The 288,358-nt window shown below is 41.4% G+C and overlaps 13 protein-coding genes across 17 annotated transcripts; 7 read left to right on the top strand and 6 right to left on the bottom strand.

Moving 5' to 3' along the window:
* Positions 1–8,931: 8,931 nt before the first annotated feature.
* trpm2 (transient receptor potential cation channel, subfamily M, member 2) lies at positions 8,932–24,024 on the top strand (the record flags this gene model as incomplete). The annotated part of the gene is made up of 31 exons (XM_083996956.1): positions 8,932–9,101; positions 9,301–9,469; positions 10,192–10,372; positions 11,040–11,206; positions 11,331–11,511; positions 11,640–11,701; positions 11,774–11,974; positions 12,240–12,342; positions 13,037–13,158; positions 14,053–14,424; positions 15,419–15,556; positions 15,643–15,772; positions 15,876–16,021; positions 16,140–16,252; positions 17,349–17,447; positions 17,671–17,896; positions 18,021–18,139; positions 18,253–18,385; positions 18,635–18,806; positions 18,936–19,116; positions 19,245–19,426; positions 19,819–19,951; positions 20,538–20,625; positions 20,861–21,178; positions 21,279–21,337; positions 21,604–21,633; positions 21,736–21,822; positions 21,911–21,989; positions 23,148–23,249; positions 23,621–23,737; positions 23,908–24,024. 31 exons carry the CDS (start codon positions 8,932–8,934, stop codon positions 24,022–24,024), a joined length of 4,497 nt encoding a protein of 1,498 aa, XP_083853082.1.
* A 4,419-nt stretch (positions 24,025–28,443) lies between these two features.
* On the top strand, positions 28,444–61,595 carry map3k13 (mitogen-activated protein kinase kinase kinase 13). 3 transcript variants are annotated; one of them, XM_083997286.1, is made up of 15 exons: positions 28,444–28,530; positions 40,331–40,409; positions 51,100–51,809; positions 52,659–52,842; positions 52,936–53,127; positions 53,951–54,109; positions 54,274–54,432; positions 54,561–54,669; positions 54,836–54,945; positions 55,232–55,348; positions 55,818–55,961; positions 56,151–56,913; positions 57,008–57,078; positions 57,309–57,600; positions 58,108–61,595. In XM_083997286.1, exons 3-15 carry the CDS (start codon positions 51,167–51,169, stop codon positions 58,207–58,209), a joined length of 3,045 nt encoding a protein of 1,014 aa, XP_083853412.1. In that variant the 5' UTR covers positions 28,444–28,530; positions 40,331–40,409; positions 51,100–51,166; the 3' UTR covers positions 58,210–61,595. The 3 variants fall into 3 exon arrangements, with proteins under 3 accessions (XP_083853412.1, XP_083853414.1, XP_083853413.1); XM_083997288.1 differs by having other exon boundaries at positions 56,223–56,913; XM_083997287.1 differs by lacking the exons at positions 28,444–28,530; positions 40,331–40,409 and adding an exon at positions 45,519–45,715.
* Positions 61,596–62,612: 1,017 nt separating this feature from the next.
* pfkla (phosphofructokinase, liver a) lies at positions 62,613–72,192 on the top strand. The gene is made up of 22 exons (XM_083997289.1): positions 62,613–62,890; positions 63,793–63,866; positions 64,073–64,150; positions 64,871–65,060; positions 65,171–65,336; positions 65,935–65,979; positions 66,158–66,266; positions 66,349–66,444; positions 66,837–66,929; positions 67,619–67,744; positions 67,852–67,916; positions 68,053–68,116; positions 68,228–68,374; positions 68,452–68,522; positions 69,124–69,211; positions 69,294–69,446; positions 69,958–70,122; positions 70,215–70,276; positions 70,877–70,988; positions 71,123–71,222; positions 71,322–71,427; positions 71,512–72,192. The coding sequence occupies exons 1-22, from the start codon at positions 62,806–62,808 to the stop codon at positions 71,657–71,659; spliced, it is 2,343 nt and encodes a 780-aa protein (XP_083853415.1). The 5' UTR covers positions 62,613–62,805; the 3' UTR covers positions 71,660–72,192.
* Positions 72,193–83,877: 11,685 nt separating this feature from the next.
* On the top strand, positions 83,878–85,530 carry tmem169b (transmembrane protein 169b; the record flags this gene model as incomplete). The annotated part of the gene is made up of 2 exons (XM_083996759.1): positions 83,878–84,145; positions 84,908–85,530. 2 exons carry the CDS (start codon positions 83,878–83,880, stop codon positions 85,528–85,530), a joined length of 891 nt encoding a protein of 296 aa, XP_083852885.1.
* A 1,745-nt stretch (positions 85,531–87,275) lies between these two features.
* LOC311005045 (X-ray repair cross-complementing protein 5-like) lies at positions 87,276–97,193 on the top strand. Its single transcript, XM_083997331.1, has 21 exons — positions 87,276–87,536; positions 87,846–87,959; positions 88,060–88,243; positions 89,027–89,075; positions 89,185–89,307; positions 89,642–89,836; positions 89,986–90,100; positions 90,977–91,115; positions 91,197–91,309; positions 91,404–91,466; positions 91,563–91,700; positions 91,796–91,886; positions 92,718–92,848; positions 93,039–93,235; positions 95,116–95,206; positions 95,342–95,411; positions 95,569–95,678; positions 95,948–96,044; positions 96,229–96,296; positions 96,408–96,482; positions 96,659–97,193. Exons 1-21 carry the CDS (start codon positions 87,522–87,524, stop codon positions 96,671–96,673), a joined length of 2,193 nt encoding a protein of 730 aa, XP_083853457.1. The 5' UTR covers positions 87,276–87,521; the 3' UTR covers positions 96,674–97,193.
* A 94-nt stretch (positions 97,194–97,287) lies between these two features.
* On the bottom strand, positions 97,288–106,277 carry LOC311005044 (collagen alpha-2(VI) chain-like; the record flags this gene model as incomplete). Its single annotated transcript, XM_083997330.1, has 27 exons — positions 97,288–97,891; positions 97,975–98,013; positions 98,093–98,548; positions 98,951–99,103; positions 99,233–99,278; positions 99,365–99,400; positions 99,505–99,567; positions 100,301–100,399; positions 100,477–100,527; positions 100,614–100,676; positions 100,823–100,885; positions 101,175–101,237; positions 101,652–101,714; positions 101,812–101,847; positions 101,928–101,981; positions 102,060–102,122; positions 103,625–103,687; positions 103,895–103,948; positions 104,039–104,083; positions 104,202–104,228; positions 104,372–104,398; positions 104,496–104,540; positions 104,648–104,701; positions 104,785–104,850; positions 104,966–104,986; positions 105,069–105,679; positions 106,112–106,277. 27 exons carry the CDS (start codon positions 106,275–106,277, stop codon positions 97,290–97,292), a joined length of 3,129 nt encoding a protein of 1,042 aa, XP_083853456.1. The 3' UTR covers positions 97,288–97,289.
* A 9,562-nt stretch (positions 106,278–115,839) lies between these two features.
* Positions 115,840–126,600, bottom strand: LOC311004200 (E3 ubiquitin-protein ligase MARCHF4-like; the record flags this gene model as incomplete). Its single annotated transcript, XM_083996149.1, has 4 exons — positions 115,840–116,258; positions 117,917–118,109; positions 119,378–119,533; positions 126,157–126,600. 4 exons carry the CDS (start codon positions 126,598–126,600, stop codon positions 115,840–115,842), a joined length of 1,212 nt encoding a protein of 403 aa, XP_083852275.1.
* A 4,292-nt stretch (positions 126,601–130,892) lies between these two features.
* Positions 130,893–140,577, top strand: smarcal1 (SWI/SNF related, matrix associated, actin dependent regulator of chromatin, subfamily a-like 1; the record flags this gene model as incomplete). Its single annotated transcript, XM_083996957.1, has 17 exons — positions 130,893–131,249; positions 131,424–131,778; positions 132,076–132,126; positions 132,233–132,493; positions 132,594–132,644; positions 132,739–132,922; positions 133,167–133,317; positions 135,021–135,182; positions 135,301–135,366; positions 136,377–136,517; positions 137,298–137,516; positions 138,051–138,121; positions 138,334–138,436; positions 138,763–138,945; positions 139,622–139,722; positions 139,941–140,037; positions 140,213–140,577. The coding sequence occupies 17 exons, from the start codon at positions 130,893–130,895 to the stop codon at positions 140,405–140,407; spliced, it is 2,748 nt and encodes a 915-aa protein (XP_083853083.1). The 3' UTR covers positions 140,408–140,577.
* A 1,488-nt stretch (positions 140,578–142,065) lies between these two features.
* On the bottom strand, positions 142,066–149,033 carry nme9 (NME/NM23 family member 9; the record flags this gene model as incomplete). Its single annotated transcript, XM_083996959.1, has 15 exons — positions 148,994–149,033; positions 148,665–148,768; positions 148,386–148,457; positions 147,514–147,630; positions 146,744–146,822; positions 146,497–146,579; positions 146,303–146,395; positions 145,355–145,509; positions 144,836–145,032; positions 144,451–144,595; positions 144,260–144,367; positions 143,847–143,998; positions 143,588–143,732; positions 142,256–142,518; positions 142,066–142,082 (listed from the first exon to the last, which is right to left on the bottom strand). Exons 1-15 carry the CDS (start codon positions 149,016–149,018, stop codon positions 142,066–142,068), a joined length of 1,755 nt encoding a protein of 584 aa, XP_083853085.1. The 5' UTR covers positions 149,019–149,033.
* Positions 149,034–201,458: 52,425 nt separating this feature from the next.
* LOC311005133 (UPF0524 protein C3orf70 homolog B-like) lies at positions 201,459–215,193 on the bottom strand. The gene is made up of 2 exons (XM_083997467.1): positions 214,710–215,193; positions 201,459–203,878 (listed from the first exon to the last, which is right to left on the bottom strand). Exons 1-2 carry the CDS (start codon positions 214,891–214,893, stop codon positions 203,175–203,177), a joined length of 888 nt encoding a protein of 295 aa, XP_083853593.1. The 5' UTR covers positions 214,894–215,193; the 3' UTR covers positions 201,459–203,174.
* An 811-nt stretch (positions 215,194–216,004) lies between these two features.
* On the bottom strand, positions 216,005–227,411 carry ehhadh (enoyl-CoA, hydratase/3-hydroxyacyl CoA dehydrogenase). Its single transcript, XM_083997510.1, has 7 exons — positions 227,235–227,411; positions 224,971–225,074; positions 223,182–223,351; positions 222,632–222,743; positions 222,019–222,123; positions 218,755–219,096; positions 216,005–218,419 (listed from the first exon to the last, which is right to left on the bottom strand). The coding sequence occupies exons 1-7, from the start codon at positions 227,306–227,308 to the stop codon at positions 217,164–217,166; spliced, it is 2,163 nt and encodes a 720-aa protein (XP_083853636.1). The 5' UTR covers positions 227,309–227,411; the 3' UTR covers positions 216,005–217,163.
* A 637-nt stretch (positions 227,412–228,048) lies between these two features.
* On the top strand, positions 228,049–233,668 carry tmem41aa (transmembrane protein 41aa). Its single transcript, XM_083996645.1, has 5 exons — positions 228,049–228,283; positions 229,195–229,345; positions 230,083–230,244; positions 231,097–231,235; positions 232,512–233,668. The coding sequence occupies exons 1-5, from the start codon at positions 228,126–228,128 to the stop codon at positions 232,730–232,732; spliced, it is 831 nt and encodes a 276-aa protein (XP_083852771.1). The 5' UTR covers positions 228,049–228,125; the 3' UTR covers positions 232,733–233,668.
* A 3,757-nt stretch (positions 233,669–237,425) lies between these two features.
* igf2bp2a (insulin-like growth factor 2 mRNA binding protein 2a) lies at positions 237,426–284,525 on the bottom strand. Of its 3 annotated transcripts, none has more exons than XM_083996248.1 (16): positions 284,065–284,525; positions 282,735–282,795; positions 258,457–258,505; positions 254,533–254,584; positions 250,933–250,996; positions 250,044–250,334; positions 249,661–249,795; positions 246,973–247,095; positions 244,753–244,888; positions 242,844–242,975; positions 242,213–242,281; positions 241,347–241,469; positions 240,761–240,835; positions 240,426–240,557; positions 239,784–239,897; positions 237,426–238,917 (listed from the first exon to the last, which is right to left on the bottom strand). In XM_083996248.1, the coding sequence occupies exons 1-16, from the start codon at positions 284,237–284,239 to the stop codon at positions 238,819–238,821; spliced, it is 1,830 nt and encodes a 609-aa protein (XP_083852374.1). In that variant the 5' UTR covers positions 284,240–284,525; the 3' UTR covers positions 237,426–238,818. The 3 variants fall into 3 exon arrangements, with proteins under 3 accessions (XP_083852374.1, XP_083852373.1, XP_083852372.1); XM_083996247.1 differs by having other exon boundaries at positions 242,844–242,981; XM_083996246.1 differs by having other exon boundaries at positions 242,844–242,981; positions 244,735–244,888.
* Positions 284,526–288,358: the final 3,833 nt, after the last annotated feature.

The raw sequence follows: 288,358 nt of genomic DNA on the forward strand, positions 1-288,358 counted from the left end.
TACCCACTGTAAGTGTGAAATAATAGGGTGACTCTGTGCCTCTAATGAAAGCTTAGTGGTGATATAATGCATAGGGGGGAGTGGATTAAGGGCTTTCTAGACCAAACCACAGGGGTGCTCTCTCAGGAGGCAGTGCCCAGTGCACCAAGTGTCTTAGGCTGAATGCATAATGATAGAAAAGCAAATTTGGGACCCCCAGTCCACCCTGATCCACTGGTCTCTGTAATTTTTTCAAGTTTAATCTGGGTCGCTTATTGTTCCATAGGAATTTGTTGCAAAGTCTATCAAACTGCTTAAAATATTTTGGGGGGATCTTCACTGGTAGTGCCTGTAATAGGTAATTAAATTTGGGGGTGCAGTTCATTTTTATTACATTGACCTTGCCCCACAGGGAAAGAAATAGTGGAGACCACCATTCTATATCAATCTTAAATTTGTACAGAAGGGGCTCAAAATTAACCTGGACCAAATCATTCAACGACGGGGGGAAAAGGATGCCTAAATATTTAATACCTGATTGGGGCCAAGTGAAATCACCAGGTTGGAATTAAGTCTTCGGGCAATAGGGAGTCAGAGGTAGAGCCTCTGAATTGGCCCAGTTCACTTTATAGCTATCCACATAATTTAGAAAACAATTTAATGGTTTTGAGCAGAGCAGGGAGAGAGCGTTCTGGCTCTGTTATCAGGACTAAGGCATCATCCGCGTAAAGCATCAGTTTATGTCTAATACTGCCTACTTGGATACCTGGGAAGTCAGGGTCTTTGCGAATAGCCGCTGCTAGAGGCTCCAACGCCAGTGCAAAAAGTAAGGGGCTCAAAGGGCAGCCCTGCCTAGTGCCTCCCTGAAGCTCAAAGGACTGTGATATTATGCTATTTGTTGTCACTGAGGCCCTAGGGCTGGTGTATAAAAGTTTGACCCAGCTAATAAATATCCTGCCAAAACCAAAAGCTTCCAGGGTGGAGAACAAATATTGCCACTCCACCCTGTCAAATGCCTTTTCAGCACCTAAAGACAGGGCGGCAGCGGGGGAGGGCGAATTTTGAGAGGTCCATATGATGTCAATCAAACGTCTAATATTATCAGCTGAGCTCCGAGTACGAATAAAGCCAACTTGGTCGGGGTGAATCAGGTTGGTTATCACCTTATCTAACCTTACAGCTAGAATTTTAGCAAGAATTTTACTGTCACAGCCAATCAAACTGATTGGTGTATAGCTTCTACAGTCTAGCGGATCCTTATCCTTCTTTAGAATGAGAGAAATTAGTGCCTCAGACAGAGTGGGGGGTAGGCTGCCCTTATCCAGTGCCTCGCTATACATTTGCAGAAGTAGAGGGGAAAGTTCCTCAGCATACACCTTAAAAAATTCAGCTGTGAAGCCATCTGGGCCTGGCGCCTTGCTAGATGGAAGGCCTCTAATAACATCCACAGTCTCCTCCCTAGTGATTGGCGCGTCAAGCAAATCTACCTGGTTCACTGATAAGGTGGGGAGAGTGAGGGAATTCAGAAAAGCATGCATCTCTTGCTGGCTGACTTGCGTTTCTGACGAGTAAAGTGTTGCATAAAACTCTCTGAATATCTTATTTATCTCTGTGGGATCACGCGTAACAGCGCCACCTTCTGTCCTAATCGCTGCTATTGTGCTCTGGGCCTCTCTCTGTTTAATGTATCTAGCCAGCAACCTACCTGCTTTGTCGCCCTCTTCAAAGTATTTTTGCCTAGCTCTGAAAAGGGAGAACTCTGCCTTCTGGGTCAGAATGGAATTAAGTTCATATTTTAGTCTGGTCAGATTAGTGAGATTAGAGGGGGTCATATTTTGCTTAAATACAGCTTCAGCGGTATGAATCTTCTTCTCCAAGTCAAGTTGTTTTGTTATGTTAGATTTCTTTTTGAAAGAGGCATGTTGTATTATATGACTTCTAATAAAAGCCTTGAGCGCTTCCCATGCCACACCAGCAGATGGTGCTGACGCCAAATTAGTTTCTACAAAAAGATTAATTTGAGCCCTTAAAGATTCTTTAAAATTAAGGTCAAGCAGAAGGCTGGAATTGGGCGTCCATCTGGGAGATTTGGGGGTACTGCAAAAAGGGGTTACACAAAGAAACACAGGAGCATGATCCGAGAGGAAAATGCTACCGATAAAACTAGATACTATGGAGGAGATGCCAAAGCCAGAAACAAAAAAATAATCGATCCTGGAAAATGTATTGTGACGTGGGGAGTAGAAAGTATAATCTCTTGTGGTTGGGTTTAATAACTGCCAGACATCAACTAGACCAGAAGCTTTGCACATTTTGTGCATAATGGGGGCTGATTTGCATTGATGCTGTGATAGGGTGCTACGATCCAATATGTTATCCATAACCTGATTAAAGTCACCCCCCATCAAAATCGGGTAGTCTCCCATATCGTTGAGTTTACATTCTAGTTGCCCAAAGAAAGCAGGATCATCAATATTAGGAGCGTAAACATTAGCTAAAATTACTTTATGGCCCTGTATCTCAGCGAGAAGTAACAGAACCCGTCCAGCAGCATCAGTACTTTCCTTAATACATTTGAATTGCATTTGTTTGTGGACTAGAATTGCTACTCCCCTACTATGACTGTGTTTATGTACGTTTGATGTTTTAATTTGTATTTGTTGTTTGTCGCAAAAGATACTGCTCTGTGTTTTCTGTCCTCTAACAATGATATTGGAGGAAGACAACCGTAAGAATGATTCTTCAGGGACCTTGAGTTCCTGAAAAGATGCATCTGATTGTGGACAATGAAAAATGGACTGAACGTGAACTGATGAAGTCTACAATGAGAACCGGACGCTGCAAAGGAGCTGCAGTGTCTTAATAATGTGATTTTATGTTTTTAAGTCTTCATGTATGTACATTTGTTATTGTCTATGATATGTTTTTGTTAGTATGTGGATATATGGTTAAGGGGTAGGTCAAGGGTCATTTACCATCTGTTTCAGGGCTCTTCTCTGTCTGGAGAAGGGGGAGTCAGAAAAGGCATATAAGTTTTGAGTTTTGGTCCAAGAGCAGAGAGATCTCACATTGGCACCAGATATGCTCCAGGATTCGGCATTTTTGAACACTGTTCTTCCCAGAGGAAAACTTTTTTGCTCAGGATAGTCTTTTCTTGAACTCCCGACATTCATTAGCACATATTCTTGTCAACTTTTGAGGAAAAAAGTAACTTCTCTTTAAAGAAAAGTCACAATTTTTGAGAAAAAAGTCATACAATTGAGAAAAAGTCATAGAAATGAGGAAGACAGTCATAGTAAAAACAAGTTGTAATTTGAAAAAAGTTACAAAAGATCATTGAATCTGCAACCCACTGAAAATGGTCCTGACCCACCAGTTGAGAACCACTGGTGTAAAAAGATGTCAATCAACGGTAAAAGAAATTCACTACTGGTGAACAAGGGGACGGTTGTAAACGTTATGTCTGAAAAGCCAGTCACTTTACTGACCTCTGACTGCATTTATTTATGAAGGCCTTTTTAAGCTTGGCCTCCTCCTACTGTTTTCCAGTTTTCCATCGCCGTGCACCGCCTCATACTGTAGGATGAACACAAAACAGAGAAAAGGGGCTTACATGAGTTAGATATTTTCCTAGCATATTTTAATACACTATTATGTCAATTCAGCTGTAAAATGTACTTGACTATACACCAATGGTTCCATCAGGTGTATTAATCAAAATGCTAAAGAAATATCTTACTCCTTAAAGCATATCAGCTTCACGGCCGTTTCGGCTAATGCTGCGTTCAAGGCAGGCTTTTGAAACCGTAAGTTACAGCTTCAAGTCACAACTACGACTTGGTAGCGTTCCAGGTAACCCGTAGCTCGTGTTTTTACCATCCTGTTGTCTGTGAAAGTTCCCTATAACGGCCACTCGTAACTTCCGACCCGTGAACTCGTACCAGATCGAACTGGTATGACTTCACAGGAAGGAAAAACACAAAGTACGAGTTTCTTTGAACGCACCATGAGTTAGCAGCCCCCGCCCTTGTCAGGCATCAATTGGTCCTCGTGCTACGTCACCACATTCACGCGCATCCCTTGGCTGCACACACAGCCCTTCATGCCGTTCTCTCTCCTCATTGGATAACACTTGTATCCCACAAGGAAAATTTTCTCCTCGGGTTACAGCAGAGCAGAGTGACGGAGAGACTCGTGTTTAGGCTGAAATACTTCATGTAAGTGATTGCTGACGGAAAATAGGACTATTTAGGACTTATATTAACAAAAACATTCCACTGATATCTGCTTTAAAGCAGAGGTAAGTGATATATTTGTGTTAATATAAGTCTTAAATAGTTATATCTTCCGACAGCAATCACTTACATAGAGTGTTTGGACTGAAACACGGGTCTCTCAGTCCCTCGCTCTGCTCCAGTGGCGTCCCTAGGCTAAAACATTCGGGGCTAAAGCCCCGGATGTTTTTTAATTACCCCGAATATTAATTTTCAAAAATCACATCCTCAAACTACGGTTATCTTATGTTGATGCTTCGATAAAACAGTGTTTTTGGACAGGTTTGAGTAACAATTAATATTTTTAAAAAGCCACTACTTTGGCTTTGGCACACAAGTGGTTAACACCTCCAGGTCGCACTTGACGTCATTCACCCAAAACAGCGGCGCATTTAACTTGACAACAAATACCTGACAGCAGGCAGGTTTGACAACAGCAAGCTGCAGCTGTCTTTTGGTAGCTAGTAGCAGCTAAAGTGTATCAAGATGCCACAAAAAAGATTTCCATGTTTTCTCCCAAAGGTGGTCAGCAATCAAAAAGGTAATGGGAATATGTAAAAATGTATAATTTCGAAAAGAGTGTTGCAGCTGGAACTACAAGAGGGTAGTAGCTAACGTTAGCTAGCTAGCAGCTAGTTGATATTGCTCTGGTTGATATTACATGAGAAAAAAAGCAATCTGTAATTATTGGCATCTGTAAATGCAATTGTAGGGTGTGAGAATTGTGTACCTAGAAATAACTAAGTTTGGGCTTCTTCTAGAGGGGAAAGTTGCTGAAGTTAATGTGCTATAACATCGAACCATCTTGTTTATTTTCTTTTTCATGCATGATAGCAGCTAGTTAGCAGACAGGGATCCCGCACAGCCTGCCTCTTTTACTGTAGCTGCTAATGTGTTAAATGGAAACACAATGTGTTGTTACGTAGATGTCAGTACATAGAACTAAATTCAAAATGGGTCATTCATTTGATGATCTGTGGATTGCATCGTTTTCACCTTTTTCACCAATGATGGAGAATGTCTCTATGCCTAAAAATTTCGGCGCGCGCTCTGCGCGCGCATATATTGCATGTGTCACTCTTCCGGGCTAAGCCCCGGATGTGTCAAAATCCTAGAGACGCCCCTGCTCTGCTCTGAGCCGAAGAGAAAACATTTATCGTATCCTACAGTTTTTATCCAATGAGGAGAGAGAACGGCATGCAGGGCTGTGTGTGCAGCCAAGGGACGCCGTGAATGTGGCGACGTAGGGACGAGGACTGTTATGGTGCGTTCAAGGAAACTCGTATTTTTCCGACCGTGAAGTCGTACCAGTTCGATCTGGTACGAGTTCACCGGTCGGAAGTTACGAGTGGCCGTTATAGTGACTTTCACCGGTAAAACAGGTCGGAAAAACACGAGTGGGTTGCCTGAAACGCTAAAGTCGTAAATTGTGACTTGAAGCTGTAATTTACGATTTCAAAAGCCTGCCTGGAACGCAGCATTAGCGAAAACGACCGGACCACTCACTTCTGCTTTAATGACTATACAGGCCTTTTGTGTTAATGTAGATTTTGTACACAATCAAACAACTCCAAAACGCTCTTATCAGGGTTCGTATGGTGGTGTTGTATGCACTTGCACAAGCTCTGAATCTGCGTAGAGCTGGCGGGTTCACTTCAGAACGGCCACCGAATCGCGCACGAGTCGCGGCCCTCCTGCTCACACCAGACGCTCTGCGTGCCGGTCGACAAGCGCTTCTGCCCCTCAGCTGTGTAGTGTCTAGTGTGTGTGTGTGTGTGTGTACATGTGTTCCTCTCGCGCGCTCTGTTTAGATTAATAAACACAAATGGGCTACAAACGTACACACTTTGGCCTCACGTATTTGTCAATCTCGGTAGTAGGCTATATTTTGAAAATTGACCGGATTGTCTCCATGGATGTATTGATTGTCTCGTGTTTCTTTGTGTGTCCTGCCAGAATTGACGCGATCGCTCAGCTCGCGCACAAAATAGACCAGACGCCGAATAACCGCCCTGAGCTGCTCAGCCACACACTACGTTAACCCATGAATTCAGGCCTGCTGGCCCCCCACCCCCGGCCGGTCTGCCGCTACAATACAGAATCGCAGAATGTGTTGCTGCCCTACGCGGTGCCGCGTCGAGTCTCCTCGATCCTCTCCCCGACACACAGCCGCTTCCAGCCGCAGCTGCAGCCCGAGCGGGGTCGCTCTGCAAACTACGGCGCCGCGGAGCTACAGGCCCCGGTCTTCCTGCTCCTCTCTCCCAGACACAGCACCCTGTCCTGGGTCGCCGGCGCGACCAGTCTCCCTGTAGCATGAGGCTGTGCTCGGCGCTGCTAATGGCGGCCTACCGGTATGTGAGCTTACTGAGCTAACACAGAGCCAGTCTACGTCTGGCTAACATATCTTTCCTGCCAGAACGGGACGGTGTTGGTTATGTTGGTTATGGTGGCGAATGAAAGTGCCCCCATCTCATTTAGCTAGCAAGTAAACTTCAGTCTGTCTGTCTCAGCTAAAAACAGACAAATTTGAAAGAAAACTCCAGTCCTTTGTCCTCCTTCAGTTTTCAAATTAGCGGGCAGAAGAATACAGTAGTAACCGTTTATTTCCCACAATCCTTTGCACTTTAACTGTCTTTGGTAATTTGATAAAATTACCTATTGATCTCTTCCTTTGATCAGAGTGAGACACAGATGAGCTATATTATCCTAGCTGAGGCCACTATGAGAAAACTGAGACATATGTGAAGAATGATGAGATCTTGGGAGTCATAGCTGAGTTTTCTTTGAGCTCTTTCTTTGGTCTCATGGTCTCATGTTCAGGAGACTTACATTAGACTTATTTGACATCATAGAGATCTCTTGTTTTAATCAAGCAAGATTAGGCTATGTGCTTGTTTCTCCTGAGTTGAAGTTGAGAAGCAGGAGAAAAAGACTTTGGTCTCACTCTCACCTTAGTATCAAAAATAGCTAATTTGTGTAGAAATAAAAGATACAACAATGAGATCTCTTTTTGGATTTTGGGGATGGGATTATTCTTATAAACTACTGATAACAAATAGTTGTGAAATATTTATTATAACAGTTAGGCTATAGCCTATACCATTGAATAACATAACAGATTTCCTTATCAGACTATCCACCACCAAGTTGTGATCTGATCAGAAGCTATTTCAACTCTCACATACAGAAAAACAAAGACATTCTGACAGTTTCAGTGTGAATGTCTAATTAAAATCAGCTCTTGAAGAATCAGCCAGTGCAACCAGATCCCTGTAGCTGAATACTCTGGAGGTGTCACCTGGCAACAGGTGTTATAACGCCAGGAAAACGACATGAAACACTGCACTCACCTGAAAGTGTGTGTCGTTCGAGCCCGACACAGCCCAGACACAACTTCTCAAGACAACTGTTGTTGCTGTTGAGTGAAAGGAGGATCTGAAGACAGTAAAAGGGTAAAGTTATCTACAACAATGCATAATCTAAATGGTCTTTAAGAAGTGTTTACAGTAGGAGTGAGTTTCCACTTACAATCTGTAAACACTGGCAATGTAATGACAAGATGTAAAATGTTTTGCAAAGTTTCCTTAAGGTTGTCAGTGAACATCTTAATTTGTATAAAATTAGTTTGTTAGTAGTGTTAAGGTGGACTATGATTATGATGGAGGGTGGAGCCATTTAACAGTGCAACATAACAAGACGTTTATAGCCTCTCTGTCTAGCTCAGTGATCATAAAGGATTTGTTGCCAGCGCACAACATGAAGTCTGAATCAGAAGGTCAGTGTGGACTTTTAGTTGTAGGTCTTTCATTGAAAATCCAACGGCTAATGTTGAAGACGTTTGTTCTACTCTGGATGCCGGTGGAGGAAGAAGACATATTGTACAACAGGTCATGTGTCTACAAGATAAAGGCATATGTCAGAATACTTCAGTTCCTGGCTCAGGAGGTTTTATGGGTACACACTCTGCCCTGTCACAAGACATAAACGCAGAGTGCTTGTTCGGGGCAGAGGCTTGCAACTCACATTAGACTTTTTATTTTTCTTACCTTCTCAGAAATGCTACCCAAATCTAAGATCAAGGTTCACTCGCAGGAAATAATCACGCAGCGGCAGCAGAACAATCTCACACTAAAACAAGTGGTTTCAAGTGTTACAAAGGTGAGTCTTTTCACACTTAAATTTACTACTTGTGCTGAAACAGTGGTTATAATTAACAAGTACAAGTGTATGAATCAAGAAGCTACTCGCCTTTTTCATTTGTAAAATACTAAACTGCTGAGTCAGAAGTGAAGTGGAGGAGTAGCTATAGTAGCATAAAATCCTCAATTGAAGTAGGCTACTTAAATCAGCACTTGTTTTTTATGATCATTCATAAACTGCAAACTACTGTGCCTATCACAATTTCATGCTGCTGTGGCTTGTAATCAATCCACTTCCTGCAACAATCTTATCGATCCGATGATGAATTGGTGCCTACTGTCTGCCCCATTAGCAGGGGGTTTGGTTTGGTCAGGTTTCCACGCTGCTGTAGCTCTGCTCTGACATCACTGATGCAGTGCTGAGTTGAAGCCAGCACCGACTGCAGACAGAGTCTCCCTCTCCCTCTCCTGCCGGGCTGTCTGCTCTCAGCCTGTGCCAGAGATCTGTGCAGCGTTAACACTCCCATGTTGCTGCCGGGATGGAGGAAGCTGAGGCGGAGCCCCAGCTGATTCACAATCTGGCCATCAGCGCAGCGAGACCCTCTGAGCATCTCTCTGTCTCCCCGTCTTTCCAGCGCTGTGCGTTCGGCTCCTGGGTCAGGGACAACATCGACAAGAGGGAATGTTGCTTCTTTGAGAAAAACAGCAGGTAAGCTGAGCTGCTCTGTGCTGTGTTGGTATGATGATGAAAGTCTGCGGAGCGACCTTGTAAATGCTGCTGCTGCAAAGTAACAGTGATGTAAACTGTCCTAAACTGCAGTGAGTAGCCTATGTTTACATTAAAATTAAATGTATCAGTTGTTGCAGCATGAGTATAAGTAGGCTATTATTCTCTATTTCCCCTTTAGAAATGATGTATGTAAGTGTGGTTACTCAAAAACTGATCATGTGGATGATGCCATCAAGCCAGAGGGATTCATTGGGGAGACGTGGGACAAACATAGACATGTTCGTGAAGTGCCTACTGATGCTTTTGGAGACATCAACTTTGGTGGTTTGGGACAAAAGACAGGCAAGGTTAGACAATCCTTTCCTTTTAAGTGCTTGTAAATATCTGCCTGTGTGTCTTCATCTCACCCTAGGGCGCCGAAAAGGGGGGGTAAAGGAGACGGATTCTAGGGGTCCGTGATTGAGCCCAGAGAGGTCCCTAATGATGATGAAATGTAAAAATAATGACACCAAGTTATTAAAGCAGAAGTAAGCGATCCGGTCATTTTACAGCAGAGCAGAGTGACTGACAGACCCGTATTTCAGACCAAACACTCTATAAAAGTGATTGCCGTCGCAAGATATAACTATTTAAGACTTATATTAACACTTTAACTAACTGCTTTTCTGCTTTAACTAACATATAATCACAAATGTTTTATTTTCAATGTCCTGGTAACAATAACTTTATTGTTTTGGAAACATCAACGTCTGCAATAATAATACATTTTACTACAGTCTCAAAACAATACAAAGGTGAATCTGTTATGGTTAAATGAAAAATGAATTCCATTGTATTCAGAGTGCTCAGTTCTTCCCCTACTGTACATGTCAACTGTCATGTTGTTCCTCTTTCACAAATATGGTAATGATAGTCAAAAACACCATTAAAATGCATAATTGTATATAAAATAGCATCAAAAAATTTAATTTTGCCGCTGTGTTGGGGGCCCTGTAAAGATTCTTTCATGGGGCCCAAAATCCCTACCTGCGCCCCTGATCTCACCTATACTATATGTGTCCATCTTCAGTATGTGCGAGTGTCCACAGACACCAGGCCTGAAGTCCTGTATCGTCTACTGACCGAACAGTGGAAACTTTCCAGTCCCAACCTGCTGATCTCAGTGACCGGAGGAGCCAAGAACTTCTATCTGAAGGCTCGTCTGAAGAGCATGTTCCACAGAGGTCTTATCAAAGTGGCCCAGACGACAGGTCAGAGAGAGCGTGAGCGCGTGTGAGCTGAGGAGTTGTACCAATGATTAGCCAAGGATGTTTTTATGAGCATGTGTGTGTGGGTGTCCTCCCTGTGTGCTCCACCTATATTCTTCCACCTATATGTTGACTCTTTAACTGTTTATTGATCTCTCAAATCAGAAAGAAACTGTAGATGGTGGTAACATTTTTAGATTTTCCAAAGAAACTAATTAGATATTAACTCACAAAGAAACATTTTGCTTGTTTGCTTGTTTGCTTGTTTGCACACATCCAAATCATTTCCTTCTGTAATGCTGTGCAGTAAAATAGATGTATTGTGTACTAATAACAGCATAAAGATAAGCATGCTGCTTTAGGGTGTTTTTTATGGTCCGAGGCGTCCACTGACTAAACAACATTTGAATTTTCTCATGCATACAACAAAGTCAAGTTGCAAGGAAGGCTTTTAACAAATCCTCAGTTAAATAAAGCTAAGCTAAACAGCTGCTCAAGAATTAGTAGAGAGAAACGAGAGCACTATTGATCCTCTACTCTCAGCAAGAAAGCAGATATGTGTATTTACCAAAATGTCAAACTATACCTTTGGTGTCTATGGGTTTTGGAATGAGATGCCTCCTATTTTTGGTCGTACATAGTATTTGTGCACTTGTTGTGTTGCACACAGGTGCGTGGATCATCACCGGTGGCACCCACACAGGTGTCATGAAGCATGTAGGGCAGGCTGTGAGGGACTACGCCCTCAGCAGCAGCTCCATGCAGGGTCAGATTATAGCTATCGGAGTGGCAACATGGGGAGCAATTCACAACAAGGAGGCTCTGGTGAATACAGAGGTGAGGTACACATATTTACACATATGGTTTGTTTATTACTTGTGGTAAGATTCATCATCATGGACAGAGTAATATCTAATTTTGACTTCCTTTCCCTCCTGTTCCACTGCTTCCCGCTCCGCAGGGTTGTTTTCCAGCGCATTATCCAATGGACGTCAAGGGCCAGGGCCGGCTGTCCTGCCTCGATAACAACCACACCCACTTCCTCCTGGTGGACGACGGCACGCACGGACGATATGGCGCCGAGATTGAACTTCGTAGCAGTCTGGAAAAGTGCATCTCCAGAAAGCTTCTTGGAAACAAAGGTTAAAAATAGCTGCTGCAGTTGTGTGCAAATGCAGCAAGACGTCACAGATAACATCTCAAATCTGTCTCAATTTATCTGCTCTGCTTTGAGTATTGATTTTTTTTTTTTTCTTCGTCAAACCTCCAGACAGCGGCGTGACCATCCCTGTGGTGTGTGTGGTTCTGGACGGAGGTCCTGGCACTCTGAATGTGAGTCATCAGTTTTGAGCCTCTTCCTTCTGTCTTTGTCTGTCTTGTCTGACTCTTGTGTGTCTCTCCCAGACTATATACAATGCCATGCTGAATGGGACACCATGTGTGGTCTTGGAGGGCTCTGGGAGAATAGCAGATGTGATCGCCCAGGTCGCAGGACTACCAGTGACCCGGGTCACTATCACCCTGATCCACCTGCTAATGAAGAAGTTCTTTGGCGCTGAATATGAAACCTTTCCTGACCTCCAAATCATAAAATGGACCAAGATGGTACGTGAACAGGTTCAATCAAATACTGTATTCCTGAGAACTCCTGAACATGTATCAATTCACAAACTTAAAGGTTTCCTGTCAAAGTTGTTGAAGAGAGGTGACAGAGCCTGCTTTGTTGTTAGAAACTTGCTCATTTAAACTCGACCATATTCAGACATTTCTTTCTTAAAAGTGCCATAAATAAATTATTACTGCACCCAGGTGGTTCTGGACAGAGTTTGATGTGACACTTTGTCCACACCCTGTTTGTTCTCTGTTACAGATTCAGGACATCATCAGGATGTCTCACTTGCTGACAGTATTCAGAGTAAGTGAGGACAGTCATGGGGATGTGGATGTGGCCATTCTTCAAGCGTTACTCAAAGGTAGGCGAAGGTGCACAGAACAGAATTAGGCATGAACACAGAAGCACTTAGTGGCAAACCAGCCCCCAGCGAGTATAACGTTGCTTCTGAGAAAAAGTAAATGACCGGATTGTGGTGTCAAATGTGCTGAGATCAAAAACCAGCGCGGATAATCTTGCAGTCATTTTCAGCTTCACGGACGCTTCTCTTTTACATGGAGACATCGATAGCCACACTTGATACATTTAGTAATATGCAGTGCTTCTTATTAAAACACGCTCCACCTCCTGATGGTCTTGGAAAAAAGCTCACTGAACACAGACCAAGATGAATGCACATTGTTATAGAAGAGACAGAGCCAAAGTGCACTAAAACACTCAGATACTCAGCTTTAACATCGTTATGAGTCAGCGTTTCAGTGAAACTGCTGTGTCCAGTGTTTCCATCACTGAGCTCCATTTGAATAACTGAAATGCATTTCCTGGCTGTGATCCCGTTGTAGGATGGATCTGCTGTCTTTACTCACTGTGTGAACATGCTGTTGTGTAGCTGTTCAGTAGCCAAAAGGTCAGCCGCCAGTTGCATCATTATGAACTAAAAATGACTGAAGAGATGACCTCTTATGTGGAGGAACTATCTTGTACCAGAGATTAAATGTAAATAAACATTTGTCATTCTACAGCTAAAATGGTGTAAATAATAATTTCCCATTCAGCCTCGAGGAACAATGAGTCTCTGGGCATCGAGAGCTGGAAGAGGCAGCTGGAGCTGGCTATTGCCTGGAACCGAGTGGATATAGCTGAGACTGAGATTTTCACTGAAGAGAGCCAGTGGAAGGTGGGTCTGTCCTTAATACATCATAATAACAACACCAGGTTTAATCTGTCCTGGACGGGACCAACCTCTCACCTTGACCCTGTGTTACAATCCTGCTCATCATTATTTAGATCAGATTAACAGGTATACAGTAATGGAGTAAAGCAGCAGCAGATCTGATGAGTGCTCTGTTTGATTTTAAACATGTGGCAGCGTGAAAAAGTGAGGACTGAGTCAAAAGAGAAATGTCACCTCATTAGATCATTTACTTTTACTTTACGCAATTCAATTTTACAATCAAAACAATGATAGATTATATGTGTTTGTGTAAATGTGTTGATTGTAATCCTCCAGCACGCGTTAGAAGCAATTGGTCCCACAGGCCAGTGGTTTTTATGGGATTAATAGCATGCATATTATGAATTATTTTAAAGCACTTATTAATGCATTATTCATAATTCTGCATTTTAGGTAGATAGATACATAGTAGTTGCCTCATCTTCTTACTTAAATCCAACAATAAATCCATTTAAGCACACAGCTGTCATGCCTGAGTACTTAGTCTATGGTCAGGAAGAATGAGTGTTTAATGTATAATAAAGCATTGGGATGCTACTAATATACATACTATTAAACAACTGGTTGAATGGTCAAGTGTTAACAAAAGATTAAGCAGCAACATCAAACCACTGCAGGCTTTTACAATGCAATACCTCATATCATAAAGGTTTTATGATGTAAGGGGCAAAGAGCAATTGCATCATCACATTGTGTAAAGGTGAAATGTTGTATTATTTATGTCAAGTTTATGAATCTGACATAAGTGAGTCAGCAGACACACATAACCTTTTTTTAATCAGATTCCCTCAAAACATTAATATTTCTGCTTACTTCTGCCGTGTCATCATGCTCCAGTCCAGCGACCTCCACTGGGCCATGTTCTCAGCCCTGGTGGGCAACCGGCCTCAGTTTGTGAGTCTGCTGCTGGAGAACGGCGTGAATCTGAGGGACTTCCTGCACGACGAGGAAACTCTGTGCGAGCTCTACAAACAGCTTCCCAGGGGCTTCTTTCTGCACAAGCTGGCCAAGAGGGTGCACAGCTCTCGCAGCAGGAGGCAGACGTTCGGCATCAGGCCTCGGGCTCACTCGGGGCAAGGTGAAATGATCTCCCTGACTCATGTATGCGACGAGGTGCGTCACCTCCTGGGCAGCTTTACCCGGCCCCTCTACCCTCCCTCCACCATCACATGCCACTTCAACATGTCTATAGAAGATTCATCTTTAGCCGTAAGTATCTTTATCTCAGGCAAATAACATCTATTTCAACTTTTAAGTGACTCTCTTTTATAAAAAGTTATTCCAATAATTTTATATATTATATTTGTAATACACAACAGAAGTTGGTTTATTGTATTGGATGTGATTGCACTATTGTCTTAGTCATGAGTTTTATTGTTTTATAGTTGCTGCAATTTTTATCATTTATCTTGTGGAAAGCACTCATTTTAAAAGTGCTGAAAATGTTTAATATTATTATTTTATTTATTTATTATATTATCATAAAGTTATGACAATATTATCATTATCATTAGTAGTCGTAGCACTAGTATCTGTAGGGAACATGGGGACATGAATACACAAACTAAATAACCTTTCATACTGTGCATCCTGTAACCAATCAGATATCTGACTGATGCTCATATTTTCACACCATTTTGACCAAATCAAATCAAATCAAATAAACTTTATTTGTCTTGCAAGGGAAATTTGTCTTGGGCCAATAGCGCAGGAAGAAACAGCTGCCTTGTTCATACATACATACATACATACACAACAGAATATACAACATTATCAATGACATGCGTACCCAAAAAGAAAAGTGCGGTGAGTGCAATAAATAGTTTAAAATACATTAAATTAGAATACAGAGTTCAAATAAAACATACTAAAAACAAAAAAAAAACAAGGAACGTCGGTTTAAGGCATAGTGGTCACGTGCAGCATGACGCAATAAGAGCAGTAGGACAGCAGTGACAAGGCCAACAGAGCAAAGGTAGACCTGGGTGCATAAGGCTCTACCCGTGGGACAACACATCAATAGATAAATACTTCCACAACAATTTCATTCTTCACATTGTCGAATGGAACATCTGGCTAAAAAGGGGGAAAAAGATGTATGAAAAATGCAGATAGGTTGGGTCATGCATGGGAATGACTTGGATTGGTGCCAGTATTTCTGACCATTCAATTAATCCAACACATTCTTCCTCTTCTCTTTCAGCAGTCTAAAAATGAGGCGGGCTCCCATGCTCAACTCAGGGGCCACAGCGATGAGGCACAGAGAGACCCAGGCCGGGACCTTTTCCTTTGGGCTGTCGTCCAGAATAACAGGGAGCTGGCTGAAATCGCCTGGGAGCAGGTGATGAAAACACTTTTTCAAACAAAATTTGAAAAAATATGTTTTTTCTCACTGAATCTGTGTCTGTGTAATCTGTGTCCGTACAGTGTAGAGACTGTATGTCTGCTGCTCTGGCCGCCAGTAAGATCCTAAAGAAAATGGCGGCAGAGGGAAAGGATGCAGACGAGGCACAGGACATGCGAGAGCTGGCCGATCACTATGAGAACCACGCCATTGGTAGAAAACCACAACCATAATGAGTGGCTTTATTTATGTGAATTACAAGTCATTTCACCAGGATGTCATTTATCTTCACCGTGTGTTTGTATGTGTGTGTTAGGGGTGTTCAGCAAGTGCCACAACAGTGATGAAGAGCGGGCTCAGAAACTGCTGGTTCGCGTGTCACCGTCTTGGGGAAGGACGACGTGCCTGAGGCTGGCACTGGAGGCCGACGATAAAAACTTTGTTGCTCAGTCAGGTGTCCAGGTTGGGAAATCTTCTGAGTTCTCTAGATTGCTAAAAGTGATATTTATTTATTTTTACCACCGATCAGTGAATTTAACTTGGTTAAATTTAACTTAACACTCACGTGATTCTTCTCCAGACTCTTCTGACTCAGATCTGGTGTGGTGAGCTTTCAGTGGAGAACCCTGTGTGGAGGGTGATGATCTGCATGGTCTTCTTCCCTCTTATCTACACTGGATTTCTACTTTTCAGGTCAGTCTGTTCTACTAAAATAAATTAAAACTACTTTCTTCTTTTTTTTGCATAAAATGTCTCTGTGTAAAGTAATCTCATTTAGAAACAGTAGATCTCTCTGTTTGGACAGATGGAGGCAAACAAGTACTTTCTAAGGACAGTTGAACCACATAAAAGTAAAATACGTAGTTGCCTAATGGCACGATAAACTGGTGAATTCCTGCAGTCTTTATAATTTACCAAACACAGACAAACTTTGTGGAACAGAAGTCTGAAATCAACACTCACTTTGGCACATTCTTAAAGTGTATTTGCATTTGGACACTACTTGTCTCTAAAGCTAAACACATAAAAATGTGGTGTTAGTAACACATAATTAGCTCCAGTTGGTTTGTAAAAGGAAGAAACACAACGTCTGTGTACAGTCACATTGTTCTGCATGGAACCACCACAACATGTTCCACTTATCTGTGCTAATCAGACTAACCCAGTGGTTCCCAACCTTTTTTGGCTCGTGACCCCATTTTGACATCAAACATTTCTGGAGACACCACCGTCAATCAAGAATGCCAGCTCAGATATTCACAATAGAATACAATAAATCTTTATTGTCCACCATGGTGGAAAATTGCCTTTGCCATTGCCATTTTATTTGAACTCGATTTGTATTTGAGAAAGTGAAAGTATAGAATACAGTTGATTGTGTGTAGTGTTTTTAATCATACTTTTAAAAAGAATAATAATTTGTTTAAAAAAATCTATTCATCAGTAATTTTTCAAATCAATTACTTGACATTTCAGGTGACCCCATTTGAATTCCAGGCGACCCCACATGGGGTCCCGACCCCAAGGTTGAAAAACACTGGACTAACCCAGGATGCATTTATAAAAACTGATTCGAATGTTATGTCAATCTAAGGTCAAAAATGAATTTAGTGTTTAGTTTTTTCAGTTAATTGGTTAATATACTGTATTGTGTCATTGTTTGTGTCACTTCTGTACTGATGGTCAGCGGTGTGTGTGTGTGTATGTGTGGGTGTGTGTGTGTGTGTGTGTGTGTGTGTGTGTGTGTGTATGTGTGTGTGTGTGTGTGTGTGTGTACCGTTCTCCTCAGACGTGATGAAATCATCCATAGAGAAATGGAGAGGAATGAGGAGATCAAGACAGTCGAGTCTGTGACAGGAAGTACACTTCGAACAAAGTCAACCAGCCTGTGAGTAAACGCACGAGACACTGATGGAAAAACAGATTCCTTGTTCTGTGTGATCACTACTACGTGCGTTTATGTATTTGGGCACCTTCACAATTTATGTTTCTGTTATCCTCAAAGTCGTGGTTTCAATCCAGAGGTCACCAGCAGGTCACGCAGGGGAGAGCAAGAAATGTCACCTGAGGAAAAAAAAAACATAACCCCGCTGTGACCTTTCTGTCCACAGTGACCCCACCAGGCTGCGACGCCTGAAGCCTCTGAGCAACTGGTCCAGACTCCTGTGCCTGCACAGCTCCCCACAGGTCAAGTTCTACTGGAACATTGTGTCGTACTTCGCCTTCCTCTTCCTGTTCGCCGTGGTGCTGATGGTCGACTTCCAGCCGGCGCCCTCGGCAGGCGAGACGCTGCTCTACATCTGGCTGATCTCTCTGGTGTGTGAGGAGGTCAGACAGGTGAGAGACAGCAGCAGACACACACACACACACACACACACACACACACACACACACACACACACACACACACACTAGAGGATCAATCAGCAGGTGCTCATGGTAATTTGTCTTCTCTTCTCAGCTGTTTTATGATCCTGATGGCTTTGGCTTTCGTAAGAAGGCCAGGATGTACATCAACGACCTGTGGAATATTTTAGATGTTCTGTCCATCGTCCTGTTTATTATCGGCCTGGCGTTTAGGTAAGTTTCCATCCTCACTGACAAACACTTACTGTACTGTAAGGCCAGGCCATGGAAGTGCTCTGTATCACCTGGGTCATCTGTGAATCATCAGTTAAATTTCTTTATTCCAGGCTGACATCCCAGTTGTTCTATGCGGGTAAAATCCTCCTCTGCATCGATTTTGTGGTCTTCTGCCTCCGGCTCATGGCCATCTTCACTATCAGTCGAACTCTGGGACCCAAAATCATCATAGTCAGGAGGATGGTGAGAATGTTACATTCAAATACAATTATACTTTGAGTCAAATCATTCATGTTTTTGAAAATAGTCGATTATTATTATGTGAGCAGACATTTTACCTTGAGTGTCTTGTGTTTTTGGCAGCAACAAACCTGCAACAAACAATAAAGTCCCGACTGCTCATACTAAACACGTGACTGGTCACAGTTATCAGATGTGTTTTCCTTTCTTCAGAGTTTCTAACTTGTGACTGATTGTCTGTTTCTTCTCAAGATGATGGATATGTTCTTCTTCATGTTCCTGCTGAGTATCTGGGTTGTGGCGTACGGCGTGGCCAAGCAAGGCATTCTCATCCACAACGACAACCGGCTGGACTGGATCGTCCGCGGGGCCATTTACGAGCCATACCTCATCATATTTGGGGATTTCCCCACTAATATTGACAGTAAGTGGAGATGGAGAACAACATTTGTAGTTGTAGTTCATAGATTAAATGGTCTATCCCTCTCCTTTTTGACATTTAGGATACATGTATTTATTGATGATATTAAAACAATCTTTTCTCCCTCTGCAGAAGCTGCATTTGACATAGACTCCTGCACCATGAATGGCACCGACCCCCTGAAGCCCAAGTGTCCCGTGCTGAATGAAAACCAGACACCAGCCTTCCCCGAGTGGCTCACCATCATTATGCTCTGTGTTTACTTGCTCTTCGCCAACATACTGCTGCTCAACTTGCTCATAGCAATCTTCAAGTGAGCCCCTCCTCAGCATCACTCTGTTTTTTTATTTCATCTTTTTTTTTGTTTTTAGCCAGAGCTGATGACGATAACATCTGGTTTTCGCCTTTTTATCCTCTGTGTGCCTTTGCTCTCTTCCACAGCTTTACGTTCCAGGAAGTGCAGGACAACACGGACAGAATATGGAAGTTTCAAAGATATGAGCTCATTAAAGAGTACCACAGCCGCCCCGCTGCTCCTCCGCCTTTCATCATCTTCAGCCATCTCTACCTCTTCATCAGGAACGTGGTGCTGTGCCGGCCTGTCGCTGTTTGCACCGACTTCAGTAAGAATAGTCACTCATTTCTGTTTTTTTCCCCAAGGTTGATTTAATGTTAATGTGGTCTCTCTTGTTTTAGCTGTGTCACTCTGTCAAGCACTTTTCTTTTCATTTCTGACAACCATGGTGTGTTAATGAGCAAAATTATAGGAAACATCAAATTTGAGAGGTTTTATGTAAATGTTTTTACAGTAGGTTTTATATTCTCACTCCATATACAATTGTCACCATGACAACAGAGCAACTCCATCTGTGGAAACAACAAATTGCACCTTGTGTTTTTAGTTTTTGCTCGTTATGCCTCTCTAGCTTTGCAGAGTTTGTGATTTGTGTAATAAATGTGTATTATATTAGGTGAGATAGTGACACTGAGCATTTGACACCGTTTTTTGTTTCAGAAAATAAACTTGAGCAGTCGGAGGAAGAGGAGCTGTTGTCCTGGGAGGCCCTGATGAAAGACAAATACCTGCTGTCCACACAGCAGGAGCAGAGTCAGAGCACGGAGCGACGCATCCTGGACACAGCTCAAAAGTAAAATCCCATAGGAATGTAGCCAGATATAGGAGCACAACAATCTCTATATAGGGAAGTGCTACATATTTGAGATCCCTCATCACACCTTTTATATACAGTGATTTTTACCTACTCCATGTGCTTTATTTAACCTGTCAAAGTCTGGCAGGGATAATATTACCCAGTGTTTTGTAACAAAAAAAAAAGAAAGAAAGATGAAATATCAACATAATGATGTCTAATTAATCATCTTGCGACAGCACAGATCTTGCAACCTTCTTTTAGCTTTGCAGACAACTCTCTCCCTGTTGCCACAAACTAATCTAAACTAAACTAAGCTTTAAAAAAATGAAGCAAATATAAACCAACTAAAGCTAGTTCAACTAGCTATAAATAAGCTCAAGTAAGATAAGGAGCAGCTGCTGAGTATATCTTAGGATTTAATGGACAGAACTGAGAGTCATATCAACATTCTTATCTGAACTATTCCTTTAATGCAGAGATATGGTTTATTTTTAAGGTTTAATAAGGTCCACACTATACTGTGTTTAAATATAGTGAGTATATATAACTCTTAACATTCTGTGTTTGTTTGTTTCCTGAGGGTCACCACTATAACTGAACGGCTGGAGAGGGAAGAGGAGGGGAGCTTTGATAACATGGTTGCGAGACTGGCTCGACTAGAGGAGCAGGTGGTAACCTGTTTCTTCTTGGTATCACTGATGTTGCACCTGTGTCTGTAATATTTCACATTATGCCGTTAGAGTAAGGCAAGATGTAGAAAAGTGATGGCACACTTCCTGATGCACCCATGTGTGTTTGTTAAATTTTACTTCCAGTTAGTTATCCCCTGTGAGAAATCAGTCATCTTCAGTGTTGTTTAAGCAGTCGGCAACAGTATTTGACCTACTTTTATTTTGCTTCCAGGTCGTCCAGTCAACCAGAGCCCTGCAGTGGATTATGGAGAATCTAAAATCTCAGGGTGTTGAAGCACAATCAGCACGTCAGGAGCCCAGTTCCTCATTCACTGTTATTGTCTTTATTTTACAACTATATTGCATGTTAAATCTCCTTTTTGTTTGCATCCACTTCCCTGCAGCATCAGCTTCAACAGATGAGACGACTGACCCTCTGAGAAATCTGCCAGAGAATGAGGTCGGCTTCCACGTGAACGCTCGTCAGTTTTACTATCCCAACAGCAAGCTCACACGCTTCCCTGTGCCTGAGGAGAAAGTGCCGTGGGAGGTATTTCACATATATTTCCACCAAAAAAAAAATTAAAAATCACTGGCTGCCTGACAAGATGATTTGTGGTTGTTTGAACTCATGTTCCCTTTCCATTCAGGTGAGCTTCAGCTCATACATGCCAGTTTTTTATGAAGACACTGGAGACCATGTGGATGGGTATGTTGGGACTGTGAGAGGACTATAGAAAATGTTTTGTTCCTGTATGGCTTGGTTTGGGGATATATTTGCAGCTGATAAAAAAATGAGTACTTTTATCAAGAAAACAAACTATTTTAGTATAGAAATAATGATTCATAAAGCCAGTCACATATCAGGTAATAGCATGTAATGAATGGTCCTCAGTGACTGATGAACCTTCCTCTGGTTGTATTTTGAAAAATTCTCCTTATCCCTTAAATTTCTTATCTTCTTTCTCGCCACAGACCAGAATCAGACGACATTGATAAATACAGGTATGACGCGAGATAAGATGCACAAAGCATCAAATGGCACTTCACAGGCAACCGTACAAGTACGTCTTGATATATGATATTATGTATCTTCTCTGTCATCAGAAACCCAGGAGGACGGACTGGCGTTAGGGGACGAGGTGCACTCAGCAAACTGGGTCCAAACCTGAATATAGACCTCGTTGTTACGCGGTAGGTCATCTCATGTCTTTAGAAAGAAGATGTTTGTCATTATCACTGTGTTTCAATGATCTTAGGTTGTGATGTTGTTGTTTTTCAGCTGGCAAGACAATGTGAGGTCTGTTTTGGAGTACTTGGCCGTTTGGGACGAGAGTCAAGGAGCCCTGGCTTTACCTGGGGTGAGTCCAGCTGCATCTATGGTCATTAGTCTCAATTGAAGGTTCTGGCTTTTCTTTCAAACAGCATCTGTTTTCATCACAAAATCTGAAACTAACAGTACTTCATTGTGTCTTAAACAAATCCCGCCCAAGGATTAAAGGGATAGTGCACCCAAAACTCAAATTTCACTCATTATCTACTCACCCTCATGTCAACTAAGAGCTGTGAGAATTTTTGTGAGTCCTCCATTCCTTCTCTGAGTTACGGGGGGGGGTCAGTGCAGCAGTATTTGTCCATATAATGGTTGTGAATGGATACTAACTTTCTTGGTCCAAAAAGACACACCAAAAAACATCCAAATACCTTCATACTGCTCGTCTGCAATGTCCCTCTTGTATTGAAGCCCCGACATGAGAAATTGTTAAATAAGTCTATATTCTAAGCTTGTTTGTGGCGGAAGCTCCCAGTGTCTCAGTTCACTGCTCTTCCTGTGTCCGTGCAAATCTCGCGTGATTTGCACTGACCGGCGGAACAATTTCTCATGTCGGGGCTTCAATACAAGAGGGACATAACAGACGAGCATTATGGAGGTATTTGGATGTTTTTTGGTGTGTCTTTTTGGACGAAGAAAGTTGGTATCCATTGACAACCATTATATGGACAAATACTGCTGCGCGGACCCCCCCCCCCCCCCCCCCCCGTAACTCAGAGAAGGCACGGAGGACTCTGAAAATTCTCATAGCTCCTAATCGACATGAGGGTGAGTACTGTAGATAAAGAGTGAAATTTGAATTTTGGGTGAACTGTCCCTTTAAGAATTTGTACAGAAGGCAGCCGGGGGTTGGTGTTTCCAAACCTTTTTATGTTATCACTGGCCCTTCATTACAGTATATGCAGGCTGGTGTATTGGGTATAATGATGTTACCACAAAAATTAAGTATGGGCAGAGATGGAACAGGCTTCGTTTTGCACAACACAACCTTTCTGACACCCCCCATTGTGATTATAACACTGTTTGGACATTTTATTTAATTTTTTGTTGCTTTGTTTTGTTTTTTTTATGTGTGTTTGGCTTAGTGTATTTTGTTGAGCTGTGACACTGATAGTTGTGATCTTGTAATAGTTTGATACATATGTTTAAAAAGTTCGATAAAAAGGCTCCTACATGAATCCCTCAGGGAGCCGTCCAATCTGCTGATCAACTGCCAGTGACGCTAAAGAGAACCATGGGGAAGACGCTGTATGAAAAGATGAATACAAAACTATCAGAGGGAACAAAGGTGGGTCTTTTCAACACGTTGCTTAAATCAAAGAAAGAATTGTTCAGAAACAAGAAGAAAACTAAAAAGCTAAAACTAATACAGTCTACTACAGCAGCCCTGGAGCAAACCCTCCCTTCATGTAGGTGGTCATGTTCAGTTTTTGCTGAAACCATTATAGAGAGGTGTTGACTGAACTGCAGTCTGTACACAAAGGCATTCAACCGTGAAGATTTTTACATTTAGTTGAGGCTGTTATCAGTTTATCATCAATTATCACTATTACACCTGTAATCCACTCTTGTTTGTTTGATAACAGTTGAAGAATTTAATGACTGAGATGAATAATAATAATATGCTGATACTGATGTCAACTTGTCACTGTGTTTCAGGTGTTTGAGGGTTATGTGGACGACTGCAGGAACACAGATAACGCCTGGGTCCAAACCTCTGTGCTAAACATTCACCTGAACAGAACGAGCCCGGTGATGGTTGATATCAATAACATGGTGAGAAGAACATTACTGTTTTAGATCATGTAAAAGAGTCCATTAGTTTACAATTATACAAACAATTTGATTGAATGTGGGTTTCTCTGTAGTTATACTTATGGACAAACTTGAGGTCATGATTTTCCCTGCAGTAAATATATAAATAATCACCTATGACTTTTCTTTAGATGGTGAGCAGCCACGGCTCTCTCATGTGGCAGGAGGTCAGCAGCAAAGCGAGTCTTAGCTCAAACCAAAGAGACTTTCTGCGGCAGGTTGCGGAGCTGCACAACAGGAAGTTCTGATTTACATTCCACTGTAGCTGCAAATGTGTCTCCTCATCTGCAGGTTTATTTCTTGCCTGTTGTGTGGCCTTTTAAAAAAATTAAATACTGATTAATGCTGTTGCACGTAAAGCAAAATGAAGCCAAGATGCTGTGAAGCCATAATGTACAGTTTACTGCTGTGGATAATTTCTTAACATTTTGCACAAACAACATTGGCCAGTGAAATGTATGTCTAGTTTAAACACTGTGTATTATAATATAATTTAAACAAACATGTACAATGATGATGAATACTTCAAATTGTATTACAGTACAATTGAATAGTTTCACTTGCATTTCTACTTTATGCAACCTACACATCTACTTCTGCATTTCAATGGTAATATTTTACTTTTCACTTCACTGTGTGTATCTGACAGTACAGTATATCATACAATATAAATACCAATATACCAATATACACAGTGAAATGTGCCATTATGTGTTCACTACGTGTATTAATAACAAAATGTACAAATGCAAACCACTACCAAAATATTGCATATGGAGATGGAAATACCCAACTAAGTAAAAGGCTATTTAAAAGCAGATCTATGATTGATAATAACTCACTAATATCACTTAAATTTAGGTCTAGAAAGGACCGTACTGATCTGTGAGTAGGCTACTATAGTTGTTTTTTTTTTGTTTTTTGTTTTTCATATATTTTGCTGCTAATACTTGAGTAAAGCTGTGAATGCAGGACTTTCACTTAAAATGCAATTTATATATTTTTTAATGTATGCTTGTATTTATATAAAAATACAAAAAAGTAAAAGTTACAGCACTTTATCAACCACTGAAATGCTTTACCTGCTCCATGTTAAGGCACTGGTGCGTGTTTGTGTCATACTCACTAACTGAACACAATCAAGAACTGTGCCTTTTAATGATTAAAATATTATTTACTACAAATTGAGTCATCGTTTGTGTCTTCTCCGCTTGTTCTGCATAGAAATTCAAAACAACTCAAGACACTTACTGTATGGGACATATCTCAGTGTAGTGAATAAAACACATTCATTTAGGCCTATGTGCTGTGTATTGTCACAGAGGTTTTCTCCACCTGTCGTGCGTGCGGCCACTGAACGCCTTTAGTTTCGGCGCAGCCACAGACAGTGCTCATTGGTTCAGCCAGAGGTGGCCACATAGGACAGTATCGGTTTCACACCCTGTTTTTGCTGCTTCAGATAAATCGATTATGCACGCGCCACACTGCAGAAACATGCGGTGAGTTTTGTGTGTAGACCGTGAACTGACTGCAAAAAGTTTCTAGGTTCACATTAAGGCAAACGTTTTTTTGTTGTTGTTGTTTTAAATCTTTTTTTTTTTTAATCGAACTTTTATTGTTTCCCTGTGAGTTTTTTGTTGTTGTTGTTGTTTGTTTCAGTGTTTCCCTGTGAGTACACTTTTAACAGGCATAGCTCTGACGTCACCGTCTTTATTGTTATTATTTGTCCTGTAAATCCCCTGCGGCTCAGCGCCATTGAAAAGATACCGAAGCTATTTTTAACCACAGCGTCAAAGAGGAGATAAACGAAGAGCTCCCACTCCGATCTATTTCACTGACACCGCAATAGAGCAGTCAAACAAAGAACTGAATTTTTTGTTGGCTGTTAGTTAATTTTATCACAACCCCTATTCATACTTCATTTTATTTTTCCACTTCTGTTAGCACCCTCCCCATTTATTTTGTACAGTGGATGGCTGTACTATAATAATCCACTTCAGTAGGCTATCTGTGCTTTTGTTTACTATAATGTAGTATTTTCTCTGTTTGAGCACAAATGCAGAATGAACTGTAGCTCATATACAGTGACTAGAAAGTAAACATTAGTTAAATTCGAAATATAGGTAACACTTTATAATAATAATTATTAGAGTAGTTAATGAGGAACTAATGACTAGTTAGTGAGGAATTGAGGTACACAAAATTACAGTAGTTACTGAGGAACTACTGATTAATTAACTATTAGTTAATGGTCAGTTCTTCAGGAACCCCTGATCAAATTTCAGAGGAGTAGTTAATGAGGAACTAATGAGGAACTATTAATGATCAGTTCTTCATTAACTCATGATCAAATTTCATAGAAAGTTAATCACAACTTGATGATTAGTGAACTAGTTACTTCATCAGTACAGAATCATTACTCAATAACGTCCAGTAGTTAACCTTTATGACCTAAAGTGACACATAATGAGTGGTTTTTCATTTCTTCATCTTCATCTTTACATTAGTAGTTCCTTAAAAAAAATCACAGACAGCAGGATTCTTGAGAAGATTTTATTCATTAATTTCAGACCACATACACATCAATATGACCATCCATGTTGCCTTCGAAATAAATATGATAGTTTGTCACATGTTTGGTAGGCTTATGTTAGGTAAGAATTGCTTTAAGGTACACAAAAAGGGTAACTAATGATTAAGTAATGATTCAGTACTCATTATACTCATTTTGATGTCTCCTTAAGGTACACAAAAAAGGGTAACTAATGATTAAGTAGCCTAATAGTTATTCCTCAGTAGTTACTGAAGAACTCGCCATTAACTAATAGTGAGTAGTGATAACTGTGAACCACGGTGATCCTACTTTATACACAGCCCCATATTCATTTAGCCTACCAAACATGTGACAAACTATCATATTTATTTCGAAGGCAACATGGATGGTCATATTGATGTGTATGTGGTCTGAAATTAATGCTGTCTGTGATTTTTTTAAGGAACTACTAATGTAAAGATGAAGATGAAGAAATTAAAAACCACTCATTATGTGTCACTTTAGGTCATAAAGGTTAACTACTGGACGTTATTGAGTAATGATTCTGTACTGATGAAGTAACTAGTTCACTAATCATCAAGTTGTGATTAACTTTCTATGAAATTTGATCATGAGTTAATGAAGAGCTGATCATTAATAGTTCCTCATTAGTTCCTCATTAACTACTCCTCTGAAATTTGATCAGGAGTTCCTGAAGAACTGACCATTAACTAATAGTTAGTTAATCATTAGTTCCTCAGTAACTACTGTAATTTTGTGCACCTCAATTCCTCACTAACTACTCATTAGTTTCTCATTAGTTCTTCATTAGTTCCTCATTAACTACTCTAATTTGGTGTACCTTATTGTAAAGTGTTACTGAAATATAAATTGCAAAGTTGATCCTAAACTGTCAATGTTTGTGCTATTTTTTTTTTTTTGAAGACCTACCTCGTGCCAGTGGGATTTCAGTTTCTCTTTGTTGTAGACTTGACTGTGCGAACAGTGGCCTGCATGATGCTGCTCTTCCCTGTAGGAAAATACATGTTCTTAATACTAGAAAGCGTCTATATCGATATAGATGATCATGGCACTTCATTACTTGGTACTGGATTGAAAAGTAATTATGTGAGTCCCACCCATGTACACTGCAGCACTCCTCTTCTCCTCAATAAGCATTGACACGTTTCCTTCAGGGCCAACATCTACAACACAAAGTCTGCCAGCTGAAAGAGACACAGCAGAGTTAATGTTGAACAGCTAATTCTGTAAGTAGAGCAAACAGCAAAGCAAAGGAACAACTAGCTGCCTGCTCTCCAACTCGGATCCACACAGCAGGAAAGGACTCAGTCTGACTGGGCCAAATTTAACAAAGGTTAACACTTCCGATGCTGCAGTTGTGTGTTTCACACCAATGTTATTTCCTGTGTTGTACACATGTTTCTGGTTAGACAAGTAAGGTTATGGGTGCTTGAAGGATGCTATGAATAGAATAGAATAGAATAGAATATAGGCCTACTTTATTAATCCCTGTGGGAAATTCTTTCGTCACAGCGCTCCAGTGTACAAAGGTGAAGAATATTATAGCAGAATAATACAATACAACAACTTAAAATAGGATAAAGAGATACGTATAAGCATACATACTATAAACTTACTATCATATGAATAACTACACACAGTTTCATCATAACACCACCACACTATTATCATAATGTACTGTATTACTTTTGTAGTATCATATTAACACATTTTTGATGTGAGATTTATTATTTTTATTTATTTATAATGTTACTTGATTTAATTTTCCATTTAGATTATTTTTGCATATCTAATATTGGCTAATCTAATATGATTAATGTTCAACATCTACTTTCCTTACATGTGAACGGGGTTTTATAGCAGTTTTGTAATATTGTAATAGTTGTAGACCGAGATAAATCTCCAATCATCTTCTAACTCCGTAGTAAACGAGCAGCATTTCAGCTCGACATGGAGGACTCATCTTCTCCACAGACGATCTCTGAGGACGCTGGTGTGTTTACAGGTGAACGAGGGGCCAGAGTGTCCGGAAGTGACGTGTGACGCTCACAAGACCGAGGAGCCACCACAGTGGACAGAAACACAAATAGATGTGGAGACAGAGACAGCCGGGGGAGACAGAGGAGGGAGCAGCAGCAGCCAGCCGGACACCTCTGGAGCAGCCGACACGGACTGAACGGTAACATTTATTTCCCACTTGTACCCGACATTTAACGACAGATTTAAAGCTGCTCGGCTCGCACAGTTTGACGAGAAGAAGCGACGTGGGGGTTTTCTTCTTCTTAGCGGCGACGGCGGAGGGATGCGAAGCTGAATGTGCTGAGTGAGGCAGCTGTCAATGAGCCGCTGTCTGTGGGCTTTAGCACGACGGTCATACTATGTCACACCACCGACTGTTTACAGTGTTAGTGAGCGGGCTGCTGCTAAAATAAAATCTAACTTCCACCACCTGGTACCAAGGACCGAGCTCGATGCCGGTGCCGGTGCCGCGAGCCCCGCCGGTCACCAGGTGTACAGTGGGCCTCGCGCACAGCACACACACACACACACACACACACACACACACACACACATAAGTATTAAAAGGTTATGTGTGTGTTATTATGTAACCAAGTGGACAGTCTTGTTGAACAGTGGACTGTCAGGAGTCAGAGAAAAGACTTTTGTCTTGTCTGTTCAAGCAGGAGCAGGAGAAAATTATAGTGCTACAGCAGCAGGGAGGCGAAATTACAGTGGGTGGTGAGGAATTGTTTGTTTTTGTGTTAGATACTGAGAATCCTACTTCTTTTCAGTTATTTTTGACGACGTGGCTTAGAAAAAGTAAAAAAAAGAAAAATAGGCTTATATGTGGCTCATAGGCTGGCACAGGCCGGCTCTGATCTAATATTCTTTATTGGTTGAGTAGGTTTATATGAGGATGTTTTATGGTGTTCAAGTTCTCTTTGCCAGATTAATGCAGTGCAATACAACAGTCAGGCAAAAATCCTGCACTAATGAAGGTGATAATCTTCAGTTTGTTTGCAGAGATGTGTTGATTCAACATTATGGTTGTTTTTCAGGCTGTGGTTTGAGTTACTGTTGGATTAGATGCCACTAGATTCACAGGAGGAGGTGTCTGTCTCTGATGTTTTCTCCACCCCATTTATCTCAGTTAGTGTAGGCTACCCTGCATACTAAACACTCCTCAGTGTATCAACAGATTTACACCCTAAAGTCTGGAGAAAGTCACAGTCTTGCAAATCACAAGACTGTCTCAAGTGTGGCTTTATGAAATCTGTGATTAGTCAGTGGACTGATCTGGATTGAATAAATGTTTTAGTCATTAGTCAGAATTTAGATCTCACCCAGGGCTGTGGGATATTTTTTTTTTGGTGATTTCCAAAGAAAGAAACTGAAGGATTTATTATGGTAGTTGCAAATGTAATGAATTCTAAGTCCTATAGTAGTAGTAACGGCTTTGTATACATTATAATATAATGTTATTATTTTCTCATAAACAAAAGCTAAATGATAAGTCATCGGTGTTGAAGTTAATTTTGAATTGTACGTTTCTTCAGTTGAGTCTAAAGTGGGCAGGTTCATAACTAGTGTCTTGACTATTAACAGCCCTGATCTGCTGCATGGACCCAGCTCAACCATATTACATGCTGGTTTTTCTCTGTTCCCATGGTTAAGATAAAAACTAATACTGAGTGGTGAGAGAGAATCATCATTCTGGTACCAAAAGTGATTCTCCATCCTCCAGAATCCCAGTAAAGCTGAACCCACACCTTTTAAAAAAACAGTTTCAACAGAAACTGAACAATAAAACTGTCCTTAAAGCAGGACTCATCGCTGAATTACACCGTATTTATTTTTTCTAGCTAGCCTCATCATAAATAAACTTTTGTTGCATGAGTTTCTGTTCAGGTTCAGAGGTGAGCGGTCTCTCTGCGTCCTCTGTCAGATGTGTGTGTGGGACCGCTAACATTTCATCCGTGAGCAGTGCAGCAGTGGCCATCTGACACAAATCAGAGACGATCATTCATCCGTCTTTCACGAAGCCTTGATGTCACAACAGCTTTCCGGCCGCGCTGCTTTTCATCCCTGTCTCACATACTCATCTGACAGTCAGCCACTGTTGGAGAGTGTTAACACGAGTGTGATTGGTGGATGCTGTGTGCTGTCAGGGCTGCAGCATCGTGTTCCACCCTCATTGTGCTGAGTGGGACATTTCCAGATAAGTGTCCACAACATGTGTCACAAATGGCTCTGCCCTCTCTTGTAAACCCCTCTGCATGTCGGTAGTGGTGCACTTACAGGTCACACTCGGCACCAATCAGCCAAATGCAGTCCCCCCCCCCACTAACACCGTGTTGAAGGCTGCTGCACCTCTCAGGTGTTCGCTGTGTCCTTAACTACGGCACAAAGACACCCAACACCGGGTCTACGGCAAACGTGAACAGCTACACATGTGGGCCGCTTTAACTTCTATGCGGCTCCTCAACAAAATATTTACACAGGGAGAACCTTGGCATTGAAACCCAAGCGCTGATGCCAACAGAGTATGAGCAGGCTGTTTTTCTTGACAACAAGATGCATTCGTTAAACTGCGACTCTTCATTTAAGCAGAGACTTCAACATCTGTTTCATTTCCAGAAACATGACAAACAGAGTTGAAGCACTGGGATTTCCTCCGCTGCTGCATTCCTTCAGCAGCTAATATAATATGATGGTCGCTTAAACAATAAGGCCGGTGGAGCAGAAACAATTATTTGATTGGTTAATTAACAGAAAATTAATTAGAGACAATTTTAATTGGGAATTACTCAAGCAAAAATAGTTTTATTTAAATTATCTTTGGGTTATTGACTGTTCGCTGGATGAAACTGGAACAATACCCTCTGTTATAATGTTATCATATATGGAGCTGTACTGATGTTTAGAGACTATTAAACACACAGCAGTGATCACACTGTTACACTGGGTGACACAATCCTTCATTACTACATTATATTATATTATATTATATATTTATGTTAGTGCTGGAAAAACTCACTAAACTACAAGATGTGTATTCTTCCACAGAATAAAATAGTCTCCAACAAATGTACTTTTTTCCCTCCTACTTCATAATGTTTGCTGTTTTAGAAAAGCTTCTTCAGAGCTTCTTGTAATAATAATAATAATAATAATAATAAAAATCCTCTTGTTGACACTGAAATCTCATTCTTTAGCCTGGAAACAGTAGTAGACAAACTCAGTGACTATCCTGGAGCTTTTTACTCACATCTACTTTATAAAGCAGATGTCATTTTCTCAACTCATGATATGCAAATATCAGTTTTTGAGCACTTGAAGGGAGTTTTTGACCATGTTGGTTTAAAAAAGAATAAAGCATTTTTGAGCCAAAGATTTAAGAAATGAGTTAGTGTGAGGCTGAGCGCAACAGCATTTAGGATTTATGGACCGTAAGAAAACAATAGAGTAACAGAGCTCTTATCCTTCGAGTAGTTCAACCCTCAAATCCCACCTTCTTAAAAAAAAGTGGGTCACTCTGGTGATACTGGTGCACAGCGAGTTGCAACATGTTTCTCCAGGTGTCAAGAGTCCCCTGCTCATCTGAGCGTCAGCAGCACAGATGCAGGGCGTGATGATGGTCCTGATGCTTACGTTGAGCAGGAAGCTGTATTTATGTAATTGACATGTGTATCAGCAGCAGCAGCAGCAGCAGCAGTGCAGCCTCACAACTGGTCCGATCTCTCTAATCCCGGCCCTGGAGACTTGGCTTGTCTGTTTCAGGTCACATTTGTAGCGGTGGCTTTAGTCAGTGTCGTGTCCCGTCAGGCTTATTGAATAAGCTTGTTGTTGTGTTTCATAAAAAAATAACAGAAGATTTCATATGCTCTTCATATGTTTGTCATCAGCTGTAATAATAAAAACCAAAGAACAGTGTGGTGTGACATGTTTAAAGAAGGGATCTCCCTCATGGACACCAATCCATTTATTTATATATTTTTTAGGATGGGACCGATCATGTACGTCATTTTCATTCTCATGCACGGATTAATTGAACTTCTTCAGATATGGTACAAAGTGTTCAAACTGGCCTTGTCCTAGGACTCATTGATGAAGTATTTTGATTTGATTTTTGGGGTCAAAGATCAAGGGCTTGATGACCTCATTAAACTGTTCTAGTCGCATTGAAAATGAATTAACTTCTGGCGTTTTTGAAGCTTTGGACGCTTTTGGTGTCAACACACAGTTAGTGACACCTTGAATTAACTTGGCACAAATACAGTAGGCTGCTCCACTTGCAGTGAAGAACTGATTAGACTTTGGTGACCAAAGGTCAAAGGTCATGTTGACCTACAAGCAAAGCATGATCTTGACTCTGTGAACAAGACATCCCCGAAACTTCAGATTTGTTAAAGATGTTCACTCAAACAAACTGATCAGACGTTTGTCTCAGTGACTCAGGACTTCACGCAGCAACTGTCACTAACCATGGTGAACAGGGATGTAACCTGAAACTAGTCTGACTGGCACGAGGAAGTCATTGTAGTTTCACTCCTTTATTTAATTTGAAGACAGTGTTTAGTTTCAGCACTAGATGCATATTTAACATCTCATGGATGGTCCTTCACTTCATTTACTGGTGCTGTGTAACAAAGGTATAAAATGGCCTTAAAGATAATTAATGAACCACTCAATCAATCAGATATGTATTTGCCACAATGATCAACACATAACATCTAATAGAGACCGTGTAGGTTCATGAGCTGATGTTGTTCACAGTGTATCCACTGAAGGACGGTTAAGTGGAAAAAGCCAAACAACAAACACTGGGGCTAAATGAGGGACGTGAACATCAAAGCGTTGCCCCCGTCCCTCTCCCTCTCTGTCTGTGTCCTCTCTCTCTATCTAGCTCTCCTCCCCTCTTCCTCTCCTCCCCTTTCCTCCCCTGGGGACTTCTCCTCCTTTCCTTCCCTCTGACATTTCTGTAATGACGCTGTCTGAGCTCCACAGGCCCTGCCTCCATCTCATCCTTAGCTTACTGTGCTCAGCATGCAGGGCCAGCTTGTCACACTGAGAGCCCGCCTGGCACGCCTCACATCTACATCAGACCGCTAAATGCCAATAATGACAACTCAGCTTGATTAGGAAAGTAAGCGTCCTCCATCTTCCGGGCTCCTGTGTTCTTTTGGCTCTCCTGCAGATAGGGTTTGTCGTCTGCTGAAGGGTTTTTACTGGACACTCGCAGACGCTCCGATGGTCAGCCTGTTTGAGGATTGGGATTCTGTCGAGAAGTGGGTTAAGCCCCACATCTCTTCATATTTGGGCAGGGGTATTACAGTTGTGGCTGTGAGGGGGTTAGATTAAGCCGTCATTGTTGAACCACAAGTGTGCCTGGGCTTTGCTGCTGATATTATGCTTCACTTCCGGAGGCTTTGCTTCCTCAAGCGACAGTGGGTGAACTGGCGGAGCCGTCTGCATCTGCTGGTTATTTAAAATCCACAGTCATATTTAAACAAATGATACATTTATCTGCACTATTTATGTTTTAAATGCAGCCAGGCATCAGGAAAAAACCTTTTATGAGGAGGAGATCCATTTACATGAGAAAGTTTTTGTGGCTGCTACTTATTTTGACAACCATGTTGTGGCCCTGTGCTTTAGTTTATGTGCGTGTGTGTATGCATGGACTGTATGCTACTGCACATGTCTTTTAATGTACTTCTCTCGTGTGATGTGTCTGCCAGCCGAGCTTCTATAATTACCACAGCCTGCAGCGCCTCATGGGGAGCATATTAACACACACGAGTGGAGGAGCAAGAACCAGAGCACATGCAGGTCATACAGACAGAGTTTGTGTGGTTACGGTTGCTTGAGTGTGTTTGCATTATCTTTATCTCTCACCCCGATTCGATTTTATAGAATATTATAATATAACATTGATGCACCATTGATCATAGATCAGTGATCTGATGATGTATTTTTATTTTATTTCCTCTATTTATTCACAGTAAATTTAACAATTCTTGTTGCGTTAGGAATAATTACCATAAATCAGTCAGAAGGTATGAGTGTGCAGCATGCAGCACATGACTAAAAGATATGTTAATAGCAGTAGTATGCTTATATAAGATGGTTATAGATGGCAGTATTTTGATTTTAACCCATGATGATGGCAGATGTGGATTTTTTAATTTATAAATAAGACAGTGTAGAGATTATAATGACGCTTAATGGAAATAATCATCATTTCTCATTTATCAGTCCCTCCAGAAAAACGTGATAATGCAATCACATAATTCAACGCTTAATCGGACAAGTGTGCATATTATGCGAGGGTCGCATTTTCTCAAAGACGCCGCCGCACTTTCAACGCATAAATTGCTAATTTCCGTACAAAATGTGTGAAATATGCGGGGCTTGCATGATTTTATAATTCCTGCATTTCTGTTGCAAAAAAGTCACATATATGTTCGCTGAAAATTGAAAAGTGATGCTTGTTTATGCCACACAGGAGCAGCCATTTTCCTCCTGTTGCCTTGGGAACGTTGTGAAGTGATGAATTTCGCGACGTGAAATGTTATCGCATCACGTGAGACAAAACTATGTGTGAGAGAGAGAGAGAGAATAAAAAATTGCCCAATGATTAAAAATAATTATGCTTATGCTTTATGACAAATGTCGGAATGGGACGAAGAGATGTTAGTGACAGCTGTGTGTGTGTGTGTGTGTGTGTGTGTGTGTGTGTGTGTGTGTGTGTGTGTGTGTGTGTGTGTGTGTGTGTGTGTGTGTGTGTGTGTGTGTGTGTGTGTGTGTGTGTGTGTGTGTGTGTGTGTGTGTGTGTGTGTGTGTGTGTGTGTGTGATATAAGACATGAGACAGCCCAAAAGATACTAAAATCAGGACAGGGTGTTAGGGGAATCACTTTGTTTTTCTTTTTCATCAAATCACATTATTTTTCCAGCTTCCGCAGTTTTGCAAATTCCAGCAATTTTTATTACATAAAATTGCATCAATACCTGGCATATTCCGTTGCAATTTTTAGGAAAACCCGCTGCATAATCAACGTCAAACAACGTGTGTTCTAACAGGACTGAATTATTTCGCAGTTGTGTGTTTCATACTTTACGTTCATGTGCTCTGCCCTGCAGTCTCCTCTTGTCTTTGTAAAGCTGTGTCCTCACATATTCGTCTGACCTCTGACCCCAGCGAGCAGCAGGCGGCATCAGCAGCACATACCCCCAGCTGCACAGCTGTAATCTCCGGCAGACCACCGCTGCCTGCCACCCACTACAGCCCCTGCACTCCCTTTGTCACATCCTTCTTCTAAGGATGTGTATGGGAACATGACATCCCAGCGTGTGTTCATTTCCTCCCACTTCTGTAATTTTCTTTTTAGTGAAATAATTAGAAGCAAAAAGGCTGGAGAGCCTTCATAACGCTTTATGTTATCTAAGACTGGCTGCTGTGTTCTGCATTATAGCTTTGCACGCAATCCCATAAATCACGCTGGGGATTATCAGGTGCATACAGTCAGGAGGGAGGACAGCACCGCCTGGCTTTCTGTCTGCTGCTCATCATCTGTTTGCTCCTGCAATTGACTCTGAACCCATGATAAAGAGGGAATCAGGATGGATGGCTTGTTGTCGTGGTGTGGGCAGAATCCTCCAGGAGTGTTGAACAGTCATTGTTATGTAATTTCCTCTCAGCGCGGATTGGTCAGGCTGTGGGTTGTTGGTGGGCTCAGCATGGTAATCTCACAAGCATTATCTGTCTCTCAGAATCAGTGGTTGTTGTGTGCAGGACTCGCTCATCCATGCCTGCCTTTGTAAAAACCAACCAATCGTCCGGGGGCCGGTCTGCTTTCTGTCGTCCATCTTGGCTAAAGAGGTTTGTCCTTGTGCATGAAGTCAACACAGTCAGGACGCGTCTGCTCTTATTAGTCTAGGTGTTTCCCCGCCTCCGTTGACCCCCTCCCTCCAATTTACTTCATTTTATCTCAGTACAGGCCGACTGACACCCAGCTGTTGTTTACAGGATTGTAGTTGGATTGTAGCAGTGTTAAGACGGTGCTGACAACTCACCTTCACAACATCCAATCACAAGTATTTTCTGTGGAATATAAATTAAATGTATACACAAAATTGTCAGAAAAAATAGCAAGTAAAGGAGACATGTTGTAGGTAGCTATCAAGAATAAACAAATGAATGAAGAGTCTTTTTATTTTTAAATTGATCACAGTCTTTTTATTCCCATTACATAAAAAACCTTAACACCTGTGTTGAGGAAACTAGTAAAAAAACAAAACAAGTGATCTTGTTTCACCCATTTCTTTATAATTACACCGATCAGGCATAACATTATGACCACTGACAGGTCAAGTGAATAACACTTCATCACGGCACCTGTTAGTGGGCGGGATATACTACGTATTAGGTAGCAAGTGAACATTTTGTCCTCAAAGTTGTTGTGTTAGAAGCAGGAAAAATAGGCATAATAGTGTAAGGACTTGAGTTTGACAAGGGCCAACTTGTGATGGTTAGACGACTGAGTCAGAGCATCTGAAGTTTGGTTTGCAAAAAGAACTTCCATGTTGGTTTCCAAGCCAGGAGTTCGAGGCTGACCAATTGTCTTACGGCTTTCAGTGTAGGCCCCACCTACAAGGTTCAACTTTTGATGATGATGATTCGCAAAACTTTTTAATGGCAAACGGAACAAAAATTATTCCGAACAAAACTTTTAGATTAGCATTTTAATCTATCATTTATTTTACTTGCAATAAAACATTTTGGATTACTTTTTTACTCTCAAAATCCTTTTTTTTTGTTTGGTTGTGAACCTATTTTGTTTGATTGAATAATAAAGAAACAAATGTAACTCCATAGGCGGGCAGTGCCAGTGTTTGGTAGATTTTCCATTCTTGAAGGAAAGTACAGTAAGCTAAACCTTTACATAAAACAGAGTTGTTCAGATAGGAACACTGAAGTACTGTATCTGGTGAGGGTACACAGATCCTATATAATATCATTTTATTCTTCACCACTTGTTCGTCTACACAGGAAGTCACATCAGAGGCAACTACAGTTTTAGAGAAGCAAAGAAGAATTGATTTGAAGTCAGCAGAGTAACATTAGCTGTTTGCACACTTTCCAGGATGGTTGGACACCCAGTGGAGTAATACAGCTGTTAATTCTTCTCAGTGCAGTGGTATCAGATCAGTGCTTGGTATCAGCTGATATTGATCAAGTATTGGGAAGTGAAAATGGCTTTGGAGCATCTAAGTCATATAAGTTTTGAAATGTACTTTATTTTTTATATTTCACTCGTATTTATTCAAGTGACTGTTCATTGCTTCCTTCACAATCCTCCATGGTCATTTTGTAGGATGTTGTAGGTAGCCACATATCTGATCGTGTGGGCCGGCGTATCTGTGCGCGGCTGCTGCATGCGATGGCAGATTGGAAAGGTAAACCACTGTAAGCTTATGTGTGCGATGGTGCTTTTTCTCTTATTAATGCGGGGGACACAGGAGCTGTCAGTGCTGCTGTTCCGCTGCTGGTGAAATAGTAATGAGTGTGTATAACGGAGCTGAGCCAGTGTGGTTTACGGCTGTGGTGCACTCGGAGGTGAGGCCAGGGCACGTGGAGCACTGACTGGCTGTACATCTGGTCTGTGCTGGAGATGGAGACGGAGCAGGAGGCTTTGACCAGAGCTGGAGCAAACCTAATTGAGGTACTGAAGTCAGACTCTTATTATATCTTTGGGTTGGGAAACATTTAAAGAAGCAGTCTGGAATTCATTTGACCACATACGTCATCTGAACCCTCTGAAAAACTAAGATAGTGAGGTAGTGAAAGAGTAAATTATAGCTGATCAACTTCCATCCCAGGGGCTTAAAGGGATGTTGTCAATTTGTCATCATTTTTCAAGCAAAAAAAACAAACACTCAGGTTTTTGCTTCTTTAATTGGACTGTTTTGTGACTAAAGTATTAACATTTTAAGCAAGAAAGTAATTGTCAGATCAATTGAGTATGTGAATAAATGTCTATCTACAGCCTTTGCATGGACATTGGTTTGGGACTATCACAGTTTTTTCCCTGTGTTGGATGACTGTTTGGCTTTGTTACAGTTGAAGAACTGTTGTTTTTATTTTTTACTGTGAGTTTTTTACTGATTGGTCATCACATTCAACATCTTTTAACATTTTACGTCTCTGTAGCGTCGACACTGGGAATTCTCATGGTTTGGAGGAAACTAAGACACAGCACAGCATCGCCTCAAGCAGTCAGGCAGGTGGCCTGTCTGTGTAGATAAAACGTATAAGACAGATGGATGTTGCAGTACAGGTGTGTGTTTTTTGGTGGAGACTTGAGTGTTTGTGGCCTGTTTTCTTACGACCATAGAATAACTCTTTGGTGATTTTGCCATAATGAGCTCTGTTTTTTTGTTGTTGTACATGACACAAAGAAAAAAGAAAGAAGAAAAAAATTGTCTTTTTCCCCCTTATATTTATATTAATTGGAGACACTTAAAACATACAGCACTGGATGCTCTTTTCTACCTGAGGAAGCTCTGATCAAAGCACCAGCTGGGGTGCTCGCCCCCCTCCATAGTTATTTGAAACCTTTAATTGAAATTAAATGCATTAAATTGGATGTTGGAGAACATACATACAGGAAATCACATCCTAGTTTAAATGTAAAGGTTATGTTAGATTGGGCTCACAACATCTGAAGTGTTTTTTCGCTCTGCTGGAGAGATGTTATTTAGCTGAAAGATGACTATTGAAACATCCTCATAATATGTGTCACAGCTACTGAGTTTGCTGTCGTAGAGTTTCTCTGTTTTATTGAAGAGTTTTTGTTGTAGTTTCTGGTTTTTGTTTTTGTAAAACAATGTGGCCTTGCGTGTGTTCACATGAGCGCACAGACTTGTGACCTTTGGAATCTGGGCCATAGAGCAGAGCTTCAGGTTCTTGCTAAGCAAACGTGTCAGGAATTTGAATTCCCTGCTCCTTTGGATATCTGCTGTCTCTCTGCCTTTTTGTCAATATTTAACTGGAGCTCTATTTTTGGGAATCCCCCGTCTGTGTTCTTTTGTTTGTGTGTGTGTGTGTATGCAGCAGTGCGCTTGTTTACAGCAGTGTATCTGCAACAACATGGCAGGACTAACAGCTTTAGTTTTCACCCACTCTTGTTCTCTTCGTGGGCCAGAAGAGTGTTTCATATTGTGTTAATTTGGAACTTTGCATCACAAAAGTGTAGTTTTAACAGATGCAGCACACTCACCCTTCCCCACTGTCAGTCCCATTACAACCAGCATCCGCGGCCATCTGCACCGTGACTCATTTGACTGTCATTTCACGCCATTTATAGGCAGTGTCTGGACACCTCCGCCTCAGCCTCGCCCCGGGATACCAGATCTGCTCTTCTTGCCTGAGGATGGAGACTGCACAAAGCTTCTCCAATACTCCAACCCCCTCACTCTCCGTGCATCATTACATTCCTTCTTTCTCCCCCTGCCCCCCACCGATCATCTACCCCCAGAGGTTTGGGCCTGAGACGAGAGGAAGGGGTGGAGCATCTGGTCCCCAAGCATTTCCACTCACCCGCAGGCCCTCCCTCTCAATCAGTCTCTGTTGATTGCCCCTCTGGCCGTAGTCAGTCTCAATCTCTGCCATTACCCATCACACACACACACACACACACACACACACACAGGCTACAGACAGACACACGGACGGACACACTGCTCTGACCTCCCTCCGTCTGTGTTGCCTCCCATTTCCTCTCAGGTCCTTTGATTGCATTATGACCCTTCTGTCAGTTACTTGATATCCCCCCTGAAAAGGTTGCACAGGACAATATCTTTAAAGCTCCAACTGTTTATTTGGTTAAGATGCATCATCTTCATTTGTCTTCAATTTGTACCATGTACTCACCCATGAACTCTTGTCCCTGCTCTGTTGTTTGTGTGTATGCAGGTGAAAAGCGAGACGAAGCCGAACCTGAGCCCTCATCACACTCGGCAGACCTCTGAGATGCTCAGAAACCACCTCACAGGTCAGTACATGCACACAAATGCAGCAAAAACCAAACATTAAACAGTTTTTGCTGTTCCTAAATAGCCAATGTCAACATTATTAGCTGCTGTCTGACCAGCGCAGCAGCAATGTTGAGACTTTCCTTCACTCACCAAGAGCCAAGTCCAGCAATGGAAACTCACAAACGCTATTGTTAACTCTTATTCTGCTTCTATCACTTTTTGTCACTTTTTTTTCATCCTCTCTGATGTTGGATTTAGGCTAGACTGGACGCTAAAATCGCTCAGTATCATTTCTTGAGGTATGAAGTGGTATTACAAGACAGGACAGGCTGGGGCTGGCTGGCTAGCATGCTCACTTCCGTGTTATTTTTTCATTAAAGTTTTGGTTATTTTCTGATGTTTTAAACTAAAATATAAAACTCATTTAAATGACCTTTTGGGGAAAGAAAAGAACAGTTTCTTTGATAGTCTGGCTCTGACCTTTCAAGTCTGCTCTGACTGTCACAGCTCCTCACCCTGAAGCTTGAGCTCTCTTATTCCTCCTGAGTCTGGAAATCGGAAAATTGGCCAAATCCAGCTGGTTGAAGTTGACATATAAAAATAAAAAACACTTATGCTTAAATAAAGGTCTCATGTTCTGCAGAACAGAGGTGACTGAAGTCTGTTAATCTTCAGAACAAAACTTATTAATTTACCAAAAAAAAAACCACCGTTTTGCAAAAAAGTTACCCACTACATTGAAGTAATTTGATGACCAGACTCAGGCATGCAGAGTGTGTGTAGAGGGGCTATGCTCTGTGTTTGTGTATGAGGAGCTGGATATGACCTGAGTTAACTCAATATTAAATCATTTACAGTAGAGAGAGAAAAGAATCTCAGACTGTGTTGAGTTACATTGTTTTATTAAAGTCACCTCTTTTGACTTTTAAATCTGAATGAATTCAAAACAAGCTATGGTGTTAAGCTACACAGTTAACATGCATCATAAAACACTGACTTGTTTTCGAGAACAAAGTGGAAACATCAAATTAATCCAAATTTTAAGAAGATTTCACTAAGTATAAAGTTATTCATTCTGGGACCACTCTCTGATAAGACACCATTAGTGAAGGATTAATATGGAGCATACAGTATCGTAATTTGATTTATTTAATTGATTATTTACTTATTCCTATCAGAACCATTTTTTGGTTGTCCAAATATAATGTCAGAGAGGGATGATGAAGAAAACAATTATATATTTCTATATTCCTAAATAATTTATTTTCATGAATGAAGCAATAAGTTACAACTCAGAAAGAGTCCTCTCAGTGCCTTGTTGTGTAATTCTGTAATTCTTGAGCATCACATAATGCATTTTAGTTGTGTTGCCTCTAAACTAAACTATACAATAAGATCTATGTTGTTATGTGTTGTTGCAATGTCTTAAAGAAAGCAGAGGCTGATGGTATATGAAAGTCAACGTGCACCTCTGTGACAAACAAGGAGCCCGTGCAGCGATTCAGCAGGATGCAGTGTGCGGTTATATGTGGGATACGACTGGCGTGGAGAGAACCGATCACTGATTTGGAACAAAGGGATTTTCTCTTCTGCAGAAACAGTCTGTCCTACTTACAGAGAGACGCCACCGCAGCCTAACCTGCTGTTCCCAGCTGGTTTTGCTTTGAAATACTGCTCCCCTCCTCCTCCTCCTCCCTCCTCACCCTCATCCCCCCCCGCTCTCGCTCCGGCTCTTCATCTCTATTCGCTCCGCCTCTCCGAGTCTGTGCAGAAAGCTCCACCTCCTCCATCCAACCCCCGCCGCTCCGTCTCCCTCCCCTCCTCTGCTCTTTGAGCCGTGTCCTCTCTGCGTCAGACAGCTCCATTCATGAAAAGTGTGACGTGAGCAGGTTTTCAGCGACCCAGTGACGCTGCCGCCCACCCACTCACATCACAGGTGCTGCGGGAGTTAGAGGAATGTCTGTCAGCCTCCGTCTCCTCTTTCTCTAGTGCTGTATTTTTTTTTTTCTCGGATCCTCAACATCAGTTCAGTCTTTCTCCCCCAGCTTTTTTTTCTCTCCATCTCTGCCTCAGAGCTGAGAGAGGACCATGAATCCGAGCTCTGTCTGCTGTGAGTAATCTGCTGATGCTGTGTCTTTGCCTTAGATTTGAGTGGAGGCAGTGTGATGTGGAGGTGCTTCTTCTCTTGTTTGCGTTTGTGTGTTTCTTTTTATTGTACATGTGTGTGTACATCTGAGAGGAGACGTTCTAGCGTCTGTATGTGCGTGCTCCTCGCATGTGGATCAGGTGTCAGCGTTTTCTCAGTAGCGCTGCTGCAGGAGTGTGTTGAGCAGTCGTGCGTCGGTGCGTGCAGGAGCTATTTTGGGCTCAGTGGTGATGCTGCTGATGCTGCTGCTGCTTTTTGATGCAGCACTTCTCTGTGCCCCCTGAAGGACAGGTTGAGATGGAGGAGGAGGTATCATCCAGCCATCCAGCCCTGCTTTCACTTCTTTATTTAAGGAAAAAAAACATGAAACAAACACCTCACACACGTCACAACACTGGTGGTCAGACATGACAGACTTTCTAGGACAGTTATGCATTGTGCGCAGCCACGGGCCGTTCTCTCTAGTGCACATACACAAGTCACATTCACGTTCTTCCTATTTTTGTCCGACTTAACTCTCCCTCTCATTCTCCTTGCCTCTCCATCTTCGACTCCTCTCTCCCACTTTGCGTCCTCATCCATCTCTTTATTTACTCGGCTTGGCAGCAGGGAAGCTCTGTGTGTGCCCACCTCTGTCCTCTGCTACTAAGCATGTTTATGTAACTGCACAGGATGAGTAGCTGGCAGCCGGGCTTTAGAGGAGAGGAGAGGAGAGGAGGGGGAGGAGGAGAGAGCTCCATCCATCCATCCAGCCATCCTTTTTCCACAGTGTTTAGAATAATGGCTGCATATTCATGTCTAAGAAGGAGTTTGGGTTTCCTCCAGAGCATCAGACTTCAGCTGCCTCAGCTCCAGAGTTAATTCAGATGTACATGAGGTGCATGTTGCGGTTACTCTAAGAGCGAGGAGAGGTAGCATGAACCCAGGAGCTAATAGAAGAAGCACTAATGTGTATTGATTTCCCAGCTTTCTGCTGTGGAAGACTCATGTAGCACGACACCCACTTCCTCTCACTTGCTCATGCACATTTTCTTTTGCTCTGTAGATTTCATATCGCAGCCATTAAAACGGTGTCAGTCACAGCCAGTCTCCCGCAATATGCGCGTTTGTCTGTTGTGTCACTTCTTGTGTGTCTGGCTCTCTCCTCGGCCCTTGTTATTGGCAGACCAAGCAGGCCGTCCCTATTAAAAGAGCACAAGGGGGATTGTTGTGGCAGCAGCTGCTCTGGTGTGCAGCAGTGTTGAGTGTGTGTGTGTTGTCTCTGTGTGTGTGTGTGTGTGTGTGTACTGCTGTCTCCTGGCCGTGCAGGGCAGACAGGCCCAGTTCACATGGAGCCGGCTCCTCTTGTGTCCTTTGTTGTCGCTCTGGGAGTCTTTCCCATTGGAGCGTGGTTGGTACAGTATCGTGCCGCAAGCAGCCACAGCAGCAGCAGCAGCAGAATATCAGCTTCTCTCTCTCTTTTTTTGTCTGTTTCTCATTCATTTCTCTCTGCTACAAATTTCCCTCCATATCTCCCTTATTCACAGCCCTCTGTGTCTCCTCTCTGTCTCCTTAATCTGCCTTTCTTCCTCTACTTTTCTCAGAGCCATCGTCTCCCTCCACTGTCTCCTTGGCCCTACCGTCCCTTTCTGTCTGTTTGCATTCATCATCTATCCGGATGGATCTGGTTGGTATTCATAAACGGAGCTCTGTAAAGCTTTATCGTTAAGCATCGCTGGGGAACAAAGAGTCTGCTTGACTGAAAAGGCCGATATTAAAGCTTTTTCGAGCTTTTCAGAGCAGAGTACGTCTGATAGTTGCAGATTTTATGAGGCTGTGTGTCCTGGTTGCAGTGCTGGCTGCTGCCTCACTGACAGAGAAGCTGGGAGACCGAAGCTGGAGGGAGAGTGTGTGACGTGTCGATGGCGCACACTCTCTTTCTTTTTTTTTTCCCCAGTTATTTATTTTCTCCAATTCTGGCTGGTACCGGCTGAGGCTATTTGAGGCACAAGTTATGTGTGTGGTCGGGGTGCTAATGATTGTCAGCCATGTTAACCCAGTATCTGAATTTCAAATGTGTATGAAATTTGTTTTTTTAAACTCAGTAACAAATTAGGGAACCTCACAACCAGACGTTTGGACCTCAGAAGAAAACAATATCAAGGCTTGGCTGTTTTTTTTTTCTTCTTCTTTTTACATACTCTTTCATCCTCTCATTAGTCATTAGTCTCTCTGGTGGTTTCATTCATCTTCCTGACCCTCCTCCCCTTGTGCAATCCAACCGTCACAACAAACCTTTCATATTCCACATGATCCCACCTGGCACTTTCCCTTCAGGTTCAGCAGCAGCTTTGACCTTGTACCTATTTGCCCAGCCACGCCGGTCAAACCCCCAAGCAGGCAGGCAGGCAGGCAGGTAGGAGGGCAGGGATTATTGTTCAGTGGCCAGCTTTCCCCCCTCCGGCCACCACCAGGTATTTAAGTCAGCCCAGAGCCCAGAGTGTCAGAATATGAAGAACGAAGGATTATAACAAAATGTCAGCCGTGTGGCCACAGAGGCCTAAACGAAGTGCTAGAATTTGTTTATTTCCCCCTCCACCGCTGTGGCTTCAGCAGCAGATTATTACTTTCACCCACCTACAGCAGGCTGTCCAATCCCCTCTGGCAGGACTCACGGCCACGGTTGCAAGGGGAAAGCTGATTTAGACATCAGCCCACATCGCGACAATCAAGCAGCTCTGTTGGCAGAGTCATATTCCCGAAGTCTCTGTATTTCATGTTCACATTGCTAAATACGTCATAATTTTGTCTGCTTCAGTGACGGGAAAAACAAGTATGAGCAGTGGGTTTCCAGATTGCTATTTCATAACAGTGTTTACTCACACAGTGAACACCAGCCATGAAAGTCCATAGTCTGCGTTGACTGGGGGAAACAAGTGCAGATATCAGAGTGCAACTGTTCAGCTGTGACCCAGAATAACAGACAGTCACATGTGTAGTTCAGACCAGAGAGACTCCAGAGAGCTGCTGATCATGAGAGGCTCTTGTGTGCATCTCGGCTATTTTCTACTGTAAACTTCCTTTTATTGCTTCTTTGAAGTCCTCGGTGGAGAGACAAGTGGCGCTCTCATCGTTCACTTTCTGCTCTGTTTGTTTTTGAGGAAAGAGGTCAGGAGGGATGGAAACAGTCTGGAACAGGTATTTATCCTCACAACCCAGCAGCATTGAGCTCCGCAAGATGAAGCGACAGAGTAAGACTTAAGGAAGTGAATCTTGACAGTAATTGTGAAAAGGTCTGACTAGCACCCGCTGTGCTGCAGTCGTGTGTCTCTGCACGCCTTAGCTGTCTGTTGATGTGAAAGTCAGAAGTACTGGACAGGTGTTGAGCATCTGGCAGCTCATGAGGCTGGAATTTGTAATTTGTACCCATCAAGAGCCATAACGGACTAACTTTTTTTTTTACTCGGGGCAAAGTGGCTCCAAACTTTATTTAATTTTAGGAGCCCAAAGAGATAATTTAGGGGCTCAAATCGACTTGCAAAGCAAATATTCACATTTCCTTTTCATTCATGATCCTCATACACCCTGGCCTTCCACCTGTAATGACAGATTCCAGATTCTTTGTGTGTAAAAAAACAAAACAAAACAAAAAAAACAGCAAATTTACTGGTTGCACATGTGCAAGTAGATGAAAACAAACAAAATGACAAAATGCCCCCATTTAAGGGCAGTCTGGAGCCCTGCATAACATGTCCTTTGTTGTCAAAAATGACCTACTGTGATAAATGCAAAGTGATATGTCGGCTGGCTTACCCACCACTCATTAAAAAAAAACAGTGAATCCCACTTTGTTGCTGTTATTTAAAACTCCATGTCCCTATGTGACAGGCTGGGTGGGTCCAACAGTGACCTCCAGGCTTTTGGCTCCTTCAAAAACCACAGTGTTGCATGAGAGCGAGTGTGACTGGTAGCAGAAGGTCAGGATGGATGCTGTGTTGACATGGTAACGTGTGAATGATGAGGTGGGACCGGGGCTAAATTGGTTCTTTGTTGGTGGCGCAGCTGTCACCTAAAGGGAGGTTTCCCCCTGTGGGGCCCAGCAGGGTTTCCCTTAATGAGGAGCAGAGTGATGGAGACACAGATGCCGCCGGTGGAGCTGCTGAGTATGAACTCAACGTGCGCGTCTGTATAGATTAAAGGTCTGTCTGCTACAGTAACATGTTGTGGAGGGTCCAGCTGCCCGTGTGGAGGCAGAGTAACACAATCTGAACCGGTGTTTGCTGAGTGGCATGAAAATACTGCCGCCCCCAAAGAATTGCTGGGAGTATTGGGATTATTGGATCCGGCCAGACACGCCCTTGGCATGTGTGTGTGTGTGTGTGTGGATGTGTGTGTGTGCGTATCCGAACACGTGTGTCCTCTAAACCTGATCCCCCTGCACCACCAGCTGCCATGTACACACACACACATGCACAGACACCCCACACCCACACACATACATGCAGAGTGGTACAGTAACATTTCCACTCTGCCAATCCAGCCCAGAACCTGGAAAGTGTGTTCATTTACCAGAAATGTACTTTTGATTACGCGTCGCACTATTGGCCATTGACATGAGATCGCCTTCAGAGAGGCGAGAAATGAAAGGAAGTGTGTAGCGGATATATGGAGGGGGAGGGCTGAATAGGGTCTGTGTTTGTACAAGCTTGTCTTTAGAGCCCTGTAGAGGGATTAAAGGATCAGCCCCTGATAATTTCTCTCTCTCCCCCTTCAGCTCGCTCCCTCTCTCCCTCCCTCTGTCTTCATTTTATCTATTCTGCTAAATATCTGCATTGTGGCCTGAAACAAACATGTGGCGCTGTGTTTTTTCTTTTACACGAGATGTGTCGGTCGGCCTGCCATTTTGCCCAGTCATGGTCACTTTCGGAAAGTCCTGTAAATAAATGACTGTGTAAATGAAACCTCGGGTCCTTTGTGATTAGGTTGCAGACATTATTCATGGGATTCTATGCTCATAGAGATCTTCCATTAGAGATTAACAGGAGAGGGCGAGAGGTCTGTTTCCTATTCTTGGTGTCAGATGTAGACGCATAGACTCAGACCAGATTCAACCTGAAGGACGAAAGGCACCGAGCAGAGAGACAGAGAGGACAGACGGGAGAAAATGATCAAAGGTAGAAAAGACATCAGATTTTCTGTCCCGCTGTCCCTCTGTGGTTGTTGTTCCGGTGGAAGTTAATTACTGCTGTTTCAGTTTGTTAGTTTGTAGAAGTTTACAGTGCGCGCAGGCAGGCCGGCGTCTTAATGTGCGTGTTTCCATCCAGCCGACCACATCCACCCACCGCGGCCCACGTCAGAAGCCCAGCCCTGAGAATTGTCCGTGGGGTGGAATTACAGTGTGGGGCCTCTGCTCGCGCGGCTCGATTGTCTCCGCTGTGGAAGGGACGGATTTATTGGATACCTGAGAGAGCATTCTCTCCTTCCCCTGCACTCTCAGCAGCCTGCTTAGAGACAGGCCTGCATTATAGATGAGCTCCTGGCAGCCGCTACACTCTCACAGCGCTCAGGTTACCCCCCAGTAGATGCACACAGATACAGTACACACACATTCGCACAAACATGGAAGCAGCATATATATGTGTTGGCTCCAGTTAGAAACCTTTAATCTATCTCTTTTATCTGTTCATCACTGTTTTTTATCAAGCCATCACAAAAAGCAAAAATAACAAATGCTTAATTAAAAACACATATTGCCCTCTGATGTTCGGGTGAAGAGTCACAGCTAAGCAGCAAAGCGATCTCCCCTTAGAGGGACCAGGGCTTTAGTTGATTGTACTTTGACCTGTGCCAAGTGGAGGAGCTGTGCGTCCATGCCAGTGCTCCCCACGGCGGGCAGCGTAAAACAAGTGTGTTTCGATTGGACTCAGCGCCGTCCTCGCCCTGTTGGGAAACTTCCACGTAACACAGAGCCAACTCACCGCTCTGCCTCTCTGTCTCCTCCCTCCTGGACTTTGATCTCCTGTTCCCGACTGTACACACTGTACAGCCTCTCACTATCTGCCTCCCTCTGGTCTGTGACCTCTACTCTTTATTTTCTACTGCCCCCTTCAAACTTGATTGGATTTCTGAGGCCACGTCCTCATCCTCATGGGGTTCAACAGGGATAAAAAAAAAACTCTTAGTGTCATTTGCGCAGTGATTATTTCACTACTTTGTGCTGCTTTTTGCCAAGATTGGTAAAGGAGCAGACTGTGGATAAATGACCATCTGTTTGTCTGAAAACACAGTGTGTGGTACGCTGCAGCCTCTGATCATTCACCTCAGGATTGTTTCATTCTTCTACAAACAAAAACTTATGCTGCCAGAGAGACTTGATGTAAGACGTTATAATCATGTGAAATACTACACACCGGTGTCTGTAAACTGTTATTAGAGTGATTGATAGGACAGGGGTTGCACATTTCAGCAGTTTTCTAAAGTATATCTTTGATATATGAAGAATAGTGTTTTTGGTTGGTGTTGAAGTGCAGGGTTTTGCATCACAGAGTGCAAATGGTTGTCAAGATAAGATTACACAGGGACTGCCCCAGAGCCAGATTTACATCATTCAATCTAAAACAGGTCCTCCATCTCCCAGTCCCAGTCTCGTAGAGGGACTTTGTGTCAAAATCTAGTTTAAAGTGTTTGTTCATGTGCTTTTAAGTGTTTTATTAAGTAGCTTCATTTTTTTCTGTATCAAGTAATTAACACAGAAAGCCTCAGGTAAGATAGTGTTATTCCCTCAACAACTATATTTAGTATCAATACATCTGACAAGTATTTTCCATAATAATATGATTGTGCAGTGAATTAAAAAAAAAAGACTCTCTGGTCCAAGTAAACATATTCAAATTGGTTATTTTGTTCTTGTGTTTAAAAACCTACAAATATTCCTATTTGAGAAACTGAGAATTAGGAATCATATGGAAATAGAGTAGCAGAACAAATGGAGATCAACATGTTTCTTTGATATGACAAACACAGTCTGTGTAGTTTATTTTGGCTCGTTCCCACATGCGCCATCCTGCTGCTGTAAATACTCACCACCACAGCACCAAATGTGTATTAATCCATGACTGAAAATAGTCCCCAACATGCACCATTTACTCCTGTTTGACATCTGTCACTAATGAGTTGTCAGTTTTGGCCTTTTAATTCAATTTGCACAGGAGATACAGGACAGCACCAACTCTACACCTTTAAATGTTCATTTTTTTTGTGTAATGTTATTCGGTGGTGGACTTCTACATGTTTCATTGCTGTTCGTACACTGTGAAGTGAAGGCGATTGTTGCTACAGAGAGATAACTGGCCACCACATTAGTGACAGTGTTGTGCTAAAGGATGGAAATTCATGCTCGACCTTTGGACCTGTATGCATGATGCATGACAATGCATATGCATGATCTCAGCTCAAGGTCCATTTACTGGATTCACTTGTGCTGAGCTATCAACCACACCCCATGGTCTTCATCAGTATCTGTTGTTTTATCACATTATCACCAAACGTCTACACTTGGGTCATGTGATGACACCCGATCCTGTCCCACTCACTGATGAAGACACTCAGATGTGATTGACAGCTCAGGTAGGGCCATAGAGTCCTCTGTCACACTGGTTTAGATAGATATTTAGATACATACTTTATTTGCTCTGAGTTCATTTTCATGTTTTAACAATTTTACATAACAAATTTATTGGAGATTTTGCTGTACCATCTTGTTTTTTTTATTTTTTTATTAGCTTGATTATCCAGACAAAGACACCAGGTCCATGAACAGGTTCTCAGTTGATTTTCCAGAAAATGTACTGTATCCCAACATATACTAACATAACAAACAAAATAAAAACATAATATCATTATCATAGTGTTACACAAGAGGTTTTTATCTATATCATGTTTTCCCTTGTCCTCTATGTTTAGACCCGTCCCTTTTGGAAACGTATCCCGTCCTTGACCTTGTTGCAGCGGCGTCTTGTGTAACACCGACAGACAGATTAAGATGCTATAGATTCTCTCCTGGTGCCTGGGCGACTGAGGAAAACGAGTGTGTTTCCTGTGCAGCTGTTTATGGGGTTTACAGAAGCCTGCTGGTTAAGCGGCGAGGATGGGCCGTGTGTGCCAGATGTTTTGCTCTCACTAGATCTAATACACAACAAGGCCTTTAATCCCCGCTATACTGTCACTGCTTCACAGAGATCATAGTATCATAGTGTGATCTGTCCAGCCCAACCGTTTCCCAGAACTTGGCCAGAAATGCATTAGATGTGTCTCTACTCTGCAGTGTCTGTGCCTGCTCCACTCTGTGTTGTTTGTATCCCATAGTTGAAATAATAATCATTACTGTAAGTCTGATAAATGTGGAGAATTGAGAGGATTGTGTTTGCCCGTTTGGAAGTAACGGGGTCCCGTGATGACAGTTGTAATCGTGTTCATGTACAATCATCAAAGTGGGTTCAATTTAGCTTTTTGCTCCAAATTCTATGTATTTTACAATGTGATTAACCTGTTTCCTTTTCTCCGTGTTTATCTCTCCCCTGCAGGTGATTTCCAGCATTCAGACAAACCTCTGTGTTAGGACGCGCCTCACTCTTCATCACTGGGCGGCCCATGCACATGCACGACACCATGGGTAGCTCCCCCGAGGTGCTGTCATGGACTTCCTGCCCCAGTCTGTTGGTGGGCAAGCTGAAAGAGGAGCTTAAACTCACCGTGGTCGGGGACGCCATGAAGAAATCAAACTCGCCGAACTCTCAGCCCCAGCCTCCTCAGGCCCCCCCCTCTAATTTACCTCCTCAGATCATCACAGACCTGGCACCGCCGACACATTTGCCCGTTCCGCTCCAGATGCTGCAGACACCTGGCCAGGACGAGGACACGGTGCTGGGGGGTATAAGCCCTCCGAACATCGCTCTGAGCGTGGACTCCACACGGAGCGAGGGCGGGCACTTCGACAACAGCGTGCTGCAGCTGCAGGAGCACGACCACGAGGAAGCCGGGTCGCCGGCGTCTTGTGAGCACGGAGGTTGTGGCAGCGGGATGGAGGAGCAGACGGGGGAAGGGGAGTGTCCCATGGACCATAGCGGAGAGGGGAGACACACCCACCCTCATCACCCTGATGACATCAAGCTGCACTTCCAGAGAGCTGGGCCTGGGTCAGGGGGCTTCCTAGAAGGGCTGTTTGGCTGCTTACGTCCCGTCTGGAACATCATAGGGAAAACATACTCGACTGAATACAAGCTACAGCAGCAAGGTTAGCTCTCGGGCGTTGTCTTTTGGCATCAGTTAAAGAAACTAAATGCAGTTTGTTTAATTCAAATGCCCTCGTCCTTTTTACAACTCTTGAGAAACAAACTTCAGATTCCCTCCTGCTTCTCCTCATATAGTAAACGGCAATTCAGTAGCCGTCCCTAGCTTCACTAAAACACTGTTGTGGTGAAACTGTAACGCTGTCAGTCTCAACTGAGGTCATAGTGAAGGTAAAGGACTGCATGAACAGGCTGGACACACAGGATACAAGACATCACTGTCAGACAAACCTGGGCTGGGCCTCAGCTAACATCCAAATAGAGTGGCATGAGAGATGTGAGCAGCAGCTCCTCTCCACAACCACATAACGAGGAGGGAACATGACTCACGATCTAAGACGTTTATAGCGTTCTGCACAGGGCTTTAGGTTTATTTTTGCTCAGTATGACGGAGTAGTACAATAACTACTGCTTACTATGTTTGTGCTTTTGTGGTTGTGCCACATACTGTACTGAGATAAACCACAGTCCTGAGAAAGGTGATATGAGACACGACATGTATTAGAAAGTTTGGATAAAATATGGTTTGTAACAGTTTAATTGATTGAGTTAGAATTTCACTTGAAGGGATAGTTTGATAGTTTTTTTTTTCACTGTTTTCTGTCTCAATGATAAATTAAACAGCTGCTGAATCAGCTTATTCACAGAAATGTAGAACTGTTCCTTTAAAGAGCAAATGAGATTGCAGATTATGGACAGACAGACACAATGCTCAAATTCAAGATCGGACAATAACATGCACCTCATACTGTCATACTGTCATTGTCATACTGACAAAATTCCACTGTTTCCAGACATGTGGGAGGTCCCGTTCGAGGAGATATCGGAGCTACAGTGGCTCGGCAGCGGAGCGCAGGGCGCCGTCTTCTTGGGCAAATTCCGCTCTGAGGAGGTGGCCATCAAGAAGGTGCGCGAGCAGAAGGAGACCGATATCAAACACCTGCGAAAACTCAAGCATCCCAACATCATCAGCTTCAAGTGAGTCTGCAGCCACTACAACCGTGTTTGTTTCCCCTTTATAGCTCTGATCGAGTCCTAGTTCACGTCTTTCCTGTGTGTTGTGCTACTTAGGGGCGTGTGCACTCAGGCGCCGTGCTACTGCATCATCATGGAGTACTGCGCCCAGGGCCAGCTGTACGAGGTGCTGAGGGCGGGGAGGAAAGTGACCCCCAGGCTGCTGGTGGACTGGGCCTCAGGCATCGCTAGTGGCATGAACTACCTACACCTGCACAAGATCATCCACAGAGATCTTAAGTCTCCCAAGTGAGTTCCTTGTTTTGCTGGCATAGTCAATCCTCCATCACAACAACTTTACTTCACCCTGAAGCACCACTGAAGCAGGACCTTGGCTTGCATTTGTGTTGAGTTACAATAAATGGAGATGAAATATAGATGAAAATGTTTCTGTATGTGAAGCAGAAAAGTTGTTGTTTGTTCCCGGTCTACAGGGAAGTACACTATATTTCTTGTTTTTGTACCGTTATGCAGCAGCCCGTCTGCGCTGCGGTCGTGTGTTCTCAAAACTGATTTGTAATGCCCAGGAAAACCTCTCAGCTGCCTTGTTAAATATTTCTTAGCCCAAAGCAACAACAGCAATTCAGCCTTTCAGCTCCAAATAGTCTGACATTAGCTCAAATGCCATTCTCAGAATTAATAAAAAGCAAGTCGGCTCAACGTGAGAGTAAGACATCCTGCCTCGTCCTGCTCCTCCAGTCTCATCCTCTGCGCACTGTTAGCCCTGTTCGTCTAATCAATATCAGCATGCTGCAGCAGAGCCAAACACTGTATTAGTCAGCAGAACGATCGCAGGCTGAATGTGCTGAAAAGGTCACTCTCATTTGGCTAAATGAGATGATTCAGATGCAGAAATGTGCTTCTCTAACTGTGAGGTCTTTCAGGATGGAGGATTTTAAATGTCATGAATAAAAACTCACACCTCTTTAAAAACCAGTGAAATGTCACAAGAGAAACTCCAGTCCGAATGGTTTAACCCAGGGCATCTGATTTGGATTCATGTTAGCTTCTCTATTAAACCTAGGTAAACAAACAGTTTAAAAGATGTGTTTATGTTGTGTTTGTGTTATAGTGTTTTGGTCACCCACAACGACACTGTGAAAATCTCCGACTTTGGGACATCCAAAGAGCTCAGTGACAAAAGTACAAAGATGTCATTTGCGGGTACGGTGGCCTGGATGGCTCCAGAAGTGATAAGAAATGAGCCTGTTTCTGAGAAGGTGGACATCTGGTAAGTACTGAAATACCAAATACCTACAATGATTCATTATTTTTTCAGAAATATACTAAAAGAGACATGTGAGCTTTGTCACTGAAGAAATTCTAATACCTGTAAGAGTCATCTGTAAATGTAGCTGTACTGAGGCCTGTCCGTCCTTACTTGGTATGGTGCAGGTCATTTGGAGTTGTATTGTGGGAACTGCTGACTGGAGAGATTCCCTACAAAGATGTAGACTCCTCAGCCATTATATGGGGAGTTGGCAGCAACAGTCTTCACCTTCCTGTGCCCTCCACCTGCCCAGATGGCTTCAAAATCCTTATGAAACAAACATGGTGAGTATGGATTATGTATAAATACTTCAGAACTGCGTTTACACTTAAATAATATACTATAGAAATCCAATTAAAGAAAATACTCAGTCTCATTTAATCATCTCCTGTCCAATTCTTTTTTATTTCAGGCAAGGCAAGCCCAGGAACAGGCCTTCTTTTCGTCAGATTCTCCTGCACCTTGACATTGCCTCCGCCGACGTCCTTGGAGCTCCTCAGGAGACGTATTTCAAGTCTCAGGTCTGCACCACAAACAGATTAAATCAACCTTCACTTTGTGTTGTTAACAGGGAGAGCACTTTAAAAAAAAGCCAGAGATCCATTTGCTCAAGATAACATGATTGTGTCAGCATTGAGCACTGATAGTGCAGCAGCAGCATTTTGACTCGTTCTATTCATGTTACAGTCAGAGTGGAGGGAGGAGGTGAAGAAACATTTTGAGAAGATCAAAAGTGAAGGCACCTGCATCCACAGGCTGGATGAGGAGCTGATCCGACGCAGGAGGGACGAACTCAGGTGTGTATGAAATGATCATAATCAGGGATGAAGAAGACGAACAAAAAACATAACAGCTATTAGTAATATTGATTCTTTCCACCTGTTGGTAACAAGTAAATCAATTATCTAGTTCCTCAATTTGAGACCAACATGCAGACTACAGACAAGCCTGAATACTTGATTTAATAGTAATTTAACGACCTTTAAGGGGATTTGTTTTCCGTAGTGTGACCGGTGCAGCTTTGCAGTTGAAGCAGAAGTTGTTGGAAATAAATATTTCTCTGTCTTCCCTGTGCTCCCTCAGGCATGCACTGGACATTCGGGAGCACTATGAGAGGAAACTGGAGAGGGCCAATAATCTCTACATGGAGCTCAGTGCCATCATGCTGCAGCTGGAGGTCCGGGAGAAGGAACTAATGAAGTATGTAAATAAACCTGATACTGCTGCACCACTGTCCTGCCCTTTTCCACATTATCGGACTTCACTGGTTGTTAGTATACGACCACTTCCTCCTTCCCAAAGGCATTTCCTGTAACTAATGTTTTGAAATCATTACAATGGCCTGACAGGAGTATTTTATTTTCCAGGAGTCACATCAAAATCATTTTCTTTTTCGCATTTCAGCCTCAGGATCTTATGCCTTTTATTTTTGCTCCCATATAAATTAAAGTAACAAGGAGTTTCTTGATTGCCTTGTCTTGTTTCCAACTGCATTAGCAGCTAATTTCTTTCCTCTATATAGAGATAACCTGCTTTGGTTTTTACAGACATATACTGTATGTACAGTTGATTTGTACACCTACCTATCTACCTGTTCGGAGTAATGAAAATAATGAATACTGATTCTGTTCAGTCAAATAACTTCAAGTTAACTCTCTCATCCCCGCAGGAGAGAACAGGCTGTGGAGAAGAAATATCCTGGGACCTACAAGCGGCACCTGGTCCGACCCATCGTCAGGTCCAACGCTGTAGAGAAACTCATCAAGAAGAAAGGAAGCATTTCCCACAAACCTGGGATGCCTACTGCAAAAAGGTATGGACCTCCACTAGTTAACTGAATCCCTAATTGTAAAAGAAAAGATAATAAATCTCTGTTTCAGCTGCTGCACTCACATTAACATTCGCAGTTTCAAACGTTTATCCATAAATGGCACTTCTACGTAAAGACAGATGAGTTTTTATACATACGTTATGTTAATGCTGCTGAATGTGTCGCTTACAGGCCGGACTTGCTTCGTTCTGACGGCATTCCCGGTGTTGACCCTCTCTCCTCCCCCTCACCACTCTCTGCCAGCCCGAAGGTCTCCACTCCTCCGGGTAAAGCCCGCTACCGCAGCAAGCCTCGCCACCGCCGCGCCAACAGCAAAGGAAGCCACAGCGAGTTCCCCGGCGTGCTGAAGCCTGTTGTCGGGGCTCTGGAAGAAACCCAGTCTCTCCAGGAGCAGCCCCTCCACCACCATCACCACCACCACCACCACCACCTACCGAACCAGGGGCCCTTGCTCCCCTTGAAGGGCCGCGAAGAGGCCGTTGTCAACTGTGCCAACAACCTGCGCTACTTTGGCCCCGCCGCCGCCCTCCGCAGCCCTCAGACGGACCACCTGCAGCGCCTCGTTTCAGGCTCCAGCCCCGACCTCATCTCCACCGCCGTGGGCGCAGACACGCGGCAGCGGACTTCCTCCACCAGCTCCAATCCTGTCCCGGGTGCCGCGGCTGGTTCTTTGTGCCCATGTTGTCAGGCTCACCCCTTCCCCGGCTGCCTACACTGTCAGGAGACCCTGCCTCAGTCCAACCACCCGGAGCTGCCTCACTACTCGCTGCTCAACACCCAAGAGGGGACTCAGTCTGCTTCAGGGGCGCCCGGCAAAGATCCGGCCACGGATGCGGAGGCCAAACCGAAGGGAGAGCCACAGGAACAGGAGGCGGCTCAACACACTCACACTCTGCCCACTGCACTGCCCCACAGTATTAGACCACTCAGGAAGGTAAGCACAGATCGAAGCCTCACATCAGCGAAACTGAGGTGTGTTTATGTCGAGGAGAGTGTGAAAAACAATGGTTGATTGCTTTCTCTTACAGGGCGAGGTTGAGTCATCTGAAGAGGAAGAGGGAGAGGTGGATAGTGAAGTGGAGTTTCCAAGGAGACAGAGGTAAAGTACAGTTGGTAATTTAGTTTGCAAACTTCACCTTCACTGTGTTGTAACACTGTTACATCATGTGGTCCATCAATGGAAAATGGAAAATTACTTACCATCTACAGCATAATTACAAAATTGAACACTGTAGTTTGTAATATTAACAAATTGAGTGTGAGGTTATGAACCAGACTCAAAGGCAACTGCTGAATGAATCAAAAATGTCCTCTCCTGCTCCCTCCCAGACCTCATCGCTGTATGAGCAGCTTCCAGTCCTACTCCACGTTCAGCTCAGAGAACCTGTCGGTGTCTGACGGAGAGGAGGGCAACACCAGCGACCACTCTCACAGCGGACCCCTGGAGAGGCTGAGCGCCAGTCAGGAGGAGCACCTGGACGAGCTGCTGTCACACACACCGGACATCCCCATCGACATCTCCACCCAGTCAGACGGCCTCTCTGACAAGGAGTGCGCCGTCCGCAGGGTCAAGACCCAGATCTCCTTGGGAAAACTGTGCTCCGATGAACACAGCTACGAGGTCAGTGACGTGGATGTGAGGGAGGGTCATCTAAGAATTAAATAGTATTCCAATTTTCATGCTGGTACCACCACAGCACCTTTATATACATGTGCCGTCAAAGCGGTGGAATTTATGCAAATGTATGCAGATTTGCTCATATTAACAAAGAATTTCAAAAAACTTGTAATACATTTTTTATTTGTCTTAATGTAAAGTAATCAACTCAGTAATTTTCATGGCGATATTTAAAGGTTAGAAATTTTACCCTATTCACGTGAGAAAAATAATTAATAGGCGTATGAATGGGCTATATTTGGGTCTTTTTTAAAACTTTCCCCTAATGGGATTCTCCGGGGCTTTTTTTCCCTCACTCAGGACATGTTGAGGATACAAAATCACTTGAGTTTGCTTCTGTTGCAATTTGTTCAACGTTGACCCCTTTTTTGGCTTAAAATTACTGGACTAAAAGGAAATGGTTAAAAGCCGATGTGTGGTGACGGGTTTTTTTTCTGTCTTTCTTCGCAGAATCCACTACAGTTCGGAGACTCGGACTGCGATTCGTCAGAAGCAGAGTGCTCCGATGCCACCATTAGGAACAACAAAGTCGGGGCTCCATCCTCCTGGTGAAACCAGCCCCAGGGCTTCGTTCTGTTTTTGCCTGGAGGCCACCGTGTCCCACTCTGCCCTGCAGAAAACACAGCAATAAGAGGACAACATTGTAAAGATAGTTCCCTATAGCAAAGCCCCCATGCAATCTCTCCCAGACCCTAACACCCTTAATGAGCCCCACTCCCCCTCATCTCTCTAGCACAGCATCCAGGCAAACCCATGGCAGGGATTCCCCTTTTGAATGATGAATTTAATGTACAGTAGATAGTGTAACATTCATAATTTATTTTTGTCTGAGTTTTGAAGGAAAATTCAGGACCTGTATGTTCTCTGATCCAAAAAGAGAAAAAAAAAACTGACATTTTGAAACTGAGCATGGGCTAACTGTGTGCTGGGGAGAGACTGAGACTGGATGATGATGATGATGATGATGATGATGATGATGATGATGATGATGATGATGATGATGATGATGATGATGATTGGAAGGATTGCTTGTTGAAGCGCCGATCTATCCGAGGCTGACAGCTGAGTGAAGTTCCATCATTGCGATTGTTGGTGTCTCAGGTGACCGACACAGACAGGGAGTGTCACTACGAGCCTTTTGATGAGGCTGCAGCAGCTCTCAACACCTTCCTGTAATAGTCCCAAAACCCCAAACCACCAAGCACTCTCTCTCTCTCTTAACTACAGTTCGATCAACTTGCTTTTATCATGAGTTTACAGCGCAGAGCCCCAGTAACCCACACCTCTTCCACTTCAATCCCACCCCCAGCAGGGAAGAGGGAGCTCATGGGAACAGTGTGAACACCAGCATGAAACAACCTGCCTCGCAACCGGACTTTCTTCCCATTCCTTAAATCCACCACAACTGTCTGAGCATGTCAGTGCAGCTCGAATAAAAAAAAAGAATAAAAAAAAAAAAAAAGGCAAAAGCTGCCAGAAGACTGCATGAAGTGGACGAGCTCGAGCTAGCAGAGCAACAGAGATGAAGACTCACCTGACAGCTGATGAAAAAAAAAAAAAAAAGTAGAGACTCTTCTTCTTTGACCTTGCTCAACCTTCTCTCAAAGACACACGCCGACGTCCTCGTCATCATCAATCAGATGTCATAACCAGAGTTATGGAGGGAGCTGTCAACAAGAGTGTGTGTATGTAAATGTGTGTGTGTACGAGTGTGAACACAAAGCCCTTTCCTCTCCATTAGACATCACAGTTTCAAGTCTCATCTCAGGATTGTTCGAGGACTGTGAGAAACTGGACTGGACCAATTGTTGCGTGTAGGAATGTTCTTTGAGTGGCACATATTATGGACCATGCAGGAATAATAATAATTAAAAAAAAAGGTCTTATGGATAGCTTTGATGTTCAACCCTTTATTGCTGGACATTAATATTATATAGATATGTAGAGTGTTTTAGTTGCATTCCAGGTGCAGTATCCCATTTCTGGAAATCACTCGGTGCAGCGTCTCCCATGAACAAATTTTCTAGCAGGGTAATTTCATACTGTCTGTTGTGTGACGTCCAAAATTTGTTTTCTGTGCTGTGGTGGATGAAAACAGCAATAACACATAGTGGCACTCAGGTGATAAAGAAGTTGCTTGCTCAGGATGCGGGGCGTCTAGCTGGCTAGACACAACACAGTGACTGGTGGCTAGAGGAAAGCAGCAAGTGTCAAACACCTTGTTATAGATGCTATATTTTTTAAATTGTCCCCTTTTTGTGAAATCGCCTTTTCCAGGGGGAGGGGGAAGGGGAGGGGTTTGGTGCTCAGGTTTTATGTTGGTGATTGAGATGAAGAGTGGTGCATCACGCCACTAGATGGCGACTCTTGTATTGACTTGCTTTGCCTTGTGTTATGTAACTGTCCTGGCTTGATTCCCTGTTTTTCCCCCCTACACAGGATCATTTATCCCAAGTTTCCCATTACTATAAAAATCCCAAAATGCCAGCAATATTACTTTTTTTTGTCTGGTTGACTCTGAAAAGGGATACTGCATCTGTGGGAGCTTTATTTATACCCCCGTTTGAGTGTTTGTCATTCGCCCTAATAATTTTTGCGGTTGAAAAGTAGCCAGCTAGGGTTGAATTTAATGAAATTGATGTCAAGATGTCAGCTCAAGTGTATGCAGACGGCTGAGGTTCTACATAAGGAATATAAGCCAGAGACAAGGCCACAGAGCAACTAAGATGCTCTTGGTTTTCAACAACCTCATCTCAGTGTTAGTTACCTGTATATAAACATCTGTAAATGTAACGTGACTTGTTTTTGTCCTCTTTCTTTAACGTATCACACAGCTCTGACGGGGCCTCGGGCCTCTGTCGCTGACAACCAGCCGACTGGTTGAAAACGAGCAGGAACTTCTTTTAATCCCTATCACATCAGTATTGAACACTGCAGGAGGGCGCGGGTCACACAAATAGAGTAGCACAAGGTGAATCTTAACCTGTACTGATGGATAAATTAGCTTTTTTTTTGCTCGAGGGCTTTGAAAAGGCTTACACCTGGTACTGAACTGAACAGCTGCTGCCTTTCCTTGAGTCTCCTTCACTCTGTTTACGTTTGTGTGAAATAACCTAATGTATTGTAATGACTGGGTAATCGGATCAAGCTGTCAATAACATCGTCTTTCTCGCATATATCCTGTGAAGTATGATTGTTGTAAAGGTTTAATTTAATTTTGATTGTGTTTTTTTTTTCTTTGTAGCTGGCCTACATGATTATTGAATTAATTTATTCTGAATGACTCGTAAGGTGCAGTGTTTTTTTAAATTTTATTTCAGGCAGCTTTAGAAATGTTTTGACCTATGATTTCTCCTGAAAAGTATTATTTAAAGGAAGCACAATGAATTGGTATGGGAAGGGGACAGTATTTGTATGCGAGAAAAAAAGAATCGTCATATCATCTGCTCTGCAGTGGACCATTCATCATTTAGATCATCATCGTTGTAGATGGAGTATTAATTTTGCAGACTTTACATCAGTAATTTGCAACATTAAGTGTTCCTAAATCTTTTTATTTTATTTTTTTTAACATGGGCTTTAAGGAATCACTTCTGTTTCCAACCAAAAGCCAGTCAAGTGACTGTCACAGCGGGGTAATTGAGACTTTAAGCCTGGAGGCATGTGTGATGCAGATTTCTGCCGTGATCCCTTCCTCTTGTTTTTAATCAAAATACCAGTTACTTACATCTGAATTTCAGTTAAATTGTCTCTAACTGTGGACATCATGTCGCCTCATCCCATGTATCAAACATCTGTTTCTTTGTTACTCTCGTTTCCAACTCCCTTTCCTGTTAAATGGCATTACGATCAACCAATCCTGTCAGTTTCCTGTATTATCCAGTGTACAGTGCAATGGGTATCTGGGAGAATAAAATCAGAGCAAACAACTGCATGGAATAAATGCTGATGTACTGTACCCAAAACGCTGGTCTCTGTCTTCTGTGGCCAAGACTATTGCTGGTCTTAGTCGAATTTGCACATCATTTTTAATTACTTCACTGGTCTATTTATAAATATTGAGACAAATGATTTACAAAACAAATGACAAAACATTTAACGGTTAATTTAATTTAATTCAATTCAATAAATGTGTGTGTTTTGACATCCTCAGTTCTTGCTATATGGCTTAAATGCAGTGGTGAAATAGTAGTCGGAGTAGACTACTCATTTTATACATAGAAGGTCACGGTGGAAATAAGAAAACTATTACAGATAAAATCAAGCTATTTGAATTGTAAAGTATGGAGGCAGTAGCAATAAAATATCCAATATACAACAATATTAAGTGCCCATTATAAATACTGGCTGATTTTAGAATAATTAATAACCATATTTCACTGAGATTTAAAATTGTGACATAAAAGGAAGAAATGTACATTAAAACAATCTAAATGATGTTAATTCTAACAGCAATAGTAAATCAAAACAACTGTAAAAAAAAAAAAAAAAAAACAGGAACAGATAAAAAAAAAATGATATAATAGTTTAATAATAATGATTACATAATAACCATTATCAATTTGAAGACTACAAATAAATTGGGTTAGGGTTCAGAATCACTGATCCATTAACATGTGTGTAGCAGTAACTGAAGATGTCAGTATTTGATTGTCAATACTGTCCTGTTGAAACAGACATCTCAAAACTGAACTGTACATGAATTTATACATAAATTCTACTGCCATGTAAAAAACTAAACCTTTAAGAACTGGGCGGGGTCTTCTCCAAATGCTACCTGTTGAAATCTGGGAAGTTCGTGTAATACGTGATGAGTTTGAACTTCCTGTTACACACCTTAGTCCTCAGCCAGTGGGCGGGGTCTATGAGACGAGACGGGCTGATAGAGGGGCGAGTGTGTCGCCGGACTGTGCGGGGTTATAAAACAAACGCATTGTGTGCTTGGAGAGGGAAGCTCCCCTTTGGACAGGGCGGAGTCAAACGGTGCAGAAGTGTCAGGCAGTGCGATAAGTGTAAAAAGGGGATAACCTGCTGCCAACGAGGAAGCGACATCCAGAGCAACCCCGGACCCACCCAACTCAACTCTCTGTCTCACTTTCTAACGGATATTTAGTTTAGTTTTTTGTTTTTTCAGCCGAAGAAGACAAAATGTCCTCGATGGACTTGGAGAAGCTGAAGATGACGGGAGCTGGTCGGGCCATAGCTGTGTTGACCAGCGGTGGAGATGCACAAGGTGACCCTGAACGCGTCAAATTGGCTATTCAATACAGTTTGTAGTGTTAAAGTAATAGGCTACATGCAGATATGAAGTGCAGTTGCTGCCAAATGTGTTTACACAGTGAACCTGCCTGGGTGTCATATTTACACAGAGTTGAATGGATACTAACTAACGTTGTGGTCAAACAACAGCTGTACAGTGTAGCTCTGTAGCCTTTATGGCTGCTCTGGGGTCAAAGGTCGTGACTGGGCCGCAAACACACAGTACCTACAGTATACTGTACAACATGTAACTTACAAAGGTCGGAATAATTACATTCTCCCAATTAATGTACTTTGTGAAATTTGGGGTATAACATGAGCATGCCTACTTTTTTGCTCCTTCTAATAACTAAAGTCACTATGCTTACTATTGAGGTTAATAATGTGAATTATGGTCAACATTTTTAAAATGATATATCACTTTGCAACAATAAAGTGCTGCCAACATCAGTACACCAGTAATTGTAATCCAGTTATATCCATCATTCTGAAATAAGCAGTCTGCACTGTGAGTACTTTAGGTGCTTAATATACTGTATGCTGAAGCCAATGCTTTTTGGGGGGTCAGATTTTAAATGCACGACTTTCTAATGAAACAGTGTTTTAGATAGAGTAGGATACATGTTCTCTTTGCACTGCTCACTCACACAGTGTGGCCTGAATCTCAGAAATAGTTTTAGCAGTACCTGTCTTAGCCGCTGAGCAGATGGCACCTTTTGCCTAATAACTGATAATGAAGTCATATCCACCACAGTGTTTGATTTCCTCATACTGAGCCATGATGCAACCACTTCAACCACAGTGTGTGCAATGATTTAAGAGGCACAGTTGAATCTTTAATTTGAATATTTTTTTTTGCCATTGTCCTTGACCCAGGGATGAACGCTGCTGTCCGAGCTGTCACCCGAATGGGCATTTATGTCGGGGCCAAGGTCTATCTGATTCATGAGGTAAACAGGCTGCTTCATCCTGTTGGTGACACTATTACACACACACACACACACACACACACACACACACACACACACACACACACACACACACACACACACACACACACACACACACACACACACACACACACACACACACACACACACACTGACTTATATTCTTGCTTGACTGGGATCAGCCTTACATGCCTTTTACTTTTCAGGGATACCAGGGCCTGGTGGACGGAGGAGACAACATCACACTGGCACACTGGCACAGTGTAACCAACATCATCCAACTAGTAGGTTACATGTGTTATCTGTTGACAACAATGGTAAATTTAACTATTATATAGGACAGTTTTGAACACACTGGTAATGATGACACAGAAGCAACCAAGGCTATGAACACTGTAGCAAAACGATCTTTGTGTACATGTCAAGACCTCGTCTAATTGTGTGGCATTATGTTGTAGTTCTGTTTATATCTTGAATATTGCTCTTTATTTCTCTTTTTATGGTTTTAATAGGTATTTTAATATTTCATCCACTTCATCTCATCTCTTCTCTCCCTGCCTGTCTAATATGGTAATAACCTGGTAAGGGGATTTGCTGCATGTACTTTAAGCCTTCATCAGCTGAAGATGCAGCAATTTACAGTATGTGAGTGATAGTTGGTGAGAATCCCATTGTCCTCTTTGCATTGCCTAATGAGTATGAGTTGCCTTGGTTTGGTGTGGCTAGTGTGTTGAAGGGCACATGCACGTGCATCTTTGACAAGCATCATCTTAATGCGACTGTGGTCGTGTTCAAACACGGCATCCAGGGGCAGAGCATGAAGAAATTAGTCACTCGTGTAGCATGAACTTTGTCAATGACAGATTAAGATTACAATGATCTGTTTGGCTTCAGTGAACTGCTGTGTGACTTGTTGTGACTTGTTTACGTCACACTGTTCCTTCTACGTCTCAGACTATAGGACAGTTTAGTTGTTTGATTTACGTTGACGTCTCTATCTACAGGGTGGGACAGTGATCGGCAGCGCCCGATGCAAGACCTTCACATCTCGTGAGGGTAGACTTTCCGCCGCCTTCAACCTGGTGAAAAAAGGTATCACCAACCTGTGTGTATGTGGTGGAGACGGCAGCCTCACCGGGGCAAACATCTTCCGCAGTGAGTGGAGCGGCTTGCTGGGGGAGCTCGTAGAGAAAGGTGAAGTGCTCTCAATGAAGGAAACGTGAGATAAATAAAGTTAAATTCTTTGATGAAATTGTTTGTAATTTGTTCTGTATTAACTCTTTGATGTCGGTGTGCTGCTTCAGGACGTATCACTGACACTCTGGCCAAGCAACATGACCACCTGAATATCGTGGGGCTCGTCGGCTCCATAGACAACGACTTCTGTGGCACCGACATGACCATCGGCGCCGACTCTGCTCTGCACCGCATCATGGAGATAGTTGATGCCATCATGACCACCGCACAGAGGTGAGCCACTGTGCGATGATGAACAGTGACCAGCTGCTTCATCAAGTGGCAAGTGATTATCCATCACTTCCAGAAGATGAACATCTAACAAGGACACAGTGGCACTTTAATGTAGAAAATATAAATAGATTAATTGATTAATCAATCAACAGAAAACGATGCTAAACCCTGTTTGGTACCAGCTGCTTAAATGTACTGTAGGATTCTCTGTAGGATCATATACGATATGACAGTAAATAGTATATTGAGTAGCAAATAGTGCTCAGAGGAATGATTATGGAAGATTTTACAAAAGAAGGATTCATTGTTCAGTTTCAGATTCAAAAATAATCTACAGATAAAATGTGCGCTGCAGCTCTGTGTCAGGCAACATAACGTTATAATTGATAGTCAATGGAATGCAATAATCCAAGCCAAGTTTTGTGAAAACCAGACTGCCCCATTCAGGCCTGTTGTGAGTGAGCTGTGTAAACTCGCCCAGACTTGCTCCCCTGCGTGGCGGTATGCTGCTGCTATCTGAAAATCCTCTGTTTGTGTGCATAGTTGCTGCAAAAGTTTATTTGCTTGTTGTGGTTTAATAATTGTGTACCCCTTTCAGCCACCAGCGCACTTTTGTTTTGGAAGTCATGGGTCGACACTGTGGGTGAGTAAACACTCCCTTTTTTGTTATCATTTATACAGTTATTTGATATATCAAAATGAAATTGCTGATCCAAACAACCAATGATTTATAAATGAAAATAATGGAAATTGTCAGGGGTGCCCAAACTTTTGTATGCCACTATATGTGAATGAAAACTTACATTGTGCTATTACTCCAGGTATCTGGCCTTGGTGTCAGCTCTGGCCTCTGGAGCAGACTGGCTCTTTATTCCAGAGGATCCTCCTTTTGAGGGCTGGGAGGACCGGATGTGTGCTCGTCTGGAGGCAGTAAGTGACCGGACACTGTAAGTTAGATCTACAAGCAGATTCACTGGCTAATGCTTTGATTTGTTTATTTATTTACCTTCAGAGCCGCATAAAGGGGTCAAGGCTCAACATTATAATCGTTGCAGAAGGAGCCATCGACAGAAATGGCAAGGCCATCTCTTCAACTTACATAAAAGATGTAAGTTTAAAGATTTAAGGAAGATTTGATACTATATAATAAAAGCTACTCTCTTACCAGGAAGCAGTTTTATGTTGAATAACTAATAATTCAGTCTTATCTTAAATGGGTAAATGTTAAACTAAAATAAATTATTACTGTGTTCAAATGTATGTGGTAAATGAAGGATACACCACTGACACCACTCCGCTGTATTGTGGTATTTGTGCCATATTAGCAAGGCACATACCAAGGGCCGGCTGTTTGATGGATGACAACTCTGAAATTTTGATTTTCAAATTGCTTTAGAAGAGTTTCCTCTTTTGTGAAGGACTTTTCTCCCACTTCCTCTTTGTACCATGAATGATAAATCAACAGAAGGCTGAAATGTTTCCATGTCTTTTTTTTTTAAGCTGGTGGTGAAGCGGCTGGGTTATGACACCAGAGTGACTGTACTCGGCCATGTTCAGCGAGGAGGAACTCCCTCAGCGTTTGACAGAATACTGGTGAGTTGAACATCAATGATAACTGTGATTATTTCATTAGGCTACTGTATGACACCTGAACATCATCTTCTTTACATTTAATTGCTTTTACACACACACCAGATCAAAATTGGCAGAATTCAGATCATGGGTACTACTGTTTATCTGGTTAACAGTTTAACCACTGGTCTAAATCAAAAATGTGTCATTGCACCAATACTTCTGCTTGAGACTGAATTCAGACTCTGACTGATGAAACAGCCACACTACAAAAAATGCACAACAGTCAGTGTTTTATGCAATTTCTCCTTTTGCTTTTTGTAAGCAGCCAGTGCATTGGTGCTGTAATACAGTGAGACTTTGTGATTATAAAACATTACAAACTCAGTTAATGTTTATCTGGGATAAATCTGTCGTAGTTTTAGAAACACAACATCAACCCCAGTCAAATCAAATCAAATAGCCTTTATTGACATTGCAACAGACAAGTGCAACGAAATTTGTGATGCCACATCCATTCCAGGGCTAAAACAGACTAAAACAAGCTAAAAAGGACAACCTCAATGACACACACTTATGGCAACATAAACATGGTCAATCTACACATATATTTAAATATATTATCCATGTTAACATTACAATTACGTTGGGGGTGCTAAACTGCAACATTTAATGCTTGTGTATTCCAATGCACACTGTGCTGTTTTCAGAGCAGTAAGTTGGGTGTGGAGGCAGTGGTTGCCCTGTTGGAGGCCTCTCCTGACACTCCAGCCTGTGTCATCGGCCTGTCTGGTAACCACGCTGTTCGTCTTCCTCTAATGGAGTGTGTGGAGCTGGTGAGTCTCTCTCCTCTCTTCTATTATTCATTTTTGCTGGACATGAAACACTAACAGTTGAAGTTTTGTTGTTTTTCACGTCTTTTTTTGTTTACCACTGTTTGCAGACTAAGTTGGTGCAGAAGGCCATGAATGAGAAGAAGTTTGATGAGGCAGTCAAACTGCGTGGAGGGTGAGGTTTATTACGCAAAAAATGCCTCAGTGTATTTCAACCAACTCCATTCAGATTTGTTTTATGATGCAAGCAATAGATTTTTTTTCGTGCAAATAAAAGCAAGACAAAACTAAAACTGGTGCTCTTCCTCTAGGAGTTTTGAAAACAACTGGAACATCTACAAACTTCTTGCCTTCCAGAAGCAGGCCCAGGCTGAGGTAAGCCTCTTACCAACGCTCACTACTCTGAGGGGTATTAGCTTTAACACATGAGAAAATAATCACACACCTTCAACTCAAATCAGTAACATCTGACTCATGTTCCTGCAGAGCAATTTCTCCTTGGCTATTCTCAACGTGGGAGCTCCAGCTCCAGGAATGAACTCAGCAGTGAGGTCAGCTGTGAGAACAGCGCTCGCTCATGGGCACAAGGTTTACGCTGTTAATGATGGATTCCAAGGACTTGCCAATGAAGCGGTAAGTCCGTCTGTCTTGTACTGTCTTTATTGCCCTGAAGAGGAAACTGCTCCGTACTGACAGATGTCTGTGGGCAGGTATTTGAGATGGAGTGGCACACTGTGGCTGGGTGGACAGGCCAAGGGGGCTCACTGCTGGGGACAAAACGGTGAGAGACTGGGCCTTTGATTTCTGTTACTCCTGTGGTTTAGTACAATACCTGAAAGAAATCATGCTTTGATGTACTATCATGTAACCAATAAGACTATTTTCACTTCAGTAAGGATTCTTTATTATTCTAGATCAGCATGTTTTTCATGTTAACTATTTTAATTCACTCACAATATATGCTGGTATTTTAATAAACCTATTTTCCTATTTTCTATAATATAAATATATATTCTGTAACGAGAGATTGTTTCTACATTGTCCAGACCTGACAGAGCCTGAGATATCCTGACTCCCACACTTCCCTATAAAGCAGCTCAATATCATATTTTCTCAGACCTAACCTATCACATCTTTCAAAATCAACCATCCCTGATTTTATTGTACATTTTGTAGTAGTAGCCTAAACATATTCTCGGAGCAAAAAAGTGACCTGGGTGAGTTTCTCAGCCTTGACAGAGCACCCTCCAGAACTATAGGAGAGATTATACACCAGTTTTCAGTGTGATACTCACTGTGACTAGTAAACTGCATTGGACATGTGAAAAAAGTGGAATACCGCTTTAAGTGATTATCATTGTTTGTTTCATATCCTTCCTCAGGACTCTTCCAAGCAAACACATGGAGAAGATTGTGCAAACCATTGCCAAGTTAAACATCTCAGCTATGCTTGTAATTGGCGGGTTTGAGGTAGAGCAGTAGTCATGTATTCATTTTCAGTGTCAGAGTGAGATCAGAGCAGTTTTAATGTACCTCTCTGTGATTTCCAAAGGCGTACCACGGTGTGCTGCAGCTGTTTGAAGCCAGGAATCAATACGACGAGCTCTGCATCCCCATGTGTGTAATCCCTGCCACCATCAGCAACAACGTCCCTGGAACCGACTTCAGCCTGGGAGCAGACACTGCTGTCAATGCTGCCATGGAGGTAACACTGGGCAGATGGCACATTAGCTGTGTGACTTTGATGTTTCAGGATTAAGATGAATGGGGACTGTACCGCACCAGAAAATATCACATCAAAAAGCTGCTGTGTTACTTAGCTACGACTTTGAACTCCTTGTACTTCGTAAACAGAGAAGATGGCGAGCATTATGGGATTTTGTTTTTAACTTTCAACTTTCAATCCAATCCATTTTATATGGCATATTTTCGAAACATAAAAGTTTGAGAGGAAGGATTACTGAGACAGGCAGTTCTCTGGTTAACCCCTGTAAATCTATATTAAGCACCATGGCAGGTAAAAGCTCTTAAATAAGACACCAGCACCTCAGGGAGCAGCTTTTCCTTTCTGGTCTGTCTTTTGCTTTTTCTACAAGCTGCATACTAGGCTCCAAAACTGATGTACAGTATAGATGAGGGATGATTAAGAGTAAATTCAAATTAACCCATTGATTTCCACACCTTTGCTTGGACCGTACCCTCCGTTTCCTCATTAGGGCTGCGATAAGATCAAGCAGTCTGCCTCTGGCACCAAGAGAAGAGTATTCGTGGTGGAGACGATGGGTGGATTCTGCGGCTACTTGGCAACCTCCACTGGCATAGCAGTGGGTGCTGACGCAGCTTATATCTTTGAGGACCCCTTCAACATCCATGACCTAAAGGTAAAGACTGAGAGAAAAGCCTCTGTTGTCCTTCTATTGATAATGATTAAATTGTTATGTCTCTTTAATTGTCTGATCTGGTCTTTTGACAGACCAATGTGGAGCATTTAGCTGAGAAGATGAAGAAGGACATCCAGCGGGGTCTAGTACTGAGGTACACCTACTCTTACCACCTATACAGATTCTCCTGCAACACCAGGAGAGCCATAACGAACAATCTTTTAACTTTGGACAGACTTCTAATTTCCTCCAATTTAGCAAAACAGTGTGTTTTTGACTATTTTTACATGACTCAATGAATTCTGAGGAAAACATTTGTCTTCTGCAAGAATTTAGGACTCAGAAGTTTGCTGAGGAAGTTTTTCAATTGTCTCATTGCTCTCTCCATGACAATGTTAGCTAACCACAAATTCATTTAAAACCATATTTTCCTGTTTTTTGCTGTTAAGTTCTAGCGGTCTGCACTGATCGTTACCATCATTGTTCCTCCATCTTTTGATCTATGTTTCATCTTTGTTTTTGCCATCTTTTAAGTTACATGCCGACAACACAACAGTAGTATGCTAAAATCATAACAGTGACCATGCTAACATGTTGATTTTAGTGTTGTTGTTTTTTTAGTTTAGTTGGTAATATGTATAGCATGTTGTGGTAGAACTGAGTCAGAAATAATTAAACAAAAAATACCACAATGTTTATGGTGAATGAAACATTGTTGAAAATTTCCTTTGCTGATCCTATCCTCTGTCAACAGGAATGAAAAATGCCATGAGAACTACACTACAGATTTCATCTACAAGCTGTACTCATCAGAGGGGAAGGGCATATTTGACTGCAGAGTCAATGTGTTGGGACACCTTCAGCAGGTGTGGAGCCTCCATATGAGATTCATCAGCTGAGCAGCTTACAAATGATTTCAATTAGTCTGGCAATACATTCATATTTTGTTAAGTGACATAGTTTTGTACAATGTTAATTCTGTGTGTGTGTTGTGTTTCAGGGAGGAGCACCATCTCCCTTTGACAGAAATTTTGGCACAAAGTTGGGTGTGAGAGCTATCCAGTGGATTTCAGAGAAACTGAAGGAAAACTTCAGACAAGGTGGAGTTACTGTATATAGTCATAGCTTGTATGAAATAGTTGCTGAGAAACTGAGAGTCAAACCACAGCATTGTGACAATCCCACCATTTTCCCACCAGGCCGCGTGTTTGCCAACTCGCCAGATACAGCATGTGTGCTTGGCCTTTGCAGGAAGGTCATCTCATTCAACCCTGTCACTGACCTGAAGGATGCGACTGATTTTGAGTAAGCCAGTTGTGTTTTGTGAAACGTATGTACATTGTTAATTAGCCTTGATATTGTGTAAATTACTATTCTGCTGATTTTCAGGCACCGGATGCCCAAGGTCCAGTGGTGGTTTAATCTGCGGCCGATGCTCAGGATGTTGGCCAAGTATCAAACCAGCTTCTGTGAATATGTCCCGGGAGAGATCGAACACGTGACTCGACGCTCCATCAGCATTGATTCTGGGTTTTAGAAATCTCTGAAGCAACACAAAACTTGATGCACTTTTTAAACCCCTTATCTTTCCATCCTTTGAAAATCATTCTTAAAGTTTGTAGAAACAATCAGCTACTGTTTATGTTTACAGGACTGAACACCTATAAAAACCAGCATCGTTTTCAATCTGTTGTTAATGTCATAGCAGCTACAGTATTGTAAATAATGTAAAATACTTCAAGTATTCACTTATTGAGGTTTCAAAATTCAGAACATTTGGTATTCCTTGTTCAGAGTCTTTGAATTGTCAATCAGTGACTGGTGTGCCACAAAGCTTGTTTTGTTCATTTACTACTAAATATAAAAAGCAAATTATATGTGTTGTGGTTTGCTATTAAAATACCACAAAAGAAAACCAAACGGACAGAATTTCTAAATGACTCATGGGACCAATAAAGTATTTAATTAAATTTTATAAATGTATTTAGGACTGAAACACTGGTTGTCATTCTTTAATACCAACTGAACAGCAGATCACAAAATATTATGAAGCATTTCATTAGAATGAAATATGGTCTTGTGAATTATTTTGATACTTGTTGCTTTATCAACAATAAAGTATATCCAACTACGATCCTATTAGAAGTATATTCATTGTAATGAGGACTTTTTGAAAAGGTTAAATAGATTAATAAATAACAACCACAGAATTTTAACTTAACTGGTTGAATTAAAAATTTTATAATGTTTTTAAATCATGAACTCCACCCCTGAGTACTTTTCATTGCCCACGAAATGAGAAATTAGAGAAATTACTATAAGCCAGGAACTGGTCTTTGAACTAGATGTCTTTCCTCTCAGAAGTTGAATGAAAATGGAAATTCATTCCCGGTCTTATCTTTGTCAGTTGCCTGAAGGCTCTTGGAGGAGAAGGCAAACTTAAAGTCCTCACTTCCCTCTGATTGATCAAACAGAAACTCAGGACCTGCAAAAAACATTTACACAGCTTTAGTTCAAAGCAGGTAACATGCGTCCCAAAAAATAGATCTGTCACTTACAGTCTGAAGACTTGGTTTCTGTGGTTTTCTGAAAAGACATGAACAGAGTTTGGTGTTTTTGTTCTAGGAGCACTGTATGAAACAGACTGGTTTCTCTTAAAAAGAAAAAGTACCTTCTGGCTGAAAAAAGGGCTGGTGAAAGCAAAAGCTGTGTCCTGCAAAGAAACCTGGAGGTAATTCAAAAGAACTAAGAAACATTGATCTCTGTCAAATAGCTCATTCCTTTTTGCTCGCCACTCACCTCATCCTGTGACGTGCCCTCATCAAATCCAAATCCAGAGAAGCCTGGGGTGCTAGGATTGGAGTTCAGTGCAAACAGGAAAGCTGGGGATTTGGTATCAGAGGTCTGTTGATGTGGGGAGCGGCTGGGACTGAAGCTGAATTGAACACATCAAACATAACTGTCAGTAGATGTCTTGACAGTGATTTCAGGTGTTGCACTACCGAGACAAACCCATACTTAAATTGGAATGTTGGAGTTGAAGGGACAACTTTCATTTTTGCTGGGGACGACTGATGAGACGATGATTCTTGAGATGACTGAGAGAGTCCCTCATTGCACTCTTCACCTGGTGGCTGGTCTTCATTTATGCCTACTTCTGCCTCCAACTTGTCCTCCACTGCCTGCTCTACCTCTGACACAGAATATTGCTGTTCCTATGAAAAATGTGTAAAAGCATTGGAGTGAAAATCTAAAAATGGCATTGCACCAAAGTTAAATAATGCAATGCCAGCATTTCATACTACAGTATCTGCTATTCGAGTTACATAATTTAATGAAAAGTAACGTGAAAAATGTATCAATTTTTAAACAACCTATGATAAGTCACTTGGGATTCAATGGCCTGCCATACTTAGGAAGAAATAGATGTCTATGAAGATTGTTAAAATAGGCACCTGTGGATTATTGGGAAGCAGTTTGAAGTTTATATCGGAAAGATTTCCACCTGTGTTTTTCAGATATGCCACATTAATGTTATTAATGAACAAAAAAACAATTGATTTAAACAGTAGTGATTTGTGAGTCAATTGCCATTGTGACTGTAAAGCATTGGGACATAGGAGAGTTTGGCTTAGTTGTGAATATGGATCAAACTTGCAAAAGTAATGTGATCTTAGAGGTGGACTTTTAATACAAGTACTTTTTCCACTATTTTGGGATGGGTACCTTTGGGATAGAGTACCGTAAAGATAGTCCAGGCAAGATACCAGCAGTAAGAGGGACATTGATTCTGGAGATATGAAAAAGTGGCCATCTTAAAGTTGGTCTCAGTATAGTAGACAAACATTACCATGGCTTGGTCCTGTGGCTCTGTTTCCTTTCTCTGCTCATGCACTTGCATCCCATCTGGCCAGCTTTGGTCTGAAGAAAGTAATACTATGTTCATGAGATTTTATATACAGTAGGTACCGGTAACATAAACACCAAAACATAACATTGTGTGTGAAGGTATTGCCATTCATTGATATCCAACTGTTCAAATAACCACAACTCACTGCTTGATTCCTCTGGGACAGGACTGCAAGCGATGGCATCATCGGCCTCGTGTTCCTCATTAACATCTCCAGCATTTGCCTCCTCTGATATTTGACCATTCTGCAGTTATGACCATGACACACATGTTATGACCATTCTGCAGTATCTGTTCAGTTTGGCTATTAGCATTAACTGAATATATAAAATATTTTCTAGAATTTGGACACCCACATCTGTGTCTTTGAGATGTAGAGAGGAAATGTCGACATCTCCGATGGCATCTGAATCAGGATCGAGTTGTTTCTTTGATTCATTTATGAGCTGCTGTCCAGCAACACTAGAAAGGAAAACACAGTGAATCAGAGAAAAAGTAAGTTTTGCTGGAGGTTATGTCTCATTATTCTTTGTTATCAATTATTCACAGAAATATACCTATCTAGCAGTTTCTCAGTAGAGGAACAGACTGCTGGACCTGTTTGGACAGAAAAGAAATAGGTTGCATAAAGAGCCGTGAATATTTCAGAGCAACTTGTTATGTTTGAAATGTTTATTACCAGTGAGATAGTCCAGCTCCTTCTGTTTCATTATAATTTGATCATCACAGGCCTTGATCCTGCACTCAATCTCCACTACATCATCCCACAGCCCGAGGAGCTTTTGAGCCAGAGGATTTTGGCAATAATATTCCTTGTGAGATTGGAATATCGCTTTATAACTCGCAATCCTGTCGTCATAGACTTCCCTTGTTGGGTTACAAATAAAAAACAATTGAGCTGTGTGTATTAGAGCATAAATATCGCATTAATCATAGTTATACACTATAGGTAACCCAACCTACTTATCACGGTTGTAGCTGTCTATTCTGCTCTCCAGTTCAGTTTTCAGTGTCTGCTCATACTGAAGGAGCAGGCTGTTAGTTGCCTTCATGCTAAAGGTACATGGATGACAAGGAGAAACATTTGAACATGCACAATATACAGAACTATCTGTGTTTGTGTGTAATTAGCTCATGTGTTACCTTGGTAAATTTAACACTTTGCCTAGTCACCATACCTTTTCACATTTGCTTTACTATGCATCACAGTGCTCTGCTTCACCCTGATTTCATCCTCAAGTTTCTTGATATTTCCGTGGAGTGTTTCAATATAAGACCTCCTCTCAGCAATGTCAGCTCTGCAAACTGTTGACAAACAAATGCAGCAATTATAGTAAAGACATATCTCCATGTAGCTAATTTACATGTGTGGCTATGGGCTAGTATGTTGGTTGTTGTTTACACAGAAGACTATTTTATTTTCACATACCTTTAATTTCTTGGTTGATTTCATTCTTCTTATTCGAAAGCTCCCTGCTTTGAAGAGCTGTAAATTACAAAAAAAAAATGAATACATATATTGCTACTGTATGAAGTTGCTTGGATTAATACTGTACTGTAAGTACTCAGCACTCAGTAGCTTCTTCTTTTCTTCTTTTTTTTTTAGTACTCAGTAGCTTCAGTAACTGTTAGCTATATTAGATTGTTAATGGCGTAGCATATAAACCACAAGCTAACTAGGCTAACCATAGCCAACTGTAAACCATTAAAACAAGACATTTCAACAAATATACAACCAATAATGTGCAACAAGCTGGAAAGAAAACTAACCAATCTGAAAGAGGAGGCTGTCGATGCTACTCAGGGAATATTCGTCGTTCATTTTGACGCCAACTTTCGCCACATTAGCTTCTTCCTCTTTCAACCGTCAACGTCTCCGACGTGAGTATCTTAGCAACAGTTTCTCACCTGAGAGCTCTGCGCCTGTAACAGAAATTAATGAGTTTCATTCATTGTGTCGCAGTATTTATGTTTTAACGTATGACAATAGATATGATCTTTTCAATGCCATTTGAGTTTGCTTGTCAAATTGTTAGCAGCCTTTCCTATGTACTATTTAACTACTGTGGGCTATAATTTTATATTACAGTGTGTGCTACTGCAGTGAAGTTAGTTTGAAGTTGGATATTTGACAGACATTCGCTCACTCAGTCGCTTCTCAATATATTAAAAATCCATATAAAATATTAGATGTGTTCAAATGCAATAAAAACAGGTGTGTCTCATAGAGGAGGCTTAGCTTTACCATCCTGTGTCGATTTTGAGCCAACAGGTCACATGACCTAGGAGTTATTGAGCTATAATGCTCATATTTACAGTATAAAATACATTAAAAATTCATATAAAATATTAAATGTGTTTAAATACAATAAAAACAGGTGTGTCTCATAGAGGAGGCTTAGCCCTACCATCCTGTGTTGATTCTGAGTCAACAGGTCACATGACCTAGGAGTTATTGAGCTATAATGCTCATATTTACAGTATAAAATATATAAAATATTCATATAAAATATTAAATGTGTTTAAATACAATAAAAACAGGTGTGTCTCATAGAGGAGGCTTAGCTCTACCATCCTGTGTTGATTTTGAGCCAACAGGTCACATGACCTGGGAGTTATTGAGCTATTAATGCTCATATTTACTGTATAAAATATATAAAATATTCATAAAAAATAGTAAATGTGTTTAAATGCAATAAAAACAGGTGTGTGTCATAGAGGAGGCTTAGCTCTACCACCCTGTGCTGATTTTGAGCCAACAGGTCACATGACCTGAGAGTTATTGAGCTCTAATGCTCATATTTACAGTATAAAATACATTAAAAATTCATATAAAATATTAAATGTGTTTAAATACAATAAAAACAGGTGTGTCTCATAGAGGAGGCTTAACCCTACCATCCTGTGTTGATTTTGAGCCAACAGGTCACATGACCTGAGAGTTATTGAGCTCTAATGCTCATATTTACAGTATAAAATACATTAAAAATTCATATAAAATATTAAATTCGTTTAAATGCAATAAAAAACAGGTGTGTCTCATAGAGGAGGCTTAGCTCTACCATCCTGTGTTGATTCTGAGTCAACAGGTCACATGACCTGGGAGTTATTGAGCTATAATGCTCATATTTACAGTATAAAATAAATCAAAAATCCATATAAAATATTACATTCGTTTAAATGCAATAAAAACAGGTGTGTCTCATAGAGGAGGCTTAGCCCTACCATCCTATGTTGATTTTGAGCCAACAGGTCCCATGACCTGGGAGTTATTGAGCTCTAATGCTCATATTTAGCCTACTGTATAAAATATATTAAAAATTCATATAAAATAGTAAATGTGTTTAAATACAATAAAAACAGGTGTGTCTCATAGAGGAGGCTTAACCCTACCATCCTGTGTTGATTTTGAGCCAACAGGTCACATGACCTGAGAGTTATTGAGCTCTAATGCTCATATTTACAGTATAAAATAAATCAAAAATCCATATAAAATATTACATTCGTTTAAATGCAAAAAAAACAGGTGTGTCTCATAGAGGAGGCTTAGCCCTACCATCCTATGTTGATTTTGAGCCAACAGGTCCCATGACCTAGGAGTTATTGAGCTATAATGCTCATATTTACAGTATAAAATAAATCAAAAATCCATATAAAATATTACATTCGTTTAAATGCAATAAAAACAGGTGTGTCTCATAGAGGAGGCTTAGCCCTACCATCCTATGTTGATTTTGAGCCAACAGGTCCCATGACCTAGGAGTTATTGAGCTATTTGCTCATATTTACAGTATAAAATAAATCAAAAATCCATATAAAATATTACATTTGTTTGAATGCAATAAAAACAGGTGTGTCTCATAGAGGAGGCTTAGCCCTACCATCCTATGTTGATTTTGAGCCAACAGGTCCCATGACCTAGGAGTTATTGAGCTATTTGCTCATATTTACAGTATAAAATAAATCAAAAATCCATATAAAATATTACATTCGTTTAAATGCATAAAAAACAGGTATGTGTCATAGAGGAGGCTTAGCTCTGCACCCTGTGTTGATTTTGAGCCAACAGGTCACATGACCTGGGAGTTATTGAGCTCTAATGCTCATATTTAGCCTACTGTATAAAATATATTAAAAATTCATATAAAATAGTAAATGTGTTTAAATACAATAAAAACAGGTGTGTCTCATAGAGGAGGCTTAACCCTACCATCCTGTGTTGATTTTGAGCCAACAGGTCACATGACCTGAGAGTTATTGAGCTTTAATGCTCATATTTACAGTATAAAATACATTAAAAATTCATATAAAATATTAAATGTGTTTAAATACAATAAAAACAGGTGTGTCTCATAGAGGAGGCTTAGCCCTACCATCCTGTGTTGATTTTGAGCCAACAGGTCACATGACCTGGGAGTTATTGAGCTAATAATGCTCATATTTACTGTATAAAATATATAAAATATTCATATAAAATAGTAAATGTGTTTAAGTGCAATAAAAAAGGTGTGTGTCATAGAGGAGGCTCACATCTGCCATTCTGTGTTGATTTTGAGCCAACAGGTCACATTAATTTTTTATATATTTTATACAGTAGGCTAAATATGAGCATTAGAGCTCAATAACTCCCAGGTCATGTGACCTGTTGGCTCAAAATCAACACAGAACAGAAGATCTAAGTCTCCTCTATGACACACACCCGTTTTTATTGCATTTAAACACATTTACTATTTTATATGAATTTTTAATATATTTTATACAGTAGGCTAAATATGAGCATTAGAGCTCAATAACTCCCAGGTCATGTGACCTGTTGGCTCAAAATCAACACAGGGTGCAGAGCTAAGTCTCCTCTATGACACACACCTGTTTTTATTGCATTTAAACGAATGTAATATTTTATATGGATTTTTTATTTATTTTATACTGTAAATATGAGCATTAGAGCTCAATAACTCCCAGGTCATGGGACCTGTTGGCTCAAAATCAACACAGGATGGTAGAGCTAAGCCTCCTCTATGAGACACACCTGTTTTTATTGCATTTAAACACATTTACTATTTTATATGGATTTTTGATTCATTTTATACTGTAAATATGAGCATTAGAGCTCAATAACTCTCAGGTCATGTGACCTGTTGGCTCAAAATCAGCACAGGGTGGTAGAGCTAAGCCTCCTCTATGACACACACCTGTTTTTATTGCATTTAAACACATTTACTATTTTTTATGGATTTTTGATTTATTTTATACTGTAAATATGAGCATTAGAGCTCAATAACTCTCAGGTCATGTGACCTGTTGGCTCAAAATCAGCACAGGGTGGTAGAGCTAAGCCTCCTCTATGACACACACCTGTTTTTATTGCATTTAAACACATTTACTATTTTTTATGAATATTTTATATATTTTATACAGTAAATATGAGCATTAATAGCTCAATAACTCCCAGGTCATGTGACCTGTTGGCTCAAAATCAACACAGGACTGTAGAGCTAAGCCTCCTCTATGACACGCACCTGTTTTTATTGTATTTAAACACATTTAATATTTTATATGAATTTTTAATGTATTTTATACTGTAAATATGAGCATTATAGCTCAATAACTCCTAGGTCATGTGACCTGTTGACTCAAAATCAACACAGGATGGTAGGGCTAAGCCTCCTCTATGAGACACACCTGTTTTTATTGTATTTAAACACATTTAATATTTTATATGAATATTTTATATATTTTATACAGTAAATATGAGCATTATAGCTCAATAACTCCTAGGTCATGTGACCTGTTGACTCAGAATCAACACAGGATGGTAGGGCTAAGCCTCCTCTATGAGACACACCTGTTTTTATTGTATTTAAACACATTTAATATTTTATATGAATTTTTAATGTATTTTATACTGTAAATATGAGCATTAGAGCTCAATAACTCTCAGGTCATGTGACCTGTTGGCTCAAAATCAGCACAGGGTGGTAGAGCTAAGCCTCCTCTATGACACACACCTGTTTTTATTGCATTTAAACACATTTACTATTTTTTATGGATTTTTGATTTATTTTATACTGTAAATATGAGCATTAGAGCTCAATAACTCTCAGGTCATGTGACCTGTTGGCTCAAAATCAGCACAGGGTGGTAGAGCTAAGCCTCCTCTATGACACACACCTGTTTTTATTGCATTTAAACACATTTACTATTTTTTATGGATTTTTGATTTATTTTATACTGTAAATATGAGCATTAGAGCTCAATAACTCTCAGGTCATGTGACCTGTTGGCTCAAAATCAGCACAGGGTGGTAGAGCTAAGCCTCCTCTATGACACACACCTGTTTTTATTGCATTTAAACACATTTACTATTTTTTATGAATATTTTATATATTTTATACAGTAAATATGAGCATTAATAGCTCAATAACTCCCAGGTCATGTGACCTGTTGGCTCAAAATCAACACAGGACTGTAGAGCTAAGCCTCCTCTATGACACGCACCTGTTTTTATTGTATTTAAACACATTTAATATTTTATATGAATTTTTAATGTATTTTATACTGTAAATATGAGCATTATAGCTCAATAACTCCTAGGTCATGTGACCTGTTGACTCAAAATCAACACAGGATGGTAGGGCTAAGCCTCCTCTATGAGACACACCTGTTTTTATTGTATTTAAACACATTTAATATTTTATATGAATATTTTATATATTTTATACAGTAAATATGAGCATTATAGCTCAATAACTCCTAGGTCATGTGACCTGTTGACTCAGAATCAACACAGGATGGTAGGGCTAAGCCTCCTCTATGAGACACACCTGTTTTTATTGTATTTAAACACATTTAATATTTTATATGAATTTTTAATGTATTTTATACTGTAAATATGAGCATTAGAGCTCAATAACTCTCAGGTCATGTGACCTGTTGGCTCAAAATCAGCACAGGGTGGTAGAGCTAAGCCTCCTCTATGACACACACCTGTTTTTATTGCATTTAAACACATTTACTATTTTTTATGGATTTTTGATTTATTTTATACTGTAAATATGAGCATTAGAGCTCAATAACTCTCAGGTCATGTGACCTGTTGGCTCAAAATCAGCACAGGGTGGTAGAGCTAAGCCTCCTCTATGACACACACCTGTTTTTATTGCATTTAAACACATTTACTATTTTTTATGAATATTTTATATATTTTATACAGTAAATATGAGCATTAATAGCTCAATAACTCCCAGGTCATGTGACCTGTTGGCTCAAAATCAACACAGGACTGTAGAGCTAAGCCTCCTCTATGACACGCACCTGTTTTTATTGTATTTAAACACATTTAATATTTTATATGAATTTTTAATGTATTTTATACTGTAAATATGAGCATTATAGCTCAATAACTCCTAGGTCATGTGACCTGTTGACTCAAAATCAACACAGGATGGTAGGGCTAAGCCTCCTCTATGAGACACACCTGTTTTTATTGTATTTAAACACATTTAATATTTTATATGAATATTTTATATATTTTATACAGTAAATATGAGCATTATAGCTCAATAACTCCTAGGTCATGTGACCTGTTGACTCAGAATCAACACAGGATGGTAGGGCTAAGCCTCCTCTATGAGACACACCTGTTTTTATTGTATTTAAACACATTTAATATTTTATATGAATTTTTAATGTATTTTATACTGTAAATATGAGCATTAGAGCTCAATAACTCTCAGGTCATGTGACCTGTTGGCTCAAAATCAGCACAGGGTGGTAGAGCTAAGCCTCCTCTATGACACACACCTGTTTTTATTGCATTTAAACACATTTACTATTTTTTATGAATATTTTATATATTTTATACAGTAAATATGAGCATTAATAGCTCAATAACTCCCAGGTCATGTGACCTGTTGGCTCAAAATCAACACAGGATGGTAGAGCTAAGCCTCCTCTATGACACACACCTGTTTTTATTGTATTTAAACACATTTAATATTTTATATGAATTTTTAATGTATTTTATACTGTAAATATGAGCATTATAGCTCAATAACTCCTAGGTCATGTGACCTGTTGACTCAGAATCAACACAGGATGGTAGGGCTAAGCCTCCTCTATGAGACACACCTGTTTTTATTGTATTTAAACACATTTAATATTTTATATGAATTTTTAATGTATTTTATACTGTAAATATGAGCATTATAGCTCAATAACTCCTAGGTCATGTGACCTGTTGGCTCAAAATCGACACAGGATGGTAGAGCTAAGCCTCCTCTATGAGACACACCTGTTTTTATTGCATTTGAACACATCTAATATTTTATATGGATTTTTAATATATTGAGAAGCGAGTGAGTGAGCGAATGTCTGTCAAATATCCAACTTCAAACTAACTTCACTGCAGTGTAAGAGCTTATGAAATTGTGTAGGCCTATATGTTTTGGTTTATCTATATTCTTTTGTTCTTCAAAAAAGAAAAGAAACCATAGTATTTCACAGAAAAAAAACCACACTTTATCTGAGCAATTTTTTATTTTATTTTATTGGCCTACAGACATTCATGGCATGTTTCCTTTAACAACTCAATAAAGAAACAGGTGGCTATGAGAACCCAGAACATAGGCTACACATAGCCTACTGTACACATGTGTAGGCTATAACATTTATAAAATGAGCTAAATATAGGGCTTCTTTTGTGATATTTATCAATAGTAAATAGTTTGATGTCATTCTTATTCATAAGACTAAAGGGATTTTATGAAATGCAGAAATTCGTTATTAAAACATTTGATCTCAGCTTGTTGTGTTTCCTCACTGCTGAGCAGGAAGAACTCCATTCTCTGGGATTAGTGTGGTGCCATTACAGGACATGGTGGGTTTCCGCTCTCCCCCCCTCCCTCATATTTCCATGTTCACATGACGGCAGCGGTGGGACCGGACCACGGTTGGCGCGGATTGGTCCTGAGCTCGGTGTGACAGAGGTTAGTGAGGCGGGTTTAGTGCTATTCTGGAAATCGTTTTGCGTAGCGCATCTGTATCGGCGAAAACAGCGCTGCGATGCCCGATCTGCTGCAATGTGTCATAGAAATCCAGTGATTTTATCCTCGCATGGTGTTGTGTATCTACCCGCTGCAGTCTGTTGAAGGTAAGATGGCATTTTATTAGCGGCTCTAGTTACAGTAGGATACATGCTGTTCGCCGGCTGCGTCTGCAGACAAAGAGCGGACATGGGTGGGATTTAAATGGGAGGAGATCAGCTGTGTGAGGAGGAGAAGAATGGGCTGCTTTGTTGATTTCACCCCCCTCCTCTTCTCTGATCTTATAATAAAATGCATTAATTAATTATTTTTTGGGGGAAAAGCGCCACAACCCTATTATGAATGGAAGTGATGGTCTTATTTCTGTAAAAGAGGAGGATGAGATGATGTGCACAGACTGAGGTCGAGGCATTTCCACCAAGAGTATCGGTGCGCTGTCATGCAAGAGAGAGACCCCCCCCCTTCCCCCCTCTGCCTTGTTTGCATGTGAGATTTGGTATTTTCATGTAGGCCTAGCCTACTTAAATTCAACTAGATCAATAATTCTGTGACATGTAGGTAGATGTTGTTAGCCATCATCACAGAGTAGGTGACTATGCAGAATCTAGGCCAGGATACAGGATTATTGTGACTGCTTTTAATGTCTCTCTCTCTCTCTCTCTCTCTCTCTCTCTCTCTCTCTCTCTCTCTCTCTCTCTCTCTCTCTCTCTCTCCCTCTCTTTCTGTTTGTGCTTTTATCACTGTGCATTCAGCTGGAAATCCTCACTAGACGTCCCCTCGGAGTCAAAGAGTTTACAGAATATGGCACAGGTGGAGGAGTCTCAAACGGAAGGAGAGGGCAGCCCCCAGATGATCTCCTTACGGTCAGACATGTCAGGGAATCACGTGGAAGAAGTGGGGTCCTCCATAAGGAGAAAGAGGAGGAAGAAGAAAGACATGCGTCCAGAGTCCATCATTATCTACCGCTCCGACATGGAGAGGGCGCCTGGAGAGGACCAAGGCAGCGAGGAGGGAGCAGAGAGGAGCGCTGAGGAGGGAGCTAAATTCCTCTGCACACCTACAGGTGAAGGTGAGTGGGGGTGACATATTCTGTCCAAATCCAGAGACTTCAGGCTACAATACATTTCAATAGCTTTAAAGGGATAGTTCACCCAAAATTCAAATTTCACTCATTATCTACTCACCCTCATGTCGACTAAGGGCTGGGAGAATTTTCAGAGTCCTCCGTGCCTTCTCTGAGTTACCGGGGGGTCCGCGCAGCAGTATTTGTTCATATAATGGTTGTGAATGGTGCTCACTTTTCTTCTTCCAAAAAGACACACCAAAAAACATCCAAATACCTCCATACTGCTCGTCTGTAATTGTCCCTCTTTTATTGAAGCCCCGACATGAGAAATTGTTCCGCCGGTCAGTGCAAATCACGCAAGATTTGCACTGACACAGGAAGAGCAGTGAACTGAGACACTGGGAGCTTCCGCTACAAACACGCTTAAAATATAGACTTATTTAATTTTTTTCAGAACAATTTCTCATGTCGGGCCTTCAATACAAGAGGGACATTACAGACGAGCAGTGTGGAGGTATTTGGATGTTTTTTGGTGTGTCTTTTTGGACGAAGAAAAGTGAGCACCATTCACAACCATTATATGGACAAATACTGCTGCACGGACCCCCCTGTAACTCAGAGAAGGCACGGAGGACTCTGAAAATTCGAAATTTGAATTTTGGGTGAACTATCCCTTTAAGCCTTAAGGCACACGAATGAAGAGAACCTTACTTTTGTTATTTTATGCCACATGTAAAAGTCTTACATCACATTATCTCTTAACAGATGGAAACTGGAGCCTTCCTCCAGACAGCCGGTACGTCACCCTGACAGGCACCATCACGCGGGGCAAGAAGAAGGGGCAGGTAGTGGACATACACGTCACTTTGACGGAGAGGGAACTCAGGGATCTGGCCAGGTCAAAGGAACGCCTGGACGCCGAGTGCGAGGGGCTGGACGGCTCGAAACGCAACTGCGGCTTAGGTGTGTGCCAGGGACCCCATGTTGTCCTGTGGAGCCTCTCCTGTGCCCCTGTGGTTTTCCTCCTCTCCTTCATCACCTCCTTCTACTACGGCACGCTCACCTGGTACAACGTCTTCCTGGTGTACAACGAGGAGCGGACGTTCTGGCACAAAATCACAATATGTCCCTTCCTCATCATCTTCTACCCGATGCTCATCATGCCCATGGCGGTGTCGTTGGCCCTGTACTCTGCCGTGGTGCAGGTGTCCTGGGCTTTAGGTGAATGGTGGCAGGCGGTGCGGGACCTGGAGAAGGGTTTCTGTGGTTGGGCCTGTGGGAAGCTGGGACTGGAGGACTGTTCCCCCTACAGCATAGTGGAGCTGCTGGACTCCGACACTCTGCAGAGCAAGGCCCCTAGTGAACACGCACAAACATCAGCAGTGTGAAACAGAGCGATGCGTGCGTAGTTCCAAGCACATGAAGTCAAAGGGTTTTTAATTGTTTCACTGAGACTGGACACAAGAGTGTAAGAGTTGACTTATTGAGCAAACCTTATCTGTTTGATATTTTTGCTCCAAGAAATAAATTCCAAGAAACTTTTGATAGGAATTTTATTTTCTTGTCAAAAATAACAGGAAAGTATTTTTTATGCTTTTCTGTAAATGATGTGAAACACTGCCTGAACTGTCCCCAAGGGGCTGAACTCATATTACACAGTTGTAAAGCATTAGACATTGTTTCTATGTTTACTTGCAGATTGTTATGGTCATCATCATCATCACCTTGGATCACTAAAATCCAATAATTACTAAACAGCATTGCAATGCAAATACTTTTTTATATATAGATACAGACCTTGATTCCTACAGTTTTCATAAAGTGGCTGTGGACACATATTGGTCTTGCAAGTTAAATCAAGTTTCACTTCATCTGTAAATATATGTAATTAAATGTATGTGATCACTGTGCTGTGCACGGACATCAGAAACAGCATGCATTTCAACACCGTCTTGTATTTCTTTCACAGGACACTCTAAGATGTTCAGTTAGCCATGACTTGAAGCCATAGTCAGGACAAATTGATGATTCAGACTTTTTTTTAGGGAGTTTATGATTTTTCAGTGTCATGTTTTATGTTTTAGACACTATCAAAACAGAAGTTTGTGATTTTAAAATACTTGTGTTTTCTCATTTTTGGTCCACACAAGGTAAAAGAAGTACTCTGTAATTTTCTACTCCAGGATTCCTGTTACATTTCAGTACAGTCTTATTTTAAATGTTGCTTTAATTTATTTTAAATATTTAAGTCCAGTACACTCTGAAATTATTGTAGCAGTGTTTTGTACTCTGGCACTTTGAAATAAATGTATTGCAAACAGCTGCTGCTGTGATTGAAATACATAGCAGATGGGGGTTGGTTTTGATATTTGTTGATTGACATGTTTATGTTTGGGGTTGGGTTGGGTTAGGTCTGTATTACACATTACATGTTGTGAATCCACGGGATGCAAAGTAAAGACAAATGAAATAAAGTGTCATATCATTACATTGCAATTATGTGCTAATTTTAATACGTTATATTGTGGAAAACAACATTTTGTTTCATGACACATAGCAATGCACAGCGGGTCCCTGTTTCCTGTGGTTCCACTCACTTATAATTAACAGGACTATATCCCTGCACTGTGCACACAAATGCATAGTATGTACTCTTTGAGATCTGATTATTGGCACATTGGGATGCATGCTGAAGAAAATCTATATGTCCCAGTGGAAGCTGGCTCAGCAGTGTACTAAAATTGTGAGGGCCAATACACACACTGTCCCATTTTCACCTTCGATTCCACCTCAATTACAAAGCATAGTCTATGGGTCAAAACCGCAAAATGAGTCGAACCATAATGAAAACACTGAGGTCTGGCCCTATTTTCCTGTGATGAAGATGTGAATTATTTCCCCATCTTTCTGTAGGCTAGTGGAAGAAAACTTATACGATTTGAGTAAATACATAGAAATGAAAAATCCAATTCATTCTATATATGATGAAGGTCGTTTCATAAATGTATACACCAGAATTTATCTGACCTCAAATCCTGGCAACAGCCCGGAAATGAGCTGCCAGTCGATATGATATGCGCCTGTAGTTTCCCTGTGCTGCGCAGTGCCGTATGAGACGCTGGGGGGCGTTTGACCTATCTCAGTGTGGCGTCTCTGTCTCATGAGCCGAAAAACAATATTATTTATCACAATTGCCCACGGGGTCAGTGATACATCTGTGTTTCTGGTGGTGAGAGGATAATCTATTGGTGTGCTGCTGACCGTACAGATCCGTGTGAAGCTCGACGAGACAAGTGCGGAACATTTCTCACCACAGGTTCCCACCGGACCCATAACATTGTGACACACGGTGTGGTTTGGAGGGAGGGAAAAGGAAAAGATGGCAGGGTCTAAAGTAAGTTATTGTGTTTTAATAATCTAAATGAAGTTGTTTCATTTATCCCAGTAAACGGAATCAGGGTGCAGCTACGTTTATTTGTCGAGTCGGTGTTTTGCAGACTTTAGATGCAGTTCGCTGAAAGACGAGTGAGAGACATGTTGAGGCATGTCGAGCACCATGGTTACCACACAATAGCTGAGACAAAACGGAAACTAATGGGCTTTAAATACTATCTGATGTCTAACGATTTCCGTATCACCTCGTATATGCTGAACTGAACAAGTTAGCCCTAGGCTGTATTAATGTGTTGTTTGTTTCCTGCAGTCAGCGCTGGTGCTGTGCATGGATGTGGGCTTCTCCATGTCCAACTCTGCCCCGGGGGAAGAGCCTGCCTTTGACCTCGCCAAAAAAGTCATCCAGAAGTTTGTCCAGCGCCAGGTAACATGAACACATCTATTTTACAAAATCAAAACTACCATCTTTAGAGGTTTTTTGTCATATTTTGTGCACACTTTACCCATCTTTTGTCCTCTAACAGGTGTTTGCTGAGACTAAGGATGAACTGGCTTTGGTCCTGTTTGGCACAGATTCCACCAAAAACCCTCTGGCCCAGGACGGAGAGTACCAGCACATCACCATCCACCGACACCTCATGATGGCCGATTTTGATCTGCTGGAGGAAATTGAGAATCAGGTCCATCCAGAGAGTCAGCAGGTGGATTGTATCCTTTTGTTTGAGATGTTTGGTACTTAAATCTCTTTGTAATGGGAAAATGATTCTAGCTGCTTTTATAGATATCATTGACTTCATGCTATGCAACATAACTGCCAAATATGTTTTTCTTTCTCTCCTATTGTAATAACAGAGTTACAGGACAACAGGGCCGCCCTCGGTGAACATTTTCACTGCTGGTATTTGCATGTTTTGTAGCAGCAGAAGCACAGGTGTAATTAATAACTTTGCTGATTGCTCTGCTTCATTTAAATGCCGCAGTGAGCCGCACATACACAGATAGGGCTGACTAGATGTTTACATGGGCACAGTGATTAAAATACCCATGTATGTGTGGGCTTTAATGTCCACTGAATATTTATTATAAACAAAACAAGCAAAACATGATTTATTATTATCTGTGGTAAACAATTAAAATGCAACGTCCACTTTTTGTGAGCCTTAATCAGCAAGTAAAACGTACTCAAGTGTCAATACAAGTACAGCCCCTGGGTCACATCAGTCCAAAGCTCTCGGGCTTTGCATATAAACAGGACATATAAACATTTGTCTTCTTGACATCAGCTTTTTTCACACTTCTTTTGACTGTTAATTTTAATATACTGTACATGATCAAATTCCTATGTGATTTTGAATGAACCCAAAAAACCTTCACAGTTTGATGCCAAATCCAGAGCTTTTACAATTGTAGGCACATTGCAACATATAACAGGCACCAGGCCTCATGTTATCAGATAATCTGTTACTTCCTTCCCTAACTACTGCTCCTCAGGGCTGGATGCGCTTGTTGTCTGCATGGATCTCCTTGAGACAGAAACCAAGTAAGGGACTAACTGCATCTCACACCTAGCTTCACTGTGCTGAATGAATGTGTGGTTGTTCAGTGGCACAACTGAGATTGTGTTTTTCATTGATTGATTGATTTTCCAGTGGGAAGAAGTATGATCGGCTCAACATCGCACTCCTAACTGACCTCAACACCGAGGCCAGTTCAGACCAAATGGATGTTATTACCAACAACCTTAAACAGTCTGGCATCACCTTACAGTTCTTGTAAGTTTCAAACATATTAACAACTGATTAACTGATAACTAATTGGTATATATCACTATATGTGATACAGAAACATAAGTATGTAATTAGGGTGATATTTTATTCTGAACAATATTAAACAATATTTGATCAAATTGTTTTGCTAATTATTTTATTGGACTCTGTATATATATTGTAACATAGTAACTTTGTCCTGACACCTATTTTACACCAAGGACAAAATCTCTTAGATGTTAAAATTATCTCTTATAAAATGAATCCAGGCTAATTTCCTGACATTGATCACATATATGTTTTTTTTTTTATTTCTTCCTCTGGACATTTACATTGCCAGTTTACCATTCCCTGTGGAGGAGGATGATGATGAGGAACAGGAAGGTGGAGGGGATGCTGCAGACAGAGGAGGCCCCGGGCACCCGGGGATGGGCAAAGGTCTCTCTGTGGAACAGAAGAAAGGGGTGGACATGATGAAACACATCTTGTTAAGCCTGGACGAGGAGGACGGTCTGGATCAAATTTACCCATTCAGGTTGGAGGGCTCTTACTGAATACTGGATGATGATTATGGTCATGTGTTACTTAATTCATGTTTGGCTCTACCTTTAAAAATAGTTAATGCTCTCATTGGATGATGTCATGATGTGACTTGGCTCTCCGTGTGCTGCACTCCTGCTGTAGGAATGCGATCGAGCAGCTGTGCATGTTCAAGCGTATTGAGAGGAGACCGATGGCCTGGCCCTGTCAGCTGACGGTCGGCAGCACTCTGTCCATACGTATTGTCGGGTACAAAGCTGTAAGTTGACTAGGAAATGTACTGGATAAGTATATGACACATGCATCATTTATGACAATTTGGCTTTGTTCATTGCTCATTTTCTATGAGCAAGTGATGGGCCCTGTGCTGTCTGAATAATGGACTGATATGGACTGATAATGGACACTTGACTGTGCACATCTAATCATGACTCTGTAGTAGGGATGTCATGATTATAGATTTTCTTGGTACGATTATTGTCAGAGAAATATTTTTATGATTAAGATTATTATGCATTAATTAATTTCACAACACTATGAATGTGTAAAATCAAATTAGTCAAAATATAATTACATTACTCATTGTTTACACAAAATATTTCAAGTATCTATTAATATATATGACTGATTATTAATCCCCAGGGGAAGTGTTTGAAATATTCAGGTCATAAATTGTCATCTATACCAAATGTTTGCGTTTATTTGAATCGTTTTTTGTTTTGTTTTGCCTTTTTTTAATTAAAAATGACACGCTAGCATTTAAATTCCTACCAATTCAGTGTTACGTTAGTTAAATGGACCAGTATCTGTGCATTTACCTTTACTGTGGCGCACATCTGCCGATACGGTTCTGACATAATCTTTTTGGGAAAGTGACGGTATTTAGGAATCTTTACGATTAATTAATTGTGGCGTTTAATACCACGATTAATTGTGAAAACAAGTAATCATTCCTACTACCGGTATGCAGGTTTAAATCTGGTTAAGTTGAAATTGGATCAGGCTGCTCCATCACTAGTTGGACAGATTTAGAAAAGGACTTATCATTACAATGATCATCAATAAGAAACACATACATTGCTAGGGAAACCAGAGGTTTTTCTCTTCCATTAATTCTGCCCATCATGTCCAACAGGTGACCGAAGAAAGGCTGAAGAAGATGTGGATTACAGTTGATGCTCAAACCACCATGAAAGAAGACGTGAAGAGAGAGACGGTCTACTGTTTGGACGACGACAACGAGACAGAGGTGCCAAAGGATGACACCATTCAAGGTGAGGAAGTTGTTTGAAAACCAGAGAAATTATGCACTGAATTCATTTATCATTTAACTTCACTTCTTTTTCCCTTCACAGGTTTTCAGTATGGAAGTGACATTGTTCCCTTCTCCAAAGTGGATCAGGATCAGATGAAATACAAGCACGACGGGAAGTGCTTCGCTGTCCTGGGCTTTACCAAACAGAGCTTGGTATTGTAGTTGTTATGTCTATGCGATCGTATGTGACATGTAAAAGGCATTCACATCAAACAGCCTTGTCTTTCTTGTTGCTGTCTGCTGACAGATACGTCGTCATCAGTTCATGGGAAACCAGATCATCAAGATGTTCGCTCCCAAAGATGATGAGGTGAGAATAGAGAAAAACAGCTACACTGCATGTGACTACAAATACATGCATTGATTTTGACAAGCTTGTGTTTGTTTCTGTGCTGTGTCTGAGCAGCATGCAGGCGTGGCATTGTCAGCCGTCATCCGGGCACTGGATGAGCTCCAGATGGTGGCCATTGTGCGTTACGCATATGACCGACGCAGCAACCCTCAAGTTGGAGCAGCTTTCCCTTGTATCAAGCAGAACTACGAGGTGAGATCACAGAGTCCAGAACATGCTGCTGTCGTTTATTCATCGAATCTGAATGAATACGACAAAGATAACGGTTCATCTTTTGCCGTCCATAGTGTCTGATGTACGTCCAGCTGCCCTTCACAGAAGACCTCAGACATTTCACGTTTCCCTCCCTTGAAAACAACAAAAAGTTTACTCCATCAGGTACAGTCTCTGCATGTCATGTTTGTTCAGCATACGCACTCTTGTTGCCTCAACGTACTGATCGCAGTGCATTTGCTGTTGAGCTTTAAAGAATTAACTAATGTGTGGTACAAGCTCTGGTTCCTCTTCACAGCTGATGTTATGTAACTTCTTTTCTAAATATGAAGCATCATGGAGGAGGCCCGTGATTCACCCGCAAACTCACACATTCATGTTTAACAAGCAGCCGATTCTCTGGCAACAGGGATCTTTTCATTGTCAAACCAAATCCCCTGCTATGGCCCGCTGATGCAAACACGTCCACGTTGCCTCCTACAGGCACAGAACTTAGAATCTGCTGCGGCTTGAACGCTGCACTGCCGCTCTTTCTGCCCCTAGATGGCACTCGTCAGCATGCCTGCATGTAACATGTTATGTTCTATGTTTGTTTGGCCCAGATTCTCTAGGACTGAAGCTGACTTACTGCATTATAAATAAAAACCCTGTATTCCAATCTTACCACCATAGAAGTGCATGTATCGACAGGAAAATGTACTCTTAAGTATCAAGTATGTAAATATATGATTCGATATGTAAAATGTCTTAATTCAAAGTGTAATATTTGCTATATGCTTGAAATTTTACTTCATGATATAGAATAGTATTGATTCGCATATGTGCTGTTTGATAGCTTAAATCAAAAAAGATAATAATATATGAAATAATATTAAATGTATATTTTTTAATGGTATTTATTAATGTCTGCCACTGTGTTTGTGTGTTGAGAGAGACTTAAGTCAGGAACCTTGAATGGACGTGGATGGGCTGTTGAGTAACATGTGATTTCTTCAGACTCCCAGTTGTCTGCTGTGGACTCTCTCATCGACTCCATGATGCTGGTGGAGAAAGATGAGAGTGGAGAACAGAAGGACATGTTCAAGGTCCACAACATTCCCAACCCGGCCTTCCAGAGACACTTCCAGGTACTGCAGTGCTACAGTTTGTATTTCAGATGCACAGCCCTCCCATTCTGAGTCGGGGCAGATGGTAGAAGTCAGACAGATGGAACAAGCTTTCATCTGCCTGAATAGAGCTTCATCAGCCACCCAAACCAGAACTGCTCCTCTCTCACTCTCCATCTGTCTCACCTTCCTTACCCAACCTTTCTCTCAGTGTCTGCATCACCGAGCAGTAAACCCCGGTACCCCTCTTCCCCCCATGGAGCCGTGGCTGAAGGCTGCTCTCGAGCGCCCCGAGGTCATTAACGAACGTTGCCAAACCGCACTAGAAGAGATGAAGAGGAAGTTTCCCCTCACAGAAGTGGAGAAGAAAAAGAAGCTCAAGACAAGTGCTCAGATTTTTGGCAAAGAGTAAGTTTGATTAACTGAGGCTATTTCTAGAATAGAAGCATTGTGATTTTGGGTTGTTCATTGACCCCACAAAACACATTTTTGACCACGAGTCAAGAATTCATATGGTAATAATGACATAAATATCTAATGTGATAAAAATGACAATGATAAAGTCCAATGTGGTTGGATATAAAATGTCTGGTGGGACAGATCAAAGGTCAACTTCACTGTGACATCAAGTTCAGCAAAAACACCTCAGGACATTATTCAACACTGTAACTCAGTGGGATGGTTGTGATGTTTCCTGCAACCTGACAGCTTGACAGAGGCATACAAGGGGTGTGTGTGTCCTGTCCTGTACACTTAAAGCAGAAGTGAGTGATATATTTGTGTTAATATAAGTCTTAAATAGTTATATCTTCCGACAGCAATCACTTACATAGAGTGTTTGGACTGAAACACGGGTCTGTCAGTCCCTCTGCTCTGAGCCGAAGAGAAAACATTTATCGTATCCTACAGTTTTTATCCAATGAGGAGAGAGAACGGCACGCAGGGCTGTGTGTGCAGCCAAGGAACGCCGTGAATGTGGTGACGTAGCGACGAGGACTGTTATGGTGCGTTCAAGGAAACTCGTATTTTTCCGACCGTGAAGTGGTACCAGTTCGATCTGGTACGAGTTCACTGGTCGGAAGTTACGAGTGGCCGTTATAGTGACTTTCACCGGTAAAACAGGTCGGAAAAACACAAGTGGGTTGCCTGGAACGCTACAAAGTCGTAAGTTGTGACTTGAAGCTGTAATTTACGATTTCAAAAGCCTGCCTGGAACGCAGCATTAGCGAAAACGACCGGATCACTCACTTCTGCTTTAATGTCTTGGCTCTTCAGTGCAGTAGAAATTTAGTGTTTTCCCAGTTTGATTTGATAACTAATATAAGGAACAACTTAATACCAGTCTAATTTTAGGTCAAGAAATCCTAAATACTCAATCTGATGTCAGTTATTAAAATGGATTAAAATGGCTGTTGCCAAGAAACCAATGCTACTTTTCTAATCTTGCTGAGCTACAGTGTTTTCCTAATCCACTTAAACCTTGATCTTGTAAATCAATTGGTAAAAACAAACAGATTAGCTAAGCCACCAAATGAGTCCCATGTTGCTCAGCTCACTGCAGGACAGTGGCCTGGGGAAGGTGTGAGCATTTTGTCATCAAACCCTGACACATCATTCAGGTCTGCTGTGAGTCTCTCATTCGATATGTTCTGTCTGCCTCATGACATCTTGATGGTTGTGTAAACCCAGCGAAAGAGCAGATTAAACAAGGAAGCTAAGAGGTGGAAAATGAAAGTAATGACAGTTAAACGGTTATGTTGGAGTTAGAAGAGTTTATTTGGGGTTAGGGAAGTTGTATAATACACTTGTACACAAAATGGGATAGAAATATTAACCCAGGAATCTTTCGCCTGTAACATTTTGTTTGCTCAATCATGTCCCAACCCTTATCGCCATGGCAACTAAGCAGATAAGATGTGATCTTCAAGCTAGGAAGTTACTGTATTATGAATCCTGGAGACACCAGAGGAGGCTTGAGTATTTTGGCAGGCTTTTATGTTTGCCTGTCCCTGGACAGATTTTGTCAGTGTGATTACATCACAGCTGTGCAAGACACAGTCAATAAAGCTTATTGATGTGAATTTGATAAAGTTAACTTGGGAGTAATCTGACCCACGAGTGCTCATGTAGTCGTGTTAATGCTGGCTACAGCTGGTGTGACCCCATCACCAGGTGGTCTGAAGCCGTCACTGTTATTGTATTGACTTCGTGGTCGAGGTTTAACTCATTACAAAAATATTACCTTCTAAAACCATCAGTGTTGTAACTGACCCTTCTGTGACTTGTAGATCGGAGGTGCCGGATGCCAAGAAGGCAAAAGGAGATGAAGAGGAGGAAGAGTACAACCTGGCTGACATTTCTGAAGGCTCTGTTACTTCGGTGAGAATCAGAGGAGAAAGATAAACAACCAAAAATTGGCCATTTACACAAACTACTTTGCAAGTTGTTTGAGCAGGCATACTTTAAAACTTCAATTTCTCTTCATCCCTGAATAATATTAAACACTTGAACCAGGTGGGAAGTGTTGATCCAGCCCGAGACTTCCGCACTCTGATCAAGCAGAAGAGTCTGCCGTTCGGAGAGGGTGAGGTCCAGTTTTTATTTCTTTTCCCCCACTGAGCTGGACTGATAAACATTTTTTTCTAGTTCAGTTATACAGTACATCGCCCTGGCTTGTGTTCTGCCCTTGTAATTGTGTTTATCTCTTTGTTTGGATGTGGTGACCTTTGTGTCCTTCCCAGCCTGTCAGCAGCTGAGTTTCAGGATAGAGCAGTTGCTTAGCAACAAGGACACACAGTACTACATGAAAAGCATCACCTGTATCCAGGCTTTTAGAGAGCAGTCCGTTAAGGTAAATAAACATTCATCGTCTTCCATTTGGGAAATGCATCATGACTGTGGGGGTTTCTGTTTATGAGAGTCTGTGAGAAATAATCGTAAAGTATCAGGCTGCATGGAGATTGAGTCAACTTCAAGAGATTACAGTGAGCCTGTTTCATTTCTTGTGGTTTGAACCGAGGCCAGTTTTTGTGAGAGTGTGCTTACGTGTCTGCATATAGATGTGAGCTTTTTAGAGAGTTTCAAATTGATTTTGAGTGTTTTGTATGTTTTGCAATTCAGGTGGGAAATGCTGAACTGTACAATAGCTACCTCCAGTCCCTGAAAAGTAGCATCCCCAACAGAGGGCTGGAGGTCTTCTGGGACCTGCTGGTTCAAGGTATGATAAGCCTCTTTATTTCAAGCTCTCTCAAATTATTCCTCTCTTGGGATAAGACAAAAATGTTTTGCATAGTTTTGTGAGTCTAAAATAAGTAAATAGCGCAAACTAGGAGCTGACTGATGCTTAAAAAAATGCTGCGCAGCCTAAATCGCAAGTGGCCTGAATTATTGCTGTTCGACAGATGCTGTAACTTTGATCAGCAAGGACGAAGTTGAAGGAAGCAAGGTGTCCAAAAGCGAAGCTAACCAGGTAACTTAAATGACGCTTCCCAGCTTTGTTGTGAAAGGAGCGACTGAACTTTTGAAGGTGATCTTTAGACCATCCATACATATGACTGACTGAATCCTGCTTTATCCTCAGTTTCTGGTTGCTGAGGAGAAGAAAGAAGAGGTGGCTGCACCACCAGCGGAAGATACAGGAGACGTTGATGACTTGGTAAGTGTTGGTGATTCAGGTTTGAAATATTTAACCGATAATGCCCTAAAGCCATGTTCAAACCCTTTCCTGTATATTTGCAGGATATGCCTCTGTGCGTCCGATAATGAGCCTGGGCTATTGAGACCTCGGATATAAACTCTCTAGTCTTAACTTTTTCTCCTCTTCCTGTGCAGCTGGACATGATGTAAGAAGGGAGGCCATGGGAGTGTCAGCAGTGAACATGCAGAGAAATGAGAAGAATGCCATAATTCACCCGATGAGACCACACAAACCAAGCCGTCCATTTGTTCTGATGCCAATGTGGAGACCCCTGAGACTGTGTCGCTGGTGATAAGGAGTTGTGTAAATGCTGCACAGAAAAGGCTTTTAATAGAACTGTTTACTTGTATACTGTTTCAGAAAACTACGCTTGTGTTTAACTTCGACCAAAACTGTTAAGCGTCTAGATGTGTTTTGTCTGCAATGTCTTATCTCCAAATCAAGGTAAATATTTACAAATATTTTGTTCTAATTCCATGGTAACGTTGAATGTAGCGGGTGATTTATATATCAAGATTTCGAGTGCATTTAAGCGTCCAACAAACTGCATGTTAATTATCTTTGATCAGTAAAGCGTAAAAGTTGAAGAATGTTCAATTTGTACTATGTATTTGTATAACGAAATACTGAGGATGAATATAGTTGCAGTGACGTCATTTAGAAATTGAACAGTGCAGAGTAGAACCAGTATCTCATGTTCAAAATGCTAGATAAACAGCAGTAGCACCAGCATGATATTCACGTCCACATTAACACACTGTCTCTCTAACATACCCACCGGATGAAACGCTCAAATAAACGGGAGCGGGACAGATCAGAGAGGTCTTTTCCTTTAAAGATGGCATCCTGGTCACCCATAGCCAGCTTAGTTAGGACCCCTTGGTCAACGTCAATTCCAGTGGCTATCACTGTGGGGACAACTTGTACCCCACGCATCGCACTAACTGCCTCGTCCAGATTGCTGAGGTCAGTGACGCCGTCTGTGATGAAAACAAACGAAACCTCTGCGTTGCGTCTCGTGAGGCGAGCGTTTCCTTTACCCAAGATGTTGTTGATGGTGTGGAAGATGGCGGGCCCCACACTCGAGGAAGAATCCAGGTACGGCAGGCGTGCCAAGCCATCGGCGATGACAGCGCTGTCGTGTGTGAGAGGGAAGGCAACGTGGTTCTCGTTCTCTCTGCCGAACTCTAGTAGGGCTAAACGGGCTCGCATGCGATCGGTCTTGGAGCGGGCCAGTCCCAGTCTGTCCGCCACATTCAGCACAAATTCACGGACGTGCTGAAAGTTCTTCACCCCGAGGCGCTCTGAGCCATCCAGTAGAAATACCAAATCCACCGGCCGCTCAACACATGGTGCTACATCAGGTTCTGCAAAGAAAAGAAAATCAGTCACTGAGCTGCACTCGATTCAACGTTGACCATTGATTAAATCCATGGCTAACAGTACTTACCACTTTTACACGGGAGATCAGGACACACAATCTCCGGCTCTGGAAGGGAATCAAAAGGACTTAAATTAGACAAAGTTTTGTCATCTTGCTGAGAGTACTGGTAGGCGTACAGGCTTACCTGGACAGAGCACCGTCTCCATTGTTTCTATAAAGTCCTCAGCCACCAAGTCCGTGTAATGCTTCATCTCTCTGACACGGTCCTTCTTGTCGCATGCTATAGACACCAAGATCTCATTATCCTGTCTTTTCTCAAACATATCACCAACCCCGATCGCGTTCACCACCACATTGTTGTCGTTACATAGGACCTGAAGTAGATCGTCATCGTCTTTCGGGTCATAACGGCCATCGGTGATTACCACTACGGATACTTTGGCTCGGGCTCTCTTGCTGTGCTTGATCAGCTTCTCATAAGCAAACTGGAGGGCTGATGGTGTGAAGGTGCCCCCAGCAATCCACTTGAGCTTCTTCACTGCCGTTTTAAAGGCAGATATGGAGTTGATGGTGGGGTCATCGAGGTGAATGGCCTCAAAGGTTCCGAGGTGACTGAACTGCACAACTCCGACTCTTGTGCCTAAAAGAGACGGGATGTCGGGGAGGTGAAAGAAAACAGTCGGTTACAGACACATTTTCAGTGAATATTTTTATGTGCCTTGGCTTCGTGTTCACATCAATTTGAATGTAAATTTAGTGTTTACAGTACAAAGTTGAATTATTAACTGTTAAAACACGTTGGATGGCTGGAATTCTGCAACAAAGAAAATCAGTACTTTGTTATTATACAGTCAGTGTTTTAAAGGCTACTGGGGCCCTTCCAAATATTTTTGGCTGTAACTTTATATTCGGCGATGGATTAAGGGATTCAGCCTTTGGAAGAGGTTAATCTTTCAAGGCAGCCTCTACATCTTGTCACTTGAAACTATGTCTGAAAAGGGATTTACAGGGATGTCTGTGCTGTGTTTTAGCTCAGCCGTACCAGTTAGTGAAGCAGGGTCGCTGGCCATCGAGCCCAACCTGTTGACGGTGTTGATAACAAAGTTCTTTTCCAGGGTGAAGTTAGTCAGCCCAACACTCTCGGAGCTATCAATTACAAATACAATGTCCAGAGCCCCACAGCGCTTCTCACAGTCTGAGACAAAAGACAAACATTATTCACTTACATTTAAAGACATTGACAGTAAAGCAATAACTCTGGCACTCACTGCGTGTCTGATATGATTATTATGATTATGATATGATTACAATGATATTTTCTTACCACAACAACCACAGGTCTCCCTGATGTAAGTCATAACATCACAGTCCTGCAGCAACGCGTATAGAGGTTAGAATGTAACGACCAAATAAATGTACCTGATGTAGCCTAAACAAAACTGAAATATTTACTCACAGTAAGCCCAGGATCGCCTACTGGTCCAGGACCACCCTACACACACATGCAGAGAGAGAGAGAGAGATGCAATACAATGCAATTGGATCTCAGATTTGCATGCATGGTCAAAGCATTCAAGTGATACTTCTGTTGCTTACATCAGTTCCAGGGTCTCCTCTGGGTCCTCTTTGTCCTGGCTCACCTGACTGACCTGGTTCCCCCTAAAAAGAAAAACATTCCTCAACACGAGTGACTTGTTTTTCTGTTAATATTGGCTTTTAGTGATTGATTTCTTCCTCTGCGCAAGTACTCACTGTCACATGATCTCTTGGGACTCTTGTAGTTGCATTGTTTGTTAGTATGTCCAAACAAGAAACTGCAGCAGGCACTACATCTAGTAAATTTCACAGGTGACATCCTCATGAAATCATCCAAGATATTATCTGGACTGGATTATTTGATATATTCATACTCTGCACTCGCCGCAGATTTCAATTTTTTTTCCATTTAACTTTTTAGTGGTATCTAGCCAACAGGATATTTTCATAATAACAGATGAGGTTTTGATGTGCTATCCTCTACAATTTTCACCACTGTCAAAACATGACGGGTAATCGTGGGAGTGCCTAAAAATTAAATGGTAATTTCTCCATCCAGAAACAACACTGAGGAATTTCTCATGAAAAAAACACACAACTGCCTGTGAGGAATTGTCTTTGGAATTGCTTTTCTGAAGAAAGAGTCTCAATGAAGTGTGTGTATTGTGTGCATTGTTCTGATTACTTGGGACTCTGTTTTTGCAGTCGAGCTTTCCCACTCTGTGTTGGGAGCATCAAATTCCTTTCACTGAAGTAGTATTGGAGAGGTGGCAGAAGTGGTTGTGAATCTTGTATTTTAAATTTTTCACAGAACCGGACCCAACTAGTAATGGTTTGGTTGATTTATCAATCTTACAGATTCTCCTATTGGTCCTTTGTCTCCAGGGTCTCCTTTGGCACCACAGTCACCTCTGCCCCCCCTCGATCCTCTTCTGCCCGGATCACCTCTCTCACCCTGGAGCAGAATTAGTTAAGACTCAAATACAAACATTTAACACGTGTAAAAATTTGATGTGGTAAACAGAACCATACAGTGGGTCCTCTCGGTCCAGGGTAGCTGAATCCTTGTCTTCCCTTGTCTCCCTTTAAAGGAAGAATAGAGATGATGCTTGAATGCTGCAATTTCTTTATTGAATGTTAGGATCAGAAAAGTTGAAGCATTTGCCAACCTTAGGTCCAGGAGGTCCAGAGTCTCCCCTTGGTCCAGCATCTCCTGGATTTCCCCTGGTACCCTAGAACCAGAGAAGATAAAGTCAGTGAGTGAGTTACCGTCTACAGTTCATTTCCCATAGATCATTTGTTAAAAAAAAAAAAACTCAGAACAGAGACTCTAACAAGAAACATTGTTGATGATTATGATGTATGATAAACAACACACATTTGCTCCAAGTGTCCCTGGTTCTCCTGGCGGACCCCTTGAACCTGGTAGTCCTTGATCTCCCTTGAAGAGAGAGGGTAACAGAAAACATTACTGGACATCACCTTCACCGCAGCCCACACATAGTAGTCATGCTGATATGAGTTTAGTGAGATTTTTTTGTTTTTCTGCAGAAGAATTTCTCTGGAAAAAGTGTTTATGATAACAGACACGGACTGAGGCAATTCTGGCAGCATACCAAGTACACCAAGCCTTAACTCCAGTATTGGAGGTCTCTGAACACTTGCTGAGTTCTTCGGAAGCTGCTGAGTCATCGCACTGCCAGAATCCGCCCACAGCACAATCCCCTCACCTTTGAGCCCTTGAGTCCGTCTTCTCCGGGTCGACCTCTGATTCCCAGTGGCCCTCGTTCCCCCTCGAAAATAAATGAATGTGTCAAGATTTGCACCACACTATTAATCATCAACTAGTGTGTATAAAACACAACGGGAACTGAGAGGCGTTAACTCTATTTTCAGACAATTTTCCTGAGAATCTGATTTGGAAACATCCAGTAGCAACTCAGAGACAAATTATTCTGGGCATGTTGATGATGTTACTCTGAAATAAAACTCTTCAGTGAGATTTGACACAGATGGGACTCACTTGTTAGTTTCAAAATAAGTTGTTACTTGGGTTTCAGATCAGGTGTTCTCTTTCCCTCATGTTCGCCACATTGTTTTCCAAAAAGCACTACTGTAAGTTGAGTTATATTTGAGATGTGCCTAAAACAAAACTAAAAATGCAACACACATACCAAAGTGTAGCTCATTCTGAGCACTAAACATACCTTCTCTCCTTTTATCCCATCATTTCCTGGTGCTCCCTTGTTCCCGGGATCTCCTCTCCTTCCCTGTTGACATTTATTTAAGAATTATTAGAATTAATTGCTCAACTATGATACATTTTCACAAAAAGCTGAAATACACAAGACAAAGAATTTGACTTACTTCTTCTCCCCTTGGTCCAGGTAATCCGGGAGTACCCTGTGAAAGTTAATAGGTCAGTGTACGTTTTGTAGCAACAACATAAAAAATTGTACTGATGAAAAAAGTCTCCTTTGTACCGGGTTGGCCTTATTTCCAGGTGGCCCTGGGTTCCCAGGATTTCCGTTCTCACCCTATAGAAATACATCAGGTCAATAATTTGAAAAAAAACTTCTGGTTGAGGTTGTCAGATGTTTTAATTTGAAGGTTACCTTTGGTCCTGGATTCCCCCGAGGTCCAGGGGGCCCTGACTTCCCAGGGAGGCCATGGTCACCCTAATAAAAGCAGCAAATAAAAGTACAATATTGATTACTGGCTAGTACAGCCACATTGAATAACTTACTGTATAGCTTTTCTCCTATCCTTGTCATTAGTAGTAAAAAAAAAAAAAAAAAACCCTCTCTTCAAAAGAATCTGTTTTGAAACTGAATCTGAACCATAAGAATGAGTGTACACTTAAAAGGCAGGATGTGTTATGTCTAAATATACTCTTTGTGTTATTCTAAGTGGGCAGTCAGCCAGGCTTTAATGCACAAGTGGGTGTAGGCCACAAATGTGAAAGCCTGGAAAACCTAGGATGAGACATTTTGATTGACGTCAAGAGGGCACTATTGTGGAACACTGCATCTATAATACATTCATGGTTTATCCTCAATGCAGTGGGCATTTTAAAACATCTCAACCTCAGCTTGTCAGACTTGCCTCAATGTTCATCTAAGCTGTATTTCAAAGCCCCCACTGCTTTGACCACGATCATGTCACACATTTCATGTTGTAATTGTAAAGCTGAGTGGGAAACAGTGTTCAACCTGCCATTTGTCATTCCAAGTCAGGGATCAGGGAACATGTAGGTGTGTGCTTTTGCACAACACTGTGCATTGAGGGTCAATAATTTGAACTGTTGAATCGCAACAAAAAAGATCCCATGATTGATTTAGCCTCATAATCAGACTCAATCAATATTATTAGTAATGTTAGTATTCAATCTGACATGGTTTCAAGTCAGTTATGTGATTTCTGTTTGGGAGTAGTTTTATTTTGGCCGTACCAATCATCAGTAAGAAATGTTTCTGCCTCGTCAATATCAATTTCAGTTTGTGCTCAAGCCACATTAATGGTTACATTTAACAATGACATTCGGCTTGGGTAAGTCGACTAACAGCTGCATCGATATCCACACACTTGTGGTCATATCTTTCTGGCTCCGACTGATGGAGATGATTTCTCTGTTTACCTTAAAATGACTTGATTGGTTGGTTCTTTTCCAACCATTAAAACAAAAGTTAATGAGCATAATGTTAGACAGTTTTTCCACAGAAAACTAGAGATAGGTGGCAAATCAGAGGTCTTGAACCAGACTGTCCATTTTCAGGAAAACAGTTTCTGTAGCATAGCATGTTGCTCAGCTGCTGTAACAGCTGCACTGACACCCAAGCTACATTACACTGGAAATGGATGATGAGAGTCCTCGTGCCTTTGTGATATGCTTATTATTTTAGTTAAAATGAACACACTTCAATTTTGCTCCAAATATTTTGTCTTTTCTGGTTGCAGTGTTGTCATGGTTTGGATTCATTGTCAAAGCCCTATGACTGTCTCTGCTGAATTTTATGGAAATCCATCCAGTTACTATAAATATTTAACTTTGGACCAAAGTGTTGGATGGAGTGACAAATTGCGAACACCATCAGCAGTGTCTCAAGCCCCAGCATGGTTGAAACAAGTTTTATTCTCAGTTGCTTCATTTAATGGATTACAGTTTTGATGTGATACAGACCTTTCCTCCTTGGTCACCAGGTGGCCCAGTGTCACCAAATTCTCCATGGAAACCATTTGGTCCCTTTCAGAGGCAAAAACAAAATTATATTATAATGTAGCAAATGCGTGTAGTGAAAATGAACTGTCTATATACATATTTTAGATAATCTAATTTAGATGATTACAATAGAATTGGGCCAATTAATGAAAACAAACTTTCTCCCCTCAATCAAAAGGACCTTTTCATTATCATAATGAAAAATACATTTATGTAGGTATGTAAATTCACCTTGTCACCTGGATCACCTTTGCAACCAGGAGCTCCAATTCGCCCCATTTTCCCCTGAAGATTTCAGAGAAGCATTTATATCATATCATATACACAACATATAAGAATAATGTTTAACTGTTGCTTTGATGTATCAAGACTCACCTTTTGGCCATCAGTTCCATTTCTGCCAGGTACTCCTTCCACACCCTAAGAGTTTAAACATTAGTGAAGACAGAAAATGAACTTATAGCCTATGTTGTAGGATGTATAAACAAAAATGTGAATGGAAGTATGATGGAAAAACAACAACAACAAAATCATTTACCTTTGCTCCAGTCGCTCCAAATTCACCCTGATGAGGTAAAACAGATGCATTAATCCAGATAAAACTTAATTCTCAAGTTAACAAAATGACAAAATGACAAAAAGAAAAAAAAGTATAGTAGCTTAGTAAGTAAGTAGCTAAGTATAGTATAGCCTATATATAGCTCTCACCTTGTCACCTTTGAAACCAACCTCTCCCTGTTAAAAGGACATAGTAGAACATGTTAATTAGATAAAAACAAAATGGCACCTTAGAAAACTACATATGACGATGAATGATGAGCTTAAACAAAACCTTTGGACCAGGCCGTCCGATTGGACCTTCAATACCAGGATCTCCCTGAAATACAGCAAAAATATATTCAGCATTAAAATGATGAAAATAGATTTTTTGAAATGTTTCTTATATCCATAATTCAAAATAATTTCAACATAATTTCTACCTACCGGTCTACCCCTTTGCCCTTTTGGCCCAACATAACCCCTGTCTCCTTTTGCGCCCTATAAATAAGAAGAAATATTGACATTTTAACAAAACAATTTTTGGTACAAGCAAAAATAAACACACATCATTTATTACTCACTTTAAGACCTGAAAGCCCTTTTGGTCCAGGGATCCCACGGGTCTCGAGGCATTTATGTTCATAACACTACAAGATCAAGAAAGAAAAGAAATATTAGGGTAATAATACATAAAAGAAACGATATATCCCAAAACCTGTTTTTAATTACTTGTCTTGTTACGATAGACATAATTTCTCTTACCTGTAAATACGCTTGATATTTCTGCAAACAAATGACAGCAGTTAGTTAAAAGTGCCAGACGATAATCTGGATCAAAACAGAAGGGGAAAACATTTCATCTCACCATGGCTTTTATGATACGATCGATGAATTCAGTCTTTATCTTTGGCCGTCCATCAACAATTTCCCAAACTGTGTAGTTATCACGGTAAAGCTCCACGGGAGCGCTGGCTATCTCTTTCATTCCTACTTCATCAATGCGTCTGGACGCTGCCACTGAGAAAATATGGATCCCTTTCTCCCGGGCTCTCTCCGCCATGACCTTGATCCCTCCACATGGACTTCCTGTGACATGGCCATCAGTGATGACCACGGAGAAGAGCACAGCTTTCGTTCCGGAGTAGTGCTCGGTCATTTCGTCGGTCATGTTCCTCAGGGCGCAGTCGGTGTAGGTGCCTTTACCCAGGTATTTGATCTTGCTGAGGTTCCTGATGAAGTTCTCCTTGGTTGTGAACTGGCTGAAAACAACCTGCCTCTGTGAGAAATGCAGGCCTCCTATGGCCCAGGTGATCTCGATCTGGTCCTGGTACACTTCATCATTCAGCTTGTGAGCAAAGATCTTGGTGAACTCTCTGATGTTGTCCACCAGGACACCTGGCGGGGACTCCTGTAAGGCGATTGACTCTGACGTGTCAAGGGTGAAATACAGCTTGATGGGACATTCGATTATCCTGCCTGCGGAGGAAAAGAGTGACTCAAGTGAGTACCTTAACTGCACAGTTTGTTGACTTTCACTCAAATTACAAATGCATTTGCTCAGCTCTACTTACTGTACACTCTGCTGCCTTTCAGAGGGAAACAATTTTGTTCTTTGTTCAGTTATGAAGATTTACCGCTTATTCTTGTATTGATAGTTTTAATGAATATTAGAAAGTGAAATAAAATGTTGCTTTTAAAAACACTTATTGTGAAGATGTCACATATCTATAGGTTAAATATGCAAATTAAAAAATCCCCTCTCAGTCTGCAAGAACAAAAAATGACCTCGTACACACTAACATATGAGATCTCACTGCTCAATACACAAAACGAAACTAACAATGCAAATCCAAACAATAACATTATCATCTTGTTTTATTTAGCTGGAAAGAAATCAGTGAAACTCACTCTCACAACCTTTAGGTCTTGGTGGGGGCTCAGGTGAGATTGGGGGTGGAGTTGGTCCTGGACTGTCACCCCTTCCAGGAATAGGCCTGGGTCCACGAGGGGTAACACGTTGTGGGATTACAGCTTGGAGCATACACAGAAAAATGAACCCTGAAATCATCTCCATGCTTGCTGCAACCCTTGAAGAATAAATACAGAGAATAGAGGACCAGACGGTTGATGCAGGATTAGTTTTAACGCCAAAGTTCTCTTTAAAATGCAGGAAATAGCTGTCAGATGAGTGAGTCTTCACAGAAGGCGTCTCCGCAGAGCTGGCGTGTTTATCTTTGTTTTAAACAATGTCAGTGAATAACAACACTGTGTGGATTTTTTTTTTTTAATTGTAACTGAAATGAAATTTTTGGTTGTTGCATCCCACCTGTTAAAAGTAAAGCTGAAATACAGGAGCAGGAGGTTATCCAAACAAGAACCCCTAAACACAAGTTAAGACCAAAGAGGACCTGGGTGAGGTCATATCAGCTGTTTGATGTGAGCTGATGAGACAGTGGTGGTGTGTTCTGTAGAAGACACCAGCTGGAAACGCAAACAATTCCCTTAAACCAACATCAACAAATAAAAACGCATCTTAAACTGAATGTTTGGTGAGACCGTGATCCACAGCGGGAATTTCCCAACCCATTTCCTGTTAAAAGCATCAAAACACAAACAAAACAATGGTAGACTGTATATAGGCTACAGTTACTTAAGTTGTGTAGCCTAATTGAATACTTTATTGAAGCACTGCAGCGAAACTAAGTATTAACAGCATAATATGTATACCTTTATTTTACTTTTACTTTTTACACTTACTCTGTTAATTTAGCAAATAACAGTTTTACAAGCAGTTTGATGCACTGAAACAGCTCATACCAAAATCATTTTTTTATCAAACTCAAGCTTGTTATGGACAATGCATTAGTAATTATAGTCCAGTGTTATGATGTGTAATTGTACAACACTCTAAACACAGTGCCTTGTAAGATGAGTATCCTACTTATAGCTACTTTTAAATATTGCTAATGAAGCCTGTCTTCTAGAAATCCATATTAACACCCACTTGTCTGGCCTTTTTTTCACGAGGTAGATAATAGGCTGAATAGGCTAGTTTCACTTTAGAATCTATTATTATTTTTTCTTCCAAAAATACACACACACACACACACACACACACACATCAGCTTTAAAGTCAAAGGAGACGAACGGACGACCAGATGTGTGGTAGGCTATGAAAAGCTGTGGAGCATCACACATGAAGATACATCCAACTAAACTTTAGTAAAGGTTCAGAAACAAATGTAGCTGTACTCACCGCGACAACAGGACTGAGAAGGTAAAAATCCAAACTCCGACTTGGGACTTCTCAGGAAATTCAAGCAATTTCCAAAGACTGTAAACTTCAGATAATCATCTCAATCAGAACTTCCGGGCTCAGTCAGGGTCAGCTCGGCGCGAGGGGCAGCCCGTTTTTATCCTCAGATGACGCAGGAGGGCGTCCGCGCGGAGAGCTTCAGCGCCTGATGTTTAGATGAGATGAAAAAGCAGCTGGATACTGGAGAGAGAGAGAGAGAGAGAGAGAGAGAGAGAGAGAGAGAGAGAGAGAGAGAGAGAGAGAGACTTTTGGAAAATAAAGCGGCTTTAAATAAATACAACAGTCTATTTATCTGCCGGATCTGACAGAATAAATGTCGCAGTGTCATGAGCTGATTCTGTCCAACAGCAGCTTTACAAACACATCAACGGCGCAGCTTCACGTCCTTACATGGAGAGAGCTGCTAGCGCTCACTCTTTGTTTATGTTTCAAGACTATACAGCAAGAGAGATGTCATGTTGGAATTCAGCTGCTTTAACTCTCCAAAAGTTATACCATGAGGCCAATGTGCGATCAGTTCATGACAGAATATTAGTCTGGAACTATTGTTGATACAAATAGTAGGCTAGTTACCAATCCAGGATGTGTTGATTTTCTCAGTTTAATATTAAGCTAAAAATGTAGGTTTTGAAGTCCAATAGAACAAACTTACTTGAGTAGTGATATCCCATCTTAAATCCAGGTTAAAAACATTTCTCTTTTCATGTGCTTATAGCTGAGCTCTTTTTTTTTTTTTTTTTTTTTTTTTACTTTAACTATTTTCTTTTCGCTCTCTACGTTTTATTCTTCTTTGCTCTTGCTTTTAACTCTGTTTAACGTTTACAATTGTTTGTTTTTATGCTGTTGCATGCTGCTTTTGTCTTTGTGTAAAGCACATTGAGTTGCCTTGGTATGAAATGCACTATATAAATAAAGATGCCTTGCCTTGTCTTGCCTAAAGACCTCATCGTTCCATATTGCGCTAAAGCCCTATGCAGAATTGCTAGTGGTTCCCAGTGTCTCTAAGAACAGACTGGGAGGTAGAGCCTTCAGTTACTGGGCTCATCTATTGTGGAACCAGCTCTCTCCATGGGTGACACACTCTCCCGACCTCTAAGTCCAGGCTTAAAACCTTCCTCTATGTGTGACCCAGCCTGCCCACATAGAGGCTGCCTCCACTGGCTCATCTTGACTGAACTATCCAAACTAGATGTTATTTTCCTAAAACTTTGCAACCATTGCTCATATCCATGCTTACACTCTAGCTGTCTTCAGTTAGAGTAATGGAATAATGTGAAACTACTGGCAGAGCTGTGTGTCACGTCACCTTCATCAGTCTCAAAGACACTGCTCTGTAGCTACTACTGTTCAAGAGCTCTACAGTAAGTGGAATAGTTTTTACAAGCCAACTCTTTTCAACCTTTAACTCATGCAGAATGTCCTGTTAGTTGTAGACACCACTCTGATTTAATTTTCTAATGTAACCCAAATTGAAGTAAATGTTAATCTAAATATTTGCATTAAAAAAAAGCGCATATACTGCCCCTTTGCACTGGATGGCACTATGGATGCTGCAGCATTATCGTCTCACAGCCAATCAATTTTTCATTGTCTCTTGAAGGACGTCTTTGCGCTCAGACTCTGTAGAATATTACAGATGACCTGTCTGTCTTTTCATGCCACTATGGCTTTATTTATCTTTTATTGAATCAAGGGCAGAGATGTGTCATCTCTACAATACTGGGCTGAGGTCACTTAGTGGACCCGATGACTGGGATTTATGCTTCATTTCACTTTAGAATTTATAAGCATGTGCAATGCATATATGCTTTGGTGAGGACATTATGAGAGTTACTTTCTGACTATGGAGTATGAAGCTGTACTGAAAAAGGTCTCTCACTATTACAATTAGTCTGCTATGTTTTCTCACTGCACTGCAGCTTTTTCAGAATTCATCATCATTTATCAGAACTTGTGTAATCACCATCTATAGTTGGATTGTTGTATACTCATGGTGCCAATGCTGGTGTAGGAAAAAAGTTGAGAAAATCATGTTTTAGGTTTATTCTCAGTGTCTCAATGTATGCAATTACGGTGGGAAAAAATATACCCCTGCAGATCTATACAAAATAAATTTAGGAGAGGGGTAGCTGCAAGACTGCAGACAAGGGCATGTAAGGACAGAAGAGAATGGATGGGAAGCTTACATAAACCATTTGTTCTTTATCTAGTGTTTTGATCGTGCACATTACTTTGGGGATGCAGCTATACCCACAGTTGGAAACACCAGCTCTCCATCACCACTGAAATATAATCCTTTCATCCTCAAGTGTGGCACTATAACACATTGCTGTAAAAAAGAAAAGAAAAACAGCGACATTCTGACAGTAACTACTATAGAAAACAATGCATTGTGGGCAATGTTTACCGTTGCCCATAAAATACTGTAATATACTGTGACTGTGAACAGCATTACAAGTGATATTTGAACTTTAACTGCACAGAGGCCCTGGACATGGATTTTCTTTATTTTTGAGGATTATTTATTTGAATCCTGCACTTTGTGAGCAAATCATAAATTTCTTCTCTCTAACATTGCTTGTTTACAACTATCACTATATTAGTTGTTGCTGAACTTGCAGCACTATTGGCATTGGTATGAGAGTAACAGTACCCTAATGTTTATTTGATTGTTGTGTTGTTGTCCTGAGATACAGGGGCAGGTCTTCCATGGCACCTGCCATCTGATTGGCCACCCTGCCCTGCAATGGTCATTGACTTGTGGTAATGTCCATCATTGTGTAAAGCTTCACTGCTGTGTTCACTGTACAGAGCTATGAGCACTTCTGACAAAGGCCATTAATCAACTCTGTACATCAAACATCCCAGTGTTCTGTGTAGTAAATAAAGAAAATTGTATAAGACTGTAATGCTTGTTCTGGTTATTCTGCATATGTTGACTGACTGTTACACAGAACACAAGATGTTTATTGTACAGAGTTGAGCTCTAACTACTGGGTAAGATATTGATGTTCACGGTGAGAATTTATTGTGTTGCTTATTCTGCTAAAACTTCTTATTTACAAGATAATTTTAGCCATTCATTCATCTTAAAAATTATACTAGGGATGACCCCTTATATTATTCAGCTATAGCATCAGCCTTTTCAGCATATCTTCAGCAAAGGTGTTCAGCTGCCTTCAGCATTCACACAACCTCGAAGAAAGATGATCATGTGTCTGTCTGATTAGTTCTGTCTTGACCATAATGTCATGGGTTTGATTCCCATGTTGATGGAGATGGCATCCCCAGGGCGCACCCCACCCCGTGGCACTCTCAAAATTTTGAATCCCCCAGTGTCCCTTTTTCTGCATGTCTTTCCCCTCTCTCTGCCCCCCATTTCCTGTCGGTCTCTACTGTCCTGTCAATTAAATGCAAAAAGCCCAAAAGATGCTTTTAAAAAATGCTGACATGGATAAACAACTGTGAAACTGTGAAAACAGATATTTTCAGCAAAGAAGAATTACTGGCTGCATCCCCATCTGAGGTGGATATAATGAGATACCTGGGCCAGATTTCACTCAGTGAAACTGTCCAGATGCTGTAAGGCTACTGTACTGTGTTTTGAACTGCTCCCAATGCAAATATAACGAGGTTGTCATTTTCAGCAAAGGGGAAACGTGGGAATATTTTGGGACTGGACATTTAGAGGCATGCGCCAGAAATGCCTTTTAGTATGACACTATGTAGCTATCAGCAGCAATGCATTAGTGTACGCAGCTCAGTGTTTATTGATGTTCAAAGGGAGCAAGCCCAGGAAGTCCCTCATCAGGGGCTCAATTAAAGAAATGCCGCGATACATCCATTGGCCTTCTCACAGAGCGCTGCTGCTGTTTATAGAGCACCCAAGTGTGTGTGTGTGTGTGTGTGTGTGTGTGTGTGTGTGTGTGTGTGTGTGTGTGTGTGTGTGTGTGTGTGTGTGTGTGTGTGTGTGTGTGTGAGAAGGGTGGGGGTGCATTTCTGAGTGAGCAAGTGAGCTATTAAGAGAGAGGCAGGCAATCTGAGAGTCTTTCCCCTGGGCAACATCTTTGTAAATGTTTTCTGCATCCTGAGTGATGATCATTTACAGGTAGAGGAGCTGTGCATCATCAGATGAAAGGACAGGTTCACCAGGTTAGGTGCAACAAATTAACATTTTTGACACTTTTGTTTTGTTTGGATATGTTTGATGGCAGATATCATCACCAGTATATTTGAGGAAATACAGCCCAATACCAAGGGAGCTCATATTTTACAGTTCATGGGTTGAATAGGGTTGCAAAAGGATTTTACTCAACACTTTTTATCCAAAGTAAGAACAACAATGCCAACACAACAACAGAAATATCCTGTGCCCAGCCTGTGTCTGGATTTCTATAATGTAGGCTATTAGAATTTCGCTTTTTTCATGTTATGTTACGTAGGCAACATGTTGCAGCTGGCGGTGGAAGCCCTACCTGATGAACTGTTGGGTAGATGGAAAACAAAAATGTAAGAAAATCCAAAACACACATATTCATATTTCTTTTTATTTCTGGTCTCAAATATTCAGTTGTTTTCAGCCTGTGTTGTTGGGAGGGAGACCTCAGTATTTGTAAAATCTTGGCTAGATCCTCAAATGTCTATGATATAACTGTGAACTTTATTACTGAACCATTATAACTGTCAGTCTTAAGTGTTTAAACTGCATTAAAAAAAACATTACTTTTGATCATTTCACACAGAGAGAGATGCCTGTTTTCTGCCTTTTAAACAGTGTTCAGAGTCATTCAGAGCAGTACATGAATGAGCCACCAGGGGGAGAACACAAGCTGCTATAACATGTCAGTGAGATTCATTTGTGTAACTAATGGTTATTTTTGATAAGTGTGGTGCAGGCTGTCTTTCATCTTCTCAACTGGTTCTGCTTTTGCAAAGGATTTCTATTTAAACACCATAAAAATTCTCAGATAATGTATTTTCTAGTCCTCTCACCTCACAGCAAGAAGGTCCTGGATTTTCTGTTTGCATTATCTTCCTGTTTGCATGTGTGTAAGGTTCCTCCCACAGTAAGAAACATGTGGATTAGTTCAACTAGAACGCCTAAATAGCTCATGTCTGTTTTATTCTGTTGATTTACCCAATGAAAGCAAACTCTGACCCTGAACAGGAGGGACAGAATGGATGGATGAATGTCTCTAATATTCAAAAGGAAGATGAATTTGACCATCAGTGTTAAGGCTGCCTCTCCTGCAATTTCTGTAGCATTGTGACCAACCGTTAATGCTGCTATTTTCCATATAATACCATTACCTATAATATCTCATTTCATCCCACTTCAAAGAGAAAAAAAGAAAAAGAAAAAAAGCAGCTCTTCAAAAAGCACCTTTCCATTTTCCGGTGTAGCAGAAGTTGCAGGGAGTGAATGCAGCATGTTCTGCCCATGTTATTCAGACTTTTGATGACCTGCTTGAAAAGCATATTAACAGTATGCAATTCACTCAGTTTCAAAGGTTCTAGCGTTCTATATAGTCTGCAAAAAATGCTTTTTGGGTCAATTTTCTGCAGATGAAAGCAATGTGCACAATGGTTATATTACACTGAGCACCAAGCAGGAGAGAGACAACCCTTCAGAAATCACCGGTTTATATGAATTTCACACATTAATGCTTTGCAAAGTGCCTCAATTATTTGCTTTAGCAGAAATATTACAAATATTAAAAGCTTTAAAATTGGATAGAAAATCATATTCATGAGTTTTATGAAAGGCTTTGTTTTTGTCATGATTCCTTCAAGCTAAAAATGGCTAAATCTGGCACAGCAGTCGCTGCTTTTGGGTTAAACGATGACTCACATTATACTAAAAATATAAATATTTCTGATTGGAGTATAGTGTTGAGGTTATCCAAAGACTAAATTAAACCTGGGAAATTTGAAAATATGGAATGGAAATGGCACCAAAAGCGACCCTGTAGGAGTTGGCGTATTGTTCTGAGAACAGCTCTGCATCAAAAGCACTGTCAGACCTCATGCTTCCTATATATAAGGATCAGACACAGAGAGAGGTTGAGTGTACTGTATGCAGTATGTTTCCTAAGCACAAATACATGTGAGTTGAACATAGAGCAAAAATGAATATTTAAACTGCTGGAGACATGTGACCCATATCAATCTTGAAAGAGGACAGTCAGGTAATACATTCTTATCTGTTTGGTGTTTTTTTTTTTTTTTTTGAGTTGTATCAAAGCTAAGTGTGTGTGTCTGTATAATGAAAGAGACAAGGTGTGAAGAGAACTGAGAGTAGATTCGTGGTGAACTCTCCACAACCTCCCAGCTCTTTGCAAGTTGGTTCCATACAGCAGCTCCCGCCCATTGATATCAGCACTCCACCGCTTTAATAATTCAGCAGAAAATCACGGAGCTACCTGATTCTCTGTAGATACTGTATCCTGGCATTTGATTATGATGAGGAATAGCAGCGCTGCAAAGCAGAGCATCCTACCACTTTAAAGTGGTGATTAATTAGAACAAACATTAAAGCCTAAACAGATCACGATTATTCATTCTGACAGCTGAATTACTACATGTGGGATCTGTGTGTAAATCTCTCAACACTGCAACCAATTCTCTGTCTGTATTATGTTGATAAGACTGGCTGCAGTGATGAACAAGGCATCACTCTTGCACCACATATATTATTGCACATCAGTCGTATCAGATGTATTTGCAAGCTAATGATGTGTTTTAATGCCATGCATGTTGGAAAAGGCTCAAAGGCATTCGAGGCATAGCTTATTTAAATATTTCACACTATGATCAGCTTTAGCTTGTACTGTATAGTATTTTTTTTTTTTTTTTTAGCAAAAAGTTAATATTGACATGAATATGTTTTGTAGGAGACTGCGACCAAGTCATAAACTGCAGAATAATGCAAAGTGTCTTTTTTACGCAGCGTCATAGCGTTAGTCTCTTGAGTTTATGGAAAGAAATGTACCCCCTACCCCTGTCACACACACATCCCCAGCCAGCTATGAGCATGTTTTTACCAGTGTTTCTTCCCTCCCACAACATGCTTTTGAGATCTGGTGTCCCCTGGGATAAAAACTGATCTTTCATGGACATGAAACAAGAGCTGGGAAGAAATATCAAAGAGCATATCTGAATCTGAGAGCCAAGAGATGGGAAAATCACTGGCTTTGTGAGCCAAATGTGAACATGAATATATGCCTAATGGACTGCAAGTGACATCCAAACGCTTTGGAGCAGAGGCGTGTTTTCATGCGTGGAGACACTGGCACAAGCAATTAAGCAAACTGGCTGACAACTGTCCTAATGACAGTTTTTCTCCATTGTGCAGATGCGCTGTAAAATACATCATTTAGAGAAAAAGGTGTTCCAGAAAGAGCAAATGCATTGTCATAATTGCCCAAACCTCTTCAAACAATCAACAAAATCATGTAATGTGGCCTGAAAATGCTGTGAGAAAGAAAATTTCATCATCTCATCACAGTGCACCGAAAAACAAGCACTTAAAAAAAAAACTAAAAAAAAAACTGTATCTGAATTATTGCATAAGAGTATCACCTAAACCACTGTCTTACAGTATGTGTGTTGGAGCTTCACATCATCTAATATGACAGAGTTGATCAACAAGTGCCCCACTACTTTACATTCAACATCTGCATTTCCTACTAGCCCTGCCTCTGTTTTTGGATGTCCAACATGGTGTGACACTTTACACTTGACTGTAGTATATTTGCATGAAATTCTCTTCATTTGTAAACTGAGACTTCATTGTGATATTTGGGCAAAAAGTTAAAAAAGGAAGTTTTAACACAACAATGCATCTAAACAAAGATGAGAAACATGCAGTACCTTCATCTTAATATGAAGAGATACAGTAGAGCATTTTTTCAGTTTTCTGTTGCAAAGCTTTTCCTTAAATGTAAAAACCACACATTTGACATCCCATATTGTTCATCTTTAACTTTGAGTTGGATGCAGATTATAAATATTTTCTATAGTAAAAAAAAAAACGAGGAGGATTATTCTGCAGCTCTTCATTCTGCTCCAAAGATCAATAATTAAATGGATGCACATACCACAGAAATGATATTCAAATAACTATTTCCCAAACCAAGTCTGAAAATCAAACAACTTGACTTTTATTCAATCCATGTAAGGACATCAGAGATGCATTTTGAAACAAACAAGAACATAGTCTTAATCCAGTGCAGTTATGGTAAGACTTTTTTTTTTTCCGACTGTCAGCTGGTTCATAAATCTTTCACCTCCGTGTGAGATAAGGCCTCAACTTGACTCCTCAGACTGTAGTGACCCGCATGACCAGCTCTCGTGTGCTATTGCTGGGTTGGCTGCGAGCCTCCGGCTGCCTCAGGTTGCTGAGGAGGTGGAGGATGTTGTATGGACAGTGTTGGTCTGGCACTGCGTCGCCGCTGTTGGGGTCCAGCTGCGCCCCCAGTCCACCTGCGGCCGTCACCACAGTCGTAGAAGTGGAGCCGGCGGCCGTGGAGGCTACCACCATCAGTGAGGAGGTGGAGGTGGACACTCCTACCCCGGTCTGATAGCCCTGACTGGGCTGAGACTGAGTCCTGTCCACAGTGGCCTTCAGGTCATCACTGTCCATAGACTTATCATAGTTCAGGACCTTCCACTGCTGGTTCACGGCCTGCCAACGATGGAAGATACGAAACACAGAAGGTCCCTCGTGGACAATTAGTGCTGTGGAGATCAGAGCATCAAACAGACAATGTCAGTGTCTGGCAGGAGTCTTAATGACACCACAAAGTGATATATCTCTGCAGTAGATTCACTGTGTTAAAGCCTGCAGAGAGAATTAGCTGGGGGAGTAACAGAACAAGACAACTCATCTTTCAAACACTGCACCATAACCCGTAGATAAAATCTTTATTTCTTGGAAAAACTGTAGATATGCCACAACGCGTGATATGGCCATACTCAAGATTTTATACTTGGATCTAGGTTAGCAAAAGCAATGCATCTGTTCTCTGACGTTGTTCAATAACAACGTATCACAGTTTTAAATTACTTATTGATTTTTGTTCATTGAACTGCGTATATGGAAAAATTGAAATCAATCTGTAACAACAGATGCTTTTTTCTGAATATTGTTTTTTTTTCATATTAAAGTGATGTAGAGGGAGATACAGAATGTGTGGTTTGTTTATATTGCATTACTGCATATAACTGGTATAATATCTTCATAGGAGAAGTTATACACATTTAAAATGATGCATAAACACACACTTAATGTCCTTGTACCTGCTAACAATTATCTATACATAATTTATTGTATCTTTTAATACAGTAATAAATATACTGCAATGAATGCTGAAGAGGTGTGGTTAAAATAAGTGCTACTGCTGCGTACAGAGGGTCGGCTGTTTTCCTGGTCCTTCAATATCAGCGTTTACATAAGGCTTACATATTGCAGCAGCTACAGTGAGACCATCTGTCAAACATGGACATGTATAAATCTTAAGCTCTGTTATTTATACAGAGTATTTTGATAAAATCCTGTTTCTCCTCCACTCCAACTTTATGAAAGTCAGCTCTTAAACTCTGCCAGGTGACAAGTTAATCTGTGTAAAGTGCAGAGTTAATGACTCCACAGTCAATCTTCGCCACCAAACCGGAGACAATCGATCTCCTCTTCCCCTCAGCCTCCTGTCTGCTGCAGAGACAGTTAGGAGTTTTCTTAATGTGAGATGCCATCACACAGTCGTCCACCAGGGCCCTCGGGCTCCAGAGGACAGCAGGCTTAAAGCACATGCTACAACTTTCAATTTGGACACCCACACAAATTCAGATGGTTGAGAACCCTCAAATGCACCCTTTTTTCTTTTCTGTTATATCAATTCACAAAGGTTGTGGAAGTTTTACTACAGAGTGACATGCATTACTTTTATTTTTGTATGTAAATAAGCTTTCACACAGCATTTCATCACCTTTAATATAGTGACTACAAAATTACAAAGCTATTAATAAAGATTGGCCAAACAATCATCCATTCAGTGAAGATTAATAATGAACTGGGACACAAGTGTCCAAACACTCAATATTGATTTGAACTTGCTGAGTGTGGTATAGATTAATTGTATTAAATGCCAATAGTGTAACCTGCTCATGGCATTCACAATAATATGTGCAGAGCCAGCAGGTATGATTATTGACTCTGCTGAAGAGCTATGACATTATGTTTTCCCCAGTGGAATGCATAATGTACAAATGTGACCAGACTCGACTCACTCGTTGTTATTATTCTCAGTGGTAAAATGCACGAACTTATTCTCAAAAAGATGAAAAAGAACTTTAACAATAAAGTACATGGAGCACAGAGTTAAGATGTAACATCTCACCGATGCAGACGACGTCCATGAAGCCGTACATGCCGTAGCAGATCTGGAAAAGCAGATCTTGTCGCTGCCAGCGAGCCGACGGGCTGAAAGACGACCACACCAGCCAGGAGATACTGGCCATCAGGAAGAGGGATCCCAAGATGGCTGCTGCTATCTGCACTTTCTCTATCACTGTCAGGGAGATGGCCTGCCACTGCAAGAAGACACAGACCTCAGTCACCTTTAGTTCTTTGTGTCTCACTCTTATTCGATTTTTAACTTCACTGAGTAGGAAACACCTTCTGTGACAAGGGCAAGAGGAACACGTCAAGATAAAGACACACATCAACAAGACACAGACAGCATTATTGAACCCAAACATCAATTAAACTGATTAGATAAAACCTGCAATCAGGCTGGTAGTTGCAGCTCCAAATTAGTCCACTAAAACATAAGCACAAATCTTGAGGGCATGTTACAGCCGAGTATGGGCACAAGGCAGAAAGAGATCAACACAAAACAACTTAAGAAAACATCTTAATCAGTTTGATCCACCCATGCACGACTAGTACACAACACAAAACAACAATGCCACTGATGATGAGTAGCCAACATAAAAAGTCATAAAGCACTGGACTCCAAGTTTGTACAAGCCAGAATAATCACTTTATAGCATCTTTATACTTCTACTATCTCCTGGAAACACATTATGTTGCCATCTGTGCTGTGTGCAACGTATTTACGTATTTGGCTGTGTTGTGCCAATGTGCAGCAGATGTGTTGTCAAATTGATGAAGATGTTAGTGAAATTTGAATTAATGTTCTTGTACTTCAGTTTACATGTGTTTTCTTAAACTGCAGTGTGTTGACCCCTCTCAGCCACTGTAGTATGGAATATTAAGTAAAAAAACAAAAGCTAAAAACTTTTACACATCACATATTTAGGAGAACCCCAAAATAAACTGTTACCACTCCCAATCTATGTCCTATTATATCAAAGTCCAAAACAGAGAGTTGCTGCTGTAGTCGTTCTGTTCTATGAAGCTCTGTTTAATTCAGAGCAGACTTGGAGCCACAGCAAAGACTGAGATTCCTAAAATGTTGTTCTTGCATTTCCTTCTGGCCAGATGTTGATATGTAAATCAAAAATACATTAATGTATGAATGTAGGAGAAAGGGGCTGTCTCCTTCTTGCCCCATATATACCAATAATCCTGCTCATGAGAAGGCAAAACACACATGTCAGCACTCAGTGTTTTGAGTTCTTCATCTGAGCGTTTACTTGCTGCTGTCTCCTAGAAGGCCTAATAACTTTTTAATTGTACAAATTCATACTATGAATGTATAACCTTCAAAGTGCCTTGAGATAATGTATGTTGTTATTCAGCACAACACAAATAAAACTGAAGTGAATTAAATAAAATCCTCTAACTATTTTCCCATTGAACTTCTACAGTGCTGTTTTTTACACCCCTGACTCACCTGCAGTGGGTTCTTGGTGCTGATGGCAATGACCTGATATTTGTAGTAGCAGAGCTCACAGGCCCAGGACCCTCTCTCACTGATCCACTTGATGAGGCAGGGCTGGTGGGTGCAGCGAACTGACCCACTGCACCGGCATGGGCTCAGAAGCTCCCCCTACAGGAAACACACACAGTCAACCAAACGACCACACCAGGACAATTTTCTTTTGTTTGAAACGTACAACTATGTTATGAATTTTTACTGTGAGTCGATGTTGCTTGGATAGTGTGCTGCTGCTGCTGAAACCTTGAATGTGCCTCGGCTACCTGAGCTGAGCTTTGATGTATAAAGAAAAATAAAATCCTGCACTGTTGAAGCTCACAATCAATGAAATACTACAGACTACAAAATGGGAAAATGGAAAAAAAAAAAAAGAAAGAAAAGAAAACATGACAATCTCATTTTATGTACCTCCCTGCAGATAACCTTTTCACATGCAATATACTAAATACACACATGTGCATTTCGTAGTTCTTCGGTGGATTATTGATTTTTTTTTCCAGAGCTTTGCATGCTCGGTCATGCACACACACACACACTTGTTCACACAGCATACGCAGCACTACAGCACAACAGTCATAGTCACACTTGAACTGTGAAATGAAAGCTTTGCCTTACACCTTGTTAACAGACAAAATATTTGATTACTAGTGCTATTGAAAAGTCAAGGGTTAGTCGCTGTAACCTCTGTCAAAGGGTAAAGTACTGCACTATATGTAGGCTACACTGGTACTGCAGCCCTTATACTGAATGTCATGAATATACATATTATTTTAAAGCTGCAAATGTGTCGGCTTCACACCAAATCCAAGTGTCAAAGGAAAACCTTTCATCTGGTCCTCCTTTTCTGCTTGCACCTGATCTTTATAAAAGAGAAAATATAAAAACTAAAATCTTGTGTCTGGGTGTCCTAATTTCAAAGAAGATCCAACAGTTATTCTAGACGATATGGTTGGTTGACATCTTATAAAGACACTCACTGTCAGTCAGGGTGTTAGAATAGCTGAGGGCATTTCGAAACCCCTCTTTCACCCAGGTGAAGAGCTATGAATCGTTGATCTGACTGAAAAAAATAGCGATGGCTTTATTATGTTTAATCTCTGGGAAGCAGTAGCCTGGGGCTGTGGTTGAAAAGTAAAAAAAATCTCCTTTCCTAATCACTTTTCCTTGACCTCAATAAAAAACGTGAGGGAAAGATGTGAAGTTGAATGCATAAGGACATAGAAAACTGTGACGCTGACAGTATCTGACTGCATTTACCGGTACACTTTATCAAGTGTTAAAAAAACAAAAGAAAATCAGAGCTATAGGCTTACAATTCAAGTAAGGTTTCCTGCCCAAAACACAATCACATGTCTTAACAAGAACGCATTTGGCTAATATGAAGGGCTCATTTATCAATCCAATTACTCAAAGGTGGTAAGAATAAAATAGATGTTTATGAAACTGATATTTTCTCATGATCATGATATTGTTGACTAGCAATTCAAAATTCCAGATGGCTCCAAAGTGGATTTGAAAGAGAGATAATCTATATTTACCAATTTGGAGCTGAGCCAAACATACAAGGATTTCCATATGTTTTGGATTATGTCACAAGCAAAAAATAGCCGCTTTGTTGTCTGTATATTTATGTGGATCTGCTGTCATGAGACTACAATGGTGCATCGCTTTAAATGTTGCTGCCACAAGGAAGTCCAGGACACTATTATCTCAATTCTCCTTGGGAAAGAAAGTCCTTTGTATTTCATGCTATAGGAGATAAGACAGGAAGCTTTGAGGCTACTTTCCTTATACTTTAGAGATTTCAACCAGCTTTCATCGTGGCTGACACTTGGATACTTCCGGGTCATTTCACTCAGTTAGGAAGAAAAAGACTTCAACTGCAGGCCAGATCTTGAATTGGTAGTTGAAGTAGATGAAGGAAGACTATACCTTCACTTCAGCACCTCAAGGTTGTTGGAGTAAGAGTCTGTTATCGAAAAGCATTTGAACAGGACAATAACAACATCACTTTGTTCTTGAGAGGGAGCTCAGCGGTCAACAGCAGCAGTGAACCTGTGGACTCTTTGACATGTCAATATTTAGCCAAGCACCGATGAAAAGGAGCATGAAAACTGCTGCTAGGTGAAAGTGCTGACATTTAGCCTGGTTATGTGTAACTGACCTATGGCTTTCAATTCATACAGTAGGGTTTGACAGTATTTCAAATTAATTAATGATACAGTGTAAATACAAAACACACTAACTGGGCCTTCATAAGGTATTTTAATGTAGCAGCGATATGCGCTCAGCCATTTTCTTAACTGGCTATTATTCTTAACTGCATTCAGCTTGAAGAACAAATGAGAGATTCATAATCCCTCACCCTGGGCACCAGGCTCATTAAAATACATTACTAGTCTTGTCATATTGAATATAGATGATGACCTACTGTAAAAGGTGTAAGCTTTAAGCTCTTTTTAGATCCTGACCTGCAGTTTAAGAAACTTGAATCTATAAAATTCAAAAGGGGACCTTCTTGTATAGATGTTTTAATCTTAATGTGACTGAACAAAACATGTTGTGAACAGAAAAATAAATTAGCCATCCACCTCTGCTGCAAAAAAGCTCTCAGCTTAAGATTTTAGTATTTAGTATTCCCTGCCTACAGTACTGTACCATGAACACGGCCTAGAGATTGTAGCAAGAAATGCAAAATGCTCTGAGTTTCCAAATTATTTCTCCACGGTGTCATTGTGCTGACATCTCTGACAGACGGAGCAGTACCCTGGTTGAGGGAAAGGGAGGGAAAAGCAGGGAGAGAGAGGAGAAAAGGCCCATCTACAGATGGCCAGGGTGGGAGTGTATTGGCAGGAGCACCAGAACACTTCTGTCGTGTCCAGTGGGATTCAGGCTGCTCACTGTGAGTGGCCTGATCGCAGCCAAGAGCTGAAACCTAGATCACTCCGGTACAACTGGGGCTGGAGAGGGAGCATAAGAAACTGATTACAAATGTGGCATTACAGCCCACACATACAGAAAGTGATAAATAAAGTGCCATTTTGTTGATAAAATGGCTATAATTATTAAAAACAACACACCACAAATGCATTAATAAGATGATAAAAGTGATAGCTTTGGTCACATTCTCCATTTCTCTGTGTTAAATTATCCTAAAACCACCTCAGTGCACCCAATTTTCTCCCTATGAAATTGGATCCACTCCCAACGTATATAACGACATGAAGCTAAATTAGAGATGGCTATTCACATTTCTTGAGGGTCTGGAATCAATGCAAGTGAACTCCATTAACTTGAGGCGAAGGGAAATTGTGGTATAATAAACTAGCTCCCTGAATGAAAGTGATTTTACAATAGCCGATGCCATTCAGGCCACAAGCGTTTCTTTAATAAGAACCTGCAATAATGCATTCATCTGAAAAACAGCTTCATATACACATTTTAACTTCATTTAACAAGTTAGAGAGAGGGGAAAAAAGAATCGCTGAAAAATTAAATTGAAGGGCATATAATTTCAAATTTATTTACCTATAATGACTGGTCATAAAACATATACAGGGAGACGTTTCACTTATTGCTTATTTTACAGGAACCATTAGGCTTTTAGTGACAGTTAATGGACCTTATAAAGCAGCTGAATAAAAAGCAACCAGGGTTTATCATTTAAGTTTTTGCATTTACAGCTCCTGCCTATAGACTTCAGCAAAGCCCCCCAAAATTTCATGGGCTTATATAACTAGTTTCTATCCCATTCTGAACAAATGGCAGAGGAGCCATCCTACATGTGATGGAATATAAAAAGCATAATGCCTCGCCACCGTGGGACCATATAGAAAGAATGATGCTAACTTCACCCCTCAAGGCTTCTCATTGTGCCGCAGACAAACACACTCTCCAAGTGCATTATCTGTGTTGTGATTTAGGAGGCAAAGCTGGCATGTTTTCTAAGCAGCAGGGACTCCCATATTCTCAACATGCAGCATAAGTGAGGACAAGGCAGCAGCAGCAGCATTAGCCCCAAAGGCCGCTTCAATGTAATAGTGCATGACACCTTCAGGAAAAGATCATTCACTCAAACAAATATTCTATGACTTCTCTGTGTATACTACTTTGTAAATATCTCCTTTATATGTCTGTCAGCAGCTCAACTATTCCTGAAAGTGATCTGTAGATACAACATTACAGAGAAACAGACTACTCTTTGAGCGCTGAGGTTGAAATCAAATAAAAGAACAAGCTTGAATGAGGAAAATACTCAACGCAAGCAAGTCACGCTCTTCTGTAAAGCTTCTCCCTGACCTTCTAAACAGAACCAATAACCTGACTGAAATATATTTCAAGTTAGCTGTATATAGAAATCACAGATGAATAACCCAAGGTACTCTGAAAGATGTGATTTCGTGTTATTTCTTTCGACATTGGCATAGCTGTTCATCTTACCTCACACTGTGTGCCTGTTTGCAGATATAGATTAAGTTCAACAGCAGTCTGGTAGTGGTGCTGCTTTATTTTTCAATAAAATAAACATAGTATGCCCATATATACATTATGCATGAACCTATGAACTGATTGAGAGTTATTAGTTGCTGTTATCATTATCCTGTCCATACTGGCCACGGAGGATCTATTTGTTTTTAATGTAAAAGATGGAAAGCAAAATCCAAAGTTGAGTGAGCGTCATTTGAAAGAGCAAATGATATACTGAAACTCTGGAAGATATATGATTTGGCTTACAGACTGCTGAAGGGTTTGTGTCATGGTTAGCAGGGAGAAGACGAATACTTACTTCGACCAATACTTCTTTAAATGTAGCTACATTTGGGATTATGAGCACTGAGACTGACAATACTCGGACAGGTTTGGGAATAAAGATGTGAACCATTTATAATTAAAAAAAGAAAAGGGACTTTGCTATAAATCGCTAATCTCAAAGAAAATGGCGCCAAAAGCACTGGCATGAATTTCATCACACAGACTTTATCCATTGTTGTGTGATATGAAATCGAAACACAATCTTTTAATTGTCAACTTTATCAGACACTCAAAGCCCTTTTCTAGTGAAGAACTATGTCTCTCTCTCCCTTCTTTACTCTGTCTTGAGTATCGCAGCCTTGGGGATGGAAGTGTTTTGAAGGTGGATTGTCAGATCAGATATTGGCTACCTTGGTCTATGTGACATCCCGGAGGCTAAGGGAGAATAGAGGATAACTAATGTCTCCACTGCCTGTATCACACAGTGACACACACACACAGTCCACTCATCTCTCTTTTCAAATGGAGCCTCATTCTCCTTGTACCCATTTACACCTCAATAGATCCATATCTGGACTTCACCCAAACCAACAGCGAGGGACGACAGGAAAAGGAAGGCCGGTGATAGATAAGAACTTGCATAATGATAGGATGGCATGAAATCAAATGCTATTGACTATAGCTGCAATGTCTCCAGAAAGCATTGATGAGATGAGCTGGAGGAGACCATGGGAAATACTCAGAATTCAGAGCACAGTACTTTGTATGCACTGCAGAGTGTGCTGACTTACTGTGGAGTTAAAAAAATAAAAAATAAATAAAAAAAGACAACAAGAGGGGCCAATGAGGCCTTGTCTTCCAATCTCATAACTAGACCCCGTGTCAGCAACAATTACCAAGTCTGAGAACAGAGGTGGGAAGATGCACAGAAGTGCTACTGGAGTAATTAGTTGATGAAACATGGAGAGGTTATAGGCCATACACAGTGCAATGGCCATGAAATGATACACTGAATCTTCTGCTTGGGTAAAAGGAAGGCAAATGTGAGTGCATACTGCTGGATATAAAGTTATGTTATACACCTCAGTTGTCTTGCCTTACATTTTTTTTTTAATAACCTTCCCTTCATTGCAATTGGTGAGGTGTGACATATTTGTCAATGCGGTTTCAAAGGCTCTGTCAAACACTGTAACTAATGTCTGCAAATTGTTAAGTACCTGCCTCTCTGTTATAATTTAATATTATTTATTGCAGCACACACTAGTCATCTTCGTTCACATTTCTCCTCTCCTGATTGATGTAGTGTGACATTATCATCAATATGGCCCAAAAACGCAAAGGCATGCAGTGTGATTAACTTGAAGGCGCTTCCCTTCTGTTCCAGACACATAATTTTTTTTTTTTTTTTTTTTTTGCTGTTTCCAGGTGGTGCAGCAGAGAGAGGGGTATTATTTGATATTTTCATGCATGTAATGATTCAATAAGAATTCCCAGTGTTTGGATATAATGAGTTGTTACTACATCGCTGTGTATCCTACACACTTGTCAACCAAGGAGACAAGGTCTTTCATTATCCTCCCGCTGCAAGTCTTTTCAAGCCATGCGAAGGGATGAGAGAAGGATGCAGTGGGATCCCTGCTTAGAGGTTTTGGAGCTGTGAGGCTGCCTTAACGAGACACAGGGAGCGAATGTTCTCACTGCAAGAGCTTGACCAGTAAAGCCAGAGGCTCTATAAAGGAGGGATGATTCATAGACATTACCATCAACTGATAATTAGTTACCCTGTGTTTTTTTTTCTCTTTTTCTTTTTTTTTGTCTCCAATAGTTGGAGAGTTCATTCCAACTAAACACCTATAGTTTTCTAGATTCACATTTAGAGAAAATCACTGGAGAGGAGCCTAATTGCTGATGAGTGGATTGGTTAGATACTTCCTCCACAGCAAACATATCTCGAGGAATTTTGTTTTCCCCCCTTGACTTACATGCTCTGGTCCCTGGAAGCAGATCCTGCAGGTAGGCGTCCTGAAGCCACTTTCCGTGTAGCTGGTGAGGGAGAACCTCTCCTCCAGTTTGCCCTTTGAGCAATCATCAGAAGAGCTGCTGCAGCCGCGCAGGGCCGCCGACAGCTCTGCAGCATCAACCCAGCCCGTCGGTCTCTCTCCGCCCGGCGGTGGCCCGGTGGTGGTGGTGGCTCCTCCTGCCGCAGGTAAGGCAGTTCGGTCCCCTGCGTGCTGGTGGCTCCGCGTTAACGTGTTGTTGTTGTCGGGGACGGTGACGCCGGTTTCATGGCTTTCCGTTGTTTGGCCGCTCATGGGGGTCAGCGGAGGCAGCGGTGTCGGCGGCGCCGGTGGCCCGAGAAGGAGCACCCTCAGGTCACCGAGCAGGACGCAGCAGCGGCTCTTCAGCATGCCCTGGCTGCGCAGCATCAGGCTGTCTCCGGCCACAAACTCACAGCACCGTGCAAAGGTGCTGCCTGAAGATAACAGCTCGTTCTGTATGTGTCCCCGTCATAAGCGAACACTTCTTCATATGTGGTGGGGTGGGATAAGTGGGCGCAGGGTGCGTTTTCCAGTGTGTGTGTTGTGGGGTTTACAGCACCTTTTTCTATAGTTTTCTTATGTTCTAACTGAATGTCTTATTGTCTTCCCACGAGCACGTAAATCCAAAAGGCAAATAAATCCCATCGATGCAAACAAGTGTCTGAAGCCATTAAGTTCAATAAATGGAACAGCTAAAAGAGGAAAGTCAAATGTTAGATTGATGGGAATATGCATTCAAGTAATAAGACTATAGCCGGTCCACTCACTGTCCACTCTCATTGAATGGCCTCAATAGTCTGCCTGCTCTGTACAACATAAACTATTTAGACAAGCTTCTCCCTCCAGATTCACGACGAGTGCAAATAACCAAACATCAAATATGGCTTTTGGTACAATCGACTGAAACAGACTACAAAAAAATGACAGCGTTCAATCTTACAATTCAAATATCGCAACAACAAGAACAAGAACAAACAAAACAACCAAAGCCACGTTTTTAATCAGCAGAGCTTAAATTACAGTCGTCGTCTTGTAAGGCTTTCAAGGCAAATCAAGTCAGTCGATGGCGTGCCATGTTAGGAAGCAAAATCTGTCTTACCTGGCGAGCTACACCGTTTTCTAACGACTCACAGTTTCAGGGGTATTTTTTCTTCTTCGCAGATCTCCAGACAGACTGCAGGTCCCTGGCAAAGCCGGAGTGAAGCTTACATCCCCACAAATGATGGTATTCCTGTGTCCGAGGAACAAAGGCGACGGGTTTACATCCCTCGGTTAAAATCCAACACGATTGTCGGACTGTCCTGCTCTGGGTGAAAGCATCCGTAGCCCCGGATTCTCCTGCGATCATTGGCTGCTGAATCGGTGCTGCAGCTTCAGCACCATGATTCCTGGGACAGCTCCCAGACGCCACACGTCACCACCGCACAGTGATGCAAGCAGCCAACTCATTACTACAACTGTGGAATGACACAAATACACACGGAAATGGTTAATTGCCTGTTGTAGGTCAGACATCCATCATTAAAGAAGGGCACGTTAAGTTTAAGATGGCATTAAGCCCCCCCCCCCCTCTCCAAAGGATGAGATCCTTGATCCTTTCTTCATATGGACAGAGAGCAGAAAATAAAAAAAGTAGCCCTTATTATCAATTATTAAACAATTCAATTATTAGGCAGCACAAGGAAAACACAAATTATTCATAACATCTCAGTCAAATGGCTGAAGGCACGATAATTATCACGTATAGGTGTAAAATGCAGGCTAGATTCAATTTAGAAAACCACCAGCAACACATAAGGCACCACATTTTGTCAACATAAAAAAGACCTGGAATTTAAACATCTGCTCACACCTGCAATGAGGGAAGTAAAAGTTGGGGAGCTTCTACTGTACAAATGGTTACTGTCAATTAATCTGTTCAATCTGATTGGTAAAAAGAAAAAGAAAAAGAAAAGCCCATCACAACTTCTTAAAGCTTGAGTAGTCTTATTCAGATGGCCTGTTTGTGTTTACTAACAGAAAAGACTAGCAGGAAATCTACACATTTGAGCAACATAAAAGCATGCAGAGATTTTCTGACAGTTTTGCATAATACATGACAAACACTTCAGCACTAAAAATGAGCCATAGCAAAATGTAAAAATAACTGGGCCTACGTACGCACAGTAAAAGCTTTGCATTCAAACAGTACCTCAGTAAAAGAACATTGTGTTGTGTGTATAAAAAGTGTTTTATAATTTTGTTGTATTATTGTTATTGCATTATGTGAGAAGTGTTTTAGTATTGTAGGTGGTTAAGGTAGACCCAATTGTAACTTTTAAAGCCTATAATAAATATTTATTAGCTGTGCCTTCATTATGTTTAACATTTGAATCTGGAAAAACATTAAGTATGGCTGTCACATAAATACAGTTAAGCAAAAAGTACCCCAGAAATGTAGTGGAGTGGCTCATCCTCCACTAAAGTATAATTACTTAAATCAAATAAAAGAGTAAATTTGCTTAGGTAATTTTCATCACTGACACATAGTGCTGTTTTTGGAGATATTTCATAAGTATAACATGGTAAGAATGATCAACGAGGCAAGGCTGGACTGAAAAGACAGATGCAGGGGAGAACAATTTACTGGCTAGTCAGGGCAGCTCTGTGTAGCTTGATTGAATAATTGAAATGAACACACCTGTGGCTGGACTCACTCAGCCGGCAGAGACGTGATTCTTTTCTTGTCTGAATTTATATAAGACTGTGGTCACTCTTGTGGCCATGGGATGTGCAGTTAATGGATTGCCAACAGTGAACTGACAGATTAAACTTGTATCTCTCACTCCTGCTGGTTTTCTGTTCTGGCAGGCAATTACCAGTGATTGCTTATGCCATCTCACGTGTAAAGTAGCCTCAAGCGGCAATTTGCAGGTTCAATCTTTTAGCACTCAACAGTACAAGGCAGATCAATTGCTGAAAATTAGAGCTGGAAGCAGCAATAAGCGGATTTCAGGCTTGACAAACTTGAGGAAAGTCACTTCAGGTAGTTTAACTGTCTGAAAAAAGGAGAGAAACCAATCACATACATATTTAATCATTACAATTCATGCAGAAAATGGAGTAAATAATAACTTAAATCTTAAATAGATTGTGGGGATAACTGATGAAAAAAATCTATGCTGTTTATTAGTAGTTTCCTCCAAAGAGCAAGCAAATGCTTTGACTGGAGTTAATGGCCGGCTTATGAGGCACAGGGTAATGTAATGTAAGGTGTGTATGAAGCTAAACTATTTTTGTCCTGTAGGCTAGGCTACCCTGAATTGATCCTTGGTGCACAACAAATTGAAATGCAGAAGAGGTAGAGAGGCCATTGTAGTCTCTGTTGCCTCAGTTGGGTGGTCGCATCATGGGTCTAATTGTGAATGAATTCTGTAAAGTGTTTGTTAAAGTGAAGGTGTGTGATCCACAGAAAAAAGCTTCCCAACATATTGTCAGATCAACAATCCTGCATTATTCTGTAAGCAGCATTTTTGTTGGTTGATATTGAGTTAAATTTAGGTTTATAATAACCACATACCATCTCCTGTTTGTTAATGATTAGGCTATGTAAAATGTTAAACAATTAGACTAAAATTTGTAAAGAGATGAGCAAATCACATACTATTTGGTTAAACAGTTTTTAATGTTATCGACCCATACAAATACAGTCTGGTATCATCTTGGTATGTTTTTTGTTGTTGTTGTTGTTGTTGTTGTTGTTGTTGTTGTTTTTTACAATCTATGGTATGGTGCTATAGATGGTGCCCAAACACAACACTTTTTTTTAATGTTAATTTAAGGTATCAACAAAACTCGTGGCAAAACTTGATCAAACAACTATAGCTTGTCTGATAGTGAAGTAATTTGCCCATGATGGAAACACACTGAAAGATGAAATCACCTAACGTTAGCCAGGCTACCTGAGAATCATGGCCTGTGGAGACCTTTTTCTTTTTTTTTATAAACAGTGGAGAGACACATCCCTCCATTTGTGTATCCATGGATGGGAGTTTCATAAATCTTTATCAAAATGGGTTACAATTCCAAAAGTTTCCTTACCTTATTTGTGTTTTTACCTCTTTTTTCCCCTCTCAAGCTAGCTCACCAGTCATATCTCACTTACCTAAAGTTTCCCTAACATAAAGTAACGTAGAATTTAAAGTTTTTAACGGAAATATCCGTTATCTTTTTTGACTGTGTCGGCATCACCTAGCAACCGCCCACCTCCATGTGTCGGCTTGTTTTCTGACGTCACTTCCTGCGCGGTAGAAACTGAATCCGTGAGGAGGTTGACAACTAGCTTCAAACTAGATTTTAACTTTTTTACAAGCTTTACATTTCGCCGTCTGCAGATCACGGTCGGGTCACCAGTCGGACCATGTATGAACGCCCACGTTCCCACCACCACCGAGACGCTGCTGGTGTATTTAGTTCATAGTTTGACTGTTGACGCCCTGACTAGCTTACCGTAGTTAGCTGTTGCCATTAGCAGTGCAGTAAGTTGTGGCGTTTACTGACTTTCAGCATCGTAGTTGTTCTGACGGGACATATGGGTCTCCGTGATCCACGTGTTTGCAGGTAACTCGACGTATTGGCTAGCTGTGACTGACAGCCATCGGGGTTTTTGAACAGTTTACTTGTAGCTGTTAGACGGCAGCATGTCTAATCAGCTGACTGCAGAGCAGCAGCGAAAGATTGAGGAGAACAGGCGGAAGGCTTTAGAGAGACGAGCCCAAAGACTTGGACAGGCTGTCAGCACCGATAAGCAGACCTCGGCTGGATTTAGCATTACTTCATCACACATACAGCCCCAGAAACAGACTGTTGCTCCGCATCCTGCTGCACCAGCCCCTCACAGAGACGCATCCAGCTCAGTTACTGCACCAAAACGCTTTATCCCCCCTCCCCAAAAACAGTCGCAGAACTTCAGCAACCAAAGGCAAGGTTCACAGCATCAGCACTTGTCTGGCAGTAGCATCCAGATCAACAACACAAACTCTGCCTCTTCTAGACAGGTGAGATTTGATTTTATCATTCATTATTTGGGTGAAATGGGGATATATATATATATATATATATATATATATATATATATATATATATATATATATATATATATATATATATATTTTTTTTTTTTTTTTTTTTTTTTTTTTTTTACTGATGTCATTTAATGTCTTTCTTCACAGATACAAGTTATTGACCCTCTTCCTCATGTGAGAAATCAACATGGAAGCAGCCCTGTATTGTCTAGTGGAGGAAGCATTGGAGTGAAACCAGCTCAATCCAAACCTAACCTCACATCCAGCAGCTCTGGTGGTGCAACAGGGTCATTCTACAAGCAAGGAGCAAGTAGACCAGCTCAAAGCTCTGTGGCACAGCTTCCCTCAAGCTCATCGACTTTGAGTGCTGTACCTGCAAAGAAGCCTGCCATCTCTGTGAGAGGAAAATGCCTATCTCACTCAGAGGGCCGCTTCAGAGTAGAAGTGAGCTACCATGCTGAACTTATTGCTGCTTTCAAATCCATCCCGTCCAAGACCTATGGTAAGTAACTATTTACCAATATAACTTGGTGGTTTTGCATCTGAGATTGCTTTACATTTTCAACCTTAGGGAAACGCTGACAGACATATTGGAACATTGGAGCATAAATACAAAAAAGTTGCTAGATTTTTTTGTCTTTGAACTCTGATCAAATGAATAAATCAGTCAAAACATTAGGTTCTACAGCACCGTTTGTCAAATAGCATCAATCATTTTTGCATACAATTTGTATGATCATCTGAATCTCTGTGTCATCTTCTGTGATAATAGATTTGATAAAGTTTTGTACTCTTTCAGAACCAGCCACAAAGATGTGGAATTTCAGCCTTGAGGACTATCAACAGCTAAGTGTGTGCATATGGGAAATATTCACAGAAACTTGCTTTCACATTTTTTCTCAGAAGAAGCCTAAATTTAAATGCATGAGTATTTATGAATCTTGTCTGAATTGCAGTGGAGGAGGCAGCCTCTATTGCCTCTGTGTCTCTGAGGCCTCTGGAGGGGATGGAAGCGCTAGATGTTGCGGCAGCTACTAGCCGAGCTTGTAACGGTGCCGCACTGGGAGCGCTGCTGAAGCTGTGTAATGGCTGGCAGAAACCTGGAGCCACTCTGCAGGGCCAGTGCATCCTCGTCTCTCAGACAAAGTTTGAAGTTGACATCGGTTACCATGTTGATGTCATCGCAGCCTTCAAGCAAATGCCAACAAAGAACTATGGTACCAGTGGCTTCATGTGATTAATGTCCTTTTTCTGTTCTATTCACATTTTATGTCTGCTGGTGTTAAATATCTTTTTATTTTTTTGTTGGATCGGCAGACATGAAGACACGAAAGTGGAGCTTTTCACTTGAGGATTACAAGAGACTCAGTGAGTAACGTTTGCTTTATTTAGCCGGTTTACCTCTGAGCTTGTCTCTGTTGCATTTGCCATCTTGTCTGACCATTCGGTGTTCCATACACAGTGGATCTCCTCAGTGGGATAGCAGCAGTGGAGGTGGAGCCTCTGCCCAGGGCAGTAATCCAGGCTTTCTCTGCCAGGTTTGATGGGACTGAAGCCAGGTCTTTAGACGTCCCTGATGCAGACCTCTCCAGCATCGACCCCTCACTCACCCGCAGCCTTATGCCCTTCCAGAGGGAGGGAGTCAAGTAGGTGTCTTTGAGCAGCCATAAATGGTCTTTCTGCACGATGTAGCCAACAACTCAATACCGGGAGAAATCTATTCATCTGTAATTTCCAAATGAAGAGGTGTTTTCATTTTCATTTAAGTCAATATTTTAGTGCCATTCTTTAGTAATATCAAATATGTCTATATAAGGGTTTGATCAATGTGACTTCCACTTACTGTCCTGTAGTAGCTTTTAATGTTGGCACTTGTTTGTGTCCCTGTAGTTTTGCAGTCTCTAAACAGGGCCGCCTCCTCTTGGCTGATGACATGGGCCTGGGAAAGACGGTGCAGGCCATCTGTATAGCAGCCTACTACAGGAGTGAGTGGCCTTTACTGGTTGTGGCTCCCTCCTCTGTGCGATTTACCTGGGCAGAGGTAATAACAGGCAACACTGTTTCTGTTATTCCATGGCTACATCCACACTAACTTTCAGTTTTAACACGTGCCACTCGTCCCATGAGTATTATGGATGCCACAGCATGCATATTACTCACATAATATTCAGGTGTGTTAGTCTGCGTAAAAAATATTGCGTTACAGAGGTAAAAATCTGTTTTCACTTTAAACGCCATTTCAAACTTGTGGAAAGTATTGGCGTGGATGTAACCCAAATATTGTGCCAAGATGAAAAATAGCTCATTACTTAGTAGGTGTTGGAGTTTATCACAGAGTTTCCACTTAATGGTATCATTAAGTCAGCAGGCACTGACTAAAGCATACCCTTCCAGTCTCCTCTGACAAAAGCTCTGCCCTACACATTATAATACTAGTTTCGGCTTAAAGCTCTCCACATTTGAGGAATGTTAATACTGTTCCCCCAGGACTACTTGCACTGTTAGGTACTTCATCTTCAGTAGGGAAGATGGCAGTATTGAATTTCATGCTTCCATTTCTCTATCCCATGGGTGCAGATGTGTAACTTGAATTATTTGTTTAATGCTCTCTCACTGATATCTGCTTTTCCTGACATTAAAGCTGAAATATATTGTTGACTAGCATTGCAACTGACAATGTTTTCATTATGATGAATCTCGTGATTATATGAGGAAGGTGATATATTTAAAGTGCTCGTACTATGGTAGCAACAGTTCGAAACACAAGGCTGTTAGGTATGTCAAAGAAAAGCAGAAAATTATTTGAAAAAGTTTTGAAAAAAGGGACTCATCAACATGTTTACTTTACAAAAATGAAATGGCTTATTGATCATCGAAAATAGTTGCAGATTTTTTTATTTGCCTGATCTTTTTGGCTTTTGTTGACACCTTTTGGGGCTTTTATTTTAAAGACAGTTGATAGCAGATAGTAGATAAGCACACAGGTGCAGGGGTTATAACATAAAGCCACTGTTGTGCCCCCCACACTGGGGATCATTATAATGTCAGTGCACCTTTGTCCTCATTTTCCTTCCACAATTTCAATACTTGTTAATTTCAGAGTTCATCTCAGGTTTCCTTTTTATTCTCTTCTCTGCTTAACTCGCAGTAGCATTAACAGGCTGCACTAACAGTACATTTTCAGAAGAGCTTTGCTCGACCGTCTGTCTATTGACCAGACAAGGCAGTCTGTTCTCTAAATAGATATCTTGGATAAAGTACAGTCCCCCAATCAGGAGTTGGAATCACAGTAGAGTTTAGTCACAGGATGTTGTCCCATTAAAGGACACTTAGTCTGTCTGGCCTGGCTCTTATCTGCACTGTTAGTCTTGAGCATTTGGCCAAATCTACTACAAAGCATGGGAGCTATAACTTCCTGAGGTTAAACTAGTCTGACAGGCGAATGAAGAACATGTAAGTGAATTGTCAAAGTCATTTGGGCCACAGTGAACATTTCTCCAAACCACACGATTGGTTGTTCGTAAATGGAAACACTGTGATAGTAGTTAGGATGAATTATTATAGTATGTGACATTCAAACCAGTGGTCAGTGATGGAGATTATTCTCAATGATGCTCATTACATCATAGATTTCATTAATTTCAGAGATCGGCATCATGAGCACAGCTTGAAAATCAGCAGTGTTAATCAGGGGAGTTCTGTTTCACTCTGTATCTCTGACATGAGCGTTATCCATGTATCTAGGCCTTCACACGCTGGCTCCCCTCCCTGAGCCGTGACAGCATCAATGTGGTGGTGAAGGCTAAAGACAACCTGCGGTCTGGTTTGGTGAACATCATCAGCTACGACCTGCTGAGCAGGATGGAGAAGCAACAGCCGGGAAACCACTTCGGTGTTCTCATCATGGTCAGCAGAGTGTGGTTGGACTGTGTAGTCGGTTGACTAATAGATTGATTTTAGATACAATTTTGCCTTGTGATGCGGTTCTGTTATAAAAAAAATGTGTTTTTATCATTTTCCACAGGATGAGTCCCATTTTCTGAAGAACATAAAGACTGCTCGTTGTAAAGCAGCATTGCCTCTGCTGAAGGTGCTTTTTTTCTCTTATTTCTCATCTAGATTTGTTACTGGATTCATTATTTGCTGCCTTAGACAAAGAAGTAATACTTCATTTGTTAGTGGTGTTTCTTATTGGAATACCCGAGTGAATCTGTTCACAGTTTTGTTCACAGATGATTCACTTTGGTTGCACTTTTCTGAGTAAATGTTGCCCAAGGAAAGTTTCTTTTACATTAGGTCACAAATCAGATTTGGGGGTGTTCCAGTTTTTGCAAGCTATATTATTCTGACAATTCATTAAAACATTTGGAAAAAGCTCAAGATTTACATCAAATTAGCAGGCAGTCATAGCTTGGGCAGTTGACCAGTTGGTTTGATTTTCATGGCAAACCAGACTTGGGAATTCTGCCATCAGACAACTAGCTTTTTATTTTTAACTCTAACAAACTAATCTGGACTTATTCTTGTATTTATGTGCGAAGTGAAACCAAAATTTGAGAAAAGAAAATGAACAGGCGATTCGAATGTAAACAAAGGGGTTATGTCAACACACTAACATGACACTAGGGAAGTTTTCCATATATTTCCCATATACTGGTTAGTTTTTTAGCAGTTGTATGTTATAAACCTGTATTAACCTCTGCTTGATGCTTCATATTGTAGTGTAACAGTTAGAAAAGATCAGTGCTGATAGAGGGGTGCACTCTGATGTGTTTCACATTTTGATTGAAGCATTATACTCCTGTACAACAGTTGTTGCACTATGCTAGTATCGAACAGATCAGCAACTGATGCTGATGGGATCATGGCACTAATGCACAATTATCATTGTGTAACTGTATTAAGAGAAACACTGTTTTGTTTTTGTAATGTATATGAATATTGGCTGGGAACAGCTCCAAAAACAAACACAGAAGCTAAAACACTGCAGCATTTGGCTTCTGGTTTGGTTAAATTTCTCTTGGTTGGGTTTAATTTCTTGCTCTGTCATCTAGACTCTCTCGGTAGTGGTCTGATCAGAACTGTTTTTTCCATCCGCAGGCGGCAAAGAGAGTCATTCTTCTGTCTGGGACCCCTGCCATGTCCAGACCCTCTGAGCTCTACACCCAGATTCTAGCTGTCAGACCTACGCTCTTCCCTCGCTTTCATGATTTTGGGATTCGCTACTGCAATGCCAAACAGGTAACCTAAGTCCAATTTGTTCCAGTGTGACGCTTAATGCTGCTGAGCTGTAATTCCAGGACACCTCAGAGCACAGAGAAGACTGCAGATGAGGGATTAGCAAGAATGTATTTATGTGCAGTGCTTACATTGTAAGTTCACAGCTCCTTGAAGGCAGTGTTGAATATGTGCATTCAGGTGTTAAAATTTGACAGATGTGCTGACATTGGCCCTAAGAGGTCAATACAAGTTAAGAAAACACATGCAAATACACAAATGTGGTAAAAGCGATGATGTTTTCAGGGTTTGCAGCATGTTTGTATATCGGCATCTATTTTCTTGCAGTTGCAGTGTGTTGAGCTCTCAGGGCCGCCATAGAGAAATAGCACAATAAGATTTTAAAGGGAAATTTGTTCACTGTGAAGGCAGTTTATGTCCAACAGTGTGTACAGAAAAACTAAAAACTGAACTTGTAGGTTATTTAGAGTACAAAATCTGTTTTATTTTTGCCCCATTTTTGCCCCACATTTGGCACCTACATCTCCTTAATTAATTTTAGTGAGCTCAACAGGGAATGCGCTGCACGATTTAAAGGTCAATTACCCCCTAATTTGGCCGTGATGACTCATTTTGAAAACTGTGGAAAAATTGCATGAGAGAACATGTTTCATTTCTGCATCAAGAAATCTGTGTTGTTTAGTTCCTTTCTCCTGGTCCCTAGTTCACTGTTATTTAAAAAAAAATCCAGGTAAAGCAAGGTGAACCTTAATGTATATTCCTTTATCCGAATTCCCTTCCCAGATGACTTGGGGCTGGGACTACTCAGGTTCCTCCAACCTTGGGGAGTTGAAACTGTTACTGGAGGAGTGTCTGATGTTGCGGCGTCTCAAATCTGAGGTCCTGTCCCAACTTCCCGGTAAACAGCGCAAGGTTGTCACGGTGACCATAGATGGGATCAACACTCGCACAAAAGCTGCGTTGTCAGCTGCTGCCAAGCAGTTAGCCAAGGGACATGGCAACGTAAGTTATGAATGTTTCCTGGAAAAAAACAGAAACATGAATCTATTTTAAAAAAAAAGAGTATCTGCAGACCTTTTTCTAGACTGGTAAGTAAACAGCTGTTGTAGCTCTAGCAACAACACAAATGTGACTGACATACAATTCTGATGTACAGTATTTTAAATAAAATAAACATTAGACTGGTTATCCTGTTGCCTCAAAATGAAATGCAGTAGTGTTTCTTCTTCCAATGGTGTCTTTGTGATTGAAAAGGCATGACGGGTAGGAAAAGGTTGAAGAACCCTTGATGTGCCCAGGGAGGTCAGATGTATTGCTTCTGTCCTCTTCACTTGAGCGCCTCCTTTTAAACCAACCCAGAATACTCCAGCGAGCCGTCTTTTAAGAGCGTTCATACACTCCGATGGGAATGAGCTGCTGAGCTTGATTGTGCATAATCACACTGCTCCTCAGAGTAATGGCAGTCTTATCAAATCATCAAACAGAATCTCCTGTCAGTTCTTATCTCGTGTCGTTCCTTATCTTTTTCCTTTTCAGAAAATAGAAGAGAAGGAAGCCCTCCTCGTCTTTTATAACCATACAGCTGAAGCCAAGCTACAAGCTATTATGTAAGTACAAATCCTTTAATGGTGGGGAGCAGTTTAGTCAAATCATCTTAGATTTGGTGAGCAGTGATATTCACATTAAATTTGAATAAATGGTATATGGTAAAGTATAAGGAGTATAAGGTGAATCAGTCTATTGTCAGACCATTGGGATTGTGCACTGTATTCAAAATTAAGTGAAGAGTTAACATGAGTGCTGTTTGTGTCACTGACAGGGAGTACATCACTGACATGCTGGAGTGCGGGAGGGACAAGTTTCTAGTGTTCGCCCATCATAAGTTGGTCCTGGATCATGTCACCTGTGAGCTAGGGAAAAAGGTGAGTGAGACGCAGAGATCTTAATGTGGCTGCAGATGCCAAGAAATACAACTGTGACAGAAAAGTCTGCATTTAACTTTTACCTGTAACTGAGATGAGAGGATGTGGGTGGATGGAGATGAGAGTGTGGGCAGGTCTGAGCAGCACATTTGAGCTTAATATTACCTCTATCCCTCCTCATTTTGCAAGTTATATAAGGACAGATTTGTTAAATCGGTTTGTTGATTTGTTCTGGCTCACCACTTACGACCATTTGGCTTTGGTGGGTGTTTTTTACGGGATAATTGTTGGTTAGAGATTACAATGGCCTTTCATTTCCTCTACAGAACGTCAGTTTCATCCGTATCGATGGGGCCACTCCATCAGCTGAGCGACAGCAGCTGTGTGAGAGATTTCAGCACACGGCTCAGACCTGTGTGGCTGTGCTGTCCATCACTGCAGCTAACATGGGTCTGACCATGCACGCTGCAGACCTGGTGGTCTTTGCTGAGCTTTTCTGGAACCCTGGGGTAAAATACTGCACCTTCATTCAGTCACTGTTGTATTGGGTTATTTAGGCTCATTACTATTTAAGACTCAGTTCTGGTCCTGGCCCAACCTCTTATCTTTCTTCGCCTTTTAGGCCTATATATGGTTTTTATTATAAGGTTGAGTCAGACACTCCATTTGAACCGTGTAGGCACCTGTCCCCAGCCAAGGGAGCTCTGTTAAAAAAAACATTTTATTCTATCTGCAAATGTCAAATGGCAGACGAAGAACATTAAAGAGGGACTGGTTAGGAAAGTAAAACATTTAGCAGCTTCAAACACTGAATTCCCCCCCCCCCCCCCCCCTGGAATTGAGAAAACAAGACAATTTTCACTCTTCAGGTGGACATGAATGTAATTCCAGATCAATGCCTGTGTTGTTCTTTGTCTTCTGGTTACATAATTATGTTATGTTTTGCCATCACATCAGGGTTATCTATCTGCCACATAATGTATTATTATATCTGTCCATTTGATTAGATGTTTCTGTTGTTGTTGTTGACGCTGTGTAACATCATACAGATGCATCCATTTCACAGAAGTCCACCTCCGTCTGTCAGAGTGCTGACTGGAGCTGAGAGAAGGCAGGAAACATTTAGAAAAAGCCCAAAATGCTTTCATTTTTTTGCATTGCTTAAAGAATGTCTTTTATCTGCAGGTCCTCATTCAGGCAGAGGACAGGGTGCACCGTATTGGACAAACCAGTAATGTGAACATTCACTACCTGGTTGCCAAGGGAACTGCTGACGATCACCTGTGGTATGTGTCAATCCCAACATGGTCCAACTACATGGATTATTATGGGCATTCAAAGTGTTTTCTGCCACAGTCATCATCAGTCTTTCACTACTGTTATAGCCAAACCTTCAACAGCAGGGGGTCGAGTTAATGAGCCGTCTGACACGCACATTGTAAGAAACAGTGAAATTAAATTGTGTCTGCTTCTATTATAATTATTTATTCATGTATTGATCCAGGCCAATGATCCAGGAAAAAATGAATGTCTTGGAGCAAGTGGGTCTGTCTGAGTCAAACCTCTCAGACAACGCACTGAACGCCAGCTTCCACTCCAAGGTACATTCTGCATTTGTACAGAAATAAGCTGCATGTAATGCAAATAAATAGCATGTTTTTTTTTTTTATGTGGATTAAGCACATTCACTTGAGACTAGCCAGGACAAACACAGCTTACATAGCTAAACCAACCGTATGTCTGTCGTCTTAAACCTGATTATTTGGATTTGTTCAGGACCCTAACCAGAGGAGCATCATGGAGATGTTCCAGAGATCTTTCACGGCGGATGACGACATAGACGAAGCCATGCTACTGGAGGCTGCAAATGACTGGGAGGACAATCCACATGGAGACAGTTCTGCTCAACAACACGCCGTTGTCGGACAAAGCCCCATGCGAAGGAGCATCAAAGACTTTTTCAGCAGATGATTCATTTCAATGTCATTTAGTTTTCTTTAGTTTAGTCCTAGTTTCTCAGCATATCATGCTAACTGTTTTGTACTTTAAATAATGTATAATAGAAGTTGTGTTAATCTACTGTAAATATACCTCTGTGTGTCTTTTTTTTTTTTGCTGATTAAAGAAAATTAATAAATGTGTCAAGGCCGTTTCCTGAGAATCCTGTAATCTACCTGACCTTATTGTTGTGACTGGATGTATCCACAGCACAGATTTTTTACTTCAGTGATTCCTTTAGCGCTGAGTTTCTTTTTTCATGTTGCTGATCATTCTGCATCATGTCTCTGCAGTAATCTTAGCTGGGTGCCTGCTTCTAAGTAGAGGAGCCACAGAACTAAATCATCTCCATTTATAAAAGGCTTGACTGTGGACTGATGAATATCTAAACTCTCAGGAGACCCCTTCAGCTTTATGCAAATCAACAATTCCTGGTCATAAATCTTTTGAGATCTCATCCTTTTTCTTTTGCAGAGCTTGACTCACAACAGCAGTTGTTTCTTGTGAATAGCAAGAATTGGACTGGTTTGAAAAGTTAGCTTCGGTTAATGCCATTAACTGAGAAGTTCACATACAGTAATTTTTTTTAAACTTACCATAGTGAATTTTTAAATGATGTTTTTGATAAGAAAAATCCAATGCTTTGAATGTCACCAGTTTAAATAGATTGTGTCCATAGTTGAAGAGCTGACCATGTTTTTAGACAGATTTATATATTTCCTTAGTTTTTCTTTCCACTGCATAAGCTGATTAATTTCAACATTAACAGGGTTAAAATACAGCTTGAGCAATTTGTGCCTGTCATTATCACGCTAACAGGAAAAATATCCAAGAATACTTGAGTGTAATCATTCTCACAGCACTGTAGAAGTTAACACTGATATCAACAATTTATTTCAACATGGATTGAACAGACACTGATGTTTTCTGGTCTTACACTGAAATTATCATATGGTGAATGTATCGTCACATGATCCTGTTCTTAGTCATGGTGATATAAATACCATCAGGTACTCCTTTTCACCAGATCAGGAGTATTGGTCTCAAAATATGACAGATAAAAAGTGGAAATGTCAGATTTGTTTGTCATATGTACAGTATGTCATGATTACAATACAAGAAAAGTGAAAATATGAGGTGCGCTGATTCAGTTTGAGTGCTCTGGATTGGACAAGATTTGAACTACGCGTCACCTGCAAAAAAAAAGGAAGGATGATTAGATCAACTCCTGACCTGTGATAGACAAAATATCCAGTGGTGGAAATTTATACCTGGTTTTCCATTACTGACACACTGCTGAGGCTGAGGTTTTACTTTTAATGTGATATGTTTATTGTTGACAGATGACCAGAACCTTACAGAATTGATTAGGCCTGCCTGTTCTCAGATTGACAAAATGGTGCAAAATGGAGTGTGGGATACATGGCTGTATACGTCTTCATGCATCTTTGATCGTGACTTCAACTTGAACATTCAGAATTTAAAGGACTTTAATTGGGCAAGCTAAAACCCTTCTGTGCATACCTTCATGTTGTTGATGGTTATCAGTCATTCTCTCAGTTGGAGATGGTGACATTTCTGCGTTTCCATCTGCAGAGTTGTCTTGCTCTTTAGCTGAAAGGAATTGATCTTTACTCCAAATTGAAGTCTGAGGTACAGAATGTGTCATTTCAACCACAGAAATATGGCTAGATGAAATATCATTTCCAGCAGGATAAAAGCCAACACAAACATAAAAAAACATCTGAGCAAAATTGTTATTTATACGGAACCAGATGGTGTGACAGATGGAAATGACTGTCATACACATCATATGATTACCTGAAATGGTTCTGTCTGACTCTCCATCACCAGCAGGCTCTGCATCTGAACAGATGTCACCGAAGATAAAACAGATCTTCTCCTCCGCATGCTGCTCATTTGAGGCACCATGAACTGAGTTGTGGAGGATGTCGGAGGCAAACCGGGCCCTCAGTGAATTTGGGGATGTGGACTTAGCTTGGGCAGGGTCTGTGGGGCCCATCATGGCCCTCCACTCCTCCACTGCATTTTCCTTACTCAGGACAAGCATCATACAAGGACCCCTGAAGCAAACAATGATGGGATGTTCACATAGCAGACAGAAGTAAATGTCACTTAAACCAATTCCAGGTACTGTAAAGATATTGTTGGAATATAACATGACATAATACATATTGTCAGAATGAGCAGTGCTGCAACACGTCTCCTGCAACATGTCTCCTTTGTTACTTTGGATATAATATATGTCCACCAGCAACATGATACCAAACACAACAAAAGACCATTTTAACTCACAAAATGAATTGTAATTAAATTGTCAAGAGCCACAATGGGACACCCTCTATTATTACAACAGGTAGCTTTTGACTACACCCTCCAACTGGGCACGTATTTGGTGAATTGCTGGTAAAAATGTGTCCCAATGAAATGTAACAATTGTTTCAACAGCAGCACACAGCAACACTATATTTTAATATGTAGCAACAGCTACCTCTAGATGAGAACTGAGGTGATCTGCAAATCTGTACAAAACCAGTACTTTCTGGAACATGCTTTAAATAAATTGTAAATGATGTTTCCTTGGTCAGAATATACAGCTTCAACTGGGATTCCCTGGGAGCCAAATAGATTAGGCTGTAACCTATAACATCACTGGTCTGCGTTTGAGCTGGTGACCTTTGCTAGATGTAGCTCCCCGTCTCTCTCTCCTCCTAATTTGTGTCATCTCTTACTCTCTAATAAAGGCAGAAAATACCACAAAAAAAACACTAACTGAAAGTAAATTCAAGCTGACCCTGAGCTACCTTTACTGTCAGTAAACAGTACTGACAATAAAGGTACTGTAGTTTCTGTGGCCAAAGTGCCCAGCTGAACCCATCTCTCTGCCCATTGTGTCCGAGCAGTTGTGTAACAACCAAGTGAAGGGGCTAATCGGAGCGGAAGATAACTCTAAAATCTAGATGTGCGGTGGAACAAAGAATGAAATTGAGATGGACTTCTTAGCCACTTGCCTGAGGATGCCTTGATTCTAAGCTGCTAATATTACGGCTAAAGTGCTGATAAAACTTAGAGCAGCAACAGGGATGAGGGCCGGTCTGCTGTCGGCCAATTTGTGCACGGGGACAAACTAACCGACACATGAATTCCACCAGCTGGCTGAAGAAAGGCTTCTCCCTGTGTTCTTTGTAAAACTCTGCAGCCATTTCCCTCGACAGCACTGTCTCCTTCAGCTGTGTCACCGAAAAACCACTGGTGTGGATCTCCTCCAAAATCCTCTCTGATAGAGGGAATAGAAATATTAGAAAGACGATATGATTACAGTATGTGTGCATGTATATGAGCAAAATTGAATTTGGACGTTTCAGTGTTGCATTAAATGACCAGAAAGGACCTTTGTGCTCCTCCATGGCATCAGGTTTGATTACAGCCAGTGTCTGCTGTTTATGGAAGAAGAAGTTGATCTCTCGCTCTGCCTCTTCTTGGCTTGTGCTGCCATGTAGCTGGTTGATGGCCTCATTCTCCGCAGAAAACTTGGCCCTTAGACTGAGTGAGGAGGGTTACAGAAGCCAGAAATACAATTTAGCTATTGATTTTTTATACTTTTTTAAAAAGTGAAGTGAAGAACATGGTGTATCAGAAAGAGGAGGAGGAGAGAGATGACAATAAAAGTGTGATTGTTGATTGTCGGAACAAAAAGGTAATACCTTTATCACTTTAAAAACTTAGAAAATCTGACACATTTAAAACAAGAATAAAATCATTCAATCATTTCTGCGTGTGAATGAATAATCACACATAACTCACCAATCAGGACTCTCCTCTTTGGCTTTATCAACATCAGAAGGACCAAGGATGCTCTGCCAGTGTTGGACAGCCTCTGTTCTGGCCAGAGCCAAAGCGAGCACTGGGCCACTGTAATCACAGACATTTTCAATACAAGTTTGCAGTAGCATACTCCTCATCAGATTATTTTCTTTTAGAGCATTGTAAGTTACCTGGTCATGCTTTTTAGCAGTGCAGGGAAATAGTCCTCGTCAACATGTTGGAAGTAAAACTGTCTGACCTGTTCCTCTGTCATCATCACCTCTCTTTGGAGAGCCACCGTGAAACCAGACTTGTGGATTTGGGCCAGGATTTCATCTGCAGAACCATAGATGGGAAATAAGTCATTTATAACACAGATAGCTACTTTTGTTATGGAAGTGTGATCAAATCTTCCTCCAGTGACTCATTAACAAATATCAGACTACACTTGTATTATTCAAAACCTTTGCAGAGGGAATTTTAGAAAAGTCCCATTAAGTAATATGAACCACCCTTGCGTGTTTCTCTACTTGCATACGTGTGCACTTGTGTTTGTGTGTTTGGCACGGGCCCTACCTCTGTTCTCTCTGGCAATGTCAGGCCGGATAAGAGCCAGTGTCCTCTCCACATGCTCTTCCTCCCCATCCTGCTCCGTTACTAAGGCTGTCCTAAAGTTGGGGAAGAAGAAGGCGAGCTCCCTGCTGGCTTGGTCGCTGTCCTCGCTACCGTGCACTGCGTTGAACAGTGTCTGTGTGCCGTATTGTGCCCGCAAGCTGCAGGAAGCCAGGGGGGGAAAGGAGAGGAGAGCAGATGGTTGCTCGGCTGGTACTCAACCAGAGAGAAGCATAATGTTTGGGTGTGTCTGATGGAGCAGGCGAGAATGTGCTGTTTATTCTCTTTTCCAGACTTAAGTCTGAGATAGTTTCACACTGTTGCGCTCAACAGTGCATGAATAAATATCACTACAAACAAATGTTGGTTTTTACAGATATACATGGAATTATTATTTCATCATGCTGCATCTAACAGTTTTAATTTTTTTTCTTCTAATATTCTTTTATAAATGGAGCATATGTTTAATTTCCAGTTACTAACCTTTCTGGCTTTTCTCTCCTGGCTTCCTCTATGTCTGCTGGGCCGATGAACCCACGCCATGCTGGTATAACATTGGCGGAGCCCTCTGCCTCAGACAGTACGAGAATATGGGACGGACCACTAGACATAAACTGCACCAAGTCCTCAAAGCAATCCTGTGAACCACCATCAGAGCAGGCAGACACAGTATGTTAAGGACACTGTTTGTATCTCGCACATTCACAGACAAGATAGGAGAGATGAAAATTAGTATATACATAGACACTTATGTTGAAAAAATAAATAAATCAGATAGAACACAGATTGTGCAATACAAACAATGTACATTTTTACAGTTCCATGGACGTAAATGTCTTACCTAGCCTATTCCCTATACATATTCTGTGTTTCTGAATCTCTAATCATATAGCCTCCGCTCAAACAGCACCATAAGCAAAACATAAAATAAAAAAGCTGCTTACATGGCAGCTCTATTTTGAGCCCTGTGCAGTGATGCAGATGGATGTGTGATGTATTGCAAACTCATTGGAACAATTTTTGAACTGGTCATGACTGCTTCCCCATTAGGACGTTGACTCAGAATTCAAATTGCCCACTCTGTATAAACATATATTGAACCCATCAGCAGTCTGACTGGTGTAGTCTCTATAGTGAAAATATGCACACATTACCATTGATTAAATTATTTTCAGTTTAGATCAATAAACTTTACTCAGCCAAATGCAGTTTCAAATAGTGTGAAATAGCTTGACTTAATTTTAAAACCGGATTTACTCATTTTTAAGACAGGGTTTACTAAATTATGATGAGAAATAACCTCAGATAGATTTAATTACATCCTTTTGATGTAATCCAGGCATATGATGGAGATGTATCATATAAATCAACACTTGATGAGCATATTGTGATCATCCTATAATTCTATTCATTCAATTCACTACATCATACCTCTGCTGCTTTGTGCTGGTAAAAATCTCGAGCCTCAGCCTCGGTCAGCGTGCGTTCCTCATGGGCCAGGATCTCAAACCCAGCATCTTGAATCTAGTCAGGAGAGTCATGTCGACATAATGAAATTAAGTCAGCAGGAAGGCTTGAGACAATCATGTCCTCTCAGAAAGTGAGCAGTGTTAGTCTCTGTGTACCTTCATAATGATCTCATTTGCCTTGCCGTGAGCAACGGCATCTGGTTTGATGATGGCAACTGTGTAGGATTTACTAGCTGGAACTGCAGGAGAAGAGAGCAGCTTGAGTGATGATAAGGAATGCTGATAGAATTCAACATGGCACACAGAATTGCCAGCAGACAATGGTAATCATAGTTATTACAATAACAACAGCAATAACAATGAAAAAATGGCAGGTAATATGAAAATATTGTTTCAATGATACCTATTACACTTTCTTCATACTGCTGAGGTGCCTCCTCTTCATCTGTCTTCTCATCATTTACCAGACCCTCGTCTTTAACCTGAGGGACACAACAAAATTTATTTAAAAAAACTCAATATCTAAACATGGCTGTCTATAAAAATCTTTCGTATGAATTAACTACAGCTGCAGCCACTGATAATTTTAATACAGTTTAATCTCTCACTTGAATAAAAACAGAGAGGAAACTGTGAAAATTGTCATCCAATTGGCGCACAGGGACACAATGACACATTGATACATTACAAATTGAATGTTTTGTCCATCTCAGCAATCAAAAAAGTAAATACCATGTACCATAAAGAAAAGTTGCAAGTGCTCACGGTACATTTAAGCGGCGGGAACCAGAGAATATTTGGTATTTTGTTCGAAAAATGGCTCAACTCAAAGGATTTGGCTACAACTTAGCAGTGTACACATACTTATGTTTCTGTCTGAGTGTAGCTGTCTAACAGCTTGTTTAAACCTTTCAAATCATGTCCATTGCACAGTTTCCACCTGAGCTTGCAATGGACATGATTTGCAAAGATATGCTGTATCTCAATTGAGATACAGCATATCTTTGCAAAGCAGGGTCAACTATTCAGTACTTGAACAACCTTTTATTGTAACACCTATGCGTTTCCTTCAGTACTATAACAAATCAAAATTTCCTCTGTGAAAAAGGGGCCTGTTTTTTCAGCGAGTGTTTGGATAACTGCATCTGAACCTTTGTGTTTCTAAATGCTCACCACTCTTCGTTCGCCGCCTTGCTGCAGGATCAAATTCTCCTTGGCCAGTTCCTCGACAATCATCTTCTGAAGCAGAGGAGCGTTGGCCCCTCGCAGCACGGCCACCAGCTCCCCACCCTGTTCACCCAACACCTTCTCATTTTTTTGTAGCGATTTTTAATTAAACATAATTGTAATACATGTAAGATACAGAGATGCTTTGACTATGAAGAGAAAGATAACTCTGATAATAGAGTTAATAATAAAAATGAAATAATACACTGAATATCCCATCACCCCCAGAGAGGTCACAACACTAGGACACCCTGTTTTTCTAGCCTACATCATTAGCACCTCTAAGAATTTAAGTCAAGATAAAAAAGAAGACAGGAGAAAAGGGAGAAAAAGTGCCTGGTGTTGTAATCAGTTACCAACTGGCTTCCACAACTTGTCCCTCTTTAATGCCATGTTTTCTACAACATACAGTACAGTAATAATGTTTATTAATGAGTGAAACAATACTCCACTGTAACAATGAGGTATGTGGGCTGTAAATTAATGTGTGACTGTTCTCACCTCTTAATTCACAGTAGGAAATGATCCCCTAAAGATACCCACTGGTTTGCTAATGTAGTTAACATATAATTTACTTCCACTGGTCCTCTCAGATTTCATATTTTACTCCCTTGCTCTTCATTCCTACAGGAGCCAATAAGTATTTTATTGGCAACTGATTCATACAACAAACCTACACTGTTATTCATAGGTTGTTTCCTAAAATGAAACAATGCAGCAGATTTTGTGTACAAAGCACAAAGAGAAAAGACACACATAAAGTTGAATAGAGATTTACTGTACAAACATAACCATTCATCAAGTATGCACACACTCACCCCATAGAAGAGGAAGGTGGGCTCACATTTCCCTCGATACTTCTCCAAAGCATTGATGCTGTCTGCCTCAGCCTGCACCCCACACACACACACACACACACACACACACACACACACACACACACACACACACACACACACACACACACACACACACACACACACACACACACACACACACACAACCACACACACAACCACATACACATACCACTTAAGGTTTTTTTTCCTCATGGTATTGATTTAAATTCTTCACATTTAAATTCACTAGTGGCTTACTGTGGCAAAATGTAAGAGTTCATCACCCAGCTCATTCTTTATTTTTCGCAGGAGACCAACCACGGCTCGACAGGGACCACACCACTGCTGGTACACATCTACAACTAAAGGGAATGGGAGAGGGATATGTGGTGTGTTGCATAAGAGAGAAGGAGAATAGAAAACTGGTACAAACATCCAACCTGCAGTTATCACAGTGAACACAGAGGGGCAGCAGCATACAATAAATTACAGTCACAAAGTCAAGGCTTCAGCAAACAGTGTTTTTTTTTTTTTTTTTTAAGAAGTTACAGCACTGGACAGACTTGTGTTTTACACTTCAGGCCTACCTGTTAAACCTTTGGTTGCAAGCATCTCCTCCCACTGTTCTTGATTTGTGGTACAGGTCTGGACAAGAAAATGCGAATAGGTATTAATTTCAAAGTTTCCTAAAGACAGCTTAAAAACCGAGAGGACAGTTTGGTTACGTGATACATAAAACGTGTCGTGTTTGCTCTCCAACCTGCAGACTCGCCTCTTTCTTCTTGCCTGCCATTTCATTAAGACCGTCGAATTAAGTTGATATGTTTAAAATCAAGCGGCGAGCGATTCACTAAACAGATATTTAATTAGCTGAAGAAGTTAATATCCGGATTTGCTAATACTGTCACGATAGAGAAACTCCTCAGATGCTGCTAAGGGCTTGTTTGGCCCCTGGTTGCTAAGCGACGGTGCCTTCCGCTTTCAGGCGCAATGAGATCTGGACATCCTCTTGAGTGTATGCTTACATGGTTCGTGATAATATGCTCGTGTAATGCTTACAAGGACGCCTTTATTTTGGTTTCGCTACATATCATAACTGACTGACTTTTTATCTCTCTCTCTTTTTACTTTTCTCTGTCTACACACTATTTGTTTGTCTGCAAAATAAAGTTATATATATATATATATATATATATATATATATATATATATATATATATATATATATATATATATATATATATATATATATATATATATATATATATATATATTATAGGATCCTTACAGCGACAGGAAACACAATTTCTATTTATATATTTCCCCAATTCATTTTTTTTTTTTTACTGCTGTGAGTAGCCTATGCTCGTGTGGGGACACATTTATCATATGAGTTTAATTTTGTATATTTATCACCTCACCTCTTATTTCTACAGCACTGGACCTTCTTTAACTCCCTAAATATGAATATGAATTATGAGCTCATACAACAAAATCTTACTGTATGTGGCACTGGCAACCATTATTATAACAATTCTCTCTCTCTCTCTCTCTCTCTCTCTCTCTCTCTCTCTCTCTCTCTCTCTCTCTCTCTCTCTCTCTCTCACACACACACACACACACACACACACACACACACACACACACACACACACACACACACACACACACACACACACACACACACACACACACACACACACACACACACACACACACACACACACTCCCCTTACCCTAACTTGCTACTTGCTAACTAATCACACATAAAATCTTGCTAGCTTGCTAAAAAAGCAGCAGACAGACTAATCCTGCATTACTGTACAGCAGCTGTCTAAAAGACATTCAAAAGAACTGCGGCATGTAATTTGCTGACAGCTGGGGACATTTGAATTTTAATTTCATCAATTGGAGTTCATTTCTAGCCAGTGTTAAATAAGAGATGTTTTCAACATGAACATGAGGCATTTTGGTGCAGTCTGAAATTAGAAAACATTTTTATTAATTATTATGGAAGGCTAGTGAATAAGTCTGAAAATTGTGGAATAAATTCACACAATTCATTGTCATTATAACCAGCAATGAAAAAAAACCCAGTCACTTATTGTAGTTTGAATTGGATTTGTTGATATAGCCAATACCACGGGAAGTATTGAGACAATGATCTCTCACATGTAATTTGCTCAGGTTACATTAAACTTCAGGATAAAACATTCATGTGAATAACGGTAGCTTTATCTTGCTAATATTTGCCCTGGATGCTCTGGCTATTGAGGCAGAGAAACAAAGTGGCAGCAGACAAACAGTTAATAATTCATATAGTGAGGATTCCCATGGTCAAAGAAACAGCTTGACATTTCAGAGTGTTTCCCTTGCCTGGGGATGGTATAAATGTAAAATGTCATACAGTGCAAGAACATAAAATAAATCATGTGGCACCTGAATGTTGTGTTTTCTGTGACAAATGAAGACAATTGTACAATTAATTAATGCATTCTTTTTCATTTGTGCTCTCACTAACACCTAAAACCATGGGAGTGTAGTAGCCTACAAAACCAAACACCAGCCATTCAGCCCTACTGTTTGTACATGACAGGAGCTCTTGAAACAAAAGCTTCCTCCAGAAAAAAGAGTGTAGGCTAACTTACTCATTTGTAGTTGTTCATAAATTAACTTTCACTATTTATGTATTGCACAATGTCTAGGATGGCTATTTATAGGCTACCATAGGCCGCCTACACCAATCCAAGGATGTTTTTCTTAGCCTTTATTCAGACTGATGCCCTCATCACTACCTTGACCAAACTCTCTGGGCCTTCAGTGAAGGTCTAAGAAAAGATAGGCCCACTTATACTCCTAATAAATTATTTTATTGATTGATTGTTCAATTCAATGGTTTTGGTTCAGTTCAATGTTGTTGTTTTTTTGTTTTGTTTTTCACCCACTGGAATAAAAATTCCTATTCTTGTTATAAACGTGTCCTGGCAAACAACGGGGGAAATGGACCACACATGGATCACAATTTTTCTTCTGATGGTATCTGGGTGAATGACACTTCCTGACAGACAGGGCCTTAGTGGCAAAGATGGTAAATAGAGTATCTTTGGTAGTGGTAATGATGAAAGACACTTCTTTGACAGGTGTGTTGGTTAGCCAATCAATCATAATTATTTCCCGACATGACATCTTCCGGCCGGGTATGAATGTAATTGAGCCATGGTGTAGGGGCGACCTGAAAGTCAGCAAAGGAGGGGGAAAAAAGTACAAACTCAAACATAGGCGGAGGAGCTGCAGCCAAGAGAAATGGTGGACATTGTTGAAGAAGATTGTGTGGCTGCTGGGTTAATTAAATTCCGTTTTCAAGATGACCTTTTCAGGAAAAACTTTAAATAATCCGGAAAGGTCGAAGACCATCACCCACTTACTTGGGCAAGCTGTAGCAAGAGCCACAGCGGCTGCTTCGGACCTCCTCTTTCACCAGCAACAGTGTGGGTTAATTAGCTGTTTGTATGGGCTGTGCTGGCATGGACCGACCCCCTGTGTCCTCCCATTTCTGTGTATTACTGTAGCTGCTGAACTCCTACAACTTGTTTCCACCTGTCCGACCCAGCAGAGCTTTACTGTAACATGGACAACCTCGTTAGCCAGCCTAGCTAACGTCAGGCTAACCTCAGCATCAAACACAAAACCACAACATCTTCAACTTCGGACTATTCAACCTCCGCTCCCTTACGAGAAAGGCTCCTCTCCTCCAGGACATCCTGACAGACTGTAGGTAAGGTAAGGTTTTCTCTGTTTGACAGAAACGTTGAAATAATCCAGTGACTGTTCACAGCTGAATGAATCTACTCTTTCTGGGTTTGTTTGGTTTGTTTACATCTGTCAATCCCATGTCTCTGGCAGAGGGGAAGGTCTACCAATCATTTATCACTGGATGATTAGATCATTGCAGTATTATATTTGGTTGAATATGTTTCTGAAAATAGATGATTTGAAACTACATTGTTTCACTTGCCAAGCAAGATGTCTTTGTGGACTGCTTCATGGGCACAAGTTGCTGGTTGTTTGCATTGTGATTGTTTTCAGGTTGAAGTTTGTTCAATTTTGTGTCTTAAATTTGAATTCATGTTGGTTGTTGCAATGTTCAGTATAAAATGTAGCCTATTTTTCATTCATGTGTTGAACCTCCACAGGACATAGGACTCTGGCTATTGTGCATTGTTTGATTGTCAATTGCCATGTGTGGCCTGATGGTCCTAGGCAAAGAGTCTGGGCTCATGGTTGGCCTCTGGTCTTAATGTAGGGTATAAGAGCCTCTTATTGTGTTTTTGTGACAGCAACTAGAATAAAGGAGAAGACTCAGTTTCCTTGCCCAAGGCCACAACCTATTAGTCTACCATTATAATCTTGTACTTCCACACATAGCCTACTAAAGAAAGCCCTATGTGTATGGTGAGTTTATATTGCAACAACAGCAGATGTGGTATATAGAGTCAGTAGTAGCCTATATTTTCTCCTGGTGTTGATAGTCATACTTTCTTGCTCTTACTGTGCTACGCTGACACCTCAATGAGGCTTCCCTCCAACTGTAACATTTAAATTAATAGTGAAATAGGCCCTCTGAAGAGATCAGACCACTTTTGCGTGCTCTTCCCACATGAATATCAATGAGCTGCTGCACTTAAGTGGTTCAGCTTCACAGCCCCCTCCCTCACAAAGTGGGCCCAAAAAAGCGCAAGTCATACAATTAGAGTAATTTTGTAAGAGGACAATTCACAGTGTGCTGTGACAGTGAGGGGGAAAGAGAATCATAAAATGAAACACTCAAAAAGACACGGCACAGTTTTTTTTAATGCTATCCACAACAGCTGCACAATTTGTTTTGCTCCCACTGTGCTGTATGTACCGTATGACATGTTTCTATTAGTAACCATGTGTCTTGCTCCAAGCTCATTATGCGTCCAGATGGGAACAACAATCACCTCCCCTCTGTCATGGCTGCCATGACAAGGTCCTGACACAACCTTTGCCCGCAGAAATAAGATTCATACAGTCTTGTGCTGCGTGTTTTTCTGCTACCTCTCATCAGTGGGATGCATTGAGGTGATTGCTTTTGCTCTATTGAGTCAATGAAAAACATTGATTTGATGCTTTTGTCCCATGCGCCCAATTCAGATATTGGCCTTTGTGTCATCAAATGTCATCAGTAATGGCTGCTGCTGCCTGACTGAAGCTGATTGTACACTGAACAGATATACTTGTGTAAACTGAAATGTGATTGTTCAGTCTCAGGAGAATGCGCCGAGAGGAATCTGTTGTAGGCTGTTGTTGTATTGAGACAAGTTACTTACACTGTGGTGTTAGAGTTGACGTTTATGTTTTGAATATTCTTTCAAATCTGGACGCATCAGCAAAAGGGAGAAGTAAATTATTTTTTTAAATAATGTCTTTCTTATTTACGGACGGTTCTCATGCAGCCACTGACAAACTTATATGATGTTTTAGTGCTGTGTTATATAAATGTAGCCTATTGGCCTGGAAGCATTATGTTTCATAAGCATCAAACCAAAATACTTAAAATAAAATCATAAATCCGGTACTTTACCACTGACCCTCGACTGAATTCAGAGAAGCTCAGGATGTTAGAGCCTGTGCCACGGACCAGGGTCCATTTGGTCGGCAAAGTTTGAAGGTCTGATAAAGATGGTTAATGTAAGAGGTTTCCATGGTACATTCTGGTCTTTCAGCAGACCCTAAGTCCCTTGGCAGACTTGAAGGACCACTTACCATCTTCCCTGGTGGATTGTTGCTAATCTCTTCTCTGCAGTGAAAGTCGGAAGGATTTGAAGCTATGACAGTGGTGCAGATTAATCTCCATTAGCACATCTTAAGCACAGAAGTCATATTAAAGCCTCATTAAAGTAGAACTCTATTTGTTGTTTATCTTCGCGAAAGGCTTTATCCTACCATTCTCAACGGCAAAGCCCGAAAGACTGAAGTCTAATTATTCAAAAACAAATGGTACAAATATCCCAGTTGGTTTGTAGCGTTGTACTGTACCTTTAAGGAATTGTTTATCACCAAGAAAATATCTTTTTCTTTTTTCTGAACTGAAGGGATTGCTGAGAGAAACAATGATTTTCATCACAGTCTAACCTTAAAAGTATTGAAAAAGGACCTATCACAGAACCAAAGGCAAGAATGTATATGAGAAATTCATACATATTGAATTTCACTGGTGAAATTTAATTAGGCTACTTTTTTTTCTTTTTTTTTTTACACATCAACTGCACAAAGTGTATAAAACAGATATGTGGAGAATTAAAAAAAGACTTGATGAGACCAGATCATTTCCAAAAGCAGAAGTTGATGCCTTTTTTCTGAGAGGGCACTGTTGCCTCAACATTAAATCATCCACACACGCACACACAGACACACACACACGCACGCACGCACGCACGCACGCACGCACACACACACACACACACAAACTGCTCTGTGAGTTTTTTTAATGGCAGGAAAGCCCTGTGCTCTCAGTATGCCGGTTGAATGCTTATCAGCTCTTCCAGGCCTAAAACCTATCCCGTAAGCAATACCACAATTGAATACAGAATAGCTTAATTTTTTGCTGGTATATTTGTTAAAATTCATGGTGTATAATGCCGAGTACAAACACTATTTCATCTCACTGTTTCACCAGGCTGTGTTTAGGAGTGGCAGCTATGCTTTCGCGTGATATGCCGCGAGACGAAAATGAAACAAAGAGACATTTTTAGACCTGTCAGTATTTCTCTCAGCCAACTTTCTCTATTATTCTTTGACATCATGACAACCATGACCATGTGCCTTCATACGCATGGAGCACTCCAGCTGAGAGACAGTTTGTTCTCTTTTTGCTGCATTAATAGAGAATTTATACTGAGTGAAGGGGAGATTGTGAGAGTCAGGGGGGGTTGAGATGGAGTGTAGATAGACAGTCAGTAAGTCAGTCAGTCAGTCAGTAAGTCAGTCAGTCAGTCAGTCAGTCAGTCAGTTTAATATACAAACAGATAGTGGTAATGATTGTCAGTCTGTAAACAGGAGGGAGCTTCTCTCTTCCCTGACAGGCGGCGGTAAGAGTGACTGAGGAAGCAGTACGGAGGAAGTCATCTGCATCTAAATAAAGACCGCCAATGGCTTTGTCAGAGTCCATTAAGCAAATTGCCATATTTGATAAATGCATCTACCATCTCTTTTTTTTTCAACCCATTTGTACAAATCAGCCTGAAGGAAAAAAAAAAGGTTGGCTTTTGTTTGCTTTCCTAAACAGGGAGAACATGCAGTGAGATGTGAGAGAAGAGATTCCATTGAAATATCATTTTGATGCAAAGTATGATTGATTTGGGCATGATTCATGAGATGACTTGCCTCACATCAGGTGTACAGCGAAAGAAAACACTTGGGGTCGTATAGACCTGCTATGATTGAAATTTGAAAAAATGTGTGATTACTCAAATTTGTGATGCCAAGTTGTAGCTGATTGCCCCTCATTGTAGTTTGAATATTGGTCTCATTTAAGCAAAGTAGGCAATGTTCTTTTCTTTCTTCTCTCAGTCGAGGTGCTAGATTCTTGGTGTGACTCTGTGGCATCATTAGAAGAGGTTTCTGTCATCTGTCAAAGCTGAAACAGCTCCAGGTTAATAGCTGCACTCGCTCAGTCTACTTATTCAGCTCTGCTGCTTCCAGAAAGCCTCATTTTGCCGATCAGCAGCTCACTTGCTCTCCTTCACTAGCACACACTGAAGAGCAAAAATAAAAACAGTCTCTGTCTACCAAACATTTTTTATATGTCACTTTTAATAGATATTCTGATAATTATTTAGTAGCATAAGAGTTATTAAATCCAAATCATGAAGTAATACAGCATAAAAGCCTATGAAGCTTATTACAGTATAAAGCATCAGTTTACAGATTACAGTGATTCATCGCTTCTTATCCATAACAGGTCAATAACTCCAAACACATAGGAGACCAAAAACACCTAGATTTGAAAAAACATTATTTAAATCAACAGGATGTGGAAAAAAAAGGTAAATAAATCTGAGGTACATAATTAAAGGTGCAAAAGTGCAAGAGTCATCCAAACCCTTAACCTCTCCACCCCGCCCAGGACTGCATGAACAGGCTGTACCTGCCAAAAGTTTAAATCAAGTGTTGCCAGATTTTCTCAAAATCTGCAACTTTTTCCTGAATAATAAAACTTTTCAAGTTGAACAGTTTTCACTAGTCCCGTGAGCCACAGTTTCAGTACTGGGACTTCTCTCTCTTCCCAAATCAGCAGAATAAGTTTCTTTGCAATGATAAGTCCATACACTTGAATTTGTTATTGTGTCATTTTTATGTTTTGGACCTCTTTGGCTATTCCTTATTAAACAGTGGGCCATATTCTATCTGAACTGTCAATACAGGTCACGGAAATGCAATGACATTCATATCTTGTATCTTCTATAAAAACCTACTCTGGAAGTACTGTATAGACTTACTTGTAAATGTCAATTTTTAAAAGTTGCTTTTATCAGCCAGGCGTGTCATGTTATAAAACCAAAATTACGGTGAGTTACCAGCAGAAATAAGTTAGTTGGTGAACTCCATGACTGACAGTGTATTATAGGTCTCATCCCAAATCTAAATTGGATTTAAAGATTATACATTTTGTCAAACTTTAACATTCATATTAAATTGTAATACATTTCTCAGGATTGCTGCCATCACTGTTTAATACAAGTTTTACAATGATTTATTGTCAATTTTTCAGTAACAACTTTGAATGTGTTAAATCTCAGGATTATGTCCCAGTCTTTTGCACTTTGATCAAAGACAGATTCAGCTTTACTTTTGGCTTGTAGTCTGTCACATAATTATCCACTGACTGATAATAAGGTATTGGGACAATATGGAAATAATCATCTATGGCAGTTTTGTAAATAATTAAGTTGTAACACAGTGACAAATGTTTGTAAACCCGTCACAGTTGGAACACTGGTTACATAACCTCAGACAAGTAGAAAGTCGTAGGTGCAAACAAATAGTACTCGTCTTGATATTTTAAAACTTTTGATTGGCATTTCCCCCGCAGTAAGTTAAAGGCTGAATGTCGTTTGTGTAGACTTGTAGTTAAGGTTAAAGCTAATTAACAGCATTATCTAAGCAAAACCCAGAGCACATACATGACATTGAAGGTGTGATGTTGTGAATTCCTGTGTTAGAACCTAAAGCCAGAGATCAAACCTTTGCGTTGCTCATCATCACACCTCCAAAGCTGTCATTAACTACACAGACATAAAAACACACTATCAGGACCTCCGGGAGATTGGCTGGCCTGCTATCACAGATGCACCTTCGATACTGATAATTCAAAGTGATACCTTGTACTGGTTGGAGAAAGAAATGCCCCCCGGTACGAGTGGTGGAAGAGGAGAAGAAAAAAAGAAAGAAGTCAAATCAGACCAATTAAGTGGATTACGAGTTATCTGCAGCACAGCGTGTAATTGGTTTTGTGTTATCGTTGTAACGTCAGATAGGTGCTAATTGAAAAGACATTTTATTAGTGGATAGACAGTCTTCAGAGGGTTGGTTGTGGTTTAAAAGGTCTTGTTTCATAGAGCCTCCCAAATGATTATAGATAATAGACTGCTTCCATTGAAGCTTGCCGTTTTCTTGGATGCAATTCCCCTGTCCGTTTTCTACTGCTTTCATTTGCCTTTGCCCACAAGTCTAGTGAGAATAGAACTCAATCTAGTGGTAATAATATGTTTTATTGTGATGTTAAGATTTCATTAGTAGTATCATATGCCTCAGCATTTCTTATTACACAGCAGGGTTCTCCAATACACACATGACAAAAGCAATCTGTCTGAGTCAACACTGTGATACCTCCAATTTATTTTGTGGGGTTTTGTGGAAGGTCGATGACAAAGCATTGTTGAAAACATGAAGGATGAGTAGTGAAAGACATGTCTTCATGCAGCTGTAGAGTTTGGAACTGTGAGCATTCATTCAGGAAACAGAGTGTCCTTATTTTATTTATGGTTTTGACATGCAGATTTTGCCTGGCAGCAGTCAGTTTACTGTGCAAATAAATGAAAAGATGAGAAATGCTTCCATCTCAAGTTCAAAAATCATAATCCTAAAATCTCACACAGAGCTGCAACAATTCGTAGTCGGAGAACAAACTAATAAACAGGCATCTGATGAGACATTGAGAGGTTGTGTGCCTGCATCTTACATCTTGTCAAATCATAGCTCCCTGATCCTTTTGATAATGACTGCCAGCATGCAGGGGAAGACACGCAAGACAAGGATTTCTCTGAGGTCATGTAACCTCATGGTGAACAGCATCTCACATGTGGATGGCACAAAATTAGCTGTGAAAATGAAGTGTGAAGCTGTGATCTTTGTCATCTCTGCGTCTGAATGCAGGGAGAGAGTTAAGATGCCCGACTACCAGCTCTGCCTCGGTCTTTCATCTCTCATATCTGTAGATCTCTGCTGGCTGCTCACGCTGTAACACTGAGGGAGTAGTGTATAGCTTATACTGTCATGACACCCACTGCTGACAAAATCCTCCAAAAAAAGAACGGTGTTGAAGGTAGTGTTCACTTTCTTCAAGTGGACTATTGAGGCTCAACTTTTTTTTTTTGGGGATACTGTTCTCATGGCTGACTTTTTTTTTTCTTTTCTTTTTTCTTACTCTCGGTGGGTGCAGATGGGGTGCCTGCAGTCTGGCTGTGAGGAGAAGAGATGCCACAGAGGCTTATGCATCCACTGCTGATGCTAGCTGACATGCATTATTCAAGGACTCAATGCAGTAAAGATGATGTGCCCGGCTCACACTGGAGGGTGGACTCGCACGACAAGCTCTCGTTGTCAGATGTTTCCTTCAATATTGCTAAGATGCTCTCCCCAATCAGCAAAGGCAAGGTTCTTCTTTTTTTTTAAGACGTTGGTAATAGAAGGCTGCAGTGAGTCCCAAAACCTGGTGGTTTTTGCATTTTTGTGGCAAAGTTGCGAATCTGATGGGCCTTTTCAATTGGTTCTTGGCTATACAAATGAAATAAGCTCAAGATATTTTCAGATTTTACTCAATAAGTCAGCTCATACTTCTGCTGTCTTGTTTAAGCCTTAAAGTGGTTCCTGAGAGGAACATAAATGAGATTACAGAGGCTGTTGGAGGGGCATGGGGCCGACAAAGTCATGCAAGTCATGTTGATGGTTTGCAGCCCTACTGTAACTTGAACTTTTTACTCCTATCAATTGTGTTAAGGCTTAATTTGTTACGATTATTTTGCTGAACAAAACATTATGCACAAGTATAATAAACTTTTGTCAGAACTTATGTTCTGCAAACATCCAAAAGTCAATGTAAAAACCAAAATGCCCTTTTTGTCAAGGGCACTAAGGTGATTCATACTAACTCGTGGGTTTGGCTTACAAAAATATGTCACTCCCTGTTGGTCCAACTAAATCCCAACTCACCTGCAAAAGGACATCAACAAGAATCAAAATGCTTTAAGCAAGGAAATTATTCCATATCGTATACGAATAGCAATGTAGTCTGCTTTGTTATCAGTTTACAACAGAGACAATCTATTCTCTGTCTCAGCAGTAGATGTCAGCTACTATTTATAATGTATATGCAGAAGATGAAGGTTAATTGAATCAGCCTTGTCTATAGAGTGGATCAGAAGTGATTGTCACATTCACTTTCATCCTGCCAGGTGTTCATTTATCTTCAAATAGTGTTTAGAGCAGACCAAGCATTTGTAGGCTGAGCTAATCTTCTTTGCTTTAGCACTGAAAGGTATCTATCCTCCTCTTCACCGTGCTGCTCCCACAATGCATGATCGTTTAAATGTTGACACCTTTAAGTGGAAGAGCTGGCTTGGTGGATAAAATATGGCTGAATGCATTTAAGATCCCCCATTGCTCTATGATTACTGCTGCTACCTGGCTGCAAACAAACAGCTCCTCGTCAGTGACGTTAACATTAAAAACACGGGGCTCTATAAATACTCATCTTTAGTGGGGTTGGTTAGGCCCCCACCCTTGTGAACACAACCATCATGAGGCCGGTGGTAACACATCCATCTGAAGTAGTTTTAGGGAAGTCAGAAAAAGATGTTCAAAGCACATTAAAGAAAGCGCAGAAATTTGAAAACCTCAAATTGCTCAGTCCAGTTTTTAAACATGCTGTAACTGAAGTGAGAAGCTTCAGTATGAGGTTTTACAACATCGTTGATTTACAGAATTACGGTGAATTAGTTTCCCTCGGGGCATGACTGTTGGAAAGAACAAAATGATTGCCTGTCTAGAGGCAAGGAGGCTGTTATTTTGTTTAAGATATTTGTAGAATTTAATCAGCCAACAATAATGGTTTATTTACAATGCAATAGTGTGAAATTCACACAGACACAAACTTCATTTCAGGGTTTTTTTTAGGGATTCCCTCTGTCTGACAATATCTAACTGCACATTCTGTCTGAAGCCAGTCCTACAGCTAGATGCTGCTCCAAAGCCATTCATGCTTTAGGTAAACAAGCTACCTGACAGGTGCTGCTAATCTTCAATACAAAATGTATTGAGTGCCTGCCAGGATCCCTCTGCATGTTGTTTCACATTGTGCTCATAAAGAGATAAAAACGCAACAGCCAGACAGTGAATAATCTTTGCCAGTAACCACTGATATTTACATGCAATTTACATAATAAAAAGATGTCAAGTTATTTAAGTTTTTACTGGGATACATTTGGCTGGAAAGTAGATTTCAATTTACATATTCAGTAGACATAAAGTAGTGTTTAGAGTTGGGTGTCCACCTGAAAAATATATCTGGCTCATCAGCTTCTACAGTAAATGTTCTACTTTCTTCACCTACTTGTTTGTCTATCTGCTGTTTAAATGCAGGGCAGGTGCTGTGCATCAGATTTATCAGAGCCTTTGTTGATTTAAGTTACCTGCTGTGGTTGGAAATTAGGCTGATGAGAATGAATTAAATCCTTTACATTACATACATTGTTGTAACACAAACACTGATTAGAGTTATGTCTCTGTTTCTGTAATTTTGCACTTGAGTGAGTATATAAAAACTGTATACATAATGATGCTCATTAGAAAAGATAGTTGAAGTGTTTGCATGTTTTATTTACCAGTGCTCTCTCCAATAGTCATAATACAAGACTAGAAAATTTCCTCTCGGGAAATTTTGAATGGGCCACGGGAGCTACTGCGGGTTGTGCCATCTCTGTCAACATGGGAATCAAACCCACGATCTTAAGGTCAAGACAGAGCTGATCAGACAGACACATGATCATCTTTCTATAAGCACTGATATGGAGGAGCTGTAACCACATTAGGTTAACTGTGTGTGTGTGTGTGTGTGTGTGTGTGTGTGTGTGTGTGTGTGTGTGTGTGTGTGTGTGTGTGTGTGTGTGTGTGTGTGTGTGTGTGTGTGTGTGTGTGTGTGTGACTATGAGCTGCATCCTGTATCAGTCTGATTTAGCTGTGTGTCTATGTTTATAAACATTTAAACGAGCGCCAGGTGGATTGTTTATGAAGTTAACGAGCTCTGGCCTGAGAATCAGACATTACCACGGCAACTCGAGGTGGTTACCACGGCGATAGGGGCCCCCGCAGGCTGAGACAGACAGAAACGTGGAGAAAAAGAGCCATTTTCTGCCTCTGCACCGGCCTCACAATTAGGCTTAGCATGGCAAAACGGTAACTCCTATCAGAACAAAACACAGATCAACGTTGCTCTAAGGACTTACTGAAAATTTTGGTACGATTTGGTGTTTCTACAGTAAATATTTTGGCGACGATGGCAGTTTTAAAACATCAGGCCTTTCTGCTTCTCTCAGAAAATATTTGTATTGGACTCAATGAGGAGCAGAGACAGACGTGGCCGCACTTAGAGGCTCAGAGTTTAAATTCTGTAAGTCTCTCTGATATTTTGAGCAGATGATAAGAGAGATAACAAGTTTGTCTTACAAATTCTGAAAAAATTATGTGTGTAGAGTGTAAATTGTGGCCGGGCCGAGTTTGGAAAGAGAAAAAATCTGGAGTTTTTCTGGCATCTCTCCCACTCTAACCGATGATGTCACGCACTCTGACACGAACATTCCGTCCAATACACACCCATTATAATCTCATAATTTCTCCAAAAATGATCATGGTCATTGATCAGGGATTGATCAAAAACTATATGACCTATCAAAACGTGGAGTAATACGACAATACACAAGACTTGTGTCTACTGTTTAAAGTTTAAATGGAGTCTCTAGGTGAAAGTATGCCTGAGCAGTAGACGTTTGTTAAACTCCAATGATTGGTCTTTTTCGCTCTTTTTTTCCCGCCCGTCCCATTCATTTCAATGCAAAAATTTTGCACGGTTTTTCGCGACTTACGTCGCGAAAAATTCGTATACTGTTGAGAAAAGTAATAGCACACCGATCCCAATCAAGCCGCACGTTTTGATATATAATTTGGCCTGCAACTCGAAGAGTTGCAGGACTAGTAGCGAACCGAAAGTTGGCCGGAAGTGGAAAAATAACTAGAAAAAGCATTTCCAAGAATGGAAATGGTGTGACTGCTGATAGCAACTGAACGCTGTTGCAGAATTAGCAAATAGTGCAAGCAGTGATCACCATACAAATGTTTGACCAAGGTCGGAATCGAACCCACAACCTCATGGTCATTAGACTTCCACTCTGCCTCTAGGCCACAGTGCACACACAGTTGCAGAGACTGTTGTCTGTTAATGATCTGAACACTGTCAACATCAAGAAAGCTTGAGAGTCAAGCTTGAATGACTTAGAATGAAAATTATTATCTAAGTCTCTTTGCATTTTTGACCAGAATTTTAGCCAGAAGACAAGTGTGGCTACAAAACTGGAGAAAATAATTTGTCTAGAGTTTAATTTGCAGAAAAAGTTAAATATTTTAAAAAGTATAAATAGTTAAAAAAAAGAGAAAAGTAATGCCGATAAAGTTCAAAAAAAGCTGCACGTTTTGATATATGAATTGTTGAAATAGCACAACACCTAACACACTAACCATATGGCCACAGAGAACCTGAGTTACAATGAGCTTTATACTATGAGGAATCAAAGACTGTCCAATGACAGCTGAATAATTGGAATCAAAAGTCAAGCAATGATGTGAAATGACTGAGGCAGGAATCGAACCCATGACCATATGATCACTAAACCTTTACTCTGCCACTCGGCTACAGAGAGCACACTGCTTTCAAGACTGTTGTCATTCATTGTAATGTGATGATGTGCTGCAAACTGGTATGAGTAATCAAGGAGATAACAAACACCTGTAACCAATTGAAGGCGGGGGAGGAGAGCAGAATTCAACATAACATAACAAGAGTGCTTCCCTTGGATTCGAACCAGTGACCTTGGGGTTGGGAAGCAGCCACCCTACCCCCTACACTACAGTGGAGTTGTGGTGAAGGGAGGTTGAGACTTTGATGAATGTGAGATTTTTCAATGATTCTTAAAATAAAGAGAAATTAGTATAAATTAGCCACACCAAGCAAGAAGAGGACTTTTTTGTGACCTGTGACTATTTTTTGGTGAATTAAAATGAATTAAAAAGCACTTAACAGCAAGTTACAAAGTTGAGCTCCTTCTCCTGCTGCTGTGAAAAAAATACATTGAGCTGAATGAGAGCAGAGAGCTCCCTGGCTGCATTTAAAAAAATATTTAAAATTATTATCTAAGTCTCTTTGCATTTTTGACCAGAATTTTAGCCAGAAGACAAGTGTGGCTACAAAACTGGAGAAAATAATTTGTCTAGAGTTTAATTTGTGGCCGTGCTGACAGTTTAGCCAGAAAAACTCTAGAATGTTTTTTTGCCTCTATCCACTCTGACACCACTCTGGCTCTGCTCGTTAGACGCAATACACACCCATTATAAAGCTGAAAAAAATCAGAAAAAGTTAAATATTTTAAAAAGTATAAAGAGTTAAAAAGAGAAAAGTAATGCCAATAAAGTCCAGAAAAAGCTGCACGTTTTGATATATGAATTGTTGAAATAGCACAAAGTATGAAGGACTAGAAGAAGACCGTAAAAAGGCGGAAGAAAATGGCCAAACAGAAGAACAATAGTGTGACTGCTCAGCAGTCACACTAACTAGAAAAAGCATTTCCAAGAATGGAAATGGTGTGACTGCTGATAGCAACTGAACGCTGTTGCAGAATTAGCAAATAGCGCAAGCAGTGATCACCATACAAATGTTTGACCAAGGTCGGAATCGAACCCACAACCTCATGGTCATTAGACTTCCACTCTGCCTCTAGGCCACAGTGCACACACAGTTGCAGAGACTGTTGTCTGTTAATGATCTGCACACTGTCAACATCAAGAAAGCTTGAGAGTCAAGCTTGAATGACTTAGAATGAAAATTTCCGTGAATTTCAGGCTGAGAGCAGCAGTTTCAACATGAAGCAAGTTATCAGAAGTCAACAGAGGACAACTGGGAAAATAATTCACTATAATTGTTGTTGAGGCAAGATTTGAACCAGCAACCTTCAGGTCCCCAGACCAGCAAGCTAACCACTAGGCTACAGACAGAGACAGTATGTGAGGGGTAAAGAAAACCTTTGATACAATGAGCTTTATACTATGAGGAATCAAAGACTGTCCAATGACAGCTGAATAATTGGAATCAAAAGTCAAGCAATGATGTGAAATGACTAAGGCAGGAATCGAACCCATGACCATATGATCACTAAACCTTTACTCTGCCACTCGGCTACAGAGAGCACATTGCTTTCAAGACTGTTGTCATTCATTGTTATGTGATGATGTGCTGCAAACTGGTACGAGTAATCAAGGAGATAACAAACACCTGTAACCAATTGAAGGCGGGGGAGGAGAGCAGAATTCAACATAACATAACAAGAGTTCTACCCTTGGATTTGAACCAGTGACCTTAGGGTTGGCAAGCAGCCACCCTAACCCCTACACTACAGTGGAGTTGTGAAGATGAGAGATTGAGACTTTGACGAATGTGAGATTTTTCAATGATGCTTAAAATAAAAAGAAATGAGTATAAATTAGCCACACCAAGTAAGGAGAGGACTTTTTTGTGACCTGTGACTATTTTTTGGTGAATTAAAACGAATTAAAAAGCACTTAACAGCAAGTTACAAAGTTGAGCTCCTTCTCCTGCTGCTGTGAAAAAAATGCATTGAGCTTAATGAGAGCAGAGAGCTCCCTGGCTGCATTTAAAAAATATTTTAAATTATTACCTAAGTCTCTTTGCATTTTTGACCAGAATTTTAGCCAGAAGACAAGTGTGGCTACAAAACTGGAGAAAATAATTTGTCTAGAGTTTAATTTGTGGCCGTGCTGACAGTTTAGCCAGAAAAACTCTAGAATGTTTTTTTGCCTCTATCCACTCTGACACCACTCTGGCTCTGCTCGTTAGACGCAATACACACCCATTATAAAGCTGAAAAAAATCAGAAAAAGTTAAATATTTTAAAAAGTATAAAGAGTTAAAAAGAGAAAAGTAATGCCAATAAAGTCCAGAAAAAGCTGCACGTTTTGATATATGAATTGTTGAAATAGCACAAAGTATGAAGGACTAGAAGAAGACCGTAAAAAGGCGGAAGAAAATGGCCAAACAGAAGAACAATAGTGTGACTGCTCAGCAGTCACACTAACTAGAAAAAGCATTTCCAAGAATGGAAATGGTGTGACTGCTGAAGCAGCTGAACGCTGTTGCAGAATTAGCAAATAGTGCAAGCAGTGATCACCATACAAATGTTTGACCAAGGTCGGAATCGAACCTACAATCTCATGGTCAGTAGACCTCCACTCTGCCTCTAGGCCACAGTGCACACACAGTTGCACAGAGTGTTGTCTGTTAATGATCTGCACTGTCAACATCAAGAAAGCTTGAGAGTCAAGCTTGAATGACTTAGAATGAAAATTTCTGTGAATTTCAGGCTGAGAGCAGCAGTTTCAACATGAAGCAAGTTATCAGAAGTCAACAGAGGACGACTGGGAAAATAATTCACTATAATTGTTGTTGAGGCAAGATTTGAACCAGCAACCTTCAGGTCTTCAGACCAGCAAGCTAACCACTAGGCTACAGACAGAGACAGTATATGAGGGGCAAAGAAAACCTTTGATAAGAGGATCACTGGCTTCTGCTTAAAAAAAAAGTAAGGAAAGTGCAGAAATTAACCACAACAAGTAAGTAGAGGACACTTTTGTAAAAATAGTGCAAGCAGTGATGACCATACAAATGGTTGACCAAGGTAGGAATTGAACCCACAATCTCATGGTCAGAAGACTTTGACTTTGCCCCCCGGTTGCTGACAGCTGGACATTGTATAATTACAGATTCAGCGCATTTAGTGTAAAACTCTACACTGGGATTCGATCCCAGACTGGAGCATAGTCCTTGCTCACAGTGCAAGCTGCTCTACCAGGTGAGCTATACCTATTATACCTTGACAGCTACACCGAGCTGTAAACCCTTTCACCTCTGAGCCAGATGAAGAACAGGGCGGCAGCTTGTAGCACTAGTGCCCTTCCCTGGAGCTGTGACGCGTCAGCTCCAGTCTCCCTGAAACTGCCAGTTTGCGTCTGCCATTGGTTCACAGCAGTTTGAAGGCAGAAAAACTCAGAAATGCAATTTTGCACTTCATTTTCTGCTGATATGTGCTCTAACACAAGAAAAATGCCACAGGAACATGTGAAAAGCTCAAAAAACACGATTTTCACGGGAGTGGGTCTTTATAAAAGCATCATAAATGAGCCAGTGGAAGTTTGTCTACAAATCAGAATTTGAATGAAGTCTCTAGCAGAAAGTACGACATGAATGAGGCAGGAATTGAACCCATGACCTCATGATCAGTAAACCTTTACTCTGCCACTTCGCCACAGAGAGCACAGACTTAAGCATGTTGCCATTGTAATTTGATGATGTGCTGCAAACGGTGGCAATAGCAATTTATGCGTCTCTTAACGACCACCTGTAACCAATTGAGGGTGATGGAGGGGAGCAGAATTCAACATAACATAACAAGAGTGCTCAACCTGGATTTGAACCAGTGACCTTGGGGTTGGCAAGCAGACACCTTACCAACTGGACTACAGACAGAGTTGTGAAGAAGAGAAACTCTAGAATGTTTTTTTGCCTCTATCCACTCTGACACCACTCTGGCTCTGCTCGTTAGACGCAATACACACCCATTACAAAGCTGAAAAAAATCAGAAAAAGTTAAATATTTGAAAAAGTATAAAGAGTTAAAAAGAGAAAAGTAATGCCAATAAAGTCCAGAAAAAGCTGCACGTTTTGATATATGAATTGTTGAAATAGCACAAAGTATGAAGGACTAGAAGAAGACCGTAAAAAGGCGGAAGAAAATGGCCAAACAGAAGAACAATAGTGTGACTGCTCAGCAGTCACACTAACTAGAAAAAGCATTTCCAAGAATGGAAATGGTGTGACTGCTGATAGCAACTGAACGCTGTTGCAGAATTAGCAAATAGTGCAAGCAGTGATCACCATACAAATTTTTTACCAAGGTCGGAATCGAACCCACAACCTCATGGTCATTAGACTTCCACTCTGCCTCTAGGCCACGGTGCACACACAGTTAACACCAAGAAAGCTTGAGAGTCAAGCTTGAATGACTTAGAATGAAAATTTCTGTGAATTTCAGGCTGAGAGCAGCAGTTTCAACATGAAGCAAGTTATCAGAAGTCAACAGAGGACAACTGGGAAAATAATTCACTATAATTGTTGTTGAGGCAAGATTTGAACCAGCAACCTTCAAGTCTCCAGACCAGCAAGCTAACCACTAGGCTACAGGCAGAGACAGTATGTGAGGGGTAAAGAAAACCTTTGATAAGAGGATCACTGGCTTCTGCTTAAAAAAAAATGAAGGAATCGTGGCAGAAAAAGTTAAATATTTTAAAAAGTATAAATAGTTAAAAAGAGAAAAGTAATGCCGATAAAGTTAAAAAAAAAAAGCTGCACGTTTTGATATATGAATTGTTGAAATAGCACAACACCTAACACACTAACCATATGGCCACAGAGAACCTGAGTTACAATGAGCTTTATACTATGAGGAATCAAAGACTGTCCAATGACAGCTGAATAATTGGAATCAAAAGTCAAGCAATGATGTGAAATGACTGAGGCAGGAATCGAACCCATGACCATATGATCACTAAACCTTTACTCTGCCACTCAGCTACAGAGTGCACACTGCTGTCAAGACTGTTGTCATTCATTGTAATGTGATGATGTGCTGCAAACTGGTATGAGTAATCAAGGAGATAACAACACCTTTAACCAATTGAAGGCGGTGGAGGAGAGCAGAATTCAACATAACATAACAAGAGTTCTTCCTTTGGATTCGAACCAGTGACCTAGGGGTTGGGAAGCAGCCACCCTACCCCCTACACTACAGTGGAGTTGTGGTGAAGAGAGGTTGAGACTTTGATGAATGTGAGATTTTTCAATGATTCTTAAAATAAAGAGAAATGAGTATAAATTAGCCACACCAAGCAAGAAGAGGACTTTTTTGTGACCTGTGACTATTTTTTGGTGAATTAAAATGAATTAAAAAGCACTTAACAGCAAGTTACAAAGTTGAGCTCCTTCTCCTGCTGATGTGAAAAAAATACATTGAGCTGAATGAGAGCAGAGAGCTCCCTGGCTGCATTTAAAAAATATTTAAAATTATTATCTAAGTCTCTTTGCATTTTTGACCAGAATTTTAGCCAGAAGACAAGTGTGGCTACAAAACTGGAGAAAATAATTTGTCTAGAGTTTAATTTGTGGCCGTGCTGACAGTTTAGCCAGAAAAACTCTAGAATGTTTTTTTGCCTCTATCCACTCTGACACCACTCTGGCTCTGCTCGTTAGACGCAATACACACCCATTATAAAGCTGAAAAAAATCAGAAAAAGTTAAATATTTGAAAAAGTATAAATAGTTAAAAAGAGAAAAGTAATGCCAATAAAGTCCAGAAAAAGCTGCACGTTTTGATATATGAATTGTTGAAATAGCACAAAGTATGAAGGACTAGAAGAAGACCGTAAAAAGGCGGAAGAAAATGGCCAAACAGAAGAACAATAGTGTGACTGCTTCAGCAGTCACACTAACTAGAAAAAGATAGCATTTCCTGCAGAAAATGCGTGTGAATGCTGAAAGCAGCTGAACGCTATTGCTGAATGAGCTGAAGAAATTGTTAAAACAATACTGAGTTAGCTGAAGAAACTGCTTAGGCAATGTTGAAAAAGGCTAAAGCTAAAATATAAAAGTTGAAGACTGAGAGATGAATGTCTTTCTATGGGCGAAAGAAAGAAAGAAATGGGGTAGAAACAAAGAAGAAAGAAATAAAGAAAGAAGTTAAAACACAGATGAAGGGGTAGAAGAAAGAAAGACAGAAATAAAGAAAAAGAGAGAAAAAAGAGACATAGGGTTTGAAAGAAAGAAAGAAATAGAGTAGGAGGTAGGAGATAGATAGGACAGAGAGTGTGGAAGACAGAGAGAAGAGGGTAGACAGAGCACGATAGATAGATAGATAGATAGATAGATAGATAGATAGATAGATAGATAGATAGATAGATAGATAGATAGATAGATAGATAGATAGAAAGATAGATAGATAGATAGATAGATAGATAGATAGATAGATAGATAGATAGATAGATAGATAGATAGATAGATAGATAGATAGAGTTAGTGTGTGTCCATTTGTGTGTGTGTGTGTGTGTGTGTGTTGGATGTGTGTGTATGGTGAGTGTGTGTCCATGTGTGTGTGTGTGTGTGTGTGACTGACAGACAGACTGAGAGAGAATGTGTGTGCGTTGCCATGGTGTGTGTTTGTGTGTGTATGGTAGTTAGTGTGTGTCCATTTGTGTGTGTGTGTGTGTGTTGGATGTGTGTGTGTGTGTGTCCATTTGTGTGTGTGTGTTTGTTGTGTGTGCATGTGTGTCTGTTTGTGTGTAATTGTGTAAATTGTGTATGTGTTTGGTAAGTGGTTTGTTTGTTGGGTGTGTGTGTGTGTGTGTGTGTGTGTGTGTGTGGTAGTTAGTGTGTGTCCATTTGTGTGTGTGTGTGTGTGTGTGTTGGATGTGTGTGTGTGTGTGTCCATTTGTGTGTGTGTGTGTTGGATGTGTGTGTGTGTGTGTGTGTCCATTTGTGTGTGTGTGTGTGTGTGTGTGTAGTATTTAGTGTGTGTCCATTTGTGTGTGTGTGTTGGATGTGTATGCATGGTGAGTGTGTGTCCATTTGTGTGTGTGTGTGTTGGGTGTGTGTGTATGGTGAGTGTGTGTCCATTTGTGTGTGTGTGTGTGTGTGTTGGGTGTGTGTGTATGGTGAGTGTGTGTCCATTTGTGTGTGTGTGTGTTGGGTGTGTGTGTATGGTGAGTGTGTGTCCATTTGTGTGTGTGTGTGTTGGATGTGTGTGTATGGTGTGTGTGTGTAGTAGTTAGTGTGCGTCCATTTGTGTGTGTGTGTGTGTGTGTGTGTGTTGGATGTGTATGCATGGTGAGTGTGTGTCCATTTGTGTGTGTGTGTTGTGTGTGTGTGTGTGTGTGTGTGGTAGTTAGTGTGTGTCCATTTGTGTGTGTGTATGACCGACAGACAGTCAGACAGAGAGAATGTGTGTGCGTTGCCATGGTGACGTTGCCATGGTGACGTTGCCATGGTGACGTTGCCATGGTGAGGTTGCCATGTTGAGGTTACCATGGTGAGGTTACCATGGTGAGGTTACCATGGTGACGTTGCCATGGTGAGGTTACCATGGTGAGGTTACCATGGTGACGTTGCCATGGTGAGGTTACCATGGTGAGGTTGCCATGTTGAGGTTACCATGTAACTGGTGGCTGGTGGCTTTAAGGCATGGTGGCAGCTTTAACCATAGGCTTTAACTGCTCTGTGACACCCTCAAACAGATCTAATGTACGACAAATCTGTACTTAGTACGAGCAAAAGGTTTACATTTTCCAAACCATAAGATCTTGCTGAACGCGTCCATGTCACTTTGGTGTTTCTAGAGTAAAAATTGTTGATTGTGACGCAGGTTGGAAACTTTGGGATGTTTAGAAAATCAGCACCTACACTTGAATGGGAGTCAATGAGAGGAGAGAGGGAACTGGCCGCACTCAGAGGCTCCGAGTTTAAATTGTGTTCGTCTCTCTGGTTTTTTGAGCACATGAAGAGATCGAGGATGAGCTTGTCTACAAACGTGGCGGAAATTATGTGTGTAGAGTGTAATCTGTGGCCGTGCCGACAGGATAGAGAGAAAAATGTGAGAGGATTTTTAGACCCTCTGTCACTCTGCCAACTGCCAACGTCCGAACATTCCGTCCCATTGACTTTCATGTTAAATCTGAATTTTGTCAGAAATTTTAATGATTTTAAAACTATACATATATCTGAAACTGTTGAAGATATCAATAAGCTGAGATATAGCTGAATAGTTGAAAGGTTTGTGAACATTTTAAAAGTTGAATGAAGTCTGTAGCTGAAAGTATGCTGAAGCTATTAGAGGCTGAAAGAAGCAGAAGATTTGAAGAGATTGAAGACTGTTTCAATTCATTTCCTATGGGAGAAAAATTGCAGAAAAAGTTAAATATTTTAAAAAGTATAAATAGTATGAAAGAGAAAAGTCATAGCACAAATGTCCTGAAAAAGCTGCACGTTTTGATATATGAATTGTTGAAATAGCACAAAGTATGAAGAAGGAGTTAGATCCTGAAAAAGAGCGGAAGAAGTAAGAATAATAAGTATAAAGATTTGAATAACAATAGTGTGAATGCTTCCAGCATTCACACTAATAAGAAAAAATCCACACAATAACAGTAGTGCCCGGGCTTCGCCCGGGCACTGGTCCCTGCAGCTATTTCATAGCTGTAGGGATCAGTGCCCGATGCGATTGCCCGTGGCCCTAATAATACATGATAATACAGAGCTCATTCATTCTACAAGTCATTGAATTGTTCAACAAGACAGTAGGCTCACAAGAGCTGTTAGCAAACACACAAAATAGAGTTAAAACAGAGATTTGGATGGTGTACTGGTCTAAGATGCAGAAGATTTATCCCAAGTTGTTAGACTGTGTAACCCTCCTTAATGTTACTGCAGAAAATTAATGTCGTGTTTTTTCCACTTTTATACACAAGTACAAATAATCAATAAGAACTGAAACTGGAGTGCTCTGAGGGTTTGTAGGGTAAGAGGATAGGAAGGAGAAGAAAGAGGACATAGGGGTTAGGACTTGGGTTAGGAGTCACCTTGAGGAGTCGGTGTGTTGTCCAGATCCACCAGTTGTTCAACAGAGCTGGATTTCCTCTTTGGTTTTTTAGGAGCCTCCCTCAGCCAGCTGTCAGCACAAACTTCTCCAACAGTTTCACTCTACGTTCCCTCTCTCCTCCTTCTTGTTGTCCAGAGCTGCTTGGTGTTTGGACTCCAGGAGGCAGGATCGTTCCATTTGCCACTCGAGTCTTTCTTTGTCCATCGCTCCTCCTCCCAATGGCAATGTAACTTTTCAAAGTCATTTTCAGCCTGGGCCATGCGGTTTTTACTTTGGAGGTTCCCTCAGTCTGTCTGAGCATGCTTCAGCCTTTGAGAGTTTCCTCGAGCTGTAAAACACCCTTCTCCTTCTTCCCTGATGCAGGCAATCAATCAATCAACAATAAGTCAACTCTTCTTTCTCCATGATCAAGGCAGAGTTTTTCTCATCCAGTAAGAATATCTTCACCTCCTTCTCATCAATGAGCCAGTTTGGCTCTTGTTCAGAGATTTCTCACATCATAAACAGAACATGTGGTTATCATGGTGACAGTAAGTGCAGTTTAAGATAAATGGAGGGTTTGGGTCTTATAAATAAACTTCATTACTATTAATATCACAGTTCCCATATAATTAACAACCAACTCTGCCTCAATGTTACTCTACAGTTACAAAGTAATTATACCACGACAAATTTGAAATGTACTGTTACACTTTACAGGACTTTTATTTTTTGGCAAGTTCTTCACAGTACCATATAGCTATGTAATTACTATAAAAGTAATGGCATGACCTGTCAACTAAATGTTGATCAGTAAGATGTATTCATTTTTATATTTTAACAACTAGAGAGGAGTGTCAGGGAAGAGAGAGAATGACATACATGTAGTGAAAACAATTGTGTGTTTCAAGTCTGACCTTTTCTGTATTAAAAGTGCACTTTTCCCTCAGCTTCACCACAGCTTAAACCAAGCAAACAACCAAATGCCTTAATACCATGAGTTAATATTGTATTCCAAGAGAGGATAATGTAGGACAACAAATTTAGTAGTCAATCAGGGAATATTTTCTAGATATATTCAGTTCAAATACCAAAAGTGTCCTGTTTAATTCGGTGTACATTTGAATTCATAATATTTGTACAGCACTTTCCTTCTTCCTTGTATTTGCCAGGTTGGTGCTTCATTTCGTAAGACATTACAGTGCCAGCAACAACTGTGCATCAGCTGTTTAAATGAGAACATTGCTGAAAATAGGTATTGCAGTGCAGTGTAGCTGTTTGTCTCGATGTGCACTTTGCTATGACCATGATTCCTTATTATGTTTGTAGAAAACATCATCTGGATGGCATTAGGTTTTCCACACTTGTAAAATTGTTCCCCCGTACAATTTGACGGTGAATGTAATGATAATTCATCTGTTTTGTGTTCATGCAGTGACAGGTAGAGGGATCTTCCTAAAAAACAAAATATTTATTTATTTATTTTTTTTTCTTTCTAAAAAACAAAATATAGACTCATCCTGTTTAATCATCATCGTTGGGCTTCTATCATATGTTGTGGTGACTGTCTGATCCACCCACCCCCCCTCCCTGCCTGTATTTTCATGTTTTGGTGTAGTCAGGATGTTTCTGGGGGGGGGGGGGGGTCGATGCGCCTTCCCCAGCCAATGACAGAGCGCAGGTGAAGTTGGGTGTGCGTAAGCCGTCGCATAAAACGTAGCAACTAGACACTGTCAATCCGGGAAAAAATGGCAGGTACACACACTTAGTATACTTTACGAGGGCCGCTGTGGCGAGAAAGAAAGCCTATAGGGTGTGGCCATGGGCGGCGGCGGCGGTGTCTCTACTCGGGCCCGTCCCCTAGGCTTCCGTGCTCATCGTGGCTGCCCTCCTACTTGTCCCAGCATAGTCCCTGAGGCTCCTGTTGCCGTGACGGCCGTGTTTACAAACCTGCAGACTCTACCTTTAAGTCGTTTTTGTAATGCTGCTGGATGACCACTATCACAGAGGGCGACAATCAAGAGCTTTCCAAAGGACGTCTCGGGCTGATTGTCTGATTATCTATGAATATGGACTGACCAGAGAGCTTGTCCTCCTTGAGTTGACATTTCAATGCATTGACTGTACATCATACTTTTTAATGTATATGACAAATAAACTTGAACTTGAGTTCACCGTGTTTCCTGGACACCCCGCCACCCCTCTCCTCCTCTCCTGGCTCCCCACCACGCCACCTTACCATCCCATCACCCCCAGCACTCTGAACTCTACAGCCCTGAAAGTTCAAGGGAAAATCAGCCGCCATCAATCACCAATGCAGATGAGGAGAGCGAGCGCTCTGGAGCAGCTTAGCCTGTTGAACATCACACAGCACAAGTAAAACCCCTGAATGCAAATCATGTTCAGTAGATCACTAAATGAAAAGAGCCTTCCTTTCAAGAGCGCTCAATAGTGGCAGCCTTTTCAAAGCCTCTTGCCCATGTGTGCAGTTTAATGATGAAAGTCAGGAAGGAGGCTGTGTCAGAGGGAGACTGCTCCCTGCTCAGCAAGGTTGTTACTATGACATTTAGCAACAATATCAGGCTCATGAGGATGCTGTTACACGCTGTTTAAATGAGTTTAAGGTGCTGCAGAGGATTACAGAGCCATAATTATTTAGATATTCATATTTACTCTGGCTCTGCATCCTCCATAACTGTTTCAAAGTGGAAGCTAAATGTTTGCTAATTAAGAGAAATACCTGTAGGGACTATTTGATTTTTGGTGTTTTAAGTCTGTTCATTTCTTGCAGTATTTGACCTTGCTGCCTCTGCTGGGAAGTTTTAGAGCGAGGTAAAACGCTTCTCGCAGGACTCTGGCCATGACTAAGTAATTAAAAAGTGCTCCACAAGTCCCTAACCTTATTACTGCAGCCTTGGAGAAATACCTTCAGATGTTCTTAAGCACTCCTCTATGGGCCCGGGTGTAGGAAAGCCTATTTTAGCGGGGGGTCTGGATAAATGTTACCTTGGTGTACGCTGTGACATTTTGAAACCTAAAAGTCATTCTTATTAGGAGCAGCTGCGTTTTGCATTCAGTCTTATGGGCTTTGTTCTCTTTAGCTCCAGGGTTCAGCATGTTTCAATGCTGTTTTGCACTCAGTGAACCTCACATTGTACTGACATAGTAACTATACAAAATGTAAAAAATGTACTCTGATCCTGTTTTTCATCATTAACATACAATTATAATCACAGAAATTAAACATTTTGAGCCCACATAGCTCAAGTGTAGGTGTTGTTATTCAGGAATATTATCCAAATCCTGCAGTAATTTTCAGTTTCAAAGCCCATTTTATAGGGACTATTGTATTATTTGGGCGGTATTGGTGAGTGCCTCAGGTCTTGTTGCCAGGCAACCAGTGTAGACCCCAAGAAAAGTCATTGTACCCAGACAAGAAATATCCCAACATACAACCTCACCGTAAGCTTCTACCCTTAAATAAACAAGATATAATTTGATACTTAGTGATAAGTGCTAATGGGCAGATTTTGGACTTTTGAACCAGTATTAATGATCAGCTAAAGTAACTGTATTCTAGCTGATTATATTTAGCAGTAGCCTAGTATTAGCCCACATTAAAGTAGTATTACAGTTGTTATCAAACTCTGGGCAAGAAAACAAATTAAAACAATTTCCCCATTTGTGCTGAAGACCAAACACTGTGAGCACAGCGTTTTCCTGCATTTTCTTACATTTCTGTATCCATATGCCAAAAGTTACACTCATCTAGCGACTTAATAGACACTATTTATCAGTCATTTATTTAAAAGTCTGAACAGAGGACCCCTCGAATATTTTTGAAAGGATATTTTATATCGCTGTTATGTCTGTAATATACTTATGTATATGTTTTTTCACACACACTTAATGTGTAAATGTTCTATAAATCTTTTTGGCAGCCATGTCTATTTCTGGATGTAAAGTTGATCCAGAGGGTCTGATCTACACCAATATTAATAATTCATCAGAATATTAAAGATTGGTCATGATGAGGCCACCCGAGCATTATAATAAAGGTTAACAAAAGATTGTGACCTACACACCTCAGGACAACTAGAAACTAGGCACCAGTGGATTCAGTCACTGTAGAGAGAACCACTGTGACTCTACATTATTTATCCATCAGGGAGCAAAACTGACACTACTTGTGTATACTTGTGTGTGTGTGTGTGTGTGTTTGTGTGTGTGTGTGTGTGTGTGTGTGTGTGGGGCCATGTGCTTATGTGTTTCTGACACGCATACTGACATTAATTAAACCTCCAGTCAGTATATGGCAAGCCTTGAAACACTCAGTGCATTTACATGCACAACTAAGTTGAGCTATGGTCGTAGCTGACTCGGGTCGGGGCCGGGCCTCGGGCTTCCTTTTTTTATAAGACACCTTGTTGGTTGCTTTGTGTGTTGTTTATTGTGAAATGCACTGAATCGGCGCTGACGCATCGGTCTGGCTTCTATGCTACCCTTTGTGCTGTCTCTACTGTTGTGAAGCATGCACACATGCATTGTTCAGTTTCAGTCATATTAAAGTGTATACATGCAAAAGAAAATCGGTCTCCAATCACATTATCTGGGTGTTTTAGTCGGATCTGGAGAAGTCCGGTATTAGTCAGACTACCGAATTTTAAAGTATATTTTTTTGGTGTTTTTGCCTTTATTTGACAGCACACAGTGAGATAGACAGGAAGGGGGGAGGCAGAGAGAGGGGGAACGACATGTAGGAAAGGTCCGCCCGATGCGGGAACCGAACCGGGGACGCCTGCGTTGAGGACGGCAGCCTCTACATGGGGCGGCCACCTTAACCACTGCGCCACGCACCGCCCCCAGACTACCGAATTTACATGTGCTTTAGTTGTCCAGTTACGGATTAAGGCCATAATTTGTTTTTTTTCCATTATCATGTTAACGTACTGACTGACATCAGCTTCACGCCTACAGCGACAGTAAAGGCAGAAGCAGAAGGTTTTAATGTCATTAACTTCCCCAGAGCAGTTAAACATCCACTTATGTGTGATAAATCACTATTGTTCTACTCCTCCACTTGAAAGACTAACAATGGGTTTCACCTTGTTGTTGTTGTTTTTTAGCACCTTCCCACTGAGCCCCAGATGCCTGAGGTTACCTGTTTAGAGCTCAGTGCCACCTGTAATCAATACGTTCACTGCCTGAGACAGGCTGCAGATGAGGAGATAGCAGCCAATCTAGAGGCACTGATCCAACCCACCATCTGCTCACAGAGACAGAGGGAAAGGCTGCAGTGTGAATCACACGCTCTCCTCTCCTCACCTTCACACTGTCCTTAGCCTCTTCCAGTCTGGAGGTGATGAGGTTTGAACCTGTGGCGTGACAACCATGACAGTCAGAGCTGCTGCAGACATGATTACCATTGCCTTTCATCATTTTTGTTCAATGATTGTTAAATTGAAGGCGCTGTGAAAGACAGGTTGACCTGAACCGTTTCTTTTCAAGTGCAATGATGTCTGAAGACACTATTTTCATTAGGGCCTCTCCTTCTTAAAATCTGTTTTAATGGGTTTTTCTTGGCGACGTTGGAATGACACAACAAGCTGCAAACGCAACACTGACATAGTGCTGTCATAAAAGGTTGATGTGGCAAACATGTTAGCAACTAGTGTCCTATTTACACATTCAGCTGGCATGGTGCATTAGCATTCATTTGGGGTCCCATATTGACCCAACTTTCAGTTCTCTCCACAAATTCCTGGAGGAAATATCTTCCTGCAGCTGATAAAATCTCCACTGTATGTTCATCAGATAATAACTAGGTGAAAACAGAAACCTTTTGAAATGCATTTCATATCCTTTCACTCAATTAAGAAAAATTGTGCAGATTTAAATGTATTCAGTGTCAAATCCATGCCATCCTACACCTACTATGTAAAGAATGGATTAATCTTAGTCTTGGCTTTAGTCACTTCACTGATACAGTACATATTTCACAGAACACACAAGGGAAAAAAGTATTTTCTCAGCTCTGTTGGCCATCGTCATGTTGCTTCTTTCATCTTTCAACCCTGAGACAGTCCCTGTTTTTCATATGGCCGGTTACTCCCACCTGAGGCAACAGCGACTCTGGGCTTTGTGTGAAGTGTTGATAAATGTTACAGCCACTCAAACTGTCTGGGGACACGGTGTGACTCAAACAAGTACAATAATGTGGCAGTTCATGTATTTATTACCTTTGGGTACAGGGATGAGTTTGTGATGAAGGCTACAGCGGCATTATTACATCTATAATATTCGATCATAATGAATTTGAAATCTGTTAAGTATCTTTCGTCTCATTCGCAGAAGAGATTCAATGTGCATGATTGAAGGTGAGTTTTCAAATGTGTCTTCAGCTCTTGGGCGTCAGTATCATTGAAAGTGTTGTGCTATACGTACTGTTTGTATATAATAAGCTTTTCATTTCTCTTATTGCCAATGCTGCACTTGAAATGAAAGAAAACAATCCACAGCCCTGACTGGAACCAATATCACAGCCTTACATTAACCAGCACAAAAGGATTCAGTAATAGAAGAAACTGTACAGCCAGCTCGAATATTTTTTCAAATCAAGGGAAATAAACCATAACACAATTCATACACACTGAATAACTGGACTGAATAAAATAGAAGCTTGTCTTGTGAAAATGTTAAACACAAAGAGGCAAAACTAGGATGATATATGGTTTTTGTTATTTGCTACTAAAGCACAATGAAGTCATTTTACAACAAATTTTGCTATTGATCCATACTCAGTGTTAGCATTAACAGCTATTTACTTACTACTGTAGTGTTCAACCATCCTTAGCGCTTTTAGCATGTCCGGTTCCGTCGTCTAAAAGTCAATACGTCTTTTGAATGGGATTTTGGTAAAATAGGTTACCTCAAATCAAATTAGGTCTGTGGTTAACGAAAGTGAGTTTCAGGTTTTGTTCTACGACATAAAACACATCAGTAAATACTACTAAAAATACTTTTACGTGTTGTAAAAAAGTTGCTCAATAAAAGACTACAAACCAGCGCAATGCTAAACTTCCAGGTTTTGACGTGACACACTAGCATTAGGCTACTTCCTTAGACTGATCGCCATAAATGTAACAAAAAGCTCATTCAAACCTAAGGCTGGATTGATAATACATTTCACGTTTCAAACAACTTCCCTGGAAAGTAGAATATCTGGTGCACTTGGTATACAAATGGAAGTAGTATTTGAACAAAAAATAATGGATGAAATACATTGTTGAGCTTCCCAAGTTTAATGTAATTGGACCTATTGTATTTTCTTCTGTTTATTTCTTTTGTCTGTTTTTATTATCTTGCACAAATATTGATTTTAGCCTGCAAGGTTGATTAAGGTTCACGCAAAAAGCTGTCAAATGCATACATTAGGTAACGGCACAACCTCTGTGACTAATCTCAATTTAGAGATTCATCCTGTGAAAAGAGGAGGCAGTGATCTTGTGCTGCCTGTAACAGCCGTTATTCGCAGGGAGGAAGAAAAATCACTCTGGAAAATGACTCTCCCTCCCACCCGAGATCAGATATGTTGATTTTTTTCTGAGGGAAATAAACACTCTGGCAGCTCCCTCTCACTCCCACGCAGCCAAATTAACTGTCACCAAGGACATTAAGCTGTCATCTTCTGAGGTTCCTCTCAAATGTGTCCCAGCATATAGACGCTCTGTGGATGTGGATGCTCACGATGGCATTTTAGAACTGGCTGTATAAGGCAACGGATGTTGTACCTCTCAACCCAAACAACCAACGGCTAAGAGGGATAAATACACAAATGTCATGTGATGTTTACAGCCCTACTGTCCCCAGCTGAGTGTGCAACCAACTATGGAAAAACAGCACCTACCCTCAGCATCCGTCCACCATTACACAACACCACTACAGTGGCAGTGCTTGAAGTTAATTTGCTCCCCGTGTGCAAAGATGAAGTGCACCTCATTGTGCATACTAATGACTCACATAAAGCTTTCAGGGTGATAGAATGGTTCTGTTTTAGAGATGACAATTGAAAGTTAAAATTGGTTTCAGCTTATAGACACCTCTCTTCCATCATAGTGGTGATAATAATGTTGATATATCAGTACAAAACCGTAAACAAAGCTAATTTGCTCATGGGCCTCCAGTGTGGGAAAATGATGCTTCTTTCGCTGCAGAGCCAGCGATGGATGTTTACATTTTAGAAACAGCTGAAAAAATACCGCCGCTCCGTTCCTCGCAGTGTGAATCAGGATGAATGGCATTGAGATGTTTACTGTTGTCTCAGGACTGAAGCTGAAACAGATGGCTTTCTGCTGTTGCTCCGTCCTCATCTGCTGTTACGTCGCCCTGTCAAGCGAATGTTCAGCAGTGCATGCGCGGCAAGTCACACTTGGTTTTCACACTCGGTTTGTACCCTGTTGTAGACGTCTAAAGGCATTGCCACACTTTTTTGGTGTTGTGTGAAGATAAGTGTATGACAGCGTGATAGCTAGATGCCGTTGTGTCTGTAGCTGGGGCATGTCTTTGCCTATATGACAGCGGTGTGATGGGCCACGCACATATAAATACACCAATTACCTGTGGCCAAGGAGGCGTGCTGAGGCCAGTGCGTAGGGAAACTGCTGAACACATTCATATATCCCTCAGGATGAATTGCAACCACCCTGATGAAACTAACTCTTCCTCTAGTGCCGTTATCAGGTCAAATCTTCAGAACAGAAAGTGAATATCACAAAATATCCAACTGTGAATTACTATGGAAAAAAGCTAAATATACTGTACACGTAATATGAAAATAATGATATAACAATGAATCAGTGATCTTGGTCATACAGAATTCAACAATAAGCCGACTAAAGTTGAGAGTATAAGCCACATACTTTAGAAATTGAATCTTGTCTCATAAATCACAATCCCATCCCTTATTCACCTCTGATGTTATTCACTTTTTGGAAATAATATACAATATCCATGGCCTTTCTCCTGTGACTATATTGTGTGAAGCTCCAGGTCGTTCATCTTGAGAGCAGGTGGAAAAAGGTCAAATCAGATGCGCTGGCGGCTAGGTTTGTGTCAGGCTGAAGACACTGATCTGATAATGTCCTCATTAGCCGGTCTCGGCCCAACGGAAACCACAGCCGGGAGCAGGAGGTCTGCTCCGCTGGTGACAGCCACCGCCTCGGGGCCGTTATGGGCCAGATGAGCCCTGTATGGCAGCTCACACACCTCTGGGCTCCATCAGTCACAACTTATCTATAAGAAAAGAGAAAGTTGAGGAGCTGCCGGTGTTCGGATGACTTTGCCAATCAAAGCATGTCATGGAAAAATTCAACACTGAGTTGTATGTGGTGTGCAGGGCCGTTGCTAGGAATTCTGGGCCCCCTTAAAGAATACTAAAGTGGGCCCCTACCCCCTAACTTTTCCTTTTTTTTCTTTCTTAGACTACGTATGTACAGTATAATAAATTTTTATTTAGCCTACTTTGTTTTGAAGCTAATGCAGCATTACTATGAGTATTAGTTAGGGTCTTATGCAGAATAAATCAGTCATACAAAGATTAGACTACTGGGGCTTTTTGTGGGCCCCTAGAATTATCATCACCTTTCTCCCCTATACAACGGCCCTGGTGGTGTGTGTGTGAAAGACATGATATGATTTCCTCTCACACATTAGATGATGATGCTTCTCACATGAATGTAGCGATCCCCTTTCCTTTTCCCTTTCTCCACCACATGGAGCATCAAATTCAAAAACCCAACAGGAAGTCACACCAGCACATTGGGTGCTTCAACTTGAAGTACAGACAGTATTAATATCCAGAAAAGAAAGCCCCAGTGTGGCAATAATTCTGCTCCTGTAAGCTGCAGCTGCATGTGTACTGTCTGCTTTGTTCCTCATATGGCAGAGATCAGTTTATAGTCTCAGTGTGAAACTGCGGAGGAAGAAAGATCACTCCTACCTCTCTGACTGATGGGCCTCTGAATGTATTTCTGCTACCAGCAAAGTCAGCATGAAGAGGTGCTCCCTGAGTGTGTGTGTGTGTGTATACAAACATATTTGATTCTCTGGGATACTGCTGCCACTCTTCAGCTGAACAGAAAAAGATAACAAAAAAAAGGATGAAGTTTAAAAAATGAAATAAATACAAACAACGCAGGAAAATAGGGTACAAATATTTTAAGCCACCTTTCCATTTAGAGTAACACATAATGCATAATACATTTACATTATTATTACATAATACAAGACAGTTGATCATGCTAATGTTAGCAAGAGCAAAAACCTTTGTATCGCACCTTTAAAAGGAGGTTTTTTAGCTGCAGAGTTGCAGGTAAACGTGAGAGAAAATGAATTGCACACTGAAAAACCTGCATCTTACAAATAGGCTGTGGAAAAGAGGTGAAATAAGGGTTAATAAAATGCTCTCAGAGTCATTAGTGACTACTATTGAATGTGCAGCACCTCATTTGACCTCTCCGTTTTCCTTGCTGCTGCCTGTGCTGAGGTCATTTCCTCCTCACCCACTGCCTATCACTCACTGTCATTGTCACTGTTGTCCCCCTTTTGGGAGATTTGAGCATACGGGAAGGATTAGTGCCAGTCAGCCTGCAACATCTGCTGATCAACGATCCCGATCATTTTCAAATCCTCTGCCCTTAAAGATATCCTCGTACAGTAAAGCCATGTCAGAAGACAGATAGCCAGCGCCTGATTGCCCATCTGTCATGTCCGTGTTGGCTACTGTAAGTTAGAATATAGGATATACCACAGGAATTTCAGTGAAGCTGAGTGTCATAATGTTTTGGGGCAAACACTAAGGCCAAACAGTCTTTGCGGTATAGCCCGTGTTTTCTGTCATCTTGTTCCCTCACGAGTATCACTCTGGTGAAGAAAGCAGTGTGGCTGAGAGGAAAACCATGTAGTGAGTCATACAGTAGGCGATGAAGCTCCCAGAGGAATTCACCCAGCCAGCTGGATTTTACAGGCAGGTGTTTCTAAGACAGCTCAAGATGTTTTATGTGTGCTTTATATTCTTTTTCGTTTTTGTTTTGAAGCCAAGAGCGGGGAAACGTGTTGCTAATTCACACATTGGTCTATTTTTGGTCTTGGCACAAGTTCCAGCGTATGAAATACTGTATTGTATGTCAGTGAGTCAGTATGTCAATCATGCAGTCTAACCCTGATGAAGCCTTGTTGCCTACGCTTTTACTGGCACATAAATCATGTGATTGCACACTCTGTGCCTGGAGAAGTAATTTGGAAAATCTTTTTTGTAAAGCCTTAAAATTGCAGGTGAAGAGCAGTTAAGGAGGTGAGGCAGGACGAAGGTATTAAAATTGATGTAGCACTGATGATTTTGGCAAAACAACAACTGGCCATTAAAGAAAAAAAACAAAACAATTTATTTCATTGAATTTTGGGGTGAATGTGTTTATTGGAATTTGGACAGTAAAACTTTCAACAATGACATTTTAACAAAAGGACAAATTATTTTGTTGGCATTCAGCACCAACTAATTTTGAATATTGAGAGAAAACGCTGACATAACTCAGCTTTAAAAAGATTAATCTAGTAAACAAATCCCATAAAAGCACCAAAATCAACAATTAAGCGTTCAACAAAACACTGGCCACGTCCTGCTGTTGGAAAACATTCATTGCACCAAATGTGTATTAATCTATAATTTATTTTACGATAAACTATAGTACCCAGCTGTTTGGGGAAAATACTGAGCCCTTTTTCTGTTTGTTTAATGAGCCATGTTTAAAATTTCATATTCTCAGCAGGAATGAATGGGCCAGAAACAGAGTCAGAGAGCAACACTGAATAATTAAAATACATTGCTGGTTTTGGTGCTCTCATGGGATTTGTTGACAATAAGAAGAACACAGAATAAATCCAGCCTTTACTTTTAGAAATCCTTATGAAAGAAACGCTTGGTGGAGAAAATTCACTCTCTTGCCGACATCACAACAAACAAACATATTCAGCAAAGCCTTTGCAGATAATAATAGTTGTATGCCCTTGATTTATGCCTGTGTGCTTTGACTGTATCTAGCTATAGCTTATGAACTCTCTGAGGAGTGAAAACGGTACGAACAAAAGCAATAAATCAATAAACTTTTCATTATTTTGAGCACAGTATGTGAGAACTGCTGGAGGAGGTGTGAACGGCGCTGCACACCACCTATCGCTGCCCTTTACCATGACAGTCACAAAAATGTCACCTCCAGTATCTTGTGCTGATGCCTTTTGTAGTAATGGAAAAAGTGATTGCCACCGCTATCTGTCGCCATTTCTGATGCACAAATGTCTCATGCAGATTTCTCCTCATTTTCCCCAAATCTTTGCCTACAATCAAAACAGCTTTATGAATATGTCATAAAAGGAAGGAGACGAGGAGGAGGTCTAGTTTTATCTGCTATTTTTTCCTCATATTTGTACGCGCTGACTCACAATAACCCCCAGCCGACTACGCAGTGTAGTAGACGTGTCTGTACATGTCTTTGCATTGTGAACATTCACCTCGGAGTGTGAGGGCTTTTGCCAGAGAGAGTGTGCTCCTCTTTGTTTCCCCTGGGCTCCTCAGCGCAGTGTTGACATGGCTCGTAGTTATTCCTGCTCACTCATTCATGCAAACTCCTCCTCACTCTCTTGCCTTTCATATCTCCCAATATTCCTCGTTCCTGCCTCCATCACTGTCTCGCTCCCTCTCTCTCTCTCCATCTTTCCATCCCTTTCTCTCGCAGACCCGCTCATCCATGGTTGGCACATCGGTGGCTATCCTGTGCGCCATGCCTGATGCTCATAGGCTGTTTTCAGATCTCTGTCTCTCCCCTGAGCAACAGCACAGATTAAATACTTAACTTTGTTCATTTCTCTCTCTCTCTCTCTCTCTCTCTCTCTCTCTCTCTCTCTCTCTCTCTCTCTCTCTCTCTCTCCAACCCTCTCTCTTCTGGCATTAAAATTTCATCCACTCTGTGTTGTGTTAAAAGCACATTACGCAAGACTCTAAATATACCCCTCCCAGGCAGGAACCGTTTGTCCCTCACTGCCTTTATGTCTGCACTCTGTCTTTGTGTGTCTATGCATACATTGTATAAGTGTGTGTCTGTGTTTGCATGTGTGTGTGTGTATGTGTGCACGCACTCAGGGCCTTTTTGTTGCTTAGATGCTGCATCTGTTATATCTGTCAAATCCCAGGGGAAGGTCAGCTACGGTGCTCAGGAAAGTCCCTCAGGTAGCAACAGGATGAACAGACGGACAAAAAAAAGAAAAGCTAAGGTTAAGTAAGGATCTCTCGAATCAACAAACACACATACTGTACCTAACTAGATTCATTGCTGCATGTGTTTCATATATACTTCCTCTTATGATGATGAAGCTGGCTTGCCACGTTGAAAAATAACCTCCGACTCCCATTCGGCACAGAGCCCTCACCTCTTTCACCTGAAAGAGGCTGTTATTATCCTGATGGCCGTTTATCACAGAGAGTTGGGCGCTGAGAGAAGAAGGAAATGCTGCTGTGTGCATCAGTCTCTCCCCAGGCCGGTCTGCCTGTCTGCCTCCAGCAACCAAAGCTGACAGTCCAACCGTTTGATGCTGCCTCCCGGATGAAAAGCCTCCGTAATTGGCTGCCATTACAAACTGTACCCCATCCGTGACAATGGTGATGGAAAGAAAGAAAAACATGTTCCCACTAGCATCTTTTGAAATCAAGTCCATTGTTGTTTAAATGAGAACTATGTTTGTTTCTATTTTGGTAGAGCCTTCAGTGTGTTGTTCAAATGAAACGTGTCTGTCAGTGTCTAATTACGCTTGTCTGCTGGAGCGGGTTTTCATTTGCACTTAATTGTTCAGTAAAATGATGTTGCTGACTGAATGGTTCAAAAACCTTCATGTGCTCTTTATTTATGTAGATGATTCATGTACTTTTCTTCATAATGTTGAGCATTACTCTTTGAGTATTAAGTGTGTTTAATTCCCTCTATTGGATAAATACAATGTGTAACTAATAAGTGTGGAGAATCCAGTTTAAGCAGAGACATGCTACGCTGCACAGATACATAGTAAAGTACACACACACACAAACACACAGTGCTCTGGTGCTCTGTGCTGCCTTTTCTTTAGATTTTCAGTTCAGTGCTGTAGATCTAACCACGATGAATATTACAAGCCAGGCTTTGACAGAATCAGGGTTTGTTCTGTTTCTCCAATCCACTCCACACATGACACCTCATGCTTGCCAGTGCATCTCCCCGTAGACAACACCTGCCAACAACATCCTGCCAGCCTGCACTGATGTGTGGCATCCCTAACTCGATCACAATCGTGAACACAACACCTGCGATCTACAAAGTTGAGAAGGCTGCCAAGTTCTTCCCCTGGTGAGACGTGTTTCTCTCTCTGTCTTCTCTTTCTTCGTTTTTTTGTTTGTTTTGTCACTTCTCGTCGTCACCCTCTGCACCAAGGTGTGACACAGAGAGCAACTTGATTCTACCTTGTGTGCGCAAATAACGAATAACAATTCCACTATATCATATCCGCTGTATCCAGATGCAAGAAAGACAAGATAATGTAGGTTTCTGTTGCAGTGCAATGCCAAGAGCATTTATTAGCGGGAAGAGGCTGCACAGTAGAGGAACATCTGGTCCCTCGAGGCCAATTCGTCTACTTGAGCACCTGCGTATCCAGTGTCCCCGTCCTCCCTCTCTACAGCAGAAGGCGCTGTGAGTGACAGTAGTTTGCTGCACGTTGGTCTGTTCTCTCTCCCCATGGGTCTAATTTGTGCAAGCTGCTTTTGAATTGTTGCAAAGAAGATGCAGGAACAAAGCCAGCGAAGGGGGCTGGGGCGTGTGGGACTGCTGTTCCTCTGTGCCTTTAGTTCTGTTGCCAATTCATCTGCATTCTTCAGTTCTTCTCTGCACTCCTTCCTCTTTCACCCTTAAGTGTCAGCCTTGTGTTTGCACTGCTTGGTAATTTAATGAAAGAAAAGGTGCGAGGGTGAGGAGGTTAGTGGGGGAAACTCCAAGTGCACGACTTTGTACTGTAAGTACATGAGTCGCAGCTAAAGCTTCATTAGTTAACATCAATATACACTAATTCGTGTTTACTCCGTTTCCAGCGCAGACATGATACAAGTGCAACTGTTTCCCCCCGTCTTTTCTTATAATGTCAGTTTTCATTTTCATTGGCACTGCATTTATAACAGCAGGTAATGATATCCCTCCAAGACTTCTACTAAGTCATGACTCAGAGACTCTGGCTTCTTAATGCAGAGCCCTGCTTTGCAAGTACAAGTGTCATACTATAGTTATTTTCTCTACAGGGGACAGGATAAATCAGCATCATCTGAGCTCTGCAGGAATAAAAGTCATAGAAATGAGCCAAGACCTTCAAAGTGTCACTTCTGAAGAAAAAAAAAGAACAAGAAGAAGACAGGCTGTCGGTCTGACATGTGAAGATTAGTCACCTGCAACTTTGAAGGAAACGGGGCGCAGAGCTTCGGCAATAAAAAAAATGTGTCATTCCTCGCCCAAGGACAGCTAAGTTTGCCTTTGTATGTGGCTTCTTTATACCTGAATCCCTATAGCAAGATTGAAGAACTACTGTCCTGACACCTAAGCTGTAATGACATGCCAATTTACAACTCCCCAAGAGAGGAATTAGGAAGGTTACAGCATGCAAACTGTAGCTGTGAAAGGGCTCAGCATCTTTAAACCAGGAATATGGGTGGATCAGACATTTTTTTTTTTAAAGTTACTTGTACCAAAACTTTAGTATTTGCCCTCCGGATTCAGCGACTCATTCAGCGTCTTTACAGGTTATACATGCTGACGTTATGGAGTTCAAGCAGCAGCGCTGATAAAGTAATTTACTGTTACATCTTCAGATCCTAGACCATTGATTAACTTGTGGTTGTTCACAACATAAACTCCCAAAGACCAAGAAAAGATGGTGAACTTGCCTGAACCTGAATGTTAAGTGTGTATCTGTTGAAGAATTTTGTTCATAATTGGTAGTATCGAAGGATAATAACAAAGATTGATTCTGTAGGTAATGATAACATAGCCTACTGTTTGTCAAAATCAGCTATTTGAATTGGGAACATGTCAACATTGTTGAAAAGCTGAGATATACATGTATGGTCATATACCCTGCCCTTGGGATAGAGAAAAATGTTTAGAAGCACATGTATCTCCTAAACAGGATATTCATATACTATACATTTGTCTTACCAAGTTTTAGAGGATAATGTAAATGACATCTACATTTTGTGCAATTGTTTTCTATTGAAGAGTTGTTTTTGTAGCTCAAGACTGACAGAGAAGATGTGGAAAGATTGTGGTTTTAGTTAAATATGAATACAGTGAACACATCCCACAATCCTGTCCTGGTATTAATCAAGAGCTTTTATTGAGTGAACATAACTATATAAATGTTAAACATCATGTTGATGCTATAGGTGGATAAAGTTTTGCTTTATTAAGATATCAGTGGAAAAAATAAGATAAGTATGTAATTGAATTAGGAAATTATAACATCTGCAAAATGTTCACCAAAGTTCATTCATTTTGCGTTTCTTCAAACGGGTATTAGTTTTATATGAACATCACTTTGAGGAGACAGAGATGCTTGAAGAGGAAACAAAGCCAAACTGTCTATGAACATCCATCACATGTTATGAAGATTGACCTCCTGGCTCATCTTGACCTACTGTACTTACCGTAGCTGTGCAGTGACACAGTTTCTCCGTGCAATGAGGGATTATTACCAACGTTACGGGTCTGGTCACTTTCGGTTTTACTTCCAAATACAGTGGTTTAGATAATCTGATAATCTGATAATCTGACTAAAGTGTTGACTTGTTTAGAGGTTGTCTGATTGTGACTGGTCATGTTTTTTTTTTCTGCATTAAATCTTGCTGTGTTCATGTGGTAACATTTGCACATTCACTGTTGTCACTCATAAAAGCAATTTAAGGAACTGCCCTTTAATCTCATAAAATGAAGCATTATCATGGTCATGACAGTGCAGCACACAGATAAACCTATAAACCTAATGTATAGCCATGAAGACACACCCACACATATTACATACATGTGATTAGACACGCTTTATTGTAATGTACGGTGGCCCAGACACTCATTTCTTTGAAAATTGTGCCTCATTTACAGATTTTTCTGACTGTTTTTCTAAGGCAGACTAAGAAGAGAAGGAAAACAGCTGGAGACTAATCAGTTTTTTTTTTTAAGTAACATGCCTGATGTTGCCCAAACTATCAGCATCTCGACATAAAAACACATTCTTTCCCCGAGAAAGTAAGTGAAAGCCAGAGATGTGCTAGGAGTAGTATTACAATATCTGCAATGATGGACAATGGATAAAAAAAATCACAGCGACATCCGACTTACAAAAATGGGAAATTAAATCGTGTAATGGGTTGTGGGAATAAACCAGGGAAAAGCTTGCATCAAATTTCACCATGCAGGCGGAAACACGAACAGCAACAACAGAGGTCCCGCTGTGAGGCTGAAATGTTCCTCTCTGTCTCTCGATTACAAAGGAACAGTGTCGAGTTAAGGATTTAATTTGTCTGGTTTCAACTTGCAGATATTTTAGTTATTTTCTTTCGTTCACAGCATTGGAAATAAATTGTCAAGAAAAGTTAAAGTTGTGTTTTCTCTCTTTTAAAAAACAATATATTTTCACACCAGCAATAGGAGGTATTCAGCGCCTGTTTCAACTATACGAACGTGAGAAGACTCCTAGGATTCATACATTTAACACTTCTCTATGCTGATTTTATTTAGTTTTACATTTGCAGCTCTGGCCTGCCTTTACTGATTTCAGAGACAAATTGAGCCAGCCACTAACAATTGTCCCGTGTGTCTGTTCTCCACAATGGGAACACGGGCAATGCATGATGTCACCCATACAACACAATGAGCCTGACATCTCAGTAGAAAAAAAATAGCCTCACTGCTGTCCCTATTCAGGAGAGTAAAAATACATCACTTGGAGCAGATCTCTAGGCCCTGTTCAAGAAATTACATAATACACCAGCATGTTCAGAATAATTTGCTGTGGTTTTAATTAAAGGAGACAAATTAAAGAGACAGGGAAACAGGAGGAAGGTGTCTTTTCTTGTCTGACGGGTTTCCTTCCCAGTGCAGCTGTCTCGTGGGCAAAGTGAGGAAGCAGAGGGGGATGAGGAAACACTCTCTGCCTCTGACATCTGAGAAACATAGACTGAAACAGTTTAGTCTTCATTAAGTGTGTCATTTTTATTTATTTTTTTTAGCGAGAGGCAGTTCAGTCAATCTGCTGCTTAACATTAGTGCTGTGCAGCGACCCCCGCGACACTCATTCACATTCACAGGAGGAAAGTGTGACAAGACAGATCTGGACCAGGAGGGAGATATTTGGTGATGTTATCTGGAGTGAGAGGAATGACAGCAGGCCTCAGACCATCACCAGACTTGGCATTTAGTTTAAAGAACAGACACTATTGGATGACGACTTTGCATATAGGTGGGGGTGAGGGGGTGAGAAATCATCCTTTTGCATTAAAAGTCAAATTGCAGCAGATTTCATGTGCATTTCACTGCCATTGTGTCTGATGCAGATGAACACGCAAGGACATACACACCTCTGAAAGCAGAAGTTTTGTAAGCCTGACACAGCACCAAGCAGTCTTTGTACCTGGTATGGGTTTTATCTGGAGGCTAAAGGGAAGCAAAGATAAGAGCTTCCTGTCTAGACCTTTTTGCCCTTGAGTTATAATATGTAGTTTAAGAGCTAGAGTGCAAACAGAAACCAAGCTGAAATGTAATTTGAGCATTACTCTGAATCTATTGATCGCCATTCAGAAGCAACATTTCTGCTATTTGCCTGTTTGTGAATGAGTGTGTGTGTGTGTGGGGGGGAGGAGGGCAAGTTTAAGTGCAAATATATGGGTTGTGGTATTTTCCTCGGGCAGAAAGAAAACAGACTCTAAAGTTCAGTACACATGGATTCACAGGGTGAGAGGTGGAAAACAAGAAGACTGAAGTGGTGAGCTTCCGGGAGCGGGAGTGAGGGGACTCAGTGATCATCCATCACTCCTCTCAGGGTTGATTGGTCATGCCTGAGGAGGAGGGAAAAAAAAAGATGAACTGTCACTTGCCACAGAAGAGAGGCATGTGTGGGGAAGAAGGGGCACTGGCAGAAACCCAAAAGGCAGCAGAGGTTGAGACGAGGACTGAGGCTCTTTTGTTTGGACCCAGCCATGTCCACCGCTCTGAAATGCTCTTTAGACACAGCCATCCTCTTCGCCCTGATCCTGCACCATCTGAGAGAGGAGGCCTTTGTTCCTGCTTGGCATTGACACATCTGCTTGGAAAACTTGACTGTAGTTTTCTGCTCTGACCAGCTCCGTTTGCTGCAGAGCTCTTTGAACCAGATACCACAGCCACTACAGCCAAATTTCTCTGCCATGTTATTTCCGGCAGCGGTGCCCCAGCTCCCTTTCTGCTTCTTTTTGGACTCATGGGACACAGAGGAGAGACTGCCGGGTTTCCTCTGAGATAACTGCCATCTCTTAAATAATTTAGTGCAGCCACAGAGAGCTTGCAGGAGTGAAGGCCAGAGGCACTTACAGAGCAAAAATTATAGTACAGTATCTAGCAGCTATCTAAACCCACTGACCTTCTGTCTCTCCCCAGTGTTCTCTGCAGATATTGCAATGAAGAGGTGTGTGTGTGTGTGTGTGTGTGTGTGTGTGTGTGTGTGTGTGTGTGTGTGTGTGTGTGTGTGTGTGTGTGTGTGTGTGTGTGTGTGTGTGTGTGGGTTGGGGGTCACAATGGCACAGGATAAGCAGAAAGTCCTAGACATCCCTTAAGACTTCCCTCTCCTCGAGGATCCTAGGAGGACCACGAATGTCTGAAAATGTCCTCTGGAGGTGCGAATTGAGGACCTCATGGACACAGCTGCATTCAGATGTTCCCAGTTCATCTTATTTTACCAGGTCTGTCCAGCAGCGTTCTTTAACATCTGGTCTAACTGACCGCCAGCCGGTGTTTGGACATGGTGTTCATCATGGCCAAACTAGGACTCTGGTTGAGATCCGGGAGGCTCTTACCCCCAATCACGCCCCCCCAAGGTTTCTCAGCTGTCGCCGATATAGGTGTTGAGTTCCCCCAGAAGAACTACTGTATAGAGTCACCAGGAAGGACCCATTCAGAGCCTTCCCCTCTGTGACCGTAAGCCACTGCAGGAACTAAGGGGTAATTTTACGGGGCCAGGGCCCACTGCAGGAACCGTGCCTGACGGACCATTGCCCAGAACCTTTACGGGAGCCAAACAAATCCCTGCCTTGGGGCATGTAGCCTACTCAGAATGGCCCCGAAAAATGTTGGGGTTTGATGTTTACTCTGTGCTGATTGGTCAGGATGTGACAAAAGCCTCAAAATAAGTGGAATTTTTTAAACCCAGGATTATTTAAAAAAGAGAATAAGTCAGTAAAAGACGTATGATAGTAGTAGTAGTAAAAGATGTATGATAAGTGGACAGAGAACTACGTGATTACGTGATCATGCGATGATTGAAACGGCATTTTTAAAACCCAGCATTATTAGAAAGTGTCTATATTGCCGGAAAAAAACCACATTTGCAGTAAAGAAAAAAGTACCGTACAATGATTGTGCAATAATCAAAACTGTTGCACGTCTCCTCAATAGTCCAGCGAGCCCTGCTCTGCAGTGGAGACACAGCTGAGAGAGCCAAGTGAGAGGACGGTTCCTATATAGTTCCTACCCCCCTCCCTTTACCAGGAACTCGAGACAACCCTCAACTTCCCTGAACTCCAATGGGGGTCCTTGATTCATCTATGGGGGTCTACGCAGCAGTGGCTCCATACTGATTGTTCAGCTACTGCACCTAGCAGGGCCCCATGGGTCAAGGCCGTCAGTGTGAAGCGCTCAAATGGCCTCTTCATTTAGGGTTTTATGAATTGCTCTCTGGCTGGCCCCCTCCCCAGGGACCAGTTTACCTTGGAAGACCCTAGCAGGGGTTATTGCACTAACCACACAGCCCCCAGGGTCACAGGGAAACACAAACCCCCCACCATGTCAAGGTATTGATTCTCAGAGGGGCTTTGAAAGTTGAAGACCTCATAACAAGTACGGTGATGGTTCTCTCTTTCATATCTGTGCTTCGTGTCACGACTGTAAAAACATTATGATCTCAAAGCCAACACGTGAAATATACACTGACTGACATTTACTTGGTGTACACAACAAATCCAATCAATCAGAGCTCCCTATTTTTAACATTTTGCTCAATGTAAACTGGCAGAATTCAAGATGTGTTTATCGTCTGACATGTACAACCCTGATGACTAAACACTGTGAGTGTTACGCATGCAGACGATCTGAGTGAAGGCAGCCGGGTGGACGCAGTCAGGGTGCATCGACTTCTCCTGCAGTTGTCAGGATGAGAGTGAAAAGAGGAGGTTGATCAAAGAAGCTGCAGCAAGATGTGAGCAGATGAGAAGAATAATAACGAAGTAATGACACATTTTTGAGTTTTATATAAAAAAGAGGGTTGATGTGTCATTTTAGCTACTCTCCAGTCCAGTTTTTTCTGTCTGCTCAGTCTGCTAATGCATTTGCTGAGGCCTCAGTCACCCTGAGATTTAGGCTAAAAATTACATCTGAACAGCATTAAGCAAGAGGGAAATAAAGTATATAGCTGCCTGCAGAACAATGTGATGCTGTTGTTTGCAGGTGAGGATGCAGAACTGGAGACTGATGTTTTCATGTGTGATGTGTTACAGCATAAACCTGCTTCTACATGCTTCCTGTATAAGGCTGTTTTAACCTGAAACAAAATGCAATTTGTTAAAATCAGAGCTCCCTTTGCTGATTGTATCAAAAAGCAAATGGACCCCAGCTGCAGCTACAGTCATGCATCTTGATTAACGTGCCCCTCAGTTCACTGTGTTGTTTATTTAGATCCAGCGCATAATTGTACAAGCTCCCAGTTGACATTGACTAAGTGAGAAAAAATGAAACAAATCGAGAAAGTGTTTATATTTCCACATGAATGTGTGTTTTATGAGGCAGCAGCTCCTCCTTCACCAGTGCCCCTCTATCCATCAGAAGTGGTGTGAATCTCACGACATAAGGACCGTTGATATTCATCTGTGACTCAAGCCAACCTGACCCCTCCACTACCAACCACCCCCCACATAATCCCACAACAATGAAGAAAATTCTATCAACGCACCGAGGAGCTGGAGTCTGCTGCAGCCTATCGGCACCCACAGGCAAAGGGGGCTCAGCTGTCATTTACATGCTAATAGTGTTAGTGGAGGCGAGTGGTGAGAATGGGGGCCAGGGGCCATGCTGATTTGTTGGTTGAAGAGGGTTTTTTTTTTTTTAGGAGGGGGGCATGGCACGACACAGCAGAGCAGAGCACATACAAACCCTGTGGTGTGGAAAAACCACCAAACCATCTGCTGGTCCTCATCTGGTCCAGCCAGCACATCCATTTACACACAGTTTAATTAGACGTGCTGGATGCTCCTACTCCTCTATGCCTGGTGCACAACACACGCACACACGTACACAAAAATGCACAGACACATACGTGCCCAGTCTCTCTTCAAACACAAATGATACTTTCTGATTTCTCAGCAGCTTGGTGCACTCTGTTTTGGTCACCATTACCATAGGCTACCTTGTTGTCCGTAGGTTTGGGTCACGTGTTTTCATTGTTAGCATTAGTGGTTGAGCTGCGGCTATGTGTTATTGTATTGTATTTTGCAGGCAGATCATAATGTACTTGTTAACATGTTGTGTTACGGAGAAAAGGCTGGAAAGCGACATTTATTTCCACACTCACACTGTGTGGTGTAGGTGTAATGTCCTCTGTTTAGATGCAATTCTAAAGGTTGGTGTGGGTGTTGCTTTAGCCATCCAGAGAGAGAGAGAGAAAAAAAGGAAAAGTCCAAGAATAGCCTCATCGAGCCACGATTGAAATAACAACTCCAATCACCTGTGTAACAACCAATTATTGTGTGCAGTTAGGTGGAACGCTAAACACTGTGACATTTCAGAAACTTTGTATAAGAAAGTGCAAAGAGTCTGTATACTTTTTTTTTTGAAGTGTTTTTGAGGACAATATTTTTCTTCAAGATCTCCGACAGCTATTAGTGCACTCACAAAGCTCGTCCTGGGCGCCATTAATGGCTAAGATCTCATAATGCAATAATTCCCCCAAAGCCAATGTTTTTTTTTTTTTATTTTTTTTTTTAATGTCTGACAGGCAGCAGGCATTTAGATTGAAAGAGCTTACGTCCCATATTTTTTCAGTCATATCTGCTAGAAGCAATCTGGGTCCAGTGCTGGCCTAGTTCCGTCCCTCTATTTAAGCAGCCATTTAGAAAAGTATTAAAACAGTGGAGAGAACAATGCAAATTTTTGAATGGCAGCGTTATGAAATGCTCTTGCAGATGACAGACACATCTGTCCAAAGTGTAGTGGAGAGAGGACTGAAGCAACATGAATCATGTGAATGTAGACTGTGATACTAATCAGCCCCAACTGGTTCAGGCAGAAACGATGTTGCAGTCTCTCAATGTCACAAGCTTTAATTTCTCTGTAATTTCCTTATTGTCCATAATGAGGGGTTTGGGTACTTGAACTGCTGATTTAAAACTGCAGTCTATGTCATCAGGGTTCTTCGAGTGATTGTAAACCCCCCTCTGGACACTCTGGTTGCCAGATTTTGATTAATTCTGAAGAGGTTTTATCTGTACAGACCTTTGAATTGAGGACGTGGCCTCTCGACTGATGCTTTGTGATTTTTTCAAGAACATATGGATGAAGAGAATGAAAATTACTCCCTTTTTTATCATCAATATCGCAATAAAATGGTTCAGTATCTAAACAGGCAACACAACAACAAGAGCTTTGATATCAAACTTAATTTGCGCAACTCACTCCTTTCAAAACTAATCACATCTTCCAAAAGAAGATTCAGAGATAAGAGAGAACAACACATTTATCTTGACTTTCACACGAACCTTAAAGAAGTACTGTAGATTAATCCACCCACTCCTAATGACAGTATAGGTTAATAGTCCCATTTGTCCTGTTTCTAAAATCAAAAGAGAAAATTGAATTGATTCATTCAAAGGAGAGGAGATTTAACAAACAGAAAAGCAGACACTGGAGAAGGCGGCCATAATGACTTTCACTGGCTTTCAAAGTTGAAAGGCATGGGCATCGCCATCATCCTCTGGCTCTTTGATGTGATTAAGATGGATTCAGACTTTCCTCAGTGCACTGAGCACACACAGTTGTTCTGCTAATTGGCATCCATCAAAACCTTGGAATGGCAGACAAGTAAAAAAAGACACGAGGATCGTTTCAAACTGAGAAGCCTTGTGAAAAGTGTTGGCCTACCTGATTAAATCCAGATCACAATGAGCACCCTCTTTGACATCAGAAACCCTCCATCAGTTTCCAAATGGAAAATCCAATATTTTAAGTTTCTCTCCAGACTCTGAAGACTGGAAAGAGGTGTGAGGTAAAGCGATTCTGAAAACTTCTGGATCAAGCCTCTGGCCCCTCCCACCACCGCTGCTAACACAGGGCTGTCTGCATAAAGAACAGAGGGCGTCAAGATGGCTAATGTTGGAGGGAACGTTAGAGACATGCCGAGGTTTGAGCCTCAGTCAGACCCAGGCTAAGGCTTTGTCCACATGGAAACAGGGTTTCCCCCAAAATTCTTGTTTGTTTTGAAAGATTTCCATAAACACAGCATTGTTTCAAGAAAAATCTGCATATGCCAGGCCTTGAGGACCTGGTGTGGTGCTGTAACCCTGCCCACTCATACGCACAAAACACGGAGAAGATGACGGACAGCTTCGCCACTCTATTCAAACTCGAAACATTATGATTCAACTAAATGTTTGCCTGGAAGTCGTGTCAGTGCTAATGTGACGATCAGTGATGATTTAATGGGCATGATTTAGTAGTCAGCAGTTTGTTGGTTGTTGTTGTGACATTATGTGCATAGACTGTATAGGTCTAGTGGTGTGGTTCAGGTTATAGGCTAGAGTGGTGGGGGGTCAAGGTCTGTTTTGGGTGTCTGCATGAAAACACTGGGACCTGTTTCTAAAAATGACCGTTTTCGTCCCCCAAAAACGTTTTTCCTGATGGAAAGCTGAAACAATAAAAAACTATGGATTCACTTAAACCCATATCCAGTCTTAGAAAAGGTATTTTTGTTGAGACCAACGCTTTGCTTCATTTAAAGGTTAGGGTTAGGAGTTGAGATTAGGGTTGAAGTTAGAAAGGTTAGAATTAGGGTTAGTCGAGTATGTTGTAACTGAGAGTGTCTGATGCAAACTTTTGCTTACTTTGCCGACAAGGTCTCACATTTTTCATGAATCTATCTGACTCTGTTTTCTTTACAAGGTCACACTCAATCACTTTACTGATGTCTTACTTTACTCTTACGTCTTGCATCATATTAGAAAACCCCTGATTAACATCAGAGATACTTTCCTCAACTACAAATGATTAGCTAATACAGACTAATCCAAAGCAACAAGGCCAACTAATCACATAAGATATAACCACTGTGAGTCATTCTGTTATTGCAGAAAGAAGCCCTCCCAGGCTTTTCACCAGAAGTAGTCAAAGGATGAATCACCAAGTAGCTTTAAGGCAACAAAAGGGAATACTTCAAACACAGCCCAGACTGTCGACACTGAGCTTGAAGCTGTTGTCTGGAGAGTGCAGGGGGAAGTCACGCACTGTGTCTACAAGGAAAATGTGTTCTAAATCCATTTCAAAGACGACAGCAGACAGTGATGGAAAAAAGTAATGAATATTTTACAGGCAGGGAGTGCAGGGCTGCACTCCAGGTGACACTCTCTCATTTATAGAGCTTATCAGAAACCATCGAGATCGAGGACGGCCGAGGGAAAAGCCATGTGTCTGATTGTTTATTAGCAGCCTGCCGGTGGGTTCCCCTGTTACCGGAGCACCGCCTGCATCAGGCCAATCACAGGCACATTATTCTGTCAATTGGACATTTAAATGCCTCTTTGGAAATGGAGTGCCACTGTTGAGGTTGGGCTCTGAATGTTTCAGATTAGAGACAGGCCACATGAGGAAGCTGTACGCCTGCAATATGGTGCAAGATCCCTGGAGGGAGCTGATATGGATTTCTGCTTAATGTTAAGTTAGAAATTATATTAAATTCTCAAACCTCAGGTTTTCTCCGTAGATGTTCCTACAAGTAGCTTCAATAAAATATATACATACGTATATATTCCAATTTCCCTAAAAGTGTCACATATTGCTCAAACTCCATATTTGTTATGGCTCAAGTGCACACATTTCCACACAGCTGGGATCTGCACAGAACAGACTGCAGTCATTTCTACAATACCTTTTCCATTGATGTTTTTTGGCACTTACAGATGCACAAGTTTATGTTAAAACTTAGAAATAACTTTGGGCTAATATATTATTACGCTCTATACAACAATGTACCATACCCATACCAAACCCTAATGCTTTTATGAGAAAACGCTGGTGGCCTTGAGAGCGAAACACACTGCAGCCAAAGAAAGACATGCAGAGACAAATTGGCCTAAAATTCCAAAAACGCATACACTGCAAAAACTCACATCATCTGCAAATGCACGCTCCACAAAAACTCACAACACAACAGGGTATTTCCTGAGACACAAAAAAGTGAAGGACCCAGCTAAAGACTGAGGCTAAGCTAACAGTACATTATTTGCAATGATATCTGAATCATATGATGATGATGAATAAATAAATTCACCTATAAACACCACTAACAGGTAGATGTCTTCATAACTAAAAGCCTCACAGTCCGTCACTTTTTTCTGCAAACATTTCAGCTGTGTTGTGAATTTTTTTTGTTGTGTGTGTGTGTCTTGCAGGGCCAAAACCTAAAAATAAAAATAAAATGATTAATCAACATGACTAAATCAAAAAGTTAAATTCAATTATTTCTAAGCATAGATGGTAGGATTGTTTGTTTATTCAGACCCATAGTTACAGTGAAGTGTGAGTATTTTGGGAACAGTTTTGTGAATGACACTAATCCCCCGCCCCTGTTAGTGCTTCTCTCCCTCACTCAGGTGAGAGTCTGCTTCAAATGTTTTCATTTTGTCTCCTAAAGTCTCCTCTGAGTGTTTGGCTGTTGTACATCTTACAAGCGACCCCTGGAGAGAAAAAACTAAACGCACTTGTATGGAATTAAAAGGAAACCACCACAGAGGGGCAACATGTGTGTATACACATCAGAAGAAAAAAAAGTCACTCTGACAACATCCCTCTGCAGTTTGTGTAACTGCACAGTGCCAGCCCTGCTTGTGAAGCAGTCCTTGAGCAAGGGCGCTTTTTGATTTGGTGTACCTTTCTTGTGTGAATGTGTGTTTGTGAGCTCTGCACTACCCAGTGTGCCTGCACTTGAATGACTTTGCTGCCAGGGATTAGGAGTAATGGTGATCTATCTCTTTGTGAAATCTGTCGCTGGCTTTAAAAAAAGAAAAAAAAAAAGAATTTAAAAAATATTGGAGCACATGCAACCATGTGTGTGTCTGACCACACTCCTACTCACACACTCCTGCTCACACACCGTCCATCTAAGGACTTTACATGTGCTTGCATCATCATCCTTTTAATTGCGCTTCCTCTCCTGCGCCTGTCGTAGCACTCACACATTTTCTCTTCTCTTCTCTTCTCTTCTCTTCTCTTCTCTTCTCTTCTCTTCTCTTCTCTTCTCTTCTCTTCGAGCACTCAGCTGCTCACTCCTCCTCCTCCTCCTCATCACCAAGCAGATAGGTGATGTACATTTATATAAACTGATTAGCATTTTATCCCGGCCTTGGTTTTCTCTTCGCACTAGCTGAGTACAAAGAATCAATATACACAATGCGGGGAAAAGGGAAGCGTGGAGAAATCAATTTAGGTTTGAAGTCAAGGTGAGAAAGGCACTTGCATGGTCTCTTATAGAGTCAGCTGCGAGACAATCTGTGGAGAAGACTGTCTGGGACAGAGACCCAGAGGACACAAGGACTCTGCCTCAGCTGATGGTGTGGATCAATAAGAGGAAACACAAGGGTCGAAGGTGGAGAGGTCTGGCTCTAACTTATATTTTCTTATGTAATGTCTTTCTTGAGTATTGACACAGGTAATATTTTAATACTCTCCAGCCCTATAGCTGCTCACTTTGACGTCATTTCTCTATGCCAGTGCAGCACAAGTGAGTAGAGGTTACAAAGGAGGGAGCGAGAGACAGGAAAAATGAAAAACAAAGCACACTGTTTCAGGGGAGACAAACAACCACAGCTAAAGTAATGACTCAATTTTTGGTGTATTTCTCACTCTGCCTTACCTTTCCACTCAAACTCAGGAGAGTATTAGTCATCTGTGTCAGGAGGAGGAAGTCTGAATGCAAGATTTCAACTCTCTTCGTGCAGGAAAATGTCCACGCATTTCAAACCGAGGCAGAAAACAAGAGTGAGTTTCATTGAGATTTATTCATATGAAAATAATATAACAATAATAAGAACAAAACAGGTTTTAAACTGCATTAACAGGGACTGTGTTCGGTGTAATGCTAAGGGCTGTCCCTGAATAATAAAAAAAAAAAACACTATTCAAATTAGAACAGATACAGGATTTGTGCTCTTTGAACACATTGCAACATAAATTTGTTAAAATGATTTTTGACGGGGAGGACTCAAATCAATGCAATCATGCAAAAATTATGTTTTTTTTATTCTAGTGCTTGTAGCATTGTAGCAATACATATCTGTGAACACTTGAGTGATGTTTTGCTGACTCTCCAGGAAATATATAATTCTTTAAACATTGAAAACAAAAAACAAACAAAAAGAACAGCCCAGTTTCATTTTACTAACTGACTAATAATGGGCTGTCGCACTAATTTCATATCTGAGTGTATTTCCTATAATATTATGTCCATCACAACATCAAAACACCTATTCACCATCCTACTCCATACCTACTGTTATCTTCTTTTAAAGGTGCATCAAGTGAGTTTTCCTGCCCTGTAGCACAAAGCAGCTGTGACATGAAGTCAAACCCAGACTCCTCCTTTTTTTTAGTCGGCATCACAGCACACTTCACTCTCAAGCCCCGAAAGCAAATAACGATGCAGTTTTATTAATTCATAAGTTTAAATGTAGTAGATATATTCCCTCGTCACTACTGGTGTCTCTCTGCTGTGACAGCGTGACTCCTGCTGATGTCACTGTAGCTGTGCCAGAGATGCGTCAATGCTATTTAATTTCTTGGCCGCTGGAGAGGTCAATATAAGTCATGTTTTGCTTAACGCCCCATTTAACCTTGAACGGCACTGCAGCTCAGTTCAGCTTGAGCAGAAAAAGCCGGTCAGAGTGACGCGTTAATGTCTGCTAAATGGTTTTAGAAGGTACACGAGGATCTGTGGTCCTCACTGGCAGGGAATGTGCTTCTACTGTGTGATCTTTGATTGTCAAATACTCACCTACCTAACTACTGCTTGTGTCGGTGCCAGTAAAGTGCAGACAAACTGTGAGCTGATGTTTTTTTTTCGTTCTTTTTTTAAAATTTTATCCACAACTTGATAAAAGCAGGGTTGTCCCAGCCAGCGGCTCGGAGCTTTGTAATTAATGGGTTAAAAGGCTGATGTGATTTAGGCCCTTAAGAGGTAGCTGGCCTTGTGGTTATTATACTGAAGTGACAGAATCACTAACGTGTGGGTGGCACCACTGACCAGAGAAGAAGAAATGGCACACTTATCTGCCACTTGAATGTTGAATCAGAATAAAGTCTGACTGCCAGAACACTAACAATTACCTAACTGCTTATTATTATCATCATGAAAACTACATATACCACCTTTAACTTCAGTAATTTCCAGAGATGTTTCAGAAAAATGCCTCACTTTTCTCTACTTTCCCCTCACAGGGAAGTGCACCCACTTTATGTTCTTTTGTATTTTCAGGTTTCTAACGGTATAATCGCCATGTACAAGGGGTCTATTTGGTCCAATGTGCATGTGCTTGATATTCTTGTGCTTCCTTTTTCTCCTTTATTGTAGTAAGTAAGTTCTAGAAATTCACTCCATGCAGGGGATGTGGACAGAGGAGAGGCTGTGTGCAGGTGCAGATGTAACAGTCCTCTGCCTGCCTGCAGGAAAACACAATTCAACTCCAGACAAACCCGGTAAAGCTCTGCTGAGGCATTAAGGAGGAGGGTTTGTCTTCTACTGGTCCAAGTGTAATAAATCCTCGACTGTGGACTCTAATTAATGTGACTCTCCCTCTCAGCTGGTGTCCACGTCCACGTCCACGTCATGACAGTTACACAGTTGTTTCGATCTTTTCTATGATCTCTATCATGGACTTGGAGGGAGAAAGCACAGAGCACTCGTCTTGATCCCAGAGGCTGCCGGGGCTGGAGTTTCCATCTGTGCTCAACTCGTCGTCCTCCTCTTCCTCGCTCTCCTCCTCGCAGGACTCCAGGTAGTGCAGACCCAGCGCGTTGATGCCGGAGTCCTCGGAGCTCGACGGAGAGGAGCAGTGGTCCATTTTGGGGCCTTTTACCTTATCCACCGGGGAGGGGTGTTTGTGTTCACTGTACACCTGCTGGGCCGGCTGTGCAGGAGCAGGTGAGGGTTTGTGCTGGGCCGGCGGCAGCGAGGGCTTGACCGCTTGCCGGGGCTGAGCAGCAGGATTCTGGGGCAACTGTGGTGTAGCCGGAGTGGGCGGTGGGGAAGGGGTGGAAGGACGAGGCGGTTCCGGCAAGGGCGGCAGGGGGCGCTGCACGTAGCACATCTTCCCGCTGATGCGCTTGACGATGTAGTCGTCCACAAACAGGTCCGCGATGACGCAGTATTTAGGCGACTCCAGGTGAGGCGGGGAGCGGAAGCAGGGCGCCAGCTTCAGGAAGCGCTCAGCCAGAGACACGGACAGGTCGATGGTGTTGCTGTACTCTGAGCCTACAGGCGGCACGGTTGTGCTCGGCAACAGGCACACATTGGTCATGGGTTGGTAAACATATTTACCTAAAGGAGGAAGGGAGAAAAAAGCACAGGAAATCATGTTTAGATGTTACTTCTACTAAGGTCCAGGCTGCAGAAAATCACAGGTTCTTTGTATTAAAGCTGCTATATTCAGTACTGTTATACTGAAAGTGGATTAAACAGCGGAAGTTGTTGCTTACAGTGACTAAAGCACAAAAAGACACATAGCTGCAGTGGCAGCACTAAAGAGCATTTGAGCATCTCTCAGCGTATTGATCCACTATTGATCCATTCAAATCCACTGTACACCACCTGCTCAGCAGCGGACAGCTGACAGCTGACAGACAAAGATAGAGACCAGCTTGTGAACATAGTGCAGCATTTAGCAGCTAAGAGCCGGTGGAGACCAACACAGGGTTAAGGAGAATATTGGCTGGATTTGCAATGAAGGCTAATTCTGCTTTGTCTACTGAGGTGTTTATTATGCAACTGCTTTCTAGCATGTTTCTCATATCATTAAAGGTGATAAAACATTAAGTATCACGTTTACAGGTTGTATCTGCTAAAAGAAAAAATTAGGGCTAAATACTAAAAATTATATAGACTCAAATTACCTTTATTTTCCTCTCTTATTATAGTATGGATGCAATTTATGTACCTACAGTTAATCCATTACAATTCAAGGATGCGATTTTGCACTTCATACAAAATGAATAAATTAATAAAAATAGTAAATATGGCAACGAATGGAAATATTTAGAAAATAATTAAATTTAGCAAGAATTTGAGCAGCAGCATAGTACGTATGCACTCTGAAAACTGTGATTCATTTAAATAGAAACACTAGGGCTGTCAAAGCTAACGCGTTAAAGCAGATATCAGCTTCACGGCCGTTTCGGCTAATGCTGCGTTCAAGGCAGGCTTTTGAAACCGTAAGTTACAGCTTCAAGTCACAACTACGACTTGGTAGCGTTCCAGGTAACCCGTAGCTCGTGTTTTTACCATCCTGTTGTCTGTGAAAGTTCCCTATAACGGCCACTCGTAACTTCCGACCCGTGAACTCGTACCAGATCGAACTGGTATGACTTCACAGGAAGGAAAAACACAAAGTACGAGTTTCTTTGAACGCACCATGAGTTAGCAGCCCCCGCCCTTGTCAGGCATCAATTGGTCCTCGTGCTACGTCACCACATTCACGCGCATCCCTTGGCTGCACACACAGCCCTTCATGCCGTTCTCTCTCCTCATTGGATAACACTTGTATCCCACAAGGAAAATTTTCTCCTCGGGTTACAGCAGAGCAGAGTGACGGAGAGACTCGTGTTTAGGCTGAAATACTTCATGTAAGTGATTGCTGACGGAAAATAGGACTATTTAGGACTTATATTAACAAAAACATTCCACTGATATCTGCTTTAAGGCATGCGATTAATTAACAAGTATGATGTGTTATTATTTAGGCTATCTGTAAAATTGCCTTTTTTATTTTAATCGATTAACTGTATGTACATACTGTAAATTAATTGCATCCTACATTTACTATAACCTATAAGAAAGAATAGAAGAACATACAAGTAATATTAGTATATATTATATTTCTTCTCCTTTGTCTTTGTGTAAACATTCACAGTATATTTCAAATGTGAACCCATAGCCACGCTTACGTAGTAGTAATTGGCAGAGCAACATAGCAGCAGCATACCAGAGCTGTATAATGATAATAATAATTATCATGACAATATTCAAGTCACTCTCAGCCAAGGAGACATTTTGGAAGAGGCCAAGCAGCTGACTGTGAGCATATAGTGTGTCTATAATAAATTATTTCTCCATTTTCCACATCACAGTGTTTTATGCTGCCAAAGGCAAAAAAATACCTTTCTCGCCATCTGAGGAAGAGCTGAGCTGCTGCTGCCAGAGTGAAGCCTAGTTTAAATTTGAGGACAGCAGTCACTTCTAACCCTTCAAACCTGATGCAAGACCCAAATGAGAAATGATGAAACTGCACCTAGAATTAAGGCCACACAACCACGTTCACCGCTCAGGAATCAGGACGTGGGGCCGATTTACATCTGGATTAGTCACATAATGGATTAGTACTGTACTGTACAGTGTCACATGAATAGAAAGCCCATATTCACAAAAAATTAACAACGCCTTTCATGATTGTGTCTCCCATTTTGGAGACTTGTGCACCGGTGTGTGTGTGTGTGTGCAAAAAACTACTGCTCCCAAATGTTACTCATTGTTTGCAGCCCACTGCCTCCGACTTTGAGCCGTGCTGCTCCTCAAAAGTGCAGCTCAGATGTGTGTTTAGCTGGCTCCCCGGAGAGAGAGAAACTACAGAAGATGACAGGCCTACGCATCACTTCCTCTCACTCCGTGTCCTTGTCTTTTGTTTCAGCAGCTGGGGGACCCATTCAATCAAACCCTTTTCCCAGGTTACAGTGAAAACATCAAACTACTTCACAGAGAAGTGGCTCTGTTTTGCATTGCTGAAAGGACAAAGGGAGTTTGTAATGCTGATGAAACATTTCTTTTTCTCTCCAGCATAAAATAAACGTTTATTTCAACCAAATAAGTGACAGAAAAATTCATGCATCCATATTGTCACTGAAGCTGTATGTACTATCCACCAACATGAGGAGATTAAAGGGAGCTGTAACGGAAGCTCGACGTCCGTCTACTTTCTAAACAACACAAAATACAGGCATAAACGTTGATACAGACAAAAGAGGGACTAGGAACCGTCCTCTGTTTAATGAGAGAAACTCAATGGTCCATGCTCAGACAGAGACGAGCCCATTCAGGCGGACAAGATAGTGGCAACAAACGAGTGCTAAAGCTGTAGAGGGCAATGTGTTGACATTTCGTTTTTAGCATATTATATCTAATTGCATTCATCCATCTGGAGTTTAAAATACCAAGAGCAATTCTAAGGGAGAGACGGACGCATAGGCAAACAACAAACCAGACAGGCATATGGAGCTAACGCTGGGTGTCCTCAACAGCTCCTGCAGAAGGAGCGCAGGCTGTCTGTGGATTTTTTAAGGCGTCTGCAGAATTCAGAATTAATCTTATTTAGAAATATCACTGTATCTCTGGGCCCCCAGAGGTCACAGTGTTATGTGGGAGATTAATCTCACTTAGTCTATTCAAATACCAAGAGAGCAGAATATAAAGCCGAACACAACTTTCTGTTTTTTCATGACTTGGTCTGCATCTGCTAAGATCCTCTGAGTCTTCAAACTCTCCTGTAGAAATACTATCTTTATTGCATTTTTACATATTTTACAACCACGTCCCTGTTTTGTTTTGTATTGTGCTGATGCACAAGCATGTGGGTGATATGATTTACATACTTGCCAGCAGTTTTACACTACTCCTCTGATCAACAGCTGGGGGCTATAACACACAAAGAACTGCAGCAGTGCGCCGACAAAGGCAAAGAAGAAGACGGGAAGAAGGGAAAACATGGATGTAAATGATGCAGGATTTAAAATACATTAAAACTGTCCTTGCAGATGTTCTATAACACAGGAAATACATCAGATATGTTTAGACATCAGACCTCCAGGGTAAGGCATTTGGGTGAATATCACTGAACTCATGACTATTTTATTTTTTACAAGAAGCTCTCCATGGGACCATTAATTTGAAATTCCTGTGGCAAAACTTTGGTTGCTGCAAATGTCCAATCCTGCTTATGTATCAACAAGAACAGCAACGTACAACATGAAAGGCCTGAGACGAAAATCTCAGAAGAAGCAGGACAAACAAGCTAATGCAGAAGTGTGACTACCATGTTGCTATACACTGTCCTGACTGTTCACTAACAGTAACTGACAGCCAGTGGACACTGTCTGTGCAGCTTTATTGATATTCAGTTGTACTCTGGCCCTGTGTTGCCCAGTGCTGAAGCTGTCGCATGACAATGTCAGTTGTAAGGCGGCCTCTGACTTTGCCCTGTGTGTGAGTGTGTGTATGTGTTTCCATACTGACAATATGTCCTAAAAAAAAAAAAACAGAATTTCCCACATTGCTAGTTTTGGGTATTAGGGTAACCATTACGTATTTCCTTTTTATGGATATATCCCCTATATACTGTACTGTAGTAGACTATAGTCCAAGTAATGTCTAGTTGCAATGAAGCCCCAAGACTATTACTCCTCCCACTCCCAGAGGAAAATAAAAGGCTACACAAGTAACTACAACAGCTGAGCACTTGCACGCAATGCTACTCACACAGGATAAGTAGTACTGTGTTTTAGTGGGGAGTGTTTCCAGCTGTGGATTGTTACTCTGGTGATTATTACACACACACACCTTCCACTCAGACCATACAAAATGGGTATGGGAATATTAATCCATATCTGGTTTTGTCAACACAGACAAAACAGTTTTTGATGGGATTTGATGCCAATGAGAAAAAAAAAGAAAGAAAGAACATCACTAGATTATCCCCTAATTGTGAGGACTAAAAAACAAGAAGAAAAAGGCAGCTAACTGGTGATGTGCCAAACGTCTTTTTGTTCTTCTGCAATGCATTTCTTTTTCCTTGAGATAATCAAAGACAACATGATGTCACAAGAGATTTCAAGCCATGTTACATTGATGATTGACATTAACGAAAAAACAAAATCAGCCACCTGAAGCATCCACAGTAAATGTCAGGGTTTTGAGTCAGTGCCACAGAATTAAACATCAAGAGCAGACCCACCACATTACATCCACAAACATACTGAGACGAATCAAGAGGGATCACATACAACATGTTTTCCTCTGACTGCAGCCTCGATAGAGCAGAATAATACGCAGCCACAGGACATGTTGCACTTTGAGTCAGGCAAAAGACTCCCACCTTTTTCCTTACTTCCCTCCTTTAACTGCGTTAACATGAAATGCCACTAAAAGCCATGGGTTCACTGAGGGATGTGAGAGATCACTAACTACAGGCAATGTAAATTAATCCACTGGACACATCAAAAAGAAAATAACAGCTCTTCACGGCAAAAACCTAATTATGAATGCATGACTTCTGCAGTTAAAAGCCGTGGAGGTGACCCTCTCTCCCATACTTTAGAATTAGGGAACAAACTTTGAATGTGGAAATGAAGAGGTATCACGTATCGCGAGAGGGGAAGATTTAATAAAAAATATATCAGATAGAGATATTAGGGAAACTGGGGAATAATTATTTCAGTGTAAGAATAATTAAACAGTTTGAATAGGGAGATAGAGGACAGCCAAAAGATGTTTTTAACACATTTATGGTGAAAAACAACAGTGCAGGAGGTTAATGAGAAAGAAAGAAAACAGGCAGCTCATCCCTATGAAGTTACAGATTGCTCTCTAGAGGACGAGTACAGTGGAGGAGGAGTGAGGAGCTCCAACCCCTCTGCAACCAACCCCCTCCATCTCCCACAGCCTCCTCTGCTCTCTCCTGGGCCCGTGGCTGGCCGACAACTGCACACTCTGGTTTTATACTGGAGATAGTCTGATAGATCTGAATAATGCAGCATGTAGCCCATCTACCGTCTCTCACTCTCTTCAACATCACTCTGTCCAAATCTCAGCTCTGCCCTCATCCTTCAGACTGCAGCTGGAAAGAAAATATTGAGAAACTGAGGTTTCTTGTTGACAAACTCAACACGTAGTCAAGATGAATGAGCATGACTGTCTCTCACAGATTATGGCATTTTAATATCGGCTTATATCAAAGCCTCAGTGGGGACTGAGTCATTAACAGCCCCCTCGGTTTGATTTTTTTTTTTATATGTTTGAGCCAGAACCAGCAGTCTTTATGTGCAGTCTGATAGTCTAAACGCAGTAAATCAGCTCAAAGCAGCATGTTGGCAAAGCTGAGTGAACAAAATAAATGATCTTAGCAGATTGTTATCATTCTTCATAGCAGCTGCTCTACCCATTTGGCCGGTGGAAACTGTCTGCTCACACATCCGCTGCTCTTTGTGTTTAAATCTGTCCAACAAAGGGGCTGGAGCTGAGGCAACAACATAAGTTTCAGGTTTCAGCAGAGGGGATGGTCTGACCCAGCGTCAGGAGAAACTCCTTTTCCTGTTTCCTGTTTGATGCCTCCAGAGGCAGAGGCTGTTCCTAACCTACAGCCCATGTGAAAACCAGCATTTAGTCTGTCACCATAATGAAAAAATGCAGCGCTCTGGCCTGTTTCTCCATTGTTAACATTTAGCTTCAACCCCTGTAAAGGCCTCAAAGGTACTAAATGTCAGATTGTTTTTTCTTTTCCATTTTTTTGCTTTTAAGGTTAAATGCTAAAGTTGTAAAAAAAAAAAAAAAAAACATATAGTATGCCAACTTTAGAGGAAAGAAAATCTATCTTTACACACTACTAATATGACTATATATGTATTTTTCAAGAGTTGATGGTCACTGTAATCATTCTTCTGCCAATACTGGATGTAAGGACACATCCAGTAGAAAAGAACCTGTTAAGTCAATTCTGTAATATCATACCACCAAATTCAAACGTCACTATTCATTCTGATAAACAGATAATGCCCATTTTTGATTTGTCATAGGGAAAACACGTTACAAGTAACACCTTGACATGGAAGAAGCTGAAAAGAATTCAGCCATCACTATTTTTTATCTTTAACACATGTGCTTTTCCTCCTGTGACATGTCAAAATGTCTTCAGAGAAAATTGTCAGTCTTTTTGTTAATGAGTAACGGAGGAAGCTAGCGAGCTGCTCCAAATGTATAATTATGACAGCAAACCATCACAGATGTAACATCTGTGTAGGAACAGTGGATAAAAGGCGACTCTGTTCACTACCTTTTGAAAGTGAATTACCTAGGCAACAAAGTCCACAGCCGGCTTTTCATGAGCAAATACAACAACAATTAGGCAACGCGGGTTTCATTTGAACTAATTGCATGATAGTTCTCATCCATTGACCTTGTTCTGTGCAAATAAAGTTCAGCTCAGAGTTAATATGAGGCTACAGCACCTGAGTTAGCAAAATCAAATGAGTTTATTACAAAGTTAAAGTCTCTCTCTCTCTCTCTCTCTTTTTTTTTTTTTACAACCTAATTCCTCATTCTCTGTTTCTGGGACTGTACTTCCTTGCTCAGCTGCGAGCACACAGGAAATATGGTGCTGCATTGTAGAGACTTGAAAAAAAAAATCCAGACTTATCCTGTAAAATATAGCAGCAAACTTGTTGAACGTTTGTTTTGGCGCTGCTCTGCTCTGCTTCCATCACTGACACCCAGCAGTTAAATTGGTCGAAACACTGTGGTTCACAAACACGAACAATCGATCAAAAAACATTCCCTCAGGCCTGTGCTGACTATATATTGATCCTTTAATAATAGGTGAATCTTTTCATGATTCACCGCTGCAGTAAATTTTCAGCTGGTCCCCAAATCGATCAATAAAGGTCAGAGCTTTCAATCCAATAAACCTCTGATATTTCCCCTTTGGAAAGATTTGCAAACTCCAGCTGCATGGTGTGACAGATGAGGCTGCAGAGGAAGTCTGACAGACAGACAGATCCCACTTTCTTGTATCTACAACACAAGTACAAGTTGTAACGTACGAAGTGAGAGCTGACAGAATACGAACAGACTGACAAGACTGCTCAGGAGTCATTAGACTTTGTTAGATTTTCTTAATGAGTAATTCACTGCTGTCTGGTAATTGTAATCAGTTAGTGGGGGATAAAGAAGGAGAGAGAAAAACACTCTCAGACCAGGTGGTTCCAGTGCTGCTGTGAGCAAAAACTCTCATCAGACATGACATATTGGCAGTGACACTAAACACAGCCAATTACCACTAATGAGAGGCTTGGACTGATGTTGTCACCAGCTGGGAACATTGCCTCCTCCTACATTCAATACCAGTTTTTCCCATTTTCTCTGCCAAACTTCCCAACAAAGCTACAACTAAGTAGTAATTGCTGGAAGGAAAAGCAACAACATCGTGTTTTTTTTGTTTGTTTTTGGGGGTTTTTGTCTCTAAAGATGATTTAGTGAACTCTAGAGCACAGAAAGTGACATTATGACACTGTACAGTTTGCAACAGCATGTGGGAAACTGGAGGAGCCAGGCATTTAAGTCAAGGTAATTATCCCATACAGGTAGAAAAATAGAAATAAATTGTTTTGGACTATTTAAATGCTGAGCCCAATGACCTTTTGCATTTGTCTCCCTGGAAACCTATTAAAAAATGTAATTAAAAAGGCAGTCTAGCACGGCTTCCTGCGGTGAATGCACAATGATCAGCTTCAGAACAAGTTCATTCTCCAGGCGACAGTCATAGGCATATTCAGAAATGAAAAACGGGACGAGATAAGGGCAAAACAACATGTCACTGTTTTGAGTCCAGCGTTATTATGCATCTGTCGGAAAAGAAGGGTGTGAGCCGAGCAGCGGAGCAGGTCGGCATCGCATGCAGAAGCACACCGGTATACTTTTCTCAGTGGGTTTCCTGGTTGGGCCTGATTCAGCAGTCTGAGCTGGTTTACTCCCACTGTGGTGCATGCAGAGATCTATGAATTACAGTGGAAAGAGATATGAGGGCGAGAAGCTCCGTTGTGACGTGGTTGGCTTTTTCTTCTATAGCAAAACGAGCTTGAATTATATAATGTGTACAAAGGTCTCCATGTTCGTTGCACAGCACCTTTTCTGTCAGAGCCATGAATTATTCAAAGGAGAGAGGAGGAGCAAGGCTAAATGTTTACAAATGATGTAACACTGAGCAGACTTTGCCGAGATTCACAAATCCCGGATGTGGCTCGTAATAAACACTGGACAGAATTCATCATTTTTCTGCCACATTAGATGTTTCAAATCACTTGGCTCGTTCTGAACGGAGGCGGGCATCTAAATCCAATGATTACATGGCAAAGATTACAATGTGACTCTCGCAGTTGCACACTATAAGCCCCAACTGACTGATGCAGAGTGGATAGTGATTGTGTTTTTACACTGATCTGAGGATTTTCAGGGCCAGAGCTAGTGATGAGGGGTGACGTAGGGCAGCAGGAAGAAACGGACATCCTGTCAGGTTCAAGCACAGCTATTGGGATTCCGCGGCGGTGTCAAAGTGTCAGGTCGTGAGAGGTTCAAGTGGAGAGAAAATGTCCGAGGTACAGGGGTGTTGAAATTGCCACTGACACTTCTCAAAGAGAAATGGAAATAGCGCAAGTGGAGCCGCAGCCCTGTGCTTTACCAGAAAAGGCAATTCAATAGTCAATATAAATGCGATTAGGACTCTAGAGTTCAGTTAAAATCACTTTAGGTTCGACCTGTGACCAAACAATGGCAACTGATTTTGTCTGACTACTTGACATCGTCTAAGTATGTGAAATGATTGTGGCTAAAAGTACTTTAAAAGGTCTACACTGGCATTATGTCACATTTTCCTTCCTGCCACGAAAAGACCAAAAGAAAAAATACTGTATGTATAGCGTAAGTTCATCTCTTTCCTCCAGAGCCCATTCATTTTGGGATCTTTCATTTTCATCAATAAATGTTGCCAATAGAGGAATAAAAAATGGGATCTATTTTCAGCTGTGCATTAATACACATTTGGTATTGTAGCTGTGTTTACAGAGGAAGCCTGTGGGCTTGAATGAACTAGAGTTGTCCATGGTAATCATTACAAAGAAAGGACTGATGTGTTCTTTATGGTTTCCTTTCCTTACAACAGTGAAGGTCCTTGACAGAGGGGAACAAGAGACCCTTGGGTCTCGAGGCCTTGGACAGTACGGTACTTAACTTGTTAGTGGACAATTAGAAAAATACCCGGCAGCATCATGAGACTTCAAAAGCAGAAATGAAAGTGATGATTCAAGTGTGTTTGGTCAACATGCACGTCATGAAGCATTCTGAGTAATGGTGAAGTAAAGGAAGGCTGACAGGTTTTTTTTTTTCTTTTCTCGGGAGCGTGCGTGTGGGTGTGCACTTTTTTGATGTTCTGGAAAATAAACACCTGTGCTCTCACAGTCAGGCACGACGTGCAGACTCTTTTGAAGGATGTGGTCTTAAAAAGATATGAAAGACAGACAACAACCAGCAGTGCATGAAGGATTGGAGTCCAAAATAAAGTGAACTAAAGGACTCAAGAATAGCTTTCAAAAATCAATATATAGTTAGTAGTAGTAGTGGTGTTAGTATTCAAATCGTCATTACTTATCATTTAAATAAATTAATTTACTAAAATTGATCCCACCCCAGCTTAAATACAATGATTTGTGTTTTTCACTCTTGACATTGTCTTTCATTAAGATGTAGCCTACAATATGCACAGTGGAGGTATTGATTTAAATATTAAAATATATATAACAGCCCCACACTTCATGTACAGCCATTAAAAACAAGAGCAGATACAGACAGGAACCATGAGCTGGAAGGTCCCTTAACCATGTTCAGCTTTTCAGCCTCCATTGTTTAGACCATATAATCTATTCATATGAGGGGGTCTTTGAAGGTTTGCCTGCGGTTAAGAATAGGCTGGGCTAAATATAACTGATGAAGTTTGACAGATATTGTTGCAGTGAATCTACAAGAAAGGCTGTTGAAATGTGTATTTGAAGTTGATGGGAAAATTAAATAAAAATGATTCCTCTGATCGTGTCTGAGGAGTCCGTCAACCTTTACATAACCTCTCATAACGACTCGTATTATATCTTCTATAATGGCTTTGTCCAAATGTACTACTCTCCTCTCCCTTCAGTCGATATGTGGTCTCACAGTGAGCTGATGTTACTGCATTCACACCGTGCCCCTGATCTCCAAATGTTCAGAGTATTTTTTGCCTTTGTAGTGACAGTGAGACAGATTTCTGGTACAGCAGGGAGCCATTAAAAAACACGTAAAACAAACTTACAGTGACACCAGCCCAAGTGGCAGCACCAGTGCAGCTTGAAGCACTTCCCGTGGCTGTGCGTAGCGCAGATGGAGAGTCCATCACAAGGCAGGAAGTCTGGTCTCCCCGCGCAGCTTCTGGCCAAAGCCTGCGCCTCGTCCAACTTCTCACTCTTCGGACACTTCTGTGCTCCCGAGGCGGCCATGCCAACATTTCCTGGATTATTTAAAAACAAAGAAAAACGCACAAAACGCACACAGCCCCGTAGGTGTAAAACTACAGCATAACCGTGGAGGACTGAGCCGAGGTTCGTTACGGTCCACGTAAACCCACAGGAAGCGTGTTTCAGCCGCTGGAAGGCGGACGGTTCTGGAAGAGTGTGTCCGTCCACGGGAGCAGCAGCAGCAGCAGCAGCTGGGTTAGTTAGTGCTCATACGAGGAGGCGAGGTGTAGTGTCAGATTAACAGCCTCCCGTGGTCGTGATCCACACATCCATCCTCCCCTCGCGTCGGCAAAAAACTCCTCTGCGCGCTGGTGACGCGCGTACGGAACAACGGCGCGCATCTGAACTTCATCACACAACGGGAGGAGTCCACAAACACAAAGACAGCTGCCCTGTGCACTTCAAACACACACCCAGGCTTTCATCAGCGCCTGGAAAAACTTCAAAACACAGCGGTCTGGTTCGGAAAATTAACACATCCAACCTACCAACACGAGCATATTTAATTATCAGCTTTATATTCTCATTATTTCCAAATGTATCATCTATGTAATTATCTATTTATATTACATACATAATCCTCCACATAATATTAATAATCAGGCACCGAAATTTTATTGAAGTGATGAAACATTTCAAATGAGAAGGAAAACAGAAGCGCTCATGGGTGTTTGAGTACATACAGTGTGATCCAGCTGCTCGGTGTGGAGCCTTCAGCCGCCAGGGGGCGACTCGAACATCTGCTCGTTGCAGGGCGAGAGATTTCCTCGGGAATGAGCCATTGATTTATATAAAAAGCGGTTGGATCCTGTGTGTGTCAGCGGCTCCTCTCTGTCACTGCTGCATCTGAGTCAGCAGAAAACAGAAACCTCACACACACACACACACACACACACACACACACACACACACACACACACACACACACACACACACACACACACACACACACACACACACACACACACACACAGGAACAACATTTCCCCTTTGCTCTTCCAGAAATCAATCCCTCACTCATCAAACCAATCAAGTGAAACGCAGCGGTGGACTGGACTTTGAAATAATTAAAAAAAAAGAATAACACAGCAGCTACTATTCATTCATCAGTGCAGTTGCTTTACACTCAAGTGTGACATTTATTTGTTAAGGCAGTGATGATAGATTTAGACAGACGTATCATTACATGTTACATGGTACATGCAGTAAAGAAAATAAAAAAGATGATAAATTAATCATTAAGAAAACAACCCTAATGTAGGAAAATCAGTAAAAAAAAAATCACCCCGTGTATAAGCAAAATCTGGAATGATTCTTTAAAGTTAGGAGGAAAAACAACTTGATTACCTGCTGATTGAGATCTTAAGAGACATCTGTTACAGATCAGACTTCAGTAAGATACTCACATCACTGTATCTCCCATATTCATTTCTTTTACAGGCTATTCAAGGGTTATTATAACTTTGGCAGTAGTTGAAGTATAAAGAAAATGTTTCTAGTATTTTGTCCACCCTCGTTCACATACATGAGGCGGCCAAAATATCAGAGACAAGGATACAATCAGTGTATGGCATTGTAAGTTGAAACAACATATTTGTTACCATGTCAACAAAAACTCAATGAACCTGAAACTGTTGAGTCAGTGTGAGCTCATAGATATTAAGATTATTAATCACAGGAAGCAAAAGCAACTCCTATAACACCACCAGGATTTGAGTAAAAAACACAGTGCAGGTGTACTTCATTGTGTTCGTCACAGTGTGTTAAAGGGATAGTTCAACATTTTGGCAAATTGGCCCATTGCCATAATCCCTATAGTTTTAGGAGTAGGTACCTTTAATTGTCGGTGCAAGCTATTTTTAGAACGGTGGAGCAGAGCCGTGAGCTGCTCAGAGCTATCCTATGGAGGCTTATGGGATTTCTTGGTTTCCTCATCAAACTTATCAAATACACAATCCAACAACTCCAAAACGCTCTCATGGACAAGTTGTGACCTGCACATTCACCACGCTATGAGATAATAATGGAACGTTACGAGACGAAATTTGATGAGGGAAACCAAGAAATCCCATGAGCTTCCGTAGCGTAGCTCTGAGCAGCTCGCGGCTCTGCTCCGCCGTTCTAAAAATAGCTTGCACCGACAATTAAAGGTAACAAACCTACTCCTAAAACTATAGGGATTATGGCAACGGGCCAATTTTCCAAAACGTTGAACTATCCCTTTAAGATATCAAAGCTGAAATGTGTAGCATTTAAAGCTGGCTGTGGAGCTTCTTGATGACTTCCCTCCACCTGTGGACGGGCGGGCTGCCGCTGGCCACCAGCCTCCGGAGCAGGCTGCAGGGCTGCAGGTGGGGCACGTCCGGGTGGGCCTGGTGGTAGCGCTCCAGTCGCTCCAGGACCCTCGGCAGCCCCACCATGCCGGCGTGGAACATGGGGCCCCCGCGGTGTCTGGGCCAGCCGTAGCCAAACACGTAGATGATGTCGATGTCTTCGGGTCCTGCAGCTATTCCATCCTCCAGGATGCGGAAGCCCTCGTTGATCAGAACGTAGAGGCAGCGCTCGAGCACCTCCTGGGGGTCGATGCGGCGTGCCGCCAGGCCGTGCCGGGCTCGGTACTCCTCCAGGAAGCTGTGGAGCCAAGGATCGGACTTGGCTACTCGACCGCCGGGTTTGTCGTACTGGTACCAGCCCCGGCCGGTTTTCTGACCAAACCGACCTTTCTCGCAGAGCAAGTCGCCCAGCGGGCTGTAACGGCGGCCTTGCCGGACTCTAGACTGCTGCCCCAACGCTGCACCAGACTCCACTAGCCCGTACCCCTTCCTGACCCTCCATCCCACATCGAGCCCAGAGAGGTCTGACATCCTGAACACGCCCATGGGAAACCCAAACTCCTCCAGCGCTCGGTCCACCAGCTCAGGCGTGGCTCCCTCCTCCAACAGGAAGAAGGCCTGCTCCACGTACGGCTTCAGCATGCGGTTCCCCACGAAGCCCTGGCAGTTTCCTACAGCTACACTGACTTTGCCCATCTTCTTTCCCAGCTGCATGGCGGTGGCCACGGCCTGAGGGGAGGACCGTGGTCCGTACACCACCTCCAACAGCTTCATCACGTGGGCCGGGGCAAAGAAGTGCATCCCCACCACCAGCTCTGGGTTGGGTGTTTGAGAGGCCAGGTGGTCGATGTCCAGCGCCGAGGTGTTGGTGCACAGGAAAGTGCCCGGTTTGCAAACGGCGGCCAGCTGCTGGAAGACCTTCTCCTTCAGCGCCATGTCCTCAAACACGGCCTCGATGACCAGGTCAACATCTGCCGCGGCCTGAATGTTGCTGCTGTAGGTGATTTTACCGAGTCTGGCGGCGGCCGTGCCACGTCGCTTCGCCCCTCGCTCCAACATCCCCAACACGGCCCGCTGTGCCTCCACGAGCTGCTTCTCCTGGGTCTCCACGGCAACCACGGACAACCCCGACTGAGCCAGGGACACCGTTATGCCTCTCCCCATGGTGCCGAGACCTTAGGTGGCAAAAAAAAAATCACATGGTGACTACAGACAAAATTAACAATGCTACGCTATAAGCAGTCTTGGCCTGGCAGCATGAAGTTTTTCCAAAGCTTGCAATTTTAATAGACAAGCTGCTGAGCTTCACATATCCAGATTGTCATACATCCAATCCTCCCTGCAGGGAAGAGAGAGTTCAGCCATTTAAACTCAGCTGAACTGTACATGAGGGCTTAGTTTCCATAGGCAACGTGAATGTGAAGATGCCGTACAGATAGCTTGATGAGTCAACGTGCATGTGCTTATTGAAAGCTCAGACAACTAGAAATTAAAAGCCCAGAGCTCTTACCGATGACAGCTGCTTTATGCACGGGCCTGGGCTTGCTCGAGTCCCAGCGGGCTCCGTTGGGCATGCTCCACTTGCTGACAGCTCTCTGAGCAAAGAAGCAGTACTGCAGGGCGCGGGCTTGGCCTGAGGTGAAGAGAGTGGCCATCAGCTCTTTCTCCCGCTCCATGCCCTCGTCGTAGGGCAGGGTGGCAGCTGCTCGGACCGCCTGGACACAAGCCACCGGTGCTATGGCTCCACGGGCACTTTGCTGCACCTTCTGCATCGCCCCCTCAAACAGAGCATCCATATCAGGGGTGTGCGGACATGGGAAGGTGCTTATACGACGGGTATCCAGGGGTTTTCCTGAAATAGAAACATAGAAGTAAAGATACTCCAGGGGAAAAACTTTTTTAAAAACTTGAAGCTCTGTCACTTTTGGTCCTGGGTTAAAATTATACAGCAAATCAGACTGTATACCTACATAATTTCACTTTTTTAAACAGTGAAATATCCCCTGGGTTTTCAATGACACCTCTTCTTTCCACTTTCTGGTCAGCCTGTTCGGTCTCAGTATAATTACCAATTCGCTAGATACCCCAGTAGCTTCTAAGAGCAGGGTGATTTGACAGACAATTTCCAAACTAATCGCGAGGACCCTGACACTGCACCATTACCGTTCACCTTAAATAAGACCAATCTCAAACAAAATGAAAAACAACTATTTGGTTCTGGGGGACAAAGTTGGTAAATTTCCAACTCTTGAGAGCATAAAGCGAGGGAAATTGAATTTCTTGTGATTCTCTGTGAGCCCGTGAGCAGTGGTACAATACTGGAGCAATTTTCCAGGTGAAACTACATGAGAAGATTTAATATTAGGGCCACCAAAATAACTTTACAGCAAAAGACTTCCCGTCTGTGACCATTTCAGCTCAGGAACAATGAGGGAAGAGGAAGGCCACTCTACTAAAACCCTGTTAAAAGCATCTTAATTCCCATTCCTGTCGCCTCTGAAATGATTACATGAGACAGTAGTCAGAATCCTTCACAGCTCCACCGAGTTACACTCAGCCATGGGTCTGGGCCAGAAAGTGGGTCACCATGGTGAAGCTTAAAGAGACAACAGCCACATCTGATTCATGACACCCACTTCATCAAATAATAAACTACTCGATCGAAGACAATTGTCCCGATCGATATACGAGAGAGGGGGAGCGAAAGGTGGCGGTCACCTCAGGCCGGTTAAATGGACACTGTCCAGAGTGAAATGTCAGTCAGATGCTGTGTGGCAGTGCAATGTGAATCCAATGTACTTTAGGAGGGCATTATTGCAGCAGTTAATCTGTAAATGGTTGAGCTGTGGATTTGCTGTGCGGCGAGTGGGAAGCCTGGTTGTCCTGACAGATGTAGCGGGCAGATGTTGCGACTACTGGGGTAAAAAAAGTTAATCTTGTCACCAGCGAGACACTTGAATCTGTGCTTGTGTGGAATATGTGTGTGTGTTTGAGCCCACACGTGCATCAATTTCAGTGCACAGACTGCTTTTTTTATTTAAAAAATATTTCCATTTGCCAGGTGATACTGTATTAGAGCTGTAGCGTCTCATGTTTACATCCATGGATGTGACAGGCCAAATCTTTTCTGTGCTAACTGACTCATCAGCTGTGCATCTCCACGCATCGTATACATTTAATTTGTAAATTCAGAAACATTTTCTGCTCCCGCTGCTAATTGCCCCCCCCCCCCCCCCCCCTCCGCTAATCAACTGGAGATTGGCGTATCTGTAAAAAAAATCTTCACAGATTTTGATTCGATCTCCTCAAATCTCCTATCTTGTGTGCTGTTGGCTTTTCTGTCTGACGCACACTAAGCCTTAGCCTTACTAACAACACTCACTTTCTCACCCACTCAAAGTCATTTTGGCAGTGTTGTGAGTGTGTTAAAAAAAAAGCATTTCTAAAAAGCGAAAGACTGTAATCATCTTTTGATTGCCAAATGTTTTTTGGGTTGTTGTTGTTTTTTTTTTTTTTTTACATGCAATCCTTGAGGCTTGGTGTTGACATTTTTGCACTCGTTGTGAAAGGCATGATATTATTATGCACAAAATAACAGGTTTCATATTAATTTCACTGCTCTGGAAAGGAACCTTCATTGCAGAGTAAAACCGACCGCAAACATCTCCAGAGCCAGGAGCTCGCTACCTGAAGTCACAAAAACATCGTATCATCTTCATTTCATGCAGGAGAATCAAAGGCTCTGCTGAGGCTCTGCTGAACAAAACACACCCTCCCCTCATGCACCTCATGGACAATGTTAACACAAAACCACATCAGAGTGGGTGGTTTGTGCACCGGTTCACAACAACATTCTTAAATGCTTAAAGGATTAGTTTGACATTTTGGGAAATGCACTCATTCTCTTTCTTGCTGAGCAAATCACTCTCACATCTGTATATTAAATATGAACCCGACGCCGGGGCACCAGGATTAGCTTAGCTTAGCACAAAGACAGGAAAAACGGGAAAGCAGATATGAAAATGACGTCATCCTTTTCATCTTTAACTCAAGACGAGCGAATATGCATGTTTCCAAAAGATGCAGTGGGAAAAAAAATAACTGCAAAAAATGCATCTAAATAGGGCTTTTTTGAAGAAAACAGTGGGAAAACCAAACGCATATCAAAAGGAGTGTTTAACAATAAAATCAGTCTTCAAATGGGTTTGGTTTCCCATTTATATTTCAGGCTGAGCCTACTAGTGTGGTCCGTAGTGTTATCACAGTGTAGCGAATCTGAATGAAGTGATGCTTTTCACAGACTGAGAAATCATTTGTCGTAAACTGCAGGGACGTGGCACACTTTAGCGCTCCATTCAGTGGGTAAATGAGTTTGATTTACGAGCGCGGGGCAATCCTCATCCCCCTCAATGTGTGGCGAGGGCCCATTATTAATATTCTAGGAAAGTTTGTCCCTTTTCGCCCTTCTGAATAATACAGCAAAAGCAGTGAAGACATCAGAGCACATCTGACAGAGCCATGAAACATTTATGACGTCTGTGGTGGAGGATCTGCCTGCCGTGTTTTCTGCTTCCTTTGACTTCTACAACCTACATGTCGACACTTCTTGAGGTCGGACTTGCCTAAAATAACTGCTCGAGGAGGGATTTCTGTTCTTTCTACTGAGTGAGGGTTTTCTTTTTCTTCAGTTTTTTCAAAGCAGTGAAGAGCAAGTTTTATACCAGAGGGTGCATTGTGCTCTTATGTGTTTTTCTTTTTCTTTTTTGTGCCTCACCTGCAACACTCAGGGCGAGCTTTACAGCTGCATCCACAGAGCTGCGCTCAGTAACTTGATCCACTACTCCGAGCTGCAGCGCCTCGGCAGCAGTGACATGGCGGCCTGTGGCAGACGAGGAGGAGAGATAATGAGGGTCCATGTGAGTGACATGTGACATTTCAAATGACTAGATAAGCATTAACATAAGAGTGGTCTCATGACTTTGACACAAACATTTCCCTAGTTAACTTCATCAAATAAGGGAAAATGTTGAAATATGGTGATTAAGTGATTTAAGAAAATAACTTTTCTTGTAGTGATTGAAGAAAATTTCATAGACCTACTCAAGAGGTTTCACTGGCAGTGAAGATGGGAAACATAAACACATGCTGACACCTGCTGGCCATCACACTAAACTACCAATGGCTGCACCCTTGTGTGCATACAGTGTAAATCACATTTGTCCCAAAACTCTTTGTTTTGTATATAAAATGAAGAGAAAGCAAACTATTGTTTTTCATGATTGTTTAAGATTTACTCTCGACCTGTTCCTGCTGTTTTGCTCTAAAAACAGCCTAAACTGGCAACAATCCGTCTCTAAAAGTAGACAAGGTTAACCCGTCATTGCTACCTGTGGTGATGAGGTCTAAAGCAGCTGGGACCCCGATGAGCCTTGGCAGACGTTGGCTTCCCCCTGCAGCTGGCAGCAGACCCAGACTCACCTCTGGAAGCCCCAGTCTGGCCTGGAAGGCAGAAAGTGGGATGAATGGAGCGCACTGACTGAACAGTGTGTCTAAGCACATTACACCTATTATTTCATGGCTAAAAAGGGTGGGAAAATATATTCTTGAACCTGACAGAATTAGCCACCACTGTCTTTTCTACCTCTGGAAAGGTGTTGGTTAATGTCTTTTTTTCTTTAATGTTAAAACAAAAATGCGCCGGTCTCACTTTAAGAAATAAATTATATCAATGTCTAATTATTGTGGATTTTTTCCCCTGCTATGGACCAATCATGAGACATGTCCTTAATATAGATTGACTGAATTAATGAATAATGAAATACGGCAATTCACGTTTCCAGTGACTCTGTAACATTGAACAGACACTGATGCAGCTTGACACCGACAGTAGAGAGACACTGACAGGGAGAGACGCGGCGGTCTGAAGTGTGAACTTACTTTGGAGTGTGCGACTCGATAATGACAGCCAAGTGCCAGCTCGAGGCCTCCGCCTAAAGCGCTTCCCTCTATGGCTGCCACCACCGGTTTGTTTGCAGCCTCGATGGCGTGGATCATCGGTACCAGCGGAGGCCCGGACATGCTCGTCCCAAACTCTCTGATGTCGGCCCCTGTTATACAAATTAAACTGGTGATGTTATCAGTGATGCTGCGAGGTGCATCTGCTTCCACATCCCTCTGAATGGGAGATTACACCGTTTTAGTGTAAAAAGAATGCTGCTTTTAGAGCTGACTATCTTGATAATAAATTAACCAAATCAGTTGATCAAAAATACTAGATATTCTTTGATTTCATGTGAGTATTTTCTTTCTTCCTTTGTCTCATATGATGACGCAGTTTAGTTTTAAAAATGTAAGACCAAACGGGACATTGGAAGATGGCACCTTGAGCTTCATGCAACTGTTGGAGACACTTTATGAACACACTTAGCAAAAATATAAATGCAACAATTTTGTTTTTGCTCCCATTTTTCATGAGCTGTAATTCAAGACTTTTTCAAAGATTTTTCAAAATCTCCTGCACACAGTTGTTCAGGTTGTTGATTGTGGCTCATGGGATTTTGGAGCACTCCTCTTCAGTGGCTGTGCATGTGGTGGATATGAGCAGGATTTGGAACATGCTGTCATACACACAGACCCAGAGCATCCCAAACATGTTCATGTGGATGAAATGCCTGGTGACTTAACAAGCCACCAAAGAACTGGGATGTTTAAGGAGATGTGTACTTTGTGCTGCAACATGACGAGATGAGTGACATGACAATGGGCCTCAGGATCTTGTCACAGCAGGTCTATATGTGTGCATACATACGATGTGCACGAATCTTTTCCATGAATGAATGTGAGTTAGGACAAAAAGTGTGTGCAGATTCACTTTTATAATTTTCAACACTTCATGTTTATTTAATAACACAGAATTGAATTTGTACTTATTCAATAAACATGACCAATTGAGGAATATTAATCTGAGCGTTTTTGTGCAATTATTTACTTGGCACTGTGAATCTGACGTGTTTTTAATGAACTCCAGCTCTATTTTCTTTTAACAGTTGTTTTAACATCCCCTCTTGTTCATTTCTGCTTCCTCTCTCCATGACAGTTTTCTGCATTTTAGCATAAAACAAATCATAACATGATAAAGTATAATATTAAAGGGACAACGAGGAGTTTCTATTTGGTTATAAAAAAAAGTCTCACGTTAATGTGGATGAATCTACGCTACCGACACTTGTTAATGGGCCCATTTTCGATAAATATATCGTTTTGTCTCTATCGTTATTTTGTTATTATTAGTGGTGGCAGAGATGACATGAGTCCGTCTTGCGCTGGTCAAAGAATTTCACGGTGCGCGCGGAGGCTCATAAGTGTAGTGTGAAAACGCTTCGCTTTTCCAAAACTCCTCGTTGTCCCTTTAAAATCCATTAAAACTGCTTTTATTCTCAATGTGTCACCGTGGACCAAAGACAAAAGAAAATGTCTAAAACATTTAAACATTTCAATTACAGTTTGGTGATTATTAATTGAAAGCAGTGCATTAAAACACAATTTTTGGCACTAAAAAGTGTGTATAATCACGTTAGTTTTTACATGTTATAGCACTGAAATGATTTTTATTGCTTATGAAGGTTAGTCAAGGCAGTTGGCAGAGGGTGTGTTGATCAACAAAAAATGGCAGATTTGGACTTTCTGCATTGTGATGTAACAGGAAGTAAGAGAAAATCATCCTTACCTCCACAGAATACCCCGTTCTGTCCACAGATTACCACTGACATCACCTTTGGATCACCGAGTGCCCTCTTCACTGTGTCAACGATGCCTTGCCTCACTGCAGCACTGTACAAAATATAACACATTTACAGGGTTTACATTATTCATAGGTTTAGTTTTACACTCACTACATTGGCAATCTTCTTCATACTGAATTTTGTTGCTGTTTAAACTGTAAAGGGACAGACCTTCGTGCTGCAGTGATTTTTCTTTCCCTTTGCTTATATTTTCTAAGGTTCCACACTTGAATGCCACCACGAACAGTTGTTGTAAATGGCAAATAAAAGCCATGACATAGTGTACTGTATCATGAAATCTGTTAAATCCCTTAGATATGCATTATTTAGAAACATTACATGTTTATATAAAATGGATCAGCAGTGGCCTAAAAAGAAAAGTGGACAGGATAAAAGTGAGACAGAAAAGTGCCCGTCTTTTATTACCACAGCTGAGGAGCCCTTGAGCAAGGTTTTAAAGGTTTGTGCTGACAAGTAAAGCTGAGCCTGAGGAGCTGAGTGTGAGATGTCCTCAAAAGCCCCACTGTTCATAGGATAAAGCTGATTTTAGGTCAGAGAAGGAGGCAGGATTCAGATTCTTTACTCAAGTGAAAGAATAGAATAGAATAGGATAGAATAGAATAGAATAGAATAGAATAGAATAGAATAGAATAAATCTTTATTGTCCACCTGGGTTGGAAAATTTCTTCCAGTGCACCAAACAAAACAAAACAGCACTAATTAGCCTACACTTAAGAACAGAATCTGAAAAACCACAACAACAGCAGGCTACATTGGATTAAAATCTGTTAAAATAACAGTAGTAGTAGTCCAATCAGAAATAGAAAACAGTTCAACTCAACAGTCCCCTCAGTACCACTGTATTACAACACTTGGGGACCGGGGATGGTTGTAACACTTTTTGTCTCAGCTCCCATAACTTGCAGAGTGTTCATGGAAGGGCTCTCAAATTTTGACACAGAGTACCCTCATTTGTCCTCTACAACTAGCAATGCCCTAAACTTCACAAAGTATCACAGAATTCACTATTTGATGTCAAATGCAAGGAGTGCCACTGTTACAACCTACCCCACTACCAGGGTAGGTTCAGGTTGTAACACAGCCTGGGGTAAATTGTAACATTGAGATTAAAAACTAAAAACTGAGACCAAACTTAAAAAACATGCATCTATGTAAGTTTATTGTGCATGTTCCAACACTAAAGCATCTTCCTATGGTTCAGTATGAACAACAAGAACTCATCACTGATGGTTAAATGAAGAACAGTGACAGTGGTGTGGATCCTAACATTAGAAAGCTCTGACCTCCTGTTGAAGGTTTCCATTCATACATGTTCAGCATTCACTGGTATTATCTGATAATACCAGTGAATGCTGAACACCTTCAACAGGAGGTCAGAAGCAGATCATACAATTCCAGGAAAGATGGTGACACTTAATGACACTTACAGTAATAAAACAACAAAGGTAAAAGGTGTAACAACCATCCCCACCCATGTCAGCCATTGTTTGACTAGCTGTACCACCATGGTGGTTTAAAATAAACATTGATGAAATGACTCATTTTTTACCTAAGAATCTGCTCTTTCATCTTATACAAGTTACCTAATTCAAACTTCAACAGTATCCATACTAGTCAAAACTTAGGCTTGGTCCAAAATATTAGTTTTTGACCTAAAAAAGTGTTTTTTGGCTGTAAAACTGTGCACTTATTGACACAGCCATGCAAATTCACATGCAATGTCAGGGAGTGAGTGGGTACACATGATATTGATCACATAACTCTAATGTTATCTCTTATTGGTGAAAGTGATGCGGTTAAACCATCCCATTGTTACAACCATCCCTGGTCTCCCCTATATTTCTTTGTAAGCAAGTGGCAGATTATCTTTTCAAAACAATGCACCACATTTCAATAAGACAGCACTGTTACAGTAGCTAATACCATAACATGCAATTCATCATGTAAAACACAAACTGACGCCATCTTCTGGCAAACTATTTGTTTGTCTTGGCTTCAATTCCTACACTTTTTTGCACACAGTTATCTCGCGTACACCTTTTTATGCACAAATGTAGCTGTTACATAAAGTCTCTTCCTCCGACATATGAAGTGTCAGTGATATACCCCCCCCCCCCCCCCCCCAAGATAAACACTGTGTTTACGGTTTTTTTTTTTAAAGCTCTGTAGCCTTGTCTGTGACTCTCACCTGAGCGCGTTGACAGGCGGATTCTGCAGAGTAATCAATCCCACGGACCCTGAAACACGAGCGTATTGAGCCATGGTGTCGATGCAAAAGTGTAAAGTTGTCGCACTTCTCTTTGGTTGGTGTGCAGGCTGAACCTGAACTTTGTAACTTCACGCCTACTGGCAGGACCAGCACATCACCTTTACCACACTTTCTCACTCTCACTTCTTCTGCTCTGAAGAAGAAACGAGTTGTGGATGCCGCCGCTCAGATCATCATCGCCCCCTCCTGGCCTGGAGCGGAACAACGTCTTCCAAAAAACTAACCCCAACAAACATGATAAATATAAATATATATATTTTAAAAAATACTTATAGTTGTCAATCAGTGCTGTGCTTTATTTGTTAAAGTGAACAAAACAAACGAAAATGTAACAAATTTGTGAAATAGACAATTGAATGTAAATGTAAATAATACATGATAATAAAATTCAATGCAAAGAAAACAAATAAAAAAATACATAAAAATGCATGGGTACATCAATAAACATACAAATAATGACTACCAGAGAAAGGATTTAGCCTACATAATTTTCTAAAAAAAATCTTATTTACACTAATGGTTGTTTAACATATCGATTGATTTCAATGGGGAATTTAGTTCTAGCCAGGCATTAAGTTTTTTTTAAGGTAACGAATAGAAAACTGAAGCATTATAGCAATATTTCTTAAAATAAAAATACATGTTTTTTTTTTATTATAAAAAATAAAGTCTGTCGACAGGCGGAAGTGACGTCGCTGCAGCGGTGGACCGGCCCGTTGTTTCTTTCCGTTGTTCTGGCTGACAACAACAACCGGGAGCCGAGGTAGGCGGAGGTGTGCGAGGCTGCGAGCTAAGAGAGGAAGAGGAACCATGCGCTCGCTCGTCGGCCTGGCCGCCGTGGTGGTGGTCGCCACCTTGTACCTGTACTCTCTGTCCCTCTACCTGCCCGCCGCCCCGCCGCGACGTCCGCGCGCTGCTGCTGCCGGAGAGGAAGGAGGGCACGAGGACAGCGCGGAGGAAAGCAGCAGGTGACCGCCCCGGTGTTAGCGGCACAAGATACAAAATGCTCTGTATTTGATACGTATACAGGGTCTCTACTCTAGCTACAGTGTTTATGTTGCACGCTGTAACGTTAGTATGTTAAGATGATTAATAGTGTCCTCACACAACACAACACTACAAAACCAGAAACACCAGTTACAGTGATAGTGCTGCTGCCGTGTACCAGGAACATACTGTACCAAGGAGTGACTTGTTAACACATCACAAACTGAGATTTGTGTGATATCTTCAGTTTTGTTAGTCTTCTGCAAATATACAACAACAATGATGATGATGAAATTGAGAAAGCAAACATAACCATGCTACCATCAATCTCTTGTTGCTGATGTTGCTCAACAAAATCAAATTACATAGCTTAGGCCTACATAAATCCCTCACTTAAATGATTACGATACGATACGATAAACTGTATTGTCCCGTTCAGGGAAATTTGTCTTGGACTCTGTAGCTGCGCCATAAATGCCTTGATGGCCACAATGACAAAAAACAACACACCTCAGCCATACCAACCCAGCAAACACAAGACATAACAGCATTGCACATATCCCATAACATAACACATATAGAAAGAATCTTTGAGTCAATAAAACAAAAGAAAAATGTGGAGAAAAAAAATGTAATTTAGCCCAGTTTATAGTGACAAGGAAATAGAAAATGATTTGTTTTTTTCTATGTATTAAATATTTAAATCATTAATTGTCAAGCAAATATTGATTGTCTTTTTAATTCAACTAAACATTCTCCTCTCTATAAACAATTACATCTAAATAAAATGACTTGAGTACTTTGGAGCTCCCAGTATCAGCATGCTTTAATTAACAGTGCTGACTGTTCACAGTAACATGATCTGGTGTTTGTTACTTGGTGAATCCTGCAGGTTGAAATTCCCGTCAGACTTGGAGGAACTGAGGGAACTGGCTGAGCTGCTGCAGTTTTACAAGACGGAGCACACTGCATACGTCCTGCTTCTCTTCTGCAGCGCATATCTGTACAAGCAGTCCTTTGCCATTCCTGGATCCTCGTTCCTGGTAAGAAAAAAAACAAATCTCAGATGTTTTTCTGTTTATGTTGGATGACAATGATGTTGAATAAAACATTTGAAAATGGATTAAAATTTGCTTTAAAAACTGTCATGCTTGGAAGGTGTAAATTAATTTAGGTTTGGATGAGAGACGCACATAATGGAAAACAGAAGAGACTTGGTTTGCATGTGGGAGGTTTTCTTCTTTAAAGAGGACACACTGCAGAGCAGAGGATAAAAATATTCTTCTTCTGCAAACAACAAAGGAACGTCAGATTTGCTTTTGTGTGACAGCCAGTCAGTGTAATGCTTTCTAAGTACATGAGTTCACACCTGGCATGAAACCATATCTCCACGTGTGTCTGTAGAGCCCACTTGTGATCATCAGATCTTACTTTCCCGCTCTAGATGCAAATAAACGCGTGCCTCATTTCTGTTTGCAAAGACTAAATGTGTTGTTTTTAGCCCGTCTGATTATGACAGACGCCAGATGGGTGTGTTGTCATTGGGCAAATCATTGTGTGGCACACGGCTCTGCCACGGTTTAATAAGGTTTAACCCTTTTGAAATAGTCAATTAACAAAAAGGAAGATCATTATGTGACAGTGTTGATAGTGACACCGCAAATATACATATGGGAAACACTATGAGAAGTGCAAATGTCTGAACAGGATGTGTGCCAGAGCTGATCATTACACACATATTGACGATGTGTATTGACACGGGTCTTTGTTTTTTGTCCAGAACATTCTTGCAGGAGCTATATTTGGACCATATGAAGGACTGCTGCTCGCCTGCGTGCTCACCACCGTGGGCTCCACCATGTGCTACCTCCTGTCCCAGGCCTTCGGGAAACGCTACATCGTGAACCTCTTCCCCGATAAAGTCTCCATGCTACAGAGGAAGGTGCGTACAGTACACTAGTACAGAATTGTATTTCTAAACTCACGAGGCACTGACACACAAGAGTTTAATAAATCTCAAGATGAAACTGTTCTGCCAGGTGTGGAGGTGTTCTGCATAGAGAGAGAAAAGATCTGCATATTGCTGATGGTGCATACAGTATTAATACACTGCACATCAGGCCTGCATGTTAATGCTAATTTGTTCAAGTAAAGTAAAGTAAAGAGTAAAAAGACAAATGTGATCTGAGATAACCACGGTGAGATGTAAACCACTCTGATCTCAGCTCTGCCTCACTAGCAACAAAATACACTATTCATGTTAAATACATCTTATTACAACAGGACCTAGAGGCAATACATCTAAACAAAATCCTCTAACTATTGGTTAGGGATTGGATTTTCCAACTCTTAATCCTGATGTTCCTAATGAAAACAGTTGTGACTGTTTTTAAAACCTCCTATTATATTTGAATATTGGTTTGAGCCTTCACAGGTTTATCACCTCCCTAAGGTCGTGATAATAAAAACCTCATGATTTCATAGTAATAATAACATCCGTGTCAACGGGACACTTTGTTTTGTACTGACTGTAAATGGAGGTAATACTATTTATCAGCAAAGTGAAACCACAGGTGTTGTACAGTTTTTCTCACTATGACAAAACAAAATCATGTTTCTTTTCACAGTCCTGTTAATAAACCACACAGCTCGTTATAGCGTTTACTGTCATCGCACGTTGGATTTTGTTTGTGAAACGGTGTGACATCAAATTGACAGCCAAGAGAGAAATATCAAAAGAGACACATAAACTCCCCTTCATGAATTCTTGTTTAACATCTCTTGTCTCTCTCAGGTCGAGGAGAACCAGGACTGTCTGTTCTTCTTTCTGCTTTTCCTGAGATTCTTTCCCATGACACCCAACTGGTTTCTGAACATGTCAGCCCCGATTGTAAACATCCCCATCACCTTCTTCTTCTGCTCGGTGTTCATTGGTAAGCATGCGTGGATCACCTAGCTGACGGCCTGTCAGAGCTGTCAGCAGACGATGTGGTGAGACTCCCTCTCCACACTCCTCACACTGACGGAATAAAAGAAGACTGACTGCCATTCATGCTTTATACTTGGTACCCCAGATCTGAAGAATCAAAATAACTTAAATAAAATAACTTATTTTATAATAGGTTTCATACCAATTAGTGATTACTTAAAGTGATACGCCAACATTTTTTTTTCGTGTCTTGCCTCACTCCCAAGTTGATGACAAGCAGATAGACACCATCCTTTCGACTGCGTGCAGTAACAAGGGAGATAAAGCCGGTATCGCCCGTAATTAGCTTAGCTCAAACGCTGGAAGTGTATAGGTAGTGTTAGCCTGCCTGCTACCTGAGCCGAAATCAGCAGTCAGAAGCTGATTTCATTTTAGCTCTAAACTCTGTAAATATATCACTTTATCAACATTTCAAACATTTTTAGGCGAGAAAGTAGCCGTTTAGATCAGCAGTGTGTCGTTAATTTGTCTAAATACCAGCTGTTTACAATTTTGTTTAGACGAATTCGGCGCTACTCAAGCTAGCCGTTGTGACCAACGCACTTCCGGTTACTTCCACAAAATAAAACACCCGTTGCCCTTTACATACAGAAAACCATGACGATAGAATTTGTGCTTTTACTTTGAAATAGGAAGCTAACCTACCCTCGATGTAGCTAGCTTGAACCAAAATAAACCGTCTTTGCTTGAACCCTCCGTTTTGACCGATCTCGTCCCTTTACCGGCATTTGACCGCTCAAGATGCCTTACCGGAGAGTTTTGTCAGCTCTGAGATGAAGATCGGTCCGTTTAGAGTTGCTGAAGAGTGTCTCTGATGACTTTAGGTGGAGGCAGGCTAACACTACCTATACACCTCCAGTGTTTGAGCTAAGCTAATTACGGGCGATACGGGCTCTCCCTCGTTACTGCACGCACAGTCGAAAGGATGGTGTCTATCTGCTTGTCATGGACTCTGGAGTGAGGCAAGACACGAATTTTTTTTTTTTGGCATATCCCTTTAATATTTGTCATGTCCTTTTCAGATTCTGACGTGGACCCACTAGTCTGCTGTGCTGTCATTGTTTGACATATGAACAGAAATTCTAGCTTTTTGTCACATTAAATCAAATAATAATTTTTCCAGTCTCAGTGCATCAAATTCACACCACAACACCAAAGAGTGTTTGTCTCCGTGCTTTCACAAAGACTCACCGCAGTTTGTTTTCGGTTTGCTTTCACAGGTCTCCTGCCGTACAACTTCATCTGTGTCCAGACGGGCGTCATGCTGTCCGAAGTGTCGTCGCTGGATGACCTGTTCTCGTGGGAGCGGCTGCTGCAGCTGCTGGCCATCGCCTGCGTGGCTCTGCTGCCCAGCGCCCTCATCCGCCGCTACAGTCAGAGGCGGCTCAAACTGGACGTCCCGTCACAGAATGGAGTGATCACAGATAAGAAGAGCCTTTGATTTGTTCTGGACATGACGTCCTTGTGTTGTGTTTCGATGTGCACTGCCTTCATGAGTGAATGTACATGAAGTGGAGACGCAGAACAATCTTTGTGCGTACGTGTGTGTGTATGTGTGTGTCTTTTATTTGGAGTGCTTTATTTCTCTGGGGCCACCTGGACATGGAAAAGGGACTTTAAAAAAACATGAGACTGTCACAGCAACATTTGAAACTGTGATGCCAGATGTTGGTGTTTCTGTATCACAACTGCATCTGTATATATGAATGTACAGAGAGGGATTTTAAGGAAAATTTACTTTTAAACTTTTACACAGTGCGAGTGTCCAAAGTGCCTGTCATGCAGATATCAACTTGAACTTCTACCTCCAGTGTGGACATGTGGACAGGTATAAATATTTAAAGCTATGAAAAGCCTGCCTGTGTTTGTGCTGGCTGGATGGTTCAGGTGATTATCGTTGTTGACTTTGTGTAAACAATGTTATTTGTAACTGAAATGCCATTTGCAGCATATATTGTACAATTTGAGGTTGTATTTGACAATCACATTTTACAATTTCAGTGTTAATTTTAAGTATGTGGGGATTTTTTTCCAACTATTTTTCAACTCTGAACCAGGTTTTTCCAGTTTGTATAGTGTAATTTAGAGACCAGTATTCGAAGGACCAGATCATCAAAGTGTGACTTGATAATGAGCTGGTTTCTTATGTGAAAGTGAACGTGCAGTTAAATCAGACAATGTGAGGCCTCTGTTAACCCAAGCCTTAGTATTTCCTCAGATGAAGATGTAAAATGTTCTCTCTTACTTGATATGTTCATTCTTTAAAAATATAATTCAGTTTGTCTGTGACATTTACAATGTGTCAAATCACAAATGATGCAATGCTTTATTTCAGACGTGGAGAAAAAAAACAACTTTGAATCAATAAAACAGAAAACATGTGAAAACCAACATTTTCTTTCAAATATTCTTTATTGCTCAGATCCAGGTTGCTCAGCAATACAGTTCACTCACAACTCAAAACAACAGCATGGCTGTTACCAGAAAGGCATGGATCCACAAGATGTGTTAAAATGGATCATATGTCTTGTCCAGCGCACAGTCACTAATTACCTTGAGGTGTTTGGGACCTTTTGGCCCGTGGGTAATGTAGGACTTGAGGATTTTGACCTACTGAGGAAACAAAAGGAATTTCCCAAATGGTGAAATGCAGTTAAGAAATGGATCCATGTAAAACCACTACTGAAAGTCTAGTGCTATATAAAGTGTAATACATACTGGATCACCTACAACAGTCTCATGCGATGCTTTGTGTTTTCTCATTGAACAAGAAGATGGGACAAAAAAAAAAAAAAACACTGCTGTGGTTCTGCATACATCTGACCAGACTTAACTAAATCCTTCCTCAGCTAATCTGTTTTTTGGATGGTTGTTAAATGCCCACTTTGCTGTTCATTCCCAAAGTCAGAATAATTGTAATCAATTTTTCTTAAATCATCAGACCTGGATACTCTGTCCCTCCTGCTTATCAAACAGTCACATCTACTTGCATTTTTTTTTCCTTTTGCCCTTCTGATATCCAAATATGTTGAAAACCCTAGCTAGAATATTTTTTTAACCACATTTTAACAACTAGTATTATTGGTAGTGATCTAACAGGAATGAATATTAAAGCAAAGAATCCCAAATACTGCTCCAGACATACTGCATTATTAAAATCAGTGTAACTGACGAGAAAACCAGATCAACAGAAAACAAGGTAAAAGCCTAAACTATCCAACCACCGTGTGATATGACTAACAACACTGTACACTGTCCTCAGTGATGTGTGTAGCTGTGGTTTTCTGGTAATGAATATTAATGTCTAGCAACACCCCACAAAACCTAGAAACAACTATCCTTGGAAGTTAAAAAAAAAAAAAAAAAAAAAGGTTACTACCCTCTCGACAAGTTCACCTCAGATTGCGGTCGCCTCTCACAAGGTGTCTCCGCAACCATTTAACACCACAGCCAAAATCGAACCAGCCAGAGGGAAACCTGCGCTGTGATAAAGAGCCAAAAACACAAGAGAGACAGAGGTCTGGAGAGTTCCTCCGTATTGCAAAGAAAAGAGCCCCAACTTCAAAACTGCTCCTAAAAAACAAACAAACTACTACTCCTGACAATCAAGCAAACCATGACAGACAAACTACAATTTTCCAGTGCTACTGTGAAAAGCCGTTTCCTCCTCCTCCTCCTCCTCCTCCTCTTCCTCCTCCTCCTCCTCCTTGACATGCCCTACTACAGTGAAGCAGACCACCACAGGAGTCACGCCTTCGGGGTAGAAGTAGAAGCACCGTACTGCATTCATGTGGGTAAGGTCAGGGTATTTTAATCAGGTCTGGTGAGCTATTGTAATTAGTATGAGGTACTGTACCGGCTGTGGAGAGGCTCGCTGAATCAGCCTCAGGCATTGTGTGAGTTTCATAGACCTTTATGATTTATTATTATCTTTGTTTTATTTTATTTTATTATTTTTTACGCACTGCTAGTTTGTGTTCACTGGGACAAAAATGATCCACCTTATCTGATGACAAGAGTCTGCGCTCCAAAAGTAAAAATCAGCTCTCAACAGTCAAAAGAACCCCAAAGACAAAACACTAACTTTCACTATGTCATTCATTTATTTAATACTTTTGCCCTACATTGGTTTTAGTAACTAAAAGTCAGCCTTGGATTCTGAGAGGTAATTCTGAAATGTACAGCACAAAAAAAAAAAAAATAATAATAATAATATTGGTAGACTGATGAGAAAAGCGTTTAGAGGTCATTTTTGAGGGAAGCTGTGACGCTCTAAGCTTCTCTCACCATTTCGCACAATGCAGGTGCAGACTGGTAAGTGTTATAGAGAGACGATGCATTTAAGTGACTCTATTGTACATGTTTTACAGATATACAGTTATCTTGTCGTACACAGTGACATTTCAACGACTAGAGTTGTTCTACATTCTCTACACAGAAGACTAGGGTTTTACACCATGTTCAAAAAGTCCTGTCAGTGTATTTTTGCAGCTTTGTGTTTTCTTCAAATCAACCCCAGAGTATGCTGTTATCAAATAGAGCTGGTAAGATTGAGTTGGGTTGTTATAAAATGCTTTTTTTTTTCACAAGTGAATAAACTTCATTGTTTTTTTGTGTGTTTGTTTTGTTTTTGTTTTTTTTGTTGTTTTTCTTTTTTTAAGTCTCAAAAAACCTGGAGGTACAGTTGGGAAAAACAGGAGGTACAGTTGGTTAGTTTCTGTTTCTATCAACCGATTTGTAATAATTTCTTTTTCCTTTTTTTTATGTCTTTCGTTGATGGTGAAATCAGTACACAACATCCACATTCAGAACCACTTCGGACAGGTATGTACCCCTTAGATCCTGCTCTTCATTCCTTACTAGCAGAAAAAAAAATCGACTTGGAAATCCTTTGACATGTATCATTAAGAGGTTGTTTGGCGTCCAGGCAAAGACAGTCCAACAGAGTTGACTACGGTTTACAAAGTTTCACTAGTCAGCTGGACCTGAAGAGCTTAGAGATTACTGTAGATCTTTTTCTCTTGATCTAGTTTTTTTTTTTTTTTTCATAAAAAAAAAAATTAAAAACGCTCAAAATGATCAACAAGGTTAACAAGGCATACAAAATGTGGAAAAAGGGGAAATGAAAGATTGGACTGAGGTACCCTGAAGCCTGAGGTAGATCACAATACTGACATGCGCACTGTTCACATCATGACCAATGTTAGCAAGGTCGTTCACTTTACTGTTCTCCTATTTTTTCAGGTTTTTATTTATATTATTATTCATAGTCTAGTTTTTCAAGAAAATAAACACTTCCCTTCAAAATAATATGGCAGTGTCCCACTGAGGAAAAAAAGAAAAGGACTTTGTTTTCTTTTTGTTTCTTATCAATAGCTCTCATCACAAAATAGGAAAAAAATAGATTCATAAATATTACTCTCTCTTTTTATATATATATACAGACACACACATGCGCACACGCACACACACATACACACACACGGAGGAAGCTGTGCGTATTGGCAATAACCTTGCGTCTGGAAGATGAAGCCGATGGGTGATGTCTGAAAGGTGACAAAATAAGGCAACAAGCTTCAATGGTCTCCAAAGTAAAGCACAAAGGGGACACCAGGACCTGCGTGTCCAGCATGCTCGCGTAGAGCAGGTAGGCCAGCTCGCCAAAATAAAAGAGCAAAAAAAAAAAAAGAAAAGCAAGAAAGAAAAAGAAACTCAAGTGAGGATGAAAAGAAAAGAGCGCGAGTGAGAATGACAATCTGTGTGTCTGTGCCTCTGGCCTGGCCCTGCTGGACACGGCAGGGGCGATATTTTCTAAAAAAAGGCTGCATATTGTACATTCACAGCTGTCATGCCGTTTTTTAGAAAGCTCCCTGACAAGAGAGGGTTAAAGCCAAACGCGGCTGCGGTCACGTTTGCGGTTGTGTGTGTACCACAGGTCATACAGTGCCTCCCTATATGCCCCCCCCCTCCCCTTCCCACCCACTCACCCACCCCTAAAATTTTTCCTCACTGCCACTCCACACACCACAGGTCTGCACCCCTAACCCCCCCTACCCCACCATCACCTACTATTTTCTCCCCATAACCACCATCCACCCCGGCCCACCCACCCCACCCACCCACGACCCCTTTTCTGGGCCCTCAGCTCACATTTTGTGCTGGCCCTTGTGACGTCCTCATAAGGCCGAATGTGTGGCAGTGCACATTCAAAAACAACCGGTTGCCTGTTAACAAGCAAAGGTGCACCTCTTAGTCTATTTTCTTCATCTTTTTTTTTTTTTTTTTTTAAAGACGTCAATTTTAGCTCTGATCGTCAAGTCGAACGCCTTTAGAGGCATCAGTTTGATTTATTTTTAATACATCAGGACAAGGATGAATGTAGATATAGTCGTACAGCATGGGAGAGTGATACCAGCTGACTGGTCCAAAAAAAAAAGAAAAATCCCTCGGTGGCTTTTAACCTCTGTTGAGTGAAAGTGGCAGTCAGTTCAATGTTATCAAAAGGCTACAGAAACAAAAGTGTTTCTTGACAACAAATATTTTAACCCTATAAAAAAAAAAAAAAAAAAAGGAAACACGATGCCAGATGAGAGAGAGTGATGAGAAAGTGAAGAAGAGATTAGCAGAAAAGAAAGAAATAAAAAGAAGTAAGTGTAGCATCAGGTATGAATGGTGAGAGACATTTCAAAGGGACGTTATCTTTTGCGTTGGCACACACACAGGCTTGTTACAAAGACTCAGAACCATTCACCATATTTACTTATAGGGGTTTTCTTTTCTTTCTTTTTTTTTGATTTCAGTGACCTAAAGTGTGAACAAACAGGGGAAACTCCTTTGTGTGGCTGCCACAGCCCAATCAATGTCAGGAACAAGCAAAATATTAAAAAAATGCACCAAGTCGTACTGCCATTTTGATAGAAAATAACAGTGCATACTCTCAGTGTTTATCTATATACTTTTCTACTCTGTATTAATACTGCTAAGGATATTTAATCTTGCAATCTGAATATCTCAAACTCTTGTAAGAGAAGGTCCATTGTCACTCGCTCTCATTCTAACCAAAATATCAATCACAATGTCTTTATATGCTCATGTTAATACAGTTGCTTTATCCATTTGTTAGGCCTATGTTAGTCCAACTAAAGAGATAACGTTATGCAGGGCGACATACTATTTCTTGTTAACCTTTGTTTGACTGTCAAGTCAACAGTTCCCAATTCTCTGCCATTTCCATCTTTCTTGTTGATTTTTTTTTTTTTTTTTTTTTTGGTCTTTTCTTTTTGTCGTATTGTATCAGTATGGTTTCTCCCACTCTATCTGCTCTCACAGGGCTGGCAGTGCACACAATGCCCTCAGCCTTTGGCTCTCACTTGTCTCCCCCCTAGTAAAGTTCTTTGGTTTTGATCCCGGTGCTGCTGGTCTGCCCTGCATGTCCCCCTTGGCCTTCACCTTTGTCTGGGTAGGTCTCTGTCCGTTTTGGGAGGGCTACATTCATTGGCTGGCGCCCACTGAAGCCGCCCTTGCTGGTCACTTGGAGTGGTGCGGTGACACGGCGGCGCCCTGCTGGTGTTTCTGTTCCTGCTGTTTGACCTGCTGTATGATCTCCCGGATCTTCCTCTGTGCAGTCTGTTGCAAAGACACACACGTAGGATGGGCTGTTAGCCGAGTGGTGACACAAGACACACAAGGTGTCACAGGAAAAGAGGAGACAGTAAAGAACCACCACAATGCTAGAAAACTGAAAACAAAAGAATATTTCAATTAAATTCAATGTGAACATCTATTTTCTACATGTAAATATATCTGAAAACAGACTATAGACACTGATACATAGATGACTGTCCAGTTTATGAACTGCACAGGTAGTACATGACTATTATAGTATTATAATTCTCAATATACATTTGGACAGCAGTACAAAATGGAAACCTCTATATGTAAACTGGACACAAAATAATTAAATCTAATAATTTGGGGAGGGGGTTTTCACTAACAAATAATATGACAAACATAATAATTATTAGGCATCAACAGTCACCGGACAAAACGAGGCCACACTTTGTGTAACTTTTAACCATATAATAATACAGTCTTCGTCAGCAGATAAAAGATGTCCAGTTGCCATGGAGACAGATCTGAAAACTAAAGAGCTATTGTGATTTCCCTGCATCCCTCTCCATGACAACAGAGCAAACTGCACCTGCTGATTAAGACCATGTGATGTGTGTAAGAGCAAAAATAAGTGAGTGAGTGAGTTCTTGAGTTGTGAAAATAATAATTGTGTGTGTGCCTTTACTAGCCCGACCCCAAACAATCACGTTATAAAACAATATACGTACATTATACATCATTCCTGTATGAACTACATCTTTATTTCTATTTCAGCTGATTCTTGCTGCACAGACCTTTCCCCACGTTTTATTAACAGATGCGTGCTATGCATTTGTTTGCCCACATAATAACGAGCGCAGTTGTTCATTTCTCGTTCGTACCTGGCTGGCAAAGAAATGCCCACTGATTTTCACAAAGACCTCGTCGTTCTCATCTGGAGTTTGGTCCCGCGGTACGATGACCTCTGCACTCGTAAGGTTCTGAAGCTCGTTTACCTGAAACACAGACGCAGACATCAGAGGTTGTCGTCTTCTTCCCTGAATGTCACCTGCAGCCTCAATCACAAAACACCGTGACGTCACTGACTGAGAGACGAGGTATCAAATGATGGTCGACTGTGTCTGATGAAACCAGACAAAGGAGGTGCTTCGTCATGTGAAGTAGGAGCACGATTACTGTTCATTTATTTAATACATTCAGTCTTTTCTGAATATAAATAAGGTTGCTGAGTTACTTTTTTTTTCATGACCACAGTTCAAACTACAGTATCCTCAATGACCATGAAAAAATAAAAAGCTGAACAAAGAACAACTGCTCCTCTCTCCTGACTAACAGTCAAAGATTTTGAAGACTGTGGCCTATGTGTAAAAAAAAAAAAAAAAAAAAAGCACATAAATAATAATGGACATAACCATTAAAAAGTCCAAGTGCAATTTCATTAATTTCCACAGGTAGTAAGTCGGAAATGCAACTGTTGTTTCAAACCCTGACCCTCATTTTGTTCAATTACAACGTCTACTAACCGTCTTGCCTCCTTTACCGATGACCCTGCCAGCTGCAGTTGAGGGAACCTTGATGTGCGTCTCCAGTTTGACCTCCTCCTTCGCTGAGAAGAAGTTCTCCTCTTTCAGCTTGCCAAATATCCGACCTTGGGCCTGGAATACAGAGGAGGGTATGAGGCAAGGAGAGACTGGGGAAAATGGGGACACACAGTGATCCACTGCTGTTTACTAGAATACTGTACAGGGCAAATAAATGATTTTAGATTCATATTTGTGAATTTTTAACACAGCATTGTCTTCCAGATTGTCAGAATGAGACCATGCCATCTTCCTGCACACATTCATAGTGTTGTTACCTTAAACTGAGCCTCTGGAGTTCCAGTAATGATAACCATCCTCTCAGTGACCTCTGGGTTCTCGGCTGGGGCGATCTGACATACACGACATAGAGATGGGTTATGGAGACAATAGAGGAGTAAATCTGGATAAAAGTTGTTGCTCTCGTTCCGTGGCACTTCAACGCCAACCAATGAATCATCTGAGAAGCCTTAAAGTTCCCAAGAAAAGCATGTATTGCCTGTGATTACGTTAGTAGGATGCATCGAGCAGCTGTTCCGCCTCTCCAGACGGAGCTTCGGGGGCTTTCTGAATTGCTAACTTCACTAGTCATCTCCTTTTTCTCCTTTGTTTTTGACCATAAATAACCAACATCCTCAGCTGTGGCGCTGCTGACTCAGCCGGCGCTCACCAAGTTAATGACCTCAAGGCTCGACGCGAAACTCTGAAGAATGCGAAGCACGTGTAACTTGTGTTTGTGGTCTCGCCTCTCGACGGCGGAAACCGCCCACCCATCCACTCCTCCTCCTCCTCCTCCTCCTCCTCCTCCTCCTCCTCCTCCTCCTCCTCCTCCTCCTCCTCTTCACTGACACTGAAAAAACCCACCTTGATTGAAGCTCCAGCGAAGTGGGCGAGTTGTTTGATGTGCTGGCCCTTCTTGCCGATCAGGGCCCCGACTGCCTGAGTTGGAATAAAGAGGTAGACGACCTCCTGTTCTGGAGCCTGTTGCTAGAGAATGAAAGAGAGACCGCAGGGAAAAACAATATTTTACTACACTTCAACTAAACTCTCCTGCTGATGGCGGCAGAGAAAAACATTTCAAAGTACTCTAAATAGCTACAGACATTCTGATTTGACTTGTCAGATACTTGAAGAGCAGCCGAAAAAACGATGACACCACATGCAAGGAAAAGCTAAACTGAGCTCTCTGTGAGGGTTTTCTCTCTCTGGGTAAACATCCCGCTCTGGCCGAGTCTGAATGGAATATTTCCTATTAGGGCAGATGGTTGCTCTATGTTTTTGTTTTTCTTAGCATGGTAACACTCATGTAGTCGAGGTTTATAAAGTGAATTTTTACGAGCCACAACTCTGGGGCTGAAAAGTCCCCTTCCAGAAATATTTGTGGTGTTCTGGTGACTGGGCGATGGGATGCAGGAATGCCAGACCCGCTGTCCGACACAGACGCTGACTGAGAGGTTGCAACAGTCTGTCATTTACAGTACGTCCCAATTGGTCCTATGTCTTCCCTTATTTATCGTTTCTTGTGGCAGGTTTCAAGGAAGTGGGTGGATTTTTATACTGCTACATCCCAAGTATGAGGCTTTGCCAAAGCTTCTTCTGTGTGTGGTGGTTTTACAATGCCATCGACTAGTGCAATAATTATCTAGTAGCACAGAAAGACAAGAAATGAGCCGGGAAGTCTCTGATCACCAAGGCAACACTGACTGTAGTGCAGATTTTAGGCAACATACTGAGTGCTGGTGGGTGATGGCACTTGCTGGAGGAACCCCGTACAGGCCACTGAGATGTGAAGAGTGACTCTGAAAGTGAAGTGACAAGCAGGACGATCAGATGACGCATAAACACTCACAGGCACACACACTCTGAAAGACACACAAGTCGGGCTCTCACCGGGGGGAAATTTCAGGGCATAAACTCACTGTGAATCACACACTGACTTTCTTGACTATGAAGCACGCACATACATTCTCACACTCTGTCTCACACCACTTTGGCTCGTCCTCGCCAGGCAGTGAGTGGAGACTTTGTTTTACAGACAAACTGACTCATCTCTGGAGAAGATGGGGGAATTCTGGTTGTTTCAGACTGTGTACAACATCAGGCAGGAAGACCTGAGTCAACACGGTACTGTTTTTTCTAAAAGCACTTCAAGGGGAACCTGGTTTTTACCATGTGTTGAAAACTATTTGCTACAACAAGTCAAAACGTATCCCCACAGGAGCAGTGTGTCGTTTTGCTGGGTGTGGGGGGGGGGGAGAGAAAAAACCCAAAGGTGGCAAAGTCATTCTAAAAAGATGGATTTTTCATTTCTTTTTTCCTTCACCTTTTATGGTTGAGGGCAGAAAAGAAGAGCACACTCACTAAGAAAGGGTTGTATCCTGCTGGTGCCACAGGGGGCACTGCACCGCGTGGTCCAGCAGCAGGGGGCAGCACCGGGAGACCAGAGGAGAAGATGCCCAGAGCGTTAAGGTTCAAGCCTGGGATCAGGTTGGCCTGTTGCTGTGCAGAATAAGAAGAGAGGCACAGACACATTTTAGAAGAAGACGATGCACTAGGATTTAACCAAGACTTTTTCTTTTCTTTTCTTTTTTTTACAAATTTCTATAGAGGAGCGGATCAATTTAACATGGATTTTATGTCCCCTAATATCAAACGTTGTTACGTTTCCTGCTGCAAGAGGACACAGACCACTGCAGATTACAGTGAAAAAAAAACACAACTTTGAAAACCAGCATCTTATAAGGGAAGAGACATGAGGAAAAAAACACATATGAATGATTCCTTCAAAGTAAGTATTTTTACAACACGCTTTTTAATAGAAAACAATAATTTCCGAAAATTGTTTTTAAGCCCTCAAGGTAGCAGAGTTAAACATGACCTGACAAACGGAGTTGTTTAAAAATTGTATCCTGCAGTATTTGCTGTTTCCCATGGTTTTTTTGTTAGACTAATCTGAATATATTTTGGCTTTGGAACAATAATCTGATGTTAAATGTTGTGTGCTGGAAATGTTATTGTGCATTTCTTGCTCTATTATTTGCCAAGGTATAGTCAATTTAGTGAGAGATTACTCAGCAGATTAACTGATAAGGAAAATTCCAGCCATTGTTGTGCGAACTGTTCCTTTACTCCCACAGAAATCTGCAACTTTATTTTGTGAGGTTAAATTTGCAGAATTTCAGCGTTTCAGTTAAAGCTGTTTTATATGGGTTGAGGAAATGTTTTCCAACTTCTTCTGATAATTAAAAACCGGGACTATCTGAAAGTATCTGAAGTGTTTGCCCTCCCTGGTGAACAGTCGACACTTTGGAGATACATGTTTCTCACAGGACAGTTTGCTGTTGCAAAATATTTCACTCTAAAAGTCAAGTCAGCTATTCTGGTTTCATGCCCGAGACAAGACACGCGGTCTCCTTTCACTTCCTTGTTCCCAGAGAGCTTTGTGTAATATCCGCAGTGTCACGCTAGATGGCCCTCACCGCTTACTGTAGACGCTGAGCCCCGACAGGTGCCAGAGAGTGCTCACGCCGGCCAGAACAATTTAACCGCATGCTGCGTGTTACTTCTTGATGATTATTCCCGAGCCAATATTTGGACAATGAAAATGAAGGAGGAAACTGGCAACTCGTGCAAAAGCAGCAAAAGAAACAGGAGACACTTTGATGCTGATTCTCTCTCCAACAAGTTCCTGCTGCTCCTCCTCCTCCTCCTCACTGCTCACACACTCACACACTGTCCACATTCATCTCTGCGCTTGTGTGTTCAGTGTGTAATAGCATCACTATCTCTTTTCCTCTGTGGTTGACCTCCCTGGCTGTGGCGCTAGTGATGTCATCGGGGCGGCGTGAAAGGAGAGCTGGGTGAGAGAGCGGGCCTACAGATATCAGATGGATGCTGGGAAACGCAGTGTGTTACGGCAGGGAACACAGACACGCGCAGCGGGGAAGAGAGAGTGAGTCAGAGGCTCCGCGGAATATGTATACACACACACACACACACACACACACACACACACACACACACACACACACTCAGTCAACGCTGAGCTATTCAGCGATCATTTACTGTCACCCACTCACCAAGCGTACAACAACAGGTATTGCTAATCCTGCTGGTAACATGTGCTGAATGGGGAAGTATTATTATCCTTTGTATGTCACCACTCCTCTCTTGTTGTTGTTCACCTGTCAGGTCTGTGTGTGAGTCAACCTGAGATCACAGTGATGGACAAAAAAGACAAACACACACTCACACAGTGGAGATCGCTCACGTTTATAGCAGCAATGTCATTCTCGTAGGCTTCCCTCAGCTTCTTCATGATCTCCCCCTCCGCTTTACAACACGCGTCCAAGCTGCCCTTCACTGTGATAGTCCTCTCAGGGTTGTAAATGGTTAAGTCTTGTAACCTGCAAGGGAGATCACACACACACACACACACACACACACACATAAATGAGCGCATGCATATGTAAATTGAAAAACAAAGAGACTGGGTGCACTCATATTCTGCTCACATGTTTTCTCAGAAGGTGGAGGCGACTGAGCTGTTTTTAATTGGATTTCCTGTCTCTTGTGTTTACCTAACGTAAGCGTTAACTCAAGGCTGCATCATCAACATCACAACCGGCATCAAAATTTCTTGCTTAGCGAAACAAGCCGTTTAATTGTCAGAGGACTCATGAGAGGAAGATTTCAGGAGAAACAAACAAAAAACCCTAAGAAAAAAGCAGCGGCCATTATACATAATGGACAGAGCAGGAACTTCAATTTTAGGTTCCCTCGTGTCCCAGTTTGGGCGAAACTCCCAAAAACACTGGATACATACTACAATTCCCATCATGCACCTCAATGCATTCATGTCATACGGGGAGGATGGTTGAATTGTGAAACGATAATCATGTTAATGACCTTTGCGTTTTATAAACTCAAGATGACTGCAGGGCTGAGGGGCGCATTACAGTACCGTGACTAACGGTTTTTTGTTGTTGATGTTTTTTTTGTTGGGGGGGTGGGGGGGGTCCCTTATTTTATAGGACAATAAATGTAGAGAGACTGAAGGAATGACTTGCGGACAATAAGGATTGTCAGGAGTCAAACCAGCGATCAGTACTTCAGGCATACAGAATATGCCAACATGGATGTGCTGGATGTGCTCTCTAACCCCACTGAACCACCGAGCATCCCCAGTTGGTTTAATTAGACAACATTGAACAACACACACACAGCTTCCATATTTGGTTGTTTTTTTGAGGCACCTGCTCATTATTAAGCTCCATGTCCGTTATGCTGTATTAGGGACAGTCGACAAAACAGACCCCTCCTTGTTCAAATATCACGTTGCTAGTTTTAAAACTAATTTGAATTATACATTTGTAGCCCAAACTAAGATAAGCGAGACGATATGTTCAGGGATATCTTCTTTTCAAAGTGGCACCAGAGACACGACAGACGTCACACAGCTCTTTTCACAGCCTGAGTGCTCCTCAAAAACAGTGTTTGTACAACTGGAGTGTCCCTTTAAAAAGCAACAACTTTGTCTCTCACAAGGTTGGAACATTAATATTAACACAGGGACAGTTTCAATTGACCCATCAATCCTTGCTAATAGAAAACTGAACACAGGAATAAATGTGTAAGAACACAGCAGCAGGGCATTTGGTCTGATATTCTGATGTTGTGCAGAAGCGAAGTCACAGCTCAGTGTTTGGGTGAAAATCTCCAAATCTTTCACCCCCTCAAATATCTGAATTTGGACCTGGTGACAAAATCCTAGCGACAGCTTTACTGAGGAAATAGCACAGCACAAAACTTCTTTTTTAAAAGCTCTGAAACAGAGAAAAAGTCTGTTTCATGAATCAAATAAGCGATGGCTCCGCAAAGCAGTTATCTTGGACAATACTCAAATGATAGCCGCTCTTGGCCTTTGAAACAAAAAACAATCAATTCTGTCCTCTGTGTTTGAAGACATGGAGGATGCGCTGAAAGGATCTCAGAGACCCATCAATACTGAATACTCTGCTCCTCAAAAGGAGCCTCTCCTCCGCTCCTCTCTGCCCTCATCTCCATCTCCGTCTCAGGGCTCATTACGTCTTCAGAGCTCATGGAGACGCAGCAATTCATTAGCCATAAACGAACATGAAGGTTGATGAGCACAGTCCGTTAAATGAGGTGTAATCGCCACTTCTTTAATATCGTGTTCTGGACTGAGGGAGCCATAATCAACTCTTCACGTTTGTCCCGTAACAGCTCAGTTAAGCGAAACCACGTGCTAAAAGGCTAATGAGCAGGGAGGGAGGGAGGCGTGGCACCGAGGAGATGAATTCACTCGGAGCATCGGTCGCTGCTGTTCCAACAAGCGCTCGCATCAAAGTGTTGAAACACTCCAGAGTGTGTGTGTGTGTGTGTGTGTGTGTTTGTTTTCCCGGAGGTGCTAGCAGCACGGCGGCGGAGCGCTCACTGTGGGCGCGTGTGACAGAGGAAGGCGACTTACGAGGAGATGGTTATCTTGGTCCCTGTCTCCTCTTCGATTTTCTTCAGGTTGCGGCCCTCTTTCCCAATCAGCCGACCAACCAGGCTGTTGTGGGCGAGGATTTTCAGAGGGATGTCCTCCGTCCTAAACACACACGCACGCACACACACAGACACACAGGTTTGGCGATTAGGCGAGATGATAGAGGATAAGTTCTGCTGAGTGTCACTGATGTGGTGTGAGGAATGTGATGCTGTGGTGGGGATGAGCAGGAATGTGGACAGCTGCCCAGCTGGAAGTGCTGCTGTAAGCACAGGGCGACCGTGTTAAGACACGAGCCCAACCACAACATACAGTTAACCCTTTGTTTTTGTTTTTTTGTTTTGGGTCAATGCCTCTAAAAGCAAAAAGTGCCAAACTATAGATTTCTCCTGGATTTTTGCATCACTCTGTTTTTGAATAAAGTTTTCATATGTTTTTCAGGTTAAAAAAATCTGATTCCTCATATTTTTTTTGGTGCTTTCCTAAAATGTTTCTGTGTATTCTTACGAATTCTATTGCTTAATTAGCATTAATGACATAAATAGAGAATAATGTTTCTAATATTAATGTATAAATTAAAGACATATGTGCAAATGCATAATTTCTATCTGGAGGCCACAGACCTTTAGCTGAGAACTGTCTCTCTTCTCTGGCCGTTGAAGAAAGCAGATTGCTAAAAGCTGAAGCTCATTTGTTTGCAGTGTGGTACTTAGTACAAATTACAGTGATTTAGGTGAATTAATTTTTTTCCCCCATGAAATGGCTTCACAAAACCCTGATGAATTCTGGCGCAGAGATGGAAAGCTTGTTTGATTTGATGTTTTTACTTTGTCCCAATTTCCTGGAAACTACTAACAACTAATAACTACTACAGTATACAGTAGTTTATGGAATTTGTTGCAGATTATAAATAGATACAAGTTATATGCATTTATTCAGCCTAAAAAATAAAAATACAGTTTGTTTTTTTCAGGAAATTTCTATGAAATTATTGGAAAAGAATAGACTCATTTAAAAAAAAAAACTGTAACTGTTAAAAAAAATTAAAAATAATAAAATACAAACCAAAAACAACAAGGTCCAGGTGTGTGTATGAACACGTGTAGATGGGATGGTAGGTTGTTAAATAGGAGGAGCAGTGTAATTTCTGTCTAATCTGTATTTCTGTGTTGCGGGACAATTGTGGGGTGTGAGCGTTTGTGACGGGGTGTGGTGGAGGGGAAACCAGCTGCTGGGGGGTTTCCTTTGGGCTGGGTCACAGACTTGACGGTGGGTGGGTGTGTGCAAGGGATGGGGAAGCAGGTCGGGGCACGCATGTGTAGAGCACGGCTGCTCTACACAGGGTAAAATTAGTCTGGGTGAGCTGTGGGGCAAGTGCGGAGTTAAGTGGTTCATGTTTTGGCTCGGTGCTCAAACTCCGTCGACAGGCTGGAGGTCGTCTGAGGCGACGGCTTCGTTTCTGCAGGTGTGATATTCGGGCTGAATCCGAGGTGTGGAAGTTATTGTGAGTCTTGAGAGTGGGAATAATGACTGAACAGACTGAGGTGGATTAGACCAGTCGAATGATTTCTTGTTGTTAAAAACATTGCTTACATTTGGTGGACAAAAGCAATTGCATTTAATCTCAGTCGGTATGTAGATGTCGTCAAAGAGCAGCTCTCAGCGCAGTTTTCATTTGTGCTTCTATTGTGTTTCTATTTTAAAGGAAAATATGGGTGAGATTTTTTCATTTATCTTTTTTTATTCACTCTTTATTCATTTTTCTTTTAGTAACACATGCGACAATTGGGCACAAGACACACATTATTACATAACCTAAACATGACATGGGGAGGATTTGGACATTAGGTAAGACAGATGAGTCAATAAGTACATCATACATAAAAACATAACGATTCTGCTGTTAGAAATAGGGAAAATCATTTTCCATTAAAGGGTTTGACCTTACTATTGTCATTAATCAGGTGTTACAGTTGACACATACAGTAGGTGAGCCATTTTAACCAGTTTTCTTAAAGAATATCAGTTTGGTTCCTTAGTTGGAATGTAACTCGTTTATTGTTGGTTCGTCTTTCTTAAGCCATTTTCTGGTTATTGGTGAGATTTGAAGCTACTGCTCATTTACTACTGTCTGGTTTTCAGCACCTTTAACAGTGTCACACCCATCTTAAGCCTCATCGTGGCAAACAACAGAATACATAGCACAGTGTGTGTGTGAGGCTGGTGTTTACTAGGACGTATCATCTTGTGCCGTGGGGACGTTTTTCTGAATGACATGGTAAAATGAAAAGAGACAAACACTTGTGCGATGTGTTCAGTGTGAGTGTTGATCCTCCGATCGAGCAGAAGTTCCAGGAGTTTAAAAGGTGCAGCGTCTTGTTAAAAGCGTCAAACCTTATTAGACACCTTGGCCTCGTTTCCTAAACGCTAATCTGCGATCACGTGTTAGTGTACGCCAGCGTGTCGTGCGCACTGTGTTTACTGTGTTAATGGTCCAAGCGAGAGAATGCACAGTGAGATTAAAAGGTGCGCAGGCAGGTTAAAGGATAGGATTACAGCCCTGCAGACATTATGGCTAATCTCCCAGCGGGAGTGTATACATGCCTATGTATAAGCACATACGAGTGTGTTTTCCGCGCGTTTAGGAATGTTTTGTGTTTGACTCACGTCTTGGTCTCGTTGGCCTCCTTCTGCATGATGTCTAGGATCATACGACAGGCGGAGGAGCAGCCCTCGGGTGTTGAGTGGATGGTGATGGGCTTTTCTGCTGCACCTGCATTTTCTTTCCGATGGATGTCCACCCTGAGGGAGAGCGAGACAGAGGGAGAAAATAAAATCCATTATTCGAAAATGAAGTTGGTCAAGTGCCCTACAAGAGAAAAGAAATAGAATAAACAAAAGAAATACTGAAAGGAATATAAAAAGATAAAAAATAAGGATTAAATTAATCAAAAAAAGGAAACGGTAAACATGCCTCCTCCGTTATTAGGGCTAATCTCTTCCAATAATCTGACTTTACTGTACCACTGAACGCATCATCTTCGTCTTACTTTGACTGTGTCTGCTTGGTGACGTTCTTGATGGTGAGGCCCTCCTTGCCGATGATGGCTCCAACAAACTGAGTAGGCACGAGCATGCGCAGGGGGAAGTCGTGCTGTCTGGGGCGAGGAGCGCCGAAGCCTCCTGAGGGCCCGGGCTGAGGGGCACCCTGGTCCCGGGACGATCGGCCCCCGCGACGCGTGCGGGGAGCCTGGACGGGCGGAGCAGCATCCATGTCCATGATATACGACACCTTAAAGGAGCAGTCGTCGAACTGGTGACCTGTCAACTTCTCAATAGCTCTGGAGGAGGAGGAGGAGGGGAGGACAGAGACATGTAAGCACAGAGGATTTATGTAAGGCTCTGAATGAGAATCTGCAAGTTGCAGTGATTTAAACGTTCGTCAAGAAACTGTTGGGCTGTCTTTTTAAGACGGGCAGTCTTTCTTCCTAGAATTGGCTGTGTGCATCCAAAGAAAATTATATTTCATTATATTTCTGATAGAGCCAACTCTACAGCTGCACACCTGCCCAAAGGGACCGAGCACATGTACAATATCACTCTCTAAAAGCTCAGTTCTCCCTGAAAAATGCCCATTTGGAACCATTTATAAAAAGCCCAAGGTCCGGATAAAAGAAGATAATTTAAAAAAGCACTGGCGAAGTGTGTATAGATGGGCTGCCAAAGAAAGAAAATGACATATTTTCAAATTTAGTGACCTTCATATGCATATACGTAGTTTAACTAATACTGCTGCTTTTTTTTCTGCCATCGTCTTCGACAGACAGGTGCTGGATGTGGCCATGCCCCTTATAATGCCACTTGTAAAGAAAGAGCAAGTGTATCTCCAGCGTTGCTCTCTGCAACCTGGCTGCATCAGTCAGTGTTTCTGCTGCTTACACTTTAGCTTCCTCCTTGGTTGCGTACGTAACATTCACCACTGCTGTTTCTGTATCAGTGATCACTGTGAAACAAGAGAGAGAGAGGGAGGGAGGGAGGGAGGAAAAAAAGCAAAAACGTGAGACAGGGGCCACCGTCATACATGTACGTAGCAGGTCTTTGTTGTTGCCGTGGGTGAGTCGGACACGCGCCCAGGTTCCCGTGGTGATCCTGAGAGCCACTTGTCTGTGTGAATCCATTACAGCCATCACCACACTGGCTGCCCTCCAGACCTCGCTGCTGCCTCTACAGACAGGAGCTGCTTAACACGACAGACTCGCTGCCTCTTGCACAATAACGGACTTAAGTTTCATATGACGGTCTAAACAAAGCAAGCAATCTGTGCAAGAGTGAAATGAAATGCACAACAGAGACACACCTTGGGAAGATTTGTGCTACTCTCTATATTGCAGGAAGGGAAAGAAAAAGCGGTTTGATTCCACACATACTTTTTTGCCACTGAACTGTAAGGTGACTTTGATTCAGGCGTGGAAACTGTTTTGATAATGTCATTTACAACATTTTCTAGTTTTAGCTGCTCTTTTATGAGAATCTGCTGCTTTTATCTGCAGTAATAATGTAAATTGAATGTCTTAAGCGAGAAACCAGCGAGCAGCCAGAACGTCACTGAACTGATTTTGGAGGGGGGGGGGATTGAGTGACCGATTGGCTGATGATGTTTATCTCTAATTTATTTCTAATTCTAATTTCTAATTTATTTATTTATTTTTCTCCCCCTTTTTTTCTTTTTCTTTCTCCTTGTTTTGCTCCTTATCACAATTTATCTACAAATCCTTGCTTGCTGTGTTGCTGTGTCTTTGCTTAATGTTTGTCACTGGTATTGTACAATAAAAAAACAAATAAAAAACAAAACAAATGTGGAGACATGGGACAGGGAAGGCCCCATTACATTTTGGTGTGGATCCCATCAAGAGGTTTTTGTTTATTTTTAATTATTGTCAAATTGTTAATGTTGTATTTTTTAAAATATTTTCAGCAAATCATGTATTGGACCTTGGTGTAAAAAATCAAACATATTCAAGGTGTTCAGATGAAGGAGTTTGTTTGGCCTTGGCGGAGGAATGCCCTTTAGAATAAAGCTCAATAGAGCACATACGTACCTCCACCTTAGACAAACAATACACGTCAGCCAGATCCAGATTGATCTCAGAATCTGCACCTAACTGTATAAACGCATCGATATGGATGTAGATATAGATATAAATTCTAATAATATGTCTGATCTTTAACATCAAGATCCATACATTATTGTCTGGAAAACAATCTCTGAGAAAGTGATTCAACAAAAAGTTTCACTGGATCTGTCCCTAAAATTCACAGGGTTTCTCCCTGACTGACTGAGATTAAATACAAAACTTCAACTACTGAAGCTGAGCGGTAAAAAACTTTTCTTTCCTACTCTTGACAGTGAGAAAGAGGAAAAATGATATCACCTGTCTGTCATATCTAACGGGTTTTCAAATACTGTTACCTTCCACCATGGAGGTTATGTTTTCACTCGTCTCTGTGGGCTTGTCAGGAGGAGCGGTACTGAACCAATTTCAGCAGAACTCGGTGTAGAGACGGGGCACAGGTCAGGATAGAATCCATTAAGTTTCCCGATCCAGATCATTTACTATGGGTTTGAAGATTTTTACTCTGATGTCTGGTGTGAGTTACTTGCTACTGGCCTTGGCGGAGGTGAGTGTCCTTCCAGTTTTGTATTTTCTTCGTTTATTTGTGCAGTAAATATTTTTTCCCCCTTCATCTTATTCTACTTCAGCTTGCACTTTGCTGCATTTCAGTAACATTTTTTCCGTTTTGTGTAAAATGTAGCTCGAGGTACCTGCAGCGCAACGGTGCAATAGTAAAAGTGATAGTAGGAAGAAAAAAAAAAGAAACACAGGATGTCTCACTGATGATACACCTTCTGGCCTCTGTCAGAACAGATAATGGAATACCTGTTTTGTCAGCGAAGAAGGTTTGCGTAACTATGTCAAAATGTCGACACAGAAGCCACTGGTGTTTGATTGTTGGGGCCGATGCCAAAGGCTGCAGAAAAAATAACATTTTTCTAAATACTTAAGACGGCTTAAAGAATGTGCTAATAAACTCCAGTGCAGTTTTTTGGCAAGTTCCCCACAAGGACAAGGTGCATTACCAGTGTATAAAGAGTGAGAAATTGTTTCTTCTCCTCCTTCTCTTCTTTTTTTCTAGGACGCATCGGAGCATGTCCTTTTTTCTGTCATAGAGGGACAAAAAAACTTCCAAACCTGCTGGTGCGCGGCGGTCAGCAGGTTTGGAAGGGTTAAAACGAGTGAGAGCACCCAGCTGGCCTAGAGAGGGCGAGTGGGCAGAGCCTGGCATGGCGCCCAGCCCCGGACGCTCACAGCCAGCAGCTCTGCCCCGGCCCCGCCCCGCCTCTCCCTCTGCCCCACCGCCGGCAGCCTTCACCATGCCACACAAGAACATGGGACTCCTCCAACAAAACCTCACCCACCGGTCACCAGCGAGCAACGGACACAGGCGAGTGAAAAAGTGACAGCGCAGGAGTGTATAGAGCGATGCCGCGACTAAAGACGGGGACAGATACCGTACGACGGCTCTCTGAAGGTTTTGATTGTACGGCGATGGGAGATAAAGGAGGAAAGAAGAGGAGCTGAGGCTGCGTCGGTGTGTGTGTGTGTGTGTGTGGGACCGTGCACATGAAGTATCCTGTTTAACAGCAGCGTCTGGGAAACTCTGAGTGGAGTAATTCCTCTGCTGGGTTTTTCTTTTAGCACCTGTCATGACTGCACTGGGTGGTAGTTGGTCTTGGCTGATTTGACGCAGAGGGAGAGAAACTCTGTGCGTGTGTGTGTGTGTATTTGTGTATATATGGCTGTTTGTTTCTCCCCTTGCACGGGTACTATTCGTGCATGTGTGTGTAAACAGCCAAAACTTCTTAGGAATAGTGCTAGTGCTGACTGCTCCACACACACACACACACACACACAAACTTCAGACAGTGCAAAAGTTTTACCACAGGCGCCTGCAGTGTCCTCACCCATTACCACGATGCATCTCCCCAAAACATACGCACACACACATACACGTGCAGGCATAAACACACACACACAGACACATTACTAATGGACGTCTGCCATGTCTGCCCACTTCAATCCATACACTGAGGCCCTGTGGCAGTACACAGTGCTTATTATAGAGGCTGGGTGTAATTCAAAAGCTCCTCTCTCTGGGTCAGACTTATAAGACACACATGTGTACACACACGCACACACACGCACACACACACAGAGACAAGATGATAAAGGCAGATTTATATGCAGAGATGGGTTATGTTTAGATAATGGGTGTGTGGGATGATGGTAACAAGGAAGTCAAGTCACACAGGGAGACTTGACTCACTGGGAGGTCTGTGTGTGCGTGTGTGTGTGTGTGTGTTGCTAACTAGGCACGTGTACATTGAACAGTTGGAGCCAGATGATGATGATGATGATGATGATGAGGGTGGTGATGATGAGATGAGCAAGAAACACACAGAGGAGAACAGTTCTGTACCTTGTTCCACGTTTTCTACAGTACCATACTGAGCTAGAAGGCCGTCCAAAACCTGAGGGAGAAACAAGACGGTGAGTTAGAGACCCAAGCCCTGATGCAAAAACACACAAGCACAATGGCATACACACACACACACACACACACACACACACACACACAGGTTTGATACTTCTAGTGCTTTTATATGGGCCAGTGATTCAATTAAAAATGTAGCAAGTGGTAGCTTAGAATGAAACCAGAACCTCAGAACTTTATTCAAAATCCCATTGACCTACAACAAATTAGAGAATGTGTGTGTTGTTTTTTTTGTTTATTTATTTTTAAATATATGATATATTTGCCCATTTATTATCTCTATATCAGCTTTAATTTACAAAAGAGCATTTCCAATAAGACCAAGACCTCTCAGGTAAACACATCACCAGCTCAACAAAAAAGATGCAAATAGGTGTGTTTCCATCCACCTGTTTTAATGCACATTTTTAATATGGGCATTAAAAAGACAGTGGAAATGGAAAATTAAAACAAAAACAAAAAGACAGAAAAGGTTTTACACTTGGAGGAAATTGGCATATGAAAGAAAATGTGCAAATTGCCATTTACACAAATGCAAATATCAAACAATGAGTTACCATGGCGAAGACACACCACATTCTGATAGCCCTAACGTTATATCAAAAGTTTAGAAAGATTGCTGCGATCATCCGCTCTGAAGTTACCTATTTATGTATTTTTAATGTTATTATCATATCATTTGGACAACTATCTGGTTGCTGTCTTTATGTTTCTTCACACTTTATGGGGATGGTCTAGCATTTTTACATTATACACTGTATTTAGCCTAGGCCTACTTGTTTCTCAAGTCTGTGTGTTAGATGTGAGACTAGATTTTGGAAATGTTTATCGTAGTTTATCTTAAAGACGGGATGCAGGTGGAAAAAGCTGGATTAGCTCTGACTAAAGTAAGAAAAAAAAATAGGCCAACTTTACACCTACCAGTGACCCCAAACCTCTTCTGATAGCACAGCCCTCTCATATAAACGGCTGATTCTAAAAACATAAACATTTCCTCCATAGATACATAAAATAAAATAAAATATTACCTCTATCAGCAAACAACTGTTGGGCAAGATATCGGTCAGCCTCCAAATGTTATGTCATGTATGGCTTGTTTCATGTTGCAGTCACTTCCTGTTTACACTGTTGATTACTTGAGGTTTCCTAGCAACCCACATTTAGAATTCCACCAACTGAAATGTTCAGCAAGTGAAAGGTGCAACCTGATGCCGTAAATCACTGGTTTAAAGACTGAAAGACTCAAATCTTGTTAAGGAGTTCACATGCTCTCAGAATATCAGGAGCAAGAACTTTTAAAAGGATTTTAAAAGGCCGAATCCAAAGCAAAACACTGAAACATAACTAATCTAACCACAGAATTGTGAGTTATTTTTATTACAGTTTTTTTCAATTGCTAACAAGCAGTGGTCGAAACTGAAGTCACATTTTCAAAACTCTTAACACAGTTTGCAAAACACAAGTCCATGTGGACCAAACTGTGAAGCACTTTTCATTGCTTTCACACTAAATGCATTCAGTGACCACAGTCACCAAAATTCATGGACTCTTTTCTCAGTTACTAGTTCACCACCTGCAAAACACTAGACTTTTACAGCACATTTTTCAAATGCTAACACACTTTGTTCAAAACAGTTAAAAACACAATCAAAACACAATGATGGGAGGGAGGGAGGGAGGGAGGGGATGGGGGGGGCGTGGGGAATTTATGTTGCAGGAACATTGAAATATATAAAATGTCAAATCAAAAATATTTTATTGAATAACATAAATAAAATTATTATGCAACTCCAAACACAGGTGAAGTTAGTTTCCAGCTCAAAACTGATCCAGGTGATCTCTGTGTTTGGCCTCATTAGAAACCATATAAAAAGTGTGTGTGAGGGGGGGGCTTCTGGTTGTTTTTTCTTTGGAAATATGGATCACATGGTTTACAGTAAACTTTTTATTTTTTTGTAAGGTCCCTTTGCCTACCTATGCAAGGGCACAGAGAAAATACATTTTCTTGACGTAAATTGCTGCATTCCTGATTCATTCTTGTTGCAATATATTATCTAGAACACTCAAAGTGCAAAGATATTGCAGTATTTATTTTATAATAAAACTGATTTACTGATTTTGAAAAAAAAATCATTCAAACTTCAAAGATCAAATTTATTTGAAGTAATGTTCTTTGTTGTTAGTGTTTTGTAGTTCAGTGTGCTAAGAGTGACAGTGTTTGTTTCCAAAGTGATACTATGTGCTAGTGTTGTGGTTGAATGAGCTTATTTTGAGACATGTATGAAGTGTTTTGTTGGTGAGGCACCGTTTTGGGGAAGAGATGAACTGTTTAGCTGAGATGCCTGATGGAAATGCTGGCTGTGTTAAGAGTTTTGAACATGTGACTTCAGTTTCGACCACTGCTTGTTAGCAATTGAAAAAAACTGTAATAGACAGGGACAATAATACACAGATCCGTACTAAGATTATGATTGTTTTCTAATGCTGCTAAAGGGCTGTTTACACCAGTAATGTTCCTGAGCACAGCAAGTTTCTCTTCTTATTTGAAAAACAATTTTTTTTTCATATTAACTGTACATTTAGTAACTGTACTTGTGCTATAATAAGGAACATGTATAATGTGAAACTTTTTGAGATCGAAATACAAAGACTGAAGGATGCATCTATCAATCCATTAAGAATAAATGAAATTAGGCCTGTGCACATGTGTATGCGTATGTATGTATATGTGTATGTGTATGCGTATGCATGGCTGCTGATGTCACTGAACTGCTGTAGAGAGGCACACCATGTGTGTCCTGAGAGAGTTTGCAGGTCACTGTAAAGTTGGATTTCCTATTCATCATTAATTAATTTCTGCTTCATTTTTGATAGAAAACGTCGCTCAAACTTTCCACTTTCAGCTGCTGAAATGGCTAAAACATATAGCCTATTTATATATTTTTCAATGTCTCGGTCCTACTCAGACTCAGTCAGTGGAAAGTTTAAATTGAATGTAATGTTGCTACTACGATTTCTAGATGACTATCAACAGGTCTTTTCAACTTTTCAACTCTAAACAGCATTTTAGTACAATACGAGTTACCAACAAGTGACCAACGAGTTAAAATAAAGGTTTAAATTAAAAATATATATATACAATGATCCCATAGAGGTTAACAATTATCAATTGTAAATAATTGGGGGCAAAAATGGTCTGTAAAGTGACTACCATGAGCACAGCAAGTTTTCTATGAAATGATTTGGTATGAAGCTCGGGGAAATTATTTATTTAGTCCTGTTGATATTTCTAATTCAGAAGTTTGTGAGTTTTATGAGGGAAACAAGAAGCAAAGACAGTTTAGAGGTGATCTGTAGAAACAGTCGCAAACCAGAAGGACATGAGAGAGAAACACAGCTTGGACCCCAGCACAGAAGTAAACATGATGACAACACCTGGATATAAGCACACACGCACACACACACACACACACACACACACACACACACACACACACACACACACACACACACACACACACACACACACACACACACACACACACACACACACACACACACACACACACACACACACACCTACACACACACACACACACACACAGTGGTCCAGAGGGAAATACAGTATAAAGGCTGGTGACTCATTGTCAGGAAACTGGTTTATGTGCTACCTGGTGGTGTTCAACTGGGCATCACCGTCACACACACACACACATATACACACACACACACACACACATATACACACACACACACACACACACACACACACACACGCACACACACACACACACACACACACACACACACACACACACACACACACACACACAGACAAAAACAACTGACCTCCCACTGTAGATGAGGGGGAATGTTCCGGATCTGGATCTTCCGACTCCTGCAGAGACGAGACACACAGACGGAGTGGATTTAACAGACCTGAACCATAAACTCTAACACACACACAGACACACATCCTTGTGTTACTATAATCATCATAGGGACCCGTCATTAACATGATGCCTTCCTTTGCCCCTTACCCTAACTCTGACCCTAATCCCTAAAACCAGGTCTTTACCCTAAAGCAACCATTTAAACGTGGTATCAAGCATTTTAACTCCTGCAAGTAGTAGGCTACAGTAAAACAAACTGATACACACATACAAACACACACACTTGTAGAAGTCATCTGTTGTGTTTACAGCAAAGCCAAACTTCACTCATACACATAGACATCTGCCATATCAGCAGCAATCAGCGGATATGTTTCTACGACGAGGGAAGAATAATAGAAATGTGTCCTACTGTGTGTAATTTAAAAGTCTAATATAGTGTCATCTATTTTTTGTAACACCCACATTTCATTAAACAGCATCAAGGCAATCAAAGGACCGTAAGAGAAGTGTGGCAGCAGATCTAGGTGTGTAGGTGAGGAGGCTTATTAGACAGCAGCTGGTGACTCTCAGTAACACCCTCCCACGCGTGTTATTCTTACTCTCACTATCACTCTCACTACGAGAGGAGGGAAAGTGACACAAATGATACAAAAACCAAGGTTTGAAAAAACCACGACTGTAGCGGAGAGATGAAACAATGTGAGAGAAGCAGAGACATCTCTCTGACCAGGAAGATGGGCTTCCTTCATCCGGAGTGGAGTAATCCAAGCGTGACGGTGCCTTTTTTTTTTCTTTTTTTCTTTTTTTTTACTAAATCTTAGATAAGAGAACAAAACATCTTTTTTATTCCCAGAAAATGTATTCATTTCTTCCTTGACATTTTATCAGTCTTGTTTGCAATTCATAATATTGTCCTTTTTTTTTTTTTTTTTTTTGCTTCTTTGCACCTCAAATTTGGTTTAAAGAACAAAAAAACGTCCCCAGACTACAGGATCGTAAAGATTTGAACAAGCTTTTTACTTTTTGATCAAAACATGTCGGTCACACAGAGACAGACAGTGTCCCTCTGTGCCCGGACGCTTTGGGATCCAGAGCTTCCACACAGCTTCCCTCTGCCTCCACTGAGCGTGTCAGCTCAAACAGCAAAGCCACACAAACCGCCCGCTGACCACAAGCTGTTAACAACTACATTAACGTGAGATAGTCCAGTTCCGCAATGAGAGCTGCTGATTTAAAAAGCAGAGGTTGGCAGAGGAAAAAGCCACATCGCTGAGCCACCGTATCCCAAAAAAAAAAAAAAAAAAAAAATCATTTCAGTGCACAATTAGGAGGCATCTGAGGAGGGAGAGCAAGAGAGACTGATACATGGAGGGATGAAGAGGAGGAGGAGGAGGAGGAGGAAGGGTAATCAGAAATAGTGAGAGATGGCTCTAAGTTCAGGAGGACTCTCCGCAGGAAACACAAACAGACACGCACATAGTTATTTTCCTAGGTTTGCGTGACGTACTCGCACAATGACACACATTTCTAAATCCAATTCTGCCTCTTTCTCTCCGAACACATCTGGTTAAAAAATTAAAAAAATCCTGTCAGTGGCAAGAAGAGAACGAGAGGAGTGAGCTGGCAGCTGGACATGAATGAATGCCTCCTGATTGTGCCGCTCAAGGAAATAAATAAAAAAAATATCTGTACAGTCGTCAGTATTGGTGAAAGGAATAAATGAACTGACGGTTAATATTGATATCAGGTAAACATTTATAAAACTCCAGCGAGGAACAAACTATTTATTCTGCTTCTGTGAATCTATATTAGTGATTTAACATCAGTTCAAATGATGCTTTCATTTACAAAAAATAACAGGACATTTTTTGTTTCTTCTACTACCAAGCGAGTCCTGGCGAAAATAACAAATTGACAATTCCCAGTGTGTACGACCACACCTGCAAGATTTCTGTCACTGATGGTGGTTTAAAGCGAGTGGCTCAATGAAAGACATCTCTTGGCAACTGGTATCCAAACAAGGGTAAACCGATCAAAAAATGCATCTGTGCCACTAAAACACGTCGCCCTTTTTCAACACAGCACACAAACCTCCCGCAACTCAATAGCAGCCAATAGCTGAGACACAAAACCTCAGAGCAGATCCAAACCCTGGCATCTAAATACTGCAGAAACTAAAAGCTCATTTCATTCATTTCATCGTTGTCTAAAGCCTGTGAATTCTGACAGTCTGGTTGTATTGTGTTTCTGTTATGAGTGCCTGTAACCTTGGTGTAATGTTAGACAGTATAGTGCGGCGGCGTACTGCCATCCTCTGTACGCTTTCCTGTTAACAAGTAAATTAGCAGATCCACTGTCAAGTGAGGCAATCGTCGCCTCAATAACACGGCTCGTGCATTCAGTCGTATGTATTGAAGCTACAGGCCTCTGCTAGGCTGCCTTGTTTTTTCCACGTTTTAACGGACACTTGCTTGTCTGTCACTCTGAAACACGTGGAGGAAGCTTCCCGAGTGGACATCTCCCGGAAAAAATGACACTGCCTCCCGACAGTTCTCAAGGTCTCATTTTCAGCATGCCTGTGGCCGCTGGCTGACCATAAGATCACTGCTCTCTGTCTGTCTGTCTGTCTCCAGGGCAGGGAGAGGCCCACAACACATGCCACCCTGCAACATATTACTACAGTGAGTGCGTCTGCAGGGCTCAGATCTGTAGCTGCATCATGGTTCTACGTGTTGCACTACAATCAGGGAATAACCCGGTGGGATTATACACGGCGGCAGGCATCTGCTAATATCTCCTGTTTGTTTGCATTCAAGGTGAACTCGGCGCCCTTTCTCGGCTCCTCCTTTCCCAAAGTCCAAACTGGATTACAGTAGAAGATACAGACTGAAGTCAATGGTTACTTAATGTTTGTTGAATGTAACCATGCTGTCTGCTGTTGGTTTGGAGCGGCCGGCCAAGAGAAAAAAGAAAGCCTCTCAATTTCGGCCTTTAAATATCTGAGGGTGGCCATGTTAATTTGAAAAGCTAATATTTACTGCACCCACCTGCACGAGGTAAGAAACCGTGACTGTGCACACGCGTGCATACTAATACGCACATGCACGCCGGGCAGTCGAAGGAATTTAAACCTCTGAGAGGGCAGAGGGGTGAGAAAGAGGGTATTCACCCCTCGCCAGAGGTTTGTAGTGTTTCTAAAGAAGAACCTATGAAACCTTTTTTTTTTTTTTTTTTTTTTACAAAAAAACCCCCCTTTGTTTCTGATGTGTTTTCATCCCTCATGACCTTTCCTTTCCTTTTGCTTTTATTTTTTGATCTACATTTTAGCACCTTTGTGTCTTTATAGTTATATAAGTGGAGCTGCAGCTACTTCAGTTTAATCTACGAATTGATCAACAGTGAATTATTGGCCGCTATGAGCAATGCAGATTAATGATTCAACCTTTAAAGGCAGGTCACATGGTTTATTCTATAGACAGAGCACAGTGTTATTCAATTTACCATAAACTCTCTTGAACTTTGTCCTTAACACACCCACGCAAAAATCAAAGTCACACACAGTAACAGTGAAAAGTCTTTTTTTTTTATTCAGGCACCTTCTCAACCTCTCTGAGTTAAAACACTTACTTTTTTTTTTTTAACAGAAGCTCACAGGAGTGAATGATTAAACGTTTCCTTCTCCACTCAAGGATTCTGTCTAATGAGGCCTTTAAAGCCTTGTTTACCCCTCTCTCTCTCTCTCTCTCCCTGCTCTGTGCGGATGCCCGTCCTGTCAGAGACGGCTCACCAGGCTGTGAGCAGCGCCCAGCGGGAAGGCTCTCTCTGGACAAATAAAAAGACATCCCAAACAGCCCTTCAGTTCACCGGGCCTGTCCTTACAAACTCCCCCACTCCCAAACACTCCTCCCAACCCCAACCACACACACACACACACATCTCTCTACTACAAATATCACATGTAATTGTTTGCAAAATTCAGAAGACTGATTAACTTTCTCTTCTCTGCTTGACCATAATTTTCCGCTCGTCTGTGTGGATGTAGACGTCAACACTCATCCTCCCTGCATTACTCTTTGATTATTACCATCTCGCTTTTGTGCCCCACACACACATGTTTACACACAAATGCTCGAAGAACTGATTCACTCCTTGTGCTATGGTGTGAGCTGTGTCACTGAAGCAGTCGAATGTCAGAAGAAGAACTGAAATCTTTATTTCTCAGCCCTCCTCCCTTTTCCTTGTCTCCATATCTGCCTGACAAAGCGCTTTGTTTCCGCTGAAGGCCGCGCTCTTATGACACAACAGACACAGTAGGAGTACAGTCCGCCATCGGTCCGGAGCAACCAAGGACTTCATCACACAGAAGATAACTGATGATTTTTCAAAATGAGGGATGATCGGACCTTCGACCCAGCCATACCATGCAGATGAAATAGGAAATGAAAACCGCTGCGGCCATAAATCACACTGGAGGTGTGTGATTACGCCTCTATTACGTGATCATGTTGCAAATCCAGTGATATGGACTGTCTAGGCCACACTAATGCCTCTGATTCTTTTTTGTAGTAGTCTGACGCTGCAGTGCTGAGTGCACTGTAATGTGATCATCTGACAATCATCCACATTTACGGCTACATGTGTACGTATGTGAAGTCCTACAGTTCTTGCATCATCAGTGTGGACTGCACGGCTCTGGAGCAGCACACTGGTTTTTATTTCTGTGCACCAGCTGAAGCCAACAAAGACGAACTCTCTCAGTCTAGAAGTGAAACACCACTTCATTATATGGGTCAGTTTGGGCGGGTTGGTCAAATCGTCTGGTGGTCCTTATACATCAGCGGCAGACTTGTCTAATCTGAATTAACCCATTTTCTAGCTTGGACCCTTAAGCTCTTAAGCGCCTAAACACCCTGGAATCTCAGCGAGGAAGCAACAAGTCAACAATATTCAGCAGACCCCAGTGTGTGGAAAATGTCCCCCTGTTCCTCTTTTCAAACCGCGGCGACGCTCCCACTGTGTCCCGCTCTCTGTTGCTGGATTAGGACGGAGCTCAGACCGTTTCTGTGTAGCGCTCCGACTCCTAGAAACGTCTCATCTAAGTGTTGTGGAGCAGAGATAACAGGATTTGTATGACACATGTGCCTGTGCACTAAGTTATTGTCCTTCGGTAGCAAAGGTTTGTCGCTGTTTGTGCTGCAGAAGGACAAACAAACCCTGGAGTAGGTCCTCAGCTCACGTGCTACCGCAGCCTGTATGCAAAGGTGCGTCATGTATGTAGCAGACACTACAACCCGCAACACTGCCTTAGCCTTGAAATGAAATTTTTCAGTGACATGCGGGGACGTGCGATTATGCACCGGTCTATAAGCACTGTCAAAACACATCTAAGAGCTCAAATGTATTTATCCATTGAGTATCATTATGATAATGCTGGTTATGATAATTATTTATTTTCCTAATAACTCATTTCCTAATCATTTCCACACAAAGTTTCCTGCAATGTCGTATGTAAATTTGAACTAATTAGAGCGGGAAAGAGACTGTGTTCAATTTATACACTACTGATTAATTAATTCTGATTAATTGCTAGTCTAATTTATATTGTTTTTAAGCCACTTCAGTCACAGCAGGTCTGCATTCAGAATGTGAAATGTGTCTCCAGGCAAACTAACAATTTAGTATGTGGGATAAAATCTCAAATCATTCAAATAATTTACTTCAGTTTAAATGGAGCTTTTTCTTTCTTCTAATTTAACAAATTACCTTGGAACTTATTAGGAAATTATTTCAATGTTAAAGACCCCTAAAATAAAGTGTTTGAATAGTTACAGATATTACAGTATTTCCTTCAATATGCAATATTTTTCACAATATCTAAAAAAAATATTTAACATTTCTAATGCCATATAATTAAAATATTTTGCAGGACCATATCAAGATAATTTCAAATGTTGCCAAACCCCACTGAATGGACATAGGGGGGTTATTAAATATGTTTCAAATCTGTTCTCATAGAAAACCTGGACCTGGAGAACAACAGGTAACGAAACAATCTCATAATTTTCTGATCACTTTCATAGTCTATCCTTTTTACCAAACATAGGGCATTTTAACAGTTCACAGCCTGTACACGTTTTGACTGAGATATTTAGTTAAAATTTTGTTTTAAATGTATTGAAAATTGAAATACATCAAAGCTGCTGTTTCAAGATGAAAAGTTCTGATGCTGGACAAAAGACTTTAAAGTTGATGAATGTATCCTGCAGCAAATCCAACTAATGATTATATCCTCCCAATTAATCAGTTTATATACAATTAAATTAAACCTGCACTGACTGATCTTTTGGCTATTTGTGGACAACAGAGAACAGCTGTGAACACAACACCTATTAGTATTTACACACCCAGCAGAAATTGAGCAACATGATCATTCATATGGAGTTATGGTGTTTTTTGCCATGTGGTGATTGTTTTTCTTTTTTGTCTCTACCAACTCCTGAAGGAAACATCAGGCTCTTAAGCTGCTAAATGCTCCCAAACAGAGAAGCTGTGAGCTACAAAGCCAAACCAATGAGGTGAACAGAGTTAAAATAGCTGAGGGAAGAGGGCTGATAATTCTCTGAGGTCTTGTTTCTATGAGAGACCCCTGTCACACACAAAATGTGTTCAACTGTCAATGTAAAAAAAAAAAAAAATTAAGGCAGATTGAATTTAATGAATTAATCTGCACTGTTGGGCATCACAATCTAAACACAATATCATAATTGAGATCCTTCACAGACAATTTGAAATTAAAATTTCTTCTCCTAAATTATATATAAATACAAACTGTTACAACTAGTAATGGTTTATTTCACTTTCAGTGTCATTAAATCTTCTTATTCCTCATTTGATCAGAAATCTATCCCCAGAAAACAGGCGTCGCATCTGCTGTGTTTCTCTCCCTCACCACCACATATTTCTCACACTGACACTGCAGAGTGAACAAAGCTCCTGCTGGAGCTGCTAACCATCTCATCTCGGTGTGTAGGGCTCAGGTGCCTGCTTCAGTTTTCCCTCCCAGCCCTCGGCGGGGCGAGGAGCTCATCAGAATGCAGCAGGCTTTACCTGTCTGCCTGTTTCTCTTCACACATTCATTTTCAGCAGAGCAGGGAGACACGGGCCGAGAGGCAGGCAGGTAGACGCACGCAGCTCTAATGGAAGCCACAACCTTCCTGTTGACGTTTGTCTGCTCCTCGCTGTCAACGCTCACTCAGCTGGTTAATAGAAAGATGTAAATAAGGAAACACCGCGCGTTGTTTCTTCATCCATTACATGTACTGCAAAGTTCACAGAGGAGGTCTATTGGTACACAGGGAAATTTACCGCAGATTAATATCTCGTATCATGGAATGATTCATTATTACATAATAGGCCTAAATACAAATGATTCAATAGATTTCAGTGATTCAGGCCAAACTAGTCATTAGTTTTTGAAGAACAGCTCACATTATTCATCATAATCAACCGCATCTACAGAGACATTGATAAAGGGTGTTGATAAGGATATTAACACCACCAAGAAATAACACAATTACGCTATAACTATAAACAATTAGGTAAGATACACACAAACAGCACCCCTGGAACATCCAGAGCTATTTGCATGCTGTTGTGGATACAAAATGATTTTCAGTTCTCGGGTGTAATCATCGCAAATTTTCTGCCAGAGCTAAAATGCCACAGGGTGCCCAGCCGACACAAAACACATTTTCTCCCGTCATGCCCACTAAACCAATGAAATGAGCATTTATAAATGTTCCATTTTCCCCATCTCACTGTGGTATAATGCATTTCTAACGCTGTGATAACATGGCAACTCAGCAGAACGCCAAATCACACATTTCGAAACTAATCCACTTACAGTATATTTACACTTGGTGCAAGAAATGCACTCGTGTCCCACGTCTATCTAAACACGCATTCGTGAAAACCTCCTTCCGGCCCGGTATCCTAGGTGACCACAGAGACAGGAAGCAGTGGATTACACTGCAGTGGAGGAGCTCTCTAAGTCAGAACTGTAAAGGAAGGAGAAAGTATGATAATCTGATAGCATACTACCACAACAATGACGCATGACGGATGAAAATCTTTTCAAGATTATAAATGTCACTAGAACATCAGCGAAACATCTGAGATGGAGACCTATTGAAGATAAGAGCAACACTGGCACCAAACCACATATTTATATAAACAGACAATATTTCAATCCACATTTAACATTTAAAGATCCCACAGTGGCTCCTGAACCAGGTCTATCATCACAAATCACGCTCATAGTTACAGGTGTTAGACTGAGAAGCTTTACCTTCCCCTTCACCAGATGAATGGGAGAAGGTTCAAACAGCACGTACATCATTCTGCACAGGCATGCAGCAAAGTGAAAATAAGCTAAACATAATTTTGAGTGGATTTGGATAAAAACATATACATACACACCAATCAGCCTCAAACAGAAGTGGTGTTTAGCCAACAGCTCAAACTAAATAAATAACCTATGTAGACTGGATATGCTGAGAATAAAACATTATGTACGATTCTGAGCAAAGTCATTTCTGACCATCGTGAAAATGTGCTGCAAACATTAAGCCAGGTGCAAAAAAAAAAAAGATAATGCTAAACAGAGGAAAGATTGAGGAGGACTTGCGGAGTCATGTGTTGGACTCTTCTGTCCTATCCTGCACACATCAAACGCCTGCTGCTGCTACTTCACCAAGTGAGGACTCCTCCGAGTCCCCACCACAAAGCACATAGTCAGCACTGTCACTGACAGGCACACAGCGAACCCACACAAGGGACACAACTGACACGCAATATTGCACACACACACACACACACACAGCCACGGACATGCTAATGTATAGCCCACTGGTCTGCCTGCTCCTCCTCTCCACACGATCACACTGATGTACTTTCTGTGTCTTCCTCACTCTCACACACCTCAGCGCTAAAAGCTACTGACAGGTGGATACCAGCTCCTGCTGCTGCGGCGGTGCAGTGCGGGTCGACGCTGTCAGCTGCTCCTCATGGCTGCTTCTCTTGCTTTATGTTGAGTTGTGCAGCTTGTTCCTTAGGTCTCATCCTTTAATCTGCCAACCATAAGGTATTATACTGTGGCTGGAAAGGCTGAGCCCACCTGCCATAGGTGGAGGTCCCGGCAGGGTTAACCTGGATCAATACCGCACGCACATCACTCAACATTACGCAAGCCCTCAGACTGTTTGCCTGCCTGCTCTGTCTCCTCTACTGTCTATCTCTCATCGTCCCTCTCTCTGCCCGTCTCACTTCTCCCTCCAGCTCCCTCTGGAGAGCGAGCGTTACTTGTTCACACACACATGAACACTCCCCCACCCCCCCACCACCACCACTCCTTCTCTTTCCCCTCCCCCTGTCTGCAGGGAAGTTACTACCAGCTAGTGAAAACACGCACAGAAACTAGCAGGAGGTGAGTGAAGATTCATCCTCAGAGAAAGACAGAGAAAGAGAAAGCGAGAGAGAGAGAGAGAGAGAGAGATAAGGGAGGGGGGGGCGGGGGGGGATACACGGCCAATAAGCAGCATATTTCAAAACAGCCCTGCCACTCACAGCTGCTGTCACTGAGGAGCCGTCGCTCTGCAAACAGCGGCGGAACAAAGCTTTTTTGGAAACAGTGAAACGCGCACAACGTTTCTCAAACACAGGGTCGAGCACCGGTGCCAGGCCGGGGGAGACTCCGCCTGACACATGCAAGTGCTTTCCAATAAGTTTAATTAAAGTTGTGTGTGTTTGACTTTAATTATGCTGCCTCTTAAAATGGCTGCTGGAGAGTTTTAAAGGGTCTAAAAAAAATGCAGTTCAGGTTAATGTGTCTGCCTTTAAATGAATTGTTTTTACTTTAACTTAGAGGCTTTTGAGAAACGCTGCCTGTTAATAAAACCTTCACTGGATTTTGTCTGTGTTCATTTGTTGTTGTGTGACAGTTGTCTTGGCCTGATTGAATACATTTATTTTTGAAACAAGTTCTTCTCTTTTTGAATAAACAAAGAAACATTTGCTTATTTAAATATCTATTTAAAGGACACAGGTATAATTAATTGTCATTTAATAATTATTATGATTATTAACTATTGTAGAGATTAAATAAATTATATGAAATTTGCAATACTTCTTTGGCTGATCATAAATTCACTTTTCATATAAAACAATTTTTTTTCTTGGTTCCCAAATTTGCTTATTGCTGCACAATGTCATTGTAAATTTAAAGTTTTGTGGATTTTACTGTGAGTCATACAAAATGAATTATCTGAAGACTTTGCCCTGGAGCGTGGAACTTAAAATATGTATTTTTCTGATGCTGTTTTCTAACATTTTATACAGTTGGTTTTTTCTGTGTTTAAATCAGCAGACAAATTAATGATGAAAATAACTGTAAGCAGCTAGGAAATATTAATCTAAGTGCCTCAGCACTTTTAAATAATATAAAGTCCTGACATTTAACAATAATGAATGTTAAAAACACAAAGCAAATTTTCTATAAATTATCTATTTATTTATATCATTCTGGTTGCATTGGCACTTTACATTTGCCACAAATGAATCAACGTCTTTTCAAAACAAAGATTGAACAAGTGAAGGAAAAACAAAGAGTCAGTGTGAGATAAGAACAGATAAAGAGCTTAAATGAATTGCAGACGAACAGCAATTTTGCACAAGTGAGCGAAGTCCAGTAAATTAAATAAAGTGCGGTAACCCTGATAAGCCATCAAGAGATTAACAAGGCGGTGGGATTATCTATATAGGACACCCATGTGCGGGTTGGGGGTGACAGCACAAACGGGTTTAAGGTTAAATTTACATCAATAGGCAGTTCTGAGACGGACAGCGGGTTTTTCTACACTGTCCCTGTAGAGAATGAAGCATAGAGAGGTAAAAAAAAATTAAATAGTTGGTGGTAAACAACTCATCGCCACCACTGTTTCCTTTACTGTCGCCTGTAAAAAGCAGTTTTTAATGGTTTAATGGTACAGCTCTACAATGGGTGGAGTCAAATGGATAAGAGCCTCCAATACATTAATTACATTATAGTGCTCCTCCCAAAACCTTAGATCATCTCGTGTCACATGACCGACAAGTGGCTGAAGTGGCATTATCCCTGTCAGACTTTAATCCTGTGGCTAAAATGGCTCCACATCCTGACCTACTCTGTGAAATGAGGCAGGGGGCTAGAGAGGAAGTGGACTGGAGATGGTTAGGAGTTCGGTGCTGCATGTGTGTATGTGTGTGTGTGTGTGCGTGTGCGTGTGTGTGTGTGCTGGAGCTACGTGTGCATGTGTGAGTGTGTGTTGCAGTTCAATAGGAGGAGGGCGCCGAGAATGGGGAAAGCCGTTGTCGAGGGTTAGAAGGGAGGTAGCTGGAGTTTTTGAGTATGTGAGAATGTAACATAACATGCAGACTAATTCAATTATCAGAGATGGTCACAGGAGTGTCAGGCCTGATCAATAGGCGATAAATACTCTAGTAAATATTCTGAGTTGACGTCGATATCTCAAGTTTAGGGAGCCGGAGCTCCACCAGCCAAGGCGAGCGGGTGGAAAAGCCTGTTGTGTGGGCAGCATTTAAAGTGAGACAGAGAAGGCGAGAGAGAATTATTGGTGATTGTGGAAAAGCCTGAGGGAAAGGTTTGTTGTTGGTGCCTCTTATATATGTGACTAGAAGGCACCGAGTGGAGCCCCAACGTCTGCCAAGCTGCAGCGATCCCTCAACTCGCAAAAAAAAAAAAAAAAAAGCTGAATTCTCCTGTAACAGTTTGTGTTTGTTTATTGTTTGTCCTCCACATTTGGTTTTCTGACAAAATGCTACAGCATGAGAATGTAACAGTCGGGGTGGAAATCTCAGATTCTTATCACCACCTAAAAACAGAGGAACCAAACTTCTCCCACATCTATTTTACCTTTAAAGTTAAAACACAACCTTTTTTTTTGAATGCACACTTTTCCTCAAAACCACCTGAGGCTCGATATCAAAACATTAATATCAATCAAAGTCTCTGTTTTGGGAGACAGGATATTCAAGGGTGCAGTAACAACTATTTCAGCCGTGCGACTCCCCTCCACGCAGAAACACCAAAACAAATCTGCAAGCATTTACAGGCCGACTGCTTTCATTACTCCTGGCAGAAAACACACGAGGTTGGTTCCCCTCTTTAACAAACACCCTGTCTAAGTTGAAGGGGTTATTAGGAATGAGGGCTGATCTAGAAACCTAACCCTCATTCTTTAAGACAGCCACAACAACTGCTCCTCCGAGAAGCACCGAGTCAGTGTGATGGCAGACTTGAACATGTGGCACGCACAAAAACTAGCAACAATATTCAACTCATCGTAATCAGACCTGTTGGCGGAGAAGGTTAAACATCTGTAGCGGTGGGCAGTGTTTAGTGAAGGCAGAGCTAAAAAAAAAAAAAAATGCCAGTGTTAGGAAAAGCAAATCAGAGCTGTGTTTTGTCTGGTGGCATTTCTGTTATTTGCGCTGACGTTTGATCAAGTCAGAGCCCATCTGTGTGTGTGTGTGTGTGGTAGTGAATCATGTGCTGTGATTTGCCAGCTCTGATGATATGTGGTGATGGAGGAAGAGGCTGCAAAACGCTCTACAAACGCCTGAGGGGCAACTTGCATCCATTAAAGGGACGCGACAATTACACTGGACCAACACACATTCTGTTAGAGCTACACGTCCGTTTCAAGTTGCAACATATTCAGTGTTTCATCCTATAGACTGAGGCTCCACATCTCCACCGCTGTCTCTTTGTCATCAGACCGGCCTTTGAAGCCTGTCATTCTATATCTCTGTAATTTATTCTTCCGCAAACGTCAAGCCACCGGAAACCGGGGCTGCGCTGGAGTCACTCCTCACACCACTTAAAACAAAACCATCTTAGCAACCATCTCTGAAATGAACTGTTGCCTCCCGCTTGGGGAATGGTAGGAACACAGAAGCACTGTACACACACACACACACACACACGTAATGACATGGACACATGCGCACACAGAGGTCCACTGTTGTTGAAGAATTCCAATAGCAGTAACCACAACTCTACTAAGAATAAAACGCCTGTCTCTGTTACACTATCTGATAGGGTGGCTCACATTCAGCTTACAGTACACAACATACAGCTGCACGCCATTTACACCCGCTCACGCTAACACATAGCCCGGCTTCATTCTGCACTGCCACGCTGTGCCAGGGGAGCGGTGACATTATGAGCGGCGGGGAGGCGGCGAGAGACAATGCACGCAATCTAGGTGGTACGTATGACACAAGGCATGCACGTGAGAGGAGGAGGAGGAGGAGGAGGAGGCTGGGGGTGGGGGGTGGGGAGGGAGGGAGATGAGCAGCAAATGCTGCAGTGGAAAGACAGTGAGGAGGTGAACTGCAGCTGCATCTTGTGGAATTCACCTTTACTAACAACAGAAATCACCTGAACGTATACAGAGTAAGTCTATAAATGGTGAAGGAAAAAAAAAAGTTTTGTTCTTACTTTGTGTAACGGGCTACGGCCCCATTAACTTTTGCAACCCTCCAATAAGAACGCATGCATGGCTGCCTCAGCATCAAATATTTACCAACCGTGTGAGCTAAAGATGACTGTATTCCCTGTGTCGGCCTTTCTTTCTTTCTTTCTTTCTTTCTTTCAACAAGATCATGCTATCCGCCTATGGACGCACGCCTCGATTTTAATTTGAGTGGCCGTGTCAGCATGTTCTTCATTTAACCTGACAGGAGCAGGCAGTTCATCAGTCAGTGTCATAGCGTCGTTTGCATGCATGAGACAGAGGTTGCTGCATAGCTGGCCCAAGCAAACGGCCCGTTAGCAACTGCTGATGTTAGACAGCGACAGCGAATGCAAATGCAAAGATGTCCATACCAAACAGCCCAGTCAGTCAATCAATCAATTGGTACATATATTTGCGCTAGTTCATTCATAAATTGAATACATTTTTACAAGAAGGAGACTAAGAGTTTAAAAATCTCAGGACTGACGTAGTATCCTCATGCACAGTGCACACAGCAGCAGCTCCACTGCGCCCATAGGGAAACCCAAAGTATAGACTGTTTAGTGGAACGTGCACAGATTGAACACTTCACTATAAAATATTCTGCTCCTCTTGGGGAAATATTAACCAAGGGTCAGTGAGACAACAGCTATTTACAGTTGTTTTCACATTCTTGCTCGTGGCTATGTGTGCAGCTCTAGGAACACACTCTGAAGCTCTCGCACACAACCTGACGCTGGGTGTGATACAATCAAAAGGAACTCCCATGGGCTGCACACACACACAATGCAACTTTCTTTCCTTTCTGGTCTTTCTCTTTCTTTCCTCTGCTCTTTCACACACACACACACTCTCTCTCTCTCTCTCTCTCTCTCTCTCTCTTTCACATACATGCTCTGCCCATCTCTCACACTGCGACTGACTGGGTATTGGCATGTGCTTGGTCACTTGGCAGAGAGGCAGATGGAGCCGTCCTACTCTCTAGCACCTGCCTGGCCCACATTACCCGACTCATCTCTGGGCTCAGCAAATCATAGTCAGGATCAGGCACAGCTGTGTAAAACAGGCTTTATGGCATATCACTGTGGCCAAATACTAAACACTATTTCTGCTGGAAGCCTGCAAACACCGCCACAGCTCAGCTATGTAAAGCACAAGAGGAGCTGCCAGTGGTGGAGGGTATAAAATAATCTTGTAGACTAATAGATAAGCATCCAATTACTAAATAATATATTTATTCATATTAACAGAGATATGACAGTTGTATTGATCTTCTCGTCTAACTTTTGGCAAGATAGCAAATAAATAAGTAACTTTTCATGCACATGCTTTATCAGGGCCAGATTAGTCCACAAGACCATTTAATGAGACCCCCTGCATAGATACAATTTATTGTTACATTCTTACAAGATATCTTTTTATTTCTTTTCTTTTTTTAATATTTGTTCTCAGTCTTTCACAATTAAGTATTACTTAACTTTTCAGAAACAGATAAAACGCATAAACACTCACATGAAGACTTGAGCAATGGTTTTGTCTTTTTTTCAGAACTGTAGGAAATGATGTTGGCCCTGAGAGCTCGACACACTCCGGTGAAATAAAAAACACATGCAAATCACATAGATGCCGCAAAATTCAGAAAACATCTTTATCAATTTGACAACACATGTGCTTAAAAAAAAAAAAAAAAAAAAAAGAATCACGAAACACACAAGTAAACAAATGTGGGGCTAATTCAGTCGCACAATAATGGAAATGTTTCCAGGTGGGACGCTAAAAAATGATGAACCTTGGCTGGGACAGTGAGTGACAGGTGTGTCCCTGCAGATCCTGCTTTTTCATTTTTTCTTTTTTTTTTGCCTTAATTCTGACAGTGAGCGGGAGTGGAAAAGAGAGCGAGGATGATATGTTGAAAGGGCCACAGGTTGGACTTTTTTTTAATCCTGAAATTGTTTGTTTGTTTGTATGTAGCTATGTAGCTTCCTTTTAAATGTTTGTGTATGTTTGTTTTGTAAAGTTCTGCAGTTTTTCAGTGGAGCCTTGCCTCCACTGCAAGCATGAATTATTAAAATCAAAATCAAAATCAAAATCAAATCAAATCAAATCAAATCAACCTGGGCCACTGTGGTTAGGATTACACCTCCCAGGTACCTCCACACTCATGCTCCATGTTGAAACACCTCCATTGTGCTCTAAAGCACCATATTTGTTTGAATATTTGCATGTGTTGTATTGTTTTCACTGCAGGTGTTGTCAAGTTGATTGATGTTTTCTGCATTTGCAAGACATATGTGTAGTTGCATGTGTTTTCTGAGCTCTCAGGGCCGCTGCATGGTAATGCTGACCAGGTTGTTTTTCCAGGAATCTCTTGACTGCATGGCATTATTCCACTACACAAGGGGCAGGCTTACTTCTTTACAAAGTTTTATCAATGTTGAAAATGTTTGATTTAACATACTTGGCAAGGACATAAAAGCCGATGTGTCAAAAGGAGATAACAGAAAGGGTTGATATGATTTCTGTTCCTGCTGGTCTTACACCTGCGACCAGAAATCCCGTGTGTGAGTAAAGCCGCCACAGCCTGCAGAGAGAGGGGCTCAAGCACTTGAAGCCACCAGCAGCTTCTCTCATCCTGCTGAGCCAGCCTCGACAAGAGGGGGAGGAAATGCTGCCCTCTATCAGCGGTGCTCATTCCTCCCAACACACACAGGAGCCCAGACACGGGGGCACGCGCGCACACACAGAGGAAACCATGAGCACGCATGGGACATGCACGTGCCTTTGACTCGGAAGTCCTCTCCTTGTCCAACCCCCCCCCCCCCCCCCCCCCCCCCCCCCTTACACACCCCACACCCTCCATCAGAGACAGTGTGAAACAGAGGAAACACAATGGCGGGACTGTGCTTCAGGTTTGTGTCGGAGGCTCAGCTGTGCGAGGACCTTACTGTAGATGACTTGTTCTGATGGGGAGGTGGAGGGGGTTTCCAGCTTCCGTTGCATACATATGGAAAAGGATGGAAATGGTGGCTCCCGAGTAGGTTTATGAATAAGAAAAGGTCACATGAGGGGCTGCCACTGTGACATAGATGGACAGCCCACTCAGCAGTTTTTCCCTGCTGCACTTGTGGAAAGAAAATGAGCACTTGTACACGTCAATGAAGCGATATCTTTACACAGGCTTTTTTTTTTTTTTTTTTTTTTACTGAGGCACCTTACTGGGTTATGTACTCACTGTCATATAAAATCAGCACTCTGACCACTGCACCGCCCATAGCGTGAGCCACCAGCACACGGCCGAGCTGCAGCGTGGGGCTTGCAGCTGCAACCGGTAGGCAGTCTCCGACTCTCCTGGGAATGGGTGGAAATTACAGAGTCCCCCCCTAGCTGACAGCAGTTCATAACAAACTTAAGCTGTAATCATAGGATTCTGACATTGATATCAAAAGATATTTATAATGATCACTTGTGGGGTGAATCTCGGGGTGACGCATGCAGCAAAACTCAACTTTTGTTTTTCACTTGTTTGCTGCTCACATGATGTTCTGTACACTGGAGGACTCTGGGTTCATTCACTGAAAGCATTTATCGTCTGAGCTCTGTTCCTATAACTAAGCAAAACACTCAAAAATGGTTCCCATGGCAACCTGGAGAACCTAACCTGGAACAGTTGGAATTGAATACAGAGTGACCTGTAAACACACACGGACACACACGCACGTGTGTTCGCCAGCACAATGGCATTAGTCCTGCTACCGCAACAGGATGCTGTAAATGTCACAACAACGCTATATCTTTTGACATTTGCTACTTCACAGAGAGATGACATTACACATATATGTCAAAAAAACATTCCTGCCACTGCATGTGAGAAATGGTGAATGAAAATAGTCCGTGTAAGTCAGGCCATGATGATCCAGAAAACAAGGGAAGGTTTAAAAACCTCTGAGCTGGGGCCAGACTGAGGACAGTTTTAAACAAGGGGTGAACGTATAAAAATCAGAATAACTTGGTTAGACTATAGTGTAAAGCCCTGGTAAGCATTGGCTATTCTGTTTATTCTGTGTATTAAATTAATGAAAACAACTATATTATTCAAATGTGAAAAATATGAGCAAAAGCTTCTTCTTTTAATCACAAATTTCCTACAGGTACTAACAGGTTAGGATATACGGATGGATGTAAAAGTGCCCTCACCCCTGCTACATTAGATACATTTGCCCTCCTTTTGTTTCTCTTGTAGTTCTTTTCCATCTCTTTGTGGTCATTTTGTTACTCTTTGTAATAATTTGATGAGCTCCCAACAAGGAATATTAATAGTCACTTCATACAGAGGTGGGGTCCAGGATGTAATGGACCTCCACTCAGCGGGCTCGTCCAATAATCCATCCAAGTACCACCGACTCTGGTGGTCGGTGCACCAAGGGAGCAGGGGTCCTTGCTCCTCTGACTGCACCCCTGCCCCTTTTTTTAAAATCAAGGTAGGACACTGGGCAATGCTCCGAGAGGAAAAAGGTCTGACCGAAGAGATTAAGGAGACCATCTGACCTGGGTACAGCTTCAGGCCAACAGCATTCCAAGCTCGAGGCTCTATGCCAATGTCACCGAGCCTCTTCAAGGGCCTCGATCCCTAACACTCAACCCGCTCGAGTGGGATTGGCTGTGTCTAAGTATTACGGCACCCGGCTCTCTCCGTGTCGGGCTCTGATTGGCTCCTGGGAAGTTTCCGCCGTATTCATTTCACCTGTTCAAGACCCATCAGAGCTCTAAAGTTGCACAAGGGTAGTAGGGTTATATGGTGTTGATATGGGACAAGGACGGGGGGTCTGTGCTTGTGTGAGCAATGCCACCTGCTGTGCGCCTCAGCTGCCCACCCTTCCCCTTCCTCCCTGACCACACCCTTGGATGCCCCACCGGGAGCACCAGCACACCGAGGGTCGAGAAACATTAAACTTTACATCCGGTGCGTATCTTTCAGCCGGGAGTCACCACAGCTTCTCTCTCTCTCTCTCTCTCTAGCGTCATCCTCAAGCTGTGTGAACATATCTGCATGTGCGTAAAACCCCACACCCACATACTGCACGCTCGCATCAGAGGAGCAGACACAGCAGACAGAGAAATGGAAGGAGAGATAAAACAGCTGTTACATCTTGGAATCACTCCCCCCCTAAAAAAGAACCTGGGTACACACAACGCCACACACAATAATGATTTATAATTCATTCAATATTCATATGCACCACGTTTAAGACTCCAGCAATCCATCAAACCCTACTAAGGGAAACATCTGCTCAAAACAATGCTGGGTCTTCCTCTAAAAGGCAGCGACAGTGGTGGTCACACTTTCCTCTTGTACAAACAGCAAGTTAGCTGTTGACTGATACTGAATGCACACCTGCTCGACAGGTGCGCAGAGGATAAAATGATGCAGAAGAAAAAGTTAAATTCCCCCACACTGTTTGCAATGCAGGGACTTTATCAAAAATACATCCTGCAGCATTGAGTGAAAGGCATAAATCCAAGCACTGACAGGAGTGTGGGACTAAAACTTCTTTTCTTTTGTTTTCAACAAACAGAAGCAGATGGCGAAGTATGTATTGTCAATGACAAATCCTCCCGTGGATGGAGACAAGTGACTCTAATGGCTCAGTTCAAGGAGGCTTTATGGCTATTGTCTCTAATCAATGAAGGTTCAATTTACTTCTACCGCAGGCTGTCTTTCCATTACTCTCACCATTCAGTAGGAAAGAACTTGATAATGCACAATGTTGAAGTCACAAATAAAAGCACACAGAGAAGATACGTCCTCTTCATCTTGTATCAGATTGAGGGAGCTACCTGTCACTGATCTAAACACCTGAGACTGTCTCCCTGTAGTCAACGCTCCTGAGTTTCTCCTTCTTAACTCCAGTGTGCTTCAGGAACTTAGTATTAGGAGAAAAATGTGAGACTTGGGACGTCCAGTCAGAGCTATCCTCCTCATCCCGACCACACCTCGCCACACCTCCTCGCTGCTGCTCTCGCGAGTCATCTGGCTGTTTACCCAACTCCTGGTTGTAATGAGTGCAATGTTGCTCTGCCGTATTAGTCATGCAACAGGTTGGAGTGGAATGTGAATGACAGCTTACCAAGAACTTTCTGCTAAGACATACACACCGGTGTCTGTAAAGAAAAAAAAGGTGTTTCCAGCTCTCGGTGAGCTTTAACAGCGATCCCACAGGTCTGATAAGACACACAGTGAATCTACAATTCTCTCACATCTAATCTCCCTGCTCCCCCTAAGCTATGTACTCTGTTGCACCAGCAAGTCAGTTATCACTTAAGGATGGAAATACACTACTCTGCTTTCATGCAAAAGTGAATAAATACCGTACAAATTCAGCAGCATTGTAGATTTCAAATGCAGCGACGCACTCGAAATAAAAGCCATTAGTTAATATGTGACAGGTAAATAGTCATTATATTTTGAAGTGCTAATAAAGAACTGTCTCGTTTGCCATTGTTTTTCATACCTTGCTAGTCTCGTTTAACACCTAAGGCTGAGCCAAAGATAAATAGATCTAAAACATGAGGCATTAATTCTTTTGAATCAAAACATAAGACGAGCCGAAGTTAAAAAGACAATAATGATGTTCTTTAAGTCTGATAAGGAACATGGCTGTGAGACACTTAAGGCTCTCCTCCACAAGCCAGATGCCTGAGTGGCTGCTCACAGGCAGGTGAGGGGGGACGTGAGGAGTCAGGAGGAAGGTGCAGCGGATGTGGCTTCAGAGGGCAGCAGTGCAGTGACTCCTGCTATCACTCTGGACAAAACCAGAGCCTGAATTGGAGAGCTTCCCCTTCACCCAGGATCAACTGGGGAGTATTAATGGATTCGGAGTGGATCAACTGATGGCTATCATATTTCGCTGTTTTGACTCAGTGTGCACTGACAACCCAACACACACATCTGCAAGTGCACCACTGTGGTGCAATGCAGATGTTTACACCCATGTCTTGGTTTGTATCATTTTGTAAGAAAAAAAAAGTCTTGTAATCAATGTAGCTTCATCAAACACCATTAAGCTGCAAAATGCAAACAGTTCAACTTGTGTTTATTGTGTTACAGGCTAATTGAGTGGGATAAAGCAAGTGCATCGCTGTCTGTTTGAGCCTCTTTTCACTCCAGGTTCAGGCAAAGGTGTGGAGGGATAATTAGCAGGACAGGAATCTGGTTCTATCAGTCTCAACTGTTAAATATAAAAGGTAAACAAAAGTCTGGCCAATACAATACAGGCAGGCAGCTTTAATAGTGTTTATCCCACAACAACACAACAACTACACTGTCTTCACATGCTTAGTACTGATAACTGAGTATTGATCATGTTTGAAGGGAGAGCTCACGTTAGGCGCTGTGTTCACACCCTCACCGCCTATTTCACAGTCAAGCAACACTGCATATCGTTCATGACACACCAATATCAATTAACACCAAGCCACACTCCTTGTGTGTCGCGTGAGCAGACACTCAGCCGCATGATTTGCTTAACAAGGAAACTTAATAAGAAGGACCTTAAATAAGCCACCGAAAAGAAAAGAAAAAAACAAACAAACACCTGAGCACAAATGATATTGAGGTTAAAGGAAACAAACATAATTTTCTTTTCAAACTCTCTTCCCTTCTTTCAATCAAATCGTGGGCAATATTTATTATGTAAGTAAAGGTAATTAAGAATAATAAACAAATTATTACAATAATTCCACATGAATATATTTATTTTCTATGATGTTTAATGTGTATTGTTGTATTGATAATTTCATCTCCAGTGTATATTTTCAACTTATATATCAAGTGTATGTGTTCATAACAATCCAAATGCATATCCCAGAAATTTTATTTTATGTTTTTACTCAGCAACATAAAAATATTCATTATATTTTCAATCAGCTGTCTTAATACTGAAATCCATATAAAGTAACCTACATTATTAGAGCAGAGTTAAAGTGATTAAATCAATCAGTTTTAATAGGAATCACACTAAATTTCTAAAAACTCTGTTTGAAATATGACTCATAATGTGCATCTAATTATTCTGTATTTTTCATGATAAGTAGCTCTTAAACTGTTACACATAAAATCATAAATCTACCTCTCTTGCTTTAAAATTGCTCTGAGTAAAATTAGACACAAACTTGTGTGTCAAACCCATTTGAAATATCAAAAAATAAAATATATGTGGGTAAAATAACATTCAAATAATAAATAGAACAGCAAGACCACAACAATTCATACTTTTGTCTATTCTGGACTATTCAAGATTACATTTAACAAGGCCCAGTCCTTTAGGGAAAAAGCTCATTAGCAAACTAAATGTTATTGCAACCAATTGTGATCAGTCATAATTTCTTATCATTAAAAATAGACCTAATTTGACTGTTAATCCCACTGTGCCTTTTAGACATTACACAACAAAACACAACTGAAATATATACAAACAGACACAGCAAACTGGAGCTGAAACTACAGCAGCCTCAAAAAAAGCCAGTAGGCCTGAAGGTTCACACACAACTTCCTAAATGACAGAACAAAAACTGATCATTGGTTCACTGCCCGTGCCCTGTTTAACTATGGCCTCACCACAGCAACCATAGTGTTTAAAATCACTGATTGCTATATATGTATTATTATTTAAATACTACATTCATAAATAGGATCAAGTGGATATACTGTGCTTATTCTAAACTTTTATAATTATTATTATTAAATATAAACTATATTTATTAATATGTAGGAGACTGCATAAGAATCTTTTTTTTTAATCTATAGGCCTATTCAAACATTTGCATTACTGCAAATCTGTAAAATAAAAAAAAAGATAATTACAATAATTAGCCTACAGTTGGTCGAAATTACGCATCTTTAGCTATAAATCTTAAAACAATGTAAATATTTCTGCAATAATTGACAAAAGCGCAGAACAGAGAGGGGGAGGGGGGCGTTAAAAGCATTGATCACCGTGTAAAAGAATTACCATTTATTTTTTAAACGATATGATCAAATGACGTTAAATTACACCTCCACGTGCCATTTCGCCCACTTTACAGTGACAGTGCTTTACGGGGGACAAATGAACACCTGGACGTGTCATATACGCTGCTCTCGTGTCGACCTCAGTGATATGGCGGAGACTCGGCTCTGTAGGCCCGTAGAGAAACATGCAGCGGCTACACACATGCCTCCTGGACACATGCAGGCACATGTATGGACACTTGCTCCATCTCAGTCCGCCTATAGCCGTGCAGGGAGCAGGGCCATCATGGCAGCCATTATGAGGCTCTCCCAACATTGCCATGGCCTACGTGCACATTAACTGTGGGGAGTGGCGCAGGCTTTTTTAACACCATGTTGCGCTTTGCACGCTTTTACAAAAACGCTTGCAAATCGAGCCACAGAACAAGGAGTTGGGCAAACACAGCAGCAGCAGCTCGCTCGCTCGATTTTGTTTTTTTTTACACTATATATATATAAATCCCCCTCCACAGCGTTGCACTGCTATAAAAGCCAGAGCTGTAATGCAGGGAGGTAGCCTGCACTGGAGGGGGAGGACCAGGCTGGAAACGCATAAAGTGTGGGTCACGTGTTCCTCCGCAAGGGGCTTGAATATTTACCTTTTTGTCACGCAATGTAGGCTTCCCCTACAGCCAAAGGCATTGTTGAGAAATGTGCAGCGTCTATACGGCTCCACAATCCGTCCTACGTATTACGCACGGAACAACACAGCTTCTTTAAATCACTAATTCCGAGCCATTAGAAGAAGAAAAAAACATAGTGGATATTTTTATTTTTATTTTATTCACACTTTCTAAAAAAAAATAAAGTTGACAAGCTGATAGAAGAGCACAAAGCAAAACCGTGCTGTGGTTAGAGTTACATACATTATCTCGCACACTAACTCTCGCTTTCCTCGCGCGCACACATACATACACACACACACACACACAGCCTACATATAATCACCAGAGGAGAGGCTCAGCTGATTGGTATGCATCTCATCGTACAATGCAGTGTTCCAGTCAATAAGGAAACTTTAACGCCTACATAGGGAAAAATAAGCCACGTGGGGAAACAATTGACCACAGCAGAGTGTAATGAGCGTGTGTGAGGTTCAGTTATGATGAATTTATTGCATGTATGCACAGTGTGTGTGTGTGTGCGTGCGTGTGTGTGTACGTGTGTCCATGTTTCACAGTGGGGATATAGCCTAGGCCTTGCAGTAGATCACGCGATATGGCAGCAGTCACTGTGTGTTCTGCGCATGTTTGGGACTAAACTGTTTCTTTGTTGCTTTCTTTCTTTTGTTTTAATCGCCATGCAATTACCATTCCCATCGCCAGCAAATAAAACAACATCAACAACAACAAACAAACAACAACCTGGTATGAATCACACACAAGAAGCCGATTTTTTTTTAAGGAGGGGTAAATCTAGCGTGCTATATTTCACAGCGGAAGCCTACAGGTCACACACACAAGTCTGGCATGGGGCACAGTATAGGCGTATGACACAATGTCAGTGTGTGTGTGTGTGTGTGTGTGTGTGTGTGTGTGTGTGTGTGTGTGTGTGTGTGTGTGTGTGTGTGTGTGTGTGTGTGTGTGTGTGTGTGTCAGATTGTAGGCCTACCTTAGTTTTTTGGGAACAGAGTAGTCTACCTCTATCACCTTTCCGTGTAATTCAACTTTACCTGTAAGGACGAAAATTGATAGTGTGACATATGCTGCGTGTCAGGAAAGTAACAATGCAAGCTTGGTAGGCCTACACAGCAACACTTTGAATCACTTCACCAAGTAGGTGCGTCCCCATTCAAACAGCCAACCCCTAAAAGAAAGTACTGTACGCGGGCGCGTCGCGCGCACGGGCGGCGGCGGTGGATAAAACTGTATGTTTACATTAAAACAAGCACAAATGTGACATTTAGCGGCTCACTGAGAGGGGAAATCGGCGCCAAAATGAAGCATGATAAGCTTATATAGTATTGGGGGAAATGGGCAGCCATGCTTTCCACTCCCACAACCCTCACAGTGCAATGAGGGGTGTTTTTTTTCCTGCTCTCTGTAAAGAATGCAACATCAAAGAGGAGATGGTTTTGAAAAGGACAATGTCTTGTACTCTTTCTATTGTAGGTAGGTGTTTTCTTAATTCTCCGTGTTGACCCAAAGTCGAAGGGGGAAGGTTTTTATTGAAGACCGAAGCGCTCCTCGGCGAAGCCCTGAACACGGGTTTTCGTTACTATTATGAGTGGCCTGCCTGGCGCAGCACGGAATTAGCGTCTCACCTCGTCCCCCACTCAGCTACCTGTTTATTAGCTCTTTCCTCCGGACCCCCGTGACCCACCTCCAAGACACCTCGTAAAAACATACCCAGACATCAGAGGAACACGGATCTGACAAGTTTTCCGCTGTCGCTTCGCCGTGCTCTCTTTAATAAAATCAAGATAAAAAATAAGTGAAAAATAATTATGCCTACCCGAACCATCAGACCATCCAATACATTCCAGCGGGTGATTGCAAAGTAGCGCCCCGCACTATCGGAATCTCCAAAATATAGGTTATTGTGCGCGTTAATTGCGTTACGACGGCTCGTGTTTTCTTTAGGCAAACGGGCACCGAAGCCCTGACTGTGTCCTGCGATCGATAATTTATCCAATTTTTGCTGGAGCGTGCATGACTGAGCGTTCATCTAAACTCTGATGGCACACGGATGTGATCGCAAAAAAAAGAGAAAACACACACATACACACTCTCACACACTGTCCCGAGCAAAAAAGAAAAAAGAAAATAACACAAGCAATGATTAATATTGCACATTTCGGACAAGCTGAGCTATTGTGTTGTTGTGTGTGTGTATGTGTGTGTGTGTGTGTTTTTTTTTTAATCTGATCTTGCATTTCGACTCGCTGTGGATTTTTTCTCCCTCTGTCACCAGCAGCATCACTTATCAAATCCACACTTACCAGAAAGAGTCTCTATAGCCTTTATGGCCGAGTTCTGATCGGGGAAGTCCACAAAAGCATAGCCGGATTTCAGTAGGACCTGGTCGGCCACTGGCAGCTTCCTCTCCCCAAAGAGCTGCTTCAAGTCCTCGACAGTGACCGAAGGACTTAAATTCCCAACATATAGTTTGTTCATGATCTGAAAGGAAAAAATCTCGAAGGGGTATCAGATCTTAGAGTGAGAGAGTGGCGATATTCAGAGAAGTAGAAAAAAATAAAGAAAAAATAAAGAGAAAATAAAAATAAAATAGAAAAAATCTGCTGGGATCTTGTTTTGTCCTTGTTTTGTTTTTTCTAATAAAAAAAATGCAGCAATCACCCCCCAGGAAATTACTACGCTATAGGCGACCCCCCAGCACCAACTCTGGCCCTGGTCAAACTCTTTTAACAAGGACTGGGGAAAAAAGTGTCGTTACGACGCTACTCGGAGCCAACAAGCACCGCCTCTAAATAAAATCTCCCTTAAAATCACAAGAAAAAATGTTTGGAGGTGCATGGAGGGATCACTCCTGCGTTCCCAGCGTAGAAAGTGCATTAGGGTATGGAAGTGGCATGATGAGCACTGGGTACATTCAGCAAAGGGATGGGCTTAAAGGAGGCTGTGGGGTTATTTCATCAAATCATAATAAGGGCCGTGCCGTGGGTCCCTCCAGGCTGGGGGAGTGAAAAAAAAAAAAAGAGAGGCTACTGTGTGGAAAATCAAGTCGCTGTCACTGGACTTGTCGACCCAAACGGTGTCACTGATCCCCCCCCAACCCCCTACACTTTGCCTTTTTACTTATTTATGAACATCATAGAAATATGGAGAGGTGAATGCAGGGGGCTCCAAACCTCGCTATGGACGCCTGTGTGAGGTATTTAAAATACTATAATAAAAACACGAGAGGTAATATTCATGATCATGCAGTGTTTGGTGACAGTTATTAAAGAGTAAAGGGGGGTGGGAGGGGGGGTTTCACCAATACAGAAAGTGAAACCGTGAAACAGCCGTTCTTGTAAATCCTATCCCTTTGCAGAAACTACAGAGTCTACACCCATCCTGCACATTGCTGCTGCTGGGCCCCCGCCCCACACACACACCCTAGACCAGGGGCCCACACCTGCAGCATATAGGATTTACGCCCCATTCACTTTACATAATATACAAACTTGATGAAAACACAGTTTACATATTATCAACCTGTGGAAAGAGCTGGTAGATCCAACTCTAAAATGTAAAACTGAGCAAACATTTATTTTTAGAGGCTGATAAGGAGAAGAGAGGGGATTCCTGGCCCTGGACAGGGGAGGAGGTGCCCTCTATGCAGTGTCACTCAGCCAGTCTGAGCTCATACTCCAGGCTACAGGCATGGTATTACATCTGTCTTTTTTTTTTTTTTTCTTTTGTGTGTGTGTGTGTCAGTGTAGGTGTGTGCATGTGGGTGTGTTTGGGAGGGAAGTGAAACAAAGCAGCCTAGGTGTATTAAGTGGATTTCTAAACAAAAGCTGAAATGTAAAGCAAAGGCTGCGGCTGCATGACGAAGGGTGGTGGTGTTGGAGGTGGACGTGGAGGGGGGTGGGGGGGGGGCACAGGCTGCAGTGCTCATGCATGGATGTGTAGTCTTGTACCTACACTAGTTACCAAGGGGAGGAGCCTTTGCCTTGCAGTACTTGAGTGTTTCTACATGTGACTGGCCTGTGCCTTGGAACATTACTGCCACCCCACTGTAGTGGAGAGAGTGCCAGCAGCAGGAGTGACCGTTCCTCTCCTTGTTTACGTCAGTGTGAGAACAGAGGAATGTCAAAGCTGCGTTCTATTTACAAAACAGCTCTTTAGTTACTTTCCCGATGACATGCTAACACAGTTATTGCAGGATTTTCTGCTGCTGCCAGCTCAGACTCACTCAGACCTGAGGTCAAATGGATTACCCATTCATTTCAAATACTCATTTACTGCACTAAATCATTACCATACTCATTTTACAGTATAAATCTAATAACACTATATATCCAATTACTGCTTTTAACTTTTAACAATTTTGCCTGTGAGATTCCACTTAAATAGCACTTTAATTCAACATTTTACATGCTTTCCTGTTACATGTTGTCCCATTTAGGTCAGTGTGCTGTCAAATCATGCAGCCACCCCCCAAAAAAATGATTTCCACTCAGAAAGGAAAATGCACTGGGACTGGGAGGGATGTGACATTTGCGGAACACAGGGAGAACTGCTGACCAGAACAAACAACGCACACATGCGAACACGTGGACTTGTGATGGAAGAGGGAAATAATTGGTTGATGGAGTTTCCAAGGTGGGGACAGCTGTTAGAAACTGTCAAAGGGGGGTTGTGGGGAGATCAGGTGAAAGAATCATTCAAAGAGCATTAAGATAAACTTGAGGGGGGAAAAATGATGTAAATACTCCCCTGAGGTGTAAAATGTACACATCCCTTTAAATGTCTTGACTCTTAAAGGTTAATTCTTCTGTCATGTTGTCCAATAAAATATAAACATGTAAATGAACCATGTATGTCAATGATTTAGTGGAACTTGCGATCTTAAATGATTTTGTTACTGCCTCTAGAAAATCTGAGTTCTTACGTCAATAAATACCAATATTGACTTAATAACATTTCTTTTTTTGCAGGCATAAGTTGGTGTAATTGATTTCAACGCAAAAGAGCAATACATAGAAAAGTTGTCATTCCTACAGGCGAAAATGTCTTACTGTTAATACCATAGTACTTGTACATAAATGGTTTAACAAAACAAATGAACGAAGCAAAAGAAATCCAGTCACCTCCTTTGTGCTGGGGTGAAGGGAGGAATCTCAGAACGGATATTGCAAACCATGGACAAATAAAACAAAAATAATCTGCATGGCTTGATCCCACTTGAGATAAGTGAGTTTTTTTTCTTTCTTTAATAATTTGGGTGAACCAATCATTTAAATAAAGAAGCAGCCTCTTTTTCTTTCTTTCTTTTTTTACTGTTTTTGAACTCCAGGATATGAGTTATATCCCCCACTACAAACTAAAATGGAAAACTACAAACAGCTAAGTCATGCACTTTGTCATATACTGTACTGTACAGTACTGTACGTCATGGATGATGGAACAAGTTTGGATTCCTCTGTGCCCAGTAGGGGTAGATGTTGGACTTCAGCTCCTCACAGCCAGATGCTGCTTGATAGGTCCTGCTACACCACATGTGGAGAGAGCAGTGAAACACTGAACGTTGGCTTTGGTGAAAATAACTTGATTTGTTCGGCCGAGTTTACTCGTGGATACATAAACTTCATAGGTTTTTAAAAGACTATAAAAAGTGCCAACAAATCATAAAATATATACAGTTGGGTCCAAAACTCTGAGACCACTTTCACCGTTTACATTTATGTTTTTTTTTTCACTTATTTCTGAGCCTGATGAGCAGTGGCATTTAAATCACACATTTATAGCTCCTAGTCAAGGAATATTAGCCTGACAATCAGACTCTACTGCCATTTCGTTTCACATCATTATTATTTGAACTGCTTAAAGAAAGTCATAGATGTGGGCAGTTATTCATAGGTCTGGAACAAGGCTCGCTCAGGGAATATGTATCTGTAATATTTTCCCTTGGGGTTATTAGATAAGCTGACATTTTACTAAAGCACTTAGCCAAATCTATTCCACTGCTGCCTCGCCATTTTTGTTATATCAGTTAGATAAATCATGTTAAAACTCTAGTACACTTTAAGTAATGGGCTATTTCTAGTTAATCTTTCAAAGAAATACTTTATACCGTTATGCAAGGTCTCAACAGTCTCAAGAAAATATCAAGAAAACTCATCTTGTCCAGTTTGCCTCTATCCCAGTGGACAGATGAATGGTAAAACACCTGTGTTTTGACTCAAGAGAATACAATTGTTTGACATAATCAAATTGTCACTTATGAATATTTACAAAATACATCCCAACTATGAATTTACACAAGCTTAACTGATATATTTTGTCTGTTTTTATCATCTCAAAGAGGAAAACACTTGGGGCTTGTTATGTGAGCTCATGTTGTGCCCATTGCCATCATTCATTTGTTGATTTGACAGTTTAATAGTGGCTCCCCAGAAATACCAGTTAAATGACACAAAAAAACATGGCATCCACATGGACAGCAGTTGCTATTGTTGAGGCTAAGTGGGTAAAATTCTGCTGAAATTGGTACAAAGTGATGTGGTCAGATCAAAGCCTCGATATATTCTTGTCTTTATTGTAACAGTTTTCTAACGGGAAATA

Source organism: Trachurus trachurus (genome assembly GCF_905171665.1).
Source record: "Trachurus trachurus genome assembly, chromosome: 21".
NCBI lineage: Eukaryota > Metazoa > Chordata > Actinopteri > Carangiformes > Carangidae > Trachurus > Trachurus trachurus.

Coding starts and splice junctions, on each gene's coding strand:
- map3k13 (XM_083997286.1), top strand. CDS start 51,167: ATGCACATGCACGACACCATGGGTAGCTCCCCCGAGGTGCTGTCATGG. Junction 56,914..57,007: donor GTATTAGACCACTCAGGAAG/GTAAGCACAGAT, acceptor TTTCTCTTACAG/GGCGAGGTTGAGTCATCTGA. Junction 57,079..57,308: donor GAGTTTCCAAGGAGACAGAG/GTAAAGTACAGT, acceptor GCTCCCTCCCAG/ACCTCATCGCTGTATGAGCA.
- pfkla (XM_083997289.1), top strand. CDS start 62,806: ATGTCCTCGATGGACTTGGAGAAGCTGAAGATGACGGGAGCTGGTCGG. Junction 63,867..64,072: donor AGGTCTATCTGATTCATGAG/GTAAACAGGCTG, acceptor TTTACTTTTCAG/GGATACCAGGGCCTGGTGGA. Junction 67,917..68,052: donor GCAGTCAAACTGCGTGGAGG/GTGAGGTTTATT, acceptor CTCTTCCTCTAG/GAGTTTTGAAAACAACTGGA.
- LOC311005045 (XM_083997331.1), top strand. Junction 95,412..95,568: donor GAGTCTGCCGTTCGGAGAGG/GTGAGGTCCAGT, acceptor TGTCCTTCCCAG/CCTGTCAGCAGCTGAGTTTC. Junction 95,679..95,947: donor TTAGAGAGCAGTCCGTTAAG/GTAAATAAACAT, acceptor TTTGCAATTCAG/GTGGGAAATGCTGAACTGTA.
- LOC311005133 (XM_083997467.1), bottom strand. CDS start 214,893: ATGGCCGCCTCGGGAGCACAGAAGTGTCCGAAGAGTGAGAAGTTGGAC. Junction 203,879..214,709: donor CCACTTGGGCTGGTGTCACT/GTAAGTTTGTTT, acceptor TTCCTCCTTTAG/GTAAATATGTTTACCAACCC.
- ehhadh (XM_083997510.1), bottom strand. CDS start 227,308: ATGGCTCAATACGCTCGTGTTTCAGGGTCCGTGGGATTGATTACTCTG. Junction 223,352..224,970: donor GAACGGGGTATTCTGTGGAG/GTAAGGATGATT, acceptor TTTGTATAACAG/GGGCCGACATCAGAGAGTTT. Junction 219,097..222,018: donor GCTCGCCCTGAGTGTTGCAG/GTGAGGCACAAA, acceptor TTTCTATTTCAG/GAAAACCCCTGGATACCCGT.
- tmem41aa (XM_083996645.1), top strand. CDS start 228,126: ATGCGCTCGCTCGTCGGCCTGGCCGCCGTGGTGGTGGTCGCCACCTTG. Junction 228,284..229,194: donor AGCGCGGAGGAAAGCAGCAG/GTGACCGCCCCG, acceptor TGAATCCTGCAG/GTTGAAATTCCCGTCAGACT. Junction 231,236..232,511: donor CTTCTGCTCGGTGTTCATTG/GTAAGCATGCGT, acceptor TTGCTTTCACAG/GTCTCCTGCCGTACAACTTC.
- igf2bp2a (XM_083996246.1), bottom strand. CDS start 284,239: ATGAACAAACTATATGTTGGGAATTTAAGTCCTTCGGTCACTGTCGAG. Junction 258,506..282,734: donor TCTGTTCCCAAAAAACTAAG/GTAGGCCTACAA, acceptor TCGTCTCTGCAG/GAGTCGGAAGATCCAGATCC. Junction 250,335..250,932: donor ACCAAGGAGGAAGCTAAAGT/GTAAGCAGCAGA, acceptor CTCCTCCTCCAG/AGCTATTGAGAAGTTGACAG.